This window comes from Macaca thibetana, chromosome 2, assembly GCF_024542745.1.
Source record: "Macaca thibetana thibetana isolate TM-01 chromosome 2, ASM2454274v1, whole genome shotgun sequence".
Classification (NCBI taxonomy): Eukaryota; Metazoa; Chordata; class Mammalia; order Primates; family Cercopithecidae; genus Macaca; species Macaca thibetana.
In genome coordinates, this window is record NC_065579.1 from 21,403,271 (window position 1) to 21,691,628 (window position 288,358).

General features: G+C 38.5%; 1 protein-coding gene across 6 annotated transcripts; it reads right to left on the minus strand.

Annotated features, from left to right (window-relative positions):
• Positions 1 to 9,694: 9,694 nt before the first annotated feature.
• Positions 9,695 to 215,951, minus strand: LRRC3B (leucine rich repeat containing 3B). Of its 6 annotated transcripts, XM_050779504.1 has the most exons (4): positions 215,942 to 215,951; positions 102,227 to 102,349; positions 95,461 to 95,617; positions 9,695 to 17,438 (listed from the first exon to the last, which is right to left on the minus strand). In XM_050779504.1, exon 4 carries the CDS (start codon positions 17,276 to 17,278, stop codon positions 16,499 to 16,501), a length of 780 nt encoding a protein of 259 aa, XP_050635461.1. In that variant the 5' UTR covers positions 17,279 to 17,438; positions 95,461 to 95,617; positions 102,227 to 102,349; positions 215,942 to 215,951; the 3' UTR covers positions 9,695 to 16,498. The 6 variants fall into 6 exon arrangements, with proteins under 6 accessions (XP_050635461.1, XP_050635466.1, XP_050635465.1 ...); XM_050779509.1 differs by lacking the exons at positions 95,461 to 95,617; positions 102,227 to 102,349; positions 215,942 to 215,951 and adding exons at positions 51,210 to 51,303; positions 104,517 to 105,329; XM_050779508.1 differs by lacking the exons at positions 95,461 to 95,617; positions 102,227 to 102,349; positions 215,942 to 215,951 and adding exons at positions 73,853 to 76,630; positions 104,517 to 105,329.
• Between the last annotated feature and the right edge of the window lie 72,407 nt (positions 215,952 to 288,358).

A 288,358-nucleotide genomic window follows, 5' to 3' on the forward strand; every position in this document is an offset into this window, starting at 1 on the left:
AGTTATGTGGACCTTCTGCTCAGGGTGCCGGATGCAAGGCATTGACTGCTTGGGCAAGGTTTTCTACTCGATGTTTGGCTTGTTGGCCATCCCACAAATCAGGCCCAAACTGATTTTCTCGATTTATTTTTTCATGTTGAAATAGTTCTGTAACTGGAAAACATAACGGAAGCATAGCAACCAAAGAAGAAACTCCCTTGCACTACTAGTTTTTCTCTGCTCACAGTTTTGCTATCTAGGAGGAGAAGTTGGCGGGTTGGAGGGAATTATCCTGTGCTTCCCACTGAGTGTCTGACCTCAGACAGAAGCTCCTTCCTGACCAGTGGTTTGTTGTGAGGGTACTACCTCTGCTTACTGATAATCAGGAAGAAAGGAAATCCACTTCTCTATTAAGTGGAATTCAAAGAAGAATTTCAATGTCCTTACCTAAAGGGGTTTGAGAGATTACTCCAAAGGAGTAGAGAGCTGAGGAGGGGAATAGGGTTTTTGGCACCAGGTCCTATATCCAGTTTTAGGTAACACCCATGAAATAAGTGATACTCTAGAAGGCGTCCTTCCTAAAAGGAGCTTTCAACCAGGACATTCTGTTGCTTGCTTCCCCCTCTACTTTTGAAACTTTTTCTCCTTTAGTTCTTTTTTACTCAGGTCCCCAGTGTCCATTTTTTAAAATTTGGGGAGCCACCAGATTTACCAAGAATATGATCAACTCTTAGTCTCTATTTTCCCTTCTTATGTCCTACAAATTTGATACTCGTGGGCATCAGTTGGCAACATTTTTATCCTTTGCTTTGTTGATATTGCTCTGATCTCAGTGTACAAAAGCTTGGACACTGTGTGGGGGATGAGCTTGGTTCCCATTCACTCAGAAAGGGGAAGAATGAGAGAGTGGTTCTACTCCAAGCAGTAAATTGTTCCCTTTAGGGATATTTAAATTCAAACACATCACAATACCATAAGGTTTCATTTCTTTCCCAAGTCTCAAGTCAGAACATCTTGAGAAACAACTATTCCTCATGTTAATTTAATTTTGACTTTCTTTCATGAACTAATAGCGTGACCTTACAATGACCAAGAAAGCATTCATGCCTTTCCCTGAGTTAATGCAAAATCATTTGTATTACCATGACAGAGACTCTCTAAGCCCAAATCACAAATTCCTAATCCCTGGAAAAGACTAATCAATACAACACAATGTTGGTTATCTCAAGTTTCTGACTAAAGGAAAGCATTATATCCTTCAGAATTTTTGGCGAGGGTGAGATATTGAGGTAAATTCATCAGACATAAAGATAACATGGTTCATTTGGTTTAGAAATGAAGTCTCTATTTCAAAATAGTAACTAAGGAACAGTGTATGTGTTTGTGTGTGTGTGCATGAATGCACACGTGTGTATGTTAAAAAATAATACTTAGAAGCTATTTACATCAGTCATAAAACACTTTTAAATTATCAGTGAATGTTCTGTATCTCTCTTGTTCACAATGGACTTGGAATGCTGTCTCCAAATACAATTTATTTTATGCTGAAGGTTAGCAACCCCTTTTAGCTTACTAATGTGATTTTTATCCATTAATCCAGGCTCTTAAACCTATATTTCAATTTCTAATTCTAATATTTTGACATAGAACCACACCTTAACAGTAGGAATGAATTTGACTTCATGTCTTCCTAAAAGCATGACTACCATTTTTCCATTTCTATAGTGAGGATTTTTTTTTTTTAATTTGAAAGGTACCATTATTTTCCGTTAGTGATCGTATTTTATGCCATAGTTCAACTCTATGCCTCAGATATTTGTCGCTTCAACATTGCTTTGTCAAGTCTTTTTTACACCATGACTCTCTTTTTATTCTGCACATAATGAATAAGAGCATCAAGGGAAAACTGACACTTTTCATGAGTTTATTTCTGAGGTGGGAATTCATTTACATTGTATCCACTGTATTTTAGTATCACACTGGGTACACTGCATTTCATAGATAGAAACATTCAAACATTGATAATGTTGTTCAAAAGAAAGGTAACTGGGACAAAATTGCTATCTTTTATTATGAGAAATTCTTTGATTTAATTTTCATACTTTGAGTATGATGCATAAAAGACAATTTATTTGAAAGGCTCACAGGCATTTCCTGCAGGACAACATGTGCCTATTTATCTACATGTTTCTTTCCTTCTTCTTGAAATAAGAGACAAGAAACATGTAGAGTATTCTTAAATGAGAAAGCACAGGTATTTGCTCACCCTGTTCTCACCCACAGCTGACCCAATTTCTTCTCTTTTCAGACTCAATTATCTACCTTCTTCAAGGAGCCACCAACAATTATCCTTGTGCACACTGAGTTTCCCCTTGCTTCATATAGTTTTGGGGTTTTGTCTCCTCAAAAATACTGCAGTTTCCTTAATTTTAGGGACCATATTTTACAATTCTTATACTCTTATTGTACTAAGTATACAGTAAATTCATTTCACTTTTGAATTCATTCAAACAATAATTCATTAAACACAAGTCTGTTGAAAGTCCTTTAAATGTGAGGCATCATACTAAGCACTGTGAAGGCTACAGTGAACAATACACCCCTGCTTCGTATTTAGTGTAGTGACTGAAGCTTCATGAAGAAGTGTTCCTCAGGAAGCAGCAGGAACCAACAACTGAGGATATACTGTCTCCATCTGTAGCTTTTTAAGAATCCTCAGAGGTCCTTTCTGAACTCAAGCTTCCCCTCATCTACTTTTGGGTTTATATGCGGACTCACAGGTCAAGAGGCTTCCAGGAAGCTTCCAGGAATACACCGTCAATGACACTGACATGTCCCTGAGGTGATCCCATAAGATCACAGTGGCATAAGAGACCCTAGAGATGTTGAGATAGTTATAGTGACTATGGAACTGGACTTTTCATTTCTGTTTTCTTTATATTGTGGGCCACAGTGATCAGGAATCACGTAGGCCAAACACCCTTTTTGCTGCAGTTATGCCTCTCACTCCTCTTCCATATCCCTAGGCTGAAATGTCAGCTTCTGGACAGTACAGAGGCTGGCAACTCCACTGCTTTGGAGAGAAGCAACTCTAAAGGTGTTTCTGGGTGGCTGGTAAGCAATATTAGGGCTTCTATTCCTTGAAAATGATAACACCAATGACCATTTATTGTGGTAGGTGTTTCTTTTGATCATACCCTGTTCAACACATTGTGAAGACACAGGTTCTTGCCCAAGAATTATAGGGATGGCTAAACATACAACACCTTATAGTGGGCAGATGACATTGATAACCATTTATTAGTCACATATACTCACATCCCCAGGGAGAGGAATACCACACACCATATAAGGTTACACAGGGGCTGTATTCAGGAACAGAACAAACAACTAATGGCTATGGTTGGCAGGCTTTATAGTACCAAGAAGGTGAGGTCTCCTTACTATGTACTTTCTATATATTATCTCATTTAACCTTCTTAATACCTCTACTAGAGAGTTATTTTTATCTCTTATTTTACAGTTGAAGAAACTGAAGTTCATAGAACGTAAGCCACCCCATGTAATTGTCTAATAAATGGAAAATCCACGATTCAAACCTGGATCTCTCTCTCTCTATAGTTGTGACATGTATAGTGACACAGATTGTAAAGCATTCCTTGTGAATCATACAAGGCCATGCTTCCAGCTCACAATGCATGTTGACACAGAATGTAGATGAGAAAGTGGGGTGTAGATTTGTGATGCTCCTGCTGCCTACTCTTCTCAATGAACTACAGCTCAGCTGATGGAAAACGCTTGGGTACAGTGAGTACCTTGGTTCTTATGCAAAGTGCTAATATCTCACAAAACTTTAACAGCTTCTATTTCCTGTGGATGATGTTTCCCTTGAGATTTTTGAAGTTATTATGCCAATCTCAGGGAGATCTTTTAGATTAAAATGGGGACATGTGACTTGGAATGGTTCAGTTAAAGTCATCTACAGCTATTTTCAGAAGCGAGCTAAATATTAACTGATATTAATGCCTACAATTATTCATTTTTTTATGTCAGAATCAGATTGAATACACAAGGGCATTTGCTATTGATGAATGGTTTTCCCAAAGAATTTTACAAAAGAAGAGCATAGGTTGTTTCTATACATATCACACACATGGTGTATTTTCTCTTAAAATAAAGTGGTTGTCCCCTCCGGACTCAGAATGCAGTGGATCAATTTCTCCAGTGTTGATGGTGGGAAGCATTCACTCACAGCAGCGGGCAGAAAATTTTAGGTCACTCTTTTTCTCATCCCTTTGTTTTAGGTATTCTTGTAGGGTTATATCTTATGGGTTGTAGCAGTTAACTGTTGCTGCCATCATACTGCATAACAAACAACCTAAATGTCTCAGTGGCTTAAAAGAGGGAACAGTTATTTCTCTTGCTCATTGTTCTGAAAGTCAGCAAGGATGACTCTGCTTCAAGCTGCTAGGTGGTCCACTTCAGGGACTCAAGGAGTCATTTCATGAGTCCGCCAGCCTTCTTAGATCAATGGCTACCTGGTATATGTTCTTCTAATAATGAATAGCAGAAGTGTAGGAGAGTATGTGGAAACATTTGACACCACGGCTCTGAATGGGCACACTGTTACTTTCGACCAGTGGGAGGTACTGCAAATCACATGGCACTGGGTAAGAAGTGATGGGACTATGATCTAATCTGCTACAGGGCACCCAACATACTGGTACAGGGACATTTGTTTTCCTCCTTTTGGCTCTTTAAATTTTGCCGCCTGATTCCTCTTTTTATATATCTAAATCTATATTGATATCTATGTCTATATATAAAATCATGGCAAATAGCTATAGGAAAAGCCACTTTAAAGTATATTTAATTTAGGCAAAGCTAAACCCTAGAAAAAGAAGATTAAAATTACACCAAGATTACTTCACCCCAAAGCTGATATTTTTCTTACTTTTTATATTTTTTTGGGATGAATAAAAAAGTTGTGTTTGGGAGATGCCTCCACTGTTTAGGAAGAACCAGAAACTAAATTTATTGCATACTTTCTCAAACAAAAGTCGGTATGTTATAGATAAATCACCCGATTTTCCATAGAGAAGAGCAATGTACGCATTCATGAATTGGAATAAAGCATGTGCCCAGAATGTGATGCATTTTAATTTATTGTTTTAAGTAAGATCTTTTTATCTTAAAATGGTTGGCAGATTCTTAGTACTGGCAGTGTACTGTAATATAGGTGAGAATCAAACATGAATGTGCTTATTAATATTAAATTGTCAAGTCTATTACTTATGATGAACAAGAGTTCTTATCACATCATGGTAGACGGTTAAAACATATAAATAATTACCTTTAACAAATCCAGTGTTCCTTAATTTGTAACATGCTCAGCTACTCTTCTGCATGACAGGAAGTAGCTAAATTCAGGACTGGCAGTACAGACTTGGAAATAGATTATATGATGCTAATACATCACACTCATCAGCTTGGAGTGTCATAAGACTGAGGTTACGGTTCCCATTCTGCCTTACTAACTTTGAAAAGCTGGTGAGACACTAAAAGTTTGGGGGCAGGGAAGATTATAATGGTACATAATATACGTTCTCAAGCTTAAATGAATTAACCCAAGTGTTAATTATCATGGTGATGAAAAACATGTAGACGTGTATTATCCTGGCATGGGGCAGTGTTGCACAGCTGTGACTTGGTGATGTTACCTCTAGAGTCAGAATGCTTGATCTGCATCCCCCTGCTCTACCACTTGCAGAAGGTATGACCACAGATAAGTTTATTACCCTCTCTGAACTTCAGTTCTTTCATCTGTAAAATATGAATTGTAATAGTATCTACTTCAGAGGGTTGCTGTGAAGAGTAACCAAAGAAGGCATGAAAAATGCTTAGCATGACATCTGGCACATAGTAATTCCTTAATAAATGTTGTTAGCTAAAAGTTATTTTTCATTATTTTAAAGTGTTAAATTTATGCAACACTAAAGGGTCCTAGAGGGCATTTTATTACACTGAGTCTTAAAAACAATGTACTTCATTTTATTTTGACAACCAGGCATTAATCCTTTATGCCATTTTTTGCTGGTCTTTTAGACTCCATGGGATGGTATCCGAGTGGCTTGGAAAAGAATCTTTAGTTGTGTTCACCCACCTTTAAAAGACACCTATTTTGGTGAATTCCAGGTACAGCATGCAACACCCTAATTTCCTGAATAAAAAGCTCAGACATTACCTAGGCTTTTCAAGAAACAGGTCCACATATGTGTGGAGATTTGGAAGGTGCTAGAAGGGCAGAGATTCCAGCTGATTACAACTCTTAGTTCAAAAGTTAGACAAGAAATGTAATAAATGACATTAACAGGAGCTCAATCATTTTCTTGCAAGGTGACAAGTGATTATAGTTTTTGATATAAAGCCTTCATTAAAAGATGTCTTCAAACAAAATTAACTCCATCCTTTTCTGGCAACCAATATAAAAGATTTGAGACCATTTATTCTGTGATACAGTAGAAATCAAACCTATTTTTGGTTAGATCAGGTTGAACTTGACAGTGAAACTGTGTTGCTGGCTAAAATAATTAAGCCGGTTTTACAAAGCCTCATCGACTCCATGTATTTTAATCATGAACTTCATAATCATTAAACTTAAGGGCCAGAGCCCAATAACTACAAAAATGATGATAATGATAGACAGACAGATAAATAGATAGATAGGTAGATAGATAGATAGATAGATAGATAGCATCTAACACATGCCTGATTGCATCTCCCAAGCATCTCTCAAATTTACCTACTTTCTGTCTCCACTGCCACAACTCTGGTCTATGCCTCTAGCTTTTGTTCACCAGGAATTAGTGCAACAAATACCTGAGCTACTTATATCCAATTTTCCTCTCACTCTTGACAGTTCATTCTGAATGCTGCTGCCAGTTAGCTTTCAGAAATATAAAGTTGATCACACTCCCATCTCAGCTTGGAGCTCTTCAAAGAATTGCAGTGGGGTGGGGTGGTGGGTTAGAGGGTTGTTGTTTCTAGGAATTCAAGATAAGAGAGGTAGGAACCTAATGGGTTATGAGGATGGAAACAAGAGATTATTCCAGAAAACTGGACAAGGTTGATCTGGAAGGGCCATATCAGCATAAAGGGGTCTGGCCTGAGCATTATTGAGAGGGGCATAGGGAGTTATTAAATGTATCTAAACAATGTGCATAATATGTCACTTCTATATGAAATTTTAGAAATGTGCAGGGAGAGAGAAGAGGTCTAAAAGAAAGCACAGAATAGGAAAAAATACTTATTTCTTAGTGGCTTTGGAATAATTTATAATTTCTCTTAGTGTCTTTTAATATTGCTCTCATTTTCTACATGATTTTAAACCTTCTGATTTTTAAACATTGAAGTTATTTTTGTTTTGTAAGCAAACTAAAAGAAAAGCAAAAGTCCTGAGCTTCTTTTTTTTTTCTTTTTACCACTCCACAAGGCAAATTAAAATACCGAGTTAATTGGGCCCCTCTGCACTTGTCTCTTATTGTAGCTAAATCTCTGGCCCAATGAACTGCTTTCTAATAGGCTTCCCACTGTCTCTGGCTTCCAAATTTCTTGCCTGCAGAAGTCTTTTTGAGTCTCTTACTGGCAGAACCATAGCCCCTGCTAGCTGAGCCGAGCCAACTGTGAGTATCATTGACCAAATGGTAAGCCGATTCTAATTACAGTGTTTTTGTTACTCTTTGAGAGGAAACATACAAGAGCCATCATTTATAATCCTGGTCAGAGTTTTTAGATCTCCCAATCTCAGAAGTGATCGTTGGAGTTGTAAACAGAGCCAGTCTGCTGTGAAAATTGCTGGAAGGGAATTAATAAAGCTTTCGCATTTTTTCCCCCATTTTAAAGAAAACTAATTTAATGGGTAAATGGGATTTTTAGCTCTGAGGAAAATTCCTAATGAAACTGGGCCGGGGGGTAGAATAAGAATTCAAATGTAATTAAATGCACATAATTATATCATTCTCCCAATTAAGATATTTCATTATATATGGCTATTTCCCCTTTAAAATAATTTTCTGGAAATAGAGGCAGCATGATCTGATCATGTATTCATTTTTTCTCATTTGCTCTCATGTATCTACACGTAAGTTCTCACTTCTCAGAGGTATGATACATACTTGTCAGCACAGAGCATTTCCAAAAGACAGAGGTAGATTGGCTTCAAAGGCAAAGTTGCCCCTGAAAACTAAGGGCAACACAGAAAGATACACACATAGCACTCAAAATGGGATGGCATTAATTGATCACCTTCAATACCTAAATTTTTCCCATATTATCTACTAAGAAAACCTTCCAAAATTCCTTGGAGATAAAGGGTTAATATGGTGTAGTAGTTTGCTGGAATGTCATAACTAAATAGCATAGACTGCATGGATTAAACGCCAGAAATTCATTTTCTCAGCTCTCTTGAAGCCAGAAGTTCACGATCAAGATGTTGGCATGTTTGCTTTCTTCTGAGGCCTCTCTCTTTGACTTGCAGATGGCTGACTTCTCACTGAGCCTTTGAACACATACACCCTTGGTGACTCTCTTTGTGTCCTATTCGCCTTTCTTAAGACACCAGTCAGATTGGATTAGGTCCCACTCTAATAGCCTCACTTTTACCTTACCTCTTTAAAGGCACTGCTTCAAAACACACTCACATTCTGAGGCACTAGGGCTTAGAGATTCAACATACTACTTTTTGTCGTAATTCAGCCCATTTTATATATAGCATCAGCTGGAAAGCACAAATTGACAAAATGAAACAATAAAGCAACTAAGATATTGTTTGTTCTCTTATAAAAATAGCAACAGTGATAAGATAATCTTCCAAATCTGAACAAAGAGATAAATATGGCCCTTTTTCACTCCAAAGAAAACTAAGAAGCTGCTCAAGCCAGAGCATTACTCTTCTTCTTGCAAGTGCCTGATGCCTCTCCAAAGATGTTCATGCCTCATAAATGAGAAGTGGACAGAACATGAGCTTTCATGTCAAGTGAGTTTTCTGTAAGTCCCAGCTCTCTCACCAGGGAACACCTTGGGCAAGTAACTTAGCATCTCTGGGACTCAATTCCCTCATTTGAAAAACAATGCTTTCATCCACTCTACCTCCCTCCTTCCAAGGTGAATGGGGATCAAATTAGCAAAAGCTACCTTGGGGCTGTGAGATTGGGAGACTTAAACTTGTGTCTGATCTTGAATCTTGGTGATCAGGGCATAGTTTCATAGCAAAGGATAAATGGATATCCAATATTTCTGGAACATGAAACTAAGTTTGAGGAAACAAATTATAAGAAATCAGAACTTGAGCAATATAGAATATTAAATGAGTCTGGGAACTATCTATAAATTTGAGAGAAATGTAAAAGACAGCAAATAAATGCCATTTTCTTCCGTGTTTCATTACATAAAGGATTTGAGAGGTGGTAAATAAATACAACACAATGGAAACATACAAATAACAAATTTAAAATAATCAAAATAACTAATGACTTATATGAAATAGCCAAAAGTATAGGAAATTGGGCTACAGCTAGATGGGCTGTGAGGTTGTATATCTGAAGCATAAATTTGTTTTGCTTATGATATTCCTAGGATGTAAGGCAAAACAGGGAACGTTATTATGGGTTCACATGACACTCACTTCATGAAGGAATAGAGTTCACTTTTTTTTCTTATGGCAGCAAAGTTTTGCCAAGTGCAATGTTCCAGAAAAAATTTCTAGTGCAGGATGGTTTATGGGTCAGTGTTGGTATCCTGACTAATCACTAAATCTTCAGAAGAGGGGAGATTAACAGAAAGACAGAGGTCTGAACCCAACCTCCAGAGATTTTAGTTCAGTAGATCTGGGTAACACGTTCATACTTAATATTTTTCAAAGTCTTTCTCAATCTATCTGATCATTAGCTGGGTTTGGAAACTATTGATGTAGGGTATATTCAGGTGACTTAGGTTGGGTTTCCCCAAAAAGTGGGCAATGAGATGAAATTTGAATGCAAAGAGTTTATTTAGGAAGTGTTTCCCAAAAGTTTATTTGGGAAACATCAAAAGGGAAGTAGAAAAGTGAGACAAGGGAAGAAAGACAGCAAAAATTCGTGCCTTACAAAGCCCATTATTTTGATGTATGAGTTGAGCTTCATTCTTCTGGGGAAACTCTGCAACATGGGGTAGAATATATGCTTCCCAGAGTGAGGGGTCTGGGTGTTTATACACCAAGTTCTTACTAGTCATTGGCTGACGATTGCACCTTGAAGGTGCAACTCGCCAGCATTCCAAACCTGCTATGTAAGTGGCAAAATATGCCATGGTGACCACAGAAAACCCTCAGGCAAGTGGATGCAGGAGGTGCCAGTTAGAATTTGGCTGGTGTACATGCAAATGGTAAGACTGAAGGCAGATGTGGCTGCCAGTGACACCACCCTCCCCAACATCCCCACCATCCCAGGAGCAACCTGAAAATAAAAGTCATCATCCCCATGATTGAAAACTATATGTACATCTGCCCCATCCTGGAGCCTGGTTTACTTAAGTGTATGTGGGATTTCAGAGCTGGCTGGGCCTAAAGGGATGGGCATAAAAAAGGGATAAACCATTGTGATCCCCAAACACCAAGCTCTGCTAACTAGCTGAGTGAGCTAAGACTTGCTTTGTTCTTTAGAACCTCACTTCCCTCTTGTGCAAATTAAGAAAAATGTCTTTCCCTATCCTCCTCCACTTATCAAGAGTCTTAAGATGAGACTTCATAAAATGAAAGGATGCGGAATAACTAGGCAATGTGACACTGGTGGAGCAAAGGGCTTTGCAGATAGCTACCTGGCTCTGCTCTTGCAGGATGCTTTCTAAGTTTTCGTTTCCTCATCTGCAAAATGAGAAAAATGATAGTATCTACTCGATAATAAATGTTGTGAGAACTAGGGAAGATGGGAACAGAATCTTGCACTATGCCAAGTAAATGATAACCATTGTTAGGGAGAAGTGGAATTGTTTGATAAGAGATTCTTTATCTGTGACTTATGCACAGGATTCCTCAGTTCATGTGAATATAAAAAGTCTTGTTAATGGTGAAGTGCTGAAAATGTCAGTTTAAGTCAGTCCTGTTTGTCCCCCTAAAGACTTACTCCAGGCAATACTTTTTCGAGATTTTCTTCTTCCTTTCTCACATCGCATTTGCCTCTTGTCAGTTGGCTCCTGAGAGAGCCCAAGAACTGGCAGGGCTGTCTGTGGGAATGAAAGACTTTGAGAGAAGACCAGCATCTTTCAGACATTTTCCTTCAGAAGAAATGCAGACAATCCCAAGGAAGCCGGCTTTCTGTGAATTAACCTCATCCTACTCCCCATGGGTCATTTTCTTTGGAAATCTATTCAACAGTTGATGAGATTAGCACAACAGATTGCTTGTTGGTTCTCAGACCAACAGCCAGATTTCAGATTGCCTTTTGTTTTACAAACTCTTCTTTGTAAGAAAATAAAAATAAAAAGAATAAAACAAAAAACATGAGGTTTTGGTTCTAACCCCAGAGAGACCTACAATATATTCGTTTCAGGCCTAGCTTTTGAGGTCAGATCCAGAGAACTCCTGCCATTTGGATGCCTGGACATCCATAGGGAAAGAAAGCAAATACATTGATTCTTGTTTGAAAATGGTGAGCAAAATGCAGAACATTTTCCAGCCAAAGAAGAAACACAACTTATGAAATTGATCAACTCAATTGCCACTAGTGAGTGACAAGTGTAAATGTTTGCACTGAACTTGGAGACAGCCTTAAAAATATATCTAGTAATTTCCCCAGAAACACGAAACTTAGGCCATCCCTAGGCCAAATTTGGCAAGTACGCTTTGTTTTCAATGTTTCCAACATCTGTTTTCCTGATGTTTTCACAACCCAATTCCATGTTACCCCAATGTGCACGCAGACACACACACACACTCACACACACATGCACACATGCATGCACACGTGCATGGTTCCTAAGTGATCCTCACTAGCTTCTGGTTCTTTTCTTATTGAGGAGATTATAGCCATAAAACTAGTGACTTTCCTTTTTACTGTCCTCCACCAATGAAACCATGAGACTCTATGTTCACCTTGTGGCCTCTACCGCATAATTTCCCTGAGTTGAATGAAGAAGTCTTGGACCTTGAGGAGTGGCCCTGGCTGGGGATATGTAGCCCACTAAGTCATATGGCACATTTGGGACCATCCGTATCATGAGTGTGGGCAAATGTGGATGAGGAATGCAGATCTTCCTTTTTGTGTGAATTCAGATTCACCTATTTGGACTTCGGAATGAGCTGGACAGGACATTTATAAATGTGTGGTAATTGAGATTGCCTCTGGTTTGCTCTGTACGGGTCAGACCCAATCAGCTTGACAGATGAGTGATATCACTTTGGGAAGTCAAGCTAACAAGGGCTCTGGAAATGGAGAAGGGCATCATTTATGGACAGTCATTCTCCTCATGCCAAGCAGGGATGCACTCAATCACTTGTGGTTTATGTTGTTACTCAAGGAAACAAATGCTAATCAACTCTCCCTCTCCAGCAACTTGCACCAGGATCATTTTCTCCACCTCTCCACTGGGAAACCAGGTCATGCTCAACATGGAACATGTTATCTGGGGGCTGTTTTAAAAGGCAAACTGATCTCCTCATCCTATCTTGAAAGAATAAGAGGGCTTTTGGAATCATAAATAATCTTTACTGTGACTCTGTGACAGTGTGGGAGCCTTACATGCCTTTCGAATCCTCAAGGAAACTTGCTGATGGCCAGTGACATTTTCATGGTGTATGTTGTTGTGTTGTTTATCAAGAGAGGAAATTAGTGTCCTTTAAGGGACACTGGTTGGGGAACATGAGGACACGGTGCTAATCTGCAGGCCTGCAAGAGTTTCAATTTCAACACCTGTAAATTAAGTAGGCAAGCTCATCCCTAAGACTCTCCCAGCCCTAACAATCTAGGCATTCACCTAGTTGTAGTAACAAAGACATTTAATTAAGCAGAATTTTCCACTTCTTAACTCTGCCGATAGATGAGAGAACTTACTATATGAATTGAAAGTATTAAACCAATAAGGAAAACCTACCCACGTCCGAGGCTGCCTTATGTTTGTTGATGTCAGGACAAGAATTATTGTGAAGAATCAGAGAAGGACGTAAAAAAGAACAATGCGTACCTGGCAGATTTTGTATATCATTGCATTACAATTTGCCAAAGTGTTCTTGAAAGTTAAATCTTCCATTACATAACTTTTCATCACTTTGTTAAAAATGTTCCAGTTGGGTTGGCGTGTTTTATGATTTTCCTTGCTTCAAAGATAAGCACATTGTCAAAGATTAGGCTAAAATTCCTAGGTATTTCTGAATTTAAAAGGTTGGGGTTAAGAAACAGATGCCAAAACAGGAGGCTGATAAAAGCTGTTATTTAAAATGTTTAGAAGGTAAGATATAGGTAAGATACTATGTGCCTTGAGTTGATAGTTAATTTCAAAAATCTTACAGTCCCCAAATAGGTAGCTCTCCATCTGCAAAGGTTTGGAAAATTAAGGGTCAAGCTGGGATCAAAACTGAAGCATACATGCATACATGTTGGGCCTTTTTCTGTGCAGACCTGAGTCTTAGTTCCTTTCACTCATTGGCAGCATATACTGTTGGCCTTGGGGGACAGACCATTCCCACAAGCTGGCAGGAAGAGCATTTCCTCTCAATTCTGATCATAAATGGGTGCCATAGCCTGGTATTTATTTTAAAATAATGAAACAAACAAAAGAATTAATTTTCTCCTCCAGTGGCTTATACCTGATTCATGGCAACCGAACTTAAAGGTTCTTTTTAAACAAAAACAAAAAAGTACTTGAGGCACTATTAACTAAAAATCTACACATATAATTCAGGCAAGGGAATTATTAACCTATGACACATCTCTCAGCTCTATGTATATGGAGAATTTCAAAGTAAATATGTGGAAATTTAACTTTCCTGCATCTGAACAAGGATATGACTATACTTACAATCCTTTTCAGGGATTTTTGCTTCACAAGTGCTTTTACTTGAATAATACAATTGACCATTGGGAAAATAAGCTCTCATTAGTGAGGACACAAAGATTATTTTGGAAGAAGCAGCCTGGAATGGATTATCTGATTTGTGAAAGCTTTTCTAAAATGAATGCGACTCATATACTCAAATAAATACAGTTAATTTACTTTTTTAAAGGGTTGTCTTAGCAAAGGCTTGATTTTCCTATTCTATAGGAAAAAATACGTGTATTTCAGTTCAGTTGGGTATCTTTCTAGAGTACCTGCAGAGATATATTATAGTATTGCCCTCCAGGGGGCGATAAATCTTCAACAAAGCTTCAATCTCACTGGGAAGGTGAATTCTCAATTCAGTTAGTAAAAGCAGACATTCTGGCTTCCTTCTTGCTGGGATGCAGGAATTCTCGGGCCTGTATCCTGAATTTTACATCGAGGAGTTACCCCAGGTTTCTAGACTAGATATAACACTTTTAGCAAGTCTGGTGGGGTTGGGGTGAAAAGCCCATGGCCCTGGGGTGTGTACTATGAGCAGAGCCTGGCCGCAGTACTCTGCATGCCTCGCCACAGGTCCTGGATTAGCTGACCCGGATTGTCCCTTACAATAAATAAACATTTAAAGATACTATTGCTACCTAGGACCTCTAGGGCTTTCTGAGAGCAGAAATATTAGGCCCAAAGATACCCTAACTTGGGTTGGAGAAGGCTAAGTGTCTCAAAATGGCAGAGGTTCCCTCTTCCCTACATAAATCTCACAAAGGGCTATTTTTGTGGTATTAAAAAAATAAAACCATCACATAGAAGACTGCAGAACTATAGGTCTGAGGAATCAGCAACTTTAGGTAGGAAAGTTGATGAGCATAAGGCAGCACAGTGGATAAATGGTTCATAGCTTCTGGAGTTGACAGACTGGGTTTCAATGCCTGCTATTCTTACAAACTCTGTATTAATTACTTAACTCCTGTGTCTCTGACTCTCATTCACAAAAGACTATCTCATAGGGGAGTTTGTAAGGATTCATTAAGATACTCCAAAGAAAGTACTTGTTGCATAGTAAGTGTTCCATAAATGCCATCAGTTCTACTATTCCTTAGTCTGCAACTGAGATCTCTACTATATAGTTCCAGCCTTGTTTCTCACTTCTTTGCACAGACTCCTTCATCCCAAACACCTCCCTATATGATATCCCTCTGCTCGCTCTGCTTCTTCTATCTTCCTTGTCTACATCATCATCTTATGAGATCCCACCCAAGTTTTAAGGATTATCTGTAATGGTACCTTAAAACCAATAACTTCCACACAATTCCCTACTTCCAAGAACCAAATGTGCTTTCTCCTATCTCTGGCCAATGACAAGGACACAATATCTTGATTGTATGACAGATGCCCAGGAGTATATATTTTTTAAAACTCATAGAACTGTGTACCTAATCTAAGAAAATTATAACTATAAACCAACTCCGTAGGAATTTAATGTGAAGACCTGTCTTTGGAGACAGAAAGATTTGATTCAAATTTAAGTTCTAAGACTTTCTACCTGGTAAATCAATGAACCTCTCTTACTTGAAGTTTTTCCCTACGTAAATAGAGCAGTTGTCACTTTCTTCTCTTGTTGGGAGAGTTTAAAGACACAATAATAACATAAAAATGCCTCTCACAGTGCTTGCACCCAGTTGATGCTACATGATTACAAGGACCTTCTTCCCTAGCATAAGCATTTCTACATTTGTCAAACATGCCCCAGTCCACCAGAAAGTAGTCTTGAGGACAGGCTATGTGCTGTCTTTTTCTTTTCCATTTTGTCCAGCATAGCGCAAAGGTACAATAAGTATTTGGATTCAATAGCTAATTATATCTATTTTTGAAGAGTAAATGCCAAAAGGCATCCTGACTTAAGCCTCTAAAGGATGCCACACTTGTGTATAACCACCTAGTAAAGTTCAGTATTTTAGAGTCTGACAGATACTTAACTCAGCCAATAATTCAGCTATGGCTCCCCAGTGTACAGTAGGGCTTAATAACACATTTTTTCATTGTGATAGTTCTTTGAGTTCATAAAGGTTGTCTGTTTTTCTTTAGAGCAAGTAGAATGACTATACTGTTTTCTTGACCAATAAGTCACTCTGTTTTCCATGGTTCAAAGTTAAGCTTTTATTTGGTTTTAAATTAAAAAAATAAATTTCATTATTAAATAGTGAGATGGATCTAACTAATGTTCAGATAGTAGCTTACTCAGAAATATACCACCGGGGGTACAGTTAAGGGGTGGATCACCTAAACTAAAATTATTTGTTATGTTGTAGTGTTTGTTAAAAGTTCAGCAGTGGCATAATTCAAAAGAAATTGAAATACAAAGTTTTAAATGTTTACAATGGATGGGAGAAGTAAACCACTTATTTCTACTGCAATCGCAAACTACTTTCTTTCTCAATGCCAGTCAGTTTGGACACTATACCACAGTGCTAATATCATCAGGTTCATCTGCTTTCTTTTGCCTGCTTGGCAGGGATTTCAAGTATTCGAGGTGTCTCCGGGCATCCTCCTGATTTTGCCTCACATAATATACCACATATGAGATCACCATGGTGAACCAGCCAAACATGGTGACCAGCATGGCATAATCGGTAGTTTTTTTAGGGAGGTTACAAAGGTCAGCATCGTTGGCAGCATTGAGGAATGGTCTGCCAGCATGTTCATCCAACACGGATGTTTTACATATCACATTGTGGGCTGTCTCATGATTGGATGCCATGCTCCTCAGAACTTGCTGTAGAGTACAGTCGCAGTGCCAGGGGTTGTTGGCAATTCTGGCCCTGGCCTTCAGGTTATTGAAGGCATTTTTGTGCACACTTTGAATCCGATTGTCGGACAAGTCCAGAGTCTGCAAGGTTTCAGCCACTCCTTTGAAGGCATGCTCATCGATAAACTCAATGCCATTTTTGGACAGGTTGAGAACTCTCAGTTGATGGAGGTCCTTAAAAATTTCATTGGGAATAGATGTGATCTGATTGGAGTCCAGATACAGTAAGACTGTTTCAGGAGGAAGATCTCTAGGTATTTCCTTGAGATTTGCATTGCTACAGGTGACATTTAAACCCCCAGAGGAAGAACAAAGACAGCCCTTGGGACACATACTGGCAGAATGAAAGCACAGTATCATAAGAACAAAACTTTGTAGGAGGAGACACATGGAGAGGGAACGGGTTAACCACAGGTCTACCAGATTCATGCTGGAATGTCAGCATAATCACGAGCCCATTCCTCATTTACTCCAACAAGTGTGGTAATGGTTCCAGCCCTGTCCACACTATTGATTTCCTTCTTGCGTGGTTCAAAAGGCTGCAGCTAACACATGTGTCTCTTCATTATTTCTGTCCTTGCTTGGGCACCTAAAGGAAAGGGAAACAGATGCAATTAGCTCCTTTGCAAAGGGAGGTACATTGTAATTAAAGGTGCTCTCAGGTGTCTGGCATTCTATGTGGGTAGGGGGTTAGGTTATGCAGGTAATTTCCATCAATGCCACTAGGAATTCTCTGTGAAATGGGAGTCTCCTGTTCAAATCCCAAGTGCTGGGGGAGAGAACTGTCAATATATGAAAATACTTCTGAATTCTGTTGCCTGGTTTTCAGTTGGATAGAATGAGAACAAACACTCCCTATTTCTCTGCTGATCTCCACATCTTGGACCCCTCCTAATTCTACAGAAATAAAATTTAATTACGCCGCTCACCCTTTCTGAGACAACAGATGCATTAATGCAATTTAGTCTTGCACTTGGGCAGCAATGAGATATAATACCAGTATTTCATGGTTAATGACTATAGACAGGGATATCTGTCATGGCTTTTGAATGGATGCCCAATTTGGAATATTGTCTCTAAAGAAACATCTTACTTGAATTAAGAAAAGAATAAATGCATTCCAACCTTCACAACAAAATATTGCTAGAGGCTGACAACCAAGAACCTCCAGGATAGTTGCCTTCCTTGTGACCTCTTAAAATTACATTATACCTGGGAGGATGCTTTTAACTGAATTTCCAGAGGATCCTCTCTCTCTTTTCTAAGGACCATATCCCCATCCCAATAAATGCTTAAATATGACACACACCTATAAGACTTTTTTATATAACAAGAGAATTAAGAAATACTGGCTTTGAAAACTTTCCCAATAAACTTCACTCTCTATGTGTTGCATATATATACTGTTAGTGTTGGCAGAGGCCACAGAAATTGCAAAATTAAGTGATATGAACAAAGTTATGAAACTTACTCGACAGCAGAGAGCAGAGATAAGAATATAAGTTAACTCTCAAAATTACCCTTTAATATAGAGAGGAAAGCACACATCTTTGGGACCAGTTCACAGAGGAGACAAGTGGATCCCAGAGAGATGAGGTTTCTTGCACAAGGTCAAACAGATTGAGATGTAGAGACAGGACTCAAGCCAAAGTCTTTGTTCTGACTCATTAATATCAAAACCCTTTCCACTATCCACACACTCTCTTCCAATCTCATCTGCTCTATAAGTATTTAGCAAGCATTGCTTATTGTGATTTATGATGCTGTTATGTTGCAGCCCTATCTTTTATGCTATGAATACTGTGCCAAGTTGAGGACCCCATGGAGCTCAAGTGAGGGGTCCCTCTGCATTTCAAAGGGAACCCATGCCTGACTGAGAAGATTCCCTCCCAGGATCTGAGAAACAAGAAGAACATTCACTCCTCTTACAGCAGTGAACAACACACAACTTTCTGCATGAGCAACTAATGACTTTCTGAAAACTTATCTTTTATGAAGATCCCAGATGGATAAATACAGAGAGAAATGACTCCAAATGTTACCGAACTCACAGAAGAGAAGATTAATGATTAATGTGAGCTGAAAACATAATGATCTGGATTGTTAATCATGGAAAAAAATGAGATTAGCAACAGCAGAATGCAGTGGATGTGCTTTTGGAAAACTGAGTCCCTTAAGTACCAGAGAATGCTAAAGAGAGACCCTAAGCTTACTAAGCCCTCTATCACCAGAGCATTTCATTGGCAATGAAAGTATCCTCCCTTTCATGTTTCCCTTCAAAACTGTCTTGCATAGCACTTGGGGACTATAGGAATCTAGATGGGAAAGAAAAAAAATAAACAGGTGTGAAAGGGAAGAGAGAAGACAGAGGAGTAGAAGGACAAGGCAATGAATTCTAGGAAAGGGGCATGAGAAAAACACAGGAGATAGAAGAAATTAATGTAATTGAAGAAAATAAAGGGAGTCCACATCAACCAAGTGATTCCACTGAGTATGTGCAACCAGCCTAAAACATGCTGAAAGATGAGAAGCTGTTTCTGGAGGACACTTCATATTTCTCTTGGGATTCATTAAAGGAGTTTGGTGTAGTAAAGTGTTCTCTATTCAGAGTACAAGCTCCATGAGGACAGAGACTTGTTTCTGCCTCTTGCAGAGACAACAGTAAGCAATTAAAAAGTAGAAAGTACACTGAGTTTGCATACCAGCTTTATTTGTTATTTTATTTTATTTTGAGATGGAGTCTTGCTCTGTTGCCCAGGCTGGAGAGCAATGGTGTGATCTCGGCTTACTGCAAATCTCCGCCTCCCGGGTTCCAGTAATTCTCCCGCCTCAGCCTCCCAAGTAGCTGGAACTACAGGCACATGCCACCATGTCCAGCTATTTTTTTTTTTTTTGTATTTTTAGTAGAGACAGGGTTTCACCATGTTGGCCAGGCTGATCTTGAACCCCTGACCTTAAGTGATCCACCTACCTTGGTCTCCCAGTGTGCTAGCATTACAGGTGTGAGCCACTGCATTGGGGCTGTATCCCAACTTTAATTCTTATTAGTAGTGGTGTTCTTGGGAATCTCATTTTCTTTATCTTTGTATAAAGATGATAAAAGCACCTAATTACAAGGTTGATTTGAGGGTTATATGAAGTATATATGTAAAGCACTTAGCACAGTATGAAATTGGTAGTAAAAGTTCAATGCTTCTTAGCCATAGTTACTATTATTATTATCGGATACATTCCCAACACCCAGCATAGTGCTTGGCATATCGTGAGGACTAAATAAATATCTTTTATATGAATAAAGCAACAAAATATTGAAGAGTCTAGCTATGCTTTTTATTCTCCATGGCAATTATTTTTATAAATATTTTAAACATAAACATTGGTTCATCAAATGTCTACTGGTGTTACACGGCAACATAATGGACTTAGGAAAAGTCATATGTGTTTCAGGCTCCTAGGAGATGGAAAGAAGAATGGAACTCTTCCTCAGCAGGCTTCTTTACACTTATTCAGGGTTTCTCCAGAAGGATCAGTCCAATGGTCATGGTCACATATAAGAAATGTTTAGGACACAGGTTGAGTTCTCTACTCAGATTGCAATCTTTCTTGAGATGGAATCCATCATATCCCAAATGGTCTACCTGTGAACTGGATGTAATGCTTGTTAGGAGTATAAATACAGAGCACCCCTTGCTTTCAAAGAAGTTGGACTTGAACTGAGTATTTCATTTTCTCTCTATTATGTTTGATAAAAAGAGAATAAAGTCTTCTGGGATTGGCTATATTGCTGAGCCTCTGTGAGTCAGCCTCTACAGCCATCACCCCCAACCAGAATAAAGTGACAAAAGATGCAGGATGTAGACAGCTGAGCCCTGGGATGCTGCAGTGGTTTGAGTATGTGTGTCCTTCGCATTTTCTGATGTCTAAATCTAATCCCCAGTGTGAAGATATTTGGAGGTGGGGTCTTTGAGAAGTGATTAGGTCATGAAAGCAGAGCCATCATGAATGGAGCTAGTGCCCTTATAAAAGAGGCCCCAGAGAATTCCTTCATCCCTTCTGCCATGTGAGGAAACAGAGAGAAGAGAGCCATCTATAAGCCAACAAACAGGACCTCACCAGAAACCAAATCTTCTGGCACCTTGATCTTGAGCTTTGCAGACTCCAGAACTGTAAGAAATAAATTTCTATTGCTTTAGCAGTGCAAATAGACTTAGACAGATGTCCAGGATGTAGACAACAAAGCCAAAGGCACCAAGTCAAGGTCATCTTCACCAGGGAGGATGGAAGAGCTGCTTTCCACTCCATGATACTGGTTCTGTAATTTCCAAAGGGATTGTCAGTTTGACATTGCTTTATATTACTAGATAGGTCAACAATGCCTGTTGGAAAAAGAAGATATGAGGCTATACGCCTCAGAGAAAAAGAGGTGGATATTCTTCTGACATTGGTTATCATCCAGCAGAATACAGGGCTAAAAAGCTTGGAAGCCTAAAACTCCCTCCTGCTCTGACTGAATCACATCTATACACAAACCCCAAGCAGTAAACAAGCTATGCTGCTGGGCAAGAAGACTGCCTTCCTACTAACTTCAGAATGAGTGGTTAGAACATAAAGAAGGACCTGGGGTCACACTGGTAATGGCAAAACAACAACAGCAGTTACTGCCTGTCTTTCTGATAAGAATAAGATCTATTAAAGGGACGGACCAAGTTAAACAGCATCTTTCCTCCCTCCTAACTCCCCCTCTGCAAATCTTGACTCACTGGACTACCCTGTCCCCATCTACTCATTCCCTTTAACTATGTCTGGGTCAAGCAGGACTCCATAATATTTCTGGATGTGGTGTTTAAGTATTCACTGCACCCCAAAGGAGAATTATTTTATCCAGACTCATATCTCGCTCGTATTTTCTTGCCACCCAGGTTTCTGAGCATTAGCAGTTAATTCTGGGATTGGGTGGCAACCATCAAATACCATTTCCAGAAGAAAAAAAAAAACAGTGCATTTAACAGGGTGTTCATTCAGTGAGAAGACAGGCCATTCAGTGGCTGATTAACAACTGTCTTGCTGCTTATTTCTTTCTTTTCATCATTAAATGACAGGAACATTCAGAGATTCTAACACAAAAGCTTTTATTAACCCTTCTGAGACAACTAAGTGTATCAATTCACAGAGAAATGCCAGATACACCAGTTTCTTCCAATTATAGTCTATGCAACTCTATTACCAAACAGGAGAATTTGATTAAAAAGGAAATAGATAGCAAAACAGGAAGGGCTTTTAATTTAAAACATAAAATTCAGATCAAGGGGAAAAAACCCTCATACATTTAATTATTTTAAATTTAAAACTTCTCCATGGCAAAAAGTTAAGGTTATAAACAAAGTCAAAGAACAAATGACAAAACAAAAGGTTGATTATTTTAATACACAAACAATCCTTTCAAAAGAATAATAAACTAATCTAATTAAAAAAATGGAGAGCTGAGCTGGGTGCAACAGTACACACTTATAGGCCCTGCTACTTATGAGGTTGAGGTGCAAGGATTATTTGAGCCCAGAAGTTTGAGTCCAGCCAGGGCAACATAGCAAGACCCTGTCTCTAAATATAAAAATTAAAAAAAAGAAAGAAAAAAAGGCAGAAAAGAAAAATGATGGGAAATAATATATATAAATGGCAATGCATATGATGTATACAAAATAAACTGTATGAAAAGATTCTTGATTTCACTGACAGTACAATAAATTCAGGTTAAAGTACTTATCATCTAGATTAAAATTAGGCATAGTATTTAGTGTCAATAAACATGTTAAGAACAAAGCGTTCTCAAACACTTGACAAGAGGATAGATTGGTGCACTCTTGTCATATAAGCAATTTGGGACTATCTATCAAAAATCTAAAATTGAAGAATAAGTTATTGATGATATAAAGATGTCCAAAGATTACCCTAAAGAGCAGCTCAATAAAAAAGCAAATACTTATAATCACATTTGTGTAGATTTTTTAAAGAAGATAAATATGCAAATATAAATATGTAATTAATATGTTTACATATGTATAGATCACTTCCAAAAGGATATGCCAGAAACTATTAGTAATGGTTAACCCCAAGTGACTAGTGGAACTGACAGGCTGCCAGGGGGAGAAGAGGAATTGCCTTTTATTTTATATTCTTTTGTATGGTTTTAATTCCTTATGGTATAAACGTATATTTTATTTTATAGTAAATATTTAAAATATAATATTGGCTAAAATTTGGCTAAAATAGGATTAGCCAAAAAATGAACCCAAATTTAATGCCTCAGAAAGCAACTATTCAGTGCATGAAAGAGTTGAACAATGGTGGCCAAGATGGCAAAGGCAAATGAAAGAACAATGAATTATTAAAAGTAGTACATGTTTCATGACGAGAGACTGAATATACAAACGGACAGTAGCCACACCATGTACAAAAATAGATTTCTGATGCACAATCTGCAGCAACCAGACCAGGAAACCAAACCACAATCTCTGTAGCAAACAACCCAAATCAGCCAAGAAGCTGATTATTAACTGATAATTTTCCTAAATGTTAACCCTGCTTCCAACTTAGGACCAATTCAAGAACACTAGATATGCACCCTTAACCAATCACATATGCTGCCCTGCTTCTAGTTAGCCCACCTCCAGCTTTCCCATGTCAACAGCCTTCAATCAGAACTCACCTGAAGCCTTCCTTTTTTCTCACTATAATGCTTTTACACTCCTCTGCCAGCCTTTGAGTCTCTCCGCCAAATGCAAGGGATGGTGGTTGCCTCTTTTGCTATAGAAAGCTCTGAATGAATAGCATTTGCTTATTCTCATTTGGGTGGTTTTTGTTTATTTTCACAAAACCTAAAGTTTGAGTACTTGATATCTTTAATGCAGTATTTCCAAAATTAGTCTTATTGACTATCATAGAGCTTAGATATGATTTATTTATATGATCAGGTTATCTACAAAATAAGTATTGGTTGCATAAACCATCAATACGTCTAATTCCTGTGTATTTGTGATTAAAATTATTAGGAAAAGAGAGTTGGGACCTGGTTAATTCAAGCGAATAAACTGCATAGGTAATTTTTCCACTGCTGGTCTTTGGGATCATGTTTGGAGATAATAACTTCTTCATTCACATCTTTAGCACTGAGTTCTGTCATGGACTTTAGTTCTCCATTTCCATTCTCAACTGTCTACTACAGGAAGAGTTCCTCAGGGCCTCAAACTTGGCATACCCAAAAGTAAAATCATAATTTTACACTCAGCTTTACCCAACAACTTCTGCCTCCACTGTAGACCACATTTTCTTCCATCCCGATTTCTTGAAGTTTTTATTTCCATTCTCCATTCCACCTGTCCCTTGCTTTGCATTCTCATGGCCTCTTTCCTAATTCAGATCTCCAACATCCTGTTCTGAAAGAGCAAAAGTCTCCTTCCTGAATTGTTGGTGTCCAGTCTCTCTGCTTCCATTCTTCTAACGTCAGGTTAAAGTAACACTCTTAACCACATCATCCTGCAGGTCACAAAAGCCCTAGTGACCCCCGATGGTTCATAACAATCTCCTTTTACAGTTGTATCTTCCGCCATGTTTTCTTACACAGACACAGAAACATGAACTCAACAAATAGCTCAATGAGGAGAAAACTGATGATGAATGGCACTTCATTCCACAGATACGAAATTTATCATAAACCAATCCAACTGAAGATCTCTACACTGTAGAATAGCTTTCCTGATTTAAAATCCAATTATAAAGATCTGGCCCATGAGTCATTTAGGTGGCCCATTAATAACAATAGCTGTGATCATTTAGTCAAGGATATGAACTGACAAGGCAGACAGATGCATGAAGAACAGAGAATATTTTCATTTAAAAGGAGGATAATCTGGTAGCAGATCCAGAACTGTTTAAGGCGAGGAACTCTTGCAATCTCCAAACTCTCCCTTCTCTAATATCCCAGCCTCTACTATATTATTTACTGTTTTCTACTTCATATTAAAGACATCACTTTACCTTCTCTACTGCTAGACCATGAGGTTCCAACAGGTGGGGTCAGTGTCTTACCCATTTTACATTCTCACATTGCCCATGGTAAGAATTTAATAAACATTTATTGAAATGAATTATAATCCATTCTCATTTCATTGTAACACAGCTATCATTTGCTTGACATTTATTACACATCAGGTATTTGTTAAATGATGAACTCATCTAGCAGGATGGTAAAACTGAAATTCTGACAAGGTTCTTGGTTAAATGAATGTAGAGTTAAAAAGTTACCATATAACTTTTTTTGGAATTAAGGGGTTAAGTTACCATATAAAGCTTGGCTGACACATGTTCTGTGAGTCAACGTGTCCTTGCCCACTTTGAAAGTAAAAAGGTCAAGAGGTACCTGTCTTGTCACCTTCCCAAGGAAAGGAGAAAGTTTATTACATGACCCCTGGAGTTGGGAGGCAGAGTGTCTTGGAAAAAGAACCAGGTTAACCTGTTGTTTGGAGATGCAGTTGGGTGATGTTTCGATGTTGGGGTGAGCCTACACTCCCAGAGTTTGTCAATAAGGGATGGGAAACTATTTCCTATAGGTCAAATGAGGTCACTAGAGGGGAAGAGATTTTCAAGGAGCAAGCATCTAGAGTCCTATTTCACAGTCCCATAAGATTCCTTCGTAGAACAGAAGGACTCCAGCAACACAAAACTGTAGCCTAGACACTTAGATTTTGAGCAAGTGGCCACCTGAAATGAATCCACTGTCAGAGTCAGGGTAGCCACATGGCGGGAGAGCATGAAAGCCTCAGGAGAAAGAGACCTGAATCCTCTCATCCTATTAATTCTACCTCCTGAGCAGCTGCCACCCAGTCATGCTCACCTCGGGGTGGGGTGGAATGGAAGGCAGAGAAGAGAAATCAAGCCACTTACTAAATCCTCTTTCCCTTTGAGCCTGAAACAAAGGGAAGGGGAGAACAGTTAAATAATAAATGAAATTCAGGGTTTTTAAAATCTCTTAAACTAGACATTTAAATGATCATTTTTAATTTTTATTTTGGTTTAAATTAACTGAGTTTGTAACTTAAAATAATATTAGGACAATCTATTATCTAGGGGTAAGTACAACATTATGGGGCTTACTAATTTGCATTCAGAGACTAGAAGAGAATGATCAAGAGGATAGAAATTAAAGGAACAGTAGAGGCAAGAAGGAAAGTTTCATTTTATGCTGGTTACGCATGTATCACCTCACCACAATTCTCACAAAACCCCTAAAAGGTAGCAATTGCAACCCTTGTACAGATGAACAAATTGAGGCTTAAAGAGGTTATATAACCCATTTATGGTAACAAGTGCTAAATTACACAGGCAAGAGCTTAACTGAAGTCCTTTGGCTTCCAGAGCACATGTGATCAAACATGGCACCATACACCATTTTACAGCTAAACTATACTTTTTTCCTTCCAAACTGACTCCACTAAGATAGGAAACAAGGACCAAGATGGATTTTTAAATTAAAGGAAGTATACTTCCAAGTCAAAAGCTCTAAAATTATCCATTTGCCTTACATTTGTGAACTACTTTAGAAGCTTGTGGGGCAAGTTCACATGCATGCTCTCATTTGATTATCTCTAAACAGCGCTGTCAAATACACATAGTGGACATTATTAGTCTCTATGTTAATACAGTAGAGGAACTCATAAAATGGAGACTCCTCAAAGCCACACAGCTGGTTAGCAGAAGGAAAGAACCTGCATCTCAGATATCCCCCAGAACAGGTCTCATTTAACATGCGTTGGTTTCTATATCTCTTTTCCTGGCTACTTTTTTATATGAATGTCTATAAACACAAATGCTGAGTTTCAAATGCCTAACCAGCCCTCTGTGACCTCTTTCTGCCAAGTTGGGAAAATCAAAGAGGGAGACAACCCCTTCTCCTGTTAGAATTTCTTAAAGGCCACTCTGATATAAAACTTTTATCAAAATCACACGAAATCCATTTGTTCTAGATCTCAGTCAATTAAGGCACTGCTTTTCCACTTTTGAAATCTATTTCACAAGATAAATCTTCAAGCAAACCCTCAGTATATTGGGAAAGAACTGACTCTTCTGAACACATTAACTCCTTCCTACAAGATCTAGTGCTTATAGATCTTCAGAGTGGATTTAAAGTTTTTCCTACCAATGAATTCACTGGAAAAACAAACAAATACATTTTTTAAAACCCACTTTTTATGAACCCAGCATTTATCCCTCTGTGGGTACTGAGCACAGCATAAAGATACCACAATGTCTCTGCTAACATCCATATTTATTATGCAACATGCTGCAAGTTTGTAGGGAGATTGAGTGGGAATCTATCCATCTTGGTTTCTTTCTGTTTCTCTACTATTATTTCACAGCAAGTGCTTATGACATTTACAACGTGAGAGCTTTGCAAACTTTTAACATCTAATCTACATAAATGTAGGCTCTCCAAGATTCACCAGAGTCCAGGATAACTTGAAAGCTTCCTTTAGAAAGCCCTTACTTATGCTGAATTCAGTTGTACTTCTGAGTAGGATGAGTGTCACAATTTTTTTTTAAAACATATCCTGCTTAACCCTGCATTATCCTTCTTACACAAGATGCTGTAATAATATTCACTGGGTTGGTGGGAAAAACACAGGATTGAGATCCAAAATGAAGACTCAGAAACTGGATTCAAACCTCAGCTTCCCAAGGAAGGAATTTCAGGAATTTAGCACAACATTCGTACTTCCATCCCTTAGTTGCCCTAGGACTATCATCAATAATATCCACCTCAATGGTCTCACAGTTACAAGGAGACAATAAAATATATGTGAAATGTGCTTCAAAAACTGTCAATGACCATTCAAAGATGATTAGGTTTAACTTTTAATTATTTTCCTAAAATATAAGATCATTCTGTTTTGAGGATTTCACATTTCTTTTTCTTAAGTATAACCAATTAGGAAATGATTCTCACATCACATACAATATTCATGCCAATATATATTTAACCCAAATCTAATCAAGAGGAAGGCATCAGACCAATTCACAACTTGAGGTATTTTACTAATCCGGACTTTTTGAAATTTCACTGAAGAAAAACAAGAAAAACAAAAAGCAAAAATAAAAAGAAATAAAAAAAATTACAATAAAACACAGGCTTTAGAACTGTTCTAGATTAAAGAGAAGAGATGTCGCAAACTGAAGACAACGCAAGAGATTAACTTCTGGATTTAAAGGAAATCCTAGAAAGGGACATTATTGGAACAACTGGGGGAAATTTGAATGTACACTCTATGTAAGGTATTATTGCATCAAATTTACACATCTTGAAATTTATCCTGATATGAGTAGAATGGAGGCAGTTGTTCTTAGGAGGCACATACTAAAGTATTTTGGGGTAAAGTGTCTTAACAACTGCAACTGTCAAATTATTCAGTGAAAACGAAATATACCTGCCTATACAGAGTGAGAAACAGTGGTGGAAAAAATTTAACAATTTTTAAAGGGAGAGTGATGGATATACAAGTGTTCATTGTACCAATTTTTCAAGTTGTCTTAACGTTTCAAATTTTTCAAATAAAAATTTGGGGTAGGGGAGATTCCACACCTTAAAATCAAGGGGAAGATTTGGTGATGCAAAAAAGTCTAAGGAATCCTAGATAGAGTAAGGCTTATCCCCTCAGAGTGACACAAAATAGAAACCCAAGGTGAAATGAGCAGTGATTCTCATCTGCAATTGCATTTCATGAACTCCAGGGCTCCATTTCACTGCCATATGAGACATGTGCAAGGTGCACTTGGTTTTAATTGGCCAATATGGCCACTAACTCATTGTATAGTTTCTCTATCCTAGTTTTCTCATCTGAACATGAGGGTAATAAAAGTTCCACCTCACAAGGGTGAGATGGGGATTAAATGAGATAACACATGTAAAACATTTAGAAGATCTGTTGTTACAAGATACACTCTCAGTCAGAGTTACTACTACCACTCCTAGTACTACTGCCACCACCACCACCATCATCATCTTACACTGATGTCTGCTATGACAATGTGGAGCCTTCACCATCTTTTTTTTTTTTTTTAATTCTTTGAGACGGAGTCTGGCTCTGTCACCCAGGCTGGAGTGCAGAGGCCTGATCTCAGCTCACTGCAAGCTCCGCCTCCTGGGTTCACGCCATTCTCCTGCCTCAGCCTCCGGAGTAGCTGGGACTACAGGTGCCCGCCACCACGCCCGGCTAATTTTTTGTAGTTTCAGTAGAGACGGGGTTTCACCGTGTTAGCCAGGATGGTCTCGATCTCCTGACCTCATGATCCGCCCGCCTCGGCCTCCCAAAGTGCTGGGATTACAGGCGTGAGCCACCGCGCCCGGCCGGAGCCTTCACCATCTTACACCTTGTCTTCTCCCTGCTATGACAATGTTTCTAAAGAGTCAATAATTTCATTTTACCAACTTTTTCATGTTATTCCAAGAGGGATCCACGTTCAGAGACACAGCTAAATCAGAATCATAGAATGGTAAAGAAAGTGAACCACATAATGAGGGAAGAGGATGAAGGGCATAATTCTGATGGTGGCTAACATTTTGTGGGCACCTTCTATGTACAAGGCACTGGGCCAAATGCTTTACTTCAAAAATAGAAAGAAATTTTGCTCCCATGATGCTTATACCTAGAGTCTTTGAGTATCTGATTTAAATGCTAAAATGTGAGGGTTTGGGGGTGATATTTAGATGAGATTTTGTACTTTAAGTTGATGCTGTAATGAGTTGAGAATTTTTTGTCTGAATATGATTAATATATTTTGCATGGAGGATGGAGGTAAATCTTTGGGAATCAGAAGGTAGATTGTGATAAGCCAAAAAAATGGTCCAAAAATATCTAAGTCCTGATCATTGGAACCTGTGAATGCTACCTTTTATGGAAAAAGAATCTTTGCAGATGTGATTAAATTAAGGATCTTGAGATGGAGAGATTATCCTGGATTATCTGGATGAGCCCTAAATGTAATTTTGAGTGTTCTTATCAAAAGGATGCAGAGGGAGATCTAACCCAGAAGAAAAGGCAATGTAACAACTAAGGAAGGATTGAAGTGATATAGCCACAAGTCAAGAAGTGCTGACAAGCTACCAGAAGCTAAAAGTTGCAAGCAATGTATTGTCCTTTATAGCCTTTGCAGGTAGTGTTGCCTTACCCAAAAAATCGATTTTTTTGTCCATTGAAACTTATTTCAGACTCTACCTCCGGAACTATAAGAAAATAGATGTGTGTTATTTTTAGCCACCGAGATTGTGGCAATTTACTACAGAAGCTATAGGAAACTAATACAGTAGTAAATGGAGAATAGAACTTGAAGTCCATTCCATCTGACTCCCCATTACGAGTTTTTGCTGCAACTAAGTACCTCGCTTAACTGAATTTTCTGGCAGCTAAAGAAAGAAAACAAAAACATCAAATTACAAAATGGTTATTATCTAAAACAGTCAAAACATTAGTTATTAGCAGAGATAAAATTTTTTCATATTTTATCATTTTCAAAAAATCCTAGGAAAGAGCTGCCAGAGAACATAATGGACAATGTCTTTAAGATTTCACTGATGATGCAGATACATGCTTCTTTGACCTTAGGCATACAGTGAAGTCATTGATGTGTACAAGACTTTCTAAGCCATAGAAAGTTAAATTATGATCTAGGGATGATTTTTACTAGAGGTAAGGATAAAACCAGGATGAGATAGAAATGTGGTGGAACAGGATAGTAAGTATGTCCCTTACAGTGGGGGGCCCACAGAATGTATTGTACAAAGACACGTCTAACAGTGAAAAGCAGTGCTAGTGACAATTGTGCTGGGACAACAGGTTCAAGAAGGAACAGTCCCAGGCAAAATGGAACATGTAGTCACCTCACTTAAAAACAGCATTCTTAAGAGTTAGGAGACAGTTTGATCAAATTTACAGAATGCCATTTTAAAAGAATATGTCAATCCCCGAGACTAAAACAAATCCCCATACACAGCTCACAGTCTTCCTAGACATCCACAGAGATTAGCCCCTATAGGCTATTAATTTAAAATTTTACAAATAGCGTTAAAAAACATTTGAACTTTAAAAAAATGCATAATTCATACATGTAACCCATCAAATACTTTGTTCTTCCACGCCTTATACGTGTATACACACATCATTTTACAGTTGCCATGTTAGCATAGGTAACAATTTTGTGTTTCTGTCTTTTTCAGGGTTGTAAATTGTCATGACCTTCATCATTTTAATGCCTACACGGTACCCCAGTGAATGGGGTTATATGTTAGATCTATTTACACATTATTCTTTTGTTAGATATTTAGGTTGTCTCCTATGATTTGCTATCACAAATAATGTGGAATAAAATTATTCCATTCCTGGTCTACATCATTGAAAGAGCCAGCAGATAACAAAATGGGAATACCTTTAAAATGAGAAAAGTTTGGTTACATCTGTGTCCTTGGCATCAAAGTTAAACTATGCAGAGCTGTTCCATGGGAAGATAACAGCCTGAGGAGGCTGAAATGCCCTCTCCTGGTTTTGGCCATTGTAGATTTTGGACATACAGGCATCTGATGAGAACCATTGTCTCAGTCCTTTTGCTCCCTTGTTAGAACAGAGCAGACCAGAAAGTCAGGGTCCAATTTTTTGGTCAAAAATATATATTTAAACACACATGTTTATCTACAGACACTATAACGTTTCTTAGAAATGGTCCACTATGTTTCCTAAGAAGAGACATTGGGGAAAAATAATGCCCTTTATGTGTTTTCTATTAAAAACATAACTGTGCAAAGACATATATATATAACTGGTTTTTTCAAACTGTCTTTTTGTTACAGCAAAAAAGAAAAATAAAGAAGTATTTTTTTAAAAAATAGAATTAATTTAAATATTTGTCATAAAGAGATTGATTAAATAAATATGGCACATCAACAAAATGAATGAAGCAATCTGCAAATCCTGATAAAAAGATGTCAAATACACATCATTGAGAGAAAAATTTGAATGTGTAATCCCATCTGTGTAGGGCAGAACAGAAGCATCTACACACATACACACACACACACACACACACACACACACACACACACACACACACACAAAAAAAGCTTTTAAAGTTGTGGAAAAACAAGAACAAATTGATAGTAGTTTACCTTTAGGGGACAGTTCTGGAGGTTGATACTATTAAGGATAATTTTTACTTTTTACCTTATACCATTTTCTATAGTCATAGTTTTTCACCATGTGCATAATCATAATAATAACTAAGCAACAAACAAAGAGATTGGCCAGGAGGCATTGACAGACAACCTATTTCCTGTTAAGTGCTATGGTAGATATGAAAGTATATGAGACATAGTACCTCTTCTTACCAGTGGAGCCACCCTGGACCATTTAAACTTTCTTAGTCTCAACAAAATGTACAGAAATCATCCGGAACCTGAAGCTAGATAAAATCAAGTTCAACTTTCATTTCTGATACCAGCTAGGAGGTCTTGGACAAGCCAACTAATTGTTCCGAGTTTCAGTTTCCTCAACTAGAACTAAGAATAATGCTTATTTCATGGAGTTCTGATGTGGTTCTGATAATGACTGTCTCATAGTAGATGCTTGGCAAATATTATTAGCTCTGAATACAACTTCAAAGGGATCAGAATCACATTAACATTTTCCAGGGGTTCTATGGAAAATAGTTAGTTGTCTGAGAATTCTACAAATGAATATTATGAAGTCGTAAGTCTGAAAAACACTCTTTCTGAGACTCACAATGGATACCAGCCTGTTAAATGTTCTGATAGTTGCAGTAAAGTATTTATTAACCCAGATTTTCCCAAATATGTTTGGCTCCTTGCTGAAGGCCTCCCCACGTCGTCTTATTTTTATAGTGAAATCACCAGTAGAATAAAACATTGCTATTAATAAATTAATACATTCAGATTTAAATGGATAACTTTTAATACTACCTCTACTACTACAATTACTACTACTAATACACTCACACTTTACCTAAATATTCTGGAAGAGTATGAGGTGACAAGTTTTGCAAATGAGGATTCTAGTTGCACTCGATCACTGTCAGGTTGCATAATATTACCATAGAGAAACACCCACCACCCACTAATGTCTATTGCAGGCAGAGAAGAAAAAATTAATAATCAATAGTTATCACCAAGGGTTATTTTTTGTTTTATTAAAGAAATGTCCCTAGACTTAAACTAGACATACTTATAAGTAAATGAAGATGAATGGACTATTGTGTTTCAATTTTATCCTCTGCTGTTCCCTCATCTTCAGATACCACTTTTCGTTTTGAAAAGATTATTTGATACTATTACCCTTAAAGGCTTTGAAAACCTTATAAAGCTGTAGTTTTTTAAAAGACTTTGTAACTAGGCATACCTAAGTTTGTCTAACTTTGTCATTCAGCCTCTTAGTAGTTACTAGTTACTGCTAGTAATTTGAACTTAATCAGTTTCGTGATTTTTAGGGCATGTTACTTAACACTGGACCTCAACGTTTTCATCTATAAAATTGGCATGATGATATCTATTTCACATGGTTTGATAGATTGCTTCCAAAACTGAATTCCATGATTCCTTATCTTGTATTATCCATGGTCTTTGGCAATGCGACCTTAAAGCTCCTTAAATCGACAGGTGGAGCCTATTTTCCCATTCTTTAAATATAGTCTAGATTGGGACTGTTGAGGCAGATGTGAGATTGATGAGGCAGATGTGACACTATGCCAGTTCGGATCCTAGGCTTCTCCAAAAGGTATTGCATGTTCCTGCTCTTGCTCTGAGAACCCTGCCCAGCCGTCATGTGAACAAGCCCTGGCTAGCCTGCTGGATATTAAGAAATCATATAAAGGAGAAGCCTGTTGTTCTAGCTGAGGTATCCCAAGCCTAGAGCCAGCCACTCTCCAAACATATAGGAAAACCAGCCTGATCGTTAGAGCCAGCTACCTGATCTGCAGCTGACCGTAGGCTAATGAGCCAAGACTAGAAGAACCACCAAGCTACTCATGGATTTGTGAGCAATAATAAATGCCACTGAATTTGTAAATACTTGTTATGTGGAGAAAGCTAACTGATACACATGGCTATTTTATCAATTAAGTAAGTTAACATATTTATATTTATGTTTTTATCACAAACCCTGATATTTGTTTCACACATACGCACTAACAACTAATAGAATAGTATGCTTTTTAATAAAAGCATAGTAGAAACATCATTTTAAAGTATTGTAATGGCTCAATGCTGAAGGACACAGCAGTTCCATTGTCATTAGATACCAAATTGTTTAATTCTATTTGCTGACCATGACAGTCAATAATGTTCTAAGTTGTTATGGTAACTTTCAAGCAGCTGAGAAAAACTGATACACAGATGAAAGCTATCCATGCACTTCTAAGGTTTAATCTGAATAAAAAATTTAAATATTGTTTGTTCACATATCCCCGGTGTCTAGCACAGTTCCAGGTTTGGAATTAGTGCTCTATTAGTGTAGTGCAGGGGTTAAGACCAGGGACTCAGAAGTCAGACTATCTGAGTCTAAACCCCAGTTTCCATATTAACCTTGCCTTACCTCAGTTTCTCCATCTGTAAAATGAGTATAACAGCAGTACTTATTTTTTCTATTGGTAGAAAGGACTAAGTGATATTCTTTAGGCAAAATACTTAGAATGAGACCTGGCAGAGTGAGTGCAAAATAAATATTAGCTATTTCTCTTTGTTGAGTGATTTTTTTTTTAAAACAAACTCTTGGAAATAGAGCCTGTGTGGCATATAGTCATCTTAGTGGACATGTGTGGATAGCCATCCTAGTACCTGTTGATTCTCTGCAGCTCTCAGAAGCTCTCTTGCAAACACAAAGACAAACATCAAAGAGAAAACTACAAAGGAAACAAAGATTCTAGAGATTCAGTGAAGAATTTAAATGACATGTCTCGGTAATTCTGATAAAACAGAACTGACATAAATAACATTCTGTTAATTCAGGAGTATTACCAGCATGTGGAGAGTATAAGGTTCTCACCCAATATTATGTCTGCAAAAGGCTTCCATCAAATGGAGCCCACTCTCCATTATCCATGACTGAAGAGTAGGCTATCAAGAGTGCTCTCCCCCATTTCATTTTGGCCATTGATTCCCCAACAAACCTTGTCCAGAACTGTGGCATCATGCAAATTCTCACTGAATTATCCAGACTAATGACCTAAAACCGACACCTGGATGCTGATTTCAATTAGAGATGGATGGAGAAATTATTTTCACACAACACTTATCCTTCCTTCCCATTTTTATTTCCTAATCACGAAGTCAAAAATCTGGTTACAGAGTCAGTGAGGTGGGTAAGCAGCTTGGAGTTGAGATAGATTACACACATGAAGCATAAAATAGAAAGCCAAATTTTCAAGAATCATCTCAAAACAAAGTTGCTCTTGTGAATCTCATCATTTTTCTTTTCCAGAACCACTGTGCATCAAATCAAATGGAATAACTATCCCTCCAATTTCTTGGTAGAAGTAAAGTGGTGTATAAATTATCCTTAACCTTCATATAATTTCCCCTTGATTTCAGATTTAGATTCTCCATTCTCTTAAGCATTCTAATGTAAATTTTCAAATTTCATCTTCTCAGTGACCACATGGGGATCATGTAAGGTCAAGTTTTCCTCATTTAATTTATCCTGTCATACATATATATAAACACACACAGTCATATACATACATACATGTATATGTATGTATATAAAAGCTTAAGTCCTCATTCCTTAAAGAAAATGACAGAATGGAAAAACCAACCAACTAATATTTGTAGAACAATGAAGTCATACAAAAAGTTGCCTAAATACTACCAATGGAAATGTAATTCTAACAGTAAGATAATCAGATAGGCTGCCTCCTGTTTACCTAATTATGCCAATAGATAACTAGGCAACCCTTTTAAACCAATTACTTGGATATAGCCTAGAAATGTTCTTGCCTCTCTGTTATCACATGAACAGTTTATCTTCTCAGTTAGACATAGATTTTTTCCAACCAAGAGAAATCTTCCTTTCATAGTAAGGAAACCCCCAAGAACAAAAAAGAAAATCAGAACTGAGATTACCACCCATCTTTTCTATACTGTGCAGTTCGTTGAAGTTCCACAGAGAAATAATGTTGCTCTGAGTTGATTTTCCTCTGGGAAGCACCCGGAAAAATTAACAGCTACCTAGGGACTTAGCTTTTGTCAACAATGAACCAAATAAAACTTTCCAAACCCATTTAATTGTCTGCATGATGCAGTAAGACTTTCCCTATCTCCTTGCTCAGACGTAATGCATCAATTTAAATAAAACCAGATTGGCATTCTCCAACCTAGTATTTATTCTCTCTTGGTGAACCAGCTGGCAGGTAAGATTAGTAAAGACAGGAGGAATCCATGCAGGCAAAACTAAGAAAGTCAAGCAGAGGAGAGACAGCCATTTCCAGAACAAGATAATGTAAATCTTCATCTAGCCTTCTTTAGATACTTGCACAATCTTTTAAAAATAGACATCATCATATTAACATGAAGTCACAAATTTCACTGCATCTGGGGTGGTTTCAGGAATCATAACTAAATTGCTACCACATCAAACCAATTTTTATCCATATTCAGCTCAACATACCTGTGTTTGGTCAGGTATGCCCATGTTTTACATTTTTGCCATGCCTATGGCTTTTGCTTTGTGCAGAGTCATAGCATGTAAGAGGAGGAAGGTGGTGGGGAACCAAGTGGGGTCTCCTCAATTCCCTGATTTAGTAACATTCAGTCTAAGCAGAGGCACAATCCACCCTGAGCATTTCCTCCTCTTTGTCTTTCCAATTCACCAACACCAAAAGTCACAGATGGGAGGACTGGACAGAGCAGAGTAAAACACCCATGTGTGGGTGGGCCTGTGGACCATTTGACTGTTACAGCTGTGGGCATCCCAGAGCTACCTTGGAGCAAATAATACAGTCTGTGCTCAGAACATGTTTGCTCAATGAAGATCTGGATGGCTGAAAAGATGGTGGAAGCCTCTCGAGAACCTAAAAGTCCCGGGGGTGGGCCACTGTACCCTTAACAATGCAGATTTGGCCACCTCTTTATGGAAGTCCATATGGAAATGGAGAAAGAGCAGGAGAGAGAGTGAGACACTAATTACCAGCTCCTCCTTGCACAATCAGGTTCAAAATAAAAGGAGAGAGCCTCTCACTTTGGAGAAATGGAAACAACAGTATCTAATTCATGAAACCTAAAAACTGGAAAGATCAAGAAGATGATACCTCTACTCTCCCAGAAAGCCACCCAGGGATGGCCACTGTCAGAGGGAGGTCAGATTCCATGAGAAGGTCAGCATTGTTTAACATGTCAGGACTGGTCTTGGCATCCCAGATGCACTGTTATTGAGCCTGTGATGCTAGCCTGGTCTACAAGTTTGAGAAACATCTAGTCAAAACATGAAGGTAAAATATTTACAAGGAGTGAGAGTCAGGGAGAGACTGAATCTGTACTAAGTAAATATTTCACTTTAAATGTACCAGTATTTCTCTCTTTTCCCCTACTTTGTCTCCAACTTAGAAGGAAAGACATCATTATCAACCCTTAGGGAGGTGGAGCATCTGAGAGTCTATAAGGGCTCCTCATGCTCAGCTGCTGGAACTCCCTGGAGTCTAGGAAACATCACAGGTCTGCAGACACTGAGGTCTCTCCACCTGTGGAAGGTGGCACTCATCCCATTATGGGATAACTGAGGCCTTGATGACGTTAAAAGTTGATTCTTCTACTTTGCAGGTAGTAGATTCTTATCTGTTTGGGGATCTAGCACATCTGTTTACAACTGACCAACAATTATTCGTGGAAATACTGTTCTTGTCATTCTATAGCCACAAACGAAAGTGGTGAAAAATTGTACTCTAGGCAGTGATTATGGGGGTGAGATGGTGATATGGTTTGGATCTGTGTCCCCACTTAAATCTCATTTTCAACTGTAATCCTCAGTGTTGGAGGTGGGGCCTGGTGGGAGGTGATTGGAACACAGGGGAGGATCTTTCATGAATGGTTTAGCACCATCCTCTTGGTGCTGCTCTCATGATGGGTTCTCACGATATCTGGTTGTTTAAAAGTGTGTGGCATCTCCCTCTCTTTCTTCCTGCTCTGGCCATGTAAGATGTGCCTGATTCCCCTTTGCTTTGTGCCATGATTGAAAGCTTCCCAAGGCCTCCCCAGAAGCTGAGCAGATGCCAGCATCATGCTTCCTGTATAGCCTGAAGAACCATGAACAAATTAAACTTCTTTTCATTATAAATTACCCAGTCTCAGGTATTTTTTATAGCAATCCTGGAATAGGCTAATGCAGATGGAAACAGTCATTATTTTTTATTGGTGCTGGCAAATATTCCCTGACCAAGTCAAGCTTTTACCCTTGGCACAAAGCAGCAGCAAATATTATTTTTTCTGTGGTTCTCTATTTAAAATGTGTGCCTGCCCTTCTGTGTAAGGGAGCATTCTTTTCTGCTGACCAGAAAAGTAAAGATGCCCAGATGTCTAGAAAGAGCTGTGGATGTATTTTAATTATTTTTTACTCAACATAATTTATGGGTCCACATCTGGATATATCTTTGTAGGTTCATCCCTTTTCTATTAATCTGTTATCATAAAACTTCCATGTTATGTCCTCCTGTGTGCACGAGGATACCTGAGCCTTCTTCTGATGTAACCAAGATGGAAGCTTCAATGAGGTGTCTTTATATCACCAAAGCAAGGAGGAATCTGACAAAAGTCTTCCCAGAGGCTACTTGTGAAGCATGTCCTTGTTTGGTGGTTCCATCCAGTGGCTGCTGTGGAATGAGATAAAGCTGCAGGAAGCAGAGGAGCCAAGGCTAATTCTTCCTTATTCAAACTATGGATTATCTCAACCCTTGATACTCTTCCCATTCCATCTATCTCCTGAGTCCTGGGTCATTTTCATTGCTCATTATCACCAGCACCAGAGGGAAGACAGAGGAAATGAAGGAAGTTGAAATTCAAATGAATAGATTCTACCACTTGTTAGCAGCTCAGCTCACAAGTACACCAAGGGAGGAGGCTGCAGCTCTTCTGTGGGTTTCAATTCTCCTTGCTATTCTTGTACCCCATGCTGCCAGGCAATATCGAGTGGGCTGTATGGAAACGATCTCTGGGATGAAAAAAGAAGTGGGGGTAGCTCCCTCTAACAGTAGCTTCTTCAAAGAAAAGAAAAAGCAATTATATGCTCAGCGGCAGCATGCCACACAGAGAAGCCCAAATTTTATTAAACAAACTCATATTTGGAAGCATACTATACCCTCAGAACTAGAGAGAAAGGAATGCTGAGAACATATTTAGAGCAATTATAATGCAGAGGATACACTGATTGTCATAGCAGCAAACATTTTAAATAAAGAGGACATTTCCTTAAAAGATTATGCTAAGGACAGCAAAAGCAGAAGCAAGCAAAGGCTGTATTAAAATCCAGAAGAAAAACGCATTAAGACCTTTAAAACCACTGTTACCAACACAGGTAGAATGGCAGGGAGAGAATAGAACCCTGGAGCAAATGGAATCGTCTTTTTCTCCCTGCACTTAAAAGATAAGAAAGGGTTGGACTACAGTCCCCAGTGCCCTGTCCTGCTCTCAATGGTGGACATTGTGAGGTACCACCTAGATGACCCTGCAACAAAGGGCTTGCCCCAGCTTCTGGGAGTGTAGGTTGCAGAGAGTTTTCAATTAGTGACCGCTTCAGGGATTGTCTCTGTGGCAGAGAGACACTTTGCCTTCCAGAAACAGCCCACATCCGATGACTGACCAGTGGGGGAGGATGAAGGTCTGGCTCCCTCAGCCTAATATGGGACAGCCCTGAAGGACCATTCTAGAGCCAGAGCTGGCTGTGAGGTTGGCTGAGGCTGTCGTTGGTTCTGCATCACAGCTCATCTTCTCCTTCTTGCCATTCCTTCCCACCCCATTCACAAATGTTGATTGCAAGGGTACTCCTTAATAAACCTCTTGCATGCCAAATCCCATCTCAGTCTTCTTCCCTAGGATCTTAACAGGCAACAGTTAATAGTCACTAATCTTTGCCCACTCTGGCTTTTTTCTTTTCTTAACACTTTTTTTCTGAGCTGAATATGTACTTTTGTGAATGAGGTTGGTATATATCCCAAGAAGTTAAGTTATGTAACACATCAAAGAAGAAATGCAGGTAGGCTGGTGGGGGATGCCAAAGAGAAAAAGGCTATGAATGATCCAAATGGAAACTGAATAAAAAGATTGGGCTTCAAATTAAATATTTAAAGAAGCAGGGTTGAAGTTACCATAAGGAGAATGGAAAATTAAGAAATAACCATTTACTGGCCGGGCATGGTGGCTCATGCCTGTAATCCCAGCACTTTGGGAGGTCAAAGCGGGCAGATCACGAGGTCAGGAGATGGAGATCATCCTGGCTAACATGATGAAACCCCATCTCTACTAAAAAATACAAAAAATTAGCTGGGCGAGGTGGCGGGCACCTGTAGTCCCATCTACTCGGGAGGCTGAGGCAAGAGAATGGCGTGAACCTGGGAGGCGGAGCGTGCAGTGAGCTGAGATCTGGCCACTGCACTCCAGTCTAGGTGACACAGCGAGACTCCGTCTCAAAGAGGGGGGGGGGAGAAAAAGGAAAATAAATAAATAACCATTTACCTAGGCAAAGCAAGGGGCATAGTCTGTGTGAACCCTATACCACAGCTAAGTCTATTAATAAACAAGTAGCTTTTTTAACTAAGCCTAAGAACTTAGTATTTTCTATCTGAGGGAGCTATTTCCAATAGAATCTTAGAGAATGTTTGCCACCAGAAAAAGATATCATAACTGAGAGACTGGACTAAGTTATCAGTGGAGCATATCTGGGCATGTCCCCCCACTGAACCACTAAATGGGACACAGTATTTAAACCCCAAGTCGAGAGGAGGAAAGCAGGCAACTTGCTCAGTTAATGGAGATTCATGAAACTAAGATCCTTCTGAATTATTGTATATGAAATTTCCATCAATTGCACTGCCTAAGTAAATTAAGGTATAGTCATAAAATAGTAATAGTAAATAGTTTTTTTAAAAAATGAGGTATATAGATATATATACACATATATATATGAGTGAAGCTTGTATAGAATTGAAGTATATATGTGAATATATATATATATAGAGAGAGAGAGAGAGCGAGAGAGAGAGAGGGGGGGAGTCTACTATGTCTTAATATTAAAAGAAAAAAAATGCCAGTTGCAAAACTGTGTTGTGGCATAATTCCATTTTAATTAGCAAATATATATATGTATGGCATTATGTACTACTCTGATATCTTCACAATGACTAACTTATTTAATACTCATAACCATTTTTTGAGTTATTTACAATCATTATCCCCATTTTCCAGATGAAAAAAAAGAAGTACTGAGGCACACTGAAATTAGTTCCTCCAAGGTCACAGAGCTGGTAGGTGACTAAGCCAGAATTTGAACCCATGTAGAATCCATGCTAACCACTACATCGGACTTTCTCTCACTATTATCATGGCTGTGCAAACAAAAAGCATATCAAGTCAATTGAAGTTCTCTCTCTTGCCCTCTCTCTCACCACACTGAAGCTGGCTCTTGCAAAGAGGAAGTATCCTGATATCAACTTACATCTGAATGGTGTCTTAGGGTTTATAATGTACCTTTACAGAAGCGGAGTCATCATTACTATGCTTTGCAAAATTTTCAGTTCTTCTTCCTTGGGAAGTGATAGGATTGCCCCCTCCACTCTCTCTATTTATTTATTAATTAGAGATTGGGTCTCACTGTGTCACCCAGGCTGGAGTGCAGTGGTGTGATCACAGTGTACTACAGCCCAAAACTCCTGGGCTCAAGGGATTCCCCTGACTCAGTCTCCCATGAGTAGTGGGGACTGCAGGCCTGTGCCACCATGCCCAGCTTCCAATCTCTTTGAAGTTAAGTGTGGCCATGTAATCACTTTGGCTGATGAGTCTGAGCAGAACTTGTGTGAGTTTTAGGCCTTCCCCAAGCCCCCCACCCCCAACCCCAGTATTCCTTGGTCCATGAGTAAATAGGAAGACCATATTCCTCACTGATCCATATTGGACACACAACATGAATGAGAAAATAAACTTTTGTCCTTTTAAGCTTCTGAGATTTGAGGTTCATTTTTTACCACAGAATTATTGAGCCTAAGTTCACTGTTACAGTTGGGTATCCTCCTTACACAAACTAAGATTCAGAGAAATATAATGACTGGTCCTTGGTCACATACTAGTAAGACAGGTAGCATTTTGACAAGCAGAGACTAAAGGGAGGTGATCATTTTAGAAAACAAGAAAGTCAAGTAAAATCAAGAAGGCAAAAAGAAATGAACAAACATGAAACCCCCCAAAAAACAACAACAACAACCCCTGTGTGGGCCAGGTGCAGTGGCTCATGCCTGCAATCCCAGCACTTTGGGAGGCCAACATGGGTGGATCACCTGAGGTCAGGAGTTACAGACCAGCCTGACCAACATGGTGAAACCCCATCTCTAATAAAAATACAAAATTAGCTGGGTGTGGTGGCGCTCGCCTGTAATCCAAGCTACTCGGGAGGCTGAGGCAGGAGAATCACTTGAAGCCAGGAAGTGGAGGTTGCAGTAAGCTGAGATTGCACCACTGCACTCCAGCCTGGGCAACAAGTGCAAAACTCCATCAAAAAAAAAAAAAAAAAAAAAAAAAAAAAAAAAAAGAAAAGCAAAAGAAAAAAAGAAGAAAAACCCCTGTGTTTGAGTGACTGCAAGCACTCCATTGTATGTGAGAATGGAGTAACAAAGATCTGCTACTGGTGAACTCAGGGATCTCAATGAATAATGAATTCCACTCTGAACATATTACATATGTTTATAGAAAGTCAGTGCTATGGTCTGAATGTTTGTCCCTTCCAAAACACGTGTTGAAATTTAAGTGCTATCCATAGTATTAAGAGGTGATACCTTTGAGAGTTGATTAAACTATGAGGGCTTTCCCTCCTAGGTGGATTAATGCCATTAAAAAAGGACAAGTTTGGCCCCCTTTTTGTCTCTTTGCCCTTCCGCCTTCTGCCATGTGGTGGTGCAGCAAGAGGGCCCTTGCCAGATGCCAGCACCTAGATCTTGGACTTCTCAGTATCTAGAACTGTGAGAAAATGAGCTTCTGTTCATTATAAGTTACCCAGTCTCAGTGTTCTGTCATAGTGCACAAAATGGACTAAGGCAGTCAGAAAGAGAGCTGAAGTAAAGAACCAGAAATTGTCAGAAAGGAGATAGAAAAGAGTAAGCACAGATGCAGCACATATCATGGTCAAGGCAAGGATAGTATCATAATTTTCCAGCCAACCTGCCCATTTCTGAATACCACACAGTCCTTTAAATGCCATATGGATTGAGACTGACTTAATTTCAGTGGGAACCAGTGGGATTGACAGTTACATATAATCTACTTTCACCCTTGGTTCCTTGGATACTATGGATACTATCAGAGAGCACAAAGCTTTGTGAAAGCATAGAGAGGGCTGGAACTTTCCCAAATTTGTTTTCAAAAAACGTGGAGAATAAAGATTCCAAGGAATTGTTCATCCAACCGTGATCCTGACTGAATAACTTGAGCAAATCATCTAAATTGGCTGATTCACCAGGAGAAATGGGACAAGTCCACAATAGACAACTCAGCCAGAAGGATCCTGAGAAAATATTGAGAGAAACAAGCCCTGTGGACAAAGGATCAGCTTTTGTCAGACATCAGTATGACTTATGCTCAAAAAGGAACCCAAAGAGCTGGTGCCAAGATTTGTCTGACAAAGTGCTCTAAAGTAAGAACAGAGACTTATTCCTGAGAAATTGTGCTGCAGATATCTTAGGAAAAGTGTGCATCCTACCTCTACACAAATAAATGAGGTTGGGGGGGGCAGACAGAAAATGAAAAGCTGGCAAGGCTGCTGTCTTAGGCCAGAAGAATTGATAACTAATGGGCTGATCAGAGTGGTGGACTGGTTCTGCTTTGAGAAGATAGTATTTCTAGTTTCACTGTTTCAACAGGGTGCAACCTTATGCACGTATGGTTCCACCCAGCCACAGCCTTCCTAACCTCATGGACAAGGACTTTGAATATGGCTGTGCTTTCATTCCTCATTGGAGTTCAACATTCGCTGGTGAGGACCTGCCATAAACCTCTGCCTCCTGGGGATCCAACTCATAGCATATCTTTTCCAACCCCCTTCTTTATTTCTCCAGACCTTGCTGGAGCTTCTGTTTGGCCTAAACTGATGGGCCCCAAAGAACTATGATGCGACAACTACTCAAATCTGGCTTTGCCAATATTTGGATATTTCAACTGCTGCTGCCACAATTTACCCAAAAGATCAGATGGTTGTGGTATTGAAATGCCATCGTGCAGTAAGCTGGTCCTATAATGTAGTTTAAACTGCTGTCTCCTTCCTTGATGGGACAAAGGATGCCCCTAGACTGTAGTGTGATTTTAAACTGCTGCCCTCTTCCTTGATGGGACAAGGGATGCACCATAGCCTCTTAGTTTCTCTTTCCTTGGTCTTGACCTTTCCTAACCTCCTCCCATTCCCAAATGGTGCCCTAGAAGTCCCAGAACAGCTTGTAACCAAGTAAGCATGACTGGAATAAACAAGATATCAGAACTGAGCTTCTGGAGTTTAAAAACTGGCATAAAAACTATAGATAGGATTGTTTTTGTGTATCATTCTTACAGGCTGCAGAATGCCTGTGAGAGAAACACAGGGTATAAATTAGAAATTCTCAGATTTTACATTGTTTGGGGTAAACAAAATGGAAAAGTGAAACAGGAAATACAGAGCTAATTGATGTAGAAGAGGAAACACAGCAATTTTTTGACACTTTTAATGTGCAGCAGCTGAATGCCACATGCAATATGCAATAGGGAGGGGAAAGCTATCCACTGAGGCAATGTCACTTTGTGAGAACCCTGAGAGGGGAGCTGTGCAGAGGCCCAGTGGTACTTAAAAGTGAATGACAGCCCCACCAAAAGGAGCATTTAGTTTTTCTCCAGGCTGAGGACTGTCTTTCTGGTGGCACTTGGCCAGGAAACATACTTTTGCATCTCAATGACAGGACTTCCTGGGGGAAAATAAATAGGTCTTCCCACCAGGAACAAAGGCAAAAGGAAATGTAGTAATGAATAACTACAGTTATTCAGTAAATAAGTTGACTGGAGAAAGCAACCAAAGCAGTTCTTTTCTGCAAGTGACAATGTATATACACATGAAAGTTTGAGGTTGGAGAGGTGGCAGGAGAAGCAAAGGAGAGGCAGTGAACTTGAGAGTTTGCCAGGAAAAGGGCGGCAGTAATGAGAGGCAGGCTATGTGTATAGGGGTTCTCAAGCCTAGGTAACATGTAAGAAAAACAAAAGGAGCATGAAAAACAGTTGGACAAGAGGAAAGGGCAGCTACAAAGCTATTGGCAAGTCTTGTGTGAGAAGGGATTGGGAGTTAACCACAGTACCTTCTTATTCACGGTTTTGCTTTCCATGGTTTCAGTTACCCCTGGTCAACCATAGTCCCCAAATAGGTGAATACAGTACCATAAGTTATTCCGAGAGAGAGAGGGAAAGACCACATTCACATAAATTTTATTAAGAATATTTTTATAATCATTATATTTTATTATTTATTGTTAATATCTTATTGTGTCTAATTTATAAATTAAACTTTATCATAGGATATAATATGACAAGAAATATATACACAAAAACTTGTATGTATAGGAAAAAACATAGTATATGTAGGGTTTAGTAATATTCATGGCTTCAGGCATCTGCTGGGGGTTTTGGAATGTATCCCCTGAGGATAAGTGAGGATTACTATATTCAATTCAAAGGGCTTTGGCTTATTTTAGAAATACTTTTGTTTTTACCAGATCTATCAACCATCTGGTTGCTACTCTAGTGCCTGACAGTGATTGACATTAATGATAATATACTGATAAGAATAATTACTATAATTGTAGGGGCTGACATTTATTTGGCCCTTATTTGGGACTATAGGCTTTATACACTTCATGTTATCCTATTTCACCTCCAGAGCTACCCTGAAAGATATGAATCACTATGATCCCCTTTTACAGATAAGAAAAATCAAGTCTCAGAGAAGCTTGCTTGAATTATTAATAATTGCAAAGCCTGATTTCAATCCAAATCTGCCAATTCTGGAACCTGAGCTCATAAACATTATGGAATATTGTCTCTTGCTCAGCAGACACAATGAGGTTTATGCCTGTTCTTCCCTAGTAGACTGTGAGGAAGAGAGGTTACATGTGCTACTATATGTTCTCATAAGTATATTTAATTTAGCCTTAGTTTTCAAGTCAATTTCCCTGTTAAAACTACATATTAAATAGGACACATTTTTCTCCCCACAAAATCTACACCTATAATTATGTTTGTTAATACAATTCAGTGTGATCCCAAAGGATTCACATTATGTTAATTATGTCTAAAAGCACTTCCATAAACATCAAAAGAACAATAAAAAAGTAAAAGCAATGTCAATAAGAACAGAAACTAGATATTATCTTCCAAACTATCCTTCCTTTCTTCTTCCTCCCTCAAAAGCTATTTTTTTAAGAAGCCTACTCCAGACCACAATAATTCAGTTGTCTTTTGTAGTATATAAGTGATAAAAAATAAGAGAGAACAAAATAACAGATTTTCTCTTCTCTGTCCAATGCTAACTTTGGTCTTTGGCTTCCAAAACTAAATTCTATGATTAATAATGAACTAGGAAAGATAACGCTTTCTTTCTAGATTAGGATGCTTTTCTGAAATATTTGGAACTCTGTATTTTAGGATGCGCCAAAATAAGTCCCCTGTCTGGGCTAGACTATACTTTGTATCTTCTGGTCACAATGAAACAAAGCTGTTGGAGACAAGGAGGGAAAAATCAGCTGTAGAGTTTCCTTTACCAAATGCAATGCTGAATAATCTTGGCATATTTTTATGCACAGGCTTACGACATTCTGTGTGAAGATATGGGAGGTCAATTATTTGGACAATACTGGGATGTAGAGTAGGAATTGCACACTGTGACATGGAATGATGGAGAGGCTTTGGGGAACTACTGAGGTGTGATATGTGTGACATTTCTGGGCTACCCTACCCACAAATGGATGCAATATAAACTTCTATTTCTCAGACCCCTTGGGGAAATTTACCATCTTTGCTCGTGGCATTAGACCTCAAATAGGAGAAATCCTCTAAGAGCGTTCTTTTACTTTATTTCTAAAACAGAGATGCAAACCATTTCCTAAATAGATTAATGAGATAAATATTCCAAAAGCACAACTTAACAGTATTCCTAAACACAGAAACTTCGAGAATTTGTACATTTAATTTTTCCCGCCTCAATGGGTGTTTTTACTGGGAAGTGGGGGCAGAGAGGTGGTATTGGAAAGGCTGGGAAGCACCTGTGCCTGTAGGGCTGGCTTTGTAATACTTGCCCTTTCCTGGATTGTGAACCAGCAGCATCTGCGTCACCTGGGAGAGTTCTAGAAGTACTGAATTTCAAGCCCTGCCTCAGACTTACTGTGTCAGATTCTGCATTTTCACAAGATCTGGGAAATTTGTTGCACATGAAAGTTGAATCGCTCTGCTTAGGCCTCCTCTGCAGGCTGAAGAAGAAAAGCAAGTGAGCTCTATAGAGGATGGGAGAGTGGCCAGCGGAGGAAATGAAGCTCAGGGATTCTGTGTTCTCTGTTATGTGACACACTTTTGTTCTCCTAACCCAAATCCTTTAATCACTCCCTCTCATTCATTTATTTGCTCATTTAACAGATATTTTCTTATGAGCCTCCTACATGCCAGGGACTGTTCTTGATGTTGAGCCTATAGCAGAGAACACCACAGACAAGGTTTCTGCACTCATAAAGCTCTGCATTCTGGTGGAGGAGGGCAGGGAGGACAGGTGACACACAAATACATGATGTAATGTCAGGAGAAATAATAACTACCAAGCAGCAAAACAATAAAGCAGAATAAAAGCACGGAACATGTTGCAGTGGATGGTGCTATTTTAAATAGGAAGGTTAGTAGAAGCCTCCCCAGGGAGGTAACACTTGAACAGAGAACTGACTGAAGTGAGGAAACAATCTGTGAAGACAGTGAAAGGTACAGAGCTCCAGGAGAAGGAACACCATGTGCCAAGACCCTGAGCCACCCTCAGCTTCTTTGAGGAAAAGTGAAAAGTTGAGTGTGACTGCAGCTAAGCAGGCAGAGGCACAGTGGTGGAGACAGGCTTGGCGAGGCCAGCAGGGAGACCATGGAGATCTCAAATACTGTGCCAGAAGGTTTGGATTTTATTCTAAGCATGATGAGAAGCCACTGGGATTTGATCACATAAGTGAGATGAACTGATTTACATATTGAAAAGATCGCTCTGGCTCTTGTGGTCACACCAAGACTACCTGCTATCATCTTTCTTGCAGAAGGACCCGGATGAGAGACTGTGCAACCTAGAGGATTTTGTCCAACTCTGTTTAAATATTTGAATAACTGAATGAATAACTGATGAATGGATGAATGAATGGTTCTAGCTGTCCAGGTTATGGTTATGCATAACAATCCTATGCTGTCTTATTCGTGAGCATAGGATTTGATAAGATCTTTTCTCATCAAATCCATTTGTATTTGTTGTATGATAGCAGACCTGTTGTCAACAGAGCCCACCCAAATATTCCTGGAAGATCTGATATTAGAGGAATTTCAGTTTTCACTTTTTGTTTTTAATGAGAAAGAGAAAAGGTACACGTCTTTCTCATTGAAAGAACTTATGAAACAACTCATAATTCTCTTCCCAGAAAGTCTTTATTCTCTCTTTATTCTTAAAGGCTTTTGTGCTAACTGTCAACAGAATATGAATTGGGTATTGGATAACCCCCAAAGTCATTTTTATATCTGGTTCTATGAATCTATGATTTAATATCCTCCTGTTGTGGTGCTTTTCCAATCCTTCTTTCAGAGTAAACTTTAAGAACCAGCATCATGCTTCTCATGTGGTTTTGAGGGTCCCCTGGCTCTTAGGTACAAACCTTGGGTATAGATGCTACTCAGGATTCAGAATCTGATTCTTCAGGCATCAGCACTGACCAGGAATCCCACTACTTTTTTTTTTTTTTTTTTTTTTTCCATTTTTTGAGACAGGGTCTCACTCTGTTACCCAGGCTGAAATGCAGGAGCGTGATCTTGGATCACCGTAACCTTCGCCTCCCAGGCTCAAGCTATTCCCCTACCTCAGCCTTCCGAGTAACTGGGATTACAGGCGTGTGCCACCACACCCAGCTAATTTTTGTATGTTTAGTAGAGACTGGGTTTCATCATGTTGACCAGGCTAGTCTCAAACTCCTGGCCTCAAGTGATCCACCCACTTCAGCGTCCCAAAGTGCTGGGATTATACGCGTGATCCACCTCACCCAGTGAATTCCACTACTTTTCCCATATGTTGATAAATTTCACAGGAATGCTTCTTGGACTTCCAAATGTACCTAAAACTACAGTTAAAAATACCAATCTTGGCTGGGCATGGTGGCTCATACGTATAAACCGAGCGCTTTGGGAGGCCAAGGCAGGTTGGTCACTTGAGCCCAGGAGTTTGAGACCAGCCTGGACAACATGGCGAGATCCTGCCTCTACAAAAAAAAAACAAAAAAGAAGAAAAATATAAAAATTAGCCAAGCATGGTGGCACATGCCTGTAGTCCCAGCTACTCGGGAACTGAGGTGGGAGGATCACTTGAGCCCAGGAGGTCAAGGCTGCAGTGAGCCATGATCACACCACAGCACTCCAGCCTGGATGACAGAGTGAGACCCTGTCTCACAAAAAAACTAACAAAAAAAGGCAAAACAACAAAAAAAGGCTATTTATCATACTTGTATTCAATTTTGGCTGACAATAAGAATGTGTCATATGTATACATTGGTTTCTTTGGTCTTGTGGCATTATTGCCCTTACATGTTCTAAATATTCTTCAAAGGTCTATGCCATTGGCACAGGGATGCTCCCAGTGTCCCCCAACAAGCTGGCCCACCGTCCAATCTGCTTTGACTCACACAGGCCATCCCTTCCTCACATACAAACCTGTCAGCCTTTCTAATGCAGGTAGGATGCTGGTGAGCAGCCTGCTCCCTGGCAGTAGTGCAAGTCGATCACAGGCAAATGAACACCTCACACAGTGCCTCCTGCCCAGGGTTGTGACCACTACCAGTCACTAGCTGAACCCCTTAGATTCACCCTGGTATGAAAGATTATGGGAAGTACAGCTTATGGGAAGTACACCAGAATACTGGTGTTTATTTTCAGTATCAACCCTCCCCTCACATTCCCACTCTCCAGAAAAAAAACAAAACAAAACAAAAAAAACAGGGCTTCCTTGTATGATGAGTGCCTTATTTTTGCATAGCCCTGTACAGTTATCAAGGTACTTCATGCACACAATTTTCTTTCATTATTCAATATCCCTGCGAAGAAGGAAGGTATGGTTTTTGTCTCCATTTTGCAAATGAGATTGATGACTCACCTTCTTGACTCATCAGTGATGGGGCTAGAATAAGAATGTGTGCTCTTGACCCCTAGACTAGTGTCATTTCTATTCCAGCATGACACCTTGCCCAACCCCGCTTTATATTGTGGTTTGGAAGCACTAACACCTCCATTCTACACTTCTACCCAGAGCATGTCTACAGTGAAGCCTGGACCTCCTCCTTATAAATCACACTGCCAGATCAGTGTTCATGGATGTGCAAATATAAAAATGAAATGAACAAAGGATGATGTCAGATTGCCACATTTTATTTTACCAACTACCACCATTATTTAATAAAAGAAATGATATGTTTCATCATAAAGAAGATAAACATTCTAGAATGTTTATCTAGAATAAGAAGATTCTTATTCTTCTTATTAGATAAGAATTCTCATTCTAGATAAGAATTCTCATTCTAGAATTCTCATTCTAGAATAAGAAGATAAACATTCTAGAATAAGGGCTAGTTTTCCACAAGAAACCACAATTAAGGTGTTTCATATCAACCTATTTTTAAAAACACTGTATATTTTCAAATTTAAAATTAGAACAATTTTCCTTTAACTATGCTGTAATTATTTAACTGACACATGTTTGCCAACCTGAGTATATATTCAAATATATGCATATACATTCAACAATGCCAGAAAAAAAACAGTTATTCCAATTAACTTATTTTTTATCAATACCTTTGTCAAACTTCCAGTTTCACGTGCTGTTTGGCAAAAATGGAAAAAACAGTCACTGGGGCTTCTTCACACAGGTTGGAATATTCTGGGCAAACTGAAAGAAGTTGAGAATTAATTGTTTCCATGCCACCAACCGCTTTTCCTACATTCTCACTCTTTGGAGTGCCAGGAAGACAGTGGGTAGTTGGCACAGTGTGTGTCTGGCTGAAGGTAGCAAGTACTCCAGGAAGGGGCATGTGGCACCTAGAGTTCATAGCATAGGCCTGACTCACAACCTCAACCTTGTCAGTGGTGAATTCATCTGATTGGGGTATCACAGACACATGCAGACTTGATTTTAAGAATCACTGGCTTTGTTTATATGCTATACCTGAATGTATCCATTTTATTTTAAGAAAATGACAAAAGCTCCTACCTGTATCTACCTGCTTAAATAGGTATCTGCTTATATGCAATAGAATCAGGCAGGCAGAACCACACCAGGAAGACATACTACTAGAGTACACAGAAAACAAAATCAAAGACTAGAACATGTTGAGAGGAGGATTTCTTGTTCTTTCTGCCTGTGATACCCCAGGGTGTTTCCAATTATTTCAAGTCATGTCATGGAATATCAATAAAATAGCCCAACATAAAACTACTTGGAATCATTTTTAAATTATATTTAAGCCCATGCCATTTGGGAAATCTTCAGGAAAACAATAGACAGGCGTTGGTCTACACTGATACTAAGGTATTAGGCCAGGTGACTTCACTGAGAAGGAAAACGTGGGAGAAGAAGTAGGGAGAAGGATGTAGGTTGGAGCAAATAAGGAGGGAGCAAGGATGAGTTCATTTTTAGAAATGCCCAATCTGAGTTGTTTGTGGGGCTTCCTGGTTGTGATATCTAGTGGGTACTTACGTTCATTTAGTCATCTAAAATATTTATTTTATGTATGTATTTACTATCAAATCCTGTATGTGGTGCTAGGCACAAGGGAGAATATAGGCCCTGCTTCCATGAATAACCTAGATTTTAACATCAGGAATAGAATAGATAGAATGTTTTTATTCTTTGAGAAAACTTGTTTTGAAATATATAATTCATTTAGAAATTTTAAAAAGCAACCTTCATTCCTTTTTATAAGAAAACAAGAATAGAAGCCAAGTACTAAGTCATTTGCATAATATCAATATTTTACTTTATTTTGATCTGGCTAAATTAGTCAAAAGCTTAAATTTTATTTTAGTCCACTTAGTTTCATGTTAATGTTTTTACATTCATAAGTAAATGTTTTGCTTCTGTCCTATGACAGCATGACAAAAAATATTTACCAAATATTCATAATTAACCTGTTGAATTGAAGACAGTGCAACCTCCCACAGACTTCAGAGGGACCTTCTCCATTAATTAACTTTTGGAAGTGATGAAACTCATCATATTTCTGATAGTACAGCATCAGTAATCCAAAAACTAACTCAACATAAACCTCTCCTCGTCTATAAAATGTAGAGTATGCTTGTTCCAAAAATTCAAGTGATTTAAATGATTTCTATTAAATCACAAAGTTGACTTAGTTCAAAAGCTCATCGTCGACAAGCCTATATGTTTCTTTGTTATGTATTTATTATTTGTTATTTACAATCTACACTAGGTTAGGAGATGAAATTGGGTCTCCTACAGTCTGGCTGGCTTTCCAATGTGGTTCACAAACCAGGGACCAATTTCAGGAACAAGAACCTCAAAAAGTGGACAGGGTGAGTGTTACTCACCAATTAATGCACTACATTAAGAAAACTCTCCTAGAGCTGACTGATTTTGTGTAGACTTCCTGTTTGAGTGGAGGAGGCTGTTCTTCAGTGGGCGGAGTAAGGATGGGGATAATATGAGGGGGATCTCACAGGGCATACAACACAGTAAGAAGGCAGAGCAGCTTAGAGACCCGAGCCAGGAAGCAAGATGGAGGGTACTGCTTCCACTCCATGCTATGTCAGGCTACTGAAACCACTGGAATATTCTCATCTCTTTTATAGGCAAAGAAGACATATAAAACAGGCAAGCACCAGAAAGTATTTGTGTCCACCATACCTTATTGCACTGCCTAATTTTCTAAGACTGCTTCTCAGAACCTCTCCAAGCAGTCGAACAAAACTTAACATGAAATGAAGTACATTTTCTTTGTTCTGTAGCTCAACCTTGGTACTATTTTTTTCTCCCCATCTACCTATCTCCCAATACCCTCTTCAGCATTGTTGGATTTTCATCTCACACAAAGTGTATCTAAAGGCATAGCATTATAATCAGTATGGTTTGACGTGAAAACCTTAAAATAAGAGAAATAAAAGACTGTATGAACTCAGTTTTCAATACTGCATGTTCTGATTTTTTTTTAAAGGATGACTTCTAGAAAAAAATAAAAGCAACCTCTGACCACTTTGATTTTTCTTGATTTTATATTTATGCAGAAAACGATTGCTTGCCACTGCAGCAGATCTTTGTTTTATTTAAGAGTAATTTCTAAGATTCATTTCACATGGCAACACTGACATGTGCCGAGGCTAGAAATTTGATTCTCAGGTGCTATGAGACTGGACTAGGGAGGAAAATTTTTGGACAATAAATCGCCAACCAGAACCCTCATTTCACATTTTGAAGGAGAAATGCTGTTCCCTCAAAGTCATTCTGTACAGTTGATCTGGTGGAGTATTAACAATATTCTTGCTCCAAAAAGTGGCCCTTACGTACTATGGAGTCATTTCTGAATTAAGATGTTCCATAAAGACTTGGATATACTCTATTAGAAATGTATTTCAAATACATGAAAAGGGGGGAAAAAAGGAAAAGATAAAATATACTGAATCCAAAAATCTGAAGCAGCTACATAACATAGCCACTGTAATTGGAGCAATAGATTTGGGGCTGAGATTACATTTGCTAACAGAAACTGGATAATAAATTTAAGACTTTACATTTAACAATAAAAATGGTTATTACCATTAGGCTGACTAGGTTGGAGGCTGGGAGCAGAAACTGAGTATAAACTGCCAGTTCAGAAACAGGATGATAGAACTAATCCTCCGTTTCAAAAGAAAAGTGATCTTCCCCGTGTCTTCTCAGGCCCTCATGTGAAGGGCCACTTGTTTTGGTTTATTTACAATTAACATGAAATTATGAGGAGATATTTTCATATCTCCACATCATAACCAAGTCTTACTAAACTATTAAGAACTGAGCTACCAACTGAAGGATAAATATAAGAAATCAGACTGGCAAAAGTGCATGGCCTATTGCAACCTATTAATCACTACCCTTCTCCTGTAAAAAAAAAAAGTACGGCCAGGTGCGGTGGCTCACACCTGTAATCCCAGCACTTTGGGAGGCCGAGGTGGGCGGATCATGACGTCAGGAGATCAAGACCATCCTGGCTAACACAGTGAAACCCTGTCTCTACTAAAAATACAAAAAAATTAGCCAGACGTGATGGCACATATCTGTAGTCCCAGCTATTTGGGAGGCTGAGGCAGGAGAACGGCGTGAACCTGGGTGGCGAAGCTTGCAGTGAGCTGAGATCACACCACTGTACTCCAGTCTGGGCGACAGAACGAGACACTGTCTCAAACAAACAAAACAAAACAAAAACAAAGTACTGACTGTGATTTCTAGGATATTAAACTAAAGGCTGTGACACTTTTCTTTTTCTTAGTATCTTCTGCTTTGCCTTTTGAAAAAATCAAAACTATTTTCTTCAAAATTCACTGTGTTAATTAAAACATAAAACAAAATGATAAACGAACACCTCAGTTACTGAGCAACAACTTCTTTAACTGTCTAAAGCCTGGAGCTGGGGGTGTTGAGGTGCAGAGAACATGTTATTGTAAGGTCTTTAAAATGTGTTTAAAATGCGTTTAACAATGAGTCATTGTTAGTTTACTAGAGTTTCCATTTTCAACTGCCTAAATAGATCTTGTGTTCAAAAGCAACAACATTTAAATTCTTGGCCTTTCTGGGAGTTTTCTGTCAAGGAAGGATGGCAACCCCAAGTTTGCAAATATAAGAGAAAGAATTCTAGGGCAGATATCTAAAGGCCCAAAGTGTGGTTCTGGTTAAATTAATTTGCTTCAAATCCTGAGTAGCTTCACATACTAAGACTTATTTTCTTCATTTGCAGAAAAGAGCTAGTGTTGATCACTCCAAGTATACAAATTATTTTTATGGCCGGGCACGGTGGATCGCGCCTATAATCCCAGCACTTTGGGAGGCCGAGGCAGGCAAATCATGAGGTCAAGAGATTGAGACCATCCTGGCCGACATGATGAAACCCCGTCTCTACTAAAAATACAAAAAATTAGCTGGGTGTGGTGGCACGAACCTGTAGTCCTAGCTACTTGGGAGGCTGAGGCAGGAGAATCTCTTGAACCTGAGAGGGAGAGGTTGCAGTGAGCTGAGATCATGCCACTGCACTCCAGCCTGGTGACAGAGTAAGACTTCGTCTCTCTCTCTCTCTCTCTCTCTATATATGTGTGTGTGTGCGTGTGTATATATATATATACACACACACACACACATACACACACACACACACACACACACACATTTGTAAGATACATGAGAAGGTAGACTGTGCCCACCTCTCTCAATACTGAGTATAGTATTAGGCAAATGCCATAGCATGCTATGAATACACATTAAATAAAAGAACTAAGGCACCAGAATTCTCCTTGATAGTTCTTTGCATGTGATAATAAAACCATTAATGGTTATTGAGCTTTTACTATGTCCTCAATACCAGATTGAATTTTTCATGTAGATTATTGCTTTCCATTTTCTTAACCTATTAAAGTAGTAGCTATGGTTATCTCTATATTATACTTGGGGAAATTGAGACACACAGAGGTTAAGGAACTTACTCAAGGTCACACAGTTAACTAGTAAAATGAGATTCATATGTGGACTCACTACTTCTCGCCACAATAATGAAACAAACGTTTTTTGCCTCCAGCTTAATAAAACCTTTGATATAGTAATAATTACTGATATTTTTATAGAGCATGTGGTATTTCATGGGATTCCCAAACAACCTAGTAATATCCTTAGCTCCATTTTATAGATTAAAAAACCCAGTGCTCAGAAAGAAATAATTGGCTGAAAGATAGGTGGTAGAATGAACAAGAAATCAAGCCTTCAGAATCATAACACAATGAACATTACACTGTATAATCTATTATGATCTTCTAGCGTGCAATGGGTAAGAAGAAGGGGTCAGGACACAAAACCAAATCCCTTCAGTTATTTTTGGAAACATACTACTAATGTGTCTGTCTGTATTCTAGGAGACTGCTTTATCTCTCTCTCATTTCTGCAAGGCAAAGTGAGGAAATGACTTCTCTTTGAAACTGAGCATCTACCAGGAAATGCACATCCTTTCCTAAACCACCCTCATTTCTTCTCCTGTGATGAAAGAACTGGATTAACAGCACACACAAGACAAAAATGAGTGAGACAAAAGAAAAAAAGTGATTAGCATGAAGCTCTAAACTGATAGTAGACCCAGTCAGGTCCAGAAAACATCAGGAATATTAATTCCAATAACTTGAAAAAGCAGAGCAGGGTGGAGGGAGGGGAAGGAGCATTGTATTAAGCTCAAGAAAATGTGATGAACATTGGAATGTAATGGTGTGGATAAGGAGGACTCTCACCTAGGAACCAGTCCCCATCCTCAAGGAAGCAAACTGAATCTAATTGAACTGAACAAAACCAAACCAACATAAACTAAAATAAAATAATCAGCCTGTGAGGGATATCTGTTAGCACATGCCACTTATGGAAATCCAAAAAAATCATCTTTCACCAGCAACCATATGACATTAAATAAGATTCAACTTTGGGGAAAGAAAATAAATGAAGTATAAAATAGCTTTTTCTTTAAATGGCAAATAGGAAACTTCTTTTATTTTCCAAGTTATTGGTTTGCTGTCTTCAAATAAGACAGATTTTACTAACAGAGTAAATCTCAGAAAATAAAAATAAACCAGTTAGTGAAAATTGGAGTTCAGCTACATGATTCTTGGGGTTATCATGGGATTAAAAAGATAATATTCACCATCTCCTTATTTCACAAATACTTGTAAATTTAGACAATATTTTTGCTTGAAGAATTAAATCTTTCATTTACTAGATCTAGTAAAGCTAGTTGAGTTTTGTAGTCCAATTATGGAAGAAGGCCCAGCCCACAATGCAATCAGTTCACTCCATCTTAATGAAAGTAATGAAAAGAGAAAACTGAAGAAGGAATTGTTCTAGAAGCACACAACTGGCATGAGCTCAGAAATGGCATAGTGGAAAAAGCAATAGCTCTGCATGACACTCGTCTTCCCATCAAATTTTTGCTTTCAGCTTCACAAACACAAGAATACATTGGAACATCCATAAAATAGTTGAGCTCCTTAATGTTCACTGACTAAAATAAATAACTAAGGACAGCAAGCTATTCTAAATTCAGTAGGACTTTTGGATGAACTTGCATTTATTAATCTTAATGAGTAGCATCTTTGCATGTTTACCTAGTGGTTGAACAAGTGTATATGACATATTAATTTGTTCAGTCTATAGACAATGCTTGATAAGTATGTGGATTTGAGGACCCTTGTAAGCAATCCATAGCTCCCCAGAGTTCTTCGGCTGCCAAATAGGAACTACTGAACCCCTTCTCTTCTATTAAATACTCATAATATAAAAATAGACTTATAGAAGGCATTCCAGCATGATATTCAGCAAAATTGGCAGTCTACATGCATTGAAAAAGAGCCAGAGGATCATATACTGACATGGTAACTGTTCATTGCTGGCTAAAATGGTTTAGGGAATTTTATTTGCTTTTCTGTATTTTCCAAAATTTTAACAATAATTATTTATCCTTTTGCAGTAAAAGTAAGCAACAAAAAAGCAAAGCAAACAAGTTAACAAAAGCTCTCAACGCTGCCACATTAAAAAGGCCTTAGCAGTCCTCTATAAACTTAAAAACCCAGATTCTTGGAAAACGCCCCTAATAGTTGATTCTCCTTGTTCCTAGGGGACCTATTTCTTTACAGTGATGTAGAAAACTATGGAAACCTAAATGTGCATTCTAAAACTAAATGTACATTCCACAAAAACTGAGTTTCTGGCCAGAACAATTATATTTCCATTGCAAAATTTATCCTATCACACTCCTTGAAGTCCTTCAATGGATCCCCCATTGTCCTATTGGGCAATTTCGTGGCCCCCAAATCTTTCTGATCCTGCACCACTAAGCTCTCTAATGTCATGCCCAATCACTCCCTTAAGTCACCAGCTCTGGCTCTGTTATGGCCCCTCATAGCTTTCTTGCTTGCTACTCTTTGGAAAAGTCTAGTCATTTCTCAGAGCACATCCTATGAAAAAAACGCTCTCAGATTCTTTCAACAGGGCTCGTTAATGCAGGGAAAAAAGAAAACTAACTTACTCTATGTATTCCCCATGAAGATTACAAAGAGAGCAGACTCATTTTTTTTTTTTTAATAATAGTATCTAACTGCAACCCAGAAATGCCCCATCATGTACTCTGAAAATTATATGTCCGAACACTACTTATGCAAAATTTAATGGCAGGTTCAAAACACTGTTGAGTCAAAAATTCAATATTGACGGTGCATTAACAATTGCTGGTAATCCAATGATCTGTGTTTATATGTTCGGGGTTGGACAACATTGCCAAATGTGGTAGTGACCACTGTTTGTCTTCCAACGCCCAGGCTCATCCTCTTCTTTAACAAGAGACACCCTGTTTTTGCCAGGCACAGCACTGCTTACAATGAAGATTATATTTCTCAGTCTGTTCGTTTAGTAAGTTCCCATGTGACCATGTTTTGGTCAATGAGATATAAAGAGAAAATATTATATGATATTTCCAGAAAATCTTTTTTAAAGAGACAAGGCACACCCTTCTTTTGCTCTATCCAATTCCATGGAATGTGGATGTGATGACAGGAGCTTCACCAGCCCTTCTAGATCAGAAGACTGGTTGGGGGCCATACTTTAGGGATGGTAGAACAGTGAGCTGGAAGGAGCCTATGTCCCTGAATAGTTTCAGGAGCTCCCTTTCTAGCTCTGGACTGCCTACTCTAAATTGTTGCTAGGTGAGAAAAGAATAAACTGTTACTTTCTTTAAGTCTCTGTAAATGCAGGCCAATTTTTTTTTCAGGTCTCTGTATTTGCAGCCAAAGCTAGTCTTAAAGGAGGTATGGAACTTTGCATGACAACCCAGGCATATTAACAGAATATAGAATGAGAACCCTTAACAAACTTAGCAATGCACTAAGTCTAGTTAGTGGATATCAAGTATTAGTGATTCTCAAAATTCACTTAGAAGGCTAGCATCCTCATCAAATCTCCTAGGGGCTGAAAGGTCATGGGATTGGGTATACCAGTCTCAACTGGGGCTTTTTTTTTTTTTTTTTTTTTTTTGAAAGTGAGACTTTATTAACAATGGTTTAAAAAAAAAAACAAACCACAGAAGGACATTTTAGTAGAATTCAAGGACCCCAGGCATCACTAAAAAATAGTTAATTTTTAGTTATAATTGTTGTTGCTGGCAAAAGTTGTTAGTAATACCTCTCTTTTTAGTTAAAATCCCTATATTTGATGAAAGTGTTGTAGTTGACACATTTCTATTAAAAACAACAATTTCTATTCTACATAATACCTGACTCTTCACAACTGTCAAGGTCATGAAAAAACAAGGAAATATTGAGACACTGTCACAGACCAGAGGAGAAAAGAGTGGTATGATGACTAAATGTAATATGGATCCTGGAAAAGAAAAGCACATTAGTGGGAAAACTGGCAACCTCCAAATATTGTTTGGAGTTTGATTGATAGTGATGTAACCCAGTTTGGAGTCTTAATTGTGGCAAATGTACCAGAATAATATAAGATGTGAACAACGGGGAAACTTGGTGGGGGTATACAGGAACTCCCTGTTCTATATTTACCACTTTTCTGTACAACTAAAACCATTGTAAATTTCTAATTTCATTTAAAAATAGCACTATCTATTGCCAAGTAGTTGGCAGGATTGGTTGTGATGATAGGTACAAAGCCCTGAGCTTGTAGTAGAGATCTAATAAATATTATTACCCTCCCTTCTACGAACACCCTTAAAATCCCCCCAATCTTTAACATTTTCTATTATCAGATAAATTCTTTGACATGTACTTCTTCTGTCTTGGTATGACTGAAAAATAATTGTCTTATAATGGACTTTCATAAATTTGAAGGCAGCCATATATTTTCCTTTCCTTTTCTTCTCCACTATTAATAATCTGTCTTCACCTTTTCCTTGTGGTTACTCTGCTTTCTTCTTTGACGTGTTTTTTCTCTGTAGTCTTTCTAAATTTATTTGACTAATTTTAGGATCCAGATCATACTCAGTACTCTTGCAAAGGCATCCCACGATAAACTTATGGATATAAATCCTCTTTTCTCCATGGTTCTCTCTCCTTCACTCTTTCCCCTGGTTTTACACAGAATACGTTCTCAGTATGTTTCTGTTAAATTGATTTGAATTAATGAAGATGGTGTATAGCCAAAGGACTATTTCATAATCCTTGAATGATTTATTATCTTTGCAAACATTTGAGCATGATGTCAGATATAATTATAACATTAAACTTTTAGCTCTCTCATATTTATTTCAAAGCACCTAGTTAGACAGATTTTCCAGGACATGAGCTACTCTGGTGAACATCACATGCCTTTGGGAGTTCCATGAACTCTTACAAAGAACCAAGATCAATACAGTGAAGAAAACTTTCTTTTAGCTTAAAAAGCATACCTAAGGTTTGACTGGAATTTCAACAATTACCAAAAGGTTTCTCACTGGCTTTCAAATAATGCCTGGCAAATCAAGAAAATAATTTATTTTTCCATGTTTTTTCTTGGTCATTTAGCCAAACTTAGTGTCTGTTTATTTATTTTTCACACTATATTTTTATAGCTTGTTGCCTCAACTCTCTTTTCTATACTTGTCAATACCGAACTCTATGCCTTTCTGATTAGATGGCAATGTTTTGAAGTTGTTTTGGTGATTACAATAAAAGAGAACACAAAAGGAAGTAAGCTGGAAAGAAAAACACATCAACAAGACAAAGCGATGGTGCCTCCAGAAAGTATTTTTAGCAGAACACAATAAGAAGGACAAGAAGAAAACAAAAACGATAGGAAGAAATAGTGATTTTTCAATCAAGCAAAGTGAAGTTTGATTTAGAAGTTAAATCCTGAGATAAGCCAGTCCTTCAAACTGGGATCTGGCCTTGGATTAGAAATGAGGCCACAGAACTCTGCTCTGGGTAGTTCAGAGCCTCCCGGGCATTAGTCATGGCCCAGTCTTCAGAAGGAGATGCTGTGGATGCTCTGCCCACATTCCCTTAGATTTCTTAATGATCTCCAAATACAGCAGATTCTATAGTGCTGCTTTCACTCCCAAAAGCCTGACTGTACCTTTATGGTAGGATGGCCCTTAGGCTGCTGCAGCCCATTTTGCTTAAACTGGTACTTCTCAAAGTATAATCTACAGACCAGCAGTATCCATATCACCTAGGAATGTGCTGAAAATGTAAATTCTCGTACCCTGTCCCAGACCCAGTAGATCAGAAACTGTAGAAGAGGGGCCCATCAATCTGCATTTTATTAAGCCCTCTAGTAATTCTGATACATGCTCAATTTTCAGACCCACTGACACATGGAGAGTCAAGTGGCTTGGAGTTTACATTTTGAGGGAAGCATCTCTTAACCAATGCTGATAGACGTGAGAGCTGCCTCACTCCTTGTGGGAACAAATCAGGGGTGAAATCTAAACTATCTCCTAGAACTCCATGACAGAACTGACCCAAAATTAATCTCTGTGGGTCTCTCTTCATAGCATAGCCTTTCTTGGCCTTCTCTTCACTTCCCCACCACCCAACTAGTGTTTCACAGGACCACTTCCTACTAATTCAATTTCATATGAATCTTCAGCATAGGATCTGCTTCTAGGGAACTAAACCAAAAATACCTTCTTTCATGAAAACCTCAACTTTATTGTTTACAGTCTGGTGATCTGGCATCACATTAGCAATAATCGTAGACTCCACACATGGCACTAGAGGCTGGGGATAACCAGATCAATAGGACTTTCTCTGCCCCTAGAAAGCTAGGGGTAGTAGCAGTAGTGGTGGGGCTGGGGGGACAGACACTTTAAAGGATATTGTATATATAACAACACTGAAATTCTCAACAGTGGTAGGAAAAAAATTTTACCCAAAACTCCTAGAAGAAGCAATGGGCCAAGCTCACTCCTAAATGTGGATGAAGACTTTTCAGGGTATGAAAAGTGAATGAAGTATTCCAGCAAAACTCATGGACCAAAACATGGGAGTAAGAGACAGAGAAGAACCATGCATAATTTGGTGTTCATGTGGTGTCTAGTTCAAATTAGAGAGGGGCAGATGATAAAGTGAAAAAATTGGGAAGTTCTGTAGCATAGGAAGACTTCTGTGTCCTTCTAAGTAGTGTGGCCTTTATTTGGTGGGTGATGGGTATGTGTTGGTAGGTTTTAAGCATGAAAATACCTGTTCAAATGTGTTCACAGAAAAATCCTCTGGTTGAATTAAAAAGGGGCAATTTTATCAGCAGGAAGACCAATCAAAGGCTACAGTGAAAATCCAATTTTATCAGCAGGGAGACCGATCAAAAGCTATAGTGAAAATGCAAGACATGGCAAGGTTCTGAACTGGAGGAGAATATGGAACCCAGGAAATATGTAGGAGCCCAAACTGGCATGATGGTAACTGAATACATGTAGTACTGATTGACAGGGAGGAATAAGGCAAGGACAAATCCAGGTTTCTGGCTTGAGTGATGCAATTAACTTGGTCATAACCATTTTCATCTTGCCAGTTCAGAGTGAGGACTAAAACGGCCACACTGAGAATCGCCCCTTACCTTGGGAAAGCTAGATACAATTAATATTCAAAATCAACACAGTCAATGGAAAGTTTCATCAGTGCTGAAAAATGCAAGGCACCTCTGATTAGTACTGATATAGAATTGCCTAATCAACAAAAACACCGGGTACAATTAATAAACATGCCCTTTCAGTTAAATACAATTTAGGCATGATTACATTCAATGGAGAGTTTATACAATTTTTCAGTGTTTCTTTAGTAATTAACAAAATTCTAACTCTTAAGAGAATTAGACATAGAGATGTGCAAAAGTTTACTAGAAGAGCAGATAGTAAAATGAAGATGCATGTGTGTATTGGGGTGGGGGGAGTGACATCATGATTAACGTGAGCTTTCAACAGAACAAGCTGCAAAACGAATTCCCCAAATCACTATATGAACAAAAGCAAACACAATACCTAACTCTGGCACAAAAATATTGCCAGAGACAGAACTCAGTCAAGCTAAAAGCTGGCTACAAAAAAGGAGAAACCTATGGAAATGCTTTGGAAGAATTTTTTACTGGAATCATGCATGAGAGGGCCTAAAGCCCAACTCAATCTAGCTCTAGCCTCTAGAGTCTGATGCACTGGGAATCAATGTGAAAGGGTGGCAGAGCCGGCACAGGAACTTGGTTCCCCTTCTGCCTAAGGGTTCAATCTCTTGATTCCCAGGAAGGCACCTCCTTACAGCTGCAAACCCTCATGTCCCTCCTTCCTCATGCTCCATTTGACTTCAAATCCTCATGACATAAAATAAAAGAATTAGCAACAGGAAAAGAAACAAACCAGTTTCAGGCCTTCCTAAAAACAATGATGTCTATTGGCCTTATCATCCCACCACCAACCTGAGAAAAGACTGTTCACTAAACAAGTGGGCTGAGTTGGTGACAAGAAGAAGCAGTGGTAGGACTCAAGAGACATTCCCACCACCATAGTAGCCACATTCTCTTCAAGAAATTTTGTTACATACTCAAATCCCAGTTTGGATAAAGCAAGGGTAATGTTAAAACTCACTCATACAAACATCCCACATACATGCCTGTTTATCTGTCTGTCTGTCTATCTATCTATCTATCTATCTATCTATCTATCTATCTATCTATCTATCTACCTACCTACCTACCTACCTACCTACCTACCTACCTACCTATCTATCTAATGACTTAGACAGCAACCAATCAGAATGGACAATGTTGTAGCTTTAGCGGTAGAGAGATTTCAGAGGAGGGGCTGGGGCTGCCAGGGTATGGTAGGAGTAGGAGGAAGTTAAAGGGTGAATGGGGGCACTTTAAGGGAACAGAGTGGCAAAAGTCTTTAATCAGTAGCAATGCATTTCAATATTTCAACAACTGTATATTCATACTCATGCATATCAGATGAATATCAGTCCTAGCAAACAAGAATATTTTTCTTGCATTAAACTGTCCAAATCTCAGAATGTGGAGCACAAGTTGGGCATGGCAGAGAGTCTAAGAACAGTAAATAAATTTAATTGACTATAATGGTCCAGGAAAAAATAAGATAGAACCAGCTAGCATTAATAGCCAGAAAAAATGACTCAATTATCAAACTCAAGAGGAGTAAAGGAGGACTTTCATTAAAAGATAGGAAATGCAGCCAGGCATGGTGGCTCATGCCTGTAATCCCAGAACTTTGGGAGGCCGAGGCGGGTGGATCACAAGGTCAGGAGATCGAGACCATCCTGGCTAATACGGTGAAAACCTGTCTCTACTAAAAATATAAAAAATTAGCCAGGCGTGGCGTGTGTGCCTGTAGTCCCAGCTACTCGAGAGGCTGAGGCAGGAGAATGGTGTGAACCCGGGAGGCGGAGCTTGCAGTGAGCTGAAATGGCACCACTGCACTCCAGCCTGGGCAACAGAGCGAGACTCTGTCTCAAAAAAAGAAAAAGAAAAAAGATAGATAGGAAATTCATATTTCTTTAATGGTATGACTGGATTTTGGAACAGAGAAGTAAACGCTGGGGTGATATGTTAAGGACAACAAGATTTCTCAGAGGAACCCCAGAATACTCAGGGGATTGCTAATTTTTGAGGAGTCACAGAGGTCAGAACCTATAACTCTGAGAAAACATCTCTTTATTCTGGTCCTTTCTGCAATTCCTGACTCCCAGTCCTTAAAAGGCACAGAAATGTTAGAAAACAACTTTGGGTGTTGATCCTGAGCTGGAAGAATCCAAGCAAACATGGAAAAGCAGTGTAGGAAATCAATGGAAGCTGCATCGACCAAGTTCTAACTGTAATGATTTTTATAAATTTGTCATATTCAGGACAGTGTGACCACTACTATAAACACTGCAGCATTAGCATGCACAAAGATGTTCATGGCAGCAGTGTTTAAAACAGGAAAGAACTGGGAAGACATAAATATTTTACTCTATAAAGTTGACTACAGTAACTATGATATATCCATTTGATGTGATGTTATACAGCCATTAAAATGACGTTTATAAAGACTTAGTAATAATGCTTGGAAACATTTTTAAAAATAGGGTAAAAAGGGAAGATACATAATTACCCATATAGTATGATCACAATTAACAGCAACTACATACGTAAAGACATAAAAAACACCAAAATATTAAGAATGTTTGGATGTGAGGAAGAAGATTTTGAGTGGCATTTGTCATCTGATTTATCAGCATTCTCCCAATTTAAGCATGAAGGAACAAGATGAACTGAAAACCACAGTGAACTTTGGATAAAGTATGAGCACTTGCTCTATAGACTTCATTTCTGTATGCAGTGCAAGACTTAAGAGAGGAATCAGCCTTTTGACGGCACATTGGGAGCCATAACACTTTGTATTCCCTTTGAACAAGACCTTCCCCTAAACAGAAGCTAATATCTGTGTGTGCAAGTGTTAGGGGAGATTTCAGTCATTGACATACATACCCCTGGGGTCAGCACTTCTATTGACTGATTTGACACTCACAGTCTATTCAGGATGTTTTTCAAATTGTTCAAATATCTAAGAAAAATGTTTGAAGCTATTATGATCACACATTAATAATGCTCAAGGGTAAAATTATCTAAAAAGTAACTCTTATATGGATAATTTTTATTACCTTAAAATATATTTACCATATGCCACACACTATGATTATATAATTCCCACCACAATCCCATAGTATATATTCTTATTATCTCCATTGTAAAAATAAGAAAATAGGTCTGGGCAACATAGGTAACTCAGTCATGCAGCTCAGAAATGATAAAAGCAGAATTTGGACTGAGTGATCTCTGACTTTAAGGTCTACATCTTTGACCATTATTCTATAGTGTCTGGATTTTTTTTACATCAGTAATATACATCTAGATATGTCAAAAGACCATCTTCCTTTGTCAACATTTGCTCTAGAACAATACTCCAAGCAAGCAATGCTCTGGAAGACTCAGGCACGTACTGACTACTCAAGTATCTTATACTGGCCACTTCAAAAACCTAAATGAACCCTATCTTAGAAGCCACAGTTGAAGGAAAATGATGATGTTTGATGGTTCTCTTTTTATTAAATCAGCTTTAAAATGTTACCTGTTTACACAGAAAAAATCACTTAATCTTTGTTCTATTTTGCATTTCATAATTTATTTAAGAGACTTAATGATATCTAACCCTAACCTTTACTCTAAAAGACTTACCATCGTGTGCAGCCTAAAAGGAAACAAATTTTGATCTGGCTAAATGAAATGAAATAGAATGAAGTTCTGGCTTAAAATTTACTTGCTTTTCTACCATGCCTTTCTGACAAAGAGAAAAGAGAATCTGTAATCAAGGGGCAATTATACTACCTGCATCCAGGAACCAGACACAGCAACGCAAGCAAACTCCCCATAGTCCTTCCGAATCACAATTCTGTGTCATCGGGTCCTCTGAAATCTTAGACTTAGTAGGGATGGAGTAATATAATTATGAGGGGAGCCGTATATTTCTCCTACTAAAACTTGGAGGGAGAAAAATGTGTGCAGCTGGAAGATTAAAACTCTAAGCAAAGTGAGGGTTTTTGCAGAATGAGAAATTTGTTGGAAATAAGGCAAGGCAACAAGAAAAATTATGGGCTACATCTGAGAGCACAATTCTATGGTGAAATTGCTTTCATCATGAAACACCTTTCCAAAAGAAAGAGCTAAATACAGGAGGCATTAGAGAATAATTTCAACCCAGATGGGCTAACACTTCAGAGAAGACTCTACAGGGGATAATCTTTCACAACGTAGGAATGAATGAAATCAGCTGATGGATCTTCCATTGGTTTTTAGCCTCTGTAGAACATTCTATTTTCAGAAAATCTAAACAAAGTAAATCCAAGAAGAGAGGTTTTTTTTTTGTATTGTTTTTCACATGTGTGTCCAGGCAAAACCGGTTCTTCCTAAAGAAGTAGAAAATATAGAAATAGAGACTAAAGAAACATAAAGTGGATATTTACAAACTACTATTCAAATTATCTCCATGGTAATTGAATGCACTATTTATCAGTTTCCATTGAATTCTTAAATCTGTCTTAATATCTGTATATCACTTATAAACTTTCGTATGTATTATCTTATTTTAACTTTCCAAAAATCCTGAGAGGTTGCCAGGGCATCTTAGGCCCACCTTGCAGATGGTGGAACTGGGATGGAGAGATGAAAGGACTTATTCAAGGACAAATGCAAATGGAAGAATCTGAACTTAAATCACATGAGTATTTGAGTGTGTGAGTTCCATATGTGAGCATGGTAAGAATGGGCCAGGCAGCCAGCCTGCCCTGATTCAAAATCTGAGCTCTGCTGATTTAGGCAGCATACTTAACCTTTTTGCGATTCAGTTTCTTTATTCAGTGAAGACAGTAATAGTACCTACTTCATAGGATTGTTGTGAAGATAAAATAAGTTAGTATTTGCAAAGTGTTTGGCAGCATACATATGGTTATGGTTATTATTAGTTGATACACACATACATATTTACTTCCACCTCCCATTTTTAACATAAGAATATATTTGTAAAGTTAAGTTTCCAATATCTGCATCAGCATTTCCTGAAACTCCCAATGCATTGTGCAAAATCATTAGGAAGTCAGCACCTGATTCCAGTCCAGATACTTAAATTGTCTGCAGATCCGCATACAGCCGTCCTCTTACAGTTAACCATCCTTCTTTCAGGTAATTTGTTGCAGTCATGTCCATGTCACCCCTCAAACGCAATACAATCTATTATTTTCCTCTTTATTGTCAGTGTAGATGCAATCTCAGACTTCAAGCTGCCTAAAGTATGCAAACTCACAATGACCTAGAGGTGGCACTTTGTAAAAATACTGTAGATTGAAAAACACACAACAGATCACACTTTCCCCTGATTGCAATTTTTTCATCTATTTTCATAGGTACAGCCTGGTTATTACTCTTTGTCAAAGAGAGCACATCATTTGAAAGTGTTTTGTATAAAGAATGAGGCTTTGATAAGAATAGGACCTGTCTCCTCAACTCTCCCTCCTCTTCAATGTGTGGTACTGGTAGCATCCCTGGAGAACTTGTTAGAAATGCCAAATCCCTGGCCCCATCCTAGATCCACTGCATCAAAACACATTTTAAGAAGTTCCCAGATAATTACTGTGCACATGAAAATTTGAGAAGCATTGGGCTATCTCTCTGCAGACACTTTATTTGCAAATTATGTTTCATTGAAAAGCTGACTTGGCTGAGTGCGGTGACTCACGCCTGTAATCCTAGCACTCTGGGAGGCCAAGGCAGGGGGATCACAAGGTCAGGAGATTGAGACCTTCCTGGCTAACACGGTGAAACCCCGTCTCTACTAAAAAATACAAAAAATTAGCCGGGCATGGTGGCGGGTGCCTATAGTCCCAGCTACTCAGAAGGAGGAGGCAGGAGAATGGCATGAACCAGGGGGGCGGAGCTTGCAGTGAACTGACATCATGCCACTGCACTCCAGCCTGGGCAACAGAGCGAGACTCCATCTCAAAAAATAAAAATAAAAAAAACAAAAAGCTGACTAAAAGAATGACACTCTGCTAGGTGTTCAGTAGCTTGGGTAAAGTCAAGATTATCCAAATTTGATAGTCGGTACTATGATATAATGCAGCAATTATTCTGTCACTAAAGGCATCCAGTCTCTCACTGATTTTCTCTTATATCTCCTGGTATTTACTTATCAAAGTTTGAAAAGGCAGATTCGGCCTCACCTGCAACAACTCAGAAAAATAAGAGTGAGTCATCTCATTTCGCATTTAGAAGAACAGGCTATGCCTGTCGATTCATAGTTGGGTGAGCCCAAAAACGAATGAAAAGCCAAGCCAGACAATCATCCCTCTGTCAAATGCAGCTCAGAGGGCAGCCTCGAAGGTAATGAGCGCCTTGGCTGGAATTAAGAAGTTTCAAGGGACTTCAACAAGAAAAAAAAAAGGAGGAAAAGGAAAATAACTTAATGAATCACTAATTCTGGAGCGACTCAAAGCATGACAGCAGGCATGAATCTTTTTAAATGACTAATACCATCAACTCAGAGAAGTGACTTAGCAAATAAGAAAGTTAGAATGTGATCACTTAGGATAAATTTTACCCTCAGAGAGAGACATGGGAGTTGTAAGAGTTCCATGTTGCATCCCAGGAGACTTAGTCACTACTGTTGTGTCAGACTACTGGACACTTTTGTCATTGACCCGAAGTAAATTTTGAAATTGAATATAATTCAATAAGTATGGTTCAATCGATCAGGTATGCACTACATACCTGGAATGCTAAGAATTTCAAACATGGAGGTGATTCAAGCTTTTCTCTCACAGAGTTTATAGGCATTAAAGGTGAGAGTTGAGAGTGAGCATCTATTTCAGTTCTTTGATAAAATTTGCTATTTTTATTTCATTCAGGATGGGAGGGAAAAGCTGGGAGTGCGTGGTTTGGAAAGCATTCTCTAAGCAATAAGCTCTTAAGCAGAAGGCCCTGATTATATTAAAAACAAATATTTTATATCCCTCTGATATTTAATGATATTTAAACACTGTATCATGTGCTACTGGGTTGTATACTCTGGATCCTATAAAAAAGGCGAGGCAAGTGTTTTTCCTCCTAAATAATAGAAAAAGTTTTTGCATCTCAGAGAGCCAAGTTGTGCTTGCATAGCTACAAAGTGGCAGAAAAAAGAATCTGAGCTTAGATTCTATTCCAAAATCTAGGTCTTTGTCTATTGTCCCATGTTAAATCTTAACTTGCTTTACAAAGCATACCCACACATCTTATTTCATTCTAATTTTGATTTTAAATTACCCTGTGGAGTAGAAAGCAATAGGAGCCATTGATTCTGATTTTCAGATGAGTAACTTGTCAAGTGACTCTAGCAATGGTTGTCAGGATTCAAATCCCAGTCTGTGGATTTCTAGTCTTAAGTGCTTTCCTCTGCTTCCCTAATACAGGTGCTCTCTAAAATTCATTTCTTCTTGGATACCTGGCTTGACAATATTCCACTGCCTCTCTTGCAATTAGGTGTAGCCATGTAACAGAATTCTGGTCAGTGGAATGGAAGTGCAAGAAATTCATGTCTTTTCTGAAACTTGGTCCATAAAATCGTCCTATGCATGCTCTTCTTAGTTGCCTTCTGGCTAACAGTAACAGAGATAACAGTTACTCTGTATCTGTATAGCCATGTATACACAATAATAGAGCTAGAGTCAACTTATCTCCCTGAATGACTACATGGAGTAAACTTACCTTCCCGTCCCACTTTACCACCAACCTCAAACTGCCCTGGACAATCATGTAATCAAGAAATGAACTTTTGTTGTGGTGAATCATTACATATTTGGATCAATTTGCTATAGTGATTAGACGATCTTAGCTGCAGTTCACAACCATCTTGCATGTCAGCTCATTTGGGACAGCAGCAGTGGCAGTGGCAGTGGCAGCAGCAGCAGCACCGATATACCTCTTGTTCTGCCTTACAGAGACTATCAAATCCATCCTTGCAGTGATTCTTCAGGGCTTTCATAAATCATTGAGCTAAAATAAGCTGAACAACCAGGCATAGTCAGTTGGAGGCAGAATAGAGAAGTAGATAAGGTCAAGCTTTGCAGTCAAATGAACCTTAGTCTGAGGTCCAGCACTATCATTTATTAGTATGAACATTTTGACTAGTCCTTTAGTCTCTGAGTCGTGGTTTCCTTGTCTGTAAAAAGGTGATAATAAATAGCAATAAGGTCATGGATAATTTTAAACCATATCACAATGTGTGTGATATGCTTGGCACAGACCTTGGCCCAGTCCCTGGCATATGACAGAAACTTAGTAACCAGTAGATATTATTAATATAATGCACTACTGAGCATTTCTGTCACCATGACACAGCTAGAATTGCAGCTGAAGGTAATAGGGTGGTTAATAATGATGAATGGGAGATATGAGCTCTGCTTCACTTAGTATTATAAAAAGGGCACATCTATGAAAGATAACTAAAAAGATAAAGGTAAGTACTGTTAATGAAAACAGGATAGATGAGTTAGTGAAAAGGAAAAAAAGAATATTTGTCTTCAGTACTACCAGGTTTTACTAATAATCCTAGGCCAATTTATCAAGTAAGATCTACTTATCATCAGTCATTTGACTAGATGCCTTAGTCATGTCCATTGTAAGAAGGCTCGAATTTGGCTTTTACGAATAGTCTACATGAACAAACAGCAAGTAACTCAAGATAGAGACATTATGGTGCCTCTCACAGGCTTTAACGGAGCCTCAGAGGGTAAGAGAGAAATGTATTTCCTTTTTAGTTGGTCATTGACTTTAACGATAGGGTCATAATGTTTGGTCTATGACTGCAGGCTTATTTCTTTCTTGTAATACCTACTAATTTCTTTACTAGATAAAGAAATTCTTCACTGTTTAATTCACTGCAGCAAATGGGAGTATCTAAGAAGAAACCATTTTTATTTTTATGGTATTGATTTTTAAAGTTAAACTTCAACTTATGAAAAGCGATATTAGTTTTCCATTGAGGGAGTAATATAAATGTTCATGGATCGATAGATGATAGCTAAATAGATAGATTGATCAATAAATGAAGAGGTAGATATCCTTTATAGATATATTTTAAGTAAAACTAAGTAATTTTAAAAATATATTAGACAATTATATTCAAAAATTATGAATATGCTAAGGCAATGACTCAAGTTAGGAAATGCCACTTTAAAGCAACAACAGCCCACTAATATGACACAGGTTTATAATTTTTGCTTTTTTCCAGGCACTTTTTACTCACTGGCACTATGTTCATTAACAAACCAACAAACAAAACCTTCTTTCTCCAACGATTATTTTTGCCTATGAAATGGCAAATAAGATTGAATCAGCCTGGTATCCAAGCACTTCTACAGAATATTCTGATGTTCTGATATTCTCCCCTGCTGTTCCTTTATGTCTCCAGGCTATAGCCAAAAAGAACTTTGCACTGTCCCACTACATGCTTTCTCATCTCTATTTTTGCTTATGCTGTTCTCTCTGCCTATAACATCCTCCTTATTCCCCACCAACGAAGTCTTTCTGATTTCTCTTTTCTCTGAAGTACTCCTAGAGCATACAGGTAATCCTCATTTGCATTTATCATACCATGCCTTGTTTTATGGCTGTATATCAGAACCACCTGGGAAAAGTTTAAAGCTACTGGTGCCTTAGTTCCAGCCTTAGAAATTCTGGTTTAATTTATATATAGTGCAATCTGGACCTAGGATGTTTTCCAGAGCTCTCTAAGAGATTCTAGCATGCAGCAAAACTTGAGAAGAAATGTTGCACACACTCACAATCTTCTCAAAGCCCCACTATCGGACAGCCGGCTTCTTATGTCTGCTTGCCTTAGTATAGATGGAATAGCAAGAAATACTTGAACAGCATTCAAGAAATACTTAAACAGCCACTTCAGCATTTTTTAAGTCCATCCTGGTCTTGTTCCAGGACACCCAACTCTCTGACAGATTTTAAATCATGATTCTATTCCATTATTTTGCAGGTTATTAGAAACAGATCACCAGGAACAGGAAAACATCACAGCAATTCAGCCAGGCTTTGGACTGTTTCCCCATCTAGGAAATGTATCACACAGGCTATTTTAGGCTGTTAATTAGACATGGAAAAAAATAGCCATCTGGTGCCACCAGGTATGGGCATGATAAACTTTTTCTCCAGTATCCATATAGTATAATTCACTTCTTAATAAACTAAATGTCACTTATTAGGTGAACTATTGTTTTCAATACAGTATCTTTCCATGTGGTCATGCTATCTACTTCAGGACACACATATGGGTACAGTCTGCTCTCAAAAACAAACAGTTCACAGTGAGTTTACATGGGTGACATGATAATTCATAGTGAAAATCTGACACCTGGTCCTGAGCCGTACTCAGAGAAATGACTTAGGCCTAAAACCTCCAGCATGATCAAGAGTTCTCAAAAATCTCAGCTAGACTTCAGGTTATCTTACTGTTGTTTAAAGGACACTGTCAGCTTATTTTTTTTTCTGTGAGTTCTTCCTTTTGACAGTTTACATGTTTTGTTTTATACTTCATCTCTCTCAGCCTCCCAGAGGCTTAAGTCAGTGAGAAATGACATGTCAGCTTCTCCTAAACCATTATTAATGACAGATCAATTTCTGCAACATCTGAACTCACATGTATATCCAAGCTCATCTTTGAGAATATTTCAAATCAGCTTTTTGAAGTCTTTGTTCCTGTCTGTAAAAAAAAATGACAGAAATTCTAGATTTCATGGAGGAACTGTTCAGGTACAGGTTCTGACTAACACAAACCAGCTGAACTGAGTATCAAGGAGATGCAAGTCATTCTCCTTTCATTAATTCCTACTAATATTTTCTTCTTTCATTTTCCTCTTTCCCCGCTTATGTCTATTGAATTTTTTCATCCAGTCTTTTAGTCATTTTTGTTTCGTCATCTTTAGCACCTTACCTGATATCTCATTCATTTTTTTTTAATCCCACAAGCTAGGCCTAAGGTTTTGAGGCCACTTCTCCTTCAGTATGAATCTGCTAGGGGACACTGTCATCCCCATCCCCTTCTTGTTGACCCAGCAATGCCTGGAACTGGTGGAAATGACAATTATCTCCAGAAATAGATTTCAGCACATAGGAGATATGAGATTATGCCATAATAAAAATATGTATGGATATGGACAAGAACTAGAAAGGGAAGAATGCAGAATGAAACAAAAATATTTTTTAGCATAATAAAATCTGGGGAGATGCTTTGTTTACTTTCATTAGTGCTGTTATAACTGTTAGAATTTTACACTTTTAAATAAAAAATAATGTACTTTTTAAAAAGTTGATTTGAAATCTCTAAAACATCTGTGATTTTTCAAAAAAGAAAAAAAGGGGTTTTGGAAGTGAGTAATCCAAGGAATGAGATAGAAAATAATGTGCGCCTTTGCAGAGACATACTTAGTACACGGACGTAGGAAGCTGTCTCACTGTCTTTATGTACCATTGATTACAGGCTAAAGGATTCCTACACATTTCCCCCCACTGGACCCTCCTTTCTTCTTGCAGGATTTGAGCTCACCCTCTGTTCTACTACCCCTCTGCAGGCTTGCGTTTAGTTCCCAGCTCTCCTGTGAGATTCCTTTGGCTTCTTTCTTCCGCCCCACTTCACAGCTGTGCGGTGACATCTAACACTTCCCGGCAGCATATGCTGGCAGGAACAGGTGCCAAGGCAGCAGAGACTGTGAGAACGGGAAAGGATCCCATAAAGGGTTGGGCTCTGCTTAGCAGGCCCCAGCTGTCCTTCCCTCCCAGTCTCAGGGACAGAGCAGTCCCAGTTGATCATGCAGGTGTTATTCCACATATATACAGTGTTCTGTAGGGTTTGCAGAAAGCCAAACATTACCTCAGCTGGTTGAAAACACTCTGACTTTTCTCCCATTTCATGGGAAGTGCTGTGGATTCACCCACTTTGTACTTGCACTCCCGACATTGCCCAGTAAAATTGTAGTAGGGGCAGCAAAGCATCAAGAGAATGTGACACTTAAGAGCTGCTTCTGCAGTTAGACCTGGGTTCAAATCCAATTTTTGATAGCTCCAGGATCCTGGGCAAGTTCTAATGAGATATGATGTCATTTCTCATCTGTAAAGTGGTTATTCTTGAGAATTCATTGAGATAATATGTACTAAAGGGTCTAACGCTAGTAAACTCTCAATATATGTCCATTTTTATTATAAGGTAACCTCCTGAATTAGGCTTACAGGCTGAACTGACAGGTAGGAAAGTTGAGTCAATTTCCATCTACTTCAAGAAGACCATATTCATAAGGCTAGGAAAAAGCCAAAAGGGTATTTCTGTAACCCATTGAAAGTTCAGCTTCTTTTTACTTCAATGAGCCCCAGAGAGAAGAGATGAATTGTCTCTTCAGAATACGTTACTACACTTCTCTCATTCATTCATTCATTCATTCATTCAACAGATATTTATTGAGTATTGACTTTATGTCTCACCGGTGTCTAGAATACAGCACTGATAAAGTAAATTTTCTGACCACATGAAACTTAGAGAGTAACAGAGGAGACAAATACTAAACAAGTAAATATACACACAGATACACACAGGTACACACCACACGTGCTCATTTATAATAGTTCAGGTGGTGACAAGCATGGGAAGAAAAACAAACTGAGGTAAAAATGACGGAGAAAAAGGCAGAGAATAAAAGGGAGTGATTACATATTTCATACAGTTGGTCACAGAAACCCTCTCTGATGAGGTAATGTTTGGATATAACCTTCTCTGATGACCTCCCAGAAAACTCTTCTTCAGTAAAACAAAAGCACATTGGATACACAGGGATTCCTAGTACTTACAAGTCTCAGAGTAACTCATTTTTAATTACACCCATTCTCTATATGACCAAATGATTTTCAATGATAATCATGAAATGGAACAAATATATTTTACGTATAAAAAAATGTGCACTCACCAAACATCCTGTGTCAGTGGGCATAACTGGGGCTTCTCTGAATTAGTTTTCTTATAGGATACAGTGTTTACTAACTAATAATAGCAGAAATAATAATAATGAGCTACTTGGAGCTAACATACATTATTAAAATTTAATAGTAAATACTACAACAAAATATTTTGGACAAGAAAGGATATTTTATCACTAACATTATTTGGAAATGCTAGTGTTTGGTGAAAATAAAAATCAAAACACCTCCGAGTTGGTTTTACAATATTTTCAAATTCTCTCTGTACTTGCTTATTGCCTGTATCCAGGGTGTGCTGTTCCCACTGGCCTGACCTCAGTCTGCCACTGGTGGGGGAGCTGCGTGACTCCTCTCTCCTCACTTCCAGATCTAGCATGATCTTTTCTTCCAAATGTGTTTACACACTCTCCCTCTTGGACCTTTCAAACTCTGAATCCAGCAACCCATATATATCCTGGAAGTAAAAAAAAAAAAAAAAAAAACCTGACACAATCGCTGAGGCTCAACAGAAAAACTTATTTAATACTCACAGAAATGGGAGCCATACAACCTTCATGTTTTTTAGAAAGAACATAACTTTACTTTTGAGAGCAGGTAACAGATATTTACTGAGTATCCACAATGTGTAAGATGACAAGGTAGGCAGTAAGTGGAGACACACAAAGCTATGAGACATGGTCTCAGACTTTAAGTGTTTTATAATCAAATTTGAGAGAAAAAACATAGAAATATAGGCAGAAGACATGGAACAAATAAATTAAAGAAATAGAAGTTTATTTTAAAAGAGGAATTATTTTCATCACAGGTGGTCAATGAAAACTTCTGTATTTGCATTTGTACTGGGTCTTAAGAAGATGAAATTGCACTGGAAAAGTAGAGGGAAAGAGGGAGCCAGTTCCAAGTGGGGGCTCCATCAGGGAGGTACAAAAGGCAGAGTGTGTTAAGAAGTAAAGAAACATTTTGGATGATGTTCAACATGAGTGCAGAATAGCACCATGCAACATCTCAGGAGAAGGAGAACAGGCCCATAGGGTGGCCTTAGATGCCAGACTAAAGCATTTGGCATTATAGATAGTTTAAGGTCACCAAATGCCTTAAACAAGGAAGTAACCAAATTAAAGTGGTATTTTAACATGATGAATCTGTCAGTGATGTGAAGTATGAGGTAGAGGGAGAAGGAGAAGGAGGAATGAATTTGGACACAGGCACGAAGTGTTAAGGTCTGAGTTGAGACACTGTACCTTCAAATGTGATGAAAATGCAGGACATTAGGCAACACCATGAAATTAAAACTCAGAGTTTGATTTTATTTTTAATTTGAGGGTATGAAAAGAGGGATCTGGGGAAAAATAATCACACAGTTGGGATCTAGGAATGTTCTCTTCACTTCCTTGATAAAGTATTTCATGTTAAATATTCTCAACTAAATATTCCCAAAGAAACAAAATAGAGGAGAAATCAGAGAGGCAAATAATTCTTTTTTAATCTTAGAACCCCAATGGTAGTTCCTCCACGAAGACCAGTAGAGGCTTCCCATCCTTGAAAACAAGCAAACAAGTGGATTACCTGTGTGATGTTTTGTGTGAACAGCAAAATCCTTTTCAGTGTTTTGCTGTCTTGGGACAGCCTGGTCCTAAGTCAAATGATGAAACCCTTGGAACCCTTTAGGCATCAGATCTATACTCAATTTCTAATTCTTTTCTCAAGAACATAAGTAGCCTGTATTATAAACACTTTTTGAAAGGTTGTGTTTTAATCCTCTAAATGAGCTGTATTTCAGGGCTGCACTTAATATGTGATTTATTCTGTGCTACTTAATCCACCTCTTTCTTCAAACAAAGCTCCCTAAAAGAAACTTTCAGCTTTCAAGTGGAGAAAAATGCCCCATTCTTATTTTTGAGTTGCCTCGAGGGAGGAATGGAAGCTTGGAGGGTTTAAGAGAGCCAGTATATTCATTGTCTTTATTACAGATCATTTGCTGATGTTAAGGCAGAGTCCATATTACAAGTTCGGTGTTGCAACTGCCCATTCTTCAAAGCACTCAAATTAAAAATTAAAATGCTACAGCTTAAACATTACCAATCAAGCATCAAAATCTTTGTGTGCTATACACATTTTTCCCAGTAGACATGGGCATTTGTGTGAGGGGTCCTCTTAGGAATCAAACAAAGAGAGCCCATATGGAAGGAGATGTGGGCAGGATTCTGGTTCTCTAGGGAAGGGATAGGAGAAACACAGACTGGATTCAAAATCCTTTTATTGATATTTTAAGAAAAATGGAGAGTATTCATTTTGAAAGCCCCAAGTAAAATGATTTCTACTAGGTTCAGGATTTTGTTTCATTTTCTTGAAAACTGGAGATTTTAATTTTTACTGAAACAAACAAACAAAAAAGCTCTTTTCATTTCGTGTAAAAATGGAATGTGGGTACAAAAAAGCACAGCACTATTCTGCACTGTATCTACAAGGCGACAGGGAAGGAGGGGTTTCTACCTTCTGAAATCAGTGCCAATCGCTGTCTGATTTAGTCTTTATTAGGACGATTTCCACACTTCTACAAAAAAAGGCATCTTTCTAAACATCAGGAATAACTGATTGAGATTTCTGAAATCCCCTTTCTTTCCCTCCACAATTTAAATCAAGCTCTTTCAAAGCCAACATAATACATCTTGGTTGAAGCCTGAAAAGGTTATAAATAGTAAAGGTTGAAAATTTTCCACAAAGGTAAGTAGATGAAAAAATAAATAAATAAATAACCCAAACTTCTTATACCATACATGGGCAAGATGTACTCCTTCCTCATCAGTCCAATCCTTCATCAAGGCACCGTTGTAGTCAAGGAACACAATGAACAAAAATGGGCCATGGTACCCCTGTGCTTGCTCCAAGCTGAACTCTCCTCTGCAGAGATTTCTGCCTCCTCATCCCCAAAACACAGGCATATGACATTTTCTTTAAGCAAAGCTTGGTGCGGGGAAGCTATATGTAGCTTAAATTCTTAATAGCTTCCCTCTGAAGCTGGATATTGTGTGAACATGGCATGCTCTGTGTACTCCATGGGATTGAAGTTTACACCTGTAAATTCTTTGCCTAGTGGCAATTTCCAAGCTAGGAGATTTTTTTCTCTTGCTTCAAATTCCTCCAAGTTTCATTTGAAACTCCTGCCAATGAGCCATATCAGGCGTTAAATCATGTGTCAGAAATGCTGTATCTTTAGAGTGATGCATAACGCTGTAAGAATATGAAGAGGATAATTTGGGCTGGGGCAATGGAAGGGTTTCTTCATGGACAGGTAGGGAAGGCTTAATCATACATTTTATTCACATAATGTTTTATAATTTCTAAGGCACTCCCAGCAGCCTTGTGTTATCTGATTTTCAGAACAGCCCTTCAAGGCTGTTCCATTTCTTTTAGAGTTCCAAGTAACTTCCATCCAACAAATATTTGTTGAGCAACTAGTATGTGCCAGGTGGTGGCATACAGGGTTGAAAGCACAAAAGCCATGGTCTCTGCTCCCAGGAGCTCTGGGTTGAGAGAGTCTGACAATATTCACAAAACACAAATGAGTCATCAAAACAGTTAAGATAGTGAGAGACGCCATGAAGAAAAACCTTAGGGTAACATGTGTTGGAGGGTGACCAAGGGAGGAAAGGCTACTCTTAGGGGTGACATTTGAGCTGAGAACTGAAAAAAGTGAGTAGCATGCCATGGGGTGATTGGAGGCAGGAAGGCATCAAGCAGAAGGAAGTGTAAGTTCAGCAGCTTGGAAACAGGAAGATTCTTGGTATGTTCTACAAACAGAAAGAAGGCCAGTATGGCTGTAGCTGAGGGAGCGGATGGAAAGAGATGAGTTGGAAAGGTGAGAAGGAGCTACCCACTTTAGTAAAAAGAATCAAGATGGAGAAAGAAGATGTGGGGCTCATATTTGCTGAGTACTTACTATGGGCCAGGCCTTGAGCCAAATTCACAGCCATAAGTGGTGGGACTGGAACTCAAATTAGGTTCCCTGAGTCCAAATCCTGTATATCTGACACTACACCACACTGCCTCACTCACACCCTACCGTCTGGAGGCTAGCTTTGGTTCACCCAGGTGGAAACAGGGGAAATAGAGAAAACATTTATATTTTGAATCCTCCATAGGATCCTCTTCACCTGCTGGCCTATCTCTTGAGTGATTTTTGCATGAGGGGCATATTTTTTGGCCTGCATGTTAAAATCAGGTTTTTTTTGTTGTTTTTGTTTTTTTTTGGTTTTTTTGTTTGTTTGTTTGTTTTTAGCCTCCTATCCTTAGTGGCCTCTGGGCTGAAGAATCAGCTCACTGGTTCTACACTCTGGGGTAAATTCAAGCACTGCAGATAGAATGTAATTATCAGAGGAAACTGAAAAGGTGACTGCAAAAGAAAGATAAAACATACTTAATGCCTCCAGGAAATGAATCCAAATGGATCTTGATCGGTGTTGCAAGGAGAATGCAATATAAGTTCTTTACCCTCACTCTCCTTCAAGCAAGTTTGAATACTCTCTCACTGCTTTTACATGAACTCAAATTGCTTTAGAAACCTGTCATATTGAATTAGTAAAAGCAGATAATAATTCAGAGGGGTGCCAATGTGGCATTATTGAAAGTCGCTGGTTGGAAGGCTTCCTGCTGCATTATTCAGGGATTATAACTCACTTTCATCACCATGTATCAGAATGAACAAATGAGGAGATTTCTGTGGTTTTTTTTGGATTAAGTTTCTTTAAAAGTTTATCATAAAGATGAGGTAGCCTACATTGTGAATAAGTGTATAGAGAACATCTGCATTCGTCAACAAGAGAACAAGGAAACAAGCGCACACCCTCGGGTTGGCCACATTGTATGGTCACTTGGAAGGGACCATAGTCAGAAACAGATCTTGGGATAGTCCAGCAGAATGGTCAGGTTTCAGAAGGCCTTTGACCTTGATATTAGGGCAAACTCAAAGGCTGGGGGAATTAGGAATAAATAGCAGAGACATGGAAAATAAAATACTCTTCCTTCTAATCTTAACGGTTGGCCATCTCCTCAGAGAACCCATCCTCAATCACTTTCTGATATGATACCCTCATAATTGTTTTTCCATTACAAGATTGCAATTTTTGAAATACCTCCATTCCTTTAATTGCTTGTTTGGCTATTTTCTATCCCTCACACTCCAGAAAGTAATGTGTTTGAGGAGTAGGATCTTAATTTTCTTACCTCCAGACCCTGGAAGCAATGCCTGAAGCATAGTAGGCATTCAAAAATATTTATTGAATGAAAATTATGCACACACACACATATATATACATATATAATAGCAGAGGCCATTCTGTGTGTAATAGTATTGTTAGATCAGCTGTTACAGTAAAGTCTATGCAAGCTAGAATCCAGGCAGTCACTATGAACCATCTTTGCTGAGTTCGTCTGAGCAAGTCAATTTACTTATTTAAATGATTTCTTTGCTTACCAGAGACCATCTTTATGTCTCATAGTTACTTTGTGGAGGGACTCTTGTCTGTGGAATAGTTGGGAAGCAACTACAGGTCTCTGCACAATGTAAACATCCTCTTTAGTAGGCTCAAAAATTTTATCCAAGTTCTCAACACCTGCTACTTAATCCACACGACAAACATCTTAGATTTATCTCTGAGATTTCTTTAACTCAAAAAGTCTAATTTTTTTTTCTGCAACTATTAATTTGGAAAATTTAAGTCTAAGTCTACTGAACAGTTGCAAGAATTGCAAATAAACACTCTGGGTTGACCAATTGTTAATGTTCTGTCATGTTTGCTTTCCCTCTCCATGTATAGATATATGTATGGATGGATGTCTGTGTCTTTGTCTGTATCTATGCATGTGCGTATGTCTGTATGTGTATGTGTCTGCAGGTCTATGTTTTGATATGCATGTGTATATGTGTATATTATCTATGTATATATGGGCATTATATGTGTGAGTATATGTTTATGTGTGTGTATTTTGGCTGAACCATTTGAGAGTTAGTTGTAGATATTGATGTACTTATCCTTAAATACTTCAATATGAATGTCTTAAGACCAAGAATATGGTCCTATTCTGCAATTGTCACACTTAGGAGGTCCAAAATTGATACCTAGGTCAAAATTGATATCTAATGAGCAGTGGGTTTTCAAATTTCCGTAAATGTCCCAAAATGCCCTTAATAACTTTTTATTTTTAATCCAGGGTTCCATTATGAATCACACATTATATTTCATTGTCATATCTCTTTATTTTACTTTAATTTAGAACTGTTCCCCAGCATGGTTTTTTTCCCCTGTCCTTGGTAACATTGACATTTTCGTAGATTCCAGGGTCAGTTGCTTTGCATAATTTTTCCTCATTTAAATGTGTCAGATTGTTCCCCCTAATTGTATCCAGGTTAAAGTCTAACATTCTAAGTACCAGATATGACCAATATGAAGTAGACGTGAAATAACTCAGATTCTCCAAGGAATTTTTAGGCTGAGTTATCAAATCAATGAATAAAAACACTTCTGACATAGGTACCAGGTATTACCTGGTAAGGCACTCTCCTCTGCTGAATTTGAGAACAAAAGCCTCATCAACACAATTAAGTTAGTACTTCCCACATATTAGTCACTCAAATACTACCTTCAAGATTTCTGCTATATCTAAGCTCTACCTGTGTTCATACTTATGTAATCTTCTTCTTGAAGTCAACTTACTTATTTAAATGATTCCTTATCCTAAGAAATACTGTCTGCATAGATGGCTTTGTTATGCTTGTTTTATTTTTCTAATACTTATCGAAGCATATGTAAATATCAAAAAACAATTCGTACACATCTAAACCACCTTTCACACCACAGTGGTGTACTTGGAAATGCTGAGCAGAGCATGGTCAAACTGCTCTGTGTGTGTATATGTGTGTGCATACTTGTGCATGAATGTGTGTCTATGCAGAATTACCTGGTAAGAAAAGGCTTCTCAAGAACTAAGAAGACAAGAAAATGCCAAGGTTGCCCGGCCAAACTGGGGACCATATCCAAACAAATGACAAGACCTGCAACTCCTGAGACATGCAGCTGCTATATATAGTCCCCTGACATCAGACTGACTGCGTCCTTATTCATTTCCAAATCATTCAACAGACAAGATTGAGAAGGGGCTCAGGAAAATGCTACTTAGCCAAACTCTGACAGTGACGGAATCCTTGTGTCCTCCAGAAGATCACTCTTTGTGGCCTGTAAAAAAGGCACATCGTATCACAGAATTCCTGACACTTCACATCTGCTGTATATCCCAGACAATGAGACGGAGGCCCAGAGACCCTTGTGAGTTGTCCAAGATCACACAGCTAGTGGGTGTGTGGGTGGCAAACTGGGAGCTGACTCTAAGTGCCCAGGTCAGCTCATTCCACCACTCCATGCTGAGTCCTGGGCTGAGTCCATTTATATTTAAAACCATCTATACAGGTATACCACACACATATAAACACAGACATATATATATACACACACACACACGTCTAGTGTATACAGTTTTATATATGTGTTTTCATACAACCACATATATATATATACACACACACACATACACATGTATACATACACACACACACACATATATGTGTGTATACAAAACCATGTCACCATTCTGGATTCCTGAGTCCCTCCCAAGTGCTCTTACAACCATGTGTCCAACCCCAAGGAGAAGGGCATTTTACAAACTTCATCCCTTGTCTTTGTCACTCACCAACCAATTATTTTTCCCTGTGTCACTGCATATGCGAACATCGCAGACTAAACCAGCCCACACTTGAATGCTTCTGGAAATTCTTCCTCCTTTTTTTTTTTTGAGACGGAGTCTCGCTCTGTCGCCAGGCTTGCGTGCAGTGGTGTGATCTCGGCTCACTGCAAACTCCACCTCCTGGGTTCAAGTGATTCTCCTGCCTCAGCCTCCCGAAGAGCTGGGATTACAGGAACAGAACTACACCTGTATAGATGGTTTTATATATAAATGGCTATGTCAGCCCAGGACTCAACATGGAGTGGTGGAATGAGCTGGCCTGGGCATTTAGAGTCAGCTCCCAGTTTGCCACCCACTAGATGTGTGATCTTGGACAACTCACAAGGGTCTCTGGGCCTCTGTCTCATTGTCTGGGATATACAGCAGGTGTGAAGTGTCAGGAATTCTGACTAATTTTTGTATTTTTAGTAGAGACAGGCTTTCACCATGTTACCCAGGATGGCCTCAATATCCTGATCTTGCGATCTGCCTACCTCGGCCTCCCAAAGTGCTGGGATTACAGGCATGAGCCACTGTGCCCAGCCAACTCTGCCCATCTTAATTCCTGCTGGTGTGTAGTGATATTCTTAAAATCCAGTCATTGACCTAGGGCTGGACCTCCTGCTTCCTTTTCACTGGGTCAAAGCCTGTAGAGAAACTGACTTGTGTGGGGCCGAGGTGGCTGAGTAACGCCCTATACCTGTACCAGCAGCCTGCTGACATCCAGCTATTCATTTCGCCAAATCATTCTCAGAGACTCTGCCCTCTTCTCCATCCCCACATCCTATGAGTTGTTAAGTTCTATGGCTTATGTCTCCTTAGCCTCTCTCCCATTCATCCTCTTCTCCTTTCCTGAAGATACACCTCGGTGCAGGCCTTCATCTTTCTCCCCTAAGTTATTACAAGGCCTGCTGGTATCCCCACTTGCTGGTAGAGCCATCTTCTCCACCACACCAGTGGCTCTCAAAGTTTGGTCCAGGGACTCCAGGAGGTCCCTAAGATCCTTGCAGGGGATTCCTGAAGATGAGACTATTTCTACAATGTGATTAAGGTGTGATATGCCTTTTTTACTCTCTCTCTCTCTCTCTCACAACATACAGTGGAGTTTTCTGAAGGCTCCTGACATAGAATATCACAACAGAGTGAATGTAGAAGCAGATACGAGAATCCAACGGTTTTCTATTAAGCGAGACATGAAGGAGATGTGTAGAACTATACAATAATACCACTCTTCTCAGGAAATACTTTTTGCTTTGCAAAACATAATTTTTTCATAAAAATGTGTTTTCATGTTAACATGTGATAGGTTTACTTTTTTCAATTAGTTAGTAAACATTTAAAAATGTTATCAGTTTTAAGTTTTAATATAGTGAATATGGATAAATATAACCCACATGAACAAGACCTCTTTAACATCCTCTGTAATTGCTGAGTGTCTAAAAGGATACTGATACCAAAAAGTTTGAAAACTGTTCTGACATTTAAAATTTTTTGATTTTTTAAAAAATTTGATTTTTTAAAATGTATTATTTTTTTTAAAGAAAATCTATTTTATCAAGTTACTCCTCCATTTAAATCCATTAATATATAGAGGATAAAACTCCTCAAGGTCATCATTGCTGCTTTACCACTGTACATAGGCTAATACCCTGCCATCCCACCTCAGTCCCCTGCCCCAACATGCCCACGTTCCATCTCGCCACTGCCAGCTCAGGTTTCCTAAGCCAACTGCAGTGGTTTTCTATCGTGTTGACTTAGCTATGTAGGACCATGTTTCCCAGATTTCCCTTTCCTGTGGGAATCCAGTTGAGGCTGGCCATGAGAAAAGTCATCCTGAGATCTGGAAGGCAGACATGCTATGCAGAATTACCCTTGGAAGGCACTATCTCAGCTAACACACATTGCTGCTGATCTCCTGGCTGGCAGTGTTGGGGAGAGCACAAGTAGCCCACAGTTCTTCTGCATCCCCCTGGGTCTCCACCCCCAGTTTCCCAGTCTGGGTGTGCAGCTCCAGGGCAAAGAGTGTCTGCTTTCTCCTTAGGCCACCTATGCTACTGGGGCACAGGTCCTTGTTCATCCTTATAAGTTCTAGTTTGCCCTTGCTTCTCCTCACACCAGTCCCAATTTCTTCTTCCCTGAGCCCTGCTGACCTAGAGCAACTTCAGTCCCACCACCAGCAGTAGAGGCAATACCTGCCATAGATTTCTTCACCAGCTTCCTTCATGGTCCCTACTGAGTGACTTTTTGTGCCCTGCAAGACCTTTGCATTCCAAGTATCTCCCACAACTGTAGAAGATCTGTTTATTCTAGTAATAAATCTATTATTCCATGTCATTCACAGGGGCCCTGCTTCCCTGTTCACACCTTAATTCATATCAAATCTCCAGGTGTCCTTCCCTGCCTCTAGCTGTCCGGCAGAACACCAATTTGACCTTTCCTGGATCAACTCAGGATTCCCAAAGTCCTTTTTTTTTTTTTTTTTTTTTTTTTTTTTTTTTGAGATGGAGTCTCGCTGTGTCTCCCAGGCTGGAGTGCAGTGGCGCAATCTCGGCTCACTGCAAACTCTGCCTCCCGGGTTTACGCCATTCTGTGCCTCAGCCTCCCAAGTAGCTGGGACTACAGGCGCCCGCCACCACGCCCGGCTAGTTTTTTGTATTTTTAGTAGAGACGGGGTTTCACCATGTTAGCCAGGATAGTCTCGATCTCCTGACCTCGTGATCCACCCGCCTTGGCCTCCCAAAGTGCTGGGATTACAGGCTTGAGCCACCGCGCCCGCCCAAAGTCCTTTCTAAGCCATTTCACCAGCTCACAGTCCAATGGATATGATTCTTGTGCTCTTTATGTGCTCTACACTCAGCATGCCATGCAGTACTCCACTTGTAGTGCTTTATAAACAGTTTTCCACAGGTCTCTATCTCTTCCTCCTACATCTGCAAGCTCTCTGAGATCAGAAACAGGACCTCATGATCTATATCTTTGTATCCCAGTCCCATATTTTAAAAATAACCTTGACAGAGGGGAGGCAGAATAAATATGACATGGGTTTTTAAATGCCAGTTACTGGAAAAGAGGATGAATGAGAAAGGCTGGGATTAGCAAATTCTTTATGTCTAAGCTGGGGTCTGCATAAAGCAGTGTTTTGTTTGTTTGTTTGTTTTAATAAGGCATAACAATTATTTAGGGAGTTTTGGGGGTATGTTTGTTTTGTTTTGTTTTAAGTAGATTCCTAGTGCCATGCTTTCAGATATTTTGATTTGCAGACTTGGGGCAGAGCCTAGAACTCTTCAATTTAACAAGACACGGTGATCTCATGAAGAGAGAAGAACACAGCTTGAGGACCACTGCTAAAAAGAATATAGTGGGAGGAGAGGGGTTTAGGGTAACAATTCTTAAATTAGGCTCTTTGAATCACTTAGTGGGGAGAGTAGGGAGAGTAAGAGAAACTTAACAAAAATGCAGTTTCCTACATCCCACACCAAATCCACCAAATCTTCATAATCAGAAGTAGAGGTACTTCAAAAGTGATGGCTGCCTTGTGGGGCTCTGAGCAAGGAACTTTTACTCCTGTGGTTTAGCTGTTTATCCATCCTGACTTGGTGTAGGGACATTAACTTCCTGTCTTCATCTAGTCACTTAAACTCACCCTTGAACCTTCTGTCTATGAAGCAGAGACCATGTGGTGTCCCTGGATATAAATAATAAATACTCATAAGGAAAGGCCTTTGGGAGGGGTCACACAAAAGGATTCTAAAGAGAAGGTGGGGAGACTTTTGGAAAAATATCAGATTAACAAAAAGACTAAACAAAGTGATTCATAGAAAAGACAACAAAAAACTGGAAAGACAAGCATGATTCTAATGGTTCCAGTGAGTTTAAAGCCCATGCGGTGCCTATGAATTCCTCTCCAATTGTTTCTTCATATAGTTTGCACCTGTCCTGTCCCATGCAGTAACCACTGGCCACATGTGGCTACTGAGCACTTGAAATGTAGCTAGTGTAACTGAGGAGCTAATTATTTAAGTTTATTAACTGTGATTAATTTAAATTTAAAGACTAATATCCAATTCAGTCATTGGAAAATGTTTAAGTATGTTTGAAAACAACTTAGACATATGAACTTTTTTTTTTCAACTGTAAATTTTATAAAATCTAAATATAGGTCAAGTATTTCTGATGAAAACTTAGTGTCCAAAGTGCAACATGGTGTGAGTATAAAATATAACACCAGATCTCAAAGACTTAGTGTGTAAAATTTAATACATTTTATTTGATTACAAGTCAAAACGATAATTTTGAATATACTGGATTAAGTATATTACTGAAATTAAGTATACATTTTTCTTTTTACATGTTTAATGCAATTACTGAAAAAAATTTTAAATTACCCAAGTGGCTAGCATGATATTTCTATTGAACAGTGCAGCTCTATTCAAGACTATATAGAATGGGACTATTTAATGAGGGAAATGAGTGTTCCTCTATAAGGTAGTCATTCCAGGGAATTATAAGCTGACTCCAAGGATGCTATCATTTTGGAAATGCAGTCCTTTCTGAATCTCATCCCTACCTCGTCTCCACCTGCTACAAAGCAACCTTCAGGGTAGCTGATGAGCCCCTTCCAAAAAAATCCTTAGGATTTTCAAGTCCCAGTCTGGTGTTCACACACCTTGATTACCTTCTTCATTCAGTAGCCTTACTTCAATTGACTTTGGCTTATTTCAAAACACCAGAACCACCCCAAAACCATTTAAGAATGAACATTGATGACAATATTCAAAATATTATACCACTGCTTCTCAGAGAAGACTCAATACTATTTTGAATAAAGGCAACAGTATCTCTCTCCAAAGGGACCAATTATGAAGTCAATTGCAAACTTTAGGTTGAACTATGGTGTGTTTGTTAAATAAGTTAACAAACAGTAAATGACATTCTTTTTATAATCCCATCTGTAGGTCTTATTTTTCTGAGAACTGTTTTAGCTGTTATTTTCCACATCATCAGGTATTGGTTCACACTTTGAGACAGAAGTTTTTAACTTCAGGGTCCGACAGGTCCATGATGAGGCCGTGGCTAGAATGTAAGGGATCTACAACTGTGTAGGATCTCTTCTCATTTCTTTCCATTGACCCTTAATTGAAATTTGGCATTTCCTTCCATTTAAAAGGCAGGCAACAGATTACACTACCATTATATATCTGGGACATCACCAGTAAAAGTCACAATGTTCTTTTTATATGACAATACAATTCTTCCACAAATCCTGAAAATTTATTTTTTTACATCATGACATTAAAGTCATGATAGTTAATTTCTCCTGATCATAGCACCTCATAATATATAGAGACAAGTATTGGTCAATTCTTCACTTGGCAGTCATTCAGTCATGAAATGTGGAAGATGCATTATCCCACCCTAGATATTTAGACATCTACAATGCTTTGTGGAATTCCTTATTCATACTTGTTTGTTCTTCATCAATGGAAAGAAGTCAGGCATTTAAATTAGTCATTACAATTTTGCAAAATTGGAAAGTTCAAATGAGAATTTTTGATTCTTCGAAAGTTACTATTGCTGTTTGGAATATGATATACATGTAGGCTACAAGTCTAGACCAGGCAAGTTCAAACACATCTGATGATTAAACAAAATGTTGAAATGTGTTATTTAAAGTAAGTTTAAGATTATTATTGATGACACATTGGGTGATGATATTAATCATCCATAATGTTGTAAATTCTGTGAGATTCAGTGTACTTTGTGTTATTTGTCTTGCTCTTAGTAATCCTATGTACTTTCTTAAAATTTAAAAATATCATTCTGAAAAAGGGTACATAGGTTTCACCAGACTGCCAAAGGGATCTATAGCAGGAAAAATGGCTAAATCTCCTGCTCTAGGCATTCCATGACTAATCTAGGACCCTGAATATCCACGTATTACTAGAGATGCCTGCTATCCACAGAATCCGCAAACGTTTCCTAGCCCTGGACACAGTGTGCCCAGACTTCCCGGTCAATTTACAACTGAGTAGAAAGAAGACCTCTTCATTGCCATCCACACAAAGGAAAGGTAAGGTAGAGAAAAGAACATGACTTTATAAAAGAAGTAATGGCACAAAGTTTCACCTGATAAAGCCCTAGAAGTTGATGGTGAATTTGAGGTGGTAGAGGCTGAGAAGCAAACAACAACTTCATGGTAACTCAATAAATTACCACTAATTTTTCTAGAAACCGGTAGGCTCTTCTTCAATATGAAAAGTGAATTATTCTTACCTGTTATTACTGATGCCATTTGCTTCACTCAGCTGAATATAATATGAATGTACATTTAGAAACACATCCTGGCCAACACAGTGAATCCCTGTCTCTACTAAAAATACAAAAATTAGCTGGGTATGGTAGCAGGCACCTGTAATCACAGCTATTCAGGAGGCTAAGGCAGGAGGATTGCTTGAAGTCAAGAGGCGGAGGTTGCAGTGAGCTGAGATTGCACCACTGCACTCCAGCCTGGGTGACAGAGTTAGACTCTGTCAAGAAAGAAAGAAAGAAAGAAGGAAGGAAAGAAAGAAAGAAAGAAAGAAAGAAAGAAAGGAAGGAAGGAAGGAAGGGAAAGAAAGAAAGAAAGAAAGAAAGAAAGAAAGAAAGAAAGAAGGAAAGAGAGAGAGAGAAGAAAGAGAGAGAAAGAAGTAAAGAAAGAAAGAAAGAGAAGAAAGAGAGAAAGAAAGAGAAGAAAGAGAGAGAGACAGAAGGAAGATAGGAAAGAAAGAGAGAAAGAAAGAAAAAGAAAGAAGGAAGGAAGGAAGGAAGGAAGGAAAAGAAAGACTACGGCACTCTCTAGTTAAAAAGAAAGCTATATGGGCTTTCCACACTAAACCCAGGCTGGGCAGAAGAAAGTGATGCATATTGGAGGCCCATATTTTTCAGCACTGTTGTCCCAACATTTAGAAACATCCCTGGCATAAAAACAACACTGTAGCTTTTAGAAATTTTGTTGTGTGTGTGTTTTTTTTTTAACACTAAAAAATGAGATTTAGCCCACAATTTAATATTGTCAATACATATTCTTCATTACACAACTGGCATGCCAACTGTTACCTAAGCACTTCAGACTCTTCAAATCCCACACCCACACATTCTGAACTCATCTGCATCCAGATATGAATAAAGATGAATAGCATCTTGAGGAAATTGCTTCTCCATTCTCAAATGGCAAAAGCCATGGAGTATACTCCTCATAGTGTCTGAGGAATTTCTAAGAGCAACAAGAAAAAATCCTAAAGTCACTATTTTGTAAGAAAAATCACGTCCTTCTATGGCAACCTGCCCACTGGGGATTTCAAATTAAAAGGGACCTTAGAATTCCCTTCCTGTAATTCTCTCTCTCTCTCTCTCTCTTTTTTTAAAGGACTTCTTTATTTTACTAAACTCAAGTTAATTAGGTTTTGGCAGGTCAGCAGCTCAATTCAGCATCTCTTTATAGACAATGGTTCTAAGAGATCTTGATGAAATTGCAAATGCTTAGAAACAGTCATTTGCTTGCATGCTGGGTAAATAGGAAAGCATGCTGACTGTATTTATTTTCCTATCATTATGTCACTGTGGGGTGAGCTAGTAAAAAAAGTAGAGGTTGCTAACATTTTGGGGGGGTGTGTGTGTGCATCTTAAAATAATTTATTTTTTTCTTCATCTCAAACCATTATTCCATGCTTGCAGGAAGTCCCCAACACTAGAATAAACTGTTCGCTAAATGTTTATTTATAAATTGGATTTTTTCACTTAAATCATTAGTGTTCATTGATTCATTCAACAGATAGTTACTGAGTGCCAATTATGGGCCAGGCTTGTGATATACACAGATGCAAAAGCAAGGTCCATTTTTATCCCAAGAGATGCTTACAAGGTGATGAGATGCCCAGGCTAACCTACATTAATTTCTTATCTTAGTTAGGGCTGCCTTAACAAATTGCCATAGACTGGGTGGCTTAAACAACAGGAATTCATTTCTCACCGTTCTGGAGAAGATACCAGCAGGGTTGATACCTGATGCAGATGGTGTAGGCTCTTTCCTTGGGTTGCAGACAGCCGCCTTCTCACTGTGTCCTCACATGGCCTTTCCTTGGTGCGTGCAGGCGGAGAGAGAGAGGAAGCACGCTTTCTGGTGTCTTTTCTTGTAAAAACACTAATCTCATGCTGAGGACCCCACCTTCATGACTTCATCTAGATCTAATTACTTCCCAAAGGCCCTGTCTCTAAATACCATCTCATTGGGGGTTAGGACTTTGATACTTCCTTAATAGCAAATGTGCTATTTCATCTATAATATTAGTTCAGTAGAACAAGGTGTCTCAAATCCACCTCAGAGGAGAGGAACCTTGGCCCCTCTGGGACTCCTGCAGTGGTTCGGGGAACAGGGCTCCAGAAACTGGCAGGAAACGGGAGCTATAGAGGCATCAGACACTGCAGTCCTGAGGTCCAGGTGGCTTGAGGCTCAGAGGAGACTAAAACAGACTCTGAGGCTCAGGTCAGTTCCAGAAGCAGAGGTAGTAAAATTTTTGCAGTGGAGCCAAAACTCATAATGAATGTTCTTCTGAAAGTTAGGTATCCTTATTTCAAGGTCTGCCTGTATCTTTGAAGCTTCTTATGATCATGTTCAATCAGGCAATACAACAAAACAAATAAAGATAACACAAATCAGACAACACCAACATTCAATGTATTATAATAGCCTGGAGTTTTTGCAAAGCTGCAATTACACAGAGCTTTTAGCCAGCCCCAATGAAGCAAGCTGGGTACATATCCAAACTCTCAGCAGTGTCAAAGCCAACATTCACCAAGCTCAGCCCCTCAACCAGAAATAATTTGACTTTTATAGGGTTTGATCATTTCCTTAAAAGCCTTTATGATCAAAGCCAGCCTGGAATGCAAAGGGATCAAAAGATGGGAAATTACACAAATGCAAGTGCAGATTTTGACATAACCCCCATTAACAAGTAGTGCAGCAGATGCCTTTTCAGAGAATCCCCCCCCCCATCTCAAGGAAACAACAAACACACACCATGTCGAGGTGAAATTTTTTCTCTGTCACCCTGAATCTATGCAGAATCAATAAATAACTCTTAGCTGGATCTTTGACACACAGACTTTCAAAATGGAATGTCAAGCTCCTTGTGATGTTTTTAACAGAATAAAGGGGAAAAATACACCTACGTTTTTCTTCCCCCATCTATTGTTAAAATTAACAAGGCAGGTGAGGACATTCAGGTATCTTTGGGTGACTTAAACCATGCTGAGGGCTGTACTGAGTATATGGCTCTGCCACAGCATGCTAGGACCCAGGAAGAATTCTAACACTTGTCTGATTCTTTGCAAGGACTTTTATCTCCATCATCCAAAAAACTCCTCACAGCAAGGTATGAAAGACAAGAAATATAGCCATTTGGCAGAAAACCAAGGCTCAGAGAGCTTAAGAAGCTCTCACCTGTGGTCACACGGCTAACGGCAGAATCATATTCAAAATCAGAAATTTCAATTGCAGAGCTTATCATCCTTAACCAAGCCTGGAAACCCAGGGCTCCACTTTTCTGTGGAAAGCTGAGTATAGCCTGCATATGTGTTTTGTTTTGTTTTATTTTGTTTTTAATTTAATTAGTTCTACTATGTTTTAAATGAATTGGTTCTACCAAACATTAGGATCTTACACATGAAAATATGGACTTCTGACACCTTTTGGAAAACTCAAAGTTCAGACCTACACCAGTGCAGGCAACAGGAGAAAAAAAAAAAGGACTAAAAGGAGACTGCAGCTCACTTCCTGGAAGATCTTGCCATAACCCAGAGCTGATCAAAGATCTCCTCTGTCTGTGACCTCATGCTCAGCTACACAAAACCCTAACAAGTCATTATTCTGTTCCCTTTTCCTGTGTCTGTGCTTTCGCTCCTCCTGGGATAACCCCATCTGTCTTATCAATTTGGTGGGTATACATAATCTTCCAGGATTCGGTTCAAATGGACCTGGCTCCACGAAGAATTGACCATGAAGTCAATTCTGATACCCCTGGGATAATCAGGCTTTGTTCAGGGTTCTTGAACATTTTCTTATGCTTGTTTTACAAACCTGCTTTCATCTGTTTACATTCAGTGCTGAGTACACAGTAAGCAATAATATTTTGTTCAATAATAATAACAATGACTTAAGTAGTACTTCTCATGTGCCAGATACTGTTAAAAAGCACCTTGTTCATGTTAATTCATTTAAGCCTCACAACTACCTATTATTATACCCATTTCACATAGAGAAAACTGAGACATACTAAAGGTTAGAAAAATTTCCCACAGTCACTCACTCAGCTATTAAATGGCAGATTAATTAGAACGTAGTCGGGCTACCTTTGGATGAATGAGTGGGTGTGTAGGTGGATGAATAATTAGATAGAAGAAAGGGAGAGAGAGAAGAAGAGAAAGGAAGAAGGGGGGGGGACAGATAAACTGTCAGCAATAGGGAATGGCGGCGAAGGCAGATGTGAAAAAGTGCTTTCTGTTGCAGGGGCATCGAGTCTTTTGGTGGGGTAGGGGCAGCAGTATGTGCTTGTAAACTCTACAACCAGCTTTCTAAGGGAAAATGCTTGCTTTGTAGTATAAACAGTGGTGCAAATCCTCCTACCATGGCTGATTTCATGATGCCAACGTGATATCTGATTACAGAGTTGGAGAGGGCCAGTTTGAACATACCAAGGCACAGGGTATGCCAAGGAAAATGGCACATAAAGTGACAGGTAACAGCCAGGTGACAAAGGACTGTGGAGGCCAAAGCAACTCCATCTTGGATGCTAATCCACCATGTTGACTTCTGATTAACTTCAGTTCCTGGAAGGCCTCTAAGATTTTCCACTTATCTAGTGTTCCTTGTGTAAGAGCGGGTACTTACTTACTATAAATCCTGCCCTTAGGTCAAACAAATTTGATGTTACCATATTCAGTAGTTCTACAAATCCTTTCGGAATCATCCCTTTCCTATAATATGTAAACCCTGGGTCTAGTGGGTAATGGCTCAGGGATCCACCAAGATGGGCACATAGTCAAAAATCTAAGGAACCCTTCTTCATCTTCCTATATCTTGCCTACATGACAATTATCTTGTCTCGCTATCGCCTGACATACAGACATGACTTCTGTTCCTAAGTCCCAATTGTAGGTTTCTTTCTGAGAAACTGGATTTGTCAGCCTCTCTCTTCAGCCTCTCAGCTTCCTTGAACTTTGGGATAGGTTTGCGTAGACCTGCCCATTGCTAAACAAGGACCTGTTAAACCATACTAAGGATGCAATCCTCTTATATGCAAGCAGGAGTAATTTAAAGGATTTTAGCAGAGAGTGATATGATCGTACGCTTATAAAGAGTTGGACACAAGCACATAGTCAAAATCTAAGGAACCCTTCTTCATCTTCCTATATCTTGCCTACATGACAATTATTGCCGCAAGAAAAGTTATCAATTGTTTCACCCCTTCGTACCTTGTCCCTTTACCGGTCAGCTATTTCTCTCTCTGTGTCACTCCCCCTCATCCTTTTATTGTAGGTTCCCAGAAGTGCTCCAGGTGTAACAGACCCTCAGGACTGTAGAGTGTCCATCTATCATTGTTGGATCTGTAACATGTAAGGGCTGGAAGACCTAAGCAAAGAAATGAGTCTGAATTAACTTAAACAGAGAAGACATCATATGGAGTAAAAATAAAACAATGTCAGACACATCTTTGACATTATACACACATATAACTGAAAAGGACTTTAGAAATCATTTAATTCCTAACTTTCCTCTTACTGGGGAAGTAGAGCCCAGAACATTTGACGTAACCAGCCCAGTGCTACAGAGATGGTTAGAGTCAAAGCTGGAACTGGAACTAGAACTAGGTTGCCTGGTTCCCAAATAGTCTATACGCACATAAAGAGGGCATTTTCTGAGATGTCGCCACCCCTGCAAAGTCAAAAGCTTTCTTAGAAGAGTTTTTTTCTTCTACTAAGCAGGTTCTATTTCATCAAACAGAACAAACAAAAACTTGCTAATTTCCAGGAGCAGGGACATTCTGTTATCTTCTTCCAACACTGGACAACATGAGCCATCTGTTTAGCAAACACTCCAGGACCACAGTTCCCTCTTTATCACTCAAGGCCTTATTATCTACTCTAAAAATTCTTCAGATCCTGACCTCTTCCCATGGTTCTCCATCTACCTGCCTGGGCCAAAGCCTTTCCTGATAACTGGGAAGTGGGAAGGGAAACGAAGTGAATCTTTAAAAACTATTTTGGCAAGTCTACTCAAGAGAAATTGTTGGAGGGGGAGTTGAAACTTTTGGCTGAAATGCAATGGACTCTGATAATTCACCCTCATTTCAGGTGATATTGGCCAAGGCTACAGTGAACCTAGCCAAGGGGGCCACTGGGAGCTAAAACACAAGCCAGGGTTCATTGGGCCAGGATCCAGGAGGCTATTTTTGCTCCAAGGAAGCCCGTTTTTCATTTCTCACAAAGGCATCCCATATCTTGGTTGTGGCCCTGATAAAGGATCATTTTCCAGCTGAAGGTCTTCTCTACTTTCCAATACCACTATCCACAGTCTTGATCCCTAAGAACAGAGCAGAAAAAGCCACTTTCCCGAGTCAGAGAAGTGAAAACTGATCTGGGGAGGAAGGTCCCAAAGTGCTAACGCCGCTAGAAGATCCCAGAGTGCTAAAGCAGCTGTATTATCATTTGCCTGGGCCTGTCCCAATTTATACCTACTGTCTTGGAAAAACAACTAAGAGCCCTTTCATTCGCCAAAGTGTCCCAGTGGGAAATGATAAATTATATGGTTGCCATTGTCTGGAGTTCTTGGGGTCAGAGACCTCCAAGGCATCTACCAATAGAATTCAACGCATTCATGAACCTGCATGGAAAAAAAAATTGCAACTTTGTGAAGCTTAAACGGCAATGTACCATCTCATTCCATTTTAAACACAGGCCATAAACCTCAATAGTAGCAGTACTAGTGATTAAGTCACCAATATAAATATTTTCATATCACAATACAGCTGCCATAGTTATCTCATAGGAGCATGTATGCCCATTCCTACTTCGAAACAATACTAGCCACTAGTCCCACTACAAGATCTTGTTATAGAGGCATTATGTAAGAAGCACATACATTAGTAACAGTGGTTTCTTTTATAAGTTGATAAACAGATATTTCAATAAAATTGGTTTGTGCTATAATCATATGTATTATATTTTATGCATTTAAACATACCATTCCAGGGCCCCTAGGCTTTGTCAGACTGTCAAAGTGCACCATGGAGTAAATCAGAGAAGACCTTGGCCTGGAGATTGATAAAGCCACACTAATGTGGCACTCTGATATGTGAGAAAGAGACCTTGTCCTCTGGCTGGGGAGCTAGGCTGCCTGTGAATTATCTACGCTATGCGGTGTTATTTAGTGCGTTCCTTTTCCTTGTAAGCTCGTCTTTCAGTCTTTATTACTCCCATTCTCTTTTTTTGCCTTCTCTTATTCTTATTGTTTTGTTTTGTTTTTTTCCCCCCTTATCCTTTGGTTTTGGTTTACTATCAGGTATTTCTTAGTCTTACTGTGCTAAGTATCGGGTTCTCTTCCTTTGGGTAGGTTTTTTGTGGTTGCTGTTTTTGTTTTTGTTTTGCCATGCTTCTCTTACTCCTCTTTCTCTCTTGCCCCACCTTTCCCACCTTTCTGTGCTGTTGTCTGCTGCCTCTAGCTTGGCCCTCCTGACTTGGCTGGCCACACACCATACCCCTTTCACAGGTTTTGTAGCGGAAGCATTGGGTATCAACAGTCCACAGTACATCTTCCCTTTGGGAATCATTTTCAGTTTACTAGCAGACACTGTTTCTGAGCCACAGTTAAAATAACAAACTGGCCACTCCAATAAATGACCGCACAACACATAGTAGCAGGAAAATAAAAGCTTTGAAACCCTAAGCTTAAATATAATTGTGGAAAGGGTGAAAAGTATTCCACTTAATAATCCGTGATGGCCAGACATCTAGGGAAGATCAGCAGCCTGGACCAGGACTCTTCTCAGTGCATAAATTCCCAGTGCAGCATAGGAAAAGCATACTGCTTAGTCACTGCTAACAGGGGGAGCCCTCTGTAGCAGGCCTATACAATGATTATTTCTCCAAATCAGAGCTCAGGTTAGAAGACTCAGGGGAAAGCCATGAGACCTCATGACCTTTGTGCTTTAGCTTTAGAGAACTATGCACTGTGCCTTCAGCACGGCCCTCACCAGAGGACATATTTGTCCTGAATTATTATAGCAGTCTCTCCCAGTAAGTTACTGAATATTTCTTCTATCAATGACCTAAAATTGGAAGGAAGAAGGAAGGAAGGAAGGAAGGAAGGAAGGAAGGAAGGAAGGAAGGAAGGAAGGAAGGAAGGAAGGAAGGAAGGAAGGAAGGAAGGGTGGGAGGGAGGGAGCAAAGGAGGGAGTGAGCGGAGGGAAGGAAGGAAGGAAGGAAGGGTGGGAGGGAGGGAGCAAAGAGGGAGTGAGGGAGGGAAGGAAGGAAGGAGACGGGGTTGGGGGGGGCGGGTGGTAGAGGAGGAAAAGAGAATAAAAGGAAACTAATCTGTATTTGGAAACATACTCACCACTTTGTCAAATATTACTCCATGGTTGAGGATAGCTTCACATATTTGTAATATTTGTTTCCATTTTATTTCTAATGAAAGGCATCTAAAGCATTTTTTTAAACTGTCTGAAAATGCAGTGACATTTGCACTGGACAAGTATTAACATAAAAGGTAGCTGAGAGAGCTTAGGATAAAATGGAACTGTAAATTTCATAACCTTTCCTAATCTGTTCATTTATTCTCCTAAAGAATAAAATCTGGTTTTATTTGGGGAGGATTTTTTTTTTTTAAGTATTTACTCCTTTATCTATTTTGAAAGAACTATATGGCTCTTACTATTAACTTACCAGCTGTGGTGGAGAAATAGTATGTTCAAACCTATCAGCTTTTGAGAAGATTCCAGATTTCATTCTCATATGAAATGACCATTTCGTTTGTCATTGTCATGTTGAGATGTATTAACTCACTAAGTTTTTATAAAGTATATGTAGATATATACTAACATCTAAGGTATAAGAGCTTCCATCATGACTCCAAACCACTTATCAAATAAAGTTCACAAAGTCACAATTGGCAGATAATAAAATAAATACAAAATTTATTAATCTTATGGATTATTCAAATCTAAATATAGATTAAGATATTTTATATTTGTTTAAAATAAAATCAATAAGGGTAAAGCTTCTCAGGTCCTACTCTCAGCTTTTTTTTTTTTAGTATCTTCTTCAAACTCTTTCTACAGAACCTTATTATTTAGCTTCTCTTGCTATTAAAAATAGTCAAGATCAGATATTCTAAATCTTGATTATTTTTTATTTTCAAATATCTAACCCAAGACTTTTAACTCATACTGTGTATTGTATAAGCATATCTATTCATTGTGTTCTGAATGAAAGTTTTTATTTTTTCATATCCTTTGTCTCAGAGCATATTGCTTAATAGTAATTGTTATTCTAAATGTCAACAAACTCATATTTATATGATTTAAGATAAAGGCACACCCCAAAGAATTTCCCCAGAAGATGTGTGATGTGGGACTTTTGATACTGCACCACATAGAAGCCACAATAAAATAAGTAGAGGGGATTGGACCACATAAGTAAGGTAAGGATACAGCTCCCATGAATAAACTAGGAACTGGACACCAGAATATCTGCCCAGGTTCCAAAGGATTCCCCTTCCTGTGGTCCCTGGGACAGAAACCATTTCTTTCGGATATTGTCACACTTAATTTCAGTGTTACATCTCTTTTCTTTAACACTGCTGCAACTCAACTAAGCTGGTATCCCCACCTCCAGAAGGTCACCCTTCTGGGTGATCTGGTTTTGAATGGCTCTTCCTGAAGAGTGGGGCAGCTGTGCAAGTTTTTCCTACTTGCATAAAAACAAAATTGGTTTCTAATGAATTCTCTGGAAAATGAATGCTTCCCCTTGAGATAACTGGGGTCTTGGGGATTCAGAACAGTCGACCTGACACAAAAGGCAGACTGAGGTTGGGGGTAGGAAAAAAAGGAAGAAGAGGGAGCAGCTCTTAGTGCATGCTGGATCTCTGTGGGCATTTTGGTCACACCTGGGTCCCTCAGCAGCCAAGCCTCACCTCCATCTTCCTCCACCCATCCCTCCTCTGACAATAATGTTGACTCACTCTCTTCTTTTCTTCTTCCACCTCCCTCACTATAGGATGACCTAGGTCCTAGTGTGCCACAGCATTAGAGATAGAAATCCTATTCCAGGTGACATAAAAGGCACCAGGTTTCCACCATCTGTCTATGACTCTTGCCCTGCTGATGTGATTCTGAAAAACAGGATTCTTCTATCCCCCCCTATTGATTATGACTATTACTGTAGTCATAGTCAATATTACTATTGACTTTGTGTTAGTTTGTCTCCAAAGAGAGGACATCCTGGTACTATAGAGAAAAGACATGAGGTGTTCTTGGAAACTAGAGCTTTGTCTCATGAAATGCTTAAAGGTGTATGAAATCCTCAAGTGACTGGAGAAAGCCCCCTTTGTTGAAGGGGCTAGGTAGGCAAGGAAGTGACAAATATTATTGGAAGTGACAAAGAACTATTTTTCCTCTTTCTGAGCCTCAAGTACAGAAATATATTGTTTTGCCTTAGCTTTACATCAGCATAAACTTTAATGAAAAGTCAAAAATCCACGAGAAATCCAATAATTCATGCCATTGTATTCAAAAGAATGTTTCCTGTGATAGGAAAAATTCCGTATTATTTTCACAAATACTTGGAAGTATGGAAGGATGAAGCAACTCAATCTAACAGAAGACTTTGCTAAAATCATTAGAAATCATTTAATCTTATTTAGAATCATCCAGAGGAGGCTTGCATAGTTAATTTTTGTTGATCTGAAGACTTATAAATATTCTGCAAATTTTTATTTCTGCAAAAAGAGTCAAATTTGTGGTAGCTTATTCATTATATATGATATAGAGTTTTTTCTGGTTATGCTGATTGAGAAGCATTTATGGGAAAATAAGCAAAACACTCTTTTTAAAATAAAAATTATTTTCCTAATTAATTTTAAGATGCTAAAAAAATAGCGGAAGTGAGCATAACTTATTTATGTATAATGGTACCATATTTGAGCAACAGTCAAAAGGCAGTGGTTCTAGCATTAGTTACGCTACAAATGCACCAAGCAGCCTTGAGCTCAGCATTGAATCTCCTCCCTGAGTCTGGATTGGGTGGGATGATATCTGAGATTCCTCTTAGCTCTAATTCTGTGACTCAATTCAGAGAGAGGCTTTCATTTGCCGAATACAATTGCTACATAAAACTGCCTCTAGTTCTTGACCACAGAGCAAATCCCTGTTCATATTTGGATCCCTCCTTCCATTTATCTTCCTATTTAAAAAGAGAATGTCTACGAAAGGTTCAGAAGAGAAGTCCAGTACCAGTAGCCAGTTTTGTAAATCGATTTACAGTACTAGTATTCCACTATACCAAGATGTACCCCACCAAACTTTGAGACAGGCGATATGCAACATCAGTCTTCCTAATACTCTGGTCACAGGGGCTCACAGGCCAGGACTGGCACTCATAGGATGCCCCTGCAGTTTGGAGTAAAGGGTTAGGGGCCTCACTCATGCTTCCTTCTAGACAAAGGGTTTTCAGTACCAAATAGGGCTGGGAGTATGGGACATACTCAGTGTTCTCTGCTCACCAGACCAATCAGCCCCACCATTTCCTGGCTGAATGCCAATAAGCAGATAACTTGATTTATTCAATACTGGGTTTCCCCATCTATAACACGAGATAAGTATCTCTACCCATCTTTCAGGACTGTTGTGAGGGTTAAATCTAACACAAGCATATACAATATCACATATAGTGTCTGGAATAGAGTAAGAACTCCACACCCGCTAGCTAGCGCTGATTGTTACATTACTATTTGTCTCCCCAGCACGGTTCAGCAACCTGAAATAAACCCACCTTGATGTGGATCTGGAGTCTTTCCTCAGGTTACCAAGGGACATATTCTAACTTGTTTCGACATGCAAAGAGAAGTGGCCAGAGCGCAAATTCAGGCGACAGATAAGCATTCAGAAAGAAATGAGCCCAGCGAGGGGGGGCTGGGGTCAGAGCTAAATCTCGTGGAGTGTGAGTTTTAAGTCTAGGATCCTACCTCAGGTATCCAGGTGCTTGTGGAGAAGCCGGGCTCTCTCACCAGGCCTGGCCTGTGAGGGTGTGGCCTTTGTGCTCAGGAACTGCACCAGGAGCCTGAGCGCAGGGTATCCCCGTTCTGCTCCTTGAGGCTCTGGAGTTTGCCACCGCTAAGGCAGGGAGCTACCTGCTCCAGGGGTGCCCCGGAATGGGAGGGACTGACCTCGGGATTTCTCCCGGGAACCCTGGCGAGTCGATGTTTCCTTCGATGTGGCCAAGGCGAAGGACCCAGAAAAAGGAACTGCTCTGAATTTTGCTTTTTCCCAACTGGTACAAAGGAGCAGGAGTCCTCTGTAGGGCACCCGCGAAGAAAGTAAGAAAAGCCTGCACGTGGAAGGTCTGAACAGGGAGGACCTAAAGGTTGTACAGGGTTCCAAACCCACCCAACCAAATGTTTCCCTATAGGGCTACTAGGAACCAGGGATCCACTCTCAGCCAAAGGCACCTCTGGGAGAGGAGCATGCACCTCCTCAGGGAGAGAAGGGTTAAGTGAGGTGCTTACTGTCCTTGGTAGTCACTGTGCCCCCACCCGGAAATAGGGGGCTAGGTGGATAAAAGGGAGGGGAGGCTGCCTCTTCGAAACAGCTGACTAAGCCCCCTCCCGCAAACGGTCTTGCACTCCAGATTGCTGGGGTGCACAGGAGAAAAGAACCTCCCCTTCCTGCATTTGCCAGAGCATCTGGAACCACCAGAAGGATCTACCTAGAAACTGCAAGGTGGGCAGATCCACCTCTGCCTGGGCTCCCAGGTCTAAGAGCTGGGTCTCCCCTCACCCGAGGCCCACACCTCCTAGCTCTGCGTTTCCCTGCGCGCCCTCAGCTCTGCACTCCCCAGCCTCCCGGGCGCAGCACAGGGTTCCCCCCACTCCCTCGCTCCGCCCAGGTGCGATTTGTGGAGGGGCGGGGGAAAGTGGCTCCCACCGCAGCCTCCGCTCCTGCGCTCTCCTCCAACCACTTTGGACCCCTGTTTACTCGCCGGGCGCTGGGAACTCCCCTCTACCCCGCACACACCACACACGTCTCCCCCTGGGAGGCAGGAGTCCCCTTCCTACACTGCGGCTGCGGAAACATCCTTGACTCCCGAGCGCCTGGCAGAGAAGGTGGGCGTGGGTCTACCGACCTGGGTGCGGAGGTGAAGGAACGTAGAAGCAAGCGGGTGCCAGAGAAGAGAGCAGACTATGGTCCTCTTAGAGCATGGAGAAGCATCCCTGGTCCGCGATCTGACCATTCAGTCACCACCCAAGATGCCAACGCATTCAGATTCTCGCGGGGAGGTTTGTTTGCTTATGGGGAGGGAGATCGCCCCATCCCAGGCACTGAGCAGCCTGCCTTCCCAAGTACCCAAGGGCCCGGCATTCCAGGGCTCCATTCCTTGTCTCCACGCGCCCCCAGGTACCCAAGCCCCTCCCCCATCTGTATTTACATACCCAGGCCAGCGCCCTCCGGACTCAAATCCCTTTTCCTCTTCGTCAGATGGCCTCTCAGGGCTGGCCCCTCGTCCACATTAGCAGTACCTTTTCATTTCCCTCAACCGTGGGCAGATCTACCCGACCCTCAGCTTCCTCCTCCACCGCACGAGCAGCCTTTCCCTCCCTGAGCCACTTACTTCACCCACCCATATCTGCACTTGCAGTTCCCACGGCGCACAGCCGCAAGCCACTCCAAAGGTTTCATTGCCGAGTTGGGGGTGGCGTGTGCAAGGATGGACTGACTCCCATCGCGCTGGACGAAGCTTCAGGGGTGGCCGCAGCCATCCTCCACGTCCCACCTCTCTTATTTCACCTTCCCTGTCCCTACCGAGCTCCTAGAGGCTCCTAGAGCTCCTAGAGCACTGCTGGGTCCCAAACCCTCGCCTCAGGAGCCAGAGCTGCGGGGAGTGAAAAGTCGACTGGCAAAAACACACAGAGAGAAATGGGCAGATGCATATGGCAAGAGGGGCTGGGGGAAGGGCGAATGCAAGAACTAAACCTGCAACTTGCACAGCACGGGGTGAGCACCGCGCAGGGAAGGGTCACAAAAGTTTGCAGACTATTGTATAGCAGCCGGCTGAACAGGAGCAAAGAGGGTCGACTGTATCTCTCCAGGAGGAGGTCTCTCCCAGGGTCTGCGCAAAAGGGATCGGGGGGGCTTAGAAAGGCATGGCTTAGAACTGAGGTAATAGTTCTCTACTTGTTCCTTGGAGGGACGGCCTAGGTACCCGGGGAGAGGGATGATCCCGCGCGCTGCGAAAAGCAACAGGCGGCTGCACCTTACCTTGCGCCAGTCCCGGGCCGGGGTGGCTGCTCCATCCTCGTGGCTCAGGGAGGAGGCGTTGGGTGCGTTTGCTTAGGGGTGTGCGCGCTGCCAGGGCTGCAGCGGCCGCCACCTCCAACCAGCTGCAAGCCGAGCTGCCCACCTGGGACCGGGCTGGCCCGGCGGGCTTGGCTCCGGGCGAAGGCGGCGGGGTTGGTGCGTGGAGGCTGGGTCGCGGGACGCAGGCAGTGCGTGGCGCGGCTGGCGTTTTCGGGCGCTGCCACCGAGCGAGGGTGCGGCCCTGGGCTGCCGTGCGGGGCACGACTTGGCTCGCGTTGCTGCGGCGGCCGCTGCAGACCCTGCTCCAGGCGCCGTAGCCTTGCAGGAAGAGCAGACAAAGACGCGAGAGAGGCAAAGCGCCGCTTGCCCAGATGCAGTCGGCTCAGTCACTAGAGGGAAATCGCCTCCAAACCCAGCCTGGGGATGAGGGAGGAGGGGCGAGGCGGCTGGGGACTAGAAAAGCAGCAGGGAATTAACGTGACAGTCAGAGTCCAGCCAGCGCCTCGCCGGCGCTGCTCTCTCGCCTCGCCGTTGGGGGGTCCGGAAAGGAGAGAGGGGGCGGGGGCTGAGCGTTGGCTGCAGGAGACCAGCTGAGGTAGGAGTATTAACTCCCTCCGCTGCTCTCGCCTTCCTTCCTCGCACCCTCTTACACAGCTCTACTTGCAGCAGTCTATGGCCCCATTCCTTCCCCCATTTTTCTAACTACTGAGATCAGAGCTGAATTAAACTGGTGAAAGGAGCAAAACGTGCAATGGATTGATTGCCCTCCTTGGGGGAAAAGCGGAGGCTTAAAATCAATTCGACAAATGAGTGTTTACTGGGTGCCGAGTACTGTGCTCCTCTATTGTGAGGGAGGATTATGAATAAGGTACCCCCCTCCCGCCCCAGGTTCCATTGTCAGATCTCAGAATCAGTTTCCCCTGCAGTTCTGGAAGCCCAAAGTTTCGGGGTTGAGTTGTGGTCCCTGATCCCTACCCTCAACCCATCTAGCTTTCTAAAGCAGAAGAAGGTGAAATTCAATTTTCCCTTCTCCTTCCTGGGATGACTTTAATGTGCAGCCGAAATGGAGTCTCTAGGCCCCTTAAAAAGCGCGCGCACGCCATTGTGCGTGTGTGTGTGTGTGTGTGTGTGTGTGCGCGCGCGCGAGTGTGAGCGCGCTCGCGTTTGCGCGTGTGTTTTAAGAGTAAGTCAAATTACTGATTTTAGTGATGTTCTTATTTCATGATTTTAATTATTTACCATATCTGCACTAGACACCAATTTGGGGCAGAGGAACCCGGCTCTCCAGACTCTACAAATACCACCTTTTCTCTAAAGCTTTTTTCCACTACCCCAGTCCTCTGACAGAGAGGAAGAAATCTTTCCCCTCTCTTTGCCCTCTCAGAATTTTATTTGCCAATAACTTGCGGAACTTATATATTTATAGATTTATCTCTTCACTCACATATGAGTATTCCCTGTGCTTTTTGTTTGTTTGTTCTCACTGCAACATCCAGCAGTGTTTTGTATCTAATGGGTACTCAAGGAAAGCTTATCCAGTTGAAGGTCATTTTCTCCTTCAATATGAGCTAAATCTCACTGTCTCTAGAATTAAAGAGACTCCAGGGATGAAACTTTTGATTTAGGGTGTGGTGGAGGGAGCCACACATCCAGCTAGGCTCACAGTCCCTTTACTGGAAAGGTAAAAATATATATATATTTAATTCATGTTGGTCTCTAGACAATCAGTCTTCTTCCACTGACCACCTCTGTTTCCTGAATTCCCAAAAGCAGAAGAAAACCAAGCTGCTGAGCAACTGAATACAGCAAGGCATATATTTTCGGCTGCCAGCACCTAGAGCAAACCCATTCCAAGTGGAGAATGACCAAAAAATCTTGATTATTTCATGACCCGTGTCGAGTATGTTGAAAGCCTGCCAGTTTCCTCATTTCTATTGAGGCACTCTTATTCTGGATGCATTTTACAACAGTTTGAACAGTGTTACATCGCTGAGAGGTGAAGAAAATTGCTTTGTAGTTTAAGGATATTTAAATTTGCTTGTTTCTTTTCTGTCCCACCTTCTACAAATTACAAGATAGATACCTCAGATCAGGAATGCTCCATGAAAAAGTAGGTCCATAATGCAGGAGATTAGACTAAATGACTCTTAAGCTGTCTTCTGTCTCTGAGACATTATGATACTGTGATTTGAAAGATTGTGGTTTAAAGTTTGTTTTTTTTTTTAATTTTTGTTTTTTAAAAGACATTTTAGAACACAAACATAGATACATTTGGATAGCAGGTATGTAATTTGGTGTAGTTTTTCTGAAGGAAAATTTGGCATTGCTGTTGAAAGCATAACATTTTTACACTTCATTTTTCCAGTGACTCTAATTCTTTAAATTCATCCTCAGGAAATAACTGAGGTTGAGCAACAAGATTTATCTACCTGGGTATTCATTGCAGTGTTGTTTATATTAGTGGAAAATTGAAAAGAAACAAAACTAAACTCAAAAGTCTACCAAGAGAGGAATGGTAAAATATTTTGTAAATCTATCCAATGGAATATCAGTCAGACACTAAAATGTTGTAGGTGAATAGGTGAATATTATCATGATTTATGGTTGTAATATAATTTTAGTCAAAAATTTCAGGTGCACAAAGTGAGATGTAGAATAGTAAAAAATAAAATCTGGAGTTGACAAATCTGGGTTTGAAACCAGGCATTTCTACTTGCTGACTTTGTGATTATGGACCTGAACCTCCAATACATAGACTGTATAATTGGGTTGATTTACATTGTAGTATTGTTGCAATTAAGTGAAATAGCATTTATGAAGCACTTAGCATGGTGCCTAATACACAGAAAATCTCAATACATTAAATGGATTTATTTGGCAAACAAATGTATAAACATGAGGTTAAGGTATGATATATTTTCTGGTAAAAATATATACATATATAGACTCATTTCTACAGTAAGATATACTTCAAAATTACCAGTGGCTATCTCTGCTGGCACTGGGATTTGGGGTGTCTTTTTAAAAAAATAATCCTGTAGTAATCATAAAGTAAAATTATATAGTAAATAACAGCAGAATTTGTTTTTAATTTAATTGTCTTTTAATTAAAATACTACTAACTATGGACACAGGAAACCTCTCGATTTGGAAGTTCTCTGTTTTTGTTGATTCATCAACAAGTCATCAACATTACTTGTTGACTGTTGGTGTCACCCATGCTATAAAAAGGATAAACAACAGGGCATGGAGTTTGTCACCTCTGATATAAACTTAGATTTGTTTTGTAGCAACCAGAAGTCAAGTCCAGCTCAGCAAAATATGCTGTTTAATATAAAGAGCTGATTGGTTGCTACCCTTGCCTTGTCTTGACAGCCAATACAGAGAGAAGGAGAGAGGAAAAGGAGGGATCAGAAGCTATATTTGTAACTTTTGATTAGTGAACTAGAGAAGGAAGCCTAATGCTGCAGGGCCATGACCTTCACGTCTACTTTAGTGGCCCCTGTGGGTCAGAGATGGATGGTTTGTACAAGTTGTCTGTGTATATTACAAATGTTATAGAAATACAGAGGGGAATATGATTTATTGGTGTTTTCAGTTTAACTTTCTTTAGAAATAGGGACATACGATTGAAAAATCAGTATGTTCCAGAACATATTTCATGTAAAAGAAATTCTTTGAATTTTAAATTGTATTCCCTCTCTGAAACTCTTTACAGAAATGAAAATGCATTTCTCTGAGCCCAGGAATTGATTTTCTGAAATCTGAATCGTTGGGGTGCCTGAAACTCTGCTGTCTAATGGATGAATGGGATCAAAATGTGAAGATATGATTATCATGAATCCTTTGTACAAGGTGTTCCAGTTAACTACTAATAACAAGCCATCCTTAAACTTCTTGGCTTAAAATAACAGCCATCATTTATTTAACCTGAATCTAGAATTTGGACAAGGCTCACTGAAGAAGACGCACCTCTGATCCACTTCCCACGTGGCTCGCCACATACCTGATAGGCTGTGTTGGCTGTTGGCTATTGGTTGAGCATCCGACAGGAGCTGAGAGCCAGGGACCTTAGTTTCTCTCCATGCGGGGCTCTCCATGTGCATCACACCATAGGTTCTCAAAGACTTCCTCACCGCATAGCGGTTGGGTTCACCAGGAGAGCTCCAACAGGGGTCAGACCCTTTCCAGATAATGAAAACCTGAACAGTTTAGCAGTATCAATTGTACAAATTCATCCAGTCTTCAAACAATATCATAAATTTTAGCCCAGAACACACCAGGCAAACTGAACCAGTGGACTAATGGATCATTTGAATGACTTAGGCAAATGGATAAATTTTTCTTTCATTTATTGAGATAATTTCATCAACAATTGGAGTCTTAGTCAATAAATGAATTCATAATATTTTCTATATCAAAAAATTAATTATGTCTTCACATAGGGAAACTAAATTTCTCATGGTGTTTTTAAAGGCCTCTGCAATTTAACTCTCTTCCTAGTCCTATCTCATCACCTCCTCTAGTCTCTCATATTTATCCATCTTACCTGAGCCTTGTTTTGACTTGTATTAGGGCTCAATGTTGAGAGTCTCCCTCTCTTACTAGACTCTAAGTTCCTTGAGAGCAGAGATTTTTTCAGTTTATGTCCCCACAACCCTCAGCCTTGAGACATGCATGAAGCATGTGCTTGATATACCCTATTGAAAAAATGAATAATTCAACATCCCTTGGCTTTCTAATTCAATCATTCATTTTCCAAAATGGCAATATTGGTCATGAGCTACTTCACAGGGAAGCTAATTAATCCCTGAAACTGGAAAATGTTTTGAAATTCCACAGTATTTTAGAAGCACACAGGAACATTAATATGTGTAATACACACATTATTATTACTTCCCTGACACATAAATGGTAAATAATCCCTTTTTAATGTGTTTGTTTTGGAGGTACTGGACAAATTTGCAGAAAGTAATGTACTGTTGACTCATTTCTACTAATGGACACCTGTGTGGACTGAATAAGATGTGATATCTTCTAGCTCTATTATTTGTTTATTTCTCCAACTTTCAGAGCTGCTATTTATACATTCTTCTTGCCAGAAAGGCGACCGTGACATGAGAATCTACCTTCTTGGGGTTCTATGTCTTAACAGATAGTATGGGTACCTAAATGATTCTAGGAGTGCCCCAGCCACATAATTACTGTGATGTAACTACAAAGCTGCATGATCTAATAGAGAATCCTTGCCCCAAGGTGGAACTGTCTCTTCTCTGGAAATTTTGTATAAGAAAACTAGGAGGGTTGGGTTAACATCTCTGGTAGCTAAAGCTGCAAGATATAAATCATAGGTGCAATGAGCAGGTATATTGTCTGCCATGTGGAGAAAGCCACACTGCAGTATGAGTGATAAAGCTGCCACACAGGTACAGATGTGAGAGACAGGGCAATTCCCTATAGCTTCTATGCCCCTGGATACAGCTATTCAAAGGTCCAGCCATGTCTCTGTTTTTCCTATAACTTTTTTATATACACTCATTTCAATAAGTTTCCCTTTTTACTTAAAGTCATTCAACTTTTCATTCCATCATTTAGGACCTAAAACTTTCAACTAATGCAACATCAAAGAAAGATTTGAGGAATGACTCTCAGAAAATGTTTAATTAAAAGTTGGAGAGAAGGCCGGGCGCGGTGGCTCAGCCTACTTTGGGAGGCCGAGGCGGGTGCTTCTGATCCTATGGAAGGCCCCGTATATTTTTGTAGTCAAAGTTAAAAATGCCCAAAAGCAATCATAAAGCCTGGGTGACACAGCGAGACTCCGTCTCAAAAAAAAAAAAAAAAAAAAAAAAAAAAAAAAAAAAAAAGAAGAGAAGTACTTACTTTTCCAGTTAAAAGCCCACAAAGCAACAAAAATACTTTCCCAGGAACTTAAATATGAAAACGTGATCCCAGTGTTTGTGATTTACTGGAATGTAGACTTCATGAAGGCAGAGATTTGGATCCTTTGCCACTATATTCCAACAACTGGAATAGAATTCTACATAGGGTAGGATATTAATATTTGTTGAATGAGTTAATGTATTTACTTGTTGCATGTCTTTCTGAATCCCAGTAGAAATATGAAAAACTCTCACTTATTGAACTCATGCTATACAACAGCCATCGTGCTAAAATGTTGTCATAATTTCATTTCATTTTTTACCAGACGTTGGAGTGTGGATGGAGGGGAACTGTGGACTGAGAGGACTTGTTCTCATAGATAAAAACGGTTTGCTTAAGGGCACAGAGGTTCTGTATATTGAGGCTAGGGGTTAAACCCAGGATCATCTGTCTCCAAAATATGTGTTTTATCTACCATCCCACAGTCACATATTAATGTGTTTATAGAAATCTTTCCCGAGGTATTAAGCTGTAATGGGTAGAGCTAGACTGGTATTTTGCTTCATATATAATTGCAGCTTTAAATATCAAGGGTTTTATGAATAAAGAATTAGTTCCCATTTTATAGACAAGTAAGTGGAGGTCTATGGTGTTGCCTCAGTATTCATCAATGTCTTCTTTGAAAGTCTCATTATCAGGATGGAAGCTCTACTGTTGCTCCTCTTGCCTTCCCATGAGGAGACTTCATAATGCCTCACTCTCTTGTAGTTGTTGCTGCTCTAGCACATCACCTTTGTGTCTCCGTCCTCAATCCCACAGCTTCCAACTGCAAGGAAGCACCTGCTTCTCTATGCCTGGTTTTTTGAGGAGTGCTAGGGGACTTACTGCTCCATTAACAATAACTGATGAGAATTGATGGATAAATATCCCACACACAACTCCTCTTTTGGGCTGTCTCTAAGGCACGTTGTACACTGTGCCCCAGAAGTCCTCTGTATGATTAAGCACTCATTACACACAACACTAGCTTGCCCCAAAACGAACTCTTTATAGGCTTCTTTCCCATCCCTCTCTCACTGCCCTACACCTCTACCAGAATTTTCCAAATAAATTTCTTGAATTCACACACTTATCCCAAAGGTTTGTATCTGGGATAACCCAAACTAAGGTATCTCTCTGGCTCATTCACTCTTGAACTCTGAAAGAGAGGGTCAAATTACCTGACCGAGAGTTTAAAAGAAGACACTGAAAATTATCCTTACATTTATCTCTTTTGAAGATGTCAAGTTCATAGAACATACGTGTTCAGACTGCACTCTGCATGCGCTTAAGGACTTGCCCTTTGGGGAAGGTCTTAGTTAGTGACTGAATGAACTAATCAGTTTACTTCAAAAGTAAGGTATTAGGACATATCAAAGTCCTTATAGATCTAAAATCATGTTTCCAATCAACTTTATTTGCAATACAGTGGACATTTTAATTTCCATCAAAATTAGCTTCACATGATTCATAATAGCCAAAAGGTAGAAACAACCCAAATGCCTCCATCAACTGACAAATGGAAAGATAAAATATATTATAACCATATAATGAAATATTACTTGGCCATAAGAAGGGATGAAGTATTGATACATGCTATAGCTTGGATGGGCCATGATACTATGGTAAGTAGAAGAAGAAGCCAGTCACAAAAGATCACATATTGTATGATTCTATTCACATGAAATGTCTGGGGCAGAGAAATGTACAGAGACAGAAAGTAGATTAGTGGTTGCTTAGCGCTGTGGTGTGAGTTGGAGATGAAAAACATGATACCTAAAGGGTGTGAGGTTTCCTTTTGAGGTGATAAAAATGTTTTAGCATTGACTGAACTGTTGGTTGTCCCATATCTGTGAATAAAAGCCATTGAGGTATATTCTTTAAGTAGGTGAATTATATCTCAAAAAACTGGTGAAAGTTAGCCCCACATGGTTATGCAAAATGTTAACGTTGTGTGAAAGATATATGAGAGCTCTGTACTATCTTTGTGACTCCTCTGTAAATATAAAATAGTTATCTCTTAAGGTTGTAATAATCAATTGAGATATTATATATGACACCACTGTATCTGGCAAATATTCTCTTTCCCCCTCATCCTTCTCCCTCTAACTAAAACAGGGGCCCATGTGGAGAGAGATATATATATTATATGTACACATTATATATATAATGTAAAGAGTATATATATTATATATATAGTATATATTTATATATTATATATACTTTATATATTAATATATATTTTATATACATTATATATTTTATATATATACTTTACAGGTGTAAGATTTGGCCCGATAAGGTGTAGTTAATATCCCTATTACTACAATTTAATAGACATATTAAGCCAATTCAGTTTTCAATGCCAGAGATTTGGGCAAAACAATAAAGCAAGGTGATATCAATAATTGATGCCAATGTGGCCCTCCTCAGGAATTGTTTTTTCTTGTTTCTTTTGCACCCCATCATGGCCATTTTTGTTATTTGTGTGTGTTTTATGAAAATGGTAGCATTCCACCAGACCCACATGTAAGCCTCGAGGTGCTGATGCAGGCTTTCTTTTCCTTCTTCCGTAGAACTCGTGAAAGCTAGCACAATATTTCTGTTAGTTGGTCTGGAGTCAGTTCTGTTTCTAATTATGGGGTTTATTTTCTTTTTTTGTTGTAAAGTTTTCTCCACCCACTGGGGGTGTTTCAGGGATTTGACAGGGAAGCTTTCCCTGTGGTCCTGATTTCATCATAAGAAGCCAAGGGTGTGGAGGAAATGCCCTTGCGGGAGTGGAGGCGGGGATTTCAGTCCTTTATCTAAACTTAAAAGGGACTAAGGAAACCACAGACAAGCCATCTAATCCCTGCAGGCTTCAGTGTTTTCTTCCGTAAAATGAGAGGATTGGCTTGAATGTCTCTAAAGTTTCACTCAGGCCTGACATTCTCTCAAAATGCAAGCATTTTCCTGAAGTTTACTGACAAGCAGTTGCCAAACACTAGAAGAGTGCTGATATGTTGCTAGCTAATATTATCTCTCATCTGTTCGCAGCATTTTGCTGGGAGATCATCAGTGGGAGCGGTTCAGTGTTCTGATGTCTGCTCCGAGGAAAGCTTTAGAGAACACAGGAAGAGGGAGTGATACAGAGGGCAGATTCCTCCAACATGGGCACGGATGCTGTTGCTCTGTTATGATGTTCACACAGACACAGAGAAACCAACCGAAGGCTAGTCTCAGTGGCTGAAAGATGAGTATTACATAAGTGCAATTTTACTTTCTGCGTTAATCTTTGCTGAGGTAATTGCCTTCATTCTATTTTCAGTGTGTTGTTGGCAGTGTTGCATGGCCTACTGACAGTTGCTCAATAAAAATAGAGATCATACCCTAGAGAAAAAGCACAATATTTACTCGCAGCCAATGCCCCGCTTCTATGAACCATGGTACTCAGTTCCTCAAGAGTTAAACGGAGAGAGGTGCTTGCTGGAGTTTTAACAGGAATCAAGGTTGAGTTGTATTTATAGGTTGTTGGGTTTGTTTGGCACACAACTATGTATACAAGGAGCCATTAACGATTTCAGCAAGCAGAGATCTTTCCAAAATGAGTACACCTGAAAGCTATATTCTTCTCTTCACACACCACATATTCACTTTTAGGTCACCCTTACCCTCCATGTGCACCACCAAATGCAACTAAATGTACCTCCTAAATAACTATCTAATGGCCCACAGCACACCATCTCTCTCCCCTCTTCCCACCTGCTGTCTTGAATCATAACATTATTGTTTCTCATCTGAGTACTTCAATATTCTCCTAAAAGGTCTCACCATCCCTAGTTCTCCCCTTACCTCCCTTCCATTCTCTGCATAGCAGTTGGAGTGATCCTTTTAGTCTGCTAATGTGACTGACATGCCTTGCTCAAAATTTTTCAATGGTTCATGATAACATTTTAACTTCATTACACAGCCCACAAGTCTCATTATAATCTCCTGTCTGCCTATTTCACTAGCCTCACCCCCTGTCATTCTTCTTTCTTCTGTGGTACAACTGAGCTTAGATGCTCACAGTTCCCCAAAATTCACCACATTCTTGTGCCTCTCATTGAAATGCAGCCTGGAGTGTCCAATTCATTCAGCCAGCTTCTCATCTTTTGTGTGTCTCTCACTAACACCCTCTTGAGCTCTCTTTCCTGATTCTCCAGGCAGACCTAAGGACTATTTCCTTCTCATTCTCAATGCTCAATCTACATTCTTCCAACATGTCTATAATCAAACTAGCATTGTCCTGGTAAACTCAAGTGTGATCATCTAAAGGTTGAGACCATGTATTGGGTCTTCATCTCCTTACCACCAAACCAGATACAAGGTGCTCAATACATGCCTAAGGAAGAGAATGGAAAGAACATTTACTAAGCACCTGAAATATGTCATATGCATACTTGTAATTTTTACTAAAGCTATGATATTTGGAAGGTGGGGAACAGGGAGGGAAACAGTGCATATTTTATGAGTTATATCTAGCAGAATGATAAAAGTAATAAGAGGAGGGAAAGATAATAATAAAAATCATGTATTTTGAAAAGGAACAAACCAGAAAGAAAAATTAATAAATCATGAAAGGGAAGGCAACCTAAGCATAATATTAAGGAAATAAAAACTTCGACTCCAAGTGACTTTCCCCCTACAGGCAGTAAAAAGGCTCTGGAGTTCTCACTATTAAAGACTCCTACCATATTTAAGGATGGCCTTGATGATGAAGCATTAGCATGCAGGATGGATTGGTAAGTGTCAATGTTCCAAGTAAAGGGAAGTTCAATCATCACTTTTCATAACCTGCAGAGATATTAAAAGAAAGTTTTTACTACAAAACTGTTTACCCACAGAATTTAATCATAGGTTACAGCAGAATTTTTCTCTTATCATCTTAAACATCAAAGACTTTGACTTTTAGTGGGGAGTATTGAGAGGTGAGGCTAGAGAAGCAGCAGAGAGGAAATTATAATGAGACTTGAAGACTGTAATACAGAGTTAACATTTTAACATAAAAGATATGGGGGCCATAATATAATTTTGAGCAAATTGTATCACAAGCACATTTTCAAGCTAGAAATCTCTTGACAGCTGTATTCAACACAGTGGGAATGTATAAAAGGGATGGGAATAGTGAGACCATTTAGGACTCTATCACAGTACTTGTATTAGTCCATTTTCACACTGCTGATAAAGACATGCATGAGACTGGGAAGAAAGAGAGGTTTAACTGGACTTAGAGTTCCACATGGCTGGGAAAGCCTCAGAATTATGGCAGGAGGTGAAAGACACTTCTTACAGGGTGGCAGCAAGAGAAAATGAAGAAAAAGCAAAAGTGGAAACCCCTGATAAAACCATCAGATCTGGAGAGACTTATTCACTATCACAAGAATAGCACAGGAAAGACTGGTCCCTGTAATTTGATAACCTCCCCCTGGGTCCCTCCCGCAACATGTGGGAATTCTGGGAGGAAAAATTCAAGTTGAGATTTGGCTGGGGACACAGCCAATCCATATGAACACTCCAGGCAAGAAAAGTTGCTGCTCTGAATCAAGAAGACAAGAGGGTATGGGGAAGCATAGACCAATAAGAGAAGATTCTGAGGTAAATTAAGGTATATGGCGTTATCTAAGTGACCCATGATACAATGGAGTCCAGTCATCCCTTCCTTGTACTAACTTAATGAGGCATTTCTAGCCCTTCAGAACTGCCATGACTAACAGAGCCCCAGACTCACGGTGGCAGACATGGTTGGTTTTTCACCCAAGGACCATCATCTTGTCCACCATTCTTCCACAGGAGAGCCGATTTCTCTTTACAGAGGCTGAAAATCTACTTTCTCAGATGCCCTTGCAGTGAAGAATGGGAAACAGACACGATTCCAGTCAAGGAAACCTAAGAAGAAGCTTGCTGGGAGATTTTTAGCAAAGACATTTTTCCTTATAAAAAGATCACAAGAGAAGCAGTATCCTTCTTCTCCTACTAATCATGAGCTTTGCCATGTCTATATGTGCTGGTTAGAATCAATGCAGCCATCTTGAGACCTTAAGGGAAAAGCCAGTATAGGGGAGTGGAACAATGGAAAGACCCTGTGTCCTTACTGAGGCCACCACCTACATCCAAACTTTGGTTACATGAGATAATACAAAATCTTATTTTAAAAGTTCTTACTACTCAAAGAGTGAGGTCAGTGGACCAGATGTATCAATATCACCTGGAACTTGTTAAAACTGAAGAAGCCTGGGCAGTATTCCAGAAATACTAAATTATAACATGCATTTTAACAAGATTTCCAGAATAGGTTTAAGCCACTTTTAATTGGGTATTTAGTTGTTTGGAGTTGGAGGAATCCACACACAGTTCCTTTTGTAACTAGAATTGATTGCATTTTTTGTTATTCTACAATGTTTGACCACCTCCTCTATCATAAAACACATTTTATTTTGTCATGTATATGTAATATGCTTAAAACTATCTATGATCATCTGACCTATGCAATTTACACATTCTTTAAGGGTGGGCTGTATATCCTATTCACTTTTATATTTCCCTTGCTACCTACCATTGAGCTTTGTGAAAATTAGTCATTGAAATATTTGTTGAATGAAAGAATAAAGAGTAATCGTTTCTTTGAAATTCGTCTGGCCAATGAGAATTTTAGAACTTCCGATAATTAGGTACAATGGATTCTAAGGTATGCTGATGATCTGCCTTAGGCTGTGAATGTATTCCGTTTTCTTATGCAAACACCTTTCCAGATACAGCCCTGTTCCACAGAGCTCTTCAGAGTCAAGATGCTCCATAAATCTTGGATCTTCTTTGAGGTGGGCCACATCACTGCCATTTTCCTGAAGCTTGGTTGTTACTGGAATAATGAACATCATCTCAAGGTTATGCCTGTCAAAATCACCAAATCCAGCCCCATTGGTACCACTCTAAACACATAGATTCTTAATTTAAAGTAATCAATGCCACAAATCAATCCACCATTTAGCATCAAGAATTGAACACTGAATAAGGTCAGGAAAGAAATCCCTGGCTTCCTAGAATTCAGGAAAAGCCTAAAAGGGGCAGACACATTCCATTCAGATGACTCTGCTTCCCTTAAATGGCTCTGGCAGGGGTCAAACTTAGAGAAGCTAGAATGCAAGGTTAAATATAGCAAATTGATTTATCTTTTTCATTTAATAAAAAAGCATCTATAGATTTCATAAAGAAGAAACTCTGCATATAGCTCATCCAAATAAAGAACACACACACACAGAGAGACAGAGACACACACACAGAGAAAGATGGAGAGAGAGAGAGAGAGAGAGACAGACGGAGGGAGAGAGAGAATAGCTCTAAGCTATCTTACATCACATGCACACATATGTAGCCATGTCATTTGACTTTCTGCTCTATCCATTATTTGTAAATATACTTTTATAGCCCATCCCATAAATCTGTGTGCTTGCCTGCTTCCTCAGCATCTGGCAAAGCAATAGACATTGCAGTTATGGTGATCAAAGCTCAAGACCTAAAGAAGAAGAGTTCTAAGCTACGGTTCCAGCTCCATTCTGATGAGAGGTTAGAAGTGGACCTATATCAGCCTCAGTATATATATATATATATATATATTTTTTTTTTTAATTTATTTTTATTTTTTATTTTTTATTATACTTTAAGTTCTAGGGTACATGTGGATAACGTGCAGGTTTGTTACATATGTATACTTGTGCCGTGTTGGCGTGCTGCACCCATCAACTCATCAGCACCCATCAACTCGTCATTTACATCAGGTATAACTCCCAATGCAACCCCTCCCCTCTTCCCCCTCCCCATGATAGGCCCCAGTGTGTGATGTTCCCCTTCCTGAGTCCAAGTGATCTCATTGTTCAGTTCCCACCTATGAGTGAGAACATGCGGTGTTTGGTTTTCTGTTCTTGCGATAGTTTGCTGAGAATGATGGTTTCCAGCTGCATCCATGTCCCTACAAAGGACACAAACTCATCCTTTTTGATGGCTGCATAGTATTCCATGGTGTATATGTGCCACATTTTCTTAATCCAGTCTGTCACTGATGGCCATTTGGGTTGATTCCAAGTCTTTGCTATTGTGAATAGTGCCACAATAAGCATACATGTGCATGTGTCTTTATAGCAGCATGATTTATAATCCTTTGGGTATATACCCAGTAATGGGATGGCTGGGTCATATGGTACTTCTAGTTCTAGATCCTTGAGGAATCGCCATACTATTTTCCATAATGGTTGAACTAGTTTACAATCCCACCAACAGTGTAAAAGTGTTCCTATTTCTCCACATCCTCTCCAGCACCTGTTGTTTCCTGACTTTTTAATGATTGCCATTCTAACTGGTGTGAGATGGTATCTCTTGTGGTTTTGATTTGCATTTCTCTGATGGCCAGTGATGATGAGCATTTTTTCATGTGTCTGTTGGCTGTATGAATGTCTTCTTTTGAGAACTGTCTGTTCATATCCTTTGCCCACTTTTCGATGGGGTTGTTTGTTTTTTTTCTTGTAAATTTGTTTGAGTTCTTTGTAGGTTCTGGATATTAGCCCTTTGTCAGATGAGTAGATTGCAAAAATTTTCTCCCATTCTGTAGGTTGCCTGTTCACTCTGATGGTAGTTTCTTTTGCTGTGCAGAAGCTCTTTAGTTTAATTAGATACCATTTGTCAATTTTGGCTTTTGTTGTCATTGCTTTTGGTGTTTTAGACATGAAGTCCTTGCCCATGCCTATGTCCTGAATGGTATTACCTAGGTTTTCTTCTAGGGTTTTTACGGTATTAGGTCTAACATTTAAGTCTCTAATCCATCTTGAATTAATTTTCATATAAGGAGTAAGGAAAGGATCCAGTTTCAGCTTTCTACTTATGGCTAGCCAATTTTCCCAGCACCATTTATTAAATAGGGAATCCTTTCCCCATTTCTTGTTTTTCTGAGGTTTGTCAAAGATCAAATGGCTGTAGATGTGTGGTATTATTTCTGAGGACTCTGTTCTGTTCCATTGGTCTATATCTCTGTTTTGGTACCAGGACCATGCTGTTTTGGTTACTGTAGCCTGGTAGTATAGTTTGAAGTCAGGTAGTGTGATGCCTCCACCTTTGTTCTTTTGACTTAGGATTGTCTTGGCAATGCGGGCTCTTTTTTGGTTCCATATGAACTTTAAAGCAGTTTTTTCCAATTCTGTGAAGAAACTCATTGGTAGCTTGATGGGGACGGCATTCAATCTATAAATTACCTTGGGCAGTATGGCCATTTTCACGATATTGATTCTTCTTATCCATGAGCATGGTATGTTCTTCCATTTGTTTGTGTCCTCTTTTATTTCACTGAGCAGTGGCTTGTAGTTCTCCTTGAAGAGGTCCTTTACATCCCTAGTAAGTTGGATTCCTAGGTATTTTATTGTCTTTGAAGCAATTGTGAATGGAAGTTCATTCATGATTTGGCTCTCTGTTTGTCTGTTACTGGTGTATAAGAATGCTTGTGATTTTTGCACATTAATTTTGTACCCTGAGCCTCAGTATATTTATGTCAGTATTTCTTTAGATGATGAACACTCTTCAACTTCAAAGTTTGGAGTGGATGAGAAAAATCATACAATTACTTAGAGGAAGTAGTTTCAAAAATTTCTTAGGAGTTTTGTAAAATAGTTTAGAAGAGGTTGTCACTAAATCTTTCTGTCTGTTTTGACAATTTTATCTGTCCATTTATGGACAGCTCTAATTGGGCAAAGAAACAAATGTGATGTAGCAAAATAATTCTCAGCAGTGCCTATAATCAACATTTTCAACCAAAAACTAAACTTTATTGCACCAAAGTGCCTGATAAAGCCCACAAAACACACAGACACACACACACACACACACACACACGGACAGCTGTGGCTATAAGTCCTCAACTGTCCTTTGAAAATAGGCAAATTACAGAAGCTATTTAAGGATCTGAGAATGCCCAATAGCAAATTATATCTGTTTAGATTACAGTTTAAATTGACAAAATCAATCCTCTAATTGGTAAGGGCATTTTTTTTTTCTCACAGAAGGAACTAATTTTATGTTTATATTAATAAGATAGTTTTGAGGTTCTATTCATTTGAAATTCATTGAAAGTTAATTCCCCAGAAAGAACTTGGTTAACCAATTTATAGAGCTTCTAACTTGGATTAACAGACGTCTTACTGAGATTTATGATAAACACACAGGAAGCAAGAGAGCCCCAAGAGGTGCAGTGGCTTGCCCAAGCACACACAGTTAGAGGCAGAACCAGGGCCACAGACTCATTGTCACTTTTGCTTAGAGCTGTGATTCTCAACTAGTGGCAATTTTGTCCCCCAGGGAACATTGGGCAATGTCTGCACATATTTTTCATTGTCACAACAAGCAGGAAGGCACTAATTGTTTCTAGCAGGTAGAGGTCAGGGATGCTGCTAAACATCCTAAAACACACAAAATAGCTGTCCAACAAAGTGGTGCCAAGGCTGAGAAACCCAGCGATAGAGTCACTTTCAAATGTAAAAGTATGTGCACGCATGTGTGCACACATACACACACAAACGTGCCAATAAATGCAAAGATGACAAAAAGAGGATAAAATAGCTATCTAAATTATTTCTAACACTTGTTTATAAGCAAAATCAAGAATAGTAATAACAACAGCAAGCCTTAGAGTTTTCTATGACTCTTCTCTTTCACTCATACTTGACTTCCAATGTCAGCATATCTTGTCATCTCTACTTTCAAACTAGATCCCCAAATCAGCTGCTTCTCGTCACCTTCACTGATGACTCCTAGCTCTGGTCATCATTATCTTTAGTATGGACCGATGCATTAGCATCCTAAGTGGTATATCTTCTTCAGCTCTGTACCTATTCAGCCAGTTTTCAACTCAGCAGCCACAATAACTTTAACAATGAAAACCTGATCATGTCACTTCCTTGTTATAAAGCTTAGTTCTCCACTCAGACTAACACTATATCCCAGTGTACTATTGCAAATATGTGGGGCATATTTTTGGCTGTCATGATAAGCTCGGTGCTACTGGCATTTAGTACCTGGGGCCAAAGAAAGCTAATTTTCCTGCCATGGGGGAGGTTATGGAGAACTGACTTGACCAAGCTTGTTAGCACCTCTGGTAGGATGCAGTAGTTCATTGCCTACCCCACTCTCCATGTTGCTCTCTGTGCTCCGGCCATTGACCTTCTCCCATGGTTCTTGGACCTGCCAATTATGTTTTAATATCAAGGCGTTGATACTAGTTGATGCCTACCTAAAAACCTCTTCCCCAATTACCCAAATATCTTACTTCCTCTCTTCATTCACGTATCTCACTTAAATTGTCATCTCATTAGAGAAACATTAAGTCACAATCTTAACCAAAGTGTTAAATATTAGTTAAGAATTTAACTAAATTATTAAATTATTATCCCCTTCATTAAAGTGAGGGGTTAGTCTGCTGAATGTTCCTTCATTTCACTTATCAATAGCTAATATTATTTTGTTCGTGTATTCTGTTTATTATCTGTTTTCCTATGAGAAAGTGAGCTCCAAGAGGGCAGGGGTTTTGTCTACTCATCTTTGTCTCTTTGTGCCTAAAACAGTGCCTGGACAGAAAAATTATTAGAATAATGTGCAAGGAGTGAACAAATGAATGCATACTTTCACTTAGACAAAAGAAAATCCCGCTAGAAATGTGCGTGTGGTCAGAGTGGAGAGAAAAATCATAAATTTCCTCTTACCCTGGTGGTGGTGCATTTTAAAAGCCTAACATTACCAAAAAGAAAATCCCACACTCATCAAGTATTGCTTTCAAAATTATACTTAAGAAATAGTACTAATTGTTCTGTTTATTATTTGGTGAACATACCTTTGTGGACTGAGTATTACAAATAGGTCAGGATATTTTTCTAATACTTCAGGTATCATGGACAAAAGGGGAAACATTCAATTTGATCTATTCACAGAAGATATAATTAATACCCTTATTAAGGGATACCAAATTTTATGGACTATTTTGTGCTGACAATATTAAATGTGTAAACTCGGTAGGAATGGTGAAGTAAGGAAAATTCCTCTTCATTAACTTTGATGGGAGCTGGGAGTCTGACAAAACTGCAATTGCCTTGGGGTCTGGTTTCAGGCCAAGGAGACAAACTTCTTTCAGAGGAAAGTTTGAGTTTGGAGAGACAGGCTCCCAGAAGTCCTCTGATTAGCAAGCAAAATATGCTGTCATCTCTAATCAAACTTTTCTTAGCTCTGATTGTCCCCATACATCATCTTTAAGCCCCTGGCTAAAGAACCACAGAGGTGTAGCAGAGCAAGGAGAATGTTGTTATGGAGAAAGAAGCACCTGTAATACTCATCATTTGGATATATGGACCCCGTGTGTTTTGGGTCAGGTTCCATAATATGAGAGCCTGTGGTGGGTATTTTGGTGAAAGTGTTTTATTAGGAGCTACTGTCCAGAGAAGGGGAGGAGAGAAAGCAGAATAGGGTCAGAAGAAGAATCTAAACTAGGATGTAGTCTTAACAGGAATCTAGCCTTAGTCTGACCTTATGCAGAGCTCTGGAATATGAAGTATACTGCAGAATTGGTCCTCCTAAAAGCAAGGAAACCAGCCTTTCATGCCCTTTGGCAGTCCTTGGCCTTTGGCTGCTCAATAGGATGGGATGTCACCTCCCTGGTGAAGAGCTCCCATTCCATGGAAGACAATTCTCTAAGAAGGAGGCAGCTATGAGACCGGAGCAACCAACAATCATGACAGCTGTTGGGGAAGAAGTGCCCCTATACTTTGAAGGGCACTTGGATGAGGGAGCAACAGCATTTGCCTGTCTGCCAGTGTCTCAAAGAGACGTGAATCACAAATACAATTAGTTAGAAAAAAAATACCCCAAATTACCCTAAGTATCACTGCTTGGCACAGCATTATTCACAGTGGCCTTGGGAATCATGTCTGGCATCCTGAGGGTTTTCTGAGGGAATTCTGCTAATATAGGGCAATGTCCACATGGTATTTGTAAAGCCAAATAACATCTTCTTCTCTCCTTGAAATTCTCCAAGCCTTTTACAAAGAGCGGTACTAACAAGTCTCAGAGAATAGTGGACAAAACTAAGAAAAGATGTTAAACATCAAATTTAAAAGTTAAAAAGAGTCTATTTACCAATAACTTTGAATAACGATCAACTGAAACCATTTCAGCAAGTCCTTTAGAAATCTTATTTGCAGGCATTTTGTTTTACTAATGTTCTTTTTAAAATAATTCTCTAATGCAGCTTAAGGTTTCCTAGCCTCAGCACTACGCACATTTTGGGCCAGATAATTTGGAGCCGTCCTGTGCATTGTAGGGTACTGATACAGTTTGGCTGTGTCTCACCTTGAATTGTAATAATCCCCACATGTTGTGGGAGGGACCCAGTGGGAGGTAATTCAATCAAAGGGGCGGGTTTTTCTGTGCTGTTCTCGTGATAGTGAATAAGTCTTATGAGATCTGATGGTTTTACAAAGGGGAGTTCCCCTGCACATGCTCTCTTGCCTGCTGCCATGTAAGATGTGCCTTTGCCTTCTGCCATGATTGTGAGGCTTCCCCAGCCACATAAAACTGTGAGTCCATTAAACCTCTTTCCTTTATAAATTACCCAGTCTCGGGTATGTCTTTGTTAGCAGTGTGAGAACAAACGAATGCAGGTTAAATACCTGTATTTAGCAGCACCCTGGCCTCTACCTACTAGATGTCAACGGCATGCCTGCTCCACCTCTTCAACCTCATAGTGCCAAATGTCCTCTGGAAGGTAAAATGATTCCTTGTTGAGTAACATTGATAAAGCCAAAGGAAACCAGGACAATCTTTGAAGTCATGGCAGGGCTATCCACTATGTGTTTTGAGCAAGCTAAAAAGTAACTCTAAGCCTTGGTTTTCTCATTTGTGAAATGGGAATAATACAGGCTTATTCTAATGATGTAAGTAGATAATATTATATAGCATACCACTTAAAATATTAGTCAGTGTTTCTTCTCTTCCTTTCCTTCTGGACTGAAATATTTTCAAAAGTGGTTTGTATTCTTATGAATAGAATAGTGGATATAAAAGACCATTTTATACAAATTAGAACATGATACATGGTTTTACTACAAAGATCCAACATTGATAGAGAAAAAAACTAATTTATCCCAACTGTCCCTTTTCAGTTTTTATTAAATATTCTTTGAAGAAAGTATATTGGGAATTTAAATAGGCATTTATAACAACTAACATTTTCTGAATGCTTGGATAAGTGCCAGATTCTGTTCTAAGCACTTTAATTGATTATCTCCTGAGTAAATACAACTATCCCCATTTTATAGATGATAAACAGAAGGCAGAAACAGGTTAAGTTTTTCACCCAAAGTAACAGAAAATGATGACTGATATGGTTTGGCTGTGTCCCCACCCAAATATCATCTTGAATTGTAGCTCCCATAATTCTCATGTGTTGTGGGAGGGACCCAATGGGAGACAACTGTATCGTGGGGGTGGTTTCTCCCATACTGTTCTCATTATAGTGAATGTCTCGAGATCTGATGGTTTTATAAGGGGAAACACCTTTTGCTTGGCTCTCAATTCTCTTGTCTGCTGCTATGTAAGATGTGCCTTTCACCTGCCATGATTGTGAGGCCTCCTCAGCCACGTGGAACTCTTAAGTCCATTAAAATCATTTCTCTTCCCAGTCTTGAGTATGTGTTTATCAGCAGTGTGAAAACAGACTAATACAGTAAATTGGTACCAGTAGAGTAGGGTGCTGCTGAAAAGATACACAAAAATCTGGAAGTGACTTTGGAACTGGGTAACAGGGAAAGGTTGGAACAGTTTTGAGGGCTGAGAAGAAGACAGGAAGATGTGGAAAAGTTTGGAACTTCCTTGAGACTTATTGAATGACTTTGACAAAAATGCTCATAATGATATAGACAATGAAATCCAGGCTGGGGTGGTCTCAGATGGAGATGAGGAACTTGTTGGGAACTGATGTAAAGGTGACTCTTGCTATGTTTTAGCAAAGAGACTGGTGGTATTTTGCCCCTGCCCTAGAGATTTGTGGAACTTTGAACTTGAGGGAGATGATTTAGGGTATCTGGTAGAAGAAATTTCTAAGCAGCAAAGCATTCAAGAGGTGACTTTCAGTTTTAAAAAGGAAACAGACATAAAAGTTCAGAAAATTTGCAGACCGATGATACCATAGAAAAGAAAATCTCATTTTCTGAGAAGAAATTCAAGCTGGCTGCAGAAATTTGCATAATTAATGAGCCAAATGTTAATTGCCAAAACAGTAGGGAAAATGTCCCCAGGGCATGTCAGAGATCTTTATGCCAGCCCCTCTTATCACAGGCCTGGAGGCCTAGGAGGAAAAAAATGGTTCCATGAGCTAGGCCCAGAGCCCCTCTGCTGTGTGCAGCCTAGGGACTTGGTGCCCTGTATCCCAGTTGTTCTAGCCATGGCTAAAAGGGGCCAAACGTATAGCTCGGGTCATGGCTTCAGAGGGTGCAAGCCTCAAGGCTTGGCAGCTTCCATGTGGTATTGAGCCTGCCAGTGCATAGAAGTCAAGAATTGAGGTTTGGGAATCTCTGCCTAGATGTCAGATGACGTATGGAAATGCCTAGATGTCCAGGCAGAAATTTGCTGCAAGGGCAAGGCCCTCCTGGAGAGTCTCTGCTAGGGCAGTGCAGAAAGGAAACGTGGGGTTGAAGCCCCCACATAGAGCAAAGTCCCCACTGGGGTACTGCCTAGTAGAGCTATGAGAAGAGGGCCACCATTTTCCAGACCCCAGAATGGTAGATCCATTGACAGCTTGCACTGTGCATCTGGAAAAGCCACAGGCATTCAATGCCAGCCCGTGAAAGCAGCTGGGAGGGAGGGTGTACCCTGTAAAGCCACAGGGTTGGAGCTGCCCAAGTCCATGGGAACGCACCTCTTACATCAGTGTAACCTGGATGTGAGATATAGAGTCAAAGGAGATCCTTTTGGAGCTTTAAGATTTGACTGTCCTGCTGGATTATGGGCTTACATGAGGCCTGTAGTCTCTTCATTTTGGCCAATTTCTCCCATTTGGAATGGGTGTATTTACCCAATGTCTGTACCCCCATTGTATCTAGGAAGTAACTAACTTGCTTTTGATTTTACAGGCTTATAGGTGGAAGGGACTTTACTTGTCTCAGATGAGGCTTTGGACTGTGGACTTCTGAGTTAATCCTGAAACGATTTAAGACTTTGGGGGACTGTTGGGAAGGCATGATTGGTTTTGAAATGTGAGGACATGAGATTTGGGAGGGGCCGGGGCAGAATGATATGGGTTGACTGTGTCCCCACCCAAATCTCATTTTGAGTTGTAGCTCCCATAATTTACATGTGTTGTGGGAATGACCTGGTGGGAGACAATTGAATCATGGGGGCAGTTTCCCCCATACTTTTCTCATCATAGTGAATGATGAGATCTGATGGTTTTATAAGGAGAAATCCCTTTTGCTTGGTTCTCAATTCTGTCTTGTCTGCTGCCATGTAAGACGTGACTTTTACCTTCACCATGACTGTGAGGCCCAGCCATGTGGAACCGTGAGTCCACTAAACCTCTTTTTTTTTTTTTTTTTTTTTTTTTTTTTAATATCAGCAGCATGAAAACAGACAAATACAATAGAGTTTGAATTTATACTGAGGTAGCCTATTGGAAAGTGGAAGAGCTATGACAAAACCTTAAAAGACAGTTGGTGGTTTGGGAATAGAAATACAACAAGAAAAGTAGCTACAATGACTGCTGATGGCATTTTTGTTGGTCTGCCTCTAACATCTAGTCCTCGAGACACAATTAAGACCTTGCATTGATTTAAGACCTTAGAGGCCCTAAGCATGGAAAAATTGGAGTTGCCTGTCTCTGCCCTCACCTGTCATATGCAGTTTAAATTAAAGCAATAAAAAATAAAATAAATTTTTGAAATTCCAATAAAGTTTTATTTTTTCCTATGATGAATATATTAATGCTTTTTGAAACATTGAATATTGAATTTTAAAAATATTTTATCATGTTTAGCTTGTTTATTGGATAATCAGTACTAATAACTCAGAGTTTCTTCATGCTCCTGCAAACCTATGGCTATGGAATTTATGATCTTGACCTTGGCTGTGGAATGAAGAGTTCATGACTTTGGATTGGTAAACTTGGTTCACTCATCTAACCTTGGTTGGACAGCCTCATTTAGCTCTTTCATGTTCATTTTGATCTAGGGCAAACACCAGCAGACTTTTTCTGTAAAGGGCCAGATAGTAAATGCCTCAGGCTTTGTGAATCTTGGGGTCTCTGCTGCAGCCACTCAATTCTGCCATTGTAGTTCAAAGCAGTTATTGACAATATATGAATAAATTGATATAGCTGTGTTCAATAATATTTTATTTACAAAAACAAGCAGCAGGCAAGATTTGGCCTGCGAGCCACAGTATGCCAACCTCTGATCAAGGGTCCTGTTTTCTGTGTATACTTCCTTAACCATCAATTCTTCATGCTTTCAATGCAGTGTTTTGCCTACAATTATATTATATTGCTGCCAAGTAGGTGATGATTCACTTTTGGCCTTATGATCCAGAAGACCTGGTTTCCCTAGAAGTGGTTACCCCATCATTTATGCTAAATAAACAACTCTTTATAAAAATGGAAAAAATACAATAAATGCTCCAGATAGATTTATAAATTACACCATTAATACAGATACATCATAATTAAAGGAAGTATTTCTGGAGAATGTTGCCTAGAGGAAATGCTTGCAATCGTGCCACTAGTAAGTGACAGATGCAAGAGTAGAGCAGAGCTCCTGAGCCTCAGTCTGGTACGTTTTACGTCTTTCCTCCAATCCTGCTTACCCTGTTTTTTGAAAAAAACACTTCTCATCTACTCTGTGTCTCTGAATTTAATGTTAAAGGGCTCTGATGTCTATGCTCTTTTAGGTAAAGGTTCTCTTCACCTGGTTGTGGCTAAAAAGGGGAACCAATGATTGAGTGACAAAGTCCAGTGGCTATTTCTTAACTCTCACTCTCCTTGACCAACATACTTCATTTGACCTTTTCTTTTTTATTTTATTTTATTATTATACTTTATGTTCTAGGGTACATGTACACAATGTGCAGGTTTGTTACATATGTATACATGTGCCATGTTGGTGTGTTGCACCCATTAACTTGTCATTTACATTAGGTGTATCTCCTAATGCTATACCTCCCCTCTCCCCCCACCCCACAATAGGACCCAGTGTGTGATGTTCCCCTTCCTGTGTCCAAGTGATCTCATTGTTCAGTTCCCACCTATGAGTGAGAACATGCGGTTTTTGGTTTTCTGTTCTTGCAATAGTTTGCTGAGAATGGTGGTTTCCAGCTGCATCCATGTCCCTACAAAGGACACAAACTCATCCTTTTTTATGGCTGCATAGTATTCCATGGTGTATATGTGCCACATTTTCTTAATCCAGTCTGTCACTGATGGCCATTTGGGTTGATTCCAAGTCTTTGCTATTGTGAATAGTGCCGCAATAAACATACGTGTACATGTGCCTTTATAGTAGCATGATTTATAATCCTTTGGATATATACCCAGTAATGGGATGGCTGGGTCAAATGGTATTTCTAGTTCTAGATCCATAAGGAATTGCCACACTGTTTTCCATAATGGTTGAAGTAGTTTACAGTCCCACCAACAGTGTAAAAGTGTTCCTATTTCTCCACATCCTCTCCAGCACCTGTTGTTTCCTGACTTTTTAATGATTGCCATTCTAACTGATGTGAGATGGTATCTTATTGTAGTTTCGATTTGCACAAACTTTTCTTTTCACAACTGTATTTTCTTTCTAGAAATTTCCTTCCCTTATGGTTTCCCAGCATTGTTTCTCAAGGTTCTTTTTCCTCTCACAGTACTTCATTTTAAATTTCTTTTACTGGCTCTTTGTCCATGTAAATGCTAGTGTTCTCCACAGTCTTGCCCTCAGTCTTTTTATTTTTCCGTAATTCTCTCAGAGATCTCTTATCCATTTCCATGTCCTTGACTACCGTTGACCTGCTAAATCTTGCAAAATCTATATCTTGTCCCTTTTCTGAGATCCATATTTCCATTTTCAACCAAACACAGTCAGTTCTGCTATAACGTGACTTATGAATTCCAACATTATGCAAAATCATGCAACAAAAACAGTAGGACTTGTGGAAAATCAGAGTTAGAAGAACAGTCAGCCAGTAACTCTAGTGGACTGAATGTTTGTATCTTCCCCCAAATTTTTATCTTGAAATCCTAGCCCCTAACGTGGTGGTATTCTGAGGTGAAGCCTTTGGGAAGTGATTGAATCATGAGGCTAGAGCTCTCATACATGGGATTATAAAAGAGACCCCAGAGAGGTCTCTTGCCCCTTCCACGATGGGAGTTACAAATAAGAAGATGGTTATCTATGAGGCAGTGAATCCTCACCTGACTCTGAATCTGCTGATGCCTTGATCTTGAACTTACCAGCCTCTAGAACTATGAGAAATATGTTTCTGTTGTTTATAAGCCAGCCACCGGATTTATGGTATTTTGTTACAGCAGCCGAATACACTTAAGACAATGACACAGAGAAAAAGACAGAAACCTAAGAAAAGCAATGTCACAATTTTGCACATATTAAATGGTTAATAAATGCACAAATACTATCACAAATATGGCACTTTACCTTAAAGAGGGCTTGAAGTTTGCTTGTAGAAATGTGATTTGAAATCATTGTACTCTGTGTTACCCTGAAGTGGTAGAAAGAGGGCTATGTAAAATCAGTTGGAAAGTTGTGAAACCAGATATGGATGGGTGTGGCTCATAACAAACAAATGCTGCAAACTGGGATAGTGGGTAGATGTTTGAGGTAGGCATGTGTGCAAGTTTTGGTATTCCTGTGTAGTTTGATTCACTGGTGGGCAGTTTTCTGCATTCACCTAGTGTTTTTTTGTGGATGAAATCACACATAAGCAAATGCAAAATTCTTGTTATGCTCAAATTATCTCCTAATATATTAATATCATTGCAACACATTCAAGGTTTTACAAGTGTTATGCCAGAACTGATGCCTCCCAGGTATCTCAGTCTCAACACATCAAATCATGATATGTCCAACTATTTTTTTTTTTTCTGCAGTGTCTTTCTTCCTCCACAAAGTCTGTTGATGCCATCAACAAATAGCCAACTGCCTTAAACAGAAACCTTGACATGGTCTTCATCTACCTCTCTGTCACTCATTACATCCAATTAGTCATCAACTACTGTCAATTCCACCTCATAAATGCATCTAAAGTTCATCTTCTCTTCTCCATTGTGGGAATTGTACTGATTCAAACTTACCATCTCTTGCCAGAGCTCTTGCAAGAGCCTCCTACTTTGTTTTCTGGCTCAATTTTTATCTCCCAACACCTGACATTTTAAACAGCCATCATGATGATCTTTCTCAGAGCAAGTTTTCTGAGAGTAAAGGCACTGAGTTTAACTCCATGTCCTGCCCTATTATCTGTATGATTTTAGGTAATTTACTTAACCTCTTTATACCTCGGCTTCCTCATCGAGAAAAAGGAAATAATAATAAATCTTGTGTCACAGGTTTGTTGTGGGGATGAGACCTTTAAACAGCTTAACACAGTGTCCAGCATATGTGTTAAATGGATAACAGTTATAACCAGTATCATTATTATGATTATGATTAACATTGTCATCATCATATCATTGTTACCATCAGGATATCATTATTCTAGGAAAGCTGGAATTAAGTTCTTCAAGCTGAAAAACCAGACTTTTTAGCTTTTATTTCATTTATTTAAATTCAATATATATATGTCACATATTGAATGCTTACTGCATCCAAAGCAGTACCAAGGGAGACACTCAGTTGAATCTAACTACCAAGACTGACAAAAATTATGTATTAATATTTCCACCTTAAAGCAGATTGTCATGATGGCTATAAATAAAGTAAAAAGGGAGTATAGGAAAGGAGATAAATTCTAATGGAGGATTTTGGAGGCCTTTGGGGAGAAAATAATATTTCAATGGTCAAAAAGATTGGATGGCCCTGAGAACCATCTATGAATGATAATCTCTATCTTAGAAACATGATGTGGTTTGTATGTGGGTGGAAGAAGGAGAGTTTAAAAAATGACAACTATGTCTATTGTGGCTGGAGTGTGGTATGCAGGATGAAAGGAGCTGGAATGAAACATGGGTTACTGATGAACTGGGTCAAGGTGAGGGTTCAGCAGGTCTGGTTCATTCTACTTTGAAGTGAACTCTGAATCCATTCATTCATCTTCATCCCCACTATTGTGGCTCTAACCCAGGACATGGCCTTTACTCACATGGAATACTGCAGAGCTTTCCTATCCAAATCCCTTTCTCTGGCCTGCAGAGCTTTGTGCTGTCTTGATTTTGCTATAATACACCTGCATTCACCACACCCCTTATCTCAGTCATGATGGTTTTCTTATGACCCTTGAAGAAGACAGGTCTGTTACCATCTTCAGACTTTGACTCTTCCTGCTCCTCTACCTGAAGTTCTTCCCCTTTTCTTTGGATGACTAACTTATTCTCACCATTCAAGTTTCAGCACAAGTATCTCTTCTTCAGAGAAAACTTTCTTAACAATCCTATTCAAAATAGACCACCCTTGTCACTCTCTATAGCATCACCATAGATGACATATTATTTATTTATCACCTATCAATTCCACCAAGACACAAGCTCAGTAACTGTTCTGGCTCAACATTGTATCTGTAGTGCATAAAACCATGCCTTTGCATATTAAGTGCTGAGAAGTTCTGGTTCAATGGACACATGACTATAGGTAGGTACAGCTATACAGTTGGATAGGAAAGGCCCTGAATGACAGACTGCGGAATTTAGGTTTTTCTCTGTGACAGTAGAGATTTTGTGAGTGGATGTGTTTTCTCCTCCTTCTCAGCTTCTTCTCCACCTACCTAAGTCTCCACTCGTTCGTCATGGCTCAACTCAGGCTCCACCTTACAACAGTGATTATCCTTGGTCACGTCTGTAAATACTCTCTCTTTTTCTCTCCTTTGCATCCTTGGCTTTTAAATAAATATTATTTATGTTGTTTTTGGCACTAATCATATGCTGCAAAGAGTTACTTGGTATTTTTCCATCTGTCTAAATTTATCTTTCCAAAAAGACTTCTGAATATTTTAAGAATGTCATGTATGACCTATGCCCTGTGGTTCTTGCCATGTCTCTTATAGGTCTGAGGTGCCCCCAGAAGTTTCTTGTGTGCTCTCTGGTTATTTTTAAGATAATTAATATTCTTTCAATTTCATTGTGTGAATTGTCCTCAATTCAACACATATTTATTGTGTGCCTAGAGTGTGCTGTGTTCTGTGGCATATAAAGATGAGAATGGTACAGTCTTTGCACTCAGGTAGTCCATGATTCACCTAGGAAAAGCAAGTGCATATATCAAACGTAATAATTAAAGCGCTAGTACATAAGTTTGTGCTGACTGCAATGAGACCATGAATGAAAGATCAACTGATTTCATCAGAAGTGAAAAAGATTAGAAACTCAACTGAGTTGGGACCATGGGCAGGATGTGCAGCATTGCCTGGGGACAAGGCATTCCATTTGGAAGAATGGTACGGGCCAAAATTCTGTGGTGTGAATGTGCTGATGACTCTGTGAATAGCCTATAAACTAGAGTGGCTTGAGCAAAGGGTGCAGACGTAGAAAAAGAATAGCTGAGAATAGGAATTAATTTAAAACATATTTTACATGTTTTTAGAAGGAAGAGTACATGCAAAGGTGATGTCATACATACCTCTTCCCAAGCCAATTGCATTAGGGCTATTCTGTGATAACGAGTTCCCAGAAGATGATGGCATTGGACTGATCCCACAGGCAACTAACCTTTTCCCAGTGAGTGTGCCCCCACCTCTAAAGCAGCCTGCTGCTGGCAGAGCCGTCTCTGTTTCATCTTGGTTCCATGTGTTTACACTACTACAAAGTTAACATAACCCAACCAGGATGGGGTGAGCTCACCAGAAATGTGAGCCCTGAGTTTGATTCAATGTGGTTCAACTTTAAAGCATTCCTGAAAATGCATTTGGCATCAGCAACTAGAATTTCAGTTCTCTGGGATGTGCTTGCCCTGTGGATGTGGCTTGTGAACAACACATGGCAGAGGATATTTATACTGAGATGAACAGGGTTTTCATCCTGAGAGTCTGCTGGAGGCTCTGTCGGGATGACACAGGTGTCTGCATAGTCAGGCAGGGTCTGGCAAACATGTCGCCTTTGGCAGATCAGGAAGGACAGGCCTAGTGTTGTGGTGTCTTAACGGGGAAGAGGAGGCCAAAGGTGGAGCAGTAATAGCTCAGATGTACTGTGCTTTTCCAGAACTTGATTACATTGCTTTCTGATACAAGAGAATATGTACTTAGGAGCTGGGCAAAAATCACTAACTTCTAATTCCTAATCTGGGTAGACCAGGGCTTTAACAGCTCTCAATTTTGGTTAAGCACGCACTGAAACATGATGGCAAGGAGAGAGATTAGCAAAGTTTCTTCCTCACACTGGAGAGATAATGCTTCAAAGCAGCCGTCATCCGGTGACTGACAGGGACTTGGTGGACAAACATCCTACAGCATCCTTGCTCCTTTGCACAGATGATTGATTCTGAGGTATGCCCTGCACTGTCCCAGGGTCCCCCTGAGGGACTGAGCCTCAGTCACCCACAGCAGAACTCTGATCTATAACATACCTTCTACTGGCTGCCTCTTCTTCCCTGCCTCACTTCCCCCTTACCAATTGTTGCCTTCTGGTGTCATCTCCCAAATAAACCACTTGCCCTCAAATCTCTGACTCACCCCTTTTGGAGGAATCACCTTGTATAGCCAGAAAAGACATAAAGAATAGAACCTGGACACAGGAGATTTTTTAAAAAAGAGTAGATTGAATGTTACAGACATTTATTGAAAACCCATTGTAAGCCAGGTTCTCTATCTGACACTTGTCCTGTAGCAGGACTATAGTCCCCCCACCTCCCCTCAGCACTCATCTGTGCATATTGAAGCTGCTCACCACATAGCCTTTCTGGCCTCAAGCACATACTCTGTCTGCAAACTGAACTCAGAACTGAGGTGGAATGAATATTGCTAAGGCAACTCTCAATCAGTGATGGATGGCAATGACTAGGTGAATAAGCACGTTCCTCACCGCTTGGGAGAGGTAGCTCTCAGGCGCAGATTCCCTATTTCCCAGGGGTCCCCGGCAGAATAGAGTCTCTAATGTCCGCAATAGGACCCTGACCATTAGCATACTTTGTGACCTGCCTCCTCTTTTCTCTCTTCCTTCTTGAGCCCCCTATCAGTGCTTCCTGAGACCTTCTCCCAGACAAACCACTTGCATTCAAATCTTTATCACAGGGCCTACTTCGGGAGGAGGCCAAAACATAAGACAACATATGTATCTCATTTGGTGCTAATAATAAACAATGGAGTCAGATAATATAATAATGGTAACGCCTACTCACTCTTCCAAGTACTTTACACATGTTAACTAGTTTAATTCTCACATCGCCATAATAAATTTTACCTGTGTATGATGAGGACAGCAAGGCACAAAGCATTAACAGTATGGCCTATAGTTGCACAACTGGCTAGTAGAGGAGCCAGAGTTCTAGGTCAGGCAGTCTGGCACCAGAATTGACCCTATTTTTTATTTAAGGAACCAAGACTTAGAAACATTAATTAACTTGACAAAGGTCCCATGATGACAAGCAACAAGACTGAGATCAGAACCCATATCTGTCTGAGTCAATGAACTTTCCCTGCTGTTATTAACAAACATTTTCCCAAGGTCCCTGAATGGATCTCTGGTTCTCTGGAGCAACAGGCCTGGACATGTGGAGCCCCATCCAGTGGTAGCCTGGCTCACTACACCCCACATTATTGTGCTGAGAGGGAAACAAAGCCAGCTGGGGTACTGTAGGAGGGATCCCCACAAGCCACCAAGTAGCCTGAAGTAGCATTACCCAATGCTTCCACCTGGATGTTTTCCAAGATGTGAAATTGCTTAATAAGAAAAGCAAAGAAGATTTTGTTCTCTATGTGCTCCTGATCTTTCTTTCTAGTAAAGTGGTTAGTACTTGATTAATGTATTGTTCTTCAAAAGAAAGGGGAAAACGACTAAGGTTTGGGCATCAAAGCATCTAAGACTTTGATTTCCAGAATTCTTCTGTGGATCACCTCTAAGTCACTAATGACATCAGTAAGAAGAAAACACTCAAGAGTCACAGCTCATTGCAGTCAGATGCCTGTTCACACCAGAGCTATGTCACTTCTTAGCTGTGTGAATTTAGCAAAATTATGTCACCACTCCGAGCCTGACTTCTATCAAAGTGAGAATAATAATAGTGCTGACTATGCCAATCTGAGGTGAGGATCAAAATGGGGCAAGGCATAGGGAATATTAAGAAGGCATGGATATTAAGAAGATATAATATACTAGTGATGTTAAAAGATTGCAAAGCAAAGTATGTGTTCCTTCTCTTAATTTTGTCAATATTAATTAATGTAATCACTATTTACTTAGTATATTTGAGTTCTCAGACACTGCTCTAGGTTCTGAGAACCCAGAGTAAATAAACAAATGAAATATTTTGCCATACATTTTAGTGTAAACAAAATAAACTATTTAGTTTGTTAGAAGGTGATAAGTCCGAAGAGTAACAGATCAGCAAGGAAGGGCAGAGGAAGTATTGGAGGAAGAGCTGCACTTTCACATAGAGTGGTCCAGGAAAGGTCTCATTAAGTAAGCAACATTTGGAAAGAGAGATGATAAACTCAAAATAGATTAAATACTAAAACATAAGACCTGAAACTGTAAAAATCTTAAAAGAGAACATAAGGGGAATGGTCCTTGACATTAGTTTTGGTAATGAATATTGACACCAAAAGTACAGGCAACAAAAGGAAAGATAAATAAGTGGCACCACATCAAACCAGAAAAGTTCTTCTGCAGGAAATAAAACAATCAGTAAATGAAAAGGCAACCAACTGAATGGGAAAAAATATTGGGAAACTGTATATCTGATAGGGGGCTGATATTCAAGATCTGTAAGGAACTCACACAACTCAACAGCAAAACCAACCAGTCAATCAAATAACCCAATTAAAAAATCAGGAAAGGATCTGAACAGATGTTTTTCCAAAGAATGCATACAAATGACCAATAGGTACATGAAGTGGTGCTTGCCATCACTAACCATCAGGGAAATGCAAATGAAAACCACAACAAGATATTATCTCACACTTGTTAGGATAGCTGTTATCAAAAAGGCAAAAAATAACAAGTGTTGGTGAGGATGTGGATAAAAGAGAATCGCTGTACACTGTTGGAGGAAATGTAAATTAGTACAAGCCTTATATAGAATAGTATAGAGGTTCCTAAAAAATTAAAAATAGAACCACCATATGATTCAGTAATCCCTCTGCTGAGTAGGCACTTAAAAGAAATAAAAGCAGCATGTCCAAAAGATATTTGCACTCCATATTCATTGCAGCATTATTCACAATGGGCAAGATATGGAAACATCCTTAGTGTCTGTCAATAGGTGCAAGGATAGATAAAATGTATGTGTATGTATATGTGTGGATGCATTACAGGAAATATTATTTGGGCTTAAAAAGAAGGCGAATTCTGCCATTTGTGACAACATGGATGAACCTGGAGAACATTATGCTAGGTGAAATAAGGCAGACACAGAAAGACAAATACCCCATGATCTTACTTATGTGTGGAATCTACAGAAGTTGATCATTAGAAATAGAGAGTATAACAGTGGTTACCAGGGGCAGGAGGTGGGGAAATTGGGGACTATGTGTCAGAATTGTTAAATGAGTATGTTCTGGAGATACAATATACAGCATGGTGACTAGTTAATAATAATGTATTATATACTAGAATTTTCTAAAAGAATAGATCTTAAGTGTTCTCACTAAAGTGTGTGAGGTGATGGACAGGTTAACTTGATTGGAGGAATCATTGTACAATGTATTCACATATCAAAACATCATGTTGTACATCTTACATACATACAGTGCTTGCCAATCACACCTCAATAAAGTTGGGAGGGGGAAAGACTTAAAGTGGTGAGCATGCAGATCATAAAGGAATAACATAAACATGTCTGAGACACTTTGGTAAGCACTACCCTGGTGACTAGCCAATCTTACCACACTCTCTAGCATTCCATGGCTATGGCCTTTGAAACAAGCAGAGCATGCCCCAAACCAGCACAGAGAAAAGTGACTTTAGCTGGTCCTCATTCTGAGCATGCTGTTGTAAACTATGTGTATCTAACAAATTCTTGTATCTGGAGCTCCAGTTTGAGAAACCTGGGAAAATAGCCCAAAAAGTTTGTGTAAAACCAGCAGCTTGGGAGAATTATTCTACAAAGCCAGCAACCATTGCAGACTCTTGAGTTTCAATTTGGGCTGTAATCATGAGAGAGCCTTCACGTGCAAGGTGAGTATGGAGCTGGCAAATCCTTCCCATTAATATCTGCACAGGAAAGCTTTTCTTTTCAGCAAGCTGCCTCTGACCATGAGAAAATCAGTAACATTCCTGGCCCTGTAGAACCAAACCTTGACACATTCAGCAGCAACCTCAGCATCACAGAACTGTGAAGAGGTCAGCAGCATCCCAGCACCAAAATCACAGTATCTCCAATAGCATCGAAGCATTAAAAGGTCAGTGGTGACCCCAGTATGATGAAATGAGCCTAACGGTAGCCTCAGACCACATCCAGACCACCTGAGGAGCAATTAGATTTAAAGGGTTTGTCACTGCTAATGCTCTGCAGAAACTACTTTTGACATGTAGAGAGTGAGAATCAGAGCACTGAGCAGAATTCCCAGGCAATACATTTGGCCTGAGTCGTACTTAACATGTGTTAGACATAAGTTGCTATGCTTGGCTTCATAGTCACTCTCCTTTTAGCAAAGCAAGCATAAGAGATTGAATGTGTCTCAGCTGCTCTGGGATGGCTCCTTGCAACTCACAGATGACGTAGGAGACTCGGAGGCAGAGCACAAGACCAGGGTTCTAATCCTATGCACGTCTATCTGGGAACCTGATGCAAGAGGCTAAATTCTCTGCATTTCCGTGTCTCCATTTGTGTAATGAGAAACTATGTCTTCATGTTTAATGGGGATTTTCCTGAGGCTAAACCATAAATAAAGGAGAAAAGATTCAAATCTATACAAGCAGGACATCTCATCAGGGTTTGGGCCTTTGTGCAAACAGTGTTCAGGTCCTACTGGATAGCTAAAAATCTCTCTGTGAGAATTTACATTAATATGCAAATGAATCAAGCTTTGAGCTCCCTTCTAGACTACCAGACAACCAACATTTTCACCTACTTCCTGCCCATCTCATCTGTACTGCTCATTGAATTCTTACTAGTAAATATGTTTTCTCCACTGCTTTACATTAGAACTAGCTGTACTCCAAATGGCGATAAAAGAGGGTTTTGAAATATTTATATTTATTTTGAGAGTTTCTTTAAATTACTGTTGAGTTGATGAGCACTGAACTATGTGGCAATCACAGTGCTAAGTGTGTTTACATGTATTTTCCCCATTGAATCATATCTGTATGAGGTAGGTATTATGAGATGAGGTTGCTGTTTTTAAATGATAAATTCAGAATTCAGAGAAATTAGGAACCCACAGAATTCACACAGCTGAAATGTGGCAATGTCAACCCCAGTCTGATTTCAATTCCTTACATTAACCACAAGGCTGCATTAGTTGACTATTGCTGCAAAACAAGTTATTCCAAAACTTAACAGCTTATAACAATAAATATTGATGATCTTACCCAGCTTCTGAGATCAGGAATCAGAACATTTTAGATGGATAGTTCTGGTTGACAATCTCTTGTGAAATTACAGTCAAGATGTTTACTAGGGCTACAGTCATCCCAATGCTTTGATGAGCTCAAAGAGCCAAGTCCACTCACGTGGATGTTGGTAATTAACTTCAGTTTTTCACCATGCAGGCATGCTCATAGGGCTGCTTACAGACACAGAGCTAGCTTCACCACAGCGAATGACCTGAGAGAGAGAAAGAGCAAGACCCACATGGAAGTCACAGTCACAGCAGATATAGAATTTAATCTTGGAAGTGACATGTCATCACTCCTGTCATGTGTTATTGGGTTATTGGTCACAGAGACCAACCCTAGTATGATATGGGAGGGAACTGTATGAAGGCATGCATACCAGGAGGCAGAGATGACTGTGGGCCACCTTGCAGGTTGGCTACTATTACCTATTAGAATTTTATACTATCACTTAAAAGGGACTCAATAGACCCCTTGGCTCCAGGTTTCCCTACCAGCTAAATATTGGCATGTAGAGTGTAGAGGATGACATTTCTAGTCATCTTCTCTTCAATTCAGAGACCAGGAAAAAGAGGAAGAGAAAAGCTACATTAAATTATTTATTTTTAGATCCTCTACAGTGCCCCTAATGATACAATATGGTGAGGGTAGTTAACTACTCTCAGGACACCCTGGCCCCCACCTCTGCCATTTTTGATGAGAAGAGAGAGAGAGAGGAGAGGAGAGAGGAAGAGAGAGACACACACACACACACACACAGAGAGAGAGAGAGAGAGAGAGAGAGAGAGAGAGAGAGAGAGAGAGAATGTGTTTCCGGACTCACTAAACACAGACTTGCCATCAGATTTAGTACTATTTTTCTCGTAACATGGCAGGACATTATCAAGCTTGGGAACTGAGAAAACACGATGAAGGAGAAAGGGAGAAATGAACCATAAATGTTGGAATTATTCCACAGCACCAACAAATGATAAACTCCTGCTGTTCCTCACATAGATCTGTAACCACAATTGCACTTGTCCCTTTTAAAAATAGCAGTTGGAGTCTAGAATATTTCTAAGACCGTAGAGTGTCATCTTAATTTTTAAACATGAATAAGCTACACAGATGAAGCCTGTGAGGGCTAAAGCATTAGAGAGACACAGAACAGAGAAAGAGGCAGGGGCAAGATTTACCAGGACTTCCAGAAAAGGGTTGTTTATTCATTTATTCTTTCAACTAGCAGTCAAGGAGCCTTTATTATGAGATAGTTACTAATCATTTAGGGGGGTATGAAGATATAAAAAGGACCGTCCCTACTCTCTAGAAATGAAATAGCATAGATTGATTCCCATAGATTTAATAGACAGATATATAGCCTCCATCATTTATTCATTTATTCACGAAATATTGCTGTGTCAGGCATTTTGCTAGACAATGGTGTGGCAAAGATGAATAAAAATGTTATCTGTTCTTCAGGGTCCACAGTCTTGGGTAGGGGTGGGGAGATCCAGGATTGAGGTGGATGCAGAATGATAAGAGAAAAATAAATAAGTGGCACCTAAGGTAGTTTGGGGAAGAGGGTGGAACAGGTACTAGGGAAAGTGGTAGTGTATCAGAGTCTCAAGGAGAGAGTTTAAATCAGTATTTAAATTTGCATCTGTATAAGTGACTTTCCAGCTGTCTGCCTATTTTTTTAATGGGGCACGGCTTGGAGGTGCGATTATAGTTTGAGTCCCAGCTCGACTGCTTTTTAGCTGTGCAGTCTTTGTAAGTTAGCTTCTTCATGCCTCAGTTTCCTCATTTGTAAAATGAGGATAATAATAGTGATTACCCTTTATGATCACTATGAGAATTAAATGAGTTAGACTCTTTAAAGCCCTTTAAAAAAAAAGTACCTAGTACAGAGTGAGTTCTGTGTAAGTATTAGCTATCTTCACAGAGAGACTAACATTTTCCACTGGAATGTCTCCTAGACAACACTTCTCAGGTATGTTTCTGGGTCTTGGGAATTAAAATTAGGACCTATGAACAGGAAAGCCTTAAGACGCTAGTCTTGAGATTGCTCTAAGAAATGAGGTGAGGAATCTTTATGGCTTCCCACTGGGAAAATCCAGAGTTGCAACCTCTTTGGCAGGCAGTATTCTTTTTTTGGCAGGAATCAGGAATTCCAGATTCTTCACAGTATCAGGGACCTTGAGGAGGAAGCGGTTGTACTCATAAACTCATAGATATTCTGGCTTAAATGACGGCAACTGGAAGAGCAGGAGCACATTGTTGAGTCTACAGTAGTTTTCTGATGTGCAGAAAATGGCAAATAAAAATCTGTACTTGCTTCAATCTTCATATCCTTATCATTTCTTCCCTTCCCCACTCAATCCTTTTGGGAGGCCTAGAGACTGAACCCACTGCAATGAGTGTATGGCATGTATCCAAGTAACTGCTCTGCAAAGTATGGAGTGGGAAATCTTATTTGTAGCAAAAGAAGTAAAACGAATTATTATAGTGTTTTATCTACATTGTGGCATTATGATAAATGTATATTATTATTCCATGCCATTTAGCTCCTAACCAGTCTCCTGAAGAGGATCTTATTATTATTCCTATTCTAAGATGAGTGAAGAAGTATTCTGAGCAATTGATGGGCTTCTTAGTGTTATTATCAGTAATTGGAGGTACTGGTTTTGAGCCTAACTCTATGACTCTAAAGCAAGTGCTCGTAACTTCTATGATATGAGGTGTAAGAACTAAGGAGTTATAGAGTTTCAGAAGAGGAATAGAGGAGGAAACAGTGAGAATGTCCCCAGAGAGGTGGTATTTGAGTTGAGTGTTAAAGATAAGCAGAGTTTTTAGACATGGAAAAGATAGGGCAGGTCGTTCTAGATGAAGAAATTGTTAAAGGTCATGAGGGCATGAGTGTCGTGAGCCCCCTGGAAGAATGTAGAAGAGTCTGGTGAGAGTAAAGCACGGGTGTGTGGTAGAAGATAAAGTTGGATATGGACACATTCAAGGAAGGTAATCTGTTCCCTCAATCAAATGGAAATGGAAGTCCATCTTTGAGGCAGAGGGCAGAAGGGGCTGAGGGAATGGCTCCATGTTCTACACTTCATCATAAACAGTAGATATTATATCTCTACCAGCCTTTTGCCATGGTTGATGCTTAGTTTCTGCATCACTGTCTGAAGAAAGTGGCACAGAGCCCAGCTGCTGAGACTTGAGATTGCCAGTGCCCTAGCTGTTGAGATTGAATTTGTTAGTGGGAAATGAGCAGCAGAAGAGAAATTAGGAAGGAGTTGAACTTTAGACCCTACTGATGGGTCACAAAGCAGAGAGGGTGTCTGGCCATACCAGGAAGGATTTTTTTTTCTGGCTCCCAGTGGCAGCACTGATGATTTCTCACAGCAATGCCAATCTGGACACAACCATTCCGCAGAATGTTTTGCTGAACTGTGGTTCATGAAGACATCAAGTCTAGGATTTGTTGTAAGTGATCCTTTTCTTTTCCCATACCATTTTAGACTAGAAATAATCCCCAGCCAGCTGGTATGACACTTTCAGAGGTAATGTGAATACAAAACAACACAACTCTGACCTCTTCCTTATGGGAACACACATGGCATTATAGAAAAAGCATTGGTTTCGGGACCAGCAGTTCAGATTCAACCCTCAGCTCTCAGAATTAAGCAGTTGTGCGATCTTGGACAAAATTTAGCTTCTCTGAACTTCAGTTTTCTTAACTGTAGACTAAGAAAGCATGCCTGACTTTATATGAAAAGGCTAGCTATCTCAGGGTGGATGTGAGCAGAAATTAGATAGTGCAAATGAAATGAAATGAAAACACACTGCTAGTCTAAAGCAGTGAGCATTTAGACTGCATGAGAAAAAATTAAATTATTTTAAAGTATGAAGGAAATGTAATCTGCTTCTCCCATCCTGCCTCCTGCAGTATCCAGCAGCAATGTTCATAGGCACTAGTCAATGTCTTTGCTGTTGAGTCTCCCACAGTATCACAGTTGCTTCCTTTCAGGGACTGGGACCATGTGCACTCAGAGACTGTTTCATCTGTGCCTCACAGGCAGAAGGGAGAAGAGTTTTGGCACTATTGGCTGCAGGCACAGTCTCTGATGCCTTTGCATTCCTCTCTATGGTGGCAAATAGTCAAGATGGTGATATCCAGATGTATTTACATTTGAGTGTGCCTTGAACCAACAGCACCTATCCAAAAAGTATCCTGCTCCCCTGTCTTCTCCCTTGGCATAGTTGGGTACTATCCATTTGTAGTTCTATGACCTTGAGAAAGTTAATCTCTGTGTCTTGGTATTCTCATATCTGTGATATTAGCATCACAGTTCTCCTTTCTAGTATTATTATTATGGAGATTACTTAGATATTACAAATGTGGAGAATGGCACATCATTCCTTTACAGGGGTTGCAGCCATACTAAACTAAATGCTCCATGGGAGCACGGTGAGAGCTGTGGGTGGATTTGACATATAGTAGAGTAAGAATAAGTGAATCCAGAAAAGCCAACTGTCATAGGCAATGGAGATGGGATGTCAGGAGATTTCTTCGAGCAACAACAATGACAAAAAATTGAGACTCGAAGAATTGGAAGTCACAGGTAGGTGAAGAGGAGGGAAGGACTCTAGTCATTCACTCTAGCATGTGCCACTCAGCACAGTGACACGATACAGTGAGAGGACAAGGTGGTCATCAATGTCACCAGAGGGAGAAGTGGGAACGTACGCTGAAGTCCTCAAATGCCATGTTGAGTAGCATAGACTGTAACCCCTAAAGTCAGGGCTTTCCAAACTTCAGTCATTCAGTATCAACTTCACAATTTTTGCCAGATCTGAGTACTGCAGTATCTCTTCTTTAACCATTTACTTAATTGGTCTTTAAATGGACTCACCTTCTTTTAAACTAAATAAACTTACTCTATAAGAAAATTCTACTACCATTGTAAATAATAACCCATACCATTTGTCATAAATATAAGAAAATGAAACCCATAAAGTAAAACCAAACTATATTATTACGCTCTTTCTAGATACTTTTGCCTAAAGACAACTCTGAGCCCAAGCCTACTATCTCTTGGCTAAAAAGGGAAATGAGCAGGTTTTTGAAGAGTATGACAGTCATAAAGCACTCCTACAGTGAAATTTTCCCGTAGAAGAATGGAGAGGGATCTGAGAAGTTGCTGCTGTGGATTTAACATGAGGTAACGCTGTCATCATGGGCCTCTAAAAGCATTCTCAGAGCTACCAGTGCCAAGTGTCCCATTATTAGGAAAATCCTCCTGGGGTGATGAGAAAATCTTTGAAGTTTCAGGAAAGAAAATTTATGTTTTTAGGACATATTTTTGGCCATATTGTGGGGTGTGGATTTATAGGGATGGAGACTGGTCACAGAGAGATCAGGTAGAATGAAGCTGCTGTATCCCAGGTGACAATGAAGGTCTGAATAAGTGGAAGTGCTATAGTGTATGGAGGAGAGAAGTCATTGATGGAACATTAGTGGAACATGGATTGTGCTTGATGATTGACTGTGTAAAGGATCTAATATGTCCAAGGGGTCACCTTGGATGAGTTGAAAGATAATGATGCCCTAGTGAGCTGGAGAACACGGCAGGTGATATTCCAACTTTTCTGCAAACTTGTCTTGTAACCTTCTCCTAGGCTTCTACATCCCTTCTGCTGTTTCGAGTTGGTCAGACCTCTGGGTTGCCCAGTCAGACCTGGGGAAGAGTTCACACTGCAGACCCGTCATCCTGCCTAGGACTATCTCAAGGTAGGGGGGAAGGCTGAAGAAAAATCACACTACATTTCTCTCTCTCCATTTTAGTACTATTGTACAGTGGAAAACGTTTTTCTTCTTCTTTTCTTTTCTTTTTTTTTTTTTTTTTGAGATGGTGTCTTGCTTTGTCACCCAGGTTGGAGTGCAGTGGTGTGATCTCAGCTTACTGCAACCTCTGCCTCCTGGGTTCAAGAGATTCTTGTGTCTCAGCCTCCCAAGTAACTGAAATTACAGGCGTCCACAACTACACCTGGCTAATTGTTGTATTTTTAGTAGAGATGGGATTTCACCATGTTGGCCAGACTGGTCTTGAACTCCTGACATCAAATGATCCACCCTCCTTGACCTCCCAAAGTGCTGGGATTTCAGACGTGAGCCACCATGCTGGGCTCCAGTTGAAAACTTTTGAAAGGATGGTCAAATACATGGTAAACAAGACCTTCACAATTCACTCAGAAAATCCCCAAGAATCCAGATGGAGGCATGTAGAGTCCAAGAGCTTATCAATTTTCTTTTTCCAGTCTGTGACTAAGTGAGGTAGAGAAAGTTAGAGGCTAAGTGTATGTATTTGCACATTATATAATGTGTTAGACCTCCTGGAGAAACAATTTTCTTGACCTCACGTGGTCCTACTTCACTGCTCAGACAGATATCTTCAATTGCTATAGTAGAATTCCTGCCCTTTTATTGAGGGTCCCATAGTTATCACATCAATTTGATACATCCTGAAATGACTCCACCCATCTTATTCTCCCTGATCCAGACGAAAATAACAGCTGGAGGTCACAGCAGAAAGTGGTTAATGAACTAGCTCAGACTATGGTACAAATGACTGTGAACAGGTTAACTAAATAAAATCTAGCAATAAATTAACCCAAATGAATGAATACCTAGTAAAGTTTCAAATCCTTTGGGCTTTATTTTGAAGTGGAAAATGAACTTTCCCATAAGGCTCCTTGAAATGAACAGTCTCCACGGTTGTGAAGTCCTTTGATTGGGTAAGTACCAATGGTCTATAAAGGACACTCCCAGGAGCCCAGCCACAGAGTCAGCTCTTTTCTGAAACAACACTTTCTTCCATTTCTAAGAACGATTATGTTTATTTCAAAGTGAAAACTCATTTGATGATACTTTAAGTTGAAAACACACTAATGGTGGTGGCAAGAATGCATAAAGACTTTCTGTGGAAGATCAAAATATTTCCAGGTAACTTCCGTAATGGGTGGCCGAGTGATGTAATCTGACATTTCATATGGAAATACAAACATATTATCTGAATAGGAAAATGGAAGGGAACACAGGAGAAGATGATAGGCATTCCAGGAAATATAGGGAAATTATGACGTTCACTATTTTGAGAAAGTAGAGTTTTCTCTTTCCCTCTTTGTATATCAATTTCCTTTAAGTGAACATCATTTGAATTTGTCCTTGTTTGACAAATTTCTACTTGAACCTCTTCTACTTGTTGATTTAATGTTGAACCTTATTGACTTGAAAAGATTTAAAAGGATGTTTCTGATTAGGCTTAAAATACTTCTTAGCTACAATGTATGAGGTCAATAGGTTTTGCAAGTTATAGTCATTCAAAATCCTCAGTCAATACAAGCCAACAGGTCTATTTCCTTTAACTTTCTAAAGGAGAGTAGTTTAAGCATATAGCTGTATTACAGCCTACGATGTTGGATAATCAAAATGAGTGATATGGGATATAGAACATAATCTTCCTCCATCAAGCCATGTTTCCTAGCCCAGAAGCACTTTCTTTGATACAGCAATGGGTTTCTTCATTCAAATTGTAGGCTCTTAACACAGAAGAGGAATTTTAATGTTCACTCACCTCATGCTGCTACATCTAGAACAACGGTTTCCAACTCCGGATGCTCACAATTACCAGGGGAGCTTTTAAAAATTGCATATGCCTGGGCTCCACTGCTGAGCTACCAAATCCTTATCTGTGGTTGTTGGAGCCCAGGCATCAGTGTTTTTGAATCCAACCTCTCTCCCTCCAAGACACTGATCAACAGCCAGGATTGGGGACCACTGACTCTGAATTCAACCCTGTTTCTAAGTAGTCAGGTTCAAGCAATGCGACTCATATATAAAAGATACAACTTATAATATGAGCCCATATGCAGTATTTGTTTTCCTGTTTCCAGGTACAAGATGATTTTTTGTTCTTTTTTCTACAGCCAGGAGAACAGAATTGGACTCAGCAAGAATGAGGTCTTGGTTGAGTGGACAGAGAGGATAAGAGGCAAGACACCCCCAATACTATCCTTCCCCTCTCTGTTCCAGGGTAAATCAGTAACATCTTGATATGGAATATGATCAGAAACTAGAGAGTTGACCCACTAGATCCTGAGCCTGGACTTTGTGCCTTCTGACAACCAAATCATTGGCTTGAGCAACAATGTACTTCTGCCTGAGGAGTGGGCCACAGAGTCCCTCCCAGCCAATAAACCCTGAAGCATTGCACCAACTGTAATGCATATCCAGTATAGTGGATTTTTTTTTATTGGCACCTGAAATATGCACTCCTTAACTCTCAAAAATCATGTTGTAGACATTAACTTAATGAGATAATGAATAATTATTGAGCTTCTACTTGTGCTTAACACTGTGATAGGCACATTTATGAACAGAGAATAGGAATTAAACCCCGACTTCAGGGAACCTCTATATTATGCACCTGTGTAAAATAATGGAAAAAAAAGTGAGCGGAACTCTGATCAGTGACCAGAGATCTCTGGGACTTTGGACACTGATCAAATCTGAAAGTACATATAGCAGAATGAAAAGAATAGAGTTGGACCAAAATGGGGACATATTAGAAAGGATCTTGAGAATCCAACAGAAGAAGTTATACTTGCTGCATGGAGTCAGTGGGGGATTTGGTCCAATGCCCCAATGATACACGAAGGAGCATGAAACTGGAGGACAGGGAAGGGCTCAGTGGGTAAGGAAGGCTGTTGATGTGACTCAGGCAGAGGTAATTATATGATGTTGTGGCAATGGTATTCCATTTTGAATAGGAAAAAATGATAGAATTAGTCTTTGGGAGGGGAGAACAAAGAAGAATGAGTCAAAGGAGACACAAGATTTTTAGAGTACATGAGTATATAGATATAGACAGTCATGTTGGGAAAGAACTCAAAAGTCTGCTTTTACACATACTGAGTTTTAAGCCATACTAGGATATTTAAATTAAAATTTCCAGCTGGTAGTTACAGATAAGAGGCTGGAGTCCAAACAAAATAAGAGATCTTCAGTTTTAGATTAAGAAAGATCCACAAGGAGTGTAGTCTGAAATGGGAGGACTGATGGGATTCTTTAAGATTGAGAACCTAAGTAAAACAGAACACAGAGTTGCAATCTGGGGAACAGCCTCAAGAGAAGAGATAATCAATAAGTTTTGCATGTTCGTGAGAGATGTGCTGGTTGTTATTTATACATGTTAATAACTCCTCTGTAGTTTTGGTGTGATTGAAATCTCAGACTTTTGCCCAAAGCAACTCCATCTTATGCTATCAATTCAAAATTTTCCACAGAGAATACAGTACCTTTTGCACATGATCTTATGTTGACCAATTAATTAGCTCTAACAGGAAGTTTTCTAAAGGGGAGAAATGTATACAAAAAGGGGAGAGGCAGTTACATTTTTAAACTGTGACCTTTATTTTTCATATTTTATTTATCTTTTTTTTTTAGCAGATAAGGTTAAACACCTTGCTGTTCAAACTGTATTACTAATTTATTGAATTTGTGGGAAAAACATTAAAACTTAACAGTATTAAGCACTATAACAATCTTATTTATTTTTAATCAATGATCATTATTCATTCTCTGATTATCATTCAGTCATAGTTCTCCATATTATTCCAGACTGTGAAATATAGAGCAAGCCAAGGTGCATAATAGAGAATCTATGTAATGGGATTCAACAGAAAATAGTCACAAACTTTCTTTTAGACTTTAAATGATATCACTAACCTATCTGGGCCAATTTTACCTCATCTATAAAATGGGCCTAATAAGAACTAACATGCTCACCTAATAGGTTTGCTATGAAGAATAAAACTAAAAAAATGGAATAACTTCCTCATATGGTTTCACTATGTCCCCACCCAAATCTCATCTTGAATTGTAGTTCCCATAATCCCCACGTGTCATGGGAGGAACCAGGTTGAGAGAGTTGAATCATGGGGGCAGTTTCTCCTATCCTATTATTGTGATAGTGAGTTCTCATGAGATCTGATGGTTTTATTAGGAGCTTTTCTCCCCTTCACTCATTTTTCTCCTTCCTGCCATCCTGTGAAGAAGGACATGTTTGCTTCCCCATTCTGCCATGATTCTAAGTTTCCTGAGGCCTCCCCAGCCACGTGGAACTGTGAGTCAATTGAACCTCTTTTCTTTATAAATTACCCAGTCTCAGGCAGTCCTTTATAGCAGCATGAGAATGGACTAATATACTTTCTAAGCCATGAAGCCGATAAGCATGAATATCATTATATTGCAAATGCTGTGGTCACCAGAAAAAGATTCATCTAATAGTGAAATGGTAAGATAAGCAAAGGAGTGTTTGTGGGGCAGATCCCAAGCAACTCTGAGGGATTCTGAGTGAGAGTGTTACTGAGATTCTCTTATTTTGACTATCCCTCAAAAGGAAGCACTCAGGCAAGGATTTTTGCTCACATTGTTTACTTGGGAAGCACCGTAAGGGAGTGAGAAAGGAAAACAGGGAGGGAGTAGAACCATAAAGCGTGTACAAATGAGGTTACTACTGTGAGCAGCAGATGCTCCATCCCACTGGGTACTATTTGGGACACTCCTTGAAATTTTCCACTAGGGGGTGAGGAATGTCAGGTACTTAGGTACCAACTTCCATTGCATCCTGGGAGGGGTACTCCTAGAACCTTAGCTCCTAGGCACTTCCAGGCTGTGACGTATAGGAGCCAAGCAAGCTTCCTGTAGAGTGACAAAAAGCCATGGGGATGTACAGAAATGTCTGCTGGTGACCTCCAGGATAGGTCAATGACATTTAAAAAGGGCATCCGAGCATCTGTTTTAGAGTCAGACAGACTTGGTTTTGAATCCTGGGTCTCCTCCCCATAAGCTATTCTGTCTCAGCACATCACTCAGCTTTCTTAGCTTCAGTATCTCCAGCTGCCAATTGGGAACAACATTAGCTACCTTGCAGCACGTTAAATACATTATTATGCATTATTTCAATGGCGTGGGTAATAGCCAATATTATTTTAAAATATGCAGTGTTCTAGGAAATGTCTCATGCTATAAAGGAAGTCAGTAAGAGAGATCACATTTGTTTGCAGCATGGCTCCAATTATGTGAAGTATATGTATATATATATATGTAAAGGCTATAATTGGGAAAAAATATACTAAGAGATTAAAAGTGATTAATTCTGGATAATAGATTATTTTATTTTCTTATGCACAGTTTTTTTTTCCATTTTCTATATTTTCTACAAAGGGTATATACTATTCCATAATCAGAAAAAGGCAAATTTTACAGAACTTGTTTTCCAGGGCTCTTGTAAAGGTAATAGATAGTTATATTAATACAAAAAAGTGCTTTTATAGCACATGACAGAATGTGTGCTCAACATATGGTCATTATAAAAAAGAAGATGCTGCTAATAAAAATAACTAATTAGATGAGTCGTTACTATTTGTCAGATCTTGTACAAAGCACTTTATGTTTATTTTCTTTTTTAATTCTCACATCAGTCTTACGTGGTAGCTATTGGCCTTACCACCATTATAGAGAGGTAGGAAACTGAGAATTATTAAGGAAGTTTTGGTTTATTTTTGGAAACACTTTTCTATATCTTAAAACCCCTCAGAATGGCTTTGGCACTTTTAAATAAATGATTCAGAATGGCATGTATTCCTTTACTTAAAAAAAATGCCTCGGAGATTGATACCGTTTTGATAACTGCTATGTTAACAGAAAAATTGTTAAAATGAAATGTCAAAGAGTAGCTCCTTGGTCACTTCAGTTTGTGATCAGGTTGTGTGTGGAAATCAGATGGACTCAGGCAGCTTTCAGCTTGGCCTGAAAGGTGAGATTTGTATGCATCTCTGAAATGCAGTTATCTTTTCTTACAACAAATGAAAGCTGAAGATAGGCATTTCAGCGTGCCACAACCTCATATCTGAGAGACAAGATTTGAAGAGAAGGCTGCTGCTTGGACAGCTCTATTGCAGTACACATAACAACAAGAACAAAAATTCCAGGACACGTTCATGTGAGCACAGCATGAGAAAAAAAAAAAAATTGTATTAAACAGAATAGGTTTACTTCATTTTATTTATTTTGCTAACCATAAAGCTGAGGCCCTTTTCCTGTTTCTTTGTTATTATTGTTGGTTTGCTGTGTACTCTGAAAGCATTTAGGACTTAATTAAAATAGTTTAAATCGTCGTAATCTGTCAAGCTTCCAGTTCCCCTTAAAAACCTCTCTGCTCTCCTCTTGGTGAATTTCATTGTAAGGAAATCAAAGAGAAAAGCTCTAGAAATTGTCACCATGAATATAAATGGGGAAGAGGGTATAGAAAGGGAGGGAAGTGAAAGTGCCTGCATTATTTGAATAATAGCAAAGCCATTCATAATTTCAGCTTAAGTATCTTCAAATGATAAAAGGCTTCAGCTACTGTTTGTCAGAAGTAAAGGCCTTGGAAATAAATACATAACACTAGCTCTATTTATTTTCATGGCACTTCTCTGATTCTGTTTCTTCTTGGTGGAGAGGATCCAAAAAGGGGAGGAGAACAATAACTTTGGTTATGACTGTTTTGATTGAAGGTGGCAAGGACACTTGTAAGTGCTTTGGACATACACTACCTTCAATTCAGTGGAGGCTCCTGTGTGGATGAGCAAAAGATCTTGTGTCCCAGATAGAGAACAAACGTTGGTTTCCAGGAGATAGGAACACTGGAACTTCTACAAGTGAGTTTATATTTGTAGATTTAATCTCTTAAACAGTGTTAAGAAAACTTAAGAGTCAAAAATGCCCTGTCATATTGGTTTGATATCATTTTAGCACCATTTTTTGACATATCCCTTGATTTTACCTATATTTTCCATCACCTTTTTCTAATTTATATTTTCTCGTGGTGTTGCATGCATTATTTTGAGCTATCTTAAGTTATTTTTGGAAGAGAATGAAGTATAAAAACGTTTTAAAAAAATTGTACGTAGGCAATAGTGAGGTCTCTACTCAATACTTGGAAAGATGGAATGAAAATACTTGTCCTTAAGGAGTGAAAATAAGAAAGAGCCCACACTATGCAGAGGAGACTGCATGCCAGGGAATATGATTATAGATTGGTTGTTCCACGTGGAGAAGGAATATTTCAGTTAAAAGCGGTAATCTGCTGTACTCTGAGATACCAACTGAACAGTTTACCATTGTTGCAGAGAGAGCCTCGAAACCTGGGGATCACAAGAATTTCGCCAAGAGAGGTCTCTACTGCAGGGCAGGGGAGGTTCATCAGACATCATCATGGCCCAGATAAATGATGTTACAAATACCTATTTCCTTTTGTTCTATATCAATGTCAGTGTAGCAACTTCATGATTACTCACTGGGCTTCAGGCACTTTGATGGGGCACCATAGACAGAAAAGTATACTGCGTCCTAGAACAAACCCTGTCTCACTATAAAATTACTCATTGAATTTCTGGCATATCAGTAGTAATGTATACTTAGATAAGAGTTTAACACTAAAACACTGATCATGACAGTGTATGGAGAGAGTCTAGTTTCTCTTCCTGTGAGGTTGTGTCCTAGTCTGAATTTATCACCTCATCTAGAAAATAGAACTTAAGTGAGTTCTAAGTGGCCAGGCCACAGCCATCCCTTGGTTATAGCCTCTCCCTGGAGTCTGTCTTTGGTCGAGTTCCCACAGACTTCTGACTTAATGATTTGACTACAAGAAGTTTATTTGAAAGATAATCCTGAGGATCACCCAAAAAGAACAGAAGGGAGTCCAGGAAGGGAAAAATCCAATGTAATCAAATGAGGCTCAGTGTTGCTGGGAGACTCTGGGAGATGGTTGTGAATTGCCACAGTTGTCCCACGTGAGAAGTAGACTATTTAACTTTCATCACATTCCTTATTGGCCAAAAATTGTTTCCAGGGACATTAACTCCACAGGACTCTGCCTAGGCTAAGCATACTTCTTTGGTCAGAGAAAATACTCAGATGTCAAGTTGCAGGTGCAAGCAGGAGGAAACCCTTGGAGTGTTGGACATAGTGAGCACTGACAAAATTGGGAGGGTCATCAGCAGGGCCTGGTACAGTGTTCTTTAATAATGGCAGCATAAGAGACAGCACTCTTGCATTTCCTGTACCCCTACTCATGCTTCACTATGTACTTACTGTATTCATTGAGTTTGATTCTGAATTATTTAGCATACTTTATGAGAGCAATCCATGTTGGATCACTAAAAAAGAACAGTAAACTAAGGCTTAGAGTACTAATGGCGCTTTAAGAAAATAAGAAAAAAAAGCATTGAAACTCTGAACATGCAAAATCACACAATTTTATCAAATCTCCACATTGATGTTATGGTAAGAATTGTTTCCACTTTGAATTATAAGTGGTGATTTGGGAGGTGTGGTAATCAGACCTCAGGGCTTCTAATGGTGTTAATGTAGTCCTGAGAAAGATGATGAATCCAATCAGAGGCTAATTAGCTTCCTATCCCTAAGGGCATTGCATGGTTATAACCACCTCCAGGAGGAGATGCCTTTCCAACAGCCATGTTTCCTTTTCTGGGAATGGCCTCAGCATGTAAGAGTGGACCTGAGGTAGCAATGCCTTTACTGGATGATCCTATCCCTTTGGTCATAATGATTGAACAAAGCTGTGCCAATCAAAGTTGTGCTCTGAGGAATTTTAATATTTGGATGAAGAAACCGAGAGCAAAACTGATTGGTCCTGAGAAATGTTAAGGCGGTAGAACTTTAGAAAGAGGGTCTGATGTCGTTTGGTTCTGTGTTCCCACCCAAATCTCATGCCAATTGTGATTCTCAGTGTTGAAGGAGGGGCCTGGTGAGAGGTGACTGGATCATGGGAGTAAACTTCTCCATTGCTTCTCTTGTGATAGTGAGTCAGTTCTCAGGAGATCTGGTTGTTTAAAAGTGTGTAGCACTCCCCACCGCACTCTCTCTCTCTCTCCTGCTCTGCCATGTGAAGATGTGCCTGCTTCTCCTTCGCCTTTTGCCATGATTGTAATTTTCCTGACACTTCTGTAGCCATACTTCCTCCACAGCCTGTGGAACTGTGAGTCAATTAAACACCTTTTCTTCATAAATTACCCAGGCTCAGGTAGTGCCTTATTGCAGTGTCAGAACGGTCTAATACAGGGTCCATGTGCTCTTCCAGAGAGTTGAGGTCTTGGTTTTTCTTTCCATTCCAAAGCCAATGTCATGAAACTCTTCCTAAGACTCTACCAGAGTGGAGTAGATAGAACATTTATTTCTTGCCTGTTTAGTATCTAGCCCCCAATTCTGACTTTCTAACAGAACCCAGGTTGACATTCAGTTGTCTGTTTTTGTGGATAAGATGACCCTACCCTTAAGTCAGAAGTGGGCGCTGGTGGGACCAATCCAATCGTTTATCTCTATTTCCTTTGTCATAGTGACCACCCAGACCAGGTCATCCGTTGGTTCACAGAGACTGGTAAAGTATTAGACACATGACCCAAATCAAGACAAAAAAAGATACAAGGTGTTTTTTTTTTTTTTTTTTTTTTTCAGAAAACTGGGAAAAATCATTCTTGCTTTTGTAAAGAAGCTATCCTAAGAGATGGCTTCTCCTCTTAGGGATGATGTTTTGCTGATGTAAAGGCTGGTAGTACTGCAGCCATTTTTCCACCATGTGGGAAGGCAGCTTAAAGATGAAACATTAGGGAGGGAAGAAAGACATAAAGACAACGTGTACTTCACGTCATCACTGATCATTGAGACTTTCCCTGTCACAAAAATATCTAGCTATCTGAGCCAATAAACCTCCCTTGTTGTTTAAACCTGTTTGGGTTGAATTTTCCATTCCTTGTGGCTATAAGCATATAGTTTCTCTTAGGTCAGATTTTCCAGAATCAAAATCTGAGACAAAGATTCATGTGCAAATCTTTTTTCAGGGCAGGGATCTCAGGAGAAACTGGAATGTGTGGCATGTAGGGGTGTGAAGAAGAAGAAATTAAACAAGGTGTGATATCAGGCAGAGAGCTTCAGTCATATTCTGAAAGAGAATCTCTAGTAAGTCATTCATAATTTACCTTTAACCCAAAGCCAGTGAGCTAGAATCTCATACTCTCACATCATTCAGTTACTGGCTAAAAATGGCCCCAAGGGGACATAGAATTTCAGACATTTACAGCTCTCTGTGTAGGAAGGTGAAGTGGCTCTAGAAAGAAGTCTTTCAAAAAGAGCTGCAGGTGCAGGCAACAGCAAAGAGAAGCCAGAAGAGGAATTAATAAAAGTAGTAAAAAGGATTAGGATCAGAGTGAATCTGAGTGGAGTACCAACAGTATCAGTACACACATTTATTGTCTTTCAATTAAAGTTCATCGATTCCTTTTGTTGAGTACCTACCAAAAGAACCTGTGGTTAATATACACAGGTAAATGAAGGGCACAAAATCATAGTGATAGTGAACATGATGCTTTTGACAAAGTTCAAGGAGTGTGTAGGTGTCAGTGTCACAATAGATAGTGGAATGGTTTAATGAATCTGAAGCATAGTGTCCTGTACAGACTCCAAGATAGTGTTCTTGACTCTCCTCTTTTGCTATTTAATGGTTTTGTTAGTCCTCTCCAACAGTAAATAGGACTGGCCTGAGTATCAATAAGAGATTGCAGAAATGGTGGGGTGTGACTTATGGGCTAGGTCATAAAAATCATTGTAGCTTCCACCTTGTTTTCTAGGACCATTCATTCTTGGGGAAGCTAGATGCCATATCATAAAGAATCCATGAAGCTGTATAAAGGGGCTTACATGGTGAGGAGCTGAGACCTCCTACCAACAACCTATTATGGAAGAGAGTCCTTTAGCTCAGGTAAGACTTCAGATGATGACAGCCCTGGCTGACATTTTTTTTTTTTTTTTTTTTTTTTTTTGAGACTGAGTCTTGCACTGTTGCCCAGGCTGGAGTGCAGTGACGCGAACTCGGCTCACTGCAAGTTCCCCTGACTGACATCTTAACTGCAATATATAATGTGAAACCTTAAACCAGGTAGCTCAACTATGCCACTCTTGAATTCCTGAACCAAAGAAATTGTGAGAATAATAAATGTTCATTGTTTTAAGCTGAGCACTATTGGGGGTGTTTTATGTAGCAGTAGACAATACAAAATGCAAACCATTTACATATCTGGAACATACTTTTTTGAAGAACAAGTACACTTTTTATTCCATTCATTCATTCATTCATTCATTCATTCATTCATTCATTCATTGATTCATTCATGGAGTACTTCATGCCAAGAAATGTACTATGTAGAAGTGATGCAGACCTTGTCCCAGTCTTCTAGGTGCTGCATCTAAAGCCTAGAAATTTTCAAACATACCTTGGGTTGCCTTAGGATTATCTGCTACTGATGTCAATATACATAGAGAATACCATATAATCCAGCAATCCCAATATGGTTATGTATCCAAAGGTAATGTAATCAGTATATTAAAGAGATATCAACTGCACTGTACTCCCATATTTTGTTTTGTTTTCGTGTTTTTGAGACAAGATCTCACTCTGTCACCCATGCTGTAGTGGAGTGGTGCAGTCACAGCTCACTGTAGCCTCGACCTCCCAGGCTCAGGTGATCCTCCCACCTCATCTTCCTAAGTAGCTTGGACTACAGGTGTGCACTACCATGACTTCATGCCTGACTAATTTCTTTTTGTATTATTATTTTGTTTTTGAAGAGACAGAGTTTCGCATGTCACCCAGGCTGGTCTTGAACTCCTGGGCTCAAGCAATCTGCTTACCTCGACCTTTCAACGTAATCATGGTGGGATGACAGGCATGAGCCATTACACCCAGCCTCCCATGTTCATTGCAACATTATAATAGCCAAGGTATGGAATCAACCATCAATGGATGAATGGATGAATGGATAAAGGAAATGTAGAGTATATACACATGGGATATTACTCAGCTTTAGAAAGAGTTCCTGCCATTTGCAAAAATATGGATGTATCTGGAGGACTTACGTTAAGTGAAATAAGCAAGGCACAAAAAGACAAATACCAGTGGGGCGCAGTGGCTCATGCCTGTAATCCTAGCACTCTGGGAGGCTGATGCGGGTGGATCACCTGCTATCAGGAGTTCAAGACCAGCCTGACTAGCATGGTGAAACCCCATCTCTACTAAATACAAAAAATTAGCTGGGTGTGGTGGCACATGCCTGTAATCCTAGCTACTTGGAGGCTGAGGCAGGACAATTGCTTGAACCCAGGAGGTGGAGGTTGCAGTGAGCCAAGATTGTACCATTGCACTCCACCCTGGGCAACAAGAGCAAAACTCCGTCTCAAAAAAATAAAAATAAATAAAAAATGAAGAAAGAAAAAGAAAAGAAAAGAAAAATACCAGATGACCTCACTTATATGTGGAATCCAAAAAGTCATATTCATAGAGTAGAGCGGTGCTTACTAGAGACTGGGGTGGGGAATAGTTGGGAAACAGAAGGAAAATACAAAGCTGATTGGAAAAGCTATTTGCACATTTAGCTAAAAGCCTGAGCAAAAAAGAAAAATGTTAAAGGCAAATGCCCGCAAATACATCATTTTGTCAAAAGCCAATGGGGTTGTCTTAAAACTGATGCCCTCCACTGACCCAGTAGCACCAAGGAAAAGATAAGCTCCTGCCACATATCCAGTGCTGAGAATTATCTTGACAAGACCATTCATTTTTGACATTGCACATGTTCTGAGACATTGCATTCCTGGAGGATGGGGATAATTGTGTGCGGTGTTCAATATGCTCTGTATTCAGTGTCAACTCTGCACAAATGAAGCACTTATGCCTTTTAGTTGGGTGAGGATGATGATCATAGTCAGCTGACCCAAGTGCAATATTCTGAAAATTCAAGAGCCCAGTCAGATCTCAGAAGTTGGAGGATCTGATATTAATTTTTTCAAACAAATTTGTCCTCTCTAATACAAGGTTAATGGTGAAATCATAAAGAACAGAATCTGTCTAGTTTCTTCCTCACAATTTACATATTTTTTTCATTTCCCACTTCTGAAAATATAATGCTAGAATTGGGCTCAAGCATTGTGTGGTTTTTCTGCACCAATAAGTATTTGTTTTGGATGATACAAATGGTATATACAAATTTACGTAAGGTGCATGGTTTTAGGTAGCATGTATAATTTGATAAAAGTCAGTAAGCATCACTTAATTAGAGGTTTTAACAGAGATCTATGCCATTATGCTAGTGTTTTTATGGGTCACTTTTATAGCTTCTTAGAAGGTTTACTTTACATATACCAGCTGAAAATATTTAAACTATACAACTTTATAAATTTTGACACATGTGTACACTTGGGAAATTATTATCTCAAAGAATATAATGAATGTATCTTTCACATCCAAAAGCTTCTTCTGTAATTCTTCCCTCCTGCCTTTCCCCACCAACCCATCCTCTGACCACAGGCAAACTCTGATTTACTTTCTGCCACGATGATTTGTTTATATTTCCTAGAATTTTATATAAATATAATTTTATACTGCCTATTCTCCTTGGCTGGCTTCTTTTGCTCAACATAATTATTTTGAGATCCATCATTTTTTTTTTTTTTACATTAGATAATAGTTTGTTTTTTTCCTTGTTGAGCAGTGCTTTTTTCCTTTCAGCTACTGATGAACATTTGAGTTGTTTTCAGTTTTTTGTTTGTTTGTTTGTTTTGTTTTGTTTGAGACAGTTTCACTCTTGTTGCCCAGGCTGGAGTACAGTGGCACAATTTCCGGCTCACTGCAACCTCCACCTCACGGGTTCAAGTGATTCTCGTGCCTCAGCCTCCTGAGTAGCTGGAATTACAGGCACCTGCCACCAACCCAGCTAAATTTTTTTTTTTTTTTTTGTATTTATAGTAGACTTAGGGTTTCACCATGTTGGCCAGGCTGGTCTTGAACTCCCGACCTCAGGTAGTCCCCCTGCCTTGGCCTCCCAAAGTGCTGGGATTACAGACGTGAGCCACCACGCCCAGCCTCTTTTCAGTTTGTTACTATTACATAAAGCTATTATGAACATCTGTGTACAAATCCTTATGTGAATATATGCTACCAATTATCTTTGGTAAAATTCTAAGAGAGGAATGGATGGGTCATATGATGGGTATATATTTAATATTTTAAGACATTGTCAAACTGTTTTCCAAGGTGGTTGCACCATTTTACATCCCCATCAGGTGTATATAAAGTTGTAGTTGCTCTACATTTTTACCAGCACTTAGTATATGGTCACGCCTTTTAAAATTTTACACATTCTAGTGGGTATTAGTGATTATCTCATTGTCGTTGTTGCTTTTGAGATGGAGTGTTGCTCTGTCACTTAGGCTGGAGTGCAATGGCATGATCTTGGCTCACTGCAACCTCCACTTACTGGGTTCAAGCAATTCTCCTGCCTCAGCCTCCCAAGTAGCTGGGATTACAGGTGTGCGCCACCACACCCAGTTAATGTTTGTATTTTTAGTAGAGATGTGGTTTCATCCTGTTGACCAGGCTGGATTTGAACTCCTGACCTTAAGTGATCCATCCACCTTGGTCTCCCAAAGTGCTAGGATTACAGGTGTAAGCCACCACACTCTACCTCCTTGTTGTTTTAGGATGCATATTGACTCGGAGGAATAACGAATAATGGTGAACACCTTTCATATGCTTATTTGCCATCTGTACATCTTCTAATCTTTTGCCCATTTTTTGATTGGGTGTTTTATATTGTTATTTATTTATTTATTTTTTGAAATGGAATCTCATTCTGTCACCCAGGCTGGAGTGCAGTGCCACAATCTCGACTCACTGCAACTTCCACCTCCCAGGTTCAAGCAATTCTCCTGCCTCAGCCTCCTGAGTAGCTGGGATTACAGACACCCACCACCATGCCTGGATTACTTCTGTATTTTTAGTAGAGACAGGGTTTCACTGTGTTGGTCAAGCTGGTCTCGAGCTCTTGACCTCAAGTGACCCACCTGCCTTGGCCTCCCAAAGTGCTGGGATTACAGGAGTGAGCCACCACTCACTAGTTGGATTAAGAGTTCTTTAAAAGATATGTGATCTGCTGGATGAGGAGACTTTCCAGTTCCTAGAGAAAGCCCAGGGGCAGAAAACCAGGTGAGCTTGAGGGGATGACATCAGCGGCCAGTGAAAGGAACTGTCCACTGTGGCTCCTCTGAGATCAGTGTTGGGATATAATACAGAGCATCGAAGATATCTGCCACAAGTAGAGTATTTGCTTTTTTATTTTTGAAGTGTAGGATTTTTCTGAGGGTAAAAGTGAGGATATCTTTCTGAGGGTTTCTTTTTTTTTTTTTTTTTTTTTTGAGACTTCCGCTGATGAGCATGTTTCTTTTCATTCTGAGGAGTAGCTAGGACTACAGGCGCCCCCCACCACAGAGCAAAGTGCTGGGATGCTAAGCAGGCTTACAAGCAGCAGCATTTGTTCAGTCTTTTCAGTAACAGAGCACTGAAATGAAAGATGAGAGTGAAATTTTGTCTTTTTCCAGACATGGTGCCATCTGGACCTGGGATTAATGACCACAGAGATGAAGTCTTTAAAGCATTAATCCCAGTGCAGTGGCAAATGCACAAATATAAACATATGTGCAAATCAGGATTAAAGACTACTTAATACTTTAAGAAATCTGAAGGGAGTACATTAAGTGTGGCCTTGTGAGCAGATAAAATAGGTGGCCATTTACAACCTATATTTTTGGAAAGCTGCCATGCCTGTGGAAGAAACACCATACTGACACTTTTCTCATCTTTAAATCAGGGGAACTTCATTATAATAATATTTTTAATGACCTTAATTAACACACAGTAAACTGCATATCTTTAGACTGTACAAATTGCTAAAAGTTGACATGAATACACCTGTGAAACCACCACCACAATCAAGATAATGAATGGATCAATCACCTTCAAAAGTTTCTTTTTGCCTTTTTGTAATCCCTTGTCTGCCCTACTCCCTCCCCAGGCAACCACTGATCTGCTTTCTATCATTGTAGATTAGTTTATATTCTAGACAATTTTATATGAATAGGCTCATACAGTATGCAACCATGCTTTGTCTTTTTTATACTCAGCATAATTATTTTGAGATTAATCTGCATTGCTACATGTATCAATAGTTTATCCTTTTTATGTCTGTATTTTTCATTGTATCGATATGATACAACTCACTTATTCATTAACCTATTGATGTATAGTTAGCTCTTTTTCAGTTTCTGGCAGTGACAATAAAACTGTGTTGAAGAATTATATGCATGTCTTTGTATGGACATATGTTTTCTGTTCTCTTGACTAAAACAGAAATGGCTGGGTGATATGGTATGTATATGTTTAACTTTTTAAGATACTGACAGACTGCTTCCAAAGTGGTTACATCATTATACATTCCCACCAGCAGTGTATGGGAGTTCCAGATGCTCCGAATCATTGCCGACAGTTTGTGTGGTCAGTGATTTGACCGCTAGTGGGTAGGTAGTGTTATTTCAGTGTGATTTTAATTTGCATTTCCCTAAAGACCGATGATTGGGAATATGTTTTTATGTGTTTATTTGCCATTTGTATATCTTATTTGATGAAGTGTCTGTTCAAGTTTTCTGCCTGTTGTCTCATTCTGTTGCTTGTTTATTATTGAGTTTTGAGAGTGCTTTATATCAGTCCTTTTTAAGTATCTGATTTGCAAATATTTTCTTTCCAGCTGTAGTTTGTCTTTTCATTATCTTAATGGTGACTTTTTAAAAGCAGAAGTTCCTCAATTTGATGAAATCCCAGTTTTTCTTTTATGAATTATGCTTAGCCTAAACTCAGGTCATAAAATATTTCTTCTATGTTTTAATCTAGAATTTTACAGTTTTAAGTTTTATATTTAGGTATATAATGAATTTTGAGATAATTTTTATAAACTGTGATTTATAGATCAAAGCTCCTTTTTTTTCATTTGAGTTTCCAGTAGTTCAATCACAAATTGAGTAGTTCAATCTCAATTAGTCATAGCAGAAGAAAGGGTAATCGTAGTTTTAGACCAATTAAGGTTTCTCTCTTTGAAGGCTGGGAGGCTGTAGCATTTATCTGCTATAGTCAGACAGGTTGCCAGATGCTTTGGATCATTTCTAATCTTACCTCCAGCGGACAAAATAGGTGTAGCAGATGTATTTGGTACGCCCATGGCCCACCTCTTATTTCAGTTGCTGCGGCAAAGGGCATCTGGACCAGCTCAGGTTCATCTCCTTTGCCACCTTCTACCTCAACACACTGTGCATTCTATCTCTGGATATTCTCTGATGTCCACAGTTAGTGCTCTCTTAGCATTGCAAATGTAGCCTGGAAATACAGGGAAGCTAATGCCTCGGGACAAGTCTCAACCAAAACACATCAGTAAGCAGTGGGTAAATGCTCCTGTCTCAGATCCTTCAGGAGAGCACTTCTGAGGGGCATTCTATAAACTCTTCTTAGGAGCTCATGGAAGAACCAAGTTCTTGGTACCCACAATACAACCTAACAATACAGTTTCAAACTTCCTTTTCCCCTTATTTTTTCAATCTCTCCACTCCTTCATTGATGCTCCCTGGGATTATCTTCCAAATAAAATAACTGAAAGCAAGTCTTTGTCTCAGGCTCTGGTTTCAGGGTAACTCAAACTAAGAAAATAGTTATTTATTAAATTTCACTAAGATAAAAACAAATGTCCTAAGTCATCAAGCTCATAAATGATGATGCTGGGATTTGAGTACAGATCTATTTGTTTCTGGGACTTTTGTTCATTCCTTGATAGGATCATCCTGTTCATTCACCTGCAGCTTGGCAAAAGCATTAATGTACAGCAGCAAGAAGCTGGAATTTAAAGGTTCAGGAGCCAGATTGCTTGGTTCTGTCACCTGCTGACTGTGAGACCTTGAGCAAATTCCTTAACAAACATCTCTGCCTCAGTTTTATCATATAAAAATTGACAGTTTTAAGATGGCCAAATACGAACAGCTCCAGTCTCCAGCTCCCAGCGTGAGCGACACACAAGACGGTGATTTCTGCATTTTCAACTGAGGTACTGGGTTCATCTCACTAGGGAGTGCTGGACAATCAGTGCTGGTCAGCTGCTGCAGCCTGACTAGCAAGAGCTGAAGCAGGGCGAGGCATCGCCTCACCTGGGAAGTGCAAGGGGGAAGCGAATCCCTTTTCCTAGCCAGGGTAACTGAGACACACAACACCTGGAAAATCAGGTAACTCCCACCCCAATACTGTGCTTTACCAAGGGTCTTAGCAAACGGCACACCAGGAGATTATATCCCACACCTGGCCAGGAGAGCCCCACACCCACAGAGCTTCCCTCATTGCTAGCACAGCAGTCTGTGATCTAACTGCAAGGCAGCAGCCAGGCTGGGGGAGGGGCACCTGCCATTGCTGAGGCTTAAGTAGGTAAACAAAGCCGCTGGGAAGCTTGAACTGGGTGGAGCCCACAGCAGCTCAAGGAGGCCTGCCTGTCTCTGTAGACTCCACCTCTGGGGAAAGGGCACAGCTAAATAAACAAAAAAAAAAAGCAGCAGAAACCTCCGCAGACACAAAAAAAACTCTCTCTGACAGCTTTGAAGAGAGCAGTGGATCTCCCAACACAGAGGTTGAGATCTGAGAATGGACAGACTGCCTGCTCAAGTGGGTCCCTGACCCCTGAGTAGCCTAACTGGGAGACATCCCCCACTAGCGGCAGACAGACACCCCACACCTCACACGGTGGGGTACACCCCTGAGACGAAGCTTCCAAAGCAAGAATCAAACAGGTACACTCGCTGTTCAGCAATATTCTATCTTCTGCAGCCTCTGCTGCTGATACCCAGGCAAACAGGGTCCGGAGTGGACCTCAAGCAATCTCCAACAGACCTACAACTGAGGGTCCTGACTGTTAGAAGGAAAACTAACAAACAGGAAGGACACCCACACCAAAACCCCATCAGTACGTCACCATCATCAAAGACCAAAGGCAGATAAAATCACAAAGATGGGGAAAAAGCAGGGCAGAAAAGCTGGAAATTCAAAAAATAAGAGTGCATCTCCCCCTCCAAAGGAACGCAGCTCATCGCCAGCAATGGATCAAAGCTGGACAGAGAATGACTTTGACAAGCTGAAAGAAGAAGGCTTCAGTCCATCAAATTCTCAGAGCCAAAGGAGGAATTATGTACCCAGCGCAAACAAACTAAAAATCTTGAAAAAAGAATGGAAGAATGGATAACTAGAATAATCAATGCAGAGAAGGCCATAAACGAACTGACTGACAGAGATAAAAACCATGACACGAGAAATACGTGACAAATGCACAAGCTTCAGCAACCAACTCGATCAACTGGAAGAAAGAGTATCAGCGATTGAGGATCAAATGAATGAAATGAAGTGAGAAGAGAAGTCTAAAGAAAAAAGAGGAAAAAGAAATGAACAAAGCCTGCAAGAAGTATGGGATTATGTGAAAAGACCAAATCTACATCTGATTGGGGTGCCTGAAAGTGAGGGGGAAAATGGAACCAAATTGGAAAACACTCTTCAGGATATCATCCAGGAGAACTTCCTCAACCTAGTAAGGCAGGCCAATATTCGAATTTAGGAAATACAGAGAATGCCACAAAGATACTCCTCAAGAAGAGCAACTCCAAGACACATAATTGTCACATTCACCAAAGTTGAAATGAAGGAAAAACTGTTAAGGGCAGCCAGAGAGAAAGGTCGGGCTACACACAAAGGGAAGCCCATCAGACTAACAGCAGATCTCTTGGCAGAAATTCTATGAGCTAGAAGAGAGTGGGGGCCAATATTCAACATTCTTAAAGGAAAGAATTTTCAACCCAGAATTTCATATCCAGCCAAACTAAGTTTCATAAGTGAAGGAGAAATAAAATCCTTTACAGGTAAGCAAATGCTTAGAGATTTTGTCACCACCAGGCCTGCCTTACAAGAGACCCTGAAGGAAGCACTAAACATGAAAAGGAACAGCTGGTACCAGCCATTGCAAAAACATGCCAAAATGTAAAGACCATCGATGCTAGGAAGAAACTGCATCAACTAATGAGCAAAATAACCAGTTAATATCATAATGACAGGATCAAGTTCACACATAACAATATTAACCTTAAATGTAAATGGACTAAATGGTCCAATTAAAAGACACAGACTGGCAAATTGGATAAAGAGTCAAGACCCATCAGTTTGCTGTATTCAGGAGACCCATCTCACATGCAGAGACATACATAGGCTCAAAATAAAGGGATGGAGGAAGATCTACCAAGCAAATGGAGAACAAAAAAAGCAGGGGTTGCAATCCTAGTCTCTGATAAAACAGACTTTAAACCATCAAAGATCAAAAGAGACAAAGAAGGCCATTACATAATGGTAAAGGGATCAATTCATCAGGAAAAGCTAACTATCCTAAATATATATTCACCCAATATGGGAGCACCCAGATTCATAAAGCAAGTCCTTAGAGACTTACAAAGAGACTTAGACTCCCATACAATAATAATGGGAGACTTCAACACCCCACTGTCAACATCAGACAGATCAACGAGACAGAAAGTTAACAAGGATATCCAGGAATTGAACTCATCTCTGTACAAAGCGGACCTAATAGACGTCTACAGAACTCTCCACCCCAAATCAACAGAACATACATTCTTCTCAGCACCACATCGCACTTATTTCAAAATTGGCTACATAATTGGAAGTAAAGCACTCCTCAGCAAATGTACAAGAACAGAAATTATAACAAACTGTCTCTCAGACCACAGTGCAATCAAACTAGAACTCAGGACTAAGAAACTCAATCAAAACCACTCAACTACATGGAAACTGAACAACCTGCTCCTGAATGACTACTGGGTACATAACGAAATGAAGGCAGAAATAAAGATGTTCTTTGAAACCAATGAGAACAAAGATACAACATACCAGAATCTCTGGGACACATTTAAAGCAGTGTGTAGAGGGAAATTTATAGCACTAAATGCACATAAGAGAAAGCTGGAAAGATCTAAAATTGACACTCTAACATCACAATTACAAGAACTAGAGAAGCAAGAGCAAACACATTCAAAATGTAGCAGAAGGCAAGAAATAACTAATATCAGAGCAGAAATGAAGGAGATAGAGACACAAAAAACCCTCCAAAAAATCAATGAATCCAGGAGTTGGTTTTTTGAAAAGATCAACAAAATTGATAGACTGCTAGCAAGACTAATAAAGAAGAAAAGAGAGAAGAATCAAATAGACGCAATAAAAAATGATAAAGGGGATATCACCACGGACCCCACAGAAATACAAACTACCATCAGAGAATACTATAAACACCTCTATGCAAATAAACTAGAAAATCTAGATGAAATGGATAATTTCCTGGACACTTACATTCTCCCAAGACTCAACCAGGAAGAAGTTGAATCCCTGAATAGACCACTAGCAGGCTCTGAAATTGAGGCAATAATTAATAGCCTACCAACCAAAAAAAGTCCAGGACCAGATGGATTCACAGACAAATTCTAACAGAGGTACAAACAGGAGCTGGTACCATTCCTTCTGAAACTATTCCAATCAATAGAAAAAGAAGGAATCCTCCCTAACTCATTTTATGAGGCCAACATCATCCTGATACCAAAGCCTGGCAGAGACACAACAAAAAAAGAGAATTTTAGACCAATATCCCTGATGAACATTGATGCAAAAATCCTCAATAAAATACTGGCAAACTGAATCCAGCAGCACATCAAAAAGCTTATCCACCATGATCAAGTGGGCTTCATCCCTGGGATGCAAGGCTGGTTCAACATATGCAAATCAATAAACGTAATCCAGCATATAAACAGAACCAAAGACAAAAACCACATGATTATCTCAATAGATGCAGAAAAGGCCTTTGACAAAATTCAACAGCCCTTCATGCAAAAAACTCTCAATAAATTCAGTACTGATGGAATGTATCTCAAAATAATAAGAACTATTTATGACAAACCCACAGCCAATATCATACTGAATGGGCAAAAACTGGAAGCATTCCAGACAGGGATGCCCTCTCTCACCACTCCTATTCAACATAGTGCTGGAAGTTTGGCTAGGGCAATCAGGCAAGAGAAAGAAATCAAGGGTATTCAGTTAGGAAAAGAAGAAGTCAAATTGTCCCTGTTTGCAGATGACATGATTGTATATTTAGAAAACCCCATAATCTCCGCCCAAAATCTCCTTAAGCTGATAAGCAACTTCAGCAAAGTCTCAGGATACAAAATTAATGTGCAAAAATCACAAGCATTCTTATACACCAGTAACAGACAAACAGAGAGTCAAATCATGAATGAACTTCCATTCACAATTGCTTCAAAGACAATAAAATACCTAGGAATCCAACTTACTAGGGATGTAAAGGACCTCTTCAAGGAGAACTACAAACCACTGCTCAGTGAAATAAAAGAGGACACAAACAAATGGAAGAACATACCATGTTCATGGATAAGAAGAATCAATATCGTGATAATGGCCATACTGCCCAAGGTAATTTATAGATTCAATGCCATCCCCATCAAGCTACCAATGAGTTTCTTCACAGAATTGGAAAAAACTCCTTTAAAGTTCATATGGAACCAAAAAAGAGCCCACATTGCCAAGACAATCCTAAGTCAAAAGAACAAAGCTGGAGGCATCACACTACCTGACTTCAAACTATACTACAAGGCTACAGTAACCAAAACAGCATGGTCCTGGTACCAAAACAGAGATATAGACCAATGGAACAGAACAGAGCCCTCAGAAATAATACCACACATCTACAGCCATCTGATCTCTGATAAACCTTACAAAAACAAGAAATGGGGAAAGGATTCCCTATTTAATAAATGGTGCTGGGAAAATTGGCTAGCCATAAGTAGAAAGCTGAAACTGGATCCTTTCCTTACTCCTTATATGAAAATTAATTCAAGATGGATTAGAGACTTAAATGTTAGACCTGATACCATAAAAACCCTAGAAGAAAACCTAGGTAATACCATTCAGGACATAGGCATGGGCAAGGACTTCATGTCTAAAACACCAAAAGCAATGGCAACAAAAGCCAAAATGGACAAATGGGATCTAATTAAACTAAAGAGCTTCTGCACAGCAAAAGAAACTACCATCAGAGTGAACAGACAACCTACAGAATGGGAGAAAATTTTTGCAATCTACTCATCAGATAAAGGGCTAATATCGAGAACCTACAAAGAACTCAAACAAATTTACAAGAAAAAAACAAACAACCCCATCAAAAAGTGGGCAAAGGATATGAACAGACATTTCTCAAAAGAAGACATGTGTACAGCCTACAGACACATGAAAAAATGCTCATCATCACTGGCCATCAGAGAAATGCAAATCAAAACCACAATGAGATACCATCTCACACCAGTTAGAGTGGCAATCATTAAAAAGTCAGGAAACAACAGGTGCTGGAGAGGATATGGAGAAATAGGAACACTTTTACACTGTTGGTGGGATTGTAAACTAGTTCAACCATTATGGAAAATAGTATGGCAATTCCTCAAGGATCTAGAACTAGAAATACCATATGACCCAGCCATCCCATTACTGGGTATATACCCAAGGGATTATAAATCATGCTGCTATAAAGACACATGCACACGTATGTTCATTGCGGCACTATTCACAATAGCAAAGACTTGGAATCAATCCAAAAGTCCATCAGTGACAGACTTGATTAAGAAAATGTGGCACGTATACACCATATGGAATACTATTCAGCCATAAAAAAGGAAGAGTTTGTGTCCTTTGTAGGGACATGGATGCAGCTGGAAACCATCATTCTCAGGAAACTGTCTCAAGAGCAGAAAACCAAACACCACATGTTCTCACTCATAGTTGGGAACTGAACAATGAGATCACTTGGACTCGGGAAGGGGAACATCACACACCAGGGCCGATTATGGGGAGGAGGAAGAGGGGAGGGATTGCATTGGGAGTTATACCTGATGTAAATGACGAGTTGATGGGTGCTGATGAGTTGATGAGTGCAGCACACCAAATGGCACAAGTATACATATGTAACAAACCTGCATGTTATGCATATGTACCCTAGAACTTAAAGTATCATCATAAAAAAAAAAAAAGAAAATTCAAAAAAAATTGACAATTTTTTACTTTTACCTCACATTATTAAATAAACTAACAGTAAATTATTAGGACAATGCTTCACAAATAATATGTATTACATTTATTAATTACTATTACTATTTTTACATTATTGTGGTTGTGGTTGTCATTATTATCACCAAGCCATACCTTACTCAGATTGTCTTCCTCAACATCAAACCTGCATGTGGTAATCTAGTTATATTCCCTGTGGGAGTGACAAGGAAGAAAAGTTGAGAGGGATCTCTGCTGATGCCATATGCAATCAGAGGATGAAGGATTTAACTATATCTTTATGATAAAATCATGCAAGTTGAATAGATAGAATAAAATAATTTTACAAAGTGTTTGTATCAATTTGCACTCCCAAGGGGAGCATATGAGAATTTCATTTGCCTGGCAATACAAATGTATGAAGATAAAGCCACATCTTTTAAGAAGCCAACACTGACTGGTTAATGTAAGATCACTCCTCCTCCTTAGTCATTCTCTACTACACGGTCCTTTTCAATTTTTCTCTATTGCATTCATTTCTAACAACTTGTCTAGTTCACTTATTTGCTTATTTTCTCTTTCCCCTACTATCAGAAGCTCTGTGAGGGTAGGGACCTTAACTGTTAATTGTTTTGGTTTTACTATTTTTAATGGATATATAATAGATGTACATATTTGGGGGGTTAATGTGATAACTTGGTACATCAATATAATATGTAAACATCAAATCAGAGCAATTGGGATATCCATTACCTTAAATAATTTTCTTTTCTTTATGCTAATAACATGTGAATTGCTCTCTTCTGGCTATTTTGAAATGTATACTAGATAAACGTTAACTACAGTCACCCTACCGATTATTAAATACTATATTATCTTATTCCTTCTATCTAGCTGTATAGTTGTACCCATTCATCAACCTCTTTTCATCTCTCTGCCCCTACTCTTCTCAGCCTCTGTTAACCATCAATCTACTCTTATCTTCATGAGATCCACTTTTTTTTTTTTTTTTTTTTTGATGGAGGCTCACTCTGTCACCCAGGCTGGAGTGCAATGGTGTGATCTCAGCTCACTGTGACCTCTGCCTCCGAGGTTCAAGAGATTCTCCTGCCACAGTCTCTGGAGGAGCTAGGATTACAGGCACGTGCCACCCCGCCCCGCCAATTTTTTATATTTTTAGTAAAGACGGGGTTTCACCACGTTAGTTAGGATGGTCTCGATCTACTGACCTCATGATCCACCCACCTAGTCCTCTCAAAGTGCAGGGATTACAGGCATGAGTCACCATGCCTGGCCAAGATCCACTTTTTTCACTCCTGCATATGAGTGAAAACATGACATTTGTCTTTCTGTACTTGCCTTATTTCAGTTAATATAATGACCTCCAGTTCCATCTATGTTGCTGCAAATGACACGATTTAATTCTTTCTTATGACTGAATGATATTTTAGTGTGTATATATATCATATTTTCTTCATCTATTCACAGATGGGCACTTAGGTTGATTATATAGTTTGACTCTTGCAGATAGTGCTTCAGTAAACATGGGAGTGCAGATATCTCTTTGATCTATTGATTTCCTTTCTTTTGGGTATATATCCAGTAATGGAATTGCTGGATCATATGGTAGTTTTATTTTTAGTTCTTTGGGGACCTTCCATGCTGTTTTCCCTAGTGGCTGTACTAATTTACAATCCCATCAACAGTGCACAAGAGTTCCCTTTTTTCCATATCCTCGCTAATGTTCAATATTCCCTGTGATTTTGACAAAAGCCATTTTAACTGAAGTGCAATGATATCACATTGTGGTTTTGATGTGCATTTCTTTGATGATTAGTGATGTTGAGCATTTTTTCATACACCTGTTGGCATTTGTGTGTCTTCCTTTGAGAAGTGTCTATTCAAATCTTTTGGCCACTTTTTAGTTGAATTAATTATTTTTTGCTATTGAGTTGTTTGAACTCCTTATATATTCTGGTTATTAATCCCTTGTCAGGTGGGTAGTTTACAAATATTTTTTCCATTCTGTAGGTTGTCACTTGACTTCGTAGATTGTTTCCTTTGCTGTGCAGAATCATTTTAGCTTGATGTAGCCCTTACCTATTTTTGCTTTTGTTGCCTGTGCTTTTGAAATCTTACACAGAAATACTTTGCCCAGACCAATGCCCTGGAGCATTTATTTTATTTTTTAAATCAATTTGATTCAATTTTTTAATATGGTGAGAGATAGGGGTCTAGTTTCATTCTTCTGCATATGGATATTCAGTTTTCTCAGTGTCATTTATTGAAGAGACTGTCTTTCCCCATTGTATGTTCTTGATGACCCTGTCAAAAAAGGGTTGACTGTAAATGTGTGGATTTACATCTGGTTTCTTTATTCTGTTCCATTGGTCAATATATCTGTTTTTATGCCAGTACCATGCTGATTTGATTACTATCACTTTGTAGTATATTTTTCAAGTCAGGTAGTATGATGCCTTTTATTCAGGATTCCTTTGGCTAGTTGGCTCTATTGTGGCTCCATATAAATTTTAGAAATTTTTCTTCTATTTTTGTAAATAATTTCATTGTTATTTTGATAGGGACTACATCGAATCTACAAATTGCTCTGGTAGTATTGTAAATTTAACAATATTAATTTTTCCAATCTATGAGCATAGAATATCTTTCCATTTTGCCATGTCCTCTTCAAATTTCTTTCACTAGTATAATTTTCCTTATTAGGTCTTTCACCTGTTTGGTTAAATTAATTCCTAGGTATTTTATATTATTTGTAGCTATGGTAATGTTGCTTGTTTTCTTGTTGTTCTGTAACTCCTCCCTTCCTTTCTTCCTTATGATCTTCATTTGTGGTTAAGTGATTTTCTCTGGTAGTATGTTTTAATTTGTTCATTTTCATTTTTAATGATATGATTACAGGTTTTTGCATTGTGATTACCATGAGGCTTACAGAAACATCTTGTAGGTATAACAAGTTATTTTGAAGACATAAGTTATCTCAGATGACCAATAAATAAATAATAGAAACAAAACAAAGAAAAAGTGGGAAAAAGAAAAAAAAAAAGTACACTTTACTTTCATGCTTCCCATTTTGACTTTTAGTTATCTCAATTTATATATTTTTATATAGCCTATGTCTGAACAGGTTGCTGTAGCTATTACTGCTTTGGATAGAATGGTCTTTTAGACTTCTTTCCTAGAATTATGAGTGGATTCTACACAACAACTACAGTATTAGAGTATTCTTGGTTTGTCTGTGTGCTTAATTTTGCCAATGGATTTTATACCTCCAAATGTTTCCTTCTTACATGTTAGTGTTTTTTTGTTTTTGTTTTGTTTTTGTTTTTGTTTTCCTTTTAGATTGAATAATTCCCTTTAGCATTTCCTGTAAGATGAGCCTGGTAGTAGTGAATTCTATTATTTTTTGTTTGAGAAAGACTTTGTCTCTCCTTCATATTTGAAGGATAGGTTTATTTGATGCAGTATTCTTGAATGATAATTGTTTCTTTCAGCACTTTGAAAATACTGTCCCATTTCCTTCCAGCGTGCATGGTTTCCACTGAGAAATCTTTTGTCACGTTAATTGAAGCTCCTTTATAAGGTATTTGCTTCTTTTCTCTTGCTACTTTTAGGATCCTCTGTCTTTGACTTTTGATAGCTTGATTATTATGTGTCTTGGATTACTTTTATTTGGGTCAAGTCTTTTCTGTCTTCTCTAACATTCCCATATCTAGCAATTTATACCTTTTTCAAATTTTGGAAAGTTTTATCTTATTATTTCTTTAAATAAGTGTTCTACTCCCTTGTTCTTGTTCAACTCTCCCTTGAACATCAATAATCCTTAGATTTGGGGATTTTTTGAAGTACTTTTCTATATCTTGTAGGTGATCGTTGTTTGTTTTCATTCTTTTTTTTCTCCTCTGTATATTTTCAAATAGCCTCACTGATTCCTTCCTCTGCTTAATGCATTGTGCTGTTGAGAGCCTGTAATGAATTTTATAGTTCAGCAAATATATTTCTCAGTTCCAGTATTTGTTTTTTTTTTTTTATTATTTCAATCCCTTTGTTGAATTTCTCTGATAAATTTCTAAGTTGTTTTTCTGTGTTATCATAGAGATTATTGTTTTCTTATAATTACTATTTCAAATTCTTGGTCAGAGAGTTCACATATTACCATCTTGGTACAATCACTTACTGGTTCCCTGCTTTGTTCATTTGGGGAGGTCATGATATTTTGTCTATTGTTGTTTCTTGTGAACATACACGTGTCTTTGTATTGAAGAATTAGTTATTTATTCCATTCTTCTCAGTCTAGCCTGTTTTGGTATTTATTAGATAATTTACTTAGGAATTATTTGTAATTTACCTGATGAATTTGTTATATTTTTCCCACTAGGTCATTGCCTCCTTTTTGACACTAAATGGCACCTTTAGCTCAAGTTTGCCTCTGCTCTAATAAAGTATGAAAGTGCTGTGTAGCCTGAATAGGATAGGGAAACATGACATCCTGGCAGTGTGGAAAGACTGGCGAGTCATTTGTGTCCAGGAGACTAGTTAAACATATCTGCTAAAGTGTGGTGCTGCTAAATAGCCACTCAGATTTGGCTAGATTACAGAGTAGAGCTTCCAGGCTGGAGATGATAGTCCTGCCTCTACATTATGTCTCTGGTGGTCCTGAGGAATATTTTCTCCCTTCAGAAACCTTCAATGCTTCCTGTGGGTTGAGACAGGGACAAGTATCCTGCTAGAGTACCCAAGATGGTGAGGAAGCTGATTGTCCACCTTGATCTCACTTTTTCATTGTAGAAATCATGAGTTACGGGGAAATTTTCTGGGTAGTTGGGGTCCGGCAGATTGTGGGGGGAGGCATTGTGGATATGGAAGTTTGATTCTCTTACTGTCTGCTCAGTTTTTTCACTTCTCTGTGGCCTGAAAACGATTTGATTCTCATATTTGAGTTATGGGATATTGTTTGTGATAACCTCAGCACTTTATATTTGTTTTTGGTTTCCTGGGTGTTGTGAGGAGATAAGCTAGCTTGCTTCTGTGATGTTGTTTTGGAATCAGAATACCCAACTGTCAGTTGTTAACTACTGTTTCCCTTAAACCTAGAATAGTTGCTGTCAAACAGTAGGTGCTTAATTAACATCTGTGAAATGAATAAATGTACCTATTGGTTTGATTATTCAATTATTGTTGCTGGTCTATTTAGGGGCCTTAAAATATCATAGTGGCTTTGGCTAAGCTTTACAAAATTTTCAGTTTGTCTTAGATGTACTTTTTCTTCCTCCCAAAGATACATTATTGGGTCAAAATTTGATGCCTGTGGATACTCTAAAAATAAAAGATTCTAAGAATATTGAAGTTAATATGTTAGGCTAATCAGTTACAGATATTAGGTAACATGTTCAACTGTATTAAAACTATATAGATCAACAGGAAAAAACAATGAACTAATAGTAAAAGTAATTTTATCTGCTTTGGCATGCACACACATGAACCCATTTTTGCACTCATACACTGATCTTGTTGTGACACCATACCCCTCCCTCTTCTATTCAGATCAGCATCCTGAATCCTATAGAATGAAAGGAGGTAGGAAAATTGTAAATAGGGATGCAAGGGAAATCCTCAGGCTAGCAGAGTTAATCCACAAAACGTAAAATACTCTGTCAAGTTTTTAAGAACTAGCTACTAAGAAAAGACATCTCTGCTGACTGTATCCACTTTGAACACTAGTTTTATTAGACAGTTGGGGGTAATGTGCTAAGTCAGAACAACTGCTGAAGAATAGACATCAATCTCAAAATGGCTCAAAGGAAAAGAAGGGAATGTATTGTATCATGTAACATGAGTTAATGGATATGTTTGACTTTAGGCAAAGTTGGATTTAGGAGTTCAGATAATTTCATCAGGACTTTTTCTTGATTTTCCAGTCTCTAATCTCTTCTCTACTCTTCATTCTCAGGCAGTTTATTTCTTCATGGTGGCAAAACGGTTGCCAGTCGTTTTACTTTCTATTCATCCCTCTTGACAAAGTATTTCTCTTGTCTATAAGTTTCATGGAAAGTCTTAGAATTAAGTGTTATCTGTCTGACTTAGGTTGTAAGCCAGTATCTGACCAATCGCTATGGCCAAAAAGAGTGAATTCTCTGATTGCCAAAACATGAGCTTAACTTTGAGGCTGAGGGTAAAAATAACTCCATTCAAATGACACCGATTAAGAATGGGGGTGAGGAGTAAGGGATTTTGTTCTCCAAAGGAAAATTGAGGTGTGAATATCAGACGAAAGGTAAATAGGCACCCAGCAGGGAAAAGCAGTAAATGTCTTACATAGGTAACCTATATATTATCCATTGTATCTGCATGGGTCACAGACAAAATTCCTCTAGAAAATTCTACTTAATTCCTGAAAACTCAAATCAGTTATAGTTGCCTGCTACTGTCCCTACTGTCTACCAATAAGGCCATTCAGTACCTTTATATTCTTCATCCTCTTCCTCATCACTGTCATCATCTTCATCTGAAAACACTTGTTTCTATGGCTAAGCAGTTGAATAAACATGCTAGGAAGTATGATACCTACCTTGTAGCACAAAGATTGTTAACCTGGATTCCACACCCCACCATCACCGGATGATATGCAAAACATCTCTGTGATTGGATATGCGCATTTTAATGTTTACAGTGTCCATAGATGTAATTCAATTATTAGAGGGATTAGGACTCCCACTCTGCAAAGATTTAAAGTCTACAAAATTAGAAAGGCAGTGAATTAATCCCAGAACCCATGCTCTTAGAATGATCATTTTAAACCTGGAATTCAGGAAGTCCACAAACTTTCATGAGAAAAGTTATTGCATCTTCATTTGTACTTTTAAGTGAAATTTAGTATTTCCTTTCACTATGAGTATAGATAAAAACCCACAGTTGTATTAGTAGTATCTGTAACTTTGTCACAATTGAAGCACCCATTTTCCCATCACATTAGTTTTTACAAACATCAGAGATATTGTTTATACTTGTCACCACTTTGAAATTACAGTAATGATCACATATACTGCTAGATCTTATTATTTAATTCATTAATAAAAAACTAATAATCACAATTTTTAAATATTTGATGACTGTGGTTTAATACAATGAGTTTCCTTTGTAATATTGTGTGTTTTTATTTTATGGATTCAAAAACATTATTCCAAGAAGAAATCCACTGGCTTTACCAGATAACTGAAGGAGTCCAAAGGGGTCAAAAAAGGTTAGAAACACATTTCTTAGCCACTACACTAACTCTTCTGTTAGACTTCCTGGTACAAAATTTTGCTATATTACTGTGGAGATATATTTTTATTTCCCCAAGGGGTTCTACCTAGATAATGTTAAATAATTATCTATCTAGTAAATCTCTGTCACCAAATCAGAAGCAAATTTCCCCAATGTGTCATTTATTTGGTGGGTTCAATCCTAGCGAGCATTCCTTCGTGTGAAGTTTAGTATTCCCGCATCAGGGTAGGGTTTAAATTTATATTCGAAGTTGATCCAGAAATAAATATTTTTCAAGAAGAGCACCTCGTAGATTTAGAATATAATGAAGTGCTGAGAAATGTTAGCAAATTAGACTGTCATCAATATTGTAGTGCTGGATACATTCTCCCATTACAGGGTTTCTGTGCTTTCTTGTGAATTATGTCCACAACAGGTTTAAAGTTGGTCTCTCTATCTATTTGTTTTTAAGGGGAGGAGAAGTAGAGAGCAATTTTTAGTAGTAACATCATGTCTTCCAAATTAAAGTTTAGGTAAATACAAGGTTTGGTAAAGCCCCTGGGCGGCGGTTGTATTTGCCCACCCAATGTGAGCTTGTCATACAGTTAGGTAGACAGATCAGCAAAGCCTGTGTGTAAACTAATTGTTTATTGGTTACGTGTTGTTTGAATTGATGCTGAAGATTTGAATCATTCAAACTGCATTATTTTAGTGGAAGAACTTTAAAATATAACTTAAAATGTTATCTAAAGTTAAGAAAATATTTGGGTTTTATTCAAGGGAGAAAAAATTGTCAGGTCTTTAACTGTAAAGCAGATGATGACTCAGGGTTGCCACTATCCCCCACTGTGTGGGATAATGTTTTTGTTATGGTATTTATAACCTACCCATAACTTTATATTTCCAAGCTGCCTGTAAACATGTCTTCTCTGTCACAATTGCATGTGTTTATTCTGGAGGGGAGAGAGGGTAGACAATAGTATACTTTAGGTTATCCAAGCAAGTGACTGAGGCAATCAGAGATCCCAAGACATATTACTTAGAACTTTTTGGTTACAAGTAATAGAAAACAGAATTTAAACTGTTATAAGATGGTTACCTTATTAATTTTGCTTTGATTTTATCTGCTATAATTGCAAGTCATTGGCAGAAATGGCTTTAAGCCTGGCCTTATCCAATGCTGAAGCAAGGACTCAGGTTCTGACTTCTCATTACCGGTTTCTTTCCTTCAATGGTCATTCAATGACTGGACATTTGGGGGCTATTCTTTGATGCTTCTGGAAAGAGAAAAATTTGTCCCTAATTGACCTGACCTGGATCATTTGCTCATCCCTGATCCAATAACTACAGGAGAGGACAGAATAAGAGGATTACCTCAAGCCAGTTAGGATTCATGTCTGGAAAATGGGGTGAGGTAATTCCCTTCCAGGCTGAGTATGGTGGCTTATGCCTGTATTCCCAGCACTTTGGAAGGCCAAGGCAAGAGGATTTGTTGAACTCAGTAGTTTGAGACCAGCCTGGGTAACACAGAAAGACCTCATCTCAAAAAAAAAAAAAAAAAAATCACTTCCAAACTTCAGGACTTGGGAAATTCAAAGCCTGATACTAAAGGAGAAAGAGACACCAAGGAAGCCTATAGAGAAACATCCCCTAGGCAAGGGAAGTGCGTTCTTAGGGAAAGGGCAAGTTGTAGGTCTTATGGATTTTCTTTTCCTGTTGTCTACTTTGGTTTATTAGATTGAGACTGGACTTGGGGAGGACAGAGAGATATTGGGCTTGGGAATGAAAGGGATGGAGGTTCAGCTTGGGGAAGTTGAAAGTAGGAGCAGGTATTGTCAGAATCGCTGTTCATGTTAATTAGTAAAGAACAGGATAAGAAAGGTATCTGCTAGACATTTGCTCTCATTTTCCTGGATTCCGAAAGGATTATCCCAAATTTAGCACAGTTATAATGAAATCCATCCTCAAACCCAAGTCAGGTACACACGGATGATCCAAGCACTAGCTGAGGGATAAATGCACAATGCATCTTGAACATGATCATGTTTCCAAGCTGGAGGACTCTAGTACATGTGGTGTCCCATCTGACCATGCTTTGTTGCTTCATCCTTGGTTTTCCCTGCTCATTTTCAACTCTGGGATTGTGATGGATATTTTATCTTCTGTGGGGATATAACAGCAGCCCCTTCTGCTGCCTGTTCCTACAGTCCAGACAACACAAGTTAGACTGTAGCTATTGATATAGGCATTCTAGCTGGTCCCCCTACTCAATAATGCCTATCCACCCTATGCCTTTCATCTAATCACAAATACTTATATATTCCTACTCAAAATAATAATGTTAGTTCATTGTTATTGTGAACTTGAATGCATTAAGCACTATTATAATAACTTCATATGTATTTATTCATTTATACAATAAGATCCTTCAATGCCTCTTTATTGCCTACAAAACAAAAAAATCCCACTTAGGTTATTCAAATCTCCCTATAAACTAGAACATATTCAATTTTCTAGGCTGCTCCTACATATTCTGTATTTTAGACACATAGAAGTTTTCTGTTTCCTGACTGTTATTTGCATTTTCTAGGCTTTGAATTTACTCACTCTGCCAATGGCACCTCAAACCTACCTCTCACCACCAAAATCATCATGAAACATCAAACTCTCCATGGAGCCTTCTTCAATATCCCTTATTAGGAACAAATTTTCTCTCCTCTGTAACTCTAACACTTGTTTGACCCTTGATTACAACATAATTGGAAGGGCACAGATCTTCCCTACTATACTTAGACTCATTTAATTTAGCACTTATTAACTACCTACCACATGTCAGGTGCTTATTCATTGTCAGCAGTACAGTACACAAGGCATAGTCCTTCACTTCAAAGATATTGTGGTCTAATGTTAGAGAAAACACAGGTCTCTGTAATTCCAACACAGTGTGAAAAGGCTGTGCACATTGGGGTGACATAGAAAGTACAGAAGTATAAGCAGAAGTACAAAACAAGAGGTACAAAACTGTCTGAAATATAATCAGAGCACACTTGACAGAGGATGGAGGTGGACTATGATGAAGGAGAGGAATATGAACACATAGGCACAAGAGAAAGCACATTTGAGAGAAAGTCCATTATCAAAGGCATAAGTATTCAAAATTTATATAATGTTCAAAATTTATATAATGTATTCAAAATTGATGTAATCTTGAGTAACGTGAAAAGTTTGGAGAGTGTTTTTAGGAGGCAGACTTTGTGCCTAAGAACATGGATGGTGAATTCAATAAAACATGTATTTAAATTCCAGCTTTACAACCTAGGAGCTGTTTGACATTGGAAAAGTTAGTTAATTGCTTTGAGTTTTTCCTATGTATAATGTGGGTTTTATTAAAATTTATGCTCACTAATGTATGCATTTTCTGTATTTGCTTTCACCCTACAATAGCAGAATTAAATAGTTGTGTTTCTTATAAGAATGTAACTAAGAAAAAAATGACCTACAAAGCCCAAAAAATCTGGCCCTTTACAGAAAAAAAAACTTGCTAATCTCTGCTCTAGTATGTATCATTAAAAGAATAGGAAAAAAAAACTTTTTTTTTTTTTGAGACAGAGTCTTGCTTCCTTGCCCAGTCTGGAGTGCAGTGGAACAATCTCAGCTCACTGCAACCTCCACCTCCTGGGCTCAAGCAATTCTCATGCTTCGGCCTACCGAGTAGCTGGGATTACAGATGTGTGCCACCATGCCTGGAAAATTTTTGTGTTTTTAGTAGAGATGAGGTTTCACTATGTTGGCCAGGCTGGTCTTGAACTTCCAATCTCAGATGATCTACCCACCTTGGCCTCCCACGGTGCTGCGATTTACAAGCATGTGCCACTGCTCACAGCCAGGAAAGTGAAAAATAAAAAACTTTTAATGTTTTACAGCTGTAAGAGAAAAATGTCTTAATAAATTGAGAAATAATAACCTAAGTATATTGTTTTGTTAAAAAAAATAGGCAAATTAAATTTAACAGAGTCTATTTGGGCAAAGAACAATTTATGTATCAGGCAGCACTCAGAGCCAAAAGAGGTTTAGAGAGCTCTGTTCTGCAACATGGGCAGTGACTATTTATAAACAGAACATGGAAATGAAGTACAGAAATAGCTTGGTGTCTTAGACTGTTTTGTACTGCAATAATAGAATACTGGAGACTGGGTAATTTATAATAAACAGAAATTTATTTGGCTCATACTTCTGGAAGCCAGCAAGTCCAAGATTAAGGTGCTGGCATCTAGAAGAGGGTATTCTTGTTGCATCATCCCATAGTGGAAGGTGGAAGAACGAGAGAGGACAAAAGAGAAGAGCAAGAAGGGGGCTGAACTTGTCCTTCTATAAGAAACCCCCTCTCAAAATAACAATCCCAATCCTGTGATTATGGCATTAATACATTAATGAGAGCAGAGCTCTTATGGCCTAATCATCTGTTAATGGTCTCACCTCTTAATACTGTTACAGTAATAATTAAATTTCAACACGAATTTGGAAGGAAACAAGCCACATCCAAACCACAGAGATAAGCTAGGTGTTTGCCTTATTGACCATGGTCTAATCAGTTGGCTGCCTGTGATTGGCTGAAGCTTGGCTGCTTATGATTGGATGAGGCTCAACTGTTTGTTTTCACTACTATGGTTTTCAGTTTGTGCTAAGTAGGTTGTGGTTTGTTATAGAGGATATCCAAGTATGGAGGGAGCCTCAGGCCAATGATCTGCTGCTACTTTAAATTAACAGCTTAGAAATATAATGGCAAGGGCAAGAAGAAACAGATAACAGAGTAAAAAATGATTGCTTCTTGGTTAGGATCAGAGAGCTGCTGGATTTTTTAAAGGTTAAGTTTATTAATATCATTAAATATTTCAAAATAATAGTATGCACTATTTTGATAAACAAATTCATGCCAAGAAACAACCATAACACACTCCTTTGATCTCCATCTTTTTCTGAAACTGTTAACCTCTCTCTACTTTCTTACCAAAATTTCCTGAAGGACTTGTCTATACTTTCTGCTCTGTATAGTTCTACACTTTTCAATAAAGGAAACTGTTCTTCACAATGCTATCAACATCCTCCAGGTTGCCAAGTTAACTAAATGTCTTTTCTAACAACTTATCTTACTCTCAGCAGCAGCCAAAAGTTTATTCTTCCTTTTTATCTTGAGACACTCTTCTTTTAGATTCTTTGTTTTCCTCTTACTCACAAACTGTTCCTTCCAACTGTCCTATGCAGGTTCTTCTTTATCACCCCAATCTTTTTGGGTCATAAGTCCCAGGAATTGGTTCAGTACTTCCCTCTTCTCTATCAATACTATCTCTCTAAGAAATCTTATCCATTCCCATGAATCGAACCAGAATCTTCTTCTTCACCATTTACTTGAGATTCCAGTAGGTTTTATATGGTTATTTCAAACTTTAAATAAAAGCAGAGCTCTGGAAAAATTTTCACATCCTTCATCATAAGCCTGCTTCTTCTCTCATGTGGTTCCTTCATTAAAACCCCAAATCTAGAAATTATCTATTTATTTATTTATTTATTTATTTATTTACAGATGGAGTCTCACTCTGATTCCCAGGCTGGAGTGCAGTGGCACAATCTCAACTCACTGCAACCTCCACCTCCTGGATTCAAGCAATTCTCCTGTCTCAGCCTCCAGAGGAGCTGGGACTACACTTGCATGCCACCATGATGCCTGGTTAATTTTTGGATTTTTAGTAGAGACAGGGTCTCACCATATTGGTCAGGCTGGTCTCGAACTCCTGACCTCAGGTGATCCACTCACCTTGATTTCCCCATTTTCACTCTCCTTTCTAATCAATCACTATGTTCTATCCATTTTACCTTCAAAATACATTTATGATTTGCTCACTTCTCTCCAGGTCCACAGCCAGCTTTTTAGGTCAACTAATCATCATTTCTTGCCTGATCCACTATGATAGTTTCTAAGTGATTTCCCAGCATCCACATTGACCACCACTATTCTTTCTCCACACATTAGCCAAAAGGATCCTTAAAAATACTAAATCATTTTTAGCACACATCAGTAGCTTCCTATTGCTTACAGAATAAACCCCAAATCTTTTATAGAAGTCTAAAAGGCCCTGAGGCATCTAGCTTCTGCCTTCTCCTCCTACTTCATTTCTCAAAATTCTTCTCACTCATTGTGCTGTAGTCCCACTGGCCTGCTTTCTATTCTATGAACAGTTCAAACTTTTTTTTCTGCTCCTAGAGATTTGTACTTGTCACTCTATAGTGATTTTACCCCACAATACACATGGTTAAGTCTTTCTCATTGTAAGGCCCCAATCAAGACTGCAAAGGAAACAAAAAAATGAAAAAGCAGCCTGTGTAATGGGAGAAAATATTTGCAAACAATGTATCTGATAAGGGATTAATATTCAAATCATTTAAGGAACTCATACAACTCAATAGCAAAAAAAACGATCAATTTAATAATGGGCAAAAAACCCTGAATAGATGTTTTTCCAAAGAAGCCATACAAATAGCCAACAGGTATACGAAAATCTGCTCAGTGTCACTAATCGTCAAGTAAATAGAAATCAAAACTACAATGAGATATCACTTTATACCTGTTAGGATAGCTATTATCAAAAAAATAAGAAATTATAAGTGTTGGCTAGGGTATGGAGAAAAGGGGATGTAAATTAGTATCACAATTGTGAAAAACAATATAGAGGTTTCTTAAAAATTAACAATAGAACTACCATATAACCCAGCAATTCCTTAGTTGGATATATACTTTAAGGAAATAAAGTCAGCACTTCATAGAAAGATCTCCACTCCCATGTTTATTGCAGCATTGTTCACAATAGCCAAGATACGAAAACAACCTTAGTATCCATCAATGGATCAATGGATAAAGAAATTGTTCCATCTATCTATCTGTCTCTCTCTCTCTATCTATCTATCTATCTATCTATCTATCTATCTATCTATCTATCTATCTAACTAAAGATATATTATTCAGCCTTGAGAAAGAATGCAATCAACATGGATTAATCTATAGGACATTATGCTAAGTTAAATAAGCAAGACACAGAAAGACAAATATTGTATGATCTCACTTACATGTGGAATTCTAAGAAAAAGTCAAATATATGAAAATGGAAAGTAGAACAGTGATTACCAAGCACAAGGAAGGGTAGAAAATGGAGAGATGTTAGGTTAAAATGTATAAAATTGCAGCTATGTAGGATGAATAAATCTAGAGATCTAATGTACAGTAGGAGTACTGTATTAGTTCATTTGCATACTGCTACAAAGAACTGCCCGAGACTGGGTAATTTATAAAGGAAAAAGGTTTAATTGACTCATAGTTCAGCATGGCTGGGGAGGCCTCAGGAAACTTACAATCATGGTGGAACATGAAGGGGAAGCAACGCACCTTCTTCACAAGGCAGCAGGGAGAAAGTGCTGAGCCAAGAGGGAAGAGCCTCTTAAAGAATCACCAGATCTCTTGAGAACTCCCTCACTATCAAGAGACCAGCATGGGGGAAACGGCCCCCATGATTCCATTTCCTACACCTGGTCTCTCGTTTGACATATGGTCAAACGAGACCATATGTCTCATAACAGGAGATAACAGGAGTTATAATTCAAAACGAGATTTGGGTAGGGACACAAAACCTAACCATATCAAGTACTACATACAACTGGACTATTGTCTACAGCAAAAGGACTATGTACAATATATTGTACTGTATAATGAAAATGTGCTAAGAGAGTAGACTTTAAATGCTTTTACCACAAAAAATAATTTGCTTACCTGTAATAATCATATCACTATATATATGTATATTAAAACATCATTTTGTACACATAAAATATATACAATAAAAATAAATTTTAAAAATTATTGCATTCTTACTTAGTTTAACAGGGAAGATAACCCACAGCTTCCTAGCAAAACAATCCAAAGCTAAGGGGCTTTGAATAATAATTTATTATTTTTCACAATTCTGTAGGTCAGGATTCCTGGCAGGACTCAGCTGGATGGTTCTTTTGCTCCATGTGGCACTGACTGGAGTCACTAAGTTTCATTCAGCTGGCTGCATTGAAAGCCCTAAGAGAACATTACTTGCATCTAAGTCTCAGGATATTCCTGGAGCAGGGTCTGCTGCAAGGCACTTAAGGGAAGTCACTATAACTACATGATTAGCATCTAACACAGTAAGGAAACTAGAAAAAGATCAATTTAAGTGGATTTAAATAATACTTGTGTCTTTATAAACATGTATGTTTATACATACATGCACAAATAAATATATTTCTGAAGAAATAAGTAAGTCAGATTTAGAGACAGGCAAATTACCTCTCCTTGTATCATTTTATTCAGATCCAGTTGCTTCACTTCTACAGCATCTCTGGCACTCTCTTGGAAACAGAGTTGATTGGAAATTACTATACAAGGTGAAGGTGCCAAGAATCTTTGAGACCTTTGAGACTGCTGAGACACCTCCAGCTTCATCTGCCAAATAATTTCTTCATCAAGTGTTCAAAATATCCCTGTGCCTTAGTTCCTGGTCTTTTCTACCTCCAACACTTACCCCTATACATGTGTTCTGTTTTTATGTTCCTCCTAGAATTTTCCAACATTGAACTGAGCACTGCCATCATTATTAGCTTTTACTTCTGATGTTATCTTTTACTTGGTTTTCTGAGGATCAGAATCAACCTTCAATTTTGATCCACTATACATACCTTGATACTGAGTGAATACCCGGAATTCTGATTTTCCTTTTGGGACATTCAACTACTGCATGTTGAACTCCCCAACACCAAGTAGCTGCTTCAACAACTACCTGCTGCATGCTCCTATTCTCCCTGTTCATCCATTGTGCCATTGAGTGGGGCTACCTTCCACAATCTGAGGCGAATTCTTCTCCCTGGTATCTGCCATATGCCAGTGGATGTATACAGACAATAGATACAAGCTTCCTCCTGATATGTGCCATTATGATGCAGCAAATCCAATCAAGACTTTTAAATCCTGAAAAATAGTAGGGTATAGCATACTAACCAGTATTTCTTCAACATGGCGGTATTGACCACCTGGACACTTTGATTTTGTTTGATTACTCATGACCTCTAGTCTGATGTTTTGAGCGTGCCCATCTATTTCTAAAATCAACATTATCCTAGGGAAGGGTAAGTAGGTGGGGGAATAGGGGAATCCAACTTGTCAAAATAGGGTTTTAGGGAGAAGGAGAACACTCTACTCATGACTATGGGAGAGATCCAAGAGTCAGCAAAGCCAAAAATGGTGAAGAAGATACATCAACCTGCTCAAATGGGGAGACAAGATTATCAAATCCAGAAGAGGCAAAGATGAATTCCACAGTCATGCAGGAATACATGGCATGTCCATCATCAAGGGCCTTGGCTTATCAATAGTACTGCAACTTTGATCCATTTATACTAGAGAAGTATTTAGTAACATTGTTAATAATAATGAAGTTCCTCTGGCCTTATGCAAATAAACAACATGATATTAGAAAAAGAATGTAAGCTTTAGAATCAGACAGACTCGGGTAAGTTACTCAGGGATGTTGTTCAGGAAATAAGATTGTTCCAATGTTAGACAGTGATTTGCACTTCGTAAGCACTCCAGAAGTGCTAATAGTCATTATGCAATAGATGCTAATATTCTTGAGGCCAAGGACTATCACATTTGGGTTATGTCCCCAGTATGTGGCAAAGTACCTAGCATATAGTAGGTATTTAACACATGTTGAATAAAAGGAATACTTGAGAAAAATTGGCAAAGGAAAGATAAATTCTAGTTTTATTTCAAATCACATCTCTTTTGTAATATATTTTATAGTGGATATTTCAGTAACTTTTACAATTTCCCTCTCTCAACATTTAATTTCAGCTAGTTCTGCTCTGTTTTGTAAGGTGGACACATCTAGTTACGGTCCTTGGATCATCACTGTGACTTTCATATCCTGATATTATGTTTATTTTTGAGTGACATGGTGTTAGTTATTCAAAGCCAATCATTTATTTCATTCATTGTATTTTCAGTTAGCTTAATTATGCTTAATTTATGACCATGATTCAAGACATGCCCCTACCTTTAATCTACCCTGCTCCTCTTACCTGTAGTCCGTCTCCATAATCAGTTAGTTTTTCAGTCCAGTGCTGCTCAAACTGGTGTCAGAATCACCCAAAGAGCTGAATTAAACTCAGACTGCTAAATTCCTCTTCCAGAGAGTCTCATTCAGGCAATATGAATTGTGGTCTGATAATTGGCATTTCTAATATGCTCTCAGGTGATGATCCTGCTGGTTCATGGATCACACTTCAAGTAGCACCATTTTAGCCCTATGATATTATCCAACTTTCCCCTGACATATAAGCAATTTTATGCTTCCACATCTTTGATTTTTCTATTTCCTCTCCCTAGAATATCATTCCCTGGTCTTTTCTCTTAGAAGACTTCTACTTATCTATTGGTCCCAAATTTAGTGTTATATTATCTCGAAAGCTTTCTCTGTCCCATTCTTTATTCCTAAAGTATTAGTCCTTTCTTATTAGCTTCATCCCTAGCCCCTGTCACCTGAACACAATTGAGCAGCTTTTCTGATTGTGCTTAGTTTGTACTTTACGCTTCTGCTTTTCCCACTAGATTGTGAGTTCACTGAAGTCAGAGACTATGATTTTCCTGAGGCTTATGTTCTTCTCACTAACAAAGTTTTGGATATAAAGACTTTTTTAAAAAATATGTTTGCTCTTGATTAAATTATTGTTCCTTTTTTCCTTCCTTAGGTTAGACTGTAATTGCATTGCAACTTCATACTAAAGGTTTTGTTCATTTTTCCAGTTATTATACCAGATGGCACCAGAAGGCTTTGGTTTAATTCTCTATGGGGATATTGGGGAATATTAGGTAACTGCTGTGCACAACAAGGATCTCAAGGAGCATTAGCAAAGTCTAACAATTATAATTCCCTTTAAAAACCACTGTTGTCTTCAGGGACTCTCAGCAGGCCAGAATCATTAGTGACAAAACATCATCAACACACTCTCCAAATAGGAAGGATGTTGCCTATGTGGAATGGAAGGAAATTGGGCCAGTGAGGCTGTTTGCCTAACCTACCTGAGCTTCATTTCAGATTGAGAACAATCAAAACTTGTAAATTAGCTTGAGATTCGTGGGGAGCTTAAAAAAATCTCAGGGGTGGTAAAAGCATCTGATTTGCTACTTCTGCTTCCTTGAGCTATTCTATAAAGAAGATTTCAGCATGCTGCAATAAAGAAGAAGAATGGTTCTCTCAAAGAGTTTCATTTGTTTGGTTGTAATTTCTCATTTATGAATTAACATTTCCAGCCAAAAGCAGGGAAGGGTTATAGGGAGCTGGGGGACAATCATGCATATTAGTTAGTTTTTCATAATCATTTACTTGTTCTCACTAAAAAATGAGCCATGATATACTGCAAGTCTATGCTTCTGTGAGAACACTTGCTCAAGACTGATAATGTAACACTTACCAACAAGAATCTGGTGCAACTGAATACTATTATATAATTATCTCCCAACTCCAAATATTCTACAAGTCTCTTCTCTGCCCAAGAAACTCTATCCCAGAGGATTGAATAAGGAATTTACTTCCTTTGTCTTAGACAACTTCTAGAGTTATTGGTTAATAGATTATCAGAGTCTGTTTTTTATCCAAGGGCAGCAGTCTTTGGGAGACTATTATCTCTACTCAATAGAGAGAGTAGAAATAAGAGTTCAATATGAAAGAAAAGTATCTGTAAAATTCGCCCCACAATGACCTTATTTGGTTTTGGCAAGTGTAATGCAGACATCAGACCCCAGATCACCAGATAAAGATAGTTTCGTTCTTCCCCTTCCCCTTCCTTCCTTCTTCTTTCCTTCCTTCTTTCCTTCCTTCCTTCCTTCCTTCCTTCCTTCCTTCCTTCCTTCCTTCCTTCCTTCCTTCCTCCCTCCCTCCCTCCCTCCCTCCCTCCCTTCCTTCCTTCCTTCTCTCTGTCCCTCTCTCTTAATTTCTTTTCTGCCTTTCTTTGTGACAGAGTCTGGCTCTGTCACCCAGGCTGGAGTGCAGTGGCACAATCATGGCTTACTTTAGCTCGATCTGGGGTCAAGTGATCTTCCCACCTCAGCTTCCCAAGTAGCTGAAACTACAGGAGTACACCACTGACTAATTTTTGTAGAGATGGGGTTTTTCCATGTTTCCCAGGCTGGTCTCAAACTCCTTGGCTCAAGAAGTCTGCCTGCCTCAACCTCCCAAACTGTTGGGATTACAGATATGAGCCACCATGCCCAGACTAAAGAAGGTTTTGTTGTAAAAAATAAAGGCAGAGTTTGGGCAAGAAAATAGCTGGAAATTGAGGCAGGTCAAAGATTGGTCTCTCCCTCTTTCATGGACCACCTGGTCTGTTTTTCAGAGCATATCTGCTTTTCTTGTGCACTTGGTTCTCTCCCTTCCTATTGATTTTTTCATTTGCTCTTGCAGATCCTCTTGACTCCCTACTAACTTCCACATTCAAATAAATTTGGCTACACCTCCTTTTCCCTTCATTTCTGCTGCTCATTTCCAAACTCACTCTGTGTTTTTTAATTCAAATTACTAAAATAATTACTTGAAATCTAATTTGTTCATCACATGCCTTTATAACACATGTGTGGGTCAGCATATGTTTAGCTATAACCAGGAAGAAAATGGAGGGAGCACATGGTACAAACCATGATTTCCATTTGGGAAAAATTTGATAACACTTGGTCAGATAAAGTATATTAAAATTAAATGTGTTAAAATTTAGAAGATAGCATAGAGAGTTCCCATCTACCACATACCCAGTCTTCCCACTAATATGGTACATTTGTCACAATCAATGAACTAATACTGGTACACTATTATTAACGGAAATCTATACTTCATGCCAATTTATTTAGTTTTAACCTGATGAGCTTATTTTTGTTGTTTCCAGTATTGCACATTACATTTAGTTGTCATGTCTCCTTGGGCTCCTGTTAGCTATGATATTTTTTGATCACCTTGACACTTTTTAGGGTATTGGTGAGGTATTTATTTTATAGATTATTGCTCAATTAGAATTTATCTGATGTTTTTCTCATGATTAAATGAGTTATGAGTTTTGGGGAAGAAGACCACAGTAGTAAAGTGCTGTTTTTATCACACTATAATCAAGTGCAATTACTATGACTTATTACTGTTGATATCAACCTTGATCATCAGGCTAAAGTAGTTTATTGGGTTTCTCTGCTGTTAAATTTACTTATGCAATCATTTATTTACGTCACATGGACTCATGGATATTTGTTTTATATTCTATATTATAACCCAACACTATTAATCAGTTTGCTCAAATAGTTCCAGGTTTAACTATTTGGAGGTCTTTCAATTGACTCCTGTGCTCCTTTAACACTATCGTTGTTGGGGATGGGGGTTGTTGTTGCTATTTTTGTTTGTTTGTTTTGGGTACTTCCTAACTTGCTAGGACTACAGATTCTCAATGCCATGTTCCATATTTTCTGTCCAAGTCCTACAATCAGCCATGTTTCTAAAACACCTGGGTCCTTTTACTGGAGAAACTAAGATCTTGGTGCCAGGTTTTTTCATTGCTACTAAGATATTGTTGCTTCTAGGCCCTCTCAGCTGATAGAACAAGGAAATATGTATGTGTACTAATCTGTGTATATGCACATATTTATAAATATTTCTATATGTAGCCATCTATATCTTTACTAAGCTAAAAATAAGCTACTCATGTTTAGCTTAATATAGACAACTGAGGTCTCCAATTCTAATCCATTACTATATGAATCACTATAGCCTCCTTCCTTTGCTTATTTGTAAACTCCTGCTCCCATAATAGAGAACCTGGCTACTGCAATCTGCCATTAGTTTAGGTAGTTGGTCAATTCTAGTATACATGTATAGCAGTTTTGTAATTTTAACCCATATATGCATGGGAAATAACCTTATCACTAGAGCACAGTGTTTATGTACAGTTCTTTTTGCCCTTAGTTGTACAGACATCACTCATTATCTGAGCTGCTTAATTCAACACCCTCTTCCTTACCCTCTTTAGTGAGGTTGCAGCATGCATTTTCATACAGTTAGAGTCATTTGTAAAAATTTTGCCTTCCATACTTGGATACACCAATCTCCCATATCATAATTTATAATTTTATACACTAACATTTACTTTTTATGCCATAAGTTTCTATGGATACTACCAAATTCATACTGTCATGTATCTACCAGTATAGTATGAAAAAGAATAGCTTTACCTCCCGAAAAACATCTCCTGTGCTTTGTTCATTGAATCCCTCTCCTAGAACCACTGACAATCACTGATCTGTTCACCTTGTCTAAGTTGTGCCTTTTCAGAATGTCATGTAAAAGGAAAAATACATGTAGCCTTTTCAGTCTGCTATACTTAGCTTACCAGTATGCATTTATCTTTATGTCTTTGCATGGCCTTGATCATTTCTTTTGTTGACAATTAATTTCCCATTTTAATAGCATACTACTGTTTATCAAGTCACATATTGAAGGACATCTTGGTTGCTTCCAGTTTTAGATGGTTATTAAGAAAAAGATGCTATAAATATTGCATGCAGATTTTGTGTGTACATAGGTTTTTAAGTCAGCAAATACTTACGAGTATAATTGCTGAGTAATACAGTAAGACAATTTTCATCATTGGAAGAAACTGCCAAATGATCTTCCAGAGTAGTTGCAACATCTTGCATTTCCACCAGCAATGAATGAGAGTTCCTATTCTTCCATATCTTTCCCTGCAATTTATCAATTATTAATTTAAAAAGTAGCCATTCTAATCAATATGTAATAGTAAAAATAATATATTTTAAGGCAGATATATGCCTTATGATACATATTTTACATAATGTATAAAGATTTACCTGAGCTTCCTTAAATAAAAACTCTTCTAAGTGTCTATGTCCCTGTTTCTATAAAGAAATTCTTAATTTCTTGATGAGGAAAGAAGAATCAAAATTGTTTAGTAGAGCATTGGCCCATGCACCAATATCGCTGGCATCACATGAAAGCCTGTTAGAAATGTAGAATCTTGGGTCTAAACCAGACCTACTAAATAATGATCTACATTATAACAAGATACCTAAGTGAATTATGCACATTAAAGTTTAATATAGTCTAGGCCCAGTGGGATACACTTGTAATCCAAGCACTTTGGGCGGCTGAGCGGGGTAGATCACCTGAGGTCAGGAGTTGGAGACTAGCCTGGCCAACATGGTGAAACTCCATCTCTACTAAAAGTAGAAAAATTAGCTGGGTGTTGTGGTGGGCACCTGTAATCCCAGCTACCTGGAAAGCCGAGCCAGGAGAATCACTTGAACCCAGGAGGTGGAGGTTGCAGTGAGCTGAGATGGTGCCACTGCACTCCAGCCTGGATGACAGAGCAAGACTCTGTCCAAAAAAAAAAAAAAAAAAAAAAGCTTAATATACATTGTCATAGAATCATATTACAGATTCATAAAGGTGGAAAGGACCCTGCTATTTGGCGGATTAAAAAAACCATCTCAGGTCACTGGCAAGATAGCCAAATAAAAATGGCTCTGGTCTGCAGCTCCCAGAGAGATCAACCCAGAAGGTGGGTGGTTTCTGCGTTTCCAACTGAGGTACCTGGCTCATCTCATTGGGACTGGTTAGACAGTGGGTGCAACCCATGGAGAGCGAGCTGAAGCAAGGTGGGCATCGCCTCACCCATGAGTGCAAGGGGTCGGGGAACTCCCTCCCCTAGCCAAGGAAAGCTGTAAGGGACTGTGCCTTGAGGAACAGTGCACTCTGGCCTAGATACTACGCTTTTCCCTCAGTCTTTGCAACCCACAGACCAGGAGATTCTCTTGGGTGCCTACACCAGCAGGGCTCTGGGTTTCAAGCACAAAACTGGGTGGCCATTTGGGCAGACACCAAGCTAGCTGCAGGAGTTTTTTTTTCACACCCCAGTGGCACCTGCAATGCCAGCAAGACAGAACCGTTCACTCCCCTGGAAAGGGGGATAAAGCCAGGGAGTCAGTGGTCTAGCTCAGCGGATCCCACCCCCATGGAGCCCAGAGAGCCAAGATCCACTGACTTGAAATTCTCATTGCCAGCACAGCAGTTTGAAGTCGACCTGGGACGCTTGAGCTCGGTTAGGGGAGGGGTGTCCACCATTACTGAGGCTTGAGTAGGTGATTTTCCCCTCACAGTGTAAACAAAGTCCCCAGGAAGTCCAAACTAGGCAGAGCCCACCACAGCTTGGCAAAGCCTCTGTAGCCAGACTGCGTCGTTAGATTCCTCCTCTTTAGGCAGGGCATCTCTGAAAGAAAGGCAGCAGCCCCACTCAGGTGCTTATAGATAAAATTCCCATCTCCCTGGGACAGAGAACCTGGGGAAAGGGGCAGTTGTGAACGCAGCTTCAGCAGACTTAAATGTTCTTGTCTCCTGGCTCTGAAGAGATCGGCAGATCTCCCAGCACAGTGCTTGAACTCTGTTAAGGGACATACTGCCTCCTCAAGTGGGTCCCTGACCCCTGTGCCTCCTAAATGGGAGACACCTCCCAGCAGGGGTCAAGAGACACTTCACACAGGGGAGCTCCAGCTGGCACCTGGCAGGTGCCCCTCTGGGCCAAAGCTTCCAGAGGAAGGAACAGGCAGTAATCTTTGCTGTCCTGCAGCCTCCAGTGGTGATGCCCCAACAAACAGGGTCTGGAGTGGAACTACAGCAAACACCAGCAGATCTGCAGCAGAGGGGCCTGACTGTTAGAGGGAAAACTAACAAACAGAAATAAATAGCATTGACATCAACAAAAATAATGTCCACACAAAAACCCATCTGAAGGTCACCAATGTAAAAGACCAAAGGTAGATAAATCCATGAAAATGAGGAAGCACCAGCACAAAAAGGCTGAAAATTCCAAAAACCAGAATGCGTCTTCTCCAAAGGATCACAACTCCTCACCAGCAAGAAAACAAAACTGGAACAGAGAATGAGTTTGACAAATTGACAGAAGTTGCCTTCAGAAGGTGGGTGATAGCAAACTCCTCCGAGCTAAAGGAGCATGTTTGAACTCAATGCGAGGAAGCTAAGAAACTTGAAAAAAGGTTAGAAGAATTGCTAACCAGAATAACCATAGTTTAGAGAAGAACATAAATGACCTGATGGAGCTGAAAAAAACAGCAAAAGAACTTCATGAAGCATACACAAGTATCAACAGCCAAATCGATCAAGTGGAAAAAAGGATATCAGAGATTGAAGATCAACTTAATGAAATAAAGCATGAAGTAAAGATTAGAGAAAAAAAAAAGAATGAAAAGGAATGAACAAAGCCTCCGAGAAATATGGGACTCTGTGAAAAAACCAAACCTACATTTGATTGGTGTACCCAAAAGTGACAAGGAGAATGGAACCAAGTTAGAAAACACTCTTCAGGATATTATCCAGGAGAACTTCCCCAACATAAAAAGACAGGCCAACGTTCAAATTCAGGAAATACAGAGAACACCACAAAGCTACTCCTTGAGAATAGCAACTTCAAGACACATAATCATCAGATTCACCAAGGTTGAAACGAAGGGAAAAAATGTTAAGGGCAGCCAGAGAGAAAGATCGAGTTACCCACAAAGGGAATTCCATCAGACTAACAACAAATCTCTCTGCAGAAACTCTACAAGCCAAAAGACAGTGGGGGGCCAATATTTAACCTTCATAAAGAAAAGAATTTTCAATCCAGAATTTTATATCCAGCCAAACTAAGGTTCATAAGCGAAGGAGAAATAAAATCCTTTACAGACAAGCAAATGCTGAGAGATTTTGTAACCACCAGGCCTTCCATACAAGTGCTCCTGAAGAAAGCACTAAATATAGAAAGGAAAACCAGCACCAGCCACTGCAAAAACATACCAAATTGTAAAGGCCATGGACACTATGAAGAAACTGCATCAACAAACAAGTGAAATAACCAGCTAGCATCATAATGACAGGATCAAATTCACACATAACAGTATTAACATTAAATGTAAATGAACTAAATGCCCCAAATAAAAGACAGAGAATGGCAAATTAGATAAAGAGTCAAGACCCATTCAGGAGACCCATCTCACATGCGAAGACACACATTGGCTCAAAATAGAGGGATGAAGGAATATTTACCAAGCAAATGGAAATCAAAAAAAAAAAAAAAAAAAAAAAAAAGCACGGATTGCAGTCCTAGTCTCTGATAAAACAGGCTTTAAGCCAACAAAGATCAAAAAAGACAAAGAAGGGCATTACATAATGGTAAAGGGATCAATGCAACAAGAAGAGCTTGTCAATATTAGACAGATCAATGAGACAGAAAATTAACAAGGATATTCAGGACTTGAACTCAGCTCTGGACCAAGCAGACCTAATACACATCTACGGAACTCTCCGCCCCAAATCAACAGAATATACATTCTTCTCAGCACCACATCACACTTATTATAAAATTGACCACATAATTGGAAGTAAAACACTCCTCAACAAATGCAAAATAATGGAAATCATAACAAACAGTCTCTCAGAGGACAGTGAAATCAAATTAGAACTCAGGATTAAGAAACTCTCTCAAAACTGCACAACTACATGGAAACTGAACAACCTGCCCCTGAATGACTACTGCATAAATAATGAAATTAAGGCAGAAATAAATAGGTTCTTTGAAACCAATGAGAACAAAGACACAAGGTACCAGAATCTCTGGAATACAGCTAAAGCAGTGTTTAAAGGGAAATTTGTAGCACTAAATACCCACAAGAGAAAGCTGGAAGGACCTAAAATTGACACCCTAACATCACAATGAAAAGAACTAGAGAAGCAAGAGCAAACAAATTCAAAAGCTAGCAGAAGACAAGAAATAACTAAGACTAGAGAAGAAATGAAGGAGATAGAGGCACAAAAAACTTCAAAAATATCAATGAATCCAGGAGATGGTTTTTTGAAAAGATTAACAAAATAGATAGATCACTAGCCAGACTAATAAAGAAGAAAAGAGAGAAGAATAAAATACACACAATAAAAAATGATAAAGGGGGTATCATCACTGATCCCACAGAAATGCAAACTACCATCTATGGATGGTAAACACCTCTATGCAAATAAACTAGAAAACCTAGAAGAATTGGATAAATTCCTGGACACATACACCCTCCCAAGACCAAGCCAGGAAGAAGTCAAATCCCTGAATATACCAATAACAAGTTCTGAAACTGAGATAGTAATTAATAGCCTATCAACCAAAAAAAGCCCAGGACTAGACGGATTCACAGCTGAATTCTATCGGAGGTAGAAAGAGAAGCTGGTACCACTCCTTCTGAAATTATTCCAAACAATAGAAAAAGGAGGACTCCTCCCTAACTCATTTTATGAGGCCAGCATCATCCTGATACTCAAACCTGGCAGAGACACAACAAAAAAAGAAAATTTAAGGCCAATATCCCGGGTGAACATTGATGTGAAAATCCTCAATAAAATATTGGCAAAACGAATCCAGCAGCACATCAAAAAGCTTATCCACCACAATCAAGTCGGCTTCATGCTTGGGATGCAAGGCTGGTTCAACATACGCAAATCAATAAATGTAAGCCATCACAATAACAGAACCAATGACAAAAAAACACATGATTATCTCAACAGATGCAGAAAAGGTCTATGATAAACTTCAATACCCCTTCATGCTAACAACTCTCAATAAACTAGGTATTGATGGAATGTATCTCAAAATAATAAGAGCTATTAATGACAAACCCACAGCCAATATCATACTGAATGGGGAAAAGCTACAAGCATTTTCTTTGAAAAGCAGCACAAGACAAGGATGCCGTCTCTCTCACCACTCCTATTCAACATAATATTGGATGTTCTGGCCAGGCAAGAGAAAGAAATAAAGGTATTCAAATAGAAAGTGAGGAAGTCCAATTATCTCTGCAGATGACATGATTGTATATTTAGAAAACCCCATTGTCTCAGCCCAAAATCTCCTTAAGCTGATAAGCAAATTCAGCAAAGTCTCAGGATACAAAATGACTGTGCAAAAATCACAAGCATTCCTATACACCAATACTCTACAAACAGAGCCAGATCATGAATGAACTCCCACTCACAATTGCTCCAAAGTGAATAAAATACCCAAGAATACAAATTACAAGGGATGTGAAGGACCTCTTCAAGGAGAACTACATGCCACTGCTCAAGGAAATGAGAGAAGACAGAGAGAGAAATGGAAAAATGTTTCATGTTCATGGGTAGGAAGAATCAATATTGTGAAAATGGCCATACTCCCCAAAGAAATTGATAGATTCAATGCTATCCCCATCAAGCTACCACTGACTTTCTTCATAGAATTTTTTTTTTTAAAAAAAACTACTTTAAATTTTATATGGAACCAAAAAAGAGCCCGTATAGCCAAGACAATCCTAAGCAAAAAGAACAAAGCTGGAGGCATCATGCTCCCTGACTTCAAAGTATACTACAAGTGTACTACGGTACTACAAATACACAATGGTATACAGTAACCAAAACAGCATGGTACTGGTACCAAAACAGAGATATAGATGAATGGAACAGAACAGAAGTCTCAGAAATAACACCACACATCTACAACCATCTGATCTTTGAGAAACCTGGCAAAAACAAGCAATGGGGAAAGGATTCCCTATTTAATAAATGGTGTTGGGAAAACTGGCTAGCCATATGCAGAAAACTGAAACTGGACCCCTTTCTTATACCTTAGACAAAATTTAACTCAAGATGGATTAAAGACTTAAATGTAAGACCTAAAGCCATAAAAACCCTAGAAGAAAATCCTAGGCAATGCCATTCAGGACATATGTATAGGCAAAGACTTCATGATTAAAACACCAAAAGCAATGACAACAAAAGCCAACACTGACAAATGGGATCTAATTAAACTAAAGAGCTTCTGCACAGCAAAATAAACTGTCATCAGAGTGAACAGGGAATTTAGAGGATAGTAGAAAATTTTTGCAATCTATCCATCTGACAAAGGGATAATATCCAGAATCTACAAAGAACTTAAACAAATTTACAAGAAAAAAATCAAATAACACCATCAAAAAGTGGGCAAAGATATGAACAGACACTTCTCAAAAGAAGACATTTATGTGGCCAACAAACATATGAAAAAAAGCTCATCATCACTGGTCATTAGAGAAATGCAAATCAGGCCGGGCGCGGTGGCTCAAGCCTGTAATCCCAACACTTTGGGAGGCCAAGACGGTTGGATCACGAGGTCAGGAGATGGAGACCATCCTGGCTAACACGGTGAAACCCCGTCTCTACTAAAAAATATGAAAAAACTAGCCGGGCGAGGTGACGGGTGCCTGTAGTCCCAGCTACTTGGGAGGCTGAGGCAGGAGAATGGCATAAACCCAGGAGGCGGAGCTTGCAGTGAGCTGAGATCTGGCCACTGCACACCAGCCTGGGCGACAGAGCGAGACTCCATCTCAAAAAAAAAAAAAAGAGAAATGCAAATCAAAACCACAATGAGATACCATGTCAAGCCAGTTAGAATGGCGATCATTAAAAAGTCAGGAAACAACAGAGGCTGGAGAAGATGTGAAGAAATAGAAACACTTTTACACTTTTGGTGGGAGTGTAAATTAGTTCAACCATTGTGGAAAACAATGTGGTGATTCCTCATGGATCTAGAACCAAAAATGCCATTTGACCCAGCAATCCCATTACTGGGTATATACCCAAAAGATTATAAATAATTATACTATAAAGACACATGCACATGTATGTTTATTGCAACACTATTCATAATAGCAAAGAGCTGGAACCAACCTAAATGCCCATCAATGATAGACTGGATAAATAAAATGTGGCACATATATACCATGGAATACTATGCATCCATAAAAAAGGAAGAGTTCATGTCCTTTTCAGGGACATGGATGAAGCTGGAAACCATCATTCTCAGCAAAATAACACAGGAACAGAAAACCAAACACCACATGTTGTCACTCATAAATGGAAGTTGAACAATGAATTAGCATGGACACAGGGAGGGGAACATCACACAACGGGGGCCTGTCCGGGGGTGGGAGGCTAAGGGAAGGAGATTATTAGGAAAAATACCTAATGTCGATGACAGGTTGATGAGTGCAGCAAACCACCATGGCATGTGGTGGTTTGAAGCAAACCTGCACGATCTGCCCATGTATCCCAGAACTTAAAGTATATCTAAAAAAAAAAAAACAAACAAACAAACAAAAAAACTATTTTTTTTACCAAATGTTATTCTTTTTTACTGTAAGTTTGTTGTCAAGATCTGATCTCTAGGAAGAATTTATTAAGTGTAATTTAAAGAGAAGCAACAGTTTATAGATCTTAATTTAAAAAAATGAAAAGAAACTATCTCGTGGAGCTTTGTGTGCTGTGTGTGATTGTATGTGTACAACACTGTATTGCTGACCTTCTTGGGTACATTATCTCTCAAGCAAGCTGCCACTTTTTTCAAGGTTACATAATTATTTATACAAAAAACAGAAAAATAAGCTAAGGCTCATTGCCTATTATACAGCAACAAAAAATAATATAAGATTAATCTGAAATCATGGTGTAAGTCATTGGAAAAATTATATTCACAATTTCAAGTTAAAGATAACTTTGTAAAGCACATCAGTTGTGTAAAATGAGGCAAGTTGCTCTTGCTTCTCTCTATGTATTCACTGTGCAGAATTGTGCTGCCACTTACATTAATATAAAGCACCTGGTCTCTAGCCTTCAGGAAAAGCTAAAAACAATAATCAGAAATATTTTATTTACCAGTACCAGCCATGGAGCTGTGAACTCTTAATCTTACAATAGCACTTAATTACACAATAGCACCTAATCACCAACCCAATATAACATAAATAACCCTGGAGCCAGGTATTGATGTAAACATTCTAAAGTAAGCTTGTAGCAGTACGGTAATTCAAACCTGTACCTGCTACTGGAGAACAAGGAGACTAAAATCTTCTTCCTCATCTGCCAATAGATATCTTCAGAAAATGCTGTCCTATTAGCCCCAATTCCCATGTCTTCACAAGGTTTGTATGTAACATTTAGGGACTCATCCAACAACCTAAGCTGGGGCTGCCTTCATTGACACCCAGAATTAATTCAACATTGCTAGTGTGAAGCTACTAGGGTCTGCATGTTTGTGTCTTCAGTTGAAACATAATCTAAAATGTGGTGGTATTAAGAGGTGGGATTTTGGGGAGGTGACTAGATCATGAGGGCTCTACTCTTAAGAATGGAATTAGGGCTTGTCTTAGTCTGTTTTGTGTTCCTATAACATAACACCACAAACTGGGTAAGTTAGAAAGAAAATAAATTGATTTCCTACAGTTCTGGAGACTGTAAAGTCCAAGGTCAAGAAGCCTGAATCTTGTGAGGGCCTTCTTGCTGTGTCCTCCATGATGGAAGGTGAAAGGACAAGAGAGTTTGAGAGAGGGACAGAAAAGGGTCCTAACTCATCCATTTATCCGGAACCCACTCCTGCAATAACTAACCAACACCTGAGATTCAGTTTTCAACAAATGCACTTTGGGAGACACACTCAAACCATAGAAGTGCTCTAATAAAAGAGGTTGAAGAGCCCTGTTTGCTCCTTCCACTATGTGAGGATACAGCTAGAAGGTGCCATTTACAAGGAACAGGGCATCATCAGAATCTTACAGTGCTTTGATCTTGGACTTCTCAGCTTCCAGAACTGTCAGCAATAAATTTCAGTTGATTATAAATTACTCAGTCTATGGTATTTTGTTTTAGCAGCCTGAACAGATTAAAACAGTAACAAGGCCCTAATCTTTGCTACTTGAAGTGTTTGGGCACATACCAATCACTTGAGGGCTTGTCATAAATGCAGAATCTGAGGCCACAGCCCAGATATGTTGAATCAGAATCTGCATTTTAACAAAATACTTAGGTGATTTGTATGCACATGAAGTTTGCAAAGCAATGCTATGGAAGAAAATAAAATAAGAAGATAAGCCTCCAGGCAGGTTTCTGATGACAGGTTATTTAAATTTCTGCACCATGAGCCTTCTATCTAAGAGCCATTGATGTAAAGAGATGTAAGGAGAATCACTTCCAAGGCTAAGGGAAATAAATATATTGTTAATGGAATACAATTTAATTGCTATCAGGATAATGTCTATTAGAATCCAAAGATTTAGCCTCACTTTAGACTTTAGTTTCTCCATTTGTAAAATGAGGCTAGCAGTCACCTCATTGGATTGCAAAAAATAACAAATGACATAAAAAACAAGGCAAAGCAAAATGGCAGAATAGAAGACTCCACCAAGTGTCCCTTCCACAAGAACACCAATTTAACAACCAGCAAAACAGAAAACAAACACCTTCATAAGAACCAAAAATCAGGTGAACAGTCACAGCATCTACTTTTAACCTCATATTGCTGAAAGACAAACTGAAGAGATTTACAAAAAGCAGTCTCTAATAATCATCACCACTCCCCTACCTGCCGGCAGTGGCAGTGTGATGTGGGGAGTTTCTCTGGGTACTGGGGGAAGGATATCACAGAAATTTTGAGGCATTGAACCCAGTGCTGTCCTGTTAGAGCAGAAATAAAAACTGGACCAAACTCAGCTGACTCATGCCGGCAGAGGGAGTATTTAAATCAGTCCTAGCTAGAGGGGAATCCCTGATCCCAACGGTCCGAACTTGAGTTCCCACAAACCTCACCACAGAGGGCTAGAGTGCTGTGTCTCTAAATAACCTTGAAAGGCAGTCTAGGCCATAAGTACTGCAACACTTAGACAAGTCCTAGCCCTGAAATATTCCCAGAGACAGTGGACTGGGGTGGGAGGGGGAGGGTGCGGGGGGACACAAGACACTGAGACATCAGCTGGGGAAGCCAAGAGAGTGCTGGCATCACGCCTGCCCTAACCCCTGGCTGCACAGCTCATAACTCCAAAAAAGACTCCTCCCTTCTGCTTAAGGAGAGAAGAGAAAAGAGTAAAGAGGTTGTTGTCTTGCATTTTGGATACCAGATCAGTCATAGCAGAATAGGGCACAGGTCAGAATCATGAGGCTCCCTTTCCAGGCCATAGATCCCAGATGACATTTCTACGTACACCCTAAACCAGAAGGGAACCCATTGCATTGAAGGAAAAGTCCCAGTCCTGACAGCATTATGAAGATGCTGACTGAAGAGCCCTTGGGCCCTGAATAACCAGCAGTAATACCCAGGTTCTATGTCAAGGGCCTTGAGTAAGCCTATAAGACTTGCTGGCTAAAAGCACTAGCATGGCCACAGGTAGGTAGAGCACCAGGTGGGCTCTTGGGGTTCCTGATTCTAGGAACTGACTCTTGGACAGCATTTCTGGACCTGCCCTGGGCCAGAGGGGAGCCCACTGTGATGAAGAATGAGTCCCAGGCCAGGTAGTATTAACCACAAGGTGACTTAAGAGCCACTGGGCCTTAAGGGAACATTGGTAGTAGTCCGGCAGTACTCGTGGCCTGGGATGGTGGTGACTAGAGAGTAAGGCTGCTCTGACTTTGGAAAGAAGAGGGACAGGTAGGAAGGATGAGGGGATCTTGCCACCCTATAGGGAAAGACACAGGCCAGGCTGGCTTTGCCACCAGATGATTGTGGAGCCCCAGGAACTTGAATAAAAATAGTAGCCAGGATCTGATTAGAGCAGGCCCTGGGCAAGACCCAGTGCTGTGCTAACTTTACGTCTGACTCAGCACAGTCATAGTGGTGGTGGCCGTAGGGATGCTTGTGTCACTGCACTTTTCATGTTAGGTGGCTCAGAACAGAGTGACAGACTCTGTTTGGGAGAAAGGAAAGGAAGAGAACAAGAGTCTCTACCTGGTAATCCAGAGAATTCTCCCAGAACTTGTTCAAGACCATCGAGGAGGGACCTCTACGAGTCTGAGTCTTCAGGAACCACAATATTACTGGGCTTGGGATGCCCCCTAAAGGAGACACAGTTTGGATCACAACACCCATGTTCTTTCAAATATCTGGAAAGCCTTCCCAAGAAGGATGGGCACCAATAAGCCCAGACAGTAAAGACTACAATAAATACCTAACTCTTAAGTGACCAGACACTGAAAAACATCTCCTAGCATCAACACTATCTAGAAAAACATTACCTTACAAAATGAACTAAATAAGAGACAAAAGACCAATCCTGCAGAAACAGAGATGTGTGACCTTTCAGGCAGAGAACTGAAAATAACTGTGTTGAGGAAACTCAAAGAAATATAAGATAATACAGAGACGGAATTCTGAATTCTATCTGATAAATTTAACAAATAGATTGAAATAATTTAAAAGAATCAAGCAGAAATTCAGAAGCTCAAAAATGCTATTGGCATATTGAAGAATGCATCAGGATCTTTTAATAGTGCAACAGACAAAGCAGAATAAAGATTTAGTGGGTTTGAAGACAGGCTATTTGAAAATACACAGTCAGATGAGACAACAACAACAAAAAAGGATAAAAAACAATGAAGCACACCTACAGAATCTAGAAAATAGCCTCAGAAAGGGAAATCTAAGAGTTACTGACCTTAAAAAGAAAGTAGAGAAAGAGATAAGTGTAGAGAGTTTATGCAAAGGGATAATAACATAGAACTTTCCAAACCTAGAGCAAGATACCAACATCCAAGTACAATAAGCTTAGAGAACACTAAGCAAATATAACCCAAAGACGACTACCTCTAGGCACTTAGTAATCAAACACCAAAAGATTAAAGGTAAAGAAAGGAACCCTAAAGCAGCAAGGGAAAACAAACAAATAACATACAATGGTGCTCCAATACATCTCACAGCAAAGTATTCAGTGGATACCTTATAGGCCAGGAGAGAGGGGCATGACATATTTAAAGTGCTGAAGGAAAAAACTTTTACCCTAGAATAGTAAATCCAGTGAAAATATTCTTGAAACATGAAGGAGAAATGAAGACTTTCCCAGACAAACAAAAGCTGTGGGATTTCATCAACACCAAATCTGTCCTACAAGAAGTGCTAAAGGGACTATTTCGATTAGAACGAAAAGGACACTAATGAGCAATTAGTAATCACCTTTAGGTACAAAACTCACTGGCAGTAATAAGCATACAGAAAAACACAGAATATTATAACATTGTAACTGTGATGTATAAACTATTCCTATCTTAAGTAGAAAGACTGATAAACCAATCAAAAATTGTAACTACATCAACTTTTCAAGACATTCTCAGTCTTAAGAAAGATCAGTCAACAAAAAGCTTAAAAGTTGGGAGACAAAGTTAAGGTGTAGTGTTTTATTCATTTTCTTTCTGCTTGTTTGTTTGTTTATGCAAACAGTGTTGTTATCAGCATAAAATAATAGGTTATAAGATAGTATTTGCAAGCTTCATCATAACTTCAAACCAAAAATCATACAATGGAGTCACAAAAAATAAAAAGCAAGAAACGAAATTATATCACCAGAGAAAAATCACCTTCAGTAAAGGAAGATAAGAAGGAAAGAAAGAAGGAATATGTCCTTACTTATCACTAATAACATTAAATATAAAGAGACTAAACTGTTTAATCAAAAGACAGACTGGCTGAATGGATGGAAAAACAAGACCCATTGATCTGTTGCCTAAAAGAAACACACTAAACCTATGAAGACACATATAGGCTGAAAATAAAGATATGGAAAAAGACATTTCATGCCAATGGAAGTCAAAGAAAAGCAGGAGTTGCTATACTTACACAGAAAAAAATAGATTTCAGGACCAAATCTTTAAGAAAAGACAAAGGAGGTAACTATATAATGATAAAAGGGTCAATTCAGCAAGATGATATAATAATTTTAAACATATATGAACCCAACACTGGAGCACCCAGATATATAAAACAAACATTACCAGAGGTAAAGAGAGAGATAGATCCTGATACAATAATAGCTGGAAACTTGAACATTCCACTTTCAACAACGAAGAAGTCTTCCAGATAAAAAATCAACAACAACAAAAAAATCTGCACTATAGACTAAATGGATCTAATAAATATTTACAGATTTCATTCAATGGCTGCAGAATACACATTCTTCTCAGCATATGCACTATTCTCTAAGATAGACCATATGCTGTGTTACAAAACAAGTCTCAAAACATTCAAAACAATTGAAATAATATCAAACATCTTCTCTGACCATAATGGAATAGAACTATAAATTAAAAAGAAGAGGAGTTTTGCAGACTATATAAATACATGGAAATTAAACAATATTCTACTGAATGACCAGTGGATCAATGAAGAAATTAAAAAGAAAATTGAAAATTTTCTTGAAACAAATGATAATGGAAATACAACATATCAAAACCTATGGGATACAGCAAAAGCAGTACTAAAAGGGACATTTATAGATATAAATGCCTACATCAAAAAAGAGAAAAGACTTCAAGTAAATAATCTAATGATGCATCTTTAAGAACTAGAAAAGCAAGTGCAATCCAAATGAAAGACTGGTAAAAGAAAAGAAATAATAAATATCAGAGCATAAATAAATAAATTTGAAATTTAAAAAAATACAAAAAAAAATGAAACAAAAGGTTGTGTTTTTTGAAAAAGAAAACAAAATTGGCAAACCATTAATCAGACCACCTAAAAAAAAAGAGAGACGATCCAAATAAATAAAATCAGAAATCAGAAATGAAATATTACAATGAATACCACAGAAATTCAAAGGATCATTAGTGACTAGTATAAGCAACAATATGCCAATAAATTGGAAAATCTAGAAGAATTGGACAAATTCCTAAGTACATACAACCTACCAAGATCGAATCAGGGAGAAATCCAAAACTTGAACAGACCAAAAATAAGTAACAACATTAAAGCCATAATTAAAAAAGTATCCCAGGAAAGAAAAGCTCAGGACCCAATGGCTTTATTGCTGAGTCCTACCAAACCTTTAAAGAATTAGTAACTGTCCTACTCAAACTACTTTGAAAAAATAGAAGAGGAAGGAATACTTTCAAATTCATTCTATGAGGCCAGTATTACCCTGATATCAAATCCAGACAAAGGCACATCACAAAAAGAAAACTACAGGCCAATATCATTGATAAATATTGATGCAAAAATCCTCAACAAAATACTATCAAATCAAATTTAACTACACATTAAAATGATTATTCCTCATGATCAAGTGGGATTTATTCCTGGGATGCAAAGATATGCAAATCAATCAATGTGATACATCATATCAACAGAATGGACAACAAACATACGATCATTTCAATTGATGCCAACAAAGCATTTGAGAAAACTCAACATCCTTTCATGATAAAAACCCTAAAAAACTGGATGTAGAAGAAATAAACTTTATAAAAGCCATATACAACAGACCCACAGCTAGGATCATACTGAATGGAGTAAAACTGAGAGCCTTTTCTCTAAGATCTAGAACATGACAAGGATGCTGACTTTCACCACTGTTATTCATCATAGTACTGGAGGTCCTACCTAGAGCAGTCTTAAAAAAGAAATATATAAATCTAAAGGGCATCCGAATTGGAAAGGAAGAAGTCAAATTATCCTTGTTTGCAGATGACATGATCTTATATTTGGGAATATCAAAAGGCTTTACAAGGAAACTATTAGAAATGATAAAAAAAATTTCAGTAAGGTTGCAGGATACAAAATCAACATAGAAAACTTATTAGCATTTCTACATGCCAACAGTAAACAATCTGAAAATGAAATTTAAAAAGTAATCCCATTTACAGTAGCCACATGTAAAATTGAATACTTAGGAACTGACTTAACCAAAGAAGCAAAAGATCTCTGTAATGAAAAGCATAAAACATGGATGCAAGAAATTGAAGAGGACAGCAAGAAATGAAAAAAAAATGTTCCACAATCATGGATTGGAAGAATCAACATTGTTAAAATGTCCATACTAATCAAAGCAATACACAGATTCATTGCAATCCATTTTAAAATACCAATGGCATTCTTCACATAAATAGAAAAAACAATCCTAAAGTTTATATGGAACCACAAAAGACCCAGAATAGCCAAGGCTATTGTACTAGTTCTTTTTCACACTACCGATAAAGACATACCTGAGACTGGGAAGAAAATGAGATTTATTGACTTACAATTCCATGTGACTGGGGAGGCCTCACAATCATGGCAGAAGGTTAAAGGCAAGGAGAAGCAAGTCACATCTTACATGGATGGCAGCAAGCAATGACAGAATTTGTGCAGGGAAACTCGCACTATTAAAACCATCAGATCTCATGAGACTCATTCACTATCATGAGAACAGTGCAGGAAAGACCCACCCACACAATTCAATCACCTCCTACCAGGCCTCTCACATGGACACATGGGAATTGTGGAAATTACAATTCAAGATGAGATTTTGGTGGGGACACAGCCAAATCATATGATTCCACCCCTGACCCTTTCCCAAATCTCATGTCCTCACATTTCAAAACCGATCACGCCTTCCCAACAGTTCTCCAGTCTTAACTAATTTCAGCATTAATTCAAAAGTCCACAGTCCAAAGTCTCATCTGAGATGAGGTAAGTTCCTTCTGCCTATCAGCCTGTAAAATAAAAAGCAAGTTAGTTACTTCCTAGATACAATGGAAGTCCAGGCATTAAGTAAATACTGCCATTCCAAATTGGAGACATTGGCCAAAACAAAAGGGCTATAGGACCCATAAAAGTCAAAAATCCAGCGAGGCAGTCAAATCTTAAAGCTCCAAAATGATCTCTTTTGACTCCATGTGTCACATCTGGGTCATGCTGATGCAAGAAGTGGATTTCCATGGTCTTGAACAGCTCTGCCCCTGTGGCTCTGCAGGATATAGCCTCCCTTCCAGATGCTTTCACAGGCTGGTGTTGAGTGTCTGCAGCTTTTCCAGGCACATGGTGCAAGCTGTTGGTGGATCTACTATTCTGGGGTCTGCAGGACAGTGGCCCTCTTCTCACAGTTCCACTAGGTGGTACCCCACTAAGGACTCTTTGTGGGGGTTTCAATCTCACATTTCCCTTCCACACTGCCCTAGCAGAGGTTCTCCAAGAGAGCCCCATCCCTGCAGCAAACTTCTCCCTGGACATCCAGGCATTTCCATACATCCTCAGAAATCTAGGCAGAGGTTCCCAGACCTCAATTCTTCACTTCTGTGCACCCCTAGGCTCAACACCATGTGCAAGCTACCAAGGTTTGGGGCTTGCACCCTCCGAAGCCATGGTCCAAGCTGTACCTTGGCCCCTTTTTGTATGGCTGGAGTGGCTGGGATTCAGGGCACCAAGTCACTAGACTGCATACACCACAGGGACCCTGGACTTGGCCCACAAAATCATTTTCTCCTCCTAGGCCTCTGAGCCTCTGGTGAGAGGGGCTGCCAAGAAGACCCTTGATATGCCCTGGAGACTATTTCCCAATTGTCCTTGGGATTAAGATTCAGCTCCTTGTTATTTATGCAAATTTCTGCAGCCAGTTTGAATTTTTCCTCAGAAAATATAATTTTCTATCGTATCGTCAGGCTGCAAATTTTCTGAACTTTTATGCTCTGCTTCCCTTATAAAACTGAGGCTGGGTGTGGTGACTCACACCTGTAAGCCTAGCACTTTGAAAAGCTGAGGCAGGCAGATCACGAGGTCAGGAGATCAAGCTCATCCTGGCCAACATGATGAAACCCCGTCTCTACTAAAAATACAAAAAAATTAACTGAGCATGGTGGCGGGTGCCTGTAATCCCAGCTACTTGGGAGGCTGAGGCAGGAGAATTGTTTGAACCTGTGAGGCATGGGTTGCAGTGAGCCAAGATTGTGCCATTGCACTCCAGTCTGGTGACAGAGTGAGACTCTGTCAAAAAAAGAGAGAGAGAGAGAGAGAGAGAGAGAGAGAAAGAGACAGAGAGAGAGAGAGAGAGAGAAAGAGAAAGAGAGAGAGAAAGAAAAGAAGAAAGAAAAGAAAGAAAGAAAAGAGAGAGAGAGAAAGAAAGAAAGAAAGAAAGAGAAAGAAAGAAAGAAAGAAAGAAAGAAAGAAGAAAGAAAGAAAGAAAGAAAGAAAGAAAGAAAGAAAGAAAGAAAGAAAGAAAGAAAGAAAGAAAGAAAGAAGGAAAGAAAGAAAGAGAAAGAAAAAAAGAAAAAGGGACGTTGAGCCAGGCTGAAGTGGTCTCAGATGGAGATGAGGAACTTGTTGGGAACTGAAGCAAAGGTAACTCTTGTTATGTTTTAGCAACGAGACTGGTGGCATTTTGCCCCTTCCTAGAGATATGTGGAACTTTGAACTTGAGAGAAATGACTTAGAGTATCTGGCGAAAGAAATTTCTAAGCAGAAAAGCACTCAAGATATGACTTGGGTGCTGTTAAGGCACCCAAGAAAGACCCATCCTCATAATTAAATTACCTCCTATCTGGTTCCTTCCACCACATGTGGCAATTATGGGAGTTATAATTCAAGATGAGTTTTGGATGGGGATACAGAAAAACCATATCAGCAATCCCAAGCAAAAAGAACAAAACTGGAGGAATCACGTTACCTGATTTCAAATTACATTAATACTACAGAGCCATAATAACCAAAACAGCATGGCACTGGCATAAACACAGAAACATAATAGAGATCCCAGAAACAAATCCACACACCTACAGTGAACTCATGTTTGACAAAAGTGACAAGAACATACACTGGGAAGACAGTATCTTCAATGAATGGTGCTGGGAAACTGGATATCCATATGCAGTAGAATAAAACTAGACCCCTGTCTCTCACCAAATACAAAATAAAATCAAAATGGGTTAAATACTTAAATTAAGGCCTCAAGATATAAAACTACTACAAGAAAACACATTGGAAAAAATCTCCAGGTCACTGGTCTAGGCAAAAATGTCTTGAGAAATACCCCACAAGCATAGGCAACCAAAGCAAAAATGGACAGATGGGATCACATTAAATTAAAAAGCTTCTTCACAGCAAGTGAAACAATCAACAAAGTGAAGAAACAGCCCACAGAATGGGAGAAAATGTTTGCAAATTACCCATCCAACAAGAGATTAATAACCAGGATATATAAGGAGCTCAAACAGTTCTGTAAGAAAAAAATCTAATAATCTGACAAAAAAATGGGCAAAAGATTTGAATAGATATTTCTCAAAAGAAAACATACAAATGGCAAATGGCATATTAAAAAGTATTCAATGTCATTGATTATCAGAGAAAGGCAAATCAAGACTATAATGAGATATCAGCTCACTTCAGTTAAAATGATTTATATCCAAAAGACAGTCAATAATAAACACTGGTGAGGATATGGAGGAATGGGAACCCTTATATACTTGGTGGGAATGTAAATTAGTACAACCACTATGGAAAACAGTTTGAGTTATCATATGATCCAGTGATCCCCCTGCTGGATACATACACAAAAGAAAGGAAATTAGCACATGAAAGAGATATCTGCACTACTATGTTTGTTGCAGCACTGTTTGCAATAGCTAAGATTTGGAAGCAATCTAAGTGTTCATCAACAAATGAATGGATGAAGAAAATGTGGTACATAAACACAATGGAGTATTATTCAGTCATTAATAAAGAATGAGATCCAGTCATTTGCAACAACATGGATGGAACCAGAGACCATTATGTTAAGTGAAGTAAGTCGGGCATAGAAAAGACAAACATTGCATGTTCTCACTGATTTGTGGAATCTAAAAATGAAAACAATTGAAATCATGGACATAGAGAGTAGGAGGGTAGTTACCTAAGTCTGGGAAGTGTAGTAGGGGGGTGGGAGGAAGGCTGGCATGGTTAATGGGTAGAAAAAAATAGGAAGAATGAGTAAGACCTACTATTTGCCCTTGAACCTGGGAGGCGAAGGTTGCAGTGAGCCGGGATCACTCCATTTACTCCAGCCTGTGTGACAGAGAGAGACTCTGTCTCAAAAAAAAAAAAAAAAAAAAAAAAAAAAAGTAAACAACAAAAAAGAAAAGGACCTATTATTTGATAGCATAATAGTATAACTATAGTCAATAATAATTTATTTTTACATTTTAAAATAAAGAGTGTAGTTGGATTGTTTGTTACATTAACAATAAATGATTGAGGGGATGGATACCTCATTCTCAGTGATGTGCTTATTTCACATTACATGCCTATATAAAAACATCTCATGTATCCCAGAACTATATACCTACTATGTACCCACAAGAGTTTTTTTGAAGAATAAGTGACATGATGTAGAGCACTCAGCATAAAATCTGCTACATGGTAAGTGCTTGATACATATTATTTATCATAATTATTATTGTGTAAATATCTCTTCGCCAAGAATAAAATTATTTCTGGTTTCATAATTCTTTTATCATGTTATAAAATTTTATTTACATAAATTAAAAGTGTATTATGTTGTAAGAGTATGCCCTTTTTATCTTTGTGGTCATTGCTAAAGTAGAATTTTGGAATTCAAAAATGTATACATATACTATGGAAAACAGCAAAGAGATTTCTCAAAGAACTAAAAATAGAACTACCATTCATTCCGGCAATTCCACTACTGGGTATCTACCCAAAGGAAAAGAAATCATTATAACAAAAAGATAACTATACTGAAGTATTTATTGCAGCACTATTCACAATAGCAAAGATAGGGGATCATCTTAAGTGTCCATAAGATGATTGGATGAAGAAAATGTGTCATATATACACCATGGAATACTACTCAGCCATACAAAGAATAAGATGATGCCTTTTGCAGCAACATGGATGAAACTGGAGGCCATTATCTTAAATAGAGTAACTCAGAAACAGAAAGTAAAACACTATATGTTCTTACTTATAATTGTGAACTAAATAATGTGTATATATATGGACATAGAGTGTGGAATAATGGACACTGGAGACTCAGAAGGGTGGGAGGGTTGGGGAGTGAGGAATGAGAAAGTACTTGGTGGGTACAATGTATACTAGTTTGGTGATGACTACACTAAAAGTCCAGACTTCACCACTGTGCAATATATCCATGCAACAAGACTGCACTCATACCCCTAAACCTATACAGATTTTAAAAATCTATACATGTATCATAACATCACATTATACCCCATAAATATACACATTATTTATCAATAAAAATGAAATACAAAATTTTAAAAAGAATATATGCAAGTAATTCCTTTCACAGATTACAAAATTGTGGAGTTATAATGCAAAGATTAATTATGGCTAGACCCAAAAAAGATGGAGAGTGTTCAGCACTTATTAGAGAAAGACATCCACACATCTCCAGGCTACTCTCCTGGGCTTTTCCTGGCAGGAGTGCTTTGCACTACTGAATTCTCTTGACGGTTCTGTTAATTCCGGAACTGTACCCTTAAGCCCTCCCACTCCAGGACAAGCTGTGGAAACCCTTTCAAAATTACTACAAGAATTTTGCTGGGGAATTATTCAAGTCATTCCTCTTATCTTCTACTTCGAACTTTTGCTCATACCTGACACCAGATTCTCCATTTGTGCTCAGCACAGTTTTGGAGGCTCTACTAAACTACCTGTTTTTTGTTTTGTATATTATTTTTGGGATGCAGTTTAATACTTTGGAGTCAGACAAAACTGGACTCAAATCTGAGTTCCTCTACTTGCCAGCTCCTTTAAGGAGAAAGAGTTACTTAGACACAGTAAGCTTCAGTTCACTCGTCTGTTAAATCAGTATGGCACCATACGCACAGTTGTCGTAAGGACTCACTGAGATTGTGCGTGTAAAATGTGCAGCAGAGTGCCTGGAAAGTAGAACATTCTCAACAAAAAGGAGCTTTTTATGAGGAGATTTGCTTCCTCTATGAGGAACTGTCTTCTGGGCTACCCCTTGAGTCTATTACATGACAACCTGTAGCTGTTGATGCCCTGTCCTAAAGTCTGAACCTGGTCACTGGGACACAGGCCTGGACCTGGCCTCAGAGCCCCTCTTCCCTGGAGAGAGTTGATTTGGACTGTGCATAGGCGGTTCCTTAAGGAATAATTATAAAGTTGTTGACTGTGGTGACAAAAATGGAAAGGGAGAACTATGAATAGCTGAAAATATTCTAGATTTTTAAAGTAGTGCTTTAAGCATTAAACTTTAAAAGGTGCTGTCTATATTTGTAGACAAATTTTTAGTAGAGGAAAGCTTTAGTCATTAGTACAATTAAATTAATATTGAAATAAAATCAAAAAGAATTTCAAAAGGAAAAGTAAAGCAGTTGAGCCAGGAAGCATGCTCCTATTTATTGCAGCAATCTGAAAAGTAATTAATTTGAAGAGAAGTAAGTCTCAGCTTTTAATGGAGTAAATTTGAAACTGATAGATGATTGAGAGGTCAATCTCTCGTCTGGGTAATAGAAGTCAGTGAAAAAGACAATCCAATTGGCACCTGTCACATGCTGGGTGGCAGTGGTCAGTTGAGCTTTCTTGCTCATTGGATGATGTCCTGAGATATAACCCTACATCCTGACACTTTCTTACATAAGGCACTTGGCAGAGGTACAAAAGCAGCCCAGGCTTGGTTTGAGAGGGCCCTCGACCATCCTACCCATCCTCAGTCACATTCATTCATAGGGGTCACATCTGAATGCCCTGGCTGGGGACTGGGAGCCAAGGAAGCAATAACACCTCCTTTGTCCACATGTAACTACATTAATTAGGACTGTTTTAAGAGTCTGTAACTCGTAACTACTTAATCAGGAGCTACTTCAGAGAAGAGAAAATATAATTTTCTGTAGTTCAAATAGCTGGACCTTTATTTTATCTCCACACTGCTCTGGGCTCTGGTTGTCACTTTGAGAAGGCCAAGGCCAAGGTGTCCTGAGCCTATTTCCAAAAGGAGGTGTCCACTGTGGCACCACAGAATGCCCAATTGGCCATCCATGACACCTATGCCTCAGTAGCCATCAAAGCCAAAACTCAGAATGATATCCCAATTAATTTATAGTGCTCATCCCAAACCTCTTGGAATAAGACCTGTATCATTTGGTTCCTGTTTGTATTTCCTGACCATCAAACCTTCTGTTTGTTTTCTTGTTTTTTCACTTGGAATAATTGGTTTGTTTGAAATGAATTAGTAGGAAAACTTAGAGTAATGTCTGCTTGATGATCAAACTAATATTCCATGAACAGTTTAAGACTCAGCACATTTTGAGCTTGTTTTTTTCCGCAAAATATAGAGTAGTTGTAATACAGTGCTGAACCTCAGGAAACACTTGCAGTTCTGAATATAGAAGAATAAAGCAACACTGTTCATCCCTGGGAAACAAAATATGCATTATTTAAATGAAATCCTTCTCTAAAATGACACTGGAAGTGATGGAGCTTGACCATGTGGCTGTGCTGATTAGAATCCAGAAGTCAGGGTTAACTGCGATTCCAAATCCTACAGGTTGTCATCTTGAGAACACTGTAATACCAGTTGATGGGCAGTACTGTAACTTCCATTCCAATATCATCAACCAGTGAAATATAGCAGGTCTTTCTCAGTATCTATATCCCTCCACAACTGGGCTATTCAGGGTTGACTATCCCCTTCCCTCTGACTCTTTTCCAAAGAGTATTCTCACCATTATCTCTTTATCACCACTGAGCTTGGGCTTTAAGAACTGAGTTTTTATTCAAGTTCTGCCATGTTCTGACTGTGTGACGTTAAACAAGTGGCATAACTTCCTTTGGCCTTAAACAAGTGGCTTAACTTCCTTTGGCCTCAGTTTCCTCCTGTGTGAAATGAGGTCTGGCAGATCATCTGCAAAAGTAGCTGCCAATCATTCCACCCATTCCTGTGCACACACACGCGATTTTTCACATTAAGAGGCGGAGTCTTCTTCCTCTCTCTTTCAATCTGGCTTTATAACTTGCCTTATCCAAGAAGATTCAGCAGAAGTGATGCTGTGTTAGTTCCAGCCTAGGCTTTAAGAGGCCTAACAGCTTCTGCTTTTGCTCTTTTGGAACCCGTTTATCTTATTGGAGAGAGAGGCCACGTGGAGAGAGTGACCTTGTGGAAGAGAACCAAGGTATCTATATAAACAGTCAAAGTCTAGGCCTGTGAGTGAGGTCATCTTGGCTGTACCAGCCCCAGTGATGCTCAGCCAACATAATTCACTTGTGTTTTAAGCATCTTGAGGTTAACTGATACGAACTTTCTCCTCTGAGTTCAACTTAAATTTTCTGACCCACATAATCATAAGCAATCAAACAGTGTTGACGTGAACTACTAAGTTTGGAATGGTTTATTATGCAATAAGGCCAACTTACATATAAGGATAATGCTATTTTCCCTAATTATTAAAGGCTTTTGAAAATCAAATGAAATAGTCAATACAGAAACCCTTTTAAGCTTAAAAGTATTTTAAATTGTAGAAAAGTAGTTGTACTATAACTAGTACTTTTTATTATATTACTTAAGATGTCTGGAACTTTTTATCTAAGATACCCACCTGCTCCATAGTATTGCTGACAGGGAAGGATAACGAAAACAAGGAAATTAGGTGCCAGTTTTAATAATGATAATAGTAGCTGTTATTTTTTGATGACCTGCTAAGCAGCAAAAAATTCTGGTGGCCAATTCACAATCCCCAGGGTAGTGTGATGTAGTGACCCACTTTTACAAAAAGAAAACTGACTCCAGAGTGATTGAACGTATCACTGAGCTTCATACAACCAATAAGTAGCTGAATCAGGATTGCCTACGTATCTGAAACCAAAGTTCTTTCTCATATAGAATACTAACCGCAGGCCGGGCACGGTGGCTCACACCTGTAATCCCAGCACTTTGGGAGACCGAGGCCGGTGAATCACGAGGTCAGGAGATCGAGACCATCCTGGCTAACACGGTGAAACCCAGTCTCTACTAAAAATACAAAAACAAAAGTAGCCGGGTGTGGTGGGAGGTGCCTGTAGTCCCAGCTGAGGCAGGAGAATGGCATGAACCCGTGAAGTGGAGCTTTCAGTAAGCCGAGATTGCGCCACTGCAATCCAGCCTGGGTGACAGAGCAAGACTCCATCCCCACTCCCCCATCTCTCCACCCCCTCCCTAAAAAAGGAATGCCAACTTTATTTTTCCATAGCTCTTTCACAGGTAAAGAGATATTTAAAAACAAAGGCACACTCAGGAAGTGGACAGGAAAAGAACAAGCTTCAAGTTTTCTGACTTTCCCATCCCCACTAAGAAAAATAATGCTGTTCCTCATTTACCTGTGTCTTAGTGCCCTGAGCTTACCTGAGGACTGCGACAGGAACCACTGGAATACTGAAGACATCAAAAGCAACCTGCCATGATGGGTGTAGATAACTGAACACTGATCTCCACAAGCAGAAAGAGCAGGGCAAGGAACTCATGAAGAGCAGCAGATGAGCTGGTTTCTGTGTTTGCCCAAACAATATCCTGTTTTGACACCACTCACCATAATTTGAAACAAATAGGCAAATGAAAATGAAGAAATTAGCTATTATCCTGTGCGTATGATCAATGGGAACTACTGAAATGGGTTTTGGAGAATGTAAATCTCTCTCTCCTTGAATAGGATGGTTTCTGTCTCAATTAGCTAGACAAAAAGTCACTTTCTCTGGTTTATTTTGCCTTTGTGACAACCTAGCATTGCTGTATTTAATAAATAAATTAGTGTATATATATTTAGTAACATCATACTCTAAAAATAATTAATGGAATATCTTCATCGATATTTATTATTGAAAGATTCATGCATTATTAAACATGAAAGAAGATACAATTTTCATGACTTAGTCTTCTTGGATTTGAATTTTATCACCTTGTAAAATTCCCACCTTTAGCTCTACACTTTACTCTTTCTTTTTCCTTAGCAAAAGCAGTTATCCATTTCAAAAATCCCCTATAGGAAAATGTTCAGATCTCTTTTTAACTGCTCTGTGTTCAATTTTAGTTTCATAGAAAACATTCAGACACAAAACAAAAACAAGAAATTTTTATTCCTTGCAGTTTAGAAAATCCAATTGAACTCCTATTCTCTATTACCAGCAGCCATGGGGGTAAATTTACTTTCTGTGCTTTTTGGTCTGAAATAGCTTATCCTTCTAAACAGCTGCCAATATTCAAATTCATGTTGGGAGAAAATATTTTTAAAGCAGGTAACTTAACTGATAATCATCTCTGACAGGGCCTTACCTGAAATTCCTTTTTTTATTTTTTTTGAAATCAGTGCAACCCACAGATAGATTCAGGATGCAGGTTCAAAATGACTTTTTGGAAAGAATCTAGGAAGGTGCTCACTGGAGGCTAGGATTGGATTTGAAGAACTTAGGTAGCATATTTCATAGATAAAAGAGAGGATTGACAGCTTCTTCAGTAAGCCAGATGTTAATTAGTGTTCAATGATGCCATATCAAAATATGCACTTTCAGATAGTTGCTTTCTAAGTGCTTCCCTTAAAAACTGATTTAAATTTGCATGATACTGGGTGCTGTTGGAAGGCCATAACACAGAAAAAAAACAAAAATACATACAAAAAATTTAAAAATATATACTCTTAAAACATCAAGCTGCATTTGAATTTATCACCAAGTCCTTTCAAACTCAATGCGTTGAATAAGTCTCAGTGTTTACCTATGTGGTTTCTTGCCTCAGGTTTCAAAGCTGTTAAAATGAGTAGGGATATTTCCTCTTTTACGTACTTTGTAATACGATTTGAGATGACCAGTCAATGAGTCTCTTAGTTGGAGAAATAAAAGTACTAAAGGATTACATACCAGACAGACTTGGAGAGCATGACAGGAAAGAGGAAAAGGAAAGGGAAGGAAATGAGATTAAGCTAATTCTGCTTTACTCCTGTCTCACTAACGATTAGAGCTGAGATTGCAAACAGGTGCCCACAGATGTACTTTATTTGAATCACATAGTACTTGAAAAAAAGTGACGCACATTAAGAAATTGGAAGATGTACCAAAATCTGGATTTTCTCTGGCTTCTCTTTAAAATCAGATCTGGCAGCAGTAGGCTAAGCTCCCTCCTGGCTTCAGTAGGCCAGAGCTATATGGTGTTTCCTGTTTTAGATGGAGCACGTTTTCTCTGGTTTGTCAGCATTCATTACATTTGCAAAATCTCTTCACAGTGACACCTAAACTAGTGTTTGACTGACTAGCTGGGAACTATAGCCTAGCCGAGTCAACCTGATCCACTTCATTCATTGATGTTACCTTCCTGCCGTGCAGGTACTGAAGTTGTGACTCTTATTTCTTCTTTTGTTTTTATAAATTACTAAAATAACTGGAATAAGGGTATAATATTTCTGAGAGTCTTAGAATGTGCTGGAGATATCATGCTACTACCAGAATATCCCCCCAATTCTTTTTCTGTATCCAGGTTTCCCATACTACTTTAGGCTAGTCCCTATTGCAATGTTGCTGGTAAGGCTGGGGATCAGATGAACTACTCTCATAAAGAGCTTTTGCCATGAAACCTGATATAGTTGCTCATCCTGTGAACCCCATCACTGTCAGAAACATGGCAGGGAACAGAAAGAAGTTAGAGGCCCTGGGACACTAGTTGCCCTGGAGGACTCTGAAAGGCCTGGGAGCCAATACCCTCTATCACAGGGCTGCCTTCCCAAGGCCCTCTGAGCAAGGACGGAGCAAGAAATCCCTCTTTCCCTATTCTATGCTGGTTTATGCTGGTTTTTTCCTTGGAAGTTCTGAACTATACCACAGGTCCAGCTGCCACCCCACAGTCCTTTAGACACTGAGCTCTCTCTCCCAGACCACACAAACCACATAATACCCTCACCTAGTCACAGATTTTGCTTCTAAATGGTTAGGATGAAGGGAATTGCATTACAGTCACCTATATGGGCCTTTCTCCTCCAGACCCCTGAAAAGAGGAAGCTCCCTACACTCTCCAAGCCCACCTCTGTTTGTGCAGTTATGGAATCACTAATCTACCCTTCATGGAAAACTCCATATGCTGGTTACCTTACTGTCTCTTAGCTTCAAACCCCTCTTCTAAACATTGCTCTATGATGCCAAGGTTGGAATTCTGCAAACTATGGGTCAGAATTTAACAAGAAAGGCAGAACCTGTAGAAGATACACACACACACACACACACACACACACACAACATACACATATATTCTTATGTGCATATCTATGTTGTATATTTTAAAATATATTTATTACATTAAATTGGCTTATATCTTTCTGGTGACTGGCTAAGCTAGTCCAAAAGTTTAAACTCTGTGCTCCGTAGAATAGGCATCCAGGAAAGAAAGATCACAGAAAGACTGGAACCTATAGGTGTAAGGCAATAAGCCAAATGTCTGCAGGTGGAATTTCTCTCTCTCTTTCCCTCTCTCTCTTTCTCCCTCTCTCTCCTGCAGAAGCCTCAGCCCAAATTTAAGGTAAACCAAGATCATCCAGAATCACCTCCTTTACTTAAAGTCAACTGATTAGGCACTCTAATTACACTCACAAAATTTCTTCACGGTGACACCTAAATTAGTGTTTGACTGAATAGCTGAGAACTATAGCCTAGCCAAGTTGACACATCAAAAAAGTCATCACACTCCACTACTTATCAACTAGACCCCTAGACACATCTTCTTAAGCTGTATTTAATCTCCAAATAAAGATAATAAACAAGGTAAATTACCTCCTCATATGATACAAATATCCTGCAAACACCAAAATCATGCTAGTCATTTCTCCAAAAGAGGATGCAAAGTTATGGTGTGATCCTAAGCCTTTTATTCTCCTTTTATATCCTGTAACTTAAAAACTGAGATGTAAAGTTTATGATTATTATCTACGTTAGATGATAAAGTGATAAAATGGGAAAGAAAACATTTTTATATATGTATATACACAAAAATGTATTCATATATACCTTTTAATACATATACACACTCTATGAGTTGGGACTCTTATGACGAAGTACCACAGACTGAGTGGCTTATAAACAACAGAAATTTATTTCTCACAGTTCTGCAGGCTGGAAGTCCAAGAATAAAGTGCCAGCATGGTCAGGTTCTGGTGAGGGTTCTTTTCTGGATTGTAAACAACCAATTTATCATTTTGTCCTCACATGGCAGAAAGACAGCTAGCTAGTTCTCTAGTCGCTTCTCATAAGGGCACCAACGCCATTTGTGAGAGCTCCACTCTCATGACCTAATTGCTGCCCAAAGTTCTCACCTTTTCGTATAACCACATTAGCATTAGGGTTTTAACATTTAAATGTTGGCAAAGCCAATATTGAGCAGCTGATACAACTCCTTTCTTTGGGGTGATCAGTCAGCTACTGCATGATAGGTTGATTACATTTGATAACTTCCATCATGGAAGAAGCAGCACTTTTTAAAGAAATCAACACTGACCATAACACTGGCTTTGGTAAGTGAAAACCCATGTTGCTGAGCCCATATATAACCTCCATTTCTATTATCATGGTCACTATGCTCATGAGCCCATTGGGTAATGACAAGAGTTTCCAGGGAAAAAAAAAACACTAACTGGTATCCACAGAATGAGTCATCTTATCTGCTTGATTTCTAAAATTCTCCTTTACTGAGGTCACTCTTTAGTGACCATTTACATGGGACACGAATATCTTAACGCTCTATAATGCTATGCAACTTGGAAAGATCTATCCACATATATCAACCAAACCTCCTTGCCATCAATTTACTAATTACATTCCCTCCAAGTCCTTGATCATTCAGTCCAACTATTGGACACAGCCCACAAATTGATATAGACTCATACCTCTGCCTATTTTCTTTCCAGGCAAAATGAACAACCAGGTATATTGTTCAAAGTTCTGTGCATGGAAAGAGTTCCTTTCACCACTATCCTTCTGAGATACCATCTATTTTTTCTCTAGAAATATCATGATCTGCTGGCTAATATTATGGATTTCTGTGGGTCAGACTGTTACGATTACTACTTTGGCTACACTATCCACTATGGTAAGCAGACCCACCTTGTTCTTGACCACAGACACCCAAGAACCCCTTTATCCCCACTGGCTTTAGAGATGCCAGTCCAGGATAGTGGTTCCCACCATAATTTATGACCCACCACAAAGCTTTTCTAGGATGAATTACAAATTTATTTCTCAGAGTCATGGGAAAAGTTGTGTCCTTTGTGCCCTCTTAGGAAGAATGCACAGGTCTTACCTGATATTTCCATCCTAACGGTCCAATCACTCTAAGTCTTTGAATATTTCCCTCTGTTGTATAATAAGACAGTTTTGGCATTTTGACTTCATTTAGTGCAGAACATTACTGGGTCCATATTTTAGTATATTTCTCCTATCAAATGTTAGAGTCATCCCTAGCCCCTTGAAGTAAAATATTTAATCCAGAATCAATGCTTAGTGGGCCCATATCAATAAATTCAGCCTGACCCAATTTTATATACTTCCACCACAATCCCATATTCTAAATGTCTATTCCTATAAATATCGCTCAAATTTCTGTCTATGTACTCAGAAAAACTCACATAGTTCTTTATGTACATCGCTTCCTTGTAGGTAACTGTACCTCATGTTTTGGTTTCTGCTGGGATTTGAGCATCTAATTGTAAGTCTGAAAGTAAAGAGGGTCATGAGGGTAGTTCCTGGAGAGGACCAGCAGTGCCTTGTCAAGGAGGGCCATTACAGATCTTTAGGCTAATGAGGGCTGAGCTCCTTAGACAGAATGGAAGGGCTACTTCTGCTACTGAAGGAGGTTCACAGAATTTCATGGTTGAAGGTCCCCAGATTTATCAAGATCTTTTCATATGTTTCCATTCCACTTTTCAGGATCCCATTTCTTCTTAATTAATGCCCTCATTTTAATGGAAGAGCCTTTGTAGCTGCAGGGGTGGGATTTCTGAAAACCAATTCCATTTAGTCCTCCGCCAGACTTGGTACCTCTTGAGGCTGAGCGCAGCTTTGTTACTGGGCCCTACAGTGAATAAAACAATGAAGCCAAAATTGAGCAGAAAAGCATCAAGAAATTCTGTGTCTAGTCCTGCTCTGACATCACTGTTCAGGTATTAGGATAGGATTCTCTTTGTTCTGAGATGTGCCTAATCCTCTAATTCAGCTCCTTGCCATCTAAATGCCTGTCTTGATAATTTGCCTGATAGAACACTCTGTTCAAGGGACTGCCTTGTTCATGATGGTCCTCTCAAACACTGATGTTCTATCTTTAAGCCTCATTACATAGTTTGGGTCCTGCTTTCTTCTTTCCCACCTCTCTAGTCTAGCCACTGGCCTGCCTAAAAAGCTCTTCAGAAACTGTTAACTTCGGACTTCCTTGATTAAATGCTTCACACACTTGCTGGACACCCCTTGATAAACAACCACAATGTTGACTACATTAATTAGAACTCTTCTGGATGCAAAAATAGAAATCTAATCAAAACTAGCTTATTAAAAAAGGAGGTATCAGTCAGCAGGATCAAACCATGAACAGGACATGGATGTTTCTGGGCTCAGAAAAGTAAAAACCAGATTCACAAATGCCCTCATGGCTCTCTTTGGCCCTTAACTGTTTCTTTCTATTTGCTTCACCATCTCATACTAGGTTTTGTTTTTTTGTCTTTAGTCAGGGCCTGTTAACTGGAAGACTTACTGTCTTTACAGCTTAATGACCAGAAGAGAAAGAAGGCTCCTCTTTGTATACTCCAGTTAAAAAATCCCAGTGAAGCACCCGATTGATCTTGTTTAGATGGTATGCTTATCCCTTGGACATTATCCCTATAGCCATGGGATTGAGATTCTAAGATTAGGCTAAATAGGTCATATCTGCATCCATTTTATGGGGGAGTAGGGGTTGTTCTGTCACCCAGGCTGGAATGTAGTAGCATGATCACAACTCACTGCAGCCTTGAACTCCTGGGCTCCAGTGCTGTGCATCCCCTTTTATGTCAAAGAAAGAGGTGAAATTGGTAGAAGAGAAAAAAGAAATAGCATAGATGATGCAACTGAGAAAATTACTTCAATCAAGAGTCACTTGATTCATGTCTATCTTAGTGTTCACCTATTTTCATGAAAGACTGTATATACCATGTTATCTTTGTCAGCTTCTCTGGAATTTCAATTCAACTAAAAAAGTGTTGATTCAGGTCAACCATTTCAAATTATTGGAGAGGGAGCTGGGAATCTGAAGATAAATAATTCAGGTACCCTGCCCTTGAAGAGCCTACCATCTATGGTAGAAGCAACTTCTATTCGTTGCTGTGTTCCATGACTCCTTTGGATTTGTAGCTAATACCAAAGGCTTGAATTTTCTTCATGTAGCTGAAATCGTATTAATTGAGTTACACTTTTGACAGGGATCTAACCTAGTGCTGTACTGCCTTTCTTAAGTCAATGCACCATTTTGTTTGGGAATAGAAAATAGGCTTTATGTTGTGGGTTAATTCCAATTAATTGATAGTGGCTACTTTGAGAACTGAGTTAAAAAGAATTCTGAGGTTGTATCTGTGCTTAATGAAAGAAGACCATAAAGTGATTAGCAAGCTTCATGATGAATTTGGAAATGTGGAAGCAAACATATCATTAATTTCTGGCCAAATATTTAGTGCTTGGCAATGCTGTTAATTGACTTGTTATTGTCTAGTTTTGAGTTAGCAAACTGAAAACATCAGACCTTTGGTGGACATTACCAAAAATTATTGACATAAGTGCATATATATGTAGTTGCATATATAGTTGCATTTATATAGTTGCAACAATAAAGGGACTTTTTCCCCTTTCTACAACATAAAAAAGATAACAGATTCAAAACATGATCTGAAATTAGTGGCATTTCGAATTCCCAATATATCAAAAGTAGGGAAATAACCATACACTTAGAATAGAAATAGCCATTTAGTGTTTAATGGAAGAGTTGGATCAAGTTTAAGGGAGACTTCTGGCTTTTCATTTAGGGAAACTGGCAATTTCTCCACAAATAGTTTGCAATGTTGGACAAGAAACTTGTGTTTCTTACCAGTGAGGGGGAAGTAAGACTTGATTCATAGTGTCAGTTTCTTTCACCTATACTCTGTATACAGGTAACTGATCAGTCATTTTTTATCAATATGAATACAAGCTTTTCCCCTTTTATGGCTCAGAACAATTCACCTAGACAAGTGATAGAGGTGCAGAGCAATTTTAAGGCAAATACTCCTCTGTGTTTTTAATCAGAACACATTATTTGGAGGATCAAAGCACTGCAAAAGAAATTAAAAGCCCCAAACATTTAGGATGTCCACATGATTCTGAGGTAGCCTTCTCACAATCTGATAATTGCATTATTTAAACTGCGTTTGTGACTCTTAAGCTTAAGGATGACAAAAAAGTTTAGGAAAAAAAATTTCCATTTTCCTTGGCTATTCATGGCTACATGAAACAGGAGAAGTTGGTGAGAAGGTGAGAAGACAAAAAACAAACAAACAAACTATTGAGAGAGAAAAAGAGAAACGGAGAGAGAAATAGCTCGTCTGAGTCTCTTCCCAGTTTGCAGATTCTGCAGGTAATATTTTGCACCACAGAAAAAAGCATTTTGCCTTTACACCAGCAGTAAGTTTTCATTGTGATACAGTTGCCATGGGGATGATGTGCTGGGTTGTGCCACTTTATCATCTCTCTCTTACATGTTCTATTATAAAGTGAGTACTTGGGATTCTAGGCCATAAATATGCATCCACGAAATGTTAATCTGTAAGCTGACCCGCCAACCAACTTCAGAGTAGTAATAGGTTCTCTGGCTGGCAGAATTGCATTTTCCCTTTTGAAAACAACAGAGGCAGGGCAGTGATTGGGGCAGGCACAAACATCTGCAATTAGAGAGACTATTTCCTTTCCAGACACTGTGGCCTTTGGACCAAAGGTAGAAAATGAAAAGGAATGTAAATTTATGTGGCAAGAAATGAAATTTGTTAATGATCTACCATGTTTCCAGGTTAAATGCAGCTTTTGGTCTAATCCTTTGAAAATATTTTCTGAAGCTAATCAGATCCTTTTTCAAACCTGTGGGAAAGAAATGTCATAGGTAGATAAATTCCCAAAATAATAGCCCACTGCATGTATTTAAAAATAGAGCGAAGTATGCCTCAGCAAAGCTCAGATCGATTTCATGTGACATCCTTCAGAAGTCCCCACCCTTTCTGAAACCACCAAGCATCATGAAGAATATTTCCCCAGGGCTTTTAGGGAAATGCTTCATCCACAGCGAAGCTGAAATTCATAGAAACCAGAATTGCACAAAGGCAACTTAAAATCAAACCAACTTGTCTACACTGACTGGCCTGACCCTTGCTGCAGACCTATCCCTTCAAGGCAATTTAGCTTCAGACAGTAGCTGTCAAAGCAGACCACATTATTGACTTGGACTTAACATTTATTTTCTATTAACTTCAACAAAAAGATTGCCTTTAGGATCAACTTTGCAACTTTTCACTATCTACGAGTGTCCCAGTTTAATAGACTTATTCTGCTGTGATTATGCTATGTGTCAACATTCTCTTTCAAGAAAGGAATTAATCTTGAGAATTCTTCTTAAAGCATATATGCAACAATATTATATATAAATCATATGCTAATAATTTTATAAGAGATGATGTTTCTGCAACCTTGTGATTGTTCAGAAAAAACAAAACCAGTAATAATGCCTATGCTATCACTATAGATATCTTTTCATAGTGGATAATGTTATTATTTAAAATATTCATTCCTCCTCCCTATAGGAGGAATATACATCTTAGTCTGATTGATATCAGGCTTGGTCATCAACTTGCTTTGACTAATGAGATGTAAGCAAAATGAGATGTAAGCAAAAGCCAATTATAACAGAAGCCTTCAGAGTCTTTGGGTTTCTACCATGTCCTCTTTTTTCCATCTTCCGCAAAGCTCATAATGTCCCAAAGAGTGCCTGCTCCTTCATTCTGGGTCCTAGGATGATGGCAATTTAAAGCAGAGCGTTAACTCACCCACAGGTTGTAAGATTTAGGGTATCATAAATTTGTACAATGTAGCTGCTGCCTTGGTATTCATTTTTAGGCCTGGCATAACTCGCTTGAAACCCAGTTGTACCCTGTCATCTTTGGCCTAGTTAAAACTTCCCTGTGTGGTTGTTTGCAATATAGCCTACTTGGTCTTCATCTCACTGATTCAAAATCTAACACGTCTCATGGTTAAATGATAAAACCTAATGGTCAATAACAGAGTCATGTAATTAAGTTTCCCGCTTCAGGCATGTTTTCTTTAGACTAGACAATCCACAGCTCCCACAAGAAGCCTAAGGAATAAATAGTCTCACAGATCCTTTCACTCTCTTTCGCTTGCTGTCTGTCCTTCTTTTGACACCCCTAACCTTCCCAGGATCTGGAAGTAATACATTTCTTCTGTTTTATGCGTGTTGGGTTTCACTTCCTTGTTGTGCCTCACCTGACAGTTTCCCCACAAATCAGAACTCTCTTAGAGAATAGCTATATTGGCATATGGCCAAGATATCAAGACCAAACTAGGAAGAAATCATAACAATAGAAATTGCAGCCTGAGGGTTTTTTTTTTTCATAATCTAGCTGACAGGGACATACCCTTATTTACAAATGTATTTATTCTCTCAGTATCCATTTAATAAATGCTTGCAGTGTGCCAGACACAGTACTAGGCAATGGGAATTCAAAGATAAGAAAGATCCAATTATGGTCTTGAAGTGTTTAATGTGTTTATATTGCATTAAATATGGACATAAAGCAATTTCTGCAAAATGAGTCTACTTTGTTTTCTCAAACTACTCTGTAAAATATTCAGACAGACAGAATTTAATCATTAGGGTAGTGAGTTAAAGATGGCAACAAATCATTTTTCACACCTCCGTCAGAATGTAGAGTTTATTTCTCTAACCTTTTGCATTGGGATAGAATACAGGGAGATTGATGCTGTACCCGTCTGGTGCCCATTGTTCAAAAGGGAGTTTTGCCTCCTTCCACTTGGTAGCCCTGTCCACCCTGCTGGAGGGATTGAGGCCTGGGTAGCCCCCATCTTTTCAAGCTGTCCTAGCTGAGGGTCCAGGCATCTGAATGAAGAAATAACCTTGAATATTCTAGCCCCAGCATATATCACGTGGAGCAGAGACAAGTCATGCCTGCTGTGCTCTGTCCCACTTTCTACCCCACTGAATCTTGAGCATGCAGAATGGCTTTAGCTTAAGGCACTAAAGTTTGGAAGTAGTTTGTTAGCAGTGACAGATAACCAAGGAGTTTAGTAGTTGCCAGAACCACTCTCTGGGTATGCTTCAAAACCCTTTCCTACTATTTCATTTCTCCTCATCTCAGGAACTTCACTTATTTTTAGGATTCCCTGACTCCATGCAGTTTTTGTCATTTCCAGTAGTTTTCTTGTAACACTGCCCTGTGTTGTGAATGCAAAAAATGTCTATCAGCCTAAAATATCACACTTTGCCATAAGGCACCGACGTCAAATTTTAACACATGCCACTCAAAAATTACGTTAAATTTGTACTTAAGTATTAATAAAATAGGGCACAGGAAAATTAAAAGTCAACAAAATGATTTTTAATGGAAAATATAATGAGAAATTACTGCTAAGGAACAAAAAAAAAATGCTGTTTTGGATAATTATATAAATTTAGGTAGTTTCATGATTGATATTACTTTAACCCAGAAGTTCTCAAAGTTAGCATGCATTGGAATCACCCAGAGGGCATATTAACCAGATTGTTAGGCCCTAGTCCCAACAGTTGTAGTTCAGTACATCCAAGCCAGTCCTGATAATTTGTATGTCTAAAAGGTATTCAGGAGCAGCTCATGCTCCAGAGACCACACTTTGAGAATCGCAGTGTACACTTTTCTTGGCATATTTATTTCTACTTTGTCATATGTACCCATGACAGACATAATTAATCACTGGACTTTCTCTTGTTGATCCATGGAGCCAGCACATCAGTCAAACAATACCATTTTTGTTGAAAATCAAGAGAAAACCTATTTGTTATGTGAGATAACTCCAGAATTCAAGTAAATCCTCTAACAGATTATTAATGTCTGCTTTGCTCTTGTCTCATATTTATTTCTCTTTCTTTTTATTAATATGACAAAATGTTCATTTTCTATACTTTTTAAAAACAATTTATTCTCAATAGATAAGAGCTTTAAATCTATGTCTGCCATCCCAGATATCATCATATAACAAATATTTAGGCAGTATAAACTAAAAAAAGTCAGCATTCTATGGTTGTTGTGGCGATTGGTCAGGTTAAAACAATACACAATTACCAAGAGACAGATACAAGACTTTTTTTCAAAGCTACATTAAATAAGAACCAGCGAGAGGCTGAGGCAGGAGAATGGCGTGAACCCGGGAGGCGGAGTTTGCAGTGAGCCGAGATCGCGCCACTGCACTCCAGCCTGGGCCACAGAGCGAGACTCCATCTCAAAAAAAAAAAAAAAAAACCAGCAAGTACTGGGTGTGATCAGACAGACACACACACACACACACACACACACACACACACACGCTGAATTTTACGTCATTCATGTAAAATCGCACTTTAGGGTTTATGTTTGTATTGCCTGTAAAAATTCCTTTTATGTAGCAGCTTCTTCCATTGCAGCAGTCATTCCAAGTTTTATTTAATTTTGCTATGAACATTCTCGGGAAACATGTATTTGAAGTCATCAATATAGGGTCCAATGCGCAGTAACAAATAATTTTATGCTGTTCTTATAATGACATTGAAAAAATGAACTGTTGAAATCGCCATGATATATTTTCTTCAGAATTTTTCTTTTCCTCTGAAAACTATGTTTTTGCCTTTGAAGTGTTTGAAGATTTGGAGGCAGAGTTTCACTGTGCCATCTCTGAAAATTTGGAAATATTCATAATTTCTCCCAGATAAACAATGAATTATAGCTTTCAGTTTTGAAGAAAGTCTCTTTTGAGCAAAAGGAGGCTTTTGAAAATGTCTCTGGTTTCATTTTCACATATTTTAGAAAGAAAAATACTGTAACACCTAGCGTGTGATAAAGAAAGGTTATAAAAAGGGTAAATTGTAATCTGGAAAACACCAACATGAATACTTAAGATAACATTTACCACATTTTAAAATGTTTAAGATAGCCTTCAGTTCTCTTTAATTTAAAGCAATAATTATCAGTGAAGTAGATCAATGATTTTCTTGGCAAACTGAATAACTTTTTGCATGTCACAGCTTGATTCTGCTTATATTTTTGTCAAATTTTTGCAAATGTAATATAATTATACAAGGAATTGACAGTATTGAAGACATTTTCAAACTTAATTCATGTAAGAATAGCTAACAAGAGCCTCCCTCTATTGAGGCCTTACTCTTTGCCAGGCATTGTACTTCACAGTCTTAGTCTTGTTTAATTATTAGAAACAAACCTATAGATGGCTATTACTATCTCTGTCTTACAGATGAGGAGACTACAATTGAAAAAAATCAAGTGATTTACCCATGGTCACAAAATTAGTAAGGGGTGAAGAAAAGAATTGAGTCCTGACTTTCTATTATACTTTTGTACCAACCTAGGAATTAGGAAAAAACTGTATCTTTAACTGCTTAATTTATGTTTCAGAAAGTTGAGTGATGTCCTGACTCATTGAAAAGGGAAAATAAAATTTCTTTAATAGTATAAGTGCACTGAACTTTACTGCCTCCCACAAAATAATTTTATCCCCAAACTCTCATCATTCATTCCAACAGTAAGCATGCCACTAGAAGTATATGCTCTTAGCACCTGCTCTTTAAAATTCTGTGACAGCTTCATGATGTTCTCTACCTTTGTGAAAGATGCAATAATTATTTACTCTGATTTGCTTCAGGTAAGTTTTAGAAAACATTGTTATATTTATTCTGATCGCAAAGGTAATACATGATAGCAGCTAAAAATAAAAATGTAAAATCAGGGTCGGGCGTGGTGGCGCACGCCTGTAATCCCAGCACTTTGGGAGGACAACGTGGGCAGATCACGAGGTCAGGAGATCAAGACCATCCTGGCTAACATGATGAAACCCCGTCTCTACTAAAAATACAAAAAATTAGCCTGGTGTGGTGGCATGCACCTGTAATCCCTGCTACTTGGGAGGCTGAGGCAGAAGAATTGCTTGAACCTTGGAGGCGGGGGTTGCAGTGAGCTGAGATCACGCCACTGCACTCAAGCCTGGGCGACAGAGCAAGACTCCGTCTCAAATAAAAAAAATCAGGAATATATATCATTGATAATGAAGGCTTCCCAACTCTGTTAGGACTTTGGTTTGTGTGTCCTTCCACATATAGATATAAGGTTTGACATACACATATGTAATATTTATATAAATGTTTATGTTCGGTATCAAACATATTTACTGAAACTTGCTTTTTCACTTAAAATATCTTTTCTCTCTCCAAAATCCTTTTATCCAATTTTCTACAATTAGTACTCCTTAAAATCTCCTCAATTTCTTTAATCTTTTTCCTGAGCAGCCCCTCCAGTTTCTTAATTTAAAGGAACCCAAAGTGATTCTTGACGATATTGTTTTCTCTTCAGCCTTCTTAAATCACATCTCTCTCTCCAGTCTTATCCATCAGTCACACCGGAGTCTGGGCTGCTTCCCTCCTTGTTTCACAATGATGATCCCAGATCATCACTACTCCATGCCCTTGGAGAAACCCCAGTTCCTTTAAGTCCCATGCCCTACTACTGTGGCTCCTCTAGCTTTGCTCATGGCTGCCATTTCCCCATCACTCTCCATTTAATCAAGGCTGGAATACTTTACTCTAACTCAGGTTATCATTTTAGGTAACTCCCCTGTCACTTCAGTCCATTTTTTCCTGTGTTTTTTCCCATTACGATTTATATTCTAGGGTCAATTACTTTAATCACCTTCTTGTCAATTTTCTGATCTCTGTTTTTTTCTTCATATCTTCCTGGACAACTTTCACCTTTGATGGGTACAACTATTCACTGTCAGAAGCACGTTCTGATAGAGTGAAAAACCACACAGTCTATTAGCTTGCTTTGGCTGATTGCATAGGGTCTTAGAGGTTACTATGACAACTTTGGAATGTGTGTGAGATTTTGAGCAAATAAGCAACATGACGTCATTCATGCTCTAAAAGAATCACTGGGTGCTCTGGGGAGAATCGAGTTTAGAAAAACATGTGTGGAAACAGGGGCACTAGTAAGTAGGTGTGTGCAATCATCCAGACCATGGGGGAATGTGAGCAGAGTGGGAGCAGTGGAGGAAGTGAGAGGAGGCGGGTCTCCCTTTCGGGTGTGGAGAATCCATTTTGTCATGGTGCTAGAAGTTACCTGGAGCAAAGTTCCGGTTTCTGGACCACAAACTGTTCTAGCTATTTCCAAAGGCAGATCTCCCTTTTTACATGGAGAACAAATATCGTAGCTTAGAACTGAGACTTATGAAACAACTCTGAGAGCATTGCAGAGGTTTTTGTCTGTTTGCTTTTTGTTTGTTTTGTTTTTGTCCTTTGATTAACCACTTTATAACAAGTCCAAGCTCACTCTCCACCTGTAGCCCTGGGTTTTCTGACATTGAGCTTTTGGATTCTGATCAGAAACTTTTTGTTTTTATTTTGGTGGTGTTATCGTTTGCCTGTAAATTGATTGTTCATTCTCACTTCAATCTTTTCTGCTTTACCTTTATCAGAAATCCCTCAAGGTTCTGATCTGTTTATAGTCTCTTTCCAATTTTTTAGTGCTACTAATGTCTTATTTATATTTTTTATTTCTTTTAATATTTCAATGGGAAGGATGAGTAGTCAGCAAAAACATATGCTTCATCATTTTGACGTATAAGCTTCTTCAATTCTCAGTTTAATAGCAATGCCAAAGTGGGCCAGCGGGTTCTGCATGCAGCAGGCAACTATCAGAGGAGAATATGATACCAGTGTTTCTTCTCTGGGCACTCCCAGTCTCAGAGTTCCTTAGAGTTCCTCACTTTGTTGTGGCCCAGTCTGATAGTTAGCTCAGTCTGACACATGAGAACTGGAAGGCCCTTAAACATAAAGCCAAACTCAAGAGAAAACTAAAACAGAGATAGGGTTATGAAACACAAAAAACTGCCAGGAAGATAGTTGGAGGACTAGAGCCTCAGCAGCCAGGGAGTAGAGCTTTTAGAAAGCAGATGGTCAATACTGAGTTCACTCTGTTATAGCATTAGGATGCTGCAATAGGGCATCAAATTTGATAAAGTAAGTCTTAAGGTCGGGTGCGGTGGCTTATGCCTGTAATCCCAGCATTGTGGGAGGCCGAGGCAGGGGTATCACGAGGTCAGGAGTTCAAGACGAGTCTGACCAACATGTTGAAATCCTGTCTCTACTAAAAAAAAAAAAAAAAAAAAGAAAAATTAGCCGGGCAAGGTGGTGCACGCCTGCAATTCCAGCTATTCAAGAGGCTGAAGCAAGATAATTGCTTGAACCCAGGAGGCAGAGGTTGCAGCCTGGGCGACAGAGCAAAACTGTCTCAAAAATAAATAAATAAATAAACAAATAAATAAGTCTTAAGTTCTTACTCCAAGGACAAGAGTATGGATCTACATTGCTGCAAAAAGCAGATTAAATGGATACCTGCTTAGTATTTCCCACATGCTAGGACAGGTACAAACCCACTCCAAGGAAGGCCATTCCTTTTTCTTTATCTGTATTTTTCTCCTCAAATTATTCAAGGACTGTTACATCTGCTCCACCTTCTATGATATCAACAAAAATCTGTCAAGTCCAATAGGTTGCAGAGGATGAGAAACAAGAAGAAACAATAGGTAATTTTTGAATTTGTCCAAAAGGTGATCTTGGTATCTTTATAGAGAGTAGTTATTAATTTTATGTATATATATATATATATCTATATATATATAAAATTTTCAGAGTTTGCATTAAAATAAAGTTGATTGAATGGTCAAATGGTGGGCTGGGGGAGTGAGAAAAGGAATTTATGTGTTTCTTATGTAGGAGAGAAGTATACATAATTGAAGGCAAATGAGAGGGGGCCACAAGGAGAGAAGTTATTGGAAAAGAAGGGGTTAAGAGTTGGAGCTTGGTCTGTGAGTAGGCAGAGTGGGGTACAATCCATATTACCAGGGAGACTAGATTTATAGAAGTGGAAGGGTTAATCTCCTATCCTAAGCCTCTAGGGGGCCTAGAGCAGAGCTACAGAGATAGTTGTAGCTGGGGTAGGATGAAGAAGAGGAAAAATGGATCAAATTATGCTGGTTGGTTTTGTCATCTGTTTGAAATAGAGTTGCTGGCTGTAAGTAACATGTTTCAGAAACAGTGTTAAAAGTCTTCCATTAGGAACAACCATCTGGTGTTTAAAGGCTGAGGAAAGATATCTAACATCTTAGGCTTCGGGGCAGTCTAGGCAGTTTGGGTGGGAGGGAGCTAAGGACAAAGTGGGAAGCAAAGAGGCTGCAAAGCAGTGGTCAGGGCCATTTGGACAATATTTGTATGCAACAGGATCCATCTGATCAGTTATGGAATTGTTAGTAGCTGCTATTTGAGTTGTTCCATAGCCCTTCTGTAGTTGGGGACAGGAATGAAAAAATCTGTGAGCTAAGGTCAGCCATGGTTCTGGCTCACCAGAAGGAAGTCTAAGTATCCAAAAAGGAGACTCATCTTTGAAATCAGAGAATGGGGGGAAACCTTGGAAGTTGATAACATGACATAACATAATTGTTTGGTAGTTAATTACTCAATTAGTGAATGAATAAGTTCTTGAATTTTATAGGTTAGGAAATAAGAAAATAAAAGAATAAACAACCCCCACCCCCACTCCACGGAAAAAAAGGATGAAGGGGAAGAGTACAAAGAATTGCCCCACCCACCTTTGGTTCCCACTGCAACTGATCGCTTGTTGATTGTGTCAAATCAGAAGCAGGCTATAAAAGGGAGCTCCCTTCCAGTGTTGAACATCCCCCGACCCCAGTTACATAGATTTGTTGCTTACCGTTAGGCTGTTTTTACAAAGGGGGTTTTTAGCTTGACATTCTTGATGATTAACTGAAGGCTCGACAAATGAATATTTGTCAAACCTCAGAAGATCGTTGGAGTAGACAGTCAAACTTATCCTTGCTCACATTTTAATCATGACAAGGACTGACACCGTGAATGACTCACTCAGTGCTCTTAAACTGGAGATGCAGCCAGATAACACTCTGGGTACAGGCTGGAGAGTAAGGGGTGTCATTATGAACTGGGCTACTAGGTGGCCACAGCGAGTATCTCAGTTCCTGACAACCACTCCTCTGGTATAGGCTTTTCAGTTTGGGAATTTCTAAACTATCTTCTGCAGTGTCCATGCATGCCATTTATTTGCATCAGCTGAAAATATTGTTATTATTTCCTTCTGAGAGCGAAGCTGCCTGCTAGCTTCAGGCTGTGGTTCGTAAAGATACATTTATGGGCACTGACTACATAAATAGCATAAAAGTCAGAGTTCAATGATGGTTATGACTTAAACCATTGTGCTGAGTAAATATAAGAACAGATAAAGATATAAAAAAAAGTTAGTGCTTTTAGCATTTCTTTCACAGGAGGTAACACAATAGTTGATGAAAATAAGTGGAAGATTGTTATAGTAGAATCTGCTGTCATGGCAAGGAGGATGCATGACATTGCCACTTAATTAGGGAAGTCGATAAGTTTCCAAGTTCTCAGTCTCAACATCTATAGGTGTCCCTTCTAGAGTAGCTACAGCTTTGACCTCAGAGGAGGGGCATCAGGATGGTCTAAACAAATAGCCTAGGTAATGGGCTTAAGAAAAACAGCTCTAGGAAAGAACTAAACTTTATATTTTTAAGTTGCAAAATTCCAGCCTACAAAAATAATGCAATCCCTGGAACTTGTTTTCTTAGTATGCATATCACATTATCTTTGGCTTTTGTCAGGGTATGTTCTCAAGTCTAATATTTCCTTATTAGTCTCAGTTTGGTTAAAGTTGCTTGCCTGGCCTTTGAAAACATACGAGGTTGGTGCTTATGGCTTAGAACGTTGAAGTCAAAATGGACCAAAACAACTGAAAAATAAGTCATGAACAATAACAATTTCTGGGGTTAAAGTTCAGAGCAAGAAATGGTCATCATAATTTAGATGACTTAATTTTAGAATCATCTTAATGTAATTTTAGAGTCTAAATAAGCAACAGAAGAAACAAAAGCAATGCAGAACCATAAAAGAGTAAGGGACCCCAACACTTATCTATTTAAACCCTAATATTCTGCAGATGATAAAATAGAAGGCACAAAGAATTGACTTGTATATGTAAGGTCAGGGTAATAGGAAAGGAACACTGGTAGCATCAAGGACCATGAGCACTCGGGAGACCTTTGGATCATCCAGGGATATTAAAGCCAGGTCCAGTCTCCAGAAATGGCTAAGATAGGAATAACAATGAAACTACTCAGGTAGCTGTGTATGTAAGGAGTTACAGTACAAACAGGAGAGGTGTTTTGTAAAGAAGTAAACTTGGGTAGATTCTTACAGCCAGCTTCCATCTTCAACATACTTCCAAAGTTAGAAAAATGGAGTTATTTTAAAACTCGTGGGCATCTCCTTCTAGAATCAGTACATGTAACAACAACAGAACAGTAATTTTCTATCTATGTCAGTTAATGGCATCATCATAAAATCAGCCTCCCAAAATAACATCATAAGAGCTGTCTTGTATTCTCCACCTCACATGCAATTGATCATCTCTCTGGGTAAGAGATGCAGAAACAGGTCAGCATTATTTGTTCTTCATAAGCGATTATGTAAATCAAATTTTATATTACACACTTGTAGTTTATAGCTCTTGGAGGCTTTCAGCTGCAAATGCACAAAATCTAACAGTATAGTGCTAAGAAAGCTAAAGCAATGGTTAGTGCAATTTGTATTAGTAGTAATGTTGATGATGGTATTATAATTTCAGTAAACCTTTGTTGATTGTCTAGTAGACAATCCTGTAAGAAAAATGTAATTATTTGAGATACTTCTGGACATAAATAATAAAATAACTAACCAAACGGATAGGACAGCTAGACAGAAAATCAGCAAGAATAGCGAAAACTTGGGAACCTAAATTGAACCTATAAACACAGAATACTCCACACAGTTACTGCAGAGTACACTTTCTTTATGAGTACAACAACCACATTTCTTCATTGTTTTTACATTTTTCACATACAGAGAATTATAATAATTATCTGGCATCTACTGAGAGACTAGAGAGGATTTGGGGGAAATGATACTGAATTTGGTAAAAAATATATTACATTTTTCATATTATATAAACATTTTAAAAAGAAACAAAAAACTTGAGGAGGATATGAAATAGAACACTAATATAAAACTTTGAAGTAAAGTATTTTTATTGTAATGAAAAACTAGTGAGTATATCTGTATTAGTTGTCCTAGAGTTGTAAGAAAACACTGGGCGACTTAAAACAACATAAATTTATTTAGTTCTAAAGGCTAGAGAAGTCTAAAGTCAAGTGTCAGGAGGGCCATGTGCCTTCTAAAGGCTTTAGGGAGAAATCATTCTTTGCCCCTTCCTGGCTTCTGGTGGTTGTCAGCATTCCTTGGCTTGTAGATGCATCACTCCACTCTCTGCCTCAGTTGTCACTTGGCATTCTTCCTGTGTGTGTCTCCAAATCTCTTTCTCCTTATGAGAGCACCAGTCATTGGATTTAGGGCCCACTCTAATCCAACATGACCTCTCCCTAACTTTATTATATCTGCAAAGATCCTATTTCCAAAAAAGTTTACATTCACAGGTTCTGAGGGTTAGGACTTCGACATATCTACTTGAGAGACACAATTCAACCCATAACAGTGTGTGTATGAACAAAACCTTGTACATCAAATGTTATGGTAAAAATGACTAATATGTCATTCTTGATTGAAAATGTCTTAGTGATAATCTCTTTATATTATTGAGTTTATATTGAAAATTAATTTGTATAAGTTGATGATGCAAAAAGTAAAACATTTACAACTTCAAAGTTGATAATAGTTGAAAATATATTGAAATAATCAAGAGGTCTTCAATTTCCCTCATTGAACAATGTAATGTGGATTTTTTGTAATAATGCAAATTGTTGTAGACTCTCATCAAAGCACTTCATAACAAGTATCCGAAAATAAGGCTTCAGGTGCACACATTATTATAGTAGTCACTTGCAGCTAGCTTGGACTCCACTAAAAGGGTCCATCCAACTGAACTGACACAAAAATCAATGATAGAGGTTCAGGGCTGCTGCCTGGAGCTGGACCCATCAGAAGTCCCAGCTCTTTTGCTCATCACCTTCCTGCCACCTCCTGGCTTTGGAATGCCAATTACCATCCTGGAACACCTGAAATAACTCATTTAACAGTATCATGGATTCCTTCTTCACAAGCCACAGAGTGCTTTGCTGTTGGCATCATTATTTGATGACATTCAGCATATGATGGCAAAACAGCAGATGCTGGAAGTCACTCATTCTCACTGGCTGCAGAACTGTGGGATCTGCCTTCAGACACTGCTGAAGCCCCAGAGGAGGTTGCTCAAGATCTGAGATGATCAGCTTGAGGGTTACACCTGGTTGTCTTAAGGGCTGATTGAAAGAACCCTTTGTCACACACCTGAAATTCAATCTCAGCTGCTTGGCAAGCTTTGCTATAGACCATGCAACTGAATAGTAAATCAGCTCAGGGTTTTCCAAGTTGCATCTTTACCTTGATGTGCAAATCAGTGCAAAGCTCTTTTATTTGCAATTTATATAATTTGATGTGACAACTTAGCTGTGGAGTTTAAAGATTAAATGAACTGCAGACACATCAATTATTAATATTATTATTACTCTCAGCCCATCATTTCCAAGTGTACTTTTCACCTCACAGCACATCAGTGGGAAATGAATTGTTGTTTTACTCCTTGATTCAGACATAAATGTGAAAGCCTCTGTAGACCTTGGTATATGTAGCAGGGTACTTTAGGAGGGTAGTTCCCTAGGGTTCCACCAAAATGAAAAGGAGCAGATATGTTTTAATTTGTAATTATATACCTCCAAGAGATATTAAGCTGCACTTCCATAACTCATGAATAAAGAATATATGAGCCAAGGCTGTGCTGAAATTGATGTTCATACTTGCATGAAAATCAACATTTGTTAAAGTTCAAGCTAATTGTATTCTTATCTAGTTCATAAAATAGCTTCTACTTGCAAATAATATTTGTGTTTTCTTTTCTGCCATCTTTGAAGATGAGTAAGAATAAACGTTATAGTATTTAGTTTGTCTATTTTAACCTTTTCTTGAGTTTATTTAGGGCACTACAAAGGGATCATAATTCTACAAATTATTAGTGGAGCTGTAAGAACTTTCTTATTTAGAAGACGTAAATTCTTTAAAAATCAACTTAGACGACTGAACTCTTTTTCCTTATCAATAAATGCTGTCACCTCACCTAGATGTTTTGGTCTAGAAATATAAAAGTACTCTTTACATATCTTACCTCTTCCTAGCAACCTGTGCATTTTGAATCTGTGTAATCCTTACTCTCACCTATTCTTAACACTCAGTTCCTAAATACAGTTTTTTGGATCACGTTCAAATGTGCCTTCCTCCATTTTTGGGCTTTACCATACCTTTTTGAAAACCAAGAAGAGTTAATGATGTGGTCATCAAATCTATTCAAGGACTTTTTAATTAGGAAGGGATAAACAATCACCACATATATCAAAGCCAGCCATGCAGTGGACAAAACACAATTGCAAAGTGCTCACAGGAGGGTAAACCATTATAATACTTTGGGAATCCAATTTGCCTTAACATAGTTGTGCTCATTGACCCAATAATTTTCAAAAATCTATAAAAAAGAAGAAATTGAGAATCAGAAAAAAACCTGATGCGCATAGATGCTTATTGCCATATTACTTATAATGTTTAAAAAAGAAGAGAAAAAAGTAGAGTCTAGTATTTTAAAAAAATAAATGATTAAATAAATGTATGCCATGATTACACCAACTAATGTTTCAAGGCAATAACAATAGATGATGAAATATACGTGTTAAAGAGTTTAGCAACAATATCCTATTATAAAGTCACATATTAATATAAAATTAGCTATTTAAAAATAACCCAAAACAATCAGTAACATAAAATATAGAAAAGGAAACATAGTAACAGAAAGGTAGTTGTCACATCAAATGAAGAGATTATTTTTATTTTTCTTCTTAAGAGCTTCTGTATTTTCTACATATTCTGTAATAAGCCTGCATTGCTTTTCTATCAAAGTAAACAAGCTAATAAAAATCATGTTTATAGAAAATGAATATTATTAATAAAACAAGTGAAGAAATAAGTAAAAATATTATCATCTATTTGAAAATGAACAATTTTTCTAAGCCCCCACCCAGATGTATATCATCTGTCCTATAATAGGGATTCACAAACAGTAAATAGATTATTCCTGCTTTTTTTGTTGTTGTTTTCATAGGCAGAGAACAGGAAGAAATTAATATCTAGAATCTACGGTTTTCCCAAAATCATCATAGAAAGACCCATAAGTTTAAATATTATGTTTTTAATGCTATTAAGGCTAAAGAAACACTTTTGATTCAAATTCAAGATTATTCAATCCTTGACAGTATTAACATTTTAAACCTTCCTTTCAAACTTTGGCTTGTAATTTAGCAGATCATCATTATCACCTTGTAAACTCTCTCAAAACTACTCTGAAGCCACCTTGTAATACGAAAATTAATTCAAGATGGATTAGAGACTTAAATGTTAGACCTAAAACCATAAACACCCTAGAAGAAAACCTAGGTAATACCATTCAGGACATAGGCATGGGCAAGGACTTCATGTCTAAAACACCAAAAGCAATGGCAACAAAAGCCAAAATTGACAAATGGGGTCTAATTAAACTAAAAGGCTTCTGCACAGCAAAAGAAACTACCATCAGAGTGAACAGGCAACCTACAGAATGGGAGAAAATTTTTGCAATTTACTCATCTGACAAAGGGCTAATATCCAGAACCTATAAATAACTCAATCAAATTTACAAAGAAAAAACAAACAACCCCATCAAAAAGTGGGCAAAGGATATGAACAGACACTTCTCAAAAGAAGACGTTTGTGCAGCCAACAGACACATGAAAAAATGCTCATCACCAGTGGCCATCAGAGAAACGCAAATCAAAACCACAATGAGATACCATCTCACACCAGTTAGAATGGCGATCATTAAAAAATCAGGAAACAACAGGTGCTGGAGAGGATGTGGAGGATAGGAACACTTTTACACTGTTGGTGGGACTGTAAACTAGTTCAACCATTGTGGAAAACAGTGTGGCAATTCTGCAAGGATCTAAAACTAGAAATACCATATGACCCAGCCATCCCATTACTGGGTGTATACCCAAAGGATTATAAGTCATGCTGCTATAAAGACACAGGCACACGTATGTTTATTGCAGCACTATTCACAATAGCAAAGACTTGGAATCAACCCAAATGTCCATCAATGACAGACTGGATGAAGAAAATGTGGCACATATACACCATGGAATACTATGCAGCCATAAAAAAGGATGAGTTTGTGTCCTTTGTAGGGACATGGATGCAGCTGGAAACCATCATTTTCAGCAAACTATCACAAGAACAGAAAACCAAACACCACATGTTCTCACTCATAGGTGGGAACTGAACAGTGAGATCACTTGGACACAGGAAGGGAAGCATCACACACTGGGTCCTATTGTGGGGAGGGGGTAGGGGGGAAGGATAGCATTAGGAGATATACCTAACGTAAATGATGAGTTAATGGGTGCAGCACACCAACATGGCACATGTATACATATGTAATAAACCTGCACGTTGTGCACATGTACCCTAGAACTTAAAGTATAAAAAAAAAAATAATAATTCAAGGTCCTTTAGTGGTAGCAAGGCTGGCTATATTCACCATTCATTGGATTATGGCTACTGATAACATAGGATGGCTGGCAGCACCAGCATTAAGTTAATGATCAAGTCTAACATTTCGATAGTTTTGCATTTCTTATAAGCATGAAAACCAAAGCATTTGGATGGCTCACTAACTCAGATAGGATAGCAATGATTTAACAGACAATTATTCAGCACAGAATTTATATTCTGGCCGAAGTCTTGTATGCCAAGGGGAAAATAATCTTATTTTGATTTGAAGCTCACTTCTAAAGAAGAGAAATAATTGCCAGGGAAATGTAAATGAAGAGAAATCAAAAGAATGGCATGATAAAGGAACGTGCCAGTATGGGTTTTGGACCACAAAACTGAAGTTAATTTAAAAACAAAATTCTTTCTACTTCTGTATCTTTTCCTAAAATTAACATCTATCTTTTTGATAATGAAAAAGTATCAATAAATGGTCAATTATACGATGCTAGAGCTTTATCTGTTTCACCTCTGTCATATAATCACCGATTTAAGTAACCAGCTATTATGCTTCAAAAAAGGAATGATAATTTCTAAGCTGATTAGGTTTAAATTCTTGCCCCTTCCAGTAGCTTTTGTTATTAGAAGACTCTGGGTACCTTAAGATGATTAAAAAATTATGTTGGTGAAAATTCTAGTGTTAATAATTGGAAAATATGAAAAAAGAATAATATTTATTGAGCACCCACTAAGTCAGGCACAACATATACATTTTATCGCTTTTAAGTCTTAACAACTCCACCTAGTAGGTATGTCCATGCCAATTTTACACAGTCAGGAAGCTCAGGAAGGCCAAAGTTGTTTAGTCAAGCCACTAATGGCAGAAATAGAACCGGACACAGATGTGTTTTGTCTCAGTGTGTATTCACTTTTCACTTCATTAGGTTATCTCTCCTATATTGTAAGAGAAATCTGCAAGGATTGTAGAGAGCCCTTTCTAATGCCCTCCATCACAGCTAGGAGTTTTTCTGTTTCCTACCAATTAAATAGTGCTTAAATAATTTAAAAAGCAAAAATTGCCTTATTTTGCATCTAAACACCAATGTATTGTATATCTGTGTTTGCATTTTCTGTTGACTTTACCACTTCACAAACAGTCTCTCTTTTTTTCATTGGAAAAATTAATAGAAATGAGAGAATGACAGCGTGAACCCGGGAGGTGGAGCTTGCAGACAGCCGAGAACACGCCACTGTACTCCTGCACTCCAGCCTGGACGACAGAGTGAGACTCTGTCTCAAAAAAAAAAAAAAAAAAAAAAAAAAAGAAAAGAAAAGAAATAAGAGAGTAACACAATCATATTAAATTTGCAAATAAAATTACTTTGGCATAAATTTACTGTTTTCAAATCAATAGCTGACAATTAGCTATCATTTATGAGATTTCATCACCAATCACTTAGTAGGTATTTGTCTCCTACTAAGGTACTAGGAAAGGTTACATTCGACAAGCGAAGCCCCAAAAATATAAGAAAAGTATGTGTTACTATAAAGTGGAAACTCATGCACCCTTTCATCATTATTTGAGTTGATAGTCTTCCAAATTAGATTTTTGAAGGATAACAGCCAAGTAATATTAGATTGGTGCAAAAGTAATTGCAGTTTTTGCCATTCTTTCAATGCAGAAACCACAATTAATTTTGCACCTACCCAATATCAAACTATAAACTGTTTTATATACAACTTCATCATTTAATGAAAGATATCGGTGTGATGCTTACATTCTGTCCTATTTTTAAATATGTAAAATCAATTTCCAATAAAAGGATTTCTAAACCCAAGGTGTGTAGTGAAATTTGATGTCATATGGTGGACTAGTTTTTGTTTATTTGCTTGTTTGTGTTTTATAACTGGAACACAAACTCGACTCTCACCTTCTTCCTATCTGAAATGTACATGCAAGCCTGTGTTAGAATGTATATGGTATGATATCCTAGTTACTTTCCAAGGTAACCTGGAAAGTAAGTATATGAAATGCAAAGGTAAAAGCTTTGAAATTGCTTTCTGTCAAACATCACAGTGTGGGTATACACCATTGTGTGTCAGGTACACCATTTATCAAACAGCTTCAATTTAGGAAGCAATGAAATGGAAAACTCACTTTCATGCTGACGTGCCATCATACCGTGGATTACTCAGAGGAAAGAGTGGAGTGTCAGGGCTTCAGAAGGAGGTTTCTGAAGATAGTATTCCACATGAAATTTCTGCTTGCCATGGTACACAGCAAAATCATTGAAGTCTATCAATGAGCATTGACATTCGAAGAGGGTGAGTGGAAGAACTCAGTTTTAAAGTACTTCGCATGCTTCTTCACATAATGAAAATCAGAAAACTCAGGGTTCACCAAGTCCTTTGGATTTATGCCTCTTCAGTTCACTGCCATGCATAAATATTTCTCATCATCAATTTTGAACAAAAGCTAAAGAATCCAAAACCTCACGGAATGATGATACATTTCCACTGCATCATCAAACTATTGCTCTTTTGCTCATATCTCTTTGTCATTCAGGTCATAGTTTACTTTTATTGTCCTCAACCATCACTCTAAGTAAGATTATCAGTTATGAGAATCCACAGAAACAAAATTCATGGATCCCTAAACATCTGAACTAGAAGAAATCTCAGATGTTACATACCTCTCCTTTTCTTTATAGATGAGGTATGGATGGCTGAAATGAGTTTTTACCCTAATGTTTTTGTGAATCCATCTCACTAGAAGTAAGATTGGTACTGGATGAGTCCCTTTTCCTCAGTAATTAACACGATATCCCCAGGATATTGTGACTACTTTTGCTCAGAGCAGAAGTTGAGATGAAGCAATGTATGTCTTTTATTATTATTGTCTTTAAATAAATTTTATTTTTTTTGAGGTATACAACATGTTGTTATAGGATTATATATATGTGTGTGTGTGTGTGTGTGTATATATATAGTTAAATGATTCCTCTATCAAAGCACATCAACGTATCTGTCACCTCACATAGTTACTTTTTTGCGACAGGAGCAGCTAAAATCTACCTATTTAACAAAATCTCTAATATGATAAAATTTTATTAACTATAGTCCACAAATTATATGCTTTCATTTATCGCTGCTTGCAGAAAAAGATTCTAGAAAAGGTTTTATAGAATGTGTTTATTGTGCTTAATCAACTAAGACATATAGACGATCACATGCATTTATTTCACTTTAAAGAGAAACTGATTTAATTTTGGAGATGGAGGTATCTGGATGAAAACAATTAGCAGGTTGCTTACTAGTCACTCTAGTATATTGTAAGGTAAAGTGGTCTTGGATCCAAAGTAGGAGTCCATTCGATATTAGAACCTCTGTTAAGATAATTCATCAAGCTAATAGTTAAAAATAAGTATGATTGCCCAATGAGAGTTAAATTAGATGACCTTGTTTATTAAACTTTTTTATATGTAATAAGTCTACAAGATCCCCACAATCTCGAACTTAAGAATTATTATCTAATATGACCATTACCCTTTACAAGATTATAATAGTACTTAGTTTTTTGAAATGATTATACGTTCATGGAATTTTCAGTGAGTGATTGTTTACATGAGATTCTGCTATGCCACATCTTGCTCCAAATCTAGTGTTGATAATACAGTTATTCACTATGGATGACGGTAAGGGAAATATTTACCATGCATAGTTAAAATAAATGGAAATCCCAAAATAAAGCTATTAGGCATTGCTTTTGGCAATGCAGCCTTCGACGTGAAGGAAAACATTCCATGAGGAAAAACAAACAGAAACACAAAGATGGTCAAGGATCAATGTGCTACTAAGAGATAATAACACAGAAATAGGCTTTACTTTCATAATTCGTCAAGTTCAGTCTCAAATTTATATTAAATAGGGAACCGTGAATGTATTGAAGTGTGACAAGTTTTTCTTCCTTTATCTCTTTTCAGAACCATGTGAATTACCCACTTCAACAAACACTGTGAACTGGGCTTTGGAAAAAAACAATTAACAAACAAAAAACACTGCTAAGAGAAAATTCACCGATTTCAGCATGATATGCAAATGAATCACTGGTTTTGGGTCATACAGGTAAACTATTTCATTTTTTCCTTATAAAATAGTAGCTAAAACTAATGGCTTTATTGAGTTCGGAATAAAAGAATTAAATATTTTTCCAAGAATGTGGCTGATAAATGATTAAATTAGGAATGAGTGAAGTTGCTGCTAGATGATTTATACAAAGGAAAACCCTAGCTGGCCTCTATATTTCTGTGATGTCGTTAATTCTTTGACAATAATGTCTTCTCATCATTTTAATTGTTCTTCTAATGTAATACGGTAGCTCTTAGAATTGGCGTGTACCTCAACAAGTCATCTAATCAAGCTCCTTGCCCTCCAGCAGAGAACTCAATACAACAAATTATTATTGCAAGTCTGCTACATCAGAGCCACTGTCCTAGTCCCTGGGTCAGATTCAGAAAACACGCCTACCGGTCTTGAGAAATTCACATTCTTCTCAAGTAATAGATTCAGGAATTGAGTCCCAGGCAAGTAAGTTATTTGCCCAAGGTCACACAACATAGTGATTTTCCACAATTTAAGAAAAATATTATCTTCAATGTATTCATGAGTTCCTCTCAGATTTGGCAATTCTTCTTGTCACATTATCAATTATGTGACAAAAACAGACTATGTGGTAATAGCAGAGTAATTTGTTCTTTGCTCCAGATTTGAGAATAAATACTATATAACAACTACATCAGAGGGAAAAAAAGGATTTTGAAACACTTAAGTTAGGAACTGGAATATAATCACAGATGAATAATTAATCTATTAAAAGACAATATCAAACTCTCTGAGAGATGAATATTTTTCCAAGAAAATATGAACAGTAAAAGTAGAAAACTGGGTTATATCCATTAAAATGTAAGAAATCGGAAATGTTGTCAAAAAGTACATGCCTTCCTCCATCCTCCAAAGAGGGGGCCAGACTAATTCCCTCAAACTTTCAGGAAATAGACTCGCCTGTAAGTTATTTTCAAAGATGCATCATATCTTTATGTTTCATGAGTGTGTCCCCAATACCTGACATATAATACTCTTCAATACGGGTATAATTGGAAGAAAATAGAAATGTCATTTACTATGGAAAATGTCCACAGCATAGAGAAAAGAATGGAGACGATCATGGTTATTTATCAAGCTAGAGAAACTGACAGAAAAACCTAAGAAAACTATAGAACAATAACTTTACTTATGAATATAAAGTCTAAAGTTTTCAGGCAAACATTAGCAAATCAATCCCTGAGTATGTGAAAGGAAAAATGCTCAGTGACAAAGTAGAGATTATGCTTTGAATGCAAGAAAAATTCAGTATAAGGAGCTCTAATTATATAAATCAACTTACTATTTCTGCAAAGACTCATAACATTATATCAATACATGTTAATATGCTTTGATAAAAATAATTATCTATAGAAACATCTTTTAAAAAATGAAAAATAATTTATTTTCTTAATACGATTTAAAAAAAAAAGCACTGTAACTCTAATAGCAGCATTAAGATAAATGGTAAAATGAATTAAATTAGGAATAAGACAAAGATGTCCTTTTCCACCACTACTATTTAACAATATTCTAGAAGTGTTCCCTTTGATCAAGCAAAATTAAGAAGTGAAAAGCATAAATACTGAAAATAAGGAAATTGTCCTTATTTGCACATAACTTGATTATCTAGCTGGGAAAGCCAAGGCAACTAACTGGAAATTGTATAAACTAATAAGTATTAGTCGAAATGCTGACCACAGACATAAATTAGTAGCAGTAGATTTCATATATATCAATAATCAATATTTTAATAAATAATCAGCATCTAACAATAATATAATAAAAATAATTGAATTCAGATTAGCAACAATTATGCAAAATATGTAGGGATTAAATTTAACAAGAATTATGATGACTATCAGACAAAAACAACATTCTACTGAAGAATACAAATAAAGATGAATGGATAATGGAAATACTAATTTGCCAAAAATAAAAATAAATGGTCTAAATCAAATATAGCACAAAAAAATGTTAATTGATTTCCTACATATAAAATTTTTCACATAGCAAAAGAAATATAGGCTAAAAAGGTGAGCAAGCAATTTACAAAGTAACAAGTGCAAATGGGTATGAATGTCTACACTTACTTGTAATTAAATAAATATTAACTAAAAAGGGAATTATCAGAGGCCAATAATTAGATGATAATTTAAAAGGTATTGCAACCAACTTCTGGGGAATCCGGGAATTTTGCACTCTCATTTATTGCTGGGTTCGTACATTGGAATAGCCTTTGGGGAGGCATTTTGGTAATATGTGTTAAAGTTGAATATACTTGTCTCCTTTAATCTAGACATTAAAAATTTGAAATTTATCCCAATACCTGGATACATTCACAAGATGTATATATAAGGCTGTTACTACACTATATAACTATAGTTGTAACTTTTTCATGTGTAAGTAAATTCTGGAAGCATATAATCAGAATATCCACAGTCAGATTATGGGTAATCCTCTTCCATATGATTTCTTGTGTTTTCTGAAATTTCTGCAATGAACATATCTACTTTTTGATGTGAAATAAAAATAAACATTTAAGAAAAATTACGTCATTTTGGGTTGGAGAAACTGAGAGGTGAGTTGATCTGGCATATTACTCAATGTAGAGAAAAATCTACCCAAGGACTTGGATACCCAATAATAGTTTTGCTAGATCTGGAGCAGTTAAAATTTTTTTTGTCTTTTTTTTTTTTTTTTTTTTTTTTACTATTATACTTTTTTTCATATACTTTAAGTTCTAGGGTGCATGTGCACGACGTGCAGGTTTGTTACATATGTATACATGTGCCATGTTGGTGTGCTGCACCCATTAACTAGTCATTTACATTAGGTATATCTCCTAATGCTATCCCTCCCCACTCCCCCAACCCCATGACAGGCCCCGGTGTGTGATGTTCCCTTTCCTATGTCCAAGTGTTCTCACTGTTCAATTCCCACCTATGAGTGAGAACATGAGGTGTTTGGTTTTTTGTCCTTGCGATAGTTTGCTGAGAATGATGGTTTCCAGCTGCATCCATGACCCTATAAAGGGCATGAACTCATCCTTTTTTATGGCTGCATAGTATTCCATGGTGCATATGTGCCATATTTTCTTAATCCAGTCTATCACTGATGGACATTTTCGTTGGTTCCAAGTCTTTGCTATTGTGAATAGTGCCACAATAAACATACGTGTGCATGTGTCTTTATAGCAGCATGATTTATAATCCTTTGGGTATATACCCAGTAATGGAATGGCTGGTTCAAATGGTATTTCTAATTATAGATCCTTGAGGAATTGCCACACTGTCTTCCACAATGGTTGAACTAGTTTACAGTCCCATCAACAGTTTAAAAGTGGTCCTATTTTTCCACACCCTCTCCGACACGTGTGGTATCTTGATTTTTTAATGATTGCCATTCTAACTGGTGTGAGATGATATCTTATTGTGGTTTTGATTTGTATTTCTCTGATGGCCACTGATGATGAGCATTTTTTCACGTGTCTGTTGCCTGCATAAATTTTGTCTTTTGAGAAGTGTCTTTTCATATCTTTCGCCCACTTTTTGATGGGGTTGTTTCCTTTTTTCTTGTAAGTTTGTTGAGTTCTTTGTAGATTCTGGATATTAGCCCTTTGTCAGACGAATAGATTGCAAAATTTTTCTCCCATTCTGTAGGTTGCCTATTCACTCTGACGGTAGTTTCTTTTGCTGTGCAGAAGCTCTTTAATTTAATCAGATCCCATTTGTCAATTTTGACTTTTGTTGCCATTGCTTTTGGTGTTTCAGATATGAAGTCCTTGCCCATGCCTATGTCCTGAATGGCATTGCCTAGGATTTCTTCCAGGGTTTTTATGGTTTTAGGTCTAACATTTAAGTCTCTAATCCATCTTGAATTAATTTTAGTATAAGGTGTAAGGAAGGCATCCAGTTTCAGCTTTCTACATATGGCTAGCCAGTTTTCCCAGCAACATTTATTAAATAGGGAATCCTTTCCCCATTTCTTGTTTTTGTCAGGCTTGTCAAAGATTCGATGGTTGTAGATGTGTGGTATTATTTCTGAGGGCTCTGTTCTGTTCCATTGGTCTATATCTCTGTTTTGGTACCAGTACCATGCTGTTTTGGTTACTGTAGCCTTGTAGTATAGTTTGAAGTCAGGGAGCGCGATGCCTCCAGCTTTGTTCTTTTGGCTTAGGATTTTCTTGGTTATGCAGGCTATTTTTTGGTTCTACATGAACTTTAAAGTAGTTTTTTCCAATTCTGTGAAGACAGTTATTGGTAGCTTTATGGGGATGGCATTGAATCTATAAATTACCTTGGGCAGTATGGCCATTTTCATGATATTGATTCTTCCTATCCATGAGCATGGAATGTTCTTCCATTTGTTTGTGTCCTCTTTTATTTCATTGAGCAGTGGTTTGTAGTTCTTGAAGAGGTCCTTCACATCCCTTGTAAGTTGGATTACTAGGTATTTTGTTCTCTTTGAAGCAATTGTGAATGGGAGTTCATTCATGATTTGGCTTTCTGTTCGCCTATTATTGGTGTATAGAAATGCTTGTGATTTTTGCACATTGAATTTGTATCCTGAGACTTTGCTGAAGTCGCTTATCAGCTTAAGGAGATTTTGGGCTGAGATGATGGGGTTTTCTGAATATACAATCATGTCATCTGCAAACAGGGACAATTTGACTTCTTCTTTTCCTAATCGAATACTCTTTATTTCTTTCTCCTGCCTGATTGCCCTGGTTAGAACTTCCAACACTATTTGAATAGGAGTAGTGAGAGGGCATCCCTGTCTTGTGCCAGTTTTCAAAAGGAATGCTTTCAGTTTTTGACCATTCAGTATGATCTTGGCTGTGGGTTTGTCATAAATACTATTATACTTTAAGTTCTGGGATACATGTGCCCAGAGTGCAGGTTTGTTACACAGGTATTCATGTTCCATGTTGGTTTGCTGCACCCATCAACTCGTCATTTACATTACGTATTTCTCCTAATGCTATCCCTCCCCCAGCCCTCCATACCCCGACAGGCCCCAGTGTGTGTTTTTCCCCTCCCTGTCTTCATGTGTTCTCATTGTTCAACTCCCACTTATGACTGAGAACATGTGGTGTTTGGTTTTCTCTTCTTGTGTTACTTTGCTAAGAATGATGGTTTCCAGTTTCATCTATGTCCCTGCAAAGGCCATGAACTCATCCTTTTTTATGGCTGCATAGTATTCCATGGTGTAAATGTGTCACATTTTCTTTATCAAGTCTATCATTCATAGCCATTTGGGTTGATTCCAAGACTTTGCTATTGTGAAGAGTGCTGCAATAAACATACGTATGCATGTGTCTTTACAGTAGAATGATTTGTAATCCTTTGAGTATATACCCAGTAATGGGATTGCTGGGTCAAATGGTATTTCTAGTTTTAGATCCTCGAGGAGTCGCCACACTGTCTTCCACATGGGTTGAAATAATTTACACTCACACCAATAGGGTAAAAGCCTTCCTATTTGTCTACATCCTCCCCAGCATCTGTTGTTTCCTGACTTTTTAATGATCGCCATTCTAACTGGCATAAGATGGTTTCTCATTGTGGTTTTGATTTGCATTTCTCTAATGACCATTGATGATGAGCATTTTTTCATAAGTCTGTTGGGTGCATAATTGTCTTCTTTTGAGTAGTGTCTGTTCATATTCATCACCCACTTTTTGATAGGGTTCTTTGTTTTATTCTTGTAAATTTAAGTTCTTTGTAGATTCTGAATATTGGCCCTTTGTCAGGTGGATAGATTGCAAAAATTTTCTCCCATTCTGTAGGCTGCCTGTTCACTCTGCTGACAGTTTCTTTTGCTGTGCAGAAGGTCTTTAGGTTAATTAGATCCTATTTGTCAATTTTGGCTTTTGTTGCTGTTGCTTTGGGTGTTTTAGTCATGAAGTCTTTGCCCATGCCTATATTCTGAATGGTATTGTCTAGGTTTTCTTCTAGGGTTTTTATGGTTTCAGATTTTACATTTAAGTCTTTAATCCATCTTGAATTAATTTTTGTATAAGGTGTAAGGATGGGATCCAGTTTCCACTTTCTGCTTATGCCTAGCCAGTTTTCCCAGCAACATTTATTAAATAGGGAATCCTTTCCCCATTGCTTGTTTTTGTGAGGTTTGTCAAAGATCAGATGGTTGTAGATGTTTGGTGTTATTTCTGAGGTTTCTGTTCTGTTCCATTGGTCTATATGTCTGTTTTGATACCAGTACCATGCTGTTTTGATAACTGTAGCCTTGTAGAATAGTTTAAAGTGGGATAGCATGATGACTCCAGCTATGTTCTTTTTGTCTAGGATTGTCTTTGCTATGCAGGCTCTTTTTTGGTTCCATATGAAATTTAAAGTAGTTTTTTCCAATTCTGTGAAGAAAGTCAGTGGTAGCTTGATGGGGATAGCATTGAATCTATAAATTACTTTGGGTAATATGGCCATTTTCACAATATTGATTCTTCCTATCCACGAGCATGGAGTGTTCTTCCATTTGTTTGTGTCTTCTTTTATTTTGTTGAGCAGTGGTTTGTAGTTCCACTTGAAGAGATGCTTCACATTCCTTGCAAGTTGAGTTCCTAGGTATTTGATTCTCTTGGTTGCAATTGTGAATGGGAATTCCCTCATGATTTGGCTCTCTGTTTCTCTGTTCTTGGTGTATAGGAATGCTTGTGATTTTTGCACATTGAATTTGTATCCTGAGACTTTGCTGAAGTTGCTTATCAGCTTACGGAGATTTTGGGCTGAGATGATGGGGTTTTCTAAATATACAATGATGTCATCTGCAAAAAGAGAAAATTTGACTTCTTCTTTTCCTAATTGAATACCCTTTATTTCTTTCTCTTGCCTGATTGCCCTGACCAGAATTTCCAACACTGTGTTGAATAGGAGTGGTCAGAGAGGGCATCCTTGTCTTGTGTCGGTTTTCAAAGGGAATGCTTCCAGTTTTTGCTCATTTAGCCCATTTAATATGATATTGGCTATGGGTTTGGCATAAATAGATCTTATTATTTTGAGGCACATAACATCAATATCTAGTTTATTGAGAGTTTTTAGTATGAGGGCTCTTGAATTTTGCCAAAGGTTTTTTTCTGCATCTATTCAGATAATCATGTAGTTTTTGTCATTGGTTCTGTTTATGTGATGGCTTTCATTTATTGATTTGCGTATATTGAACCAGCCTTGCATCCCAGGCAAGAAGCCAACTTGAACATGGTGGATAAGCTTTTTGATGTGCTGGGGGATTCCGTTTGCTGGTATTTTATTGAGGATTTTAACATCGATGTTCATCAGGGATACTGGCCCAAAATTCCATTTTTTTTAATGTTGTCTCTGCCAGGTTTTCGTATTAGGATAGTGCTGGCCTCACAAATGAGTTAGGGAGGATTCCCTCTTTTTCTATTGATTGGAGTAGTTTCAGAAGGAATGGTACCACCTCCTCTTTGTACCTCTGCTAGAATTTGGCTGTGAATCCATCAGGTCCTGGAATTTTTTTGGTTGGTAGGCTATTAATTATTGCCTCAATTTCAGAACCCATTATTGATCTATTCAGAGATTCATCTTCTTCCTGGTTTAGTCATGGGAGGGTGTATGTGTCCATAAATTTATACATTTCTTCTAGATTTGTAGGTTTTTTTGCATAGAGGTGTTTATAGTATTCTCTGACGGTAGTTTGTATTTCTGTGGGATTGGTGGTGATATCCCCTTTATCATTTTTTATGGCATGTATTTGATTATTCTCTCTTTTCTTCTTTATTTGTCTGGCTAGAGGTCTACCTATTTTCTTGATCTTTTCAAAAAACCAGCTCCTGGATTCATTGATTTTTTGAAGGATTTTCTGTGTCTCTAACTCCTTCAGTTCTACTCTGATCTTAGTTATTTCTTGTCTTCCGTTAGCTTTTGAATTTGTTTGCTCTTGCTTCTCCAGTTCTTTTAATTGTGATGTTAGGGTGTTGATTTTAGATCTTTCTTGCTTTCTCTTATGGGCATTTAGTGCTATAAATTTCCCTCTATACACTGCTTTAAATGTGTTCCAGAGATTCTGGTACGTTGTGTCTTTGTTGTTGCTGGTTTCAAAGAACATCTTTATTTCTGCCTTCATTTCGTTATTTACGCAGTAGTCATTCAGGAGCAGGTTGTTCAGTTTTCCATGTAATTGTGCAGTTTTGAGTGTGTTTCTTAATTCTGAGTTCTAATTTGATTGCACTGTGGTCTGAGAGATAGTTTTTTTGTGTGATTTCTGTTCTTTTACATTTGCTGAGGAGTGTTTTACTTCCAATTATGTGGTCAATTTTAGAATAAGTGTGATGTGGTGCTGAGAAGAATGAATGTTCTGTTGATTTGGGGTGGAGAGTTCTGTAGATGTCCATTAGATCTGCTTGGCCCAGAGCTGAGTTCAAATCCTGGATATCCTTGTTAATTTTCTGTCTTGTTGATCTGTCTAATATTGACAGTGGGGTGTTAAATTCTCCCACTATTATTGAATGGGATTCTAAGTCTCTTTGTAGGTCTCTAAGTATGTTCTTTATGAATCTGGGTGCTCCTGTATTGGGTGCATATATATTTAGCATGGTTAGTTCTTCTTGTTGCATTGATCCCTTTACCGTTATGTAATGGCCTTTCTTGTCTCTTTTGATCTTTGTTGGTTTAAAGTCTGTTTTATCAGAGACTAGGATTGCAATCTCTGCTGTTTTTTGCTTTCCATTTGCTTGGTAGATCTTCCTCCATCCCTTTATTTTGATCCAATGTGTGTCTTTGCACGTGAGTTGGGTCTCCTAAATACAGCACACTGATGGGTCTTGACTCCTTTTCCAATTTGCCAGTCTGTGACTCTTAATTGGGGCATTTAGCCCATTTACATTTAAGGTTAATATTGTTACGTGTGAATTTGATCCTGTCATTATGATGCTAGCTGGTTATTTTGCCCGTTAGTTGATGAAGTTTCTTCATAGCATCGATGGTCTTTACAATTTGGCATGTTTTTGCAGTGGCTGGTACCAGCTGTTCTTTTTCATGTTTAGTGCTTCCTTCAGGAGCTCTTGTAAGGCAGGCCTGGTGGTGACAAAATCTCTCAGTGTTTGCTTGTCTGTAAAGGATTTTATTTCTCCTTCACTTATTAAGCTTAGTTTGGCTGGATATGAAATTCTGCGTTGAAAATTCTTTTCTTTAAGAATGTTGAATACTGGCTCCCACTCTCTTCTGGCTTGTAGGGTTTCTGCCGAAAGATCCACTGTTAGTCTAATGGGGTGTAACGTGACCTTTCTCTCTGACTGCCTTAACATTTTTTCCTTCATTTCAACCTTGGTGAATCTGATGATTATGTGTCTTGGGGTTGCTCTTCTTGAGGAACATGTTTGTGGTGTTCTCTGTTTTTCCAGAATTTGAGTCTTGGCCTGCCTTGCTAGATTGGGGAAGTTCTCCTGGATAATATCCTGAAGACTGTTTTCCACCTTGGTTCCATTCTCCCCATCACTTTCAGGTACACCAATCAAATGTAGATTTGGTCTTTTCACATAGTCCCATATTTCTTGGAGGCTTTATTTGTTTCTTTTCATTCTTTTTTCTCTAATCTTGTCTTCTCACTTTATTTCATTAACTTAATCTTCAATCACTGATATCCTTATCCTTTCTTCTGCATGATGAATTTGGCTGTTGAAGCTTGTGTATGCTTCAGAAAGTTATCCTGCCGCATTTTTCAGCTCCATCCGGTCATTTATGTTCTTCTCTACACTGGTTATTCTAGTTAGCAATTCATCTAACCTTTCTTCAAGGTTCTTGGCGTCCTTGTGTTGGGTTAGAACATGCTCCTTTAGCTGGGAGGAGTTTGTTATTACATACTTTCTGAAACCTACTTCTGTCAATTCCTCAAACTCATTGTCCAACCAGGTTTTTTCCCTTGCTGGTGAGGAGTTGTGATCCTTTGGAGGAGAAGAGGCATTCTGGTTTTTGGAATTTTTAGCCTTTCTGCTCTGGTTCCTCCCCATCTTTGTGGTTTTATCTATCTTTGGTCTTTGATGGGGTTTTGGTGTGGACGTCCATTTTGTTGATGTTGATGCTATTCCTTTCTGTCTGTTACTGTTTCGTCTAACAGTCAGGCCCCTCTGCTGCAACCTGTTGGAGTTTGCTGGAGGTCCACTTCAGACCCTGTTTGCTGGGATATCACCAATGGAGGCTATAGAAAAGCAAATATTGCTGCCTGATCCTTCCTCTGGAAGCTTGATCCAAGAGGGGCACCCACCAGATGCCAGTCAGAGTTCTCCTGTATGAGGTGTCTGTCGGCCCCTACTGGGGGGTGTCTCCCAGTCAATTGCTTTCTACACAGGCCATTTTTCCTTAATGGACATACACACAGCTGAATTTGAAAATGAATAAGATAAGTTAAATACTATTCTCTCCAGAGCATTTATGCCTTGTCTAAAAAATTATAAACAAACCATCCTTAGGAAGTCAGACTTGAGAAAGGTCTACCTTGAAACCATATAGTGTATGTTCCCTCATTTAAAAAGCCAGTTTTTGAGGTGAGAAATTAAAGTGGTGCAACTATTTTGGAAATCTGTGTGCCTACTAAAGCTAAGTATATTGTGATCCATCAATTCCATTTCTGAGTATATACCCAACAGAAATGAATGCTTACATTCACCAAAGACCCATGCATGAATGGAAGTTGAATTCCTAAAAGTCAAGAACTACAAACAACCAAAATATCTGTCAATAGAGAATGTGATGCATTCATTCTGTGGAATACTACATAGCAATGAAAAGGAACAAATTACTGCCAAATGCAACACCATACATGACCCTCACAGACTTACTTGTGAGTAAAAGAAACCAGTCATAAAAACATCATTATTGTTTGATTCCATTTATATCTATTCAAAAAATGAAAATGTAATAAAAAGTAATAGAAGTTAGAATAATAGTTGGCTTAGGAATGAAATTATTGCCTTAAAAGGGGACATGTGATCTTCTGGGGTATTAGAAATGCTCTATAACCTAATTTGAGTGGAGGTTATATGTATGGATACATACGTAAAAATTTACTGAGCTACACAGATAGATTTGTTCATTTTATTTGTATAGAAGTTATATCTTAATTAAAAGTTTCTTTAAAAGTAAGTAAAAATAAAAGTTAATCTTTCCAGGAAGAAAAAAATCAGGTCAGCATACTGAGCAGAGGTGGTTTCAGGGTATTATACAGTCAGCACTTTTTCAGGCGATGAGATTATTATATCATCTGAATACATTTAATTATTATAACTGGCCAGCAGTCATTTATAGAAATTATTCATAAATATTTAAATACACTGCCTGGGAACATTTCTAAAGAGCTTTTAACACCTTCCAGTTGAGGTACATTGGTGTAATTTTCCAATATCATGCTCTTGACATTGAAGTAATTGAAAAATCCAGTGCAGATTGACTGATCTTAGTAACAAAGAAATCTATTGCTTTCTTGTCCTTTATTTTATAATACTTTATTTTAGGTTCATCATATCATTCTGCTTAAATGAGTTTCTAAATATGGAATTCCTGGCTGACCCTTTCCAATTTGCCCACCATTCCAATGTTGCCAAAACCCTCTACCTAAGGGCTGAGTCCGGCCTCTATTTACAAATCTGCCTGATGGTTTATCTATAAGAGAGGGAAGATAAAGGATAATTTGCCAAGGGCAAACTGTAAAAATCTCATGAGTAATTATCACAATTTTAAGATCCCTTTATTATTTTTAAATTATTTTTTAATGGTTTTTATTTTTTAGGGACAGGGTCTCAATAAAAAAAAAAAAAAGGAGGCCCAGGCTGGCCTCCAGCAATCCAGCCTCCTGAGTAGCTGGGACAACAGACACTTGCCACAGAGCATAGTTAATTACTTAAAATTATTTCATTCTATCATTTCTCTACTGACATATTTTGCTTCCTAGAGAGCATTCTGGGTAGCAAAAATGTAAGCATTGCCCTACAAGTTGCAAAAGTTACAGATTCATATATGCATTTTGCTTTCCAACACATTGTTTATTGTCTTTGCTTTCTGACACATAGTTTATTCTCTAATACTGCCCTGAACTTCCTTAGAAGCCTCATTCCACCTGTGTGGAATGGGAACAACTCAGACTTGCCAATTAATGAAGTGCCAAGTTGTTCTGGTTCAATGGTTTAGTTTTTAGTATACACGTTCGGTCTTTCAAAGTTGAACCCTTTATCAGGCCTCTTCTTTCACCATTCTTCCCCTTGCATTGCCCTTTTCCCAAATGGCATTTGGGTGTCTGGGAGTGAGGTGAGACAGGTGTCACTAGTGGGACTTCATGGTTGAGAGTGGAACATTTCTGGGATTGCTGCATGTCATCTGCTTTCTCAGGTATCTCTCTGAGAATATTTCCCTTGTCTGGTAGATTGCTTGATGTATAGCCTATTGCCAGCTGTATGTGACACTGACAGGTTGATCTCTCCCAGTTGGCTCAAGATTCAGTAGTATGTCCTGATGATACCAGCCTCTCTTTTGTTCCAATTGGTGTTATAAATGCCTCTGAATATTTGTGTATTCTGCATCAGTTCTTAGCCTAGATGTTCCAACCTGTAGACCCCCTTTCCTCTCACCTCAGTAAGCCACAAGGCACGGCTACTTGACTTCACTCAGCCTTCTTGGTATCTGCCTCTGGAGACCTGTGGAAATTTTCAAATCTAAATTCAGGTCACGGGGCAATAGTCTTTAACTTTAGGGTGCATCAGAAACCTCTGGAATTCTTGTTGAAACACAGATTGCTGGACTCTCAGTAGGTCTGGTGTGAAGTCTAAGAATCTGCATTTTTAACATGTTCTCAGGTGAAGCTGGTACTGCTGCTGCTGCTGCTGCTGTTACCTTCTGATGATCACTGGTCATAGGAAAATAAAGCCAAGCTCAGGAAAGCTAAAACTTTGGTACTTGCAATTTTACTTTGATATGGCTTGATGTAGTTGATGAGAGTCTATGAAATCATTGCCCTCTGGATCTCCCAAAGTGAATTTTTTAAAAATCCCCATCCTTTATATTTCCCTTGTTGAACACCAGTGCCTCTCAGGCCTTCTCATATTTCCCACCCTGTACCCTACTTCCTTACATCCTTTCATCTCTTCACATTCCTTTGGAAACAGAATAAGTGGATTTGACTGTCACTTCTCCTATATTCAATATTGTCTTACTCTAGGCAACATGTCAAGTATTACAGCTGCCATAGAAAGGCAGGGTATCTTCTATACATGTTATGGAAGACCTGGTTCTGGAAAAGCTCGAGATATTTAGAATATTCTTTTTTTATCTAAAGAAAGTCTAGCTTTAAAGACAATTGTCTTTCTGAAGGATCATACTTTGGTACAAATAAAGATTAACTCTTTCGTTCAGAAGTTCAAGATTAACTCTTTTTTTTTTTCTCCTTGTACTCCTGATATAACCATCCTACCTCTCTGCTCTCTGCCTCCATCTACAGTAGCAAGTAATTGAATGCTTCTGCTTAACTAAAAAGAAGATTATGGCCAAGGAATTACAAAATACAGAGGTCATTAATATTTTGCTCAATTATCTTTGTTAGGGATAATGTTCATTAAAGACCCCATTCTATTTCTTTATTTGAGAAACTGGTGACCAGAAGGCTCAAATTACAGAGTATGCTGCATATCATAATGTAGAAAGCAAATCTATTCTTAGTGCTAAAATAGTGCTTAAATTACTTCGTTAAACACTATGGAACAAAAGAAAATCCTATATACTGTAATCATTTTCAAATATTCACTTTCCTGCCAATAGCTATATTTTGCCAGGTTGTGGAGACAAAGCAAGTTGGCAAGATGATGAGAAACCTGTAATTGGCAGTACAAAAATCTTTCTACTGCCAATTTCATAGGCAGGTGCCTGAGATTTGATACGATAAGAGAGGAAAATTTGTTGCTATGACTCTGAATTTTATAGAAAGCCACTTCCTGCTATTTTAATGTTGGTGATTCCAAATCTATGTTGGCCAAGTTTTTCAGGTAGATATGCTATTTAATTGCACCACCATATTACAACTCTCCAAATTTGAGAAATAAATATAATAATTAAACAGGTATAAGATCTAGACAACAAATTAGACTCCATAGAATGTAGCAGCTTAGATTCTTTCATGTAAATTAGACAACCAATAATTTCCTGTTTGTGGAGCTCACTAAAACTGATTTATTTATGTGCTGACATTGAATTCTATTGAATTTCTCAAATTATCTTTGAAGACAACCAATTTTTAAGCCACGACAAAAGTATGATGGTTGGAATTTTTACCATGTACCTCAGCCAAGAATGGAACAGTCATTGACTCCTTACTGATAGAGAAAAAATTTTACCAAGCCTTTTCTTACTTTTGGATTTGGTCATGGGGCATCTAATTACTATTAGTATGAACACTATGAAGTCTTTTACATTTTTTTAAGCCAAGGCAGCACCATTCTATATTATTCACTGGCCCATTAAGAGGTCTGGTCCTGAACACCATCTCTCTTCAGAGAGGCTCATTATCTTGGTAGATCACCAATAAAATGGGCTTCTTCTTCCCCTAAAAAGAATCCTGGTACTCCCATTTTATACGCCCCATTTTCCCCAAGGTTTTTTTTTTTTTTTTTCCTTTACTGTAAAGAAAGTTATTTGGAAGAGAAAAGAGCCATTTTCAGAGGAGTCTACATTGAGAAATTTTCTTTGGTTTATAATCAGTCTAATGCAGTGGATAAAATACTGGACCAGAGATAAGAAAAACTAAATTTATTGTCCATTTTAGGCACTAACATTATGCATTCTGGAGCAGGTGGCTTCTCCTCCCTGGATCTCTTCTATATAATGGAAGGTTGGAGCAGAAGGTGCCTATTCTTCCTTACACTAAGTTGTAACCATACAGATATTTATGTTATGGTGCTATAAGAATCATTAGCGGCCGGGTGCGGTGGCTCACGCCTGTAATCCCAGCACTTTGGGGGCTGAGGCGGGTGGATCATGAGGTCAAGAGATCGAGACTATCCTGGCCAACACGGCAAAACTCCGTCTCTACTAAAAATACAAAGATTAGCTGAGCATGGTGGCATGTGCCTGTAGTCCCAGCTACTCGGGAGGCTGAGGCAGGAGACTTGCTTGAACCAGGGAGGCAGAGGTTGCAGTGAGCCAAGATCACACCATTGAACTCCAGTCTGGGTGACAGAATGAGACTCTGTCTCAGAAAAAGAAAAAAATCCTTGGCTTGCTGATACTCCCCCTGAGCTGCTCAGTGTCACCCCAATTGCTTAATTCCAGCAAAAGAAACAAGATGCCCAAAGATGCAGGGGGCAGGGCTTACGGGGTTCATAGAAATCACTAATACTGGTGTAGGATATAGTTCCTGGAGTCCTCACCAAACACCCAATATATTTGTCCCCAAAGATGCCTTCCACCTTTTGAGTTGCCCTATGAAAAGATTAGCTAAGGGAATGGGAATATTGGGCTTCGGGGGTCTTATGGCAAAGAATTTCTAGACTGTGTCCCCTCAGATAGTCAGGGTTTTTACTGTCAAACGATGTCTCACCTAGAGATCAGGTCCACTTACATTAGAAGATCTTCTAGTACGGCTTCTTACATTTTTGTGCTTATAGGGATATTCTCTGCTGCTTCAGGAAGCCTCTTTCCCCTAACCTCTAACTCCATCATGTACTGCAGTTCAGAATTTACACTGCATCATGTATTAATACATCTTCAGGATCCACGCCAAGGAATTCAGGAAGGTGGAAAACCAATCAAGGCACAGACCTGGAGATGTTTCCTAAGGTAGTGATTGTTTGGGTCCCTTGGCATCCCAAGTCAGGAGGAAAGACTACAGTTTCTGCATGTGGAGGTTTAGTTCCATCAATTTGCAGGAGTCAATTAGTGAATAACTAGTCACAATATATTAACTTGTCATCTGCAGCTGAGTACAGACCCTAAAATGAAACTCTTGTGAAGCTGTAGTTGTGCCTATAATTACTCCATCCTAGTTGAATCTAATTTTAATACCTCCGCATAATATGCCAAGAAAGGAATTATATGTACAAACCAGCTTTTAATTAAGAGGAGAAAAACCTATGCATATTCGGCTGCTTGGTGTTCTTTCAGTTTCCTTAATGCAGAAGAAGGCACATCAGTCTTTAAGTGACTCTTGATTAATAAGTACTTATTTCAGGGCCACAGAGACTGAAATAAGATAAACACATATTAATAGAATGGGAACAATAATAAAACAAAACAAATGTCACTGGTTTAAAACGCATATTGTAAGTGATTCCAAAGGCATGGAAATGTAGTTATTAAACTAGCACAGAGGACCATGGACCAATTTTATCGAAGTAATTAAATACTCTCATTAAGTTTATGGCTTCCTGGATCATTTCAGGCAACTGGAAATGATAGAGGAAATGTTAATTGAGACCTAATAGATGGCCGACAGCTTGACTTCTTGACTTTACTGGACAGGGTGGCTGAGTCTTGAGGCCCACTTGCTCTACAAATTGCATGACCTATTGAATTTTGGGGTTGAGGTGGGAAAAGGATTCAAGCAGATGGCATCATAGTCAGCGTTTTCTTTGAGTTGCCATGTAATTATAGTATTGACAACAGTGCAACCATAACAATACTGTAACCTTATCACACACTTTGTACACGCCAGGCACTATTCTAGGCAGTTTATAGATTTTAAGGCATTTGAACTTGACCACAACTCCATGGGGTAAGAAGCACTCTATCATGATGTTGACCATTAAAATACCTGCCTTCTGATCCTCCAAATCCATGCTTCCATTTTGTGCCTCAGTACTCCATGAATATGGCCTGGATTTCTCTCTTCCTGCTATGTCTTATAGTAGGTATTTTTATTTCTGTTTACCCCTCTCTGGCCCTCTCACTGCCAGAATATGAACTGACTGAGATCAGAGACTACATCTTACCAATCACTGTAGCTAGGCTGCATTTAGACACTTAGATCACTGATTTGTCACATATTTGTAGACTACAGGATTTGAATAAATTAAGAAATACTATACAGATATTTTTTCTGTCAAATAATATTTCAGGATACGTTTTAAATATTCATAGCTTATTGACTGGAAAGTAAGAATTCTGGTTTAAAGCAGTATGTAAAACTTGATCCCAATTTATAAAAATGTTGTTATAGGTATACAAATATACATTGATTAGACTATATAAAAATTTTAAAAGTAATCATCTCTAGACAAGTGGTTGATGGGTGATTTTTATTGCCTTTCCATGTTCTAAAACAAAGATAAGACTATAGCAAACGTTAGCTGCTAAAATATTTATTATTTGAATATAATCATGGTTTTGTCCAATTACTTTTGCTGAATATTTAATGGCATAAGGAATAAATAGAAAAAAAAAACTAACCTCTAATAGATGTTTCATAGAAATTTCTAAGTGAGGATTTTATCTGTCCTCAGAAAAAGAACAGATTAAACGTTGAGCAAATTATTACCACACATTCACATTTCCCTTATCTGTCCTTTACAAAAACTTAATCCATGATTTCTTTCCAAAACTCAAGTTTGAGAACATCAGGCCTCTTTGGCAATCCATATTCCAAATCTGGCTTCAAGATACCAGACCAGGGTTAAGCCAGAAAGAGAAACCTTTCTTGGGACACCTTTTTGCAGCATACCCCCTTGAGGCATGCTCTGAAAATCTGGCACAATGAATTAAGGTTACTCTAAATAACCTTGCTTTGAACAACTGGAGTATTCAACATCCTTTAAAATCATGCTTGGCAAAGTTCTTACTGATCAAAGACTTTCTACCTCTTCAAAGCTTTATGGCTGCCAGGGAGAAAACATTTCTAATGACTTCAGCTAGTCTGCACAGGACGATTTAAGCATCAACTAATGCCAATGTTGCAAAATCTGCAGAAGGTTTTAAATTTATGGGAAGCAAAAGAAAGTTTTCTCTCATGTTGCTATGGTTAAGTAAAATTCTTGCTCTCTCTGCTTTTTAGCTACAGGAGTAATTCTGTGCTTAGTTACTTCATACAAAGTTTCAACTGTCCATGTAACAATGGATAAGGTGATAGGTACAAGAAAAATCTAATCTGAAAGGGTCATTTTCCATAAAACACTTCTTTTTGATGAAACTGTCCAGGTATGCATTGCCTGGATTAAATCAGCATTCACAGGCACTTGAAAAATCTTACTTTAACAGATTGGACCCATTCTTATTTCCAATCTATTCGTTATGTTTTCTTTAATGTTTATATTACCAAGATTCCTGAAATTTTACTTGTTTATTCTACTTTGTATGAATTGTCAAAACTCCACTTTTCCGTGAAGCTGAGGAAGAGAAAGTACTTCAATATTTTTCTCTTCAATATGAACCCACTTACATGGTAGTATGCAGAGATTCTTGAATTAGTTTGCCGATGCTCAAATAATGTAGAAAAATATGTAAAATATTTTTATTCATTTTTGTCCATTTTACAAATAATGCATGGTCATTATAGAAAAAGTAGAACACACAGAAGCAAAATTGAACTAAAACAACTCGTATTTCCACTACCTTGAAATAACCACTGTTAATATTTAATGTATTACTTTTAGATATTTTTCCCATTTTTGTGGATATATAGATAGACGAATGTGTACAAAAATGTGATCACAATTTTCTGGTACGTAATCTATTTTCTATTTATTTGCAACATAGCAAAAACTGTCTATATTACGAGAGTTCTTCCACATTTGTATATTAAAAAGTTGCCTAATATTCCATTATTTGATAGTATCACAACTAAATAATCCCTTATTTTTGAAGATTGAAAAAATTTTTAAGCATTTGTTATTATAAATATTATCCTTCTAAATATCCTTTTCACAAAATTCCTAAAGATTTGTTTAGTTACATTCTTATAAATGTAATACCTTGCTCAAAACGTATGCACATTTTAAACCTTTTGTGATTCGTTGCCAGATTGCCATTCAAACAAATGGTGCCACTTTTTTATCAACCACATTTATGACAGTGTCACTTCTTCAAACCTTCTGCAGCACTTACTATTATAACTTTTGATCTCCAAATTTTATATATAAAAAAATACCTGAGTGTATTAAGCTTTTTTATTAATGAAGTTTTGTCCTATAATTATCATTCAATTGTGTACATTTTTAAAACTGCCTATCTTATTGGCCTGGTTAATGTTGGTGATATTTTTTATATTTATTTTTAGGGGTTTATCTAGATTTGAGATATTAATGCTCTTGCTACTGTTTATGAAGCTAATATTTTTCTCAATTTTCATTTGTGTCTAATTGTATTAATGTTTCAAAATGCCATTTTTTAATGTTCATAAAGATATAGCTAGCTGAAAAAATGGTCAAAATAAAATTATTCAAAGAAGCATTAGGCTGGATAGTACCAAAGTCTAGTTCAGTTTTGTTCTCCCAACTTAGATAAGATCTAACTTCATCCTGAGAGATTTATAGTGCCATCCTTTCCATTGCAACTTTAGAAAAATAAAATCAAACAACAATAATAAATAATGTCTGACTCTGTATCTCAGGGTCTGTTATTTAAAAGATAAGAAAATTTCTGCAAACTCTTTTTCCCATATTTTTTCAAGGAATACTTACAGTTTTGACAAATCTAACCAATGTATAGATAGTTATATTATTTTAAATCTAGCTCCCTGTGTAAAACCAAGATGAATTCTGACAAGACATTGACTCATGGACATCTCACTAATGACAATAGCTTACAATCATGTCTACTTTCTGTCAGATACACTTCTTAAATACAGACATAAATTAAAGTTCCGTCTATCCAAACTTCTAACAGACTTCAGATTCTTAATGAATTCAGTGACTACTGTTCTTAGCCAGCAGAGCTGGTCATTCACTGTGTGATCCAGCCACCTGTAGGTGCTACAGTATTTCTACAACACGGAGTGGTTTTCTTGCCTAAGATAGTACATTGTACACACACTTAGGATATCTGGTGCTTTTAAGGTGTGATGTTCACAAAAATATGTCCTTGGCATCTCATCTGTGATGACTATCAGCAAAAGGAAAAAAAGAATAGCATAAAGCCAAATAGTGTGCATGTTTGTGAAGGTACAGATATCCATCTGAAGTCTAGGTATGGACCCCTAAAGAGATTAGAACTTCCCGTTCTAAAATAATATGATTTATAATACTTTTCTGAGACTCTGAGAAACAATAAGAAAGAATCACATTCACCAGAAGTCTTCCAATCGGATCCTGAATGTTGAGACTATGGTGTGAATGACACCACTTGTGACTTTGCCAACAGAATGCCCTCCTGTGTCAAAAAACTTTTGAAGACTAGAATGGACAGCTGGTCCAATCATGTTGTTCCAAGATAGTTGACCAAGTGTTTTGTGAATGTGCCCATGTGTAATGAAGAGCCTACCCTGTAGAAGATTGTTTATCATTTCCATCACCCAGAGGGAAGCTGGGAAGCCAGTCTTACTCTTGATGAAAGTGATAAGTGCCTGCTCACACTGAGCACATTATTCTTCATGAAGCATTGACCTGATCAGCGAGAAAACTGGCGTGTCCTCTCTCTGAGTCACACACAACCGCTTTTCTATCACTCTGGCATTTTTCACTCAGTTATAATGTAATATATAAGCCAAAATAATAAAAATAATAAAAAGTGGCTTCAAATTTATATATTTGCTTACCATTTCATTTTGATCTGGGAAGCTGACAAAAAGTTGAATGAACACATACTCATGAGAATTATTGAAAAATCATAATAACCAGGCTATAGGGTGAGATGGTTTTTCTGACAAGTTGGAACTTCCCAATAGAAACTGATCAGAAAAAACACAGTATACAGTCACACACACACACACACATATATATATGTCAAATATATATATTTGTCTACACACACACACATATGCTGGCAACATTTGGCATTCCTTAGCCTGCAGAAGCATTTCAACCTTTACGTTCACATGGAATTTTTTTGTGTATATATGTGTCTCTGTGTTCAAATTTCCCCTTTTTATGAGAATACCAGTCATGATGCATTAGAACTTACCCTAATGACCTCATCCTACTAATTACATCTGCAATTACTCTATTTGCAAATAAGTTCACATTCTAGAGGTAATGGGGGTTAAGATTTCAACATAAATTTTGAGGGGACACACTTCAATCCACTAAAATACATATGTGTGGGCTGGGCACGGTGGCTCATGCCTGTAATCCCAGCACTTTGGTAGGTCGAGGTGGGCGGATTATGAGGTCAGGAGATTGAAACCATTCTGGCTAACATGGCAAAACCCCATCTCTACTAAAAATACAAAATATTAGCTGGGCGTGGTGGCGGGCGCCTGTAGTCCCAGCTACTCAGGAGGCTGAGGCAGAAGAATGGCGTGAACCAGGGAGGGGGAGCTTGCAGTAAGCAGAGATTGTGCCACTGCACTCCAGCCTGGGCAACAGAGTGAGAGACTCTGTCTCAAAAAAAGAAAAATACGTATGTGTACACACACGCATACATGTTAGGTTGGTGCAAAAGTAATTGAAAGTAATTAAAAGCAATGTCAAAAACCTGCAACTATTTCTGCACCAACCTAATCTATGTATATATTCTTAAAGGTTGAATATGTCAACCTAAAACAATCAAAAGGGTCAGAATCTAATTTAAAGAGACTTTATCCAAGTGGAAAGTGTGAAAGCGACTGTCTGGGGAGCAGACTTACACTAAAAAATGGGGATTAGTGCTCCCAGTGTGGAGAAAAATGAGGATCATATACATAGGCAAAATGAAGGTGCTGAACAGAATTACATTTTCAAAGAAAGGCTAACATACAGGTATAAGATTTGATTGGCTGCTATTAATTATACTCTAAGGGGCTTGTTTAACATTCTATTGAAAGAGGTAACAGTCACAAGGATCTCTATCTCCACGTCATTTAGTTGAAATTTGAGTAAAGAATGGGGAGTGTGGTTAAAGTATACAAGTCAACACCAAGGTCAGAAAGCAATGACCAGCCACCAGAGAAGAAAAGCAGTCATGTTACCTGAGTCAGCTTTCAGGGTTTAACTTTTCCATTTGGCCTAATACATTTGGAAGGTACTGAAATTTTATTTCCTTTTTAAAAATATACATGTTTTCACATTAAGGTGCTGTCTTGGGATTTAGGAAGCTTCCAAAACCACAGACTCACTGCCCACAAACCTAGCTCACACCTTCAAGTCCACAAGTTCTTTGGGAAATTCCTGTAGCTGTAGGATGAGTTAGAGAAGAAGTAAAATCTATAGACAGCAAAGGGTTGAAGACAGGAAAAATTATCTACCCTCATATACCCTCTTCCCTCCCGACTCACAATTCCAGTGTATTTGGGAAGTCTTATCTGGACTTGTTTTCTTTGGCTTTCTCCTGAAGCCCCACATCGATCTCCAGTTAAGATGAGTCATCAGTTAAGATGTCTTGCCCGTGAGCACCCTCACTCTAAATAGACCCTAAACCTTCCTGAACATCTAAGGGGCCCCTGGTATGCTCTGCTGCACACACTCTTAAATTGTGAAGCAGGTTGAGAAGATCAAAAACACGTTCTAGGCTCCCCTTCCCCATGGATGCAGGAAGGTCTTGCAGTTAGAATCAAATCTATGTTTCAACCTTAGCCTTGATACTTACTAGTTGTGTGGCCTCAGACAAACTACTTAGCCTCTTTGAAGCACAGTTTATTTTTACCTCTAAAAGGATTTGGTGATATTGCCTTCACAAAGCTCTTTCCAGATTAAATGAGGCAATGTATGTGAAAGTATATAGTAACTGGAGGGTAGCACATGTTTACATGCTTAGTACATTTTGAATTATCTTCTCATTCCACAGAGATTGTGATAACAGATCTTAAGATGGAGAAATATTTAAGAACCTAGTTATTATCAGCATCCTTAGGCCTTGGAGGATGTACCAACATTTGCTGTTTTAATGAAATATAGCTTGAACTTATAACAAAACTGGCACAGTATTTAACATGTGGCAGCCCAGATAATTTGCATCTAGAAAGTCCAAAAGAAAAAGGTTTCTCCTAATGCCTTTGCTGTTTTCTCCCTCCTCATACTTATCTCTTCAATTTGTTCTTCTAATTTAGTCCAGTAATCTCTCATTATCTTTTACTGCATGCTGTTAAGTAAGAAAATTTTCTACTTGACATATGTACTGACAGATTTTGCTTTTATCTATTTATCTGTCTATCTCATCTATCTATCTATATCATCTAATCTAATCTAATCTATCATTTAGGGGGTGGGATCTGAAACTCATCACTACCTCAACATTTTTCTGTTAATCAAGAGCTAGGGCCATTAAAATGCCGGTATTCAAAGCAACCCATTAAGTTTAAAGGATTTTAAAAGGCAGGACAGATATTGTACTACCGTGCTGCTTTCTTGACATTCCAGCACCAGTTGACAAAGTAGACTACTCCTTTCTTGAAATCTCTTCTAAGATGTCACTTCTGCTGGTTTCCCTGGTATACATTATACTCTCCCTGTTAGTTCCCTTCTCTTTTCTTGATCTCTAAGTATTGATAGTGGCTAGGACTCACTACTGTTCCTCTCCTTTTCTTCTCTATTCACTCTATCTATGAAATCTCATCTCATTCCATCCCATATATCCAGCCCTGATCCATTCTGAAAAATCCAGATGCCTATTTGACATTTCTACTTTGGTATCTAAAAGGCACCTTCTTGCTTTGTGGGATAAATAAATGTCTTTATTGTTTAAACCTTTGGTGATCAGTTTCTTCAGTTACACATGTGACATTGAAAACTCACAGGCCATTACCTATCCTGTCATATAAGAAGAAAACCCTGAGGCCATGAGGCTCAGGGAAGGGGAAATCTTTGGCTAGTAAGAGGGCAGACTAGTGGCATTGGAGAAAGGATGCTAATGACAAGCAACCAAAGTTTGAAATTATATACTCATAACTTTTAGAGGTATAGACATGTTTTTATATCCATAGTCCTTATCCTTTTCTTAGCACACCATCCAGTATACCCAACCAAGTACTATTCTCACACAGAGGGAATGTTGTGCTAGGCAATATGACATAGCAGCATTTAGATCTAGGTGTTAGGAGAATGAGGAAAGCATTGGCCATCTCTGCATCTTGGTTTTACAGCTGTAAAATGGGATTCTTAAACGAAATGCTTTATTTGTTTTTTAGGATGAGAGGCAACATACGCGCTTACATATTAAATGTTTCATTTAATATTCTGAAATATTCTGCAAATAGAAATTTAATATTCTGAAAACAAATCTTGATATACTTTCATCAATGCAATAAAATATTAATCAGTATAATTTAGAAGAAATGCAAAGTTTTAAAATGTCTTTGGAACCGACTAAAAAGGATAAACCATGTTGATTTCATTATTTGGGTTAACCATGTATTATATTCATGAGAATATTTGATCTATATTTGGCTTTTATGATAGTCATAGTACTTTTTAGTTAACCAAAATAATTTTCCTGCTTTGGAATAGCACACAACATAGTTTGTATATTCCTTATCATTTTATATAGCTGTCTTTTGACTTTGTGTAGAGCCTTCTGAAAGTCCAATTTTTAGATGTGTCTACTATCTATTCGGTTGCTATTTTCATTCTTCTGACCTTCAACTGCTTTGTGGTTTGAGGGACTGTTTAGAAACAGATGTAGTTTCACTTCACAGAATATGTTGAAGTGCAAAGAATGCATCTATCTCATTTTCCTCAAAATCAATCTGCTTTTCTTCTTTTCTCATGCTCTGACATATTCTTTCCTAAAATGTTAAATTACTGTTTCCTGAAAAAAGCGGAGCTCAAGAGGGACAGAGCATTTACTGCCTGTCCAAACTTTTACAGTCTCCCACCCATAAATATCCAGGCAGCAGCAGAAGAGAAGAGATGCTCATTTTCTGACACTCATACTTTCTGCTCTCCTGGGAGAGAAAGGAGAACGTGTTTCCTTCTGATAACCCCAAAGCATGTCTCTTTTATGCTATTTCTGCTAATAGTAACTCTGTTAGCTCCCATATTGCCTCCTTGGGACAGAAATACAGAGGCATGATTTACCTGATTGGTCGTTGTTACTGGTTTGTGAGTGAATTGCCTCTGGGAGATAATGTCACTGATACATTTTTTACTAATTTGACTCTTGAATTTTCCCCAAATATTGAAATCAAAAGAAGCTCTTGTCATTTCCTATCTACATTGAAATTATTTAAAAATAAAAATAGCAACTATAATAAGTACGTCATGAAGTAAAAATGTAACTATATAAGTTTTGCAAGACATAATTTGTACTGGTGTGGGAATCATTTTATTACCAGTACAATCAAATTGGTGGAATGTTCTTGTAACAGTTCTTTATTATATTTCTAACCATGTTTTTATTAGAAAATAATTTCCCAAACAATGACACAATAGGGGCATAGATTGAAAAAAAAAAAACTTTGTAAAATATTTCAGAGGTTTATTCTGAGTGAATAGGAGTGACTGTGGCCCAGAGAAAACACAAACCCAAAAGTGCTCTTAAGGCAGTCAGACTACAATTCTGTTGTATAAATGTTAAAAAAGCAGAAGTTATAGGCAAAGTCATAAATCAATACATAGAGGTTATACATTAGCTTGGCTGAAAAAGGCAAGATACCTTGAAGCAAGGTCTTACAGGTTATAGGTGGATTCAGAGACTCTTTAATTTGCAGTTGGTTAAAGAAATCAGTCTTTGTCTAGAAAACTTGGAGTCAGTAGAAAAGAATGATTAAGTTTGATTTTGGCATATGTTAGTTAAGATAAGAAGTCTGCTAATTATTATGTGATGCTGTGCCAGAGTTGGGTTGGGAGAGCACATACAATATACTGGGTCAAAATGACCTGTTTTGCAAGACTGATGGTCTCTAGACAGGACTTTCTCCAGGCCCTTCCTTCCTCCAGGGAAGGAATTTGGAGCAAGGAGTACTACAGAGTTTAGTCCTTAGGGGACTAATCTGAGGTTTAGTTGTTTTTTCTGTCACAACTTTCTAGTGCTATTTTGTTCTATGGTTTAATAAAGAAAAATCTTAATTAATTATCCTCCCCACCCTTTTATACAAACATTTATACAATGGCAATGACCTTTCCATTTTTTACTCAAAAAATAACCTTTCAACAAGATTCAGTAAACCTTTGAGATTTAATTCTCTTTATTTTTAATATTTTAATCTATAAATCATAAATTATGTTTTGTCTAAATTTCAATGACCTGGAACAATGATTTATCCCATGGCTAACCCTGAAGTTGTGAAAAATGTGTGCTAATTTTAAAATCATTTTTATTTTTAAATTAGAAAAATGATATAGCCAGATTACTTAATTAAGAAAAAGAGAATTTTTAGTTAGTACTGGTAGAGTTCCATTTCAATAATATTTTTACTCTCTTTTTCTAAACAGGTGAAAAGAACAGAAAAAAAGAAAAGGAACTTATTTGCTAAATCACATAGAACAACTCACAAACTCAAATCACGTTTTTAGATTACATCCCAATTATAGTATTACAGTAAAATTTGAATTATAACGAAGCATGATAACAAAAGGTGACACAAACTTTCTTATAATTTAGAAAAAATAGACATCTTTATTAAAGTGAGTGTTGCAGCCCTGAAGGGCCATCTGACGAAACTCTGTTTTCTAGAATAGAAATGTGTAGGTGCAGGACAATCTAGAGACATGGGGGTATAGTAATAGAGACCCAGCTTTAAGCCACCAAATGGAGCAACCTGCAGAGGTGAGGAACACAGACAATCTTGAAATCGTTGAATAAATGGCTGCAGGTGAAGTGGGGTACAGAGGGGAGTGTGGCATGACCTGAGGCTACACTGTGAAGAGTCTGTGACTTAAGATGAGTAAGACCAACAGTGGCGTTTGAAATATACAGCACTAAGAGGAGACATGAACTACAGAAAGGTGATATATTTTATAGAGGAGAAGTAAAGGTCAAACAAAGCAGAAAGTTGCTCTCACGCTTTTCTGTACTATGCTTAAACAAAAAGGTGGCATAAGAAAAGAATGCATAACTTAGACTTGACATCTGAATAATAATACCACCCTCTCATACACCAGAGAGAGGATGATAGAAAGACACAAGTGAGGGAGGGAGGAGGAGAAAGAGTGAGAGAAAGAAACAAAAGAGAATTAACATTAAAAGGAACATAAAGAAATAGTATAAAGACTAATTTAACTGGAACTATCCCCAGGAAACAGAATAACAATTCAGATAGCTTAGTCTCCATGGTCTAAAAAATTTTAAGGCAATTGGATGTTTAGGAAATAATAGATGCTAAATAAATTAAAGGAGATTAAAGGAAACAACAGAGCCACAAGAAAAAAAATGCAACCCATGAAGCCCTATCACAAATTGCAAAATAAAGGAAAAAAATGTCAGAAAATACAACAAAGATCTGTCTTGGATTTCAGGATTAAGAAAATCACACAGACTAAAGTGGGATGTATGAAGAGTTTTATTATTAATGATTAGAAGGAAAACAAAAGAAGATAGCAAAAAAGAAATAAATAAAAGAAAATATGTGTAAATTGTATATATAAAATACAAAATTTTTGAAATTAGGTAAAAATTTAATCATCTGATAAAAGTGTTCACTGTGTCATAAGATAAAATTAATAGAATGAAAAACAATATTTACTTGGTGGAACTGTTAAATTTGATAGTTAAAAGAATCGGAGAAATTCAAACAGAAAATGTAAATTATGTGCAAAACTTATCTAAGTCATCATTCAATACCGTGAGTTTATGTAATCATTTTTACAAAGTCAAAAAAAAAAAAAAAAAAAAGACCTAAGAATCTTATTCACCTGATCTGTCCGTAAAGCCAGACAATCTCAAATATACAGAAATACAGGAAACATAGAATTCATGAATCTTTCTTGAACAAACTACTTGGAAATCAAAATCCAGTTAAAAACAAAAGTAATAATCAAAAATGAAAAAAACGTGGAGAAATTAAGAGACTTGTGACAACAACGAATTCATTTAAATATAAAATTAAGATTAGACAACTGGAAATTATGGTTATAAAAGGGAATGTTTTATTAACCTTCATGATACAAAATACTAATATAAACAACAAAAATCATAGAATTGATAGAGGAAAAGAAGTAACGACTAAATTTAGATTAGGTACTAATTTCCTCATCTTTAAAAATTAGGGATTCAACACATACAATCTAAAAATAATATACAGGGATTAAAAACCTCTTCTTGTGTGACATAATCTATTTTCAAATTTAGAGGAAGCTTTCAGTAGTACCTCTATCATTTGTTTGACAGAAATAAACGAAATTCGACAAGTCCTTCACTTTTAATTATGTTTCATGCTTTGGTTATAATATAATACAACACAATCTAATAGTTTCATATTTATAATGGAACTTAAAGCTTTAAAATACAGTCATATTTCAGAAAAATATTTTTATCTATACCACAGACATATTGGAAAGGTCTTTACTGTTTAAAGAAGTCAAACAAATGAAGAAGAAAAAATACTTTTTTTCCAGTTCAAAAATGAACAATGGATGAGAATGAAATATTTTAAAAGAAAATAATGTTAGTACCTAATAAATGGTATAAACATTTTCAATTCATTAATAGTCAAATCAATGCAATTTTAAATGAGATATCATTTTCATCTTTCAAATGAATAAGATCTGTACACATACATACATACACACACCCCATATCATATGTGTGGATAGACAGAGCATTCCTCAGTTCCAGAAAGGCAACATGAGACTCTTTTACATATTCCTGATAGCTACTAACTTATTGACAGAACTTTTTGGAAAGCAACTTAGCAGTATTTCTCAAATATCCTAAAATATCCTGATCTTCTGATCTACTTATTACATTAAAATGTCCTCATCTTTTGATTTACTGATTAAAATGTATCCTAAGAAAATATTATATTTAGGGAAAATGTCGAGGTCAAAGGATGTTCATTTGGAATTTTTACAGTAGGAAATATAGTAGGAAATTATAAAGGTGCAGGTAAACCAAAATAGTAAATTCTGTTTACCATTTTTTAAATTATTATTACTATTTTTATTTTTACCATTACTATTATTTAGTGCCTATAATCGTCTATATTTTGGTCAGTGCTGGCAATCCATAATGGTAAAACAAAGTTCAAAAACATGTTGCTTTTATAAATGTGGTCATGTATTCACATGCAATTTAACGTTTTTTTCTTAAACAATTTGAGGTCTTGTTTCATATGATATTCAAATTGAGAGACTGGAGTCTTTCTAGTGTAGAAATGGTTATCTTTCATCTTTGCTTCCAACAAAAATACTGGAATTGAGTCTCGTTGATTGGCTTTGCTTGGATTTTGTTCTCATCAGTTCCAGCAAAGCAGCCAGCATGCAGTAGTAGGCACTCAATAAATGTTTCTTTAACCAAACTGAGCTTCTTGAGATGGGTACTTTTATTTATTACATTTGAAAATAATTGATTTTCAATCAACGTTAAATTGTTCTGCCTCTATAAAACTACCCATTTCTCTCCCGTGAACCATGTGTCCACATACAGAGCTTTTGCACAATGTGCTAATCACTCCTAATTAGATCCTAAACTTTCAGATGTTCTTGGTTAACAATTCACTCACTGATGAAATAATCTTTTATTTTATAGGCACCTTTACTTCTAAATCTACCATTTTCCAAAAAGAAGCTTCATTCAGTTGTTATGTCTAGAAAAGTTTTTCCTATTTCTCTTGTTCTACTCCATGGTTTCAGTATATCTTTTATCTACTCTGATTTTATAGCCTACAGATCCTAGTTTTTGATCAAGCAATACATTTTATTATTTTCCCCAACCACTCTTTTTCCTTTGGGAAAAAAAAAGTCACATTGAATTTCCACATCTGTTCTCTTATTTACCAGCTGAATTAATTATTCATAAAGAAAACTCTCATTTTTACAAGTTGCATTCTTTATTATTTTCACCAAAGATATATTTAATGTCATCAAGTGTTTTGGTCAGATTTCAAAATAATTTCTTTAAAGAAATTCTATTTCTTATAGTCAAGTGTTAAATATAACTGCGGGAAACAGAATAAAATTCTAATTTGTGACAAGCAAAGTTTTCAGAAATAAATAACTTTTGTAATGGTCAATGGTGCTCCAGTTGTAATAATGTCATGTATCATTTGTCTTAATAAAGGAGATTTATATATATATAAACTTGAGGAGAAAAGTGGGATTCTGAAAACTCTAACATTGAAAAAGTCTTCTGTTCTTCTGCATTACTTTCTAATCAAGCAAAACTTTTGTTTTTTTTCTAAATATAATTAATTATTCAAATTTTCACAAGAGGATGTTTTTAAGTTTTTTGGAATTATAAATAACTTTATAAGAAAAAAATTTTAATTGGAATTTTTTTTCTTTTTATATTGAGGTGAAATATACATATAAAATTTACTATCTTTGCAATTTTAAGTGTAAAATTCAGTGTTAATAAATACATTTGTATTCTTTCTCCCCTTCATGCCCCCCCACCATTCTGGCTTCTGGTAAGCACCAGTCTACTCTGTACCTTCATAAGATCTGTTATTTTTTAACTCCCACACGTGAGTGAGAATATGCTATATTTGCCGGTCTGTGCTTGGCTTATTTCACTTAATAGAATGACCTCCAGTTCCATCGATGTTGCTACAAATGACAGGATTTCATTCTTTTTTATAGCTGAATAATATTTAATTAGATTTACATATCACATTTTCTTTATTTATTCTTCCATTAATGGACACTTAGGTTTATTCCATATTTTGGCTACTATAAATACTTCTGCAAAAATCATGGGCAGGCAGAATTATTTTTGGTATATTAATTCCCTTCCTTTTGAATATATACCTATTGATAGAATTGCTGGATCATCCAGCAGTTCTAGTTTTAATTTTTGAGGAATTTGTATACTGTTCTCCACAGAGGCCGTACTAATTTACATTCCCACCAAGAGTGTACAAGGGCTACCCTTTCTCCACATCCTTGCCAGCATCTGTTACTGTCTTTTTGATACAAGCCATTTTAACTGGGGTGAGATAACATCACATTGCGGTTTTAATTTGCACTTCTCTAATGATTTGTGATGTTGAGCATTTTTTCATATACTTGGCCATTTGTCTTCTTTTGAGAACTGTCGGTTCAGATCTTTTGTCCATTTTTTAATCAAATTATTTAGTTTTTTTGCTATTGAGTTGTTTGAGCTCCTTTGAAAAGGATTTTTTTTCTGTAAGTCTAATTATTTACCTCAAATCAAAGGAAAAAAATAAAATCATGTTTTGTAACAAATCAAATCAAAACTACAGAGCCAATTATAGGTTTTAAAAACCACAGCCTCCAATGTTACAGATGTGCTGCTGGGTGTGGAAACAAAATAGTGAGAAAATCAATGTGTTGCTGCTTTAATAAGGCCTACTGACTGGCGAGCTAGGTGAACATGAGTTAAGTAAATACACAAATGAGATAAGGATGTTCACACTTCTAAGAGACAAACTTGACTCCAAGGAAGAAGGGTGAGAATGTGACATCTGAACTAAACTCTGAAGTAACACTGAAGGTTAACAAATTGAGAAGGGAGGAGAGTGGAGGTGAGGAGTATTCCTATGGGAAAATGAATAATGGCCCTCTAAGATGTCCACATCCTAATCCTGGAATCTGTGAATGCATTACCTTGCATGGCAAAAGGGACTTTACAGGTGCATTAAGTTAAAAATTTGAAATAAGAAAATAGCCTGCTAATCCCAAGGTTCTTATAAAAGGCCAGGAGTTCAAGACCAGCCTGGGCAACACAGTGAGACTCCATCTCTACAGAAGATTTTTTAAAAATAGTAAAATTAGTTGGGTGTGGTGGTGCATGCCTACAGTCCCAGCTACTTAGGAAGCTGAAATAGGAGGGCTGCTTGAGTCTGGATGGTAAGGGCTGCAGTGAGCTGTGATAATGCCACTACACTTCAGCCTGGGCAACGAAGTAAGACACTGTCTCAAAAGAAAAATAGAGGCAGGAGGGTCAGGGTCAGATATGATGTAACAGGGATAGTAGGGATTGTCAAGAAAAGGGCTAGATAGAGCCAAGGGACACAGTGGCCTCTAGAAGCTGGAAAAGGCTGAGAAGCAAATTGTCCCTCAGAGCCTCCAGAAGGAATGCCCCCTTGCCAAAACCTTGAGTTTAGAACTTCTGAACCCCAGATTAATAAGATAATAAATTCAGCCGGGCACGGTGGCTCAAGCCTGTAATCCCAGCACTTTGGGAGGCTGAGACGGGCGGATCACAAGGTCAGGAGATCGAGACCATCCTGGCTAACACGGTGAAACCCCGTCTCTACTAAAAAGTACAAAAAACTAGCCGGGCGAGGTGGCGGGCGCCTGTGGTCCCAGCTACTCCGGAGGCTGAGGCAGGAGAATGGCGTAAACCCGGGAGGCGGAGCTTGCAGTGAGCTGAGATCCGGCCACTGCACTCCAGCCTGGGCGACAGAGCCAGACTCAGTCTCAAAAAAAAAAAAAAAAAAAAAAAAAGATAATAAACTTGTGTTGTTTTAAGACATTAAGTTGCTGTATTTTGTTATAGCAGCAAAAGGATGCTGATACAATTCTGAAGAGAGTAAGTAGCACGTACTACCAGTTTAGAGACTTTTGTGACAGCTGGTGAAAAAGACAGACAAGGGTAGGGGTGGCGGGGGGGCGGGTGAGGCAAAGTAGACAAATATGAGCCATGCAAAGGAAGTGAAATCTACAGGGTGCAGTGGATACGGTAAGGGTAAGAAAGGAAAGATGAGGCAAATATAACTTTTAGCTTATTGGTCCGTGATACCAAATGAATGGTAATGTCATCAGTAATAGAGGCATAAATAGGTATGGATAAATGAACATGAGCTTTATTTAGGGAATATTATATTTGAGGTGCCTAATCCCAATGGTTTATCCAAAAATCATTATATACTCAGATCTAGAGTGCAAATAAATCTTGGCTGGAGTTCTGCATTTCAGTAATCTATATTATAAACCTGCATGAGTTAATCTAAGAATGAAGCTATAAAGTGAAGTAGAAAGAGGACTTAGACTGAATCTTAAAGAACTCCAATATTTAACTGGATAGAAAGTGAGACTGGAAAAGCAGAGCCAGGACCCAAGGGAAGCAATGGTTTCAAAAAGGCAGGAAGCATCAAGAATTAGGACACTGCACAGAGATCAGGTAAGATGCGGGCCACAAAGATGGACATTGTATTGAGTAATATTAAGTTACTGGTAAGAGATGATTCAGTGGAGTGATGGGAATCATAGCCAGAAAGGAGTACACTGAGAAAGAAGAACTGATTTAGAGAAGTTTGGTAGTGAGCAAAGGTGAGAGATTCAGGGAAACTGGTGACCATATGAAAGTGAAGGAGAACTTTTTTTTTAAATGATGAAGACATGAGTATTTTTACATACTGATTGGGAGAGAGGGGGAACATAAATAAACAAGAGGAAAAAAAAAGCCCAGTTAAAAATAAATAATACTCTGGAGGGTAGAATGGTGTAGAAGAAAGAAAACTGCCTCTATTATAAAACCATCAGCTACATACAGCCGGTGTAAATGAAGAGGTACACATGCAAATTACTTGAGTACATGAGCTCAACTTTTGACTAATTAATTATGATAATTAAATGTTCTTAATTTGGTTGTAACAGCCTATGAGTTATCTCATTTGTAATCTCAAATTACAGAATTTGAATTCTGTAATGTTTGAATTGTAACAGCCTATGAGTTACATCATTTCTATTTCTGAAGCAAATGATTTACATCCTATTCTGTGGGGGTTTTAAGTTACCGTATTTAAGATACTCTAAGACAATATGAGCAATTGCATTCAGAGAGGTGTGGATGTTACCTACATACTTCAGCAGATCATGGGGAATCATTTGGCAGTGGACGACAGTAGGCCAATCAGTTAATCCATAAATATCAAGTGCAATATACATTAGCCACCGTAGAACCCCAAGGACGTCAACAAATGTAAATACAGTATGCTTCCTGTAAGAGACTGACAGCTGACTAAGGAAATAAACAACCTCATTAAAAGATAGTTAGCACTGGGCAACTCCAAGCATGGGCTAGCATGTGGTGAAATGAACAGTCTCACATTATACTTCTGGAAGGAGAATAAATTGGTACAATAGCTTTAGAGGGAAACTTGGCAGATCTAGTAAGATTGAAAACAAGATATCCTACAGTGCAGTAATTCCAACTTTAGGTATATAATCTAGAGAAAACTTATACATTAAAATAAGAAAAAATGTAGAAGTATGTTCTATGCAACCAAAAATTGAAAACCACCTAAATTAGTATAATTAGAGAGATGGATAATGAAGCATTTACATTCATATGATCGGATACTATTAGTTAAAAAGAATAAACTACGTAGTTTTATATTAAAAACAGTATATCCCTAACAGATATTAATGATAAAAGGCAAATTATAGAAAACACATTGTATGAGAGTATGTAAATTTAAAAAATACACACAATGCTACGTACTACTTATGGAAAAATGCATATGAAGTAAAAGTATAAAGGCATGCACTGAAAGAATATATGTCAAATTCATGGTGATGAATCACTCTGGGAATGGAAAGAGTGAAGTAGGAATGAAGTTCAGGAACAAAGAGGTCTTCAACTTTATTGGTGCATCCTTCATTTTTTTATAAGACCAACAAGTATATTATAAAAAGTAAATAAAAGTCAATTATGAGTATTTGGTACAATGGTGTTTTTCACATTATTCTCTGAAATTTTAAAGATTGTTTTAGTTTTCTCTGGAAACAGAAGTTAAAAAAATTAAGCAGGCAATACAATGCAGGTTGAAAACCATTTAAATTAGTATCATTAGAGAAATGGATAATGAAGCATTTACAATCATATGATAGGTAACTATTAGTTAAAATGAAAAAACTTGGTAGTTTTATATTAATAACAGTATTAATATGTTGTTAATAACAGTATTAATAAGAGGTATAGGTGAATAAGAGGTATAGGCCCACATCCACAAGAATGGAGGAGGGAAAAATCAGCATAGGCTGGATGAACCCTAAACAGACTGGTGAAAGTGAGAAGGTAATCCTGGACAGGGATACTGCTTTAAGGATCTCATGAGGTGGAGTTAGAACTCCTTGGACCCAGACTTAGTTTTGCTGCATGATCTGTGTGACCTTAAGAATTTGCTGCATATCTCTGAGCCTCAATTATCTCCATAATGGGTCGATTAAATGAGATAACGTGTACTAAATCACCCACCACATACCATGGCACATAGAAGACACTTATTATCTCTAAGGAAAATCCTAAAGAGGTGGCATCTTCTACCCAACCTCAATCCAAACCAACCATCAAGAAATTGCTGATATGTTTTCCATCGTTAACTTTTGGAAATTAAGATGACAGATATTTTCTGGGCTTGATACTTGTGTTACAAGTTTGTTTTTGCAATAAGCTGGAGAGGTCTGTAAACAACAAGGTTATGTAATCTGATCCAGGTGGATAAAAGTTGGCTTGACCCACTGGGGTAGGTCACATGTGCTGGGTTGTGCGATCCTAACAGATTGACAGAGGTGAGGAAGTGTGTGCGTGTGTGTGTGTGTGTGTGTAGCACAGAAATACAATTCAATCTATTTTCTTGCATCTTTCACATTTACTATTTAAAGCCTAACCTTGCTGGTGGTCATGGAGTCCTGATTGTTTCTTGTAAAGTAATGGGAACATCCACCTGAATGATGACTAAGCATTCATATTCCACCCTAGGTGTGAGAATAGGCGATTTCTTCAATTGTCATTAATTTTTGTTTGCTCTTTTAATTTTCCCCAGTAAAAGTGACTCTCAACCCTTTAAGAATGTTCATATCTCAAAAGACCCTCTACATCTGCTAAGTCAGAAGCCCAAATAATTCCTACAGATGAAATTGCTCCAGCTCTGTGTATTCCAATAGTGTCAGGTAAACATTAATTGATTTTGATATTGAGCAACAGTATAATCTGGGACAAGTGTTTCTTCTTTAGTTCCACTCGTTTTGGACACATGACATCAGAGACTTGCCCTTCTCAACTTGCCATATGCTTATCATTTACATAAAAAAAGCTACAATTATAAGACTTAATTTTAAAAATTAAGTGTGTTTCTCTTATATTCCCCAGATGTCAGAATTGTTTTCTTTACCTTCCATCATCTCCTTTACACCATTTTAGAAAGATGATAGGAGAAAAGAAAACCCAAAGAGAAAGGAAATATTCCAAAGTAGTATTTTGATTGCCTGAGGCATTTCAAGAACTCTATGTATTTGGCACCTGGAGGAAAACAGAAATTGATAATGCCAAACAGTTCATCATCACGAGTTGTTTTGGAGGATTAATTGCAGATTTATGGTTCAGAGTGGTATACTGTTCTGGAAAACAACAACAAATGTTACCTTGACTACCAGAAATTGCAAGAGTCAAGTCACAGCAATCTGAGTCTTTCGTTGAAATATAATAACTAAAAAGAAATCAAGTTCTGGGTGATTTCAGGTAAGGGTGCATTAGTTGCCCCAGTGATATTTACAAATATGAATATTGCTCCCAGCAGATTACTTCACTTTATATTCTTGAGGTCCTCTCACCTTGACAATCTGCCAGCTTCCCCAGCTACAGCTCTCTGTTTCCCCTTCTGGAACACCTCAGCCTTTGTGCAAGCTGCATTTTTCTAGTTGTAAGGTGAGTCAGCAAAAAATGTTCCTTTTCTTACCCATTGTAGATCATAATCTGCTTCTTAAAGTTTTAGGTTCCTCTTGTTCACAGCATTAAGGGAAAATGTTGTCTTCTTGGTTCTGTAATGTTTGAATTGTGTAAGATAATTTCTGCCTAGAGATAAAAAAATTACCAAAATGGAGAATAACTTGCATTATCTCCTTGGGGGAGGATTCTTAAATTGTGGTTAATCTAGGAGCCTTGATTTGCTTTCTCACAGTTTGAACTAACGTTTCAAGGAGTTGGAAATTGTAGGCCTGTTTACAAAATTTTAGGCACTCCTTCCATTAAAAGATGGAGTCTGTCCCGACCCCCACTTAATTCTGGGCTGCCTCATGATTCTTAAAACTAGTGGGTGAGATCATACAAGGTAATGCAGCTTGCGCCTTGTTTGCAAGGACATTAACTTTTGTAACCCTGAAGCTTTATGTAACAGTCCAACTCCCCTGAAGCTACCATGCTCTAAAAAGGATCACATGAAAAGGATCACATATGCTCTCATCAGCAGGCTTTCCTGAGTCAAGTATTCCTAAGTCATCAAATCATAGGTTCCACACTGATGAATATAATGAATCAAGACGCCCACAGAAGATACTAAGCCCTAGCTGTGACCTCACTCCAAATGTTTATATTTCCCCAGATTAGGCCTCAGATATAGAGCAGAGTCAAACCATTCCTGCTGAGCCTTGTCTAAATTCCTGATCCATAGACTCCATGAGCATAATAAAGGGTTTTTTATGCTGCTAGGTTTTTGGATGGCGTATGTAACATATGTACCTGATACAACTTCCCTTCTTTTATCTCTCTTCTTTTTTTTTAATTATACTTTAAGTTCTGGTGTACATGTGCACAACATGCAGGTTTGTTACATAGGCATACATGTGCCATGTTGGTTTGCTGCACCCATCAACTCGTCATTTACATTAGGTATTTCTCCTAATGCTATCCTTCCCCCAAACCCCCACCCACCAACAAGCCCAGGTGTGTGATGTTCCCCTCCCTGTGTCCATGTGTTCTCATTGTTCAAATCCTACTTATTAGTGAGAACATGTGGTGTTCGGTTTTCTGTCCCTGTGATAGTTTGCTGAGAATGATGGCTTCCAGCTTCATCCATGACCCTGCAAAGGACATGAACTCATCCTTTTTTATGGCTTCATAGTATTCCACAGTGTATATGTGCCACATTTTCTTTATCCAGTCTATTATTGATGGCCATTTGGGTTGGTTCCAAGACATTGCTATTGTGAATAGTGCCACAATAAACATACATGGGCATGTGTCTTTACAGTAGCATGATTTATAATCCTTTGGGTATATACCCAGTAATGGGATGGCTGGGTCAAATGGTATTTCTAGTTCTAGATCCTTGAGGAATCACCACACTGTCTTCCACAATGGTCGAACTAATTCACACTCCCACCAACAGTGTAAAAGCATTCCTATTTCTCCACATCCTCTCCAGCGTTCCTGACTTTTAAATGATTGTCATTCTAACAGGCATGAGATGGTATCTCATGTGGTTTTGATTTGCATTTCTCTGATGACCAGTGATGGCGAGCATTTTTTCATATGCCTGCTGGCTGCATAAATGTCTTCTTTTGAGAAGTGTCTGTTCATATCCTTTGCCCACTTTTTGATGGGGTTGTTTTTTTTCTCGTAAATTTGTTTAAGTTCTTTGTAGATTCTGGATATTAGACCTTTGTCAGATGGGTAGATTGCAAAAATTTTTTTCCATTCTGTAGGTTGCCTGTTCACTCTGATGATATTTTCTCTTACTGTGCAGAAGCTCTTTGGTTTAATTACATCCTATTTGTCTATTTTGGCTTTTGTTGTCATTGCCTTTGGTGTTTTAGTCATGAAGTCTTTGCCCGTGCCTATGTCCTGAATGGTATTGCCTAGGTTTTCTTCTTAGGATTTTTTTTATGGTTTTAGGTCTTACATTTAAGTCTTTAACCCATCTTCAGTTATTTTAATAAAATGTGTAAGGAAGGGATCCAGTTTCAGCTTTCTACATATGGCTAGCCAGTTTTCCCGGCACCATTTTTTAAACAGGGAATCCTTTCCCCATTTCTTGTTTTTGTCAGTTTTGTCAAAGATCAGATGGTTGTAGATGTGTGGTGTTATTTCTGAGGCCTTTGTTCTGTTCCCTTGGTCTATATGTCTGTTTTGGTACCAGTATCATGCTGTTTTGGTTACTGCAGCCTTATAGTATACTTTGAAGTCAGGTAGTGTGATGCCTCCAGCTTTGTTCTTTTTCCTTAGGATTGTCTTGGCTATGCTGGCTCTTTTTTGGTTCCATATGAAATTTAAAGCAGTTTTTTCCAATTCTGTGAAGAAAGTCATTGGTAGCTTGATGGGGATGGCATTGAATCTATAAATTACTTTGGGCAATATGGCCATTTTCACAATATTGATTCTTCCTATCCTTAAGCATGGAATGTTCTTCCATTTGTTTGTGTCCTCTTTTATTTTGTTGAGCAGCGGTTTGTAGTTCTCCTTGAAGAGGTCCTTCACATCCCTTGTAAGTTGGATTCCTAGGTATTTTATTCTCTTTGTTGCAATTGTGAATAGGAGTTCCCTCATAATTTGGCTCTCTGTTTGTCTGTTCTTGGTGTATAGGAATGCTTGTGATTTTTGCACATTGATTTTGTATCCTGAGACTTTGCTGAAGTTGCTTATCGGCTTAAGGAGATTTTGGGCTGAGATGATAGGGTTTTCTAAATATACAATTATATGGGGTTTTCTAAATATACAATTATATTTTCTAAATATACAATTATATCATCAGCAAACAAAGATAATTTGGCTTCCTCTTTTCCTAATTGAATACCCTTTATTTCTTTCTCTTGCCTGATTGCCCTGGCCAGAACTTCCAATACTACATTCTATAGGAGTAGTGAGAGAGGGCATCCTTGTCTTGTGCTGGTTTTCAAAGGGAATGCTTCCAGTTTTTGCTCATTCTGTATGATATTGACTGTGGATTTGTCATAAATAGCTCTTATTATTTTGTGATACGTTCCATCAATACATAGTTTATTGAGGGTTTTTAGCACGAAGGACTGTTGAATTTTGTCAAAGGCCTTTTCTACATCAATTGAGATAATCATGTGGTTTTTGTCATTGGTTGTGTTTATGTGATGGATTACGTTTATTGATTTGCATATGTTGAACCAGCCTTGCATCCCAGGGATGAAGCCGACTTGACTGTGGTGGACAAGCTTTTCGATGTGATGCTGGATTCTGTTTGCCAGTATTTTATTGAGGATTTTTGCATCGACGTTCATCAGGGATATTGGCTTAAAATTCTTTTTTTGTTGTGTCTCTGCCAGGCTTTGGTATCAGGATGATGCTGGCCTCAAAAATAAGTTAGGGAGGATTCCCTCTTTTTCTTCTGTTTGGAATAGTTTCAGAAGGAATGGTACCAGCTCCTCTTTGTACCTCTGCTAGAATTTGGCTGTGAATTCTTCTGGTCCTGGACTTTTGTTGGTTGTTAGGCTATTAATTATTGCCTCAATTTCAGAACTTGTTACGGTTCTATTCAGAGATTTGCTTCTTCCTGGTTTAGTCTTGGGAGTGTGTATGTGTCCAGGAATTTAACCATTTCTTCTAGATTTTCTAATTTATTTCTGTAGAGGTGTTTATAGTATTCTCTGATGGTAGTTTGTATTTTTGTGGGATTGGTGGTGATATCCCTTTTATCACTTTTTGTTGCGTGTATTTGATTCATCTCTCTTTTATTCTTTATTAGTCTTGCTAGCGGTCTATCAATTTTGTTGATCTTTTCAAAAAACCAGCTCCTGGATTCATTGATTTTTTTGTAGGGTTTTTGTATTTCTGTCTCCTTCAGTTCTGCTCTGATCTTAGTTATTTCTTGTCTTCTGCTAGCTTTGAATTTGTTTGCTCTTGCTTCTCTAGCTCTTTTAATTGTGATATTAGGGTATTGATTTTAGATCAATATAATATGTTTGTGGTGTTCTCTATTTTACCTGAATTTGAATAGAGGCCTGCCTTGCTAGGTTGGGGAAATTCTCGTGGATAATATCCTGAAGAGTGTTTTCCAACTTGGTTTCATTCTCCCTGTCACTTTCAGGTACACCAATAAAACGTAGATTTGGTCTTTTCGCATAGTCCCATATTTCTTGGAGGCTTTGTTTTCTTATTTTCACTCTTCTTCTCTAATTTTTTCTTATTGCTTTATTTCATTAATTTGATCTTCAATCTCTGATGGCCTTTCTTCCACTTGATTGAATCTGCTTTTGAAGCTTGTGTATGCTTCATGAAGTTCATGTACTGTGTTTTTCAGCTCCATCAGGTCATTTATTTTCTTCTCTACACTGGTTACTCTAGTTAGTCATTCCCTAACCTTTTTTTAAGGTTTTCAGCTTCCTTGCGATGGGTTAGAACATGCTCCTTTAGCTCGGAGAAGTTTGTTATTACCCACTTTCTGAAGTCTACTTCTGTCAACTCATCAAACTCACCCTACGTTCAGTTTTGTTCTCTTGCTGGTGAGGAGTTGTGATCCTTTCGATGAGATGAGTCATTCTGGTTTTTGGAATTTTCAGCTCTGGTTTCTGCTCTGGTTTCTCCCTATCTTTGTGGTTCTATTTACCTTTGGTCTTTGCTGTTGGTGAACTACAGATGGGGTTCTTGTGTGGATGCCCTTTTTGTTAATGTTGTTGTTGATGCTATTCCTTTCTGTTTATTAGTTTTCCTTCTAATAGGCTCCTCAGCTGCAAGTCTTTTGGAGTTTTCTGGAGGTCCATTCCAGACCCTGTTTGCCTGGGTATCACCAATGGAGGCTGCAGAACAGCAAATATTGCTGCCTGCTCTTTCTTCTGGAAGATTGTTCCCAGAGGGGCACCCACCTAATATCAGCCAGAGCTCTTCTGTATGAGGTGTCTGTTGGCCCCTACTGGGTGGTGTCTCCCAGCCAGGCTACACAGGGGTCAGGGACCTACTTGAGGAGGCAGTCTGTCTGTTACCAGAGCTTGAACGCTGTGCTGGGAGAACCACTGCTCTGTTTAGAGCTGTCAGGCAGGGACGTTTAAGTCTGCAGAAGCTGTGCCCACAGCTGCCCCTTTCCCTAGGTGCTCCATCCCAGGGAGATGGGGGTTTTAATCTATAAGTCCCTGATTGGGGCTGCTGCCTTTTGTTCAAATATGCCCTGCCCACAGAGGTGGAATCTAGAGAAGCAGTCAGCCTTGCTGAGTTGTGGTAGGCTCTGCCCAGTTCGAGCTTGCTGGCAGCTTTGTTTACACTGTGGGCATAAAACTGCCTACCCAAGCCTCAGCAATAGCGGACGCCCCTCCAGTGTCCCAGGCCAATTTCAGACTGCTGTGCTAGAAGCGACAATTTCGAGCCAATGGATCTTAGCTTGCGGGACTCTGTGGGCATGGGACCTGCCAAGCCAGGCACCGGAGGGAATCTACTGGTCTGCCACTTGCAAAGACCATGGGAAAAGTGTAGAATTTGGGCAGAGTGTACTGTTCCTCCTGGTACAGTCTCTCATGATTTCCCTTAGCTTGTAAAGGGAAATCTCCCGGCCCCTTGCACTTCCTGGGTGAGGCGACACCCCACTCTGCTTCAGCTCGCCCTCCATGGGCTGCACCCACTGTCCAATCAGTCTCAATGAGATGAACCAAGTACCTCAGTGGGAAATGCAGAAATCATCCATCTTCTGCATTGATCTCACTGGCAGCTGCAGACTGAAGCTGTTCCTATTTGGCAATCTTGGAAGAGTTCCCTTTTATTTCTCTTTTTATGACTGTGATAGAGCCCTCCTGTATCAGGAAGTCTCTAGTGTATATTGAAGAACTGCTATCAATAATGAAGTCCAGAACCAGTTGAAACAGCGTAAAAATCCTCTGCTAGACTGACACATGTAGCAGCGTCATATATGATAAGTCAGATAAAACACAATGGTATTAATTGCCGAGAGATAATAATGTTCTTAAGAATATCAGAAATAGAAATAAAAATAAATGCACACACAGAGACACACACACAAGCTCACACAGGTTTGCTCAAGTACATGGATAGATAGGAAGTACTAGAAAATTATACATTATAATATGAACAGTCATTTCCCCTGGATGGTGAAATGATGGGTTATTTTTAGTGCTTTTAAACTCATTTGTATTTTTAAAATTTTTCTATTAATGTGCATGTATTACTATTATACTCTTTTGCATAACCATCTCTTTAACTCATTCAAATTAATATGGACACAAATTCTTGCCCTCTCCTCATGACGAATCCTTGCCCTCTCCTCAATTTTCTCTGGTTGCCAACCCCCATCTGTCAGCCTTCATCTGTCTACACTGAGCTGAATGAATTAAACTAGAGCATCATTGTAGTGTCAAAGGCCACGACTATGTTGTACCTTTATAGTGGATTCTTCTGAGTGAGCCAGACTCTGGCACATACCTGTAGACCTCTTATTTTGTGACTTGCTGTATATCTCTCCTTACTGGTCTGAATAGAACTCAAGGATGCTAAGACATGGCCTGCCTACTTATAATTTGAAACCTGGCACCTATGGGTGTAGTTTGAAACTACTCTGTCCATGGAGTCTCGTAGCATTGAGACTCGGTGTTGTCCTGTGGTTT

Bases quoted from the DNA above. Each gene is read 5' to 3' on its own strand.
- LRRC3B (XM_050779504.1), bottom strand. From the start codon at position 17,278: ATGAATCTGGTAGACCTGTGGTTAACCCGTTCCCTCTCCATGTGTCTC.